Raw genomic sequence first — 260,322 nt, 5'->3', positions numbered from 1 at the left:
CCACAGAGACTGTGGAGTTTGGTTCCCCCTCTTTCCCCATGCTGGCCAATGATGAGAGGAGCGCAACAAGCAGCAAGCTGGTATCTAAACTGAGGGCTGCCGTGAGCCTCTGTGGCTAGTAATCTGCCTGAAAGTGCAGGACCCACTAGAGCGGAGGAGGAGCGTTGTCACACCGGTGATTATTTTGGGTGCTGCCTTAAGGCTGTGGGGCCCCAAACGAACAGCTGGGCTCAGGGGCGTACATGTAACCACTACGAGGTGGATTTGAACCTGGGACCTCTGAAGCAGAGGTATAGGAACCTCTACCCTCTGAGCTAAAAGCCAGCTGGCTCCCAGCCCATGCTGTAGAGGTCTCTAGATCTTAACTGTTGCTGTGGTCTAGGTACCACTTGCATTGCTCAGCAACCGCACCAGGTGTGTGGGTTACATACAGACTTGCCAGGCCCCCGCACAAAGTATGTGGGGGCAGTGGCTCCGTGCCCCCGGAATGGGCAGGGCCACAAATGGAAGTGGGAGAACTGGGGCAGCCATCCCTCAACGCCACCTGTAGTGCACCGCACTGACCCCCCAGCCAACTCTCGGAGCCGCCCGGAGCACGCCGTGGTGCTCTCCGGCAGCAAGTTCAAGTGCCCAAGGTTCCGGCCACTACCGCTATCGCAGCAGCGGTGGTGGCCAGGAGTCTCAAGCCCTTTTGAAATGGCCAGGCCCTGGAGCAACTGTCCCCTTTATCCCCCCCTTCCGCCACTGTCGGCAGGCCTAGCAGGACTCCATCTTCCCTCAGTAAACTCCAATGACGACACAGGACAGCTAGATTCACTGCAGTTTACTTGTAACGATGCGTTGGGGAGCACTGATTATTGCCGGCAAGCCAGAGGAAAGCTAGGGAAGGTACAAATCCAGAAGGGTACAATCTGTCCCTGTGAACTTCATCCAATTCCGTCAGTATCCAGGAGAAAAGAAGAAGGGCAGAGGCTTTATCCGGTTCAGGCAGATGGACTGTTGTCTAGGCTGAGGGGGCAAAGCCCACTCTGTTATTGGACATGTCATAGACAGAATAGTATTCCTTCAGGAAGACGTCGCCCAGGATCCAGAGAGGCTGCCCGTTCTGGGAAGGCAGGTAGGTGGGCTCAATGCCAACCGTGCAGTAGCCGTTATTCTGTCAGAGTTAAAAACAGAGAGAAGCCGCATCAGGGCTGTTGTTTGAGTAGCCTCAGGGCACGGCAGGCTCACCATGGGGAGCCCCAGCAGAGTGAGTGGCAGCTTAGCAATGGCTGATGGCAACAGGAGCAGGCCCCTTCAAGCTCACGGCATTGGGATCTAGGAAGGAGTGCTGCAAAAAGGGGTCTAGGGGTCATAGTCAACCACAAGCTAAATAGGAGTCAGCAGTGTGACACTCTTGCAAAAAAAGGCAAAACATGATTCGGGGGCTGTGTCTAGACTACACCTCTCTGTCGACAGAGAGATGTAGATTAGGCACGTCAAAATTGCTAATGAAGCCGGGATTTAAATATACCGTGCTTCATTAGCATAAACATGACCACCACTTTTTTTTGAAACAGAGCTTTTTCGAAAAAAAAAGGCAGTCTAGACGTGGATCTGTTGAAAATACAGCCCTTTTTCGAAAGATCCCTTATCCCACCTAAAATGAGGTTTACAAGATCTTTCGGGAAAGGGTTGTACGCGTCTAAACTTCCGGGTTTTTTTTTCAAAAAAGCTCCATTTCAGAAAAAAGCAGCAGCCATGTCTATGCTAATGAAGCATGGGATATTTAAATCCCCGCTTCATTAGCAATTTCGATGTGCCTAATCTACATTTCTCTGTCAATAGAGAGGTGTAATCCAGACACAGCCAGGGAGGCATTAACAGGAGTGTTGTGAGCAAAACACAAGAAGTCCTTCTTCCGCTCTATTCTGCATGGATTAGGCCTCAGCTGGAGTATTGTGTCCAGTTCTGGGAATCATATTTCAAGAAAGATGTGGAGAAATTGGAGAAGATCCAGAGAAGAGCAACAAGAATGATCAAAGGTCTAGAGGACATGAGCTATGAGGGAAGACTGAAAGAATTGGGTTTGTTTAGTTCAGAAAAGAGAAGACAGAGGGGACATGATAGCAGTTTTCAAGTATCTAAAAGGGTGTTATAAGTAAGAGGGAGAAAAATTGTTCTTTTTGGCCTCTGAGGATAGGACAAGAAGCAATGGGCTTACATTGCAGCAAGGGAGGTTTAGGCTGGACATTAGGAGTATGTCTACACAACACAGGTATTTCAGGATATCAGAGGTATCCCGAAATAGCTCCCCTGCACGCTATTTTGGCATCCCGCTAACCCTCATTCCACTAGGGTTTAGGGATGACTCGAAATAGCACTTTATTTCAAAATTTAGTGCTGTGTAGACAGCACCAAATTTCAAAATAACCTATTTCAAAATAAACTCGAAATAAGTATGCAATTTGCATAGCGCAAATTGCGTATTTTATTTCAAGTTTAGAGTGCAATGTAGACAGCCTCAGAAAAACTTCCTAACTGTCAGAGTGGCTAAACACTGGAATAAATTGCCTAGGGGGGTTGTGGAATCTCCATCACTGGAGATATTTAAAAGCAAGTTAGAAAGACATCTATAGGGATCTAGATGGTGCTTGGTCCTGCCATAAGGGCAGGAGACTGGACTTGACAAGCTCTTGACGTCCCTTCCAAGTCTAGTATTCTGTGATTCTAGGAATGCAAACACCCCATCGTTTAGAGCGCTGTTAGGACTGACAGGCAGACAGAGCTGAGCTCAGGGAAAAGGTCTCTGCATTTGCACAGAAACTCTGCCTCCCTGTTGGGCACAAGTACCAGGGACAGTGTCCCCAAGAGACAGAAGTGTTGTATGCTGTTAAAATAATACTTACGTTGAAGACATAGGCAGAGGGGGGCAGCGGGAACTGGGATCCGCTAATGACAAAGGTGATGGTCGGCATGTTCTGGACATTGTTGCAGTTCACCACGTACTGCGGAAACAAAAGACACACGCGGGTGACAACAGTGGCCCCCAAGGGTGGAGGCTGCCTTTACAGGGCCTCCAGAAGAGGGTGGCATTGTCAGGTCACAACCCCTCCAGCCCACAGAGGACAGGAAACACCTCGCTGCACTTTGCCCTCACCTGGACAGTGGCTTCCCCAGCCCCACACAAGCTGTAAAGTTGTGTTCTCCAAACCTGCTTCAGATCTCATGCTGATTTTACACCGGGCCAGCTCTGCCACTGGTGTCAATCAGCATAACTCCAGATTTACCCTGGAGGATGTTGGTAGAGTTAGTTCTGATTTACACTGGGCAAAGGGAGAGCACAAGCTCTCTCCTCAAACTCAGGGGAGGCTTGCTGTTCCTCAGATATGGACAGTGCTGCCGCCAGCTTTAAGATGCCAGCCCCTGAGCTCTGGCCTGCCAATGGGGCAGCAAAGGGCCCAGCGATTCAAAGGGGCACGGGGCACGGGGCTCGGGCAACTGCCACAGTAGCAGCGGTGGTGGTGGGACCTTTCAATCACCGATGAAGAGCTGCACTGGAGTGCTGGGCTGCACATTCTGGGCAGTGATAAAGGCTGGCCACCCTCAGCCCCGCCCTTTCTGCCCTTGGCCCCGCCCCTTCTGGGAGCATGGAGCTGACCCCCCCACACTTTGCCCAAGGGCCCATGGAGGCTGTCGGCTTCGCTGCCTGAGCTCCTGTAGGAACCCTTGTCTGATCCCACAAAACCCCGTCATCCTCATCCTCTGATGTCTGAAATGCCTCGTGCCAGGCACTGCAAAACCCCTCCCAGACGTCCTCTGCACCATAGCAAGGCACCCATTGCTCCTACCGCTCCGTTGGATTCCTGAGCCCCCACAGCCTGCAGGAAGTACCCCATGTACTGCTGTGGGACGGTGAGCAGAAACGTCCCTGTGTCCACAATGCCCTGGCAACCTTGGCTGCACCAGCCAGTTGCCTGCTGTCCAATAGCGAACCTAAGGGGGAATACAAGAATCACCATTATAGTAACTTGTCAGCAAAAGGAACTGCCTCTGGTACAGGGTGAGACAAGGTTTTGCTATAGCTTGCAGCCCAAGGACCCCTATTCTGGGGAGCCAATACTTGACACTGGCCCTGATTCAGCAAAGCACAAGCTTAACCGTTAGTAGATGCTTACACCCATCTCTAGTCATCAACTCACTTAAGCATATGCTTCACTTTAAGTCAACGTTTAAGTCCCGCTAACATCAATGGAATTTTCTCACCTGGTTAAATTCCAACTGGTTTGCAAAATGGAAGCCTAGGTTCAGAGTTTTTATTATTACACTTGAACCTCTTTAATCCAACAGCCTTGGGAAACAGGCAATGCCGGATAATGGAATTTTCCAGGCCACGGGTGTTTGCTGTCATGAAGGGTAAACAAAGTCTATTACTAAAGCTTTTGTATGTACAAGCCATCATGCCATACGTACATGTATAACATGTCATAAGATAAATCCTAATGCACTGAATTTAAACTGTTCTTGGGGGTGGAGTGCGGAGTTTGGGAGGGCTATTTGGGGGTCTGAACCACGGGTGTTCCTGAATCAGACACCCGGAAAAAGGAAATTGACATGTACTAGAATCAAAAACCTGGATCCAAATTCCTTTCGAGTGAAATCCAGATCCGATCCACATACATCTTCCTCCATGGAGAGCTTGAGTTAACACAGGGCAACTGACTCCATTAATTACAGCTGGAAAGGATCCTACCTATGACAGTAAAGGGGAGTTTGCAGACAAAACTTACTCGTCAATGCCAATCTGCCAGTAAACTTCTTGGGTCACAGGTGCCCACGTGATCTGGCCAGAGAACAGCTGGGTGTCAACACCTCCAAAGATGATCTCGCCTCCATAACTATATGTTGGTTGTCTGGAAACACACATGGTTACAAATGTCAGATGGGTGTTACTTAACACCTACCCTCCTATGAAAGCAGCAAGGAGTCCTGTGGCACCTTATAGACTAATAGAAGTGTTGGAGCATAAGCTTTCGTGGGCAGAGACGAAAGTTTTTTGCCCACGAAAGCTTATGCTCCAATAAATCTGTTAGTCAATAAGGTGCCACAGGACTCCTAGCCGCTTTTGCAGATTCAGACCACACGGCTACCCCTCTGCTACTTGATACCCTCCTATGGGGTAACACACATGTGGCTGGGTGGTGGATATGCATATGGGGGTACAGATCAATGGCTAGACAAAAGAAAATAAACAGAGGGACAGATGTGGTAGTAGACAAACTGGATGGCGAGTGAAGAGTCAGAACATAATAGCAGATGGGTGGGGGAGCACACGGAAGGGGGGGAGCTGGTATCATATAGACCAGTGATGGGCAACCTGCTGCCCGTGGGCCATATCTGGTCCATCAGGGTTCTATGTGTGGCCCACAGGACATTTCATTTACTGTTGTCCACAGGCAGGGTTGCCAGATTCTGCTGGTTTCCAGCTGTGTCGTATTTTTCCTACAAGTGTTACTCAAGAGACACGCACATAAAGCCAGGGCACACGAGATGCATGCTGATTGCACACAGCATTGACCATGGGAGCCGTGCACTCCCCCTTCATCCAATCAAAGCACTGCTACGGTTCAGCCCCCCCCCCCCCTGCAAATTCTAGGTAGGCCAGCGCAGTGAGCAACACTGGCCTATCTTGGGAGAGCATCTTGGTTATGACAATCTTGCAGCCCCCTGAGATGAAAGAGAAACTCGTATGCAGCTCCCTTATTAATCTGCATTGCCCCTGGCTGATATAGATAGATACAATGCAAAGGAGAATGAAAAAATAGAGCGTTACATGTGGAGAGAGGGAGGGAAGATCTTATCTCACCGGGAGAAATAGAAACTGAAGATGGGTTCAGTAAGCAGGCCCTGCTTCAACATCTCCTGCATAGGTGTATAGGACCCCCCGACTGCCATGGCGGGATAAGCCATTCCCAAAATCCCATCAAAATGCGAATAATAGAAAGGACTGGTCGGTTCATCCTCACTCAGCCCAAATTCCTGATTGGTGATGGCAATGTTCTGGACCTAGAAGACAAGAAAATAGTTGTTCTAACCAGGAATTGTACACTAAATTACTGTAACAAAATCAGAGCTGTTCCCTTCTTATGTTTCTGACCAGTTCAATCACAGGTTGAACCTCCCTAGCCCAGCACCCTCAGAATCTGACCGGTGCCGAACCAGAGAATTTGCCCAACAATATTGTCTAGCAGCATCACCAATACTGCCACTGCTTCCTGGACCCTTAGAAGATATTTAGGGGTAAATTCGAGCTAAATAACAGCACAGAACACTGAGAGCCAGGACCGGTGGCTGTAAACAAACTTTAAGGGACAACCGGGAAACTTGGCCACTCCCATGGTAAGCAGACATCCAGCTAACTAAAATCATGCCAGACCATGGAAGATGTCAGACTAGAGAGGTTCAGCCTGTATACTCAAATAAGCCACTCTTAAATGAACATAGGTCTTTCAACACTGGGGATTTGGTGAGGTGGTTTTGGTTTGGCATGACCGCTTCTCACTTGTGTAGCCCCCAACTAATTTTTCTGTGGGTCAGCGGCCCCGGACCCAAAAAAGATTCCCCTGAATTTAGAGAAACAGCTCAAATAGCTTAGAAAACAACGCTTCTAGCAACAAGATGCTCTCTGAGCTCAAGAGAACACAAAAGGGTTGCCTTAGATAACAGGCTAACAGTATTTGCATGGGAACAAATATTTAGTAATAGATTCTGCAGGCTTGCATATCTAACAGGATTGAATGGCTAGAAATTGAAGCCGGACAAATGCAGATGGCCAATAAGACATACATTTTTAACCATGAGGGTAGTTAACCACTGGAACAATTTACCAAGGGCTGGGGTGGATTCTCCCTCGCTGGCCATTTTGAAATCAAGATGGGATGTTTTTCTAGAACTGCTCCAGGAATTATTTGGGGGAAAAGGTCTCTGTGATACACAGGAGGTCAGAGCAGTTTCCTGCTGGTCTTGGAAGGGGTGACTGATGATACCTGATGAGCGGTGCCTATTTCACTTACCGTCACTGTGTCGTATCCCAAAAGCACAGTCAGGCTGCCACTCCCGTAGCTTAGGGTGTAGGTCTGTCCATTGTTGGTAAAGGTGGATGACTCGTTGGGGTTGAACCTGGCGTGATTGGCTGGATTCAAAACAAGATTGTGACATCATAGTGAGACTCAAGGCTCTGACCACCTTCTATCCACCTGGGGACAGAGTGACCTGTCTGTGCTTCCCAAGAGCGGACTTCCCGGGCAGTAGAAGACCAGATCTATGACTTCGCCCAGGAGCTTTCGCAAATCAGAGAGCCCCCATGCAAACCTCATCACCTCGGTTTTTTTAAAGTCCCTCTTCTGTATGAACCTCTCTGTCAGGAATCAGGGCCTGTAGCCGAGCCAGCCTGGAAGCAGGTCCTGCAAAGCCTGTCTCCAGGAAATGTACTGAGTATAGCTGGCCTTAGGTAGGCTGCCCAGTTTCTGTGAAGTGTCAGCTAACTAGCTCTTAAGCCATCCGCAGCGGCACAGCATTTGCGCAAAGCATTTGCTTACGGATGTAAAAATCCCTGGGCCTCCTGCTTTCCCTTGCTCCTAGAAACCAGGTCCTGAATTTTGGCCCCGATTCCTAAATTGGATTCCCCTGATTCCCCTAACCCTTTGATCTGGCACAGGGCTTCTATCGCCAGTGCAGACTCTGAGCTCCAATTCATGACTACCAATTCCTCCTCTAAGCTTTAGGCCTGGGCTAACCATTGGGCATGAGTGCCCCAAGTCCTGGCCACCAATATTATCTAGCCTTTGTTGCATCCTCCATCATCGTACTAGCCAAGAAATTTGGGCAAGTTCCTCTCATTTTAAATCAGTGTCACTCTTTTGACGTTAATACCCCTATGTCTGTGTTTCTCCAAGTGGTCTGCAAACCCCCTTTGGGAAACCTGGTAACTGGCCACACCAGTTTGTTTATTTACTGGCACCGGGGCCACGGAGCCTTGTGGCTCCTATAGGCTCTGTTTAGCCATTTGCAGCCAAGTGGAGCCGCAGGAAGAGGCGACCTGGCCCACACTGGTTCCCGCAGTTCCCCTTGGCTACAACCGGTGAAACAGAGCCAATAGGAGCCGCGAGGCTGCATGGCCGCAGCAGGGGTAAATAAACAAACCGGCGCAGCTAGTTAGCAGGTTTCTCAAAGGGGTTTCGCAGACCACTTTGAGAAATACAGCCCTATGTCAATTTACATCAGCAGAAGACTGGCCGACCCTTGTGCCCTTCAAAGCCTTTGTCGTCTCCCAGTGTGACTCCTGGAATCTCAGTGTCCCTGCTGACGTTTTCGATGTTGACTTTAGAATACCGCCGTGCCTTTTCACAAGGCAAGAGCAATCCAGAGGGCAGCCGTGGCTTTATGAAGAGCTCCAGAAAGGGAGGAGCAGCTCTGGGTGAATGGCATTCCCAAAGCCAGCTTGAGAGGGAAACTCTTCTTGCCCCGCCCCTTCAGTAACCACACCCCCCCTCCGTGGAGCCAAGCCTCACCCAGTTCCAGCCCGATCCTTCCTGGCCACCTGGAGGGCTGGGGCTGTCGTGCTACGGCTCCAGGCGGCAAGGGAGCGGGGCTGCCCCACTGTGGTACCAGCCTTCCCCAGCAGCTGTGGAGTGTAGGCATTTTGGGGAAAGCAATGCCTTCCCTTGCTTACATTACCCGCCGCCCATGCCTGGTTGGAATGTGACTCAGCTGCTCAGCAACAAGGTACCCAGGACATGCATCTGCCTAATGCTACGAAGCTGAGCAGTACTCACAGCAGGCCTGGCTCTGGCAGTAGGTAGAGGGCACCCACAGGTTGGAGGAGCCGGTGTCGAAGAGAACCAAGAAGTTCTGGGGTGGGGTTCCAATGCTGATCTCTCCGAAGTAGAAGGACTGGAAAGAGAGAAAATGTGTGGGCAGGGGGATTCTGTTGTGCTCTTAATTAGTTAAAAAAAACACATTTTGCCCTTCTCTAACAACTTCCAGCTGAGGATCCTAAAGGTTTTTTAGTGCCATTAATGATCTAAGCATCACAAGGAGTGACATAAGCTGGTGACCATTATTCCCCTATTGCATATTGCACAAAGAAATGTTTCAGAGGGGAAGTGGTTTGCCCAACCTCATCCGGCATTCAGTAGCACAGGCAGGAACAGATCCCAGATTTCTGGACTACCCGAGCTGGACTATAACCCTCACCCCATTCTCTGGAGAGGAGGCTGTGCCTCAAAGAACATGCAGTGAATACTTTTGAGTCGCGAAGCAGAAAATAAACAAACGCCACTTCTTCTACAAATAGAAATAAAATTGAGAGTAGAACTTCTGTATTTTAGTCCATTTGCCAAAGGTACCTAAACCTCACCATATAAAACATTTCAAAATACTTACAGCTTTCTAAGGACTGAGAAGAGGGATCAACACCTTCTTTTGCCTGAGCACCATAAAGAAGAAGAAATGGGTGCTATTCTAATAGGACCATATAAGTCCATAGATGTACTATGTGGCTAGGTGGGTAATAAGGAATGACAGAAGGAATGGTTAGCTAGAGCTGTGGGACACTGAAGAGGGAGAGAAATTGCCATAATACTCACATCCAGGTAGTTGGCTATTGGTTCCTCAGCAACATTGAAATTATTGAAGTGGTACTTCCTGGCGGGATCAACCTTGTGCTCCTTCAGGAAATTTTCCAGCACTCCCTTCTCCTTCATCACCTCTCGGGCAGACTTGCCTTTCCTCAGCGTCACTCTGCACAGAACAAAGACAAGAAATCGGAAATTGTTCACTGTCCCTCACCTGTCATGTTGTACCCCCATGAGCAAGTCCCTGCATCTTATAGACTTCTTTTCAATCAACATTGATGCAGAGGCATAAGTATATTTATGAGCCCAGCGCAGCTACAAAATTTGCATCTACATCCATACCTGCAGAAATGAGTCGCACATACCCTCATCCATATCCTCGGATTTCCGTGGATAGCTGCAAATGTGCAGGGTTCGAGATACGGAATTTGAATCTGCATCCATAACTGCAAAAATGAGCTACAGACATACACATATGCGGCTACCCGCGGATATCGGCGAATTTGCAGGGCTCTAAATATATTTACTCATAGGACAGAAATAGTTGAACGGGTAAAGAATCCAGAAATGTTGATTTGTCTGTCTATTACTTATCTAAGTACAATACTGTACAGTATCAGTGTTAAGATACTCACCTCACCAGCCCCTCTGAGAGGTGGAGACACACCAAGGCAAGGACGAGCCACTTCATGGTGTTTGATTTCTCCACCAGCTGGCTCCTGGACAGAACGTGTCAGTCACCACAGCAGAAGTGGGCTGGAACCTGTGATACGGAGTCCTCTGCTTTTATATCATGGGCACTGAACCCATGAGCCTGCCCGTTCCAGTAGCAGCTGACCTCCAATTCCCCATATCACAGCACTGATGCAATGTCAACACTTTCTTCATATTTAAAAATTTGTTGGATGCTGAGATTATAAAGCAATTAGTGCCTTCAATAGCAAGATCAAACAACTTGGAATATCTTATCAAAAAAATCAACACTGCAGATGTTATCTGTTTGTTTCAAAACCTGGGTCATTCTTTTCTAAAACAAAGGAAAATGTTCTTTAGAATGAATGGAAATTTATAATACTAAAGAAGGGGCAGTTATATAAAGTGTCACAGGCCAGGTCTGCTTTCAGTGGTAGGAATCGGTACAAGAGTAGGTCAGGAAATGTGTTATTTGTTCCTGCAAAATATTTTAATGGAGGGAGAAAAATTAATTTGCATCAACATTTCTGGACCATCCATCAAAAAAACAAAACTCAGTTTAAAGAGTTGTAAAAAACCATCCTTTGTTTGTTTGTTAAAAAAAAATATCCTTGATGACCAACATTTTTCAACCAGCTCTAATCTGAAATCACTCAGGCTCTGTCTACACAACACGAGACTTTTTTCTTTTCCTCTCCTTTTTTTCTAGTGTCCTAGTGCCACTGTCCTGTAACAGTGTCCTAGTGTCATGATTCCAATGTAGACACCGCTGTTTGTTTTGTCGACAGAACTGGCTTCCATCAATATCCCAAAATGCCTGCCCAGATGGCTTTGCTCAGTGTTTTGAACTCCGCTGCCCTGCAGGCATGCACCCCCTTGCCTTTCAAAGCTCAGGAAGTATCTGACAGCTGAGTGAGCTGCTTCCTTTGGGGAACAAACGAAGAGCAAATCATTGCAATGCTCCTGTTCTGTCCTGAACTAGGAACACAGCAGCAGACAGGCTGCTGAAGGAGCCTTTGGGAGAACTCGGAAGGAATCCCAATATGCACAGGGATCAGCTCTGCCTTCCCACAACATGGCACTGGGGGATAATACCTACACTGTTCACACTGGCAGTGCCCTCAGCGTAAATGTGACCTGTCGACAGAGGGCACACGTGTAAACACCCTCTGGCGATTTTTGTTTTGTCAACTTTTGGGTGTCGACATAAGATTTGTTGACAAAACTTGGTAGTGTAGTCATACCCTCAGACCCACTTACCACTGGAAGGCCTTGTCTCCACTAGGAAAAAGCCGTGTTCTTACCTCAGAGAAGCTAACACATTTATTAAGGGCTTGTCTACACGGCAAGTTACTGTGCAGACAGCCAGGGTCTGACACTACAGTGTCCCATCTTACTGTGGAGTCACACCTCATATGACACACTGCAAGAGTGTGGCTTGGCATATCACAGTTTGAAATCATAGTATACCTAGTTGCACCCTGAGTCATCTTCTGTGCCATAGTTGTGGCCTCAAATCTGTGGCAAAATAGCGACTGGCTTGCCAGGCAGTAATATACCATGGTGATAAACCCTGACCTGAGGTAAAATCTAGCAAAAACAAAGCCATGGCCATTTTAACATGTGACCAGGAAAAGGTAAACCCTCCCAGCTCGACCACAGACTTAATCAAGAGCTGCTTCAACACGGGAAAACTCCCAACTGCCCTGTTATCACTAGGATTTTACCACCTGTCAGCAAACATGAGGCAAGGAAACGGGATTTTTCTGTGAAACTTATTTCCCTGGCCAAGATATCAGCTACTCTGACTGACTGCAGCCCAGGGCACCGTTACTTCACCACAGGTAACTGCCACCAACACCCACTCACTTTCTGTAACATGAACTCGTGCACCCAGAAGCAACCGAGTCCCAGATCTACACGGATCCTCCGGATAAAGCTCATAATAAGCCATCACCTTTTTGCAGTTTGTAAAAATATGAAGGATCAGGCCTCCAGGAATTCTCCAAGGTATCACTGCAGCTACCCGGGAGGGGCCTTTTAACCTTTTCTTTGCTGCCAGATCACAACAACTTTCTAGGAATCTTCTGTTTGGATAGATGAAATACAAGGGATCCCTAGGGACCCGGCAGTGCATGCAGCAGTGCATTGGGAATAGCATTACTCAGGTTTTTCAGAGCCCCAAGGAGGGATAACTTAACTGTTTCACTCCAAGTGGTGTCAAGGAAAAAACCCATGGGCACATAGCACAGCCAGCTAATGAAAACTGATACAAGCATGCACTTATCTTACAGCTACCCTTTATTAGATTTAAGCACACAGAGATAAGCAATCGGTTGAGAACTGCCCATATAAATTAACTAGAATCTGAGATGATATTGAGTAATTTGAAGCAGGGTCAAGATGGCCGCTTGTTTCCCTGCTAGCGAGTGTGGTGTCAGGAAAAAGTCTCTTGGAACAGTTTCAAAGAACTGCTCCAAAGTATATCTTTTTATAACGAACTTCTACAAAACACACAGCTCATAGTGACCCCTACTGGCTCATAACCTCTTCTCACTCCAACAAACTACTCAACAAACATTCCTAACTTAGTCACAATAAGCTTCCATATCAAAAGCACCCCAATTTCAAGGTTTCCAGCCACGTGTTTTCTTTCCATCCCAGTGTGTTGACTCGTCTCTCCTCCTCCCATTCTGATTAGCAGAAACTGCAAACCTACAGGAACTTGCCTCCAAAGGCTCTGCTTATTCAAATTAACCTTTAATTCTATGGTGTTGGGACGTAGGGGGCTTTTGTCCTTCTTGTGCTCGCTCTGTTTTTGCATTCACTGTTTGCTTTGTTGTTCACGTGCGATTCCTACTGTCCTATGCTGCTCTGTAGTGACTCTGTGTATGTGTGTGCATGTGTGACGGTGCTTCAGGGCCCCCCCAACACTGCACCCCATCCACAGCCAAATGTGACTCTCAGCCAGCTAGTCAAGTGCAAGGTTTATTGATTCGCAGAGACACGGGCTAGCTTAGGGTCGATGTTACCACAGGAGATAGGATAGCCAGCCTTATTCCTCTCAGAGGAAAGGGGCTCACAGTCCCCTGAATCCCCTGTCCTGGACTTAATGTGCTCTCCTCGTGCTTTCCCCAGCCAAGACTAACTCAGCTTCCCAGCCTGGGGACAGTCCCCACCTCTCTTCTTTTCTCTCTCTCTCTAGGAATAGTAATAGAGATGTAGCTGTGTTAGTCTGATCTGGCTGAAACAAAAGACAGGACTATACGGCACTTTAAAGCCTAACAAGATGGTTTATTAGGTGATGAACTTTCGTGGGCCAGACCCACTTCCTCAGATCAAATTGTAGAAGAAAATTGGCACAACCATATACACCAAAGGGATACAATAAAAAAAGTGAACACATATAAAATTGACAAATCAGATTTTAGATTTGACACTTTACGAATGGGCCTTAACAAAGATGCTAACTACCTTACCCATCACAAAGATAGCTTCCCCAATTATCACCCCTAATATCATTATCTCATAGACACTAACCTCCCCCCCTCACCCCTGCTCTGTTCTAAAATCTGATTTGTCAATTTTATATCTGTTCACTTTTTTTGATTGTATCCTTTGGTGTATATGGTCATGTCAATTTTCTTCCACTATTTGATCTGAGGAAGTGGGTCTGGCCCACAAAAGCTCATCATCTAATAAACCATCTTGTTAGTCTTTAAAGTGCTGCATAGTCCTGTCTTTTGTCTCTAGGAACAGGGTTATCATCTGCTCAGGCTGGGACTTAGGTGTCAATACACATGTGGAGCGAGTCACTGGGAATCACACATAGTGACACAGCCAGTTGGGAACACTGGGTTACAAAGCAGACAGCACCCCCACGACGTCACAGCATGTCTCAGTTTCCCTGGACACTGCAGCACTATCTGCATAAGGAGGGGGAGGCTGGAAATGACTCACTGTGGAAGTATAAACTTAAAAAAACAACAAATGGTCCGGTAGCACTTTATAGACTAACAAAACATGTTGATGGGATCATGAGCTTTCGTGGGCACAGCCCACGGCTTCAGATGACTGGAAGCATGTCAGTCTCTAACATCCTGAGGACCAGGTGACAGCGAATAATACCGTGGGCCTGGAAGCAGGACAAAGCAGGAGGCGGGGCTGCCTGGGGGGCTGTGAGCAATGGCTGAGAGTGTGAAGGAGTTTTTCGTCTGGCTGCAGGAGAAGGGAGCCAGACCTAGGGCTCTGGGCTCCCCTTTCCCCAAGATGGATTGTACTGAATGCTCCTGGTTCCTGTAACAAGAAATCTGGGCTACGCTGTGTCTCTGGGAACCAACAAACCTTCTGTTCTACTTGCTGGAACTGGCTGCAGATGGGGGTGCAGGGCTTGGTGACACCCCCACACTCCATGACAGGTGATATTTTATTCATTCGTGATGGCTGGAGGCACACAACGTGGTTGCAATTAGTGTGATCAAAATCTGGGGCACACACATCTCAAATCCCGGACAGTATTAGCACTCTTGCAAGTTATGCTTTGGCACATTCAAATCCTCGGGCTAGTTTCTGAAGCACTTTCCTTTGCCAGTCTTCATACAAGAAGGTTTCCAATGCTCTGCTCCCTGTCCATACTGCCCATAGCAACACATACTCTTCAGCTTGACACCATAGGGGGACAAGATGCTCCCCACTGGCAAATAGATCTGAAGAACGGGGCATTTGGAATTGAAACAAAGAAACCCAGCTCATAGTAAGTGGCCCGGCAAAATTCTAGACCTAAATGTGTTTCATTCCCTTCCTCTTCCCAAATACAGAGGCCCAGGGACATTTCTTAGTGGTAAAATGATGGTGGGGACACATTGGGTTTTCTTGCCTCTGTGAAAATTGTGAGTAAAGGTACCCCACTAGCAGCTGTGGAATCTTGCTGATTTGATGAGTCCTTTATGTCCATTTGTATTCAAGCCCTCAGGATTTGGGGTCACTGTGCTTTCTTTCCATAGACAGAATGGGCAGGAAAAGCAACATTTATAGACAGACTCCCAAAGCACCTAAACCATATATAGAACACACTACTAAAATGCAGCTGCTTTTGGGGTAGATGGCAGCAGCTAATTAGCACAGAACACTGTATACAGCTGTGAGGAAAGAGGATGTTGTGACCAAGAGGTAGTGGTTAATGAACTGGGCTGGGACTCAGGAGTCTTTTTATTGCTCCAGTTCTGCTGCTAACCTGCTGTATAAATCACTGCGCCTCAGTTTCCCCTCCCACCATTTGAATATTTAGATGGCGAGATTTTGGGGGCAGGGATTGTCTCTTACATGTCCATACAGAACCTAGCACAGTAAGACCTCCATTTCAAATGAGGCCTCTAGATGCTGCTGTGATATAAATATTAAATAATAATAAGCAAGTTCTCCAGGGTCAATCCTTAACCTTACAAAAGTGCTCTGGACTCCAATAACCATGAATTACAAAGTCTCATCCAATGGACTCTCAGACACAGTAACACACAAATAATAAAAGGGCTGCATTGCATCTTCCTGCATTTTCTGTTCTGTTCTACACAGGTTCTTATATTGTGCTTATCATCATTGTATCAGAGCGCCTTCCAGTGCAGGCTGAATCTCTCTAGGCCAGCACTCTCTGGTCCAGCAACATCCGTGGTCCGACATGGTTTTAGTTAGCTGGATGTTCACTTATCACAGGTATGGCCAAGTTTTCCAAAGTCCAATAAAATTTGTTTACAGCCACCAATCCTGCCTCTCAGTGTTCTGTGCTGTTATTTTGCTCTAATTTACTCCTAAAATGTCTTCTAAGAGCCCACTAAGCAGTGGAAGTGTGGGTAATGGTGCTAGATAATATTGACCTCCCTGATCTGGCATATTCTCTGGTCCCGAGGGTGCCGGACTAGAGAGGTTCAGCCATTATCACAATAAGCCACAGCATACTCTAGACATACAGAGCAGGATCTAATCTCTCTCACGCTCTCCTGCCAAAATGCCCCTTCTCCAATGGCAGCCAAAGGCCAATTTGCAAAGGCAGCATTAGCGGGCAGTGCAGCCTCTGGTGGATGACAGGGTTTCAGGGGACAGTTCCCCCCTCCCCTTCAGCTTCATCCCCCACTTATCCTGAATCCTCAGGCAGCTTCTCAGTGTTGTCTACTTCTGCCTGTCTGTGCCGCACCTCTGATCCCATTGAACTCAATGGCAGAACTCCCACAGACTTCCATGGTAGCCAGGTTTGTCTGTAGTTTCTTCTGGCCCATCACCTCTTTAAGACTGAGCTTGTGTGTTTGTGTCAGGCTCAGCAGGGGTAAAGGCAAAGCAGTAACAAATCTCAGGCAGCACTTTAGCAACTTAAGTGCAGTCATAGGAAATCAGGGACTCCCTGTGCTATTCCACTCTGGCTAAGAACACAACCAGAGCCTCAGGGCAGCCATGCAACGGTAATGGCATGTAAATACAGAGCGTATTAAGTAGCATATTGGGACTCTACCTCCTCCACAACAGCCACATCGGAGAATCTCAAAGCCTACTACAAACCTCACATCCCCTTTGTCTGCTAGTCAAGAATCAGCGTCTCTATTACCGCTGTACAAAGAATGGCCATCCCATGCTGCAGAAGAGTTTGCTATTTTGAAATTTGATTCCTAATAGGAACACATGGAGGGGGGTTTATCCATTGCTGTCAATGGTGGCTACTACGTGCTTAGCTTTTTTGAAGTTGAGGCCGTAATGGGTCCCGGAGAGGTTAATTTCCTCCTCAACACTTGAATAGCAATTGGTGTGTGCCAATGAGGTTGTGATACCGCAAGTAAACAGCTGGGCTCAATCTTCACTCAACCGACAACAAAAAAAAAGAGGCAACAGAAAACAATTTGACTCTTTGCTGTTTATTCGCAACAATACATGTGGAGAGCATGGATACGCAAGCCAGAGGTAAGCTGAGGCTGTATGCAAGGCACAGTAAGAATTACACAGTCTATGTCTGATTCCAACAGTGTCCAGGAGAGAAGATTTAGACAGAAAGGGAATGTTTTTGCCAGTTCTGGTGAGGCCTCGTTTAACTAGGCAGCTAGGGCTAAGCCCACTTGGTTGTTGGCCATATCAAAGACAGAATAATATTCCCTAAGGAAGATGTTACCCATGATCCAGAGCGGCTGCCCATTCTGAGAGGGTTCGTAAGTGACCTCAATTCCAAGAGTGCAGTAGCCATTGTTCTGTAAGAAAGAAAAAGAGATAGCCAGGATGGGCAGGAATGGGACATCTGGCATTGGCCACTATCAGCAGACAGGACACTGGCTAGATAGACCTTTGGTCTAACCCAGCATGGCCGTTCTTATGTCCTTATCACGTGTCTCTGGAGCTGTCGTTTCAACAGCCCGAGGGTTGTGTCAGCTGCACAGTGGACTTTTTGGGAGCTTTGCACTGGTTTGGATGGGAGCAGGAGCAGGCCCCGTAAGCTTGCATGATTGGAATGCGAACGCCCAGTTGTGTTGAGCGCTGCTAGGAATGACAGGCACACAGAACTGCAGTGGGAAAAGGGGGAGGTCTCTGCTTCAGTACAGAAGCTCTGACTCCTGACTGTGGACCCGGGCCTGGCTCCTTGTCTCTGTAAGAGAAAAGTTGGTTTGGACTTTAAAGTAATACATACATTGAGGACGTAGACGGAGGGGGGCAGCGGGAACTGGGATCCGTTGATGACGAAGGTGATGGTCGGCATGTTTGAGATGTTGCTGCAATCAGCCACGTACTGAGGAAGAAAAGAACAAGAGGTGATTAAGCCAGTAACAACTTAGAACAGGAGCTTTTCTCAACAGAGGAGAATGGCTACTGTAAAGTATCTACTGTTCCACCAAACTGGGGTGGGCTAAAGCTGGGAGATGCATCTTGCTGCAAAATGTATGAATGTTCACACATGTGTTCCCTCTTTGTAGCCTTTAGCCCCATGGAGAGGGCTCTTCCCTAGGAGGTAGGAAACCTACATTCAAACTCCATCCTCTAGCAGGGACTTGAACTTAGATCTTCCTTATACCAAGTAAGTGCTCTAACCACTGGCATATCACTCTGTCTCACTTAGCAAAGCTGTTCCTCTTCAACAGGACAGTCAGGTAGAGAATGATTTAAAGTCACACCTCTTACCACCAGAACGAGGGTCCTGTTCACTCGTTCACATTCACTTTCTCTTTGGCGCTATAAGCATTTAAACGTGTGGAACAGCATCAACAGAAGCAATTGAGAGCAAACCCAGTCCTGTAGGCCAGGGACTTGATTCACCACCTGTCAAGGTTGTTCTCCATTCTGACACTTTGATTGCAGAAGCTGGGGGTCCACAAGACATTTTAAAATACCCTACCACTAAAGGCTTCTGCTCAAAAACTGCCCAAGGTCCTAGATTCCCTGACCTCAGGTGGTACGCTGCCATCACCCAAATGCAAGAACTCTTTTGAGAACCCAGGGAGACACATTTGGGAATTTCTTCCTGTGGGGTAATGCCAGGCTCTTTAATCCTTCCTCAGAAGGGAGCTTGAAAACAAACTGTAATTTCTTAATAGCTGACCTTTCAGTCTCAGGCACAGGCACATAGAACCTCCTGCCTTCTACAACACAGGAATCAGATCATTGTCTTAAAAAGCTGATTTTCTTAACAAAAAAAAGATGACATACTTAAAGAAGTATACTAGGTTGCTAGGTGCTACAGAGCTACTGAAAAAGGCAGATTAAAAATACAGAGAATTGCTTCCCTGGGATTCAGTTTAAAATTTACAATGTACAGGGTGCGGGAGGGTGAGGTACACGGGTACAGCACAGAGGAGTCCAACAAACCCAAAAATAAAGAAAATAACCTGATCACATCTAACTAAACATTCCTTGTTCTACTCATATACCTGTTGTTCCAATGGTTAGTCCTTCCCAAGGCATGGATATCACTGAACTTTCCATGCCTTGCTCCTGGCTTAACTCATATCTCCAGCGCAGATCTGCTCCCACAAAAGACTACAACAAGATGATCCTGTTTTTCAGTTTAAAAACTCATACTCTCTCTTCGTTGGCTCTTCTGGCTTCCTGCCAACACTTCCTAGAGACTGTGACTGGTCAGGATGTCCAGAAAAGGATATCACCCTTCTCATCCATCATATCCCCATACTAAACTAGCCTCAGTTAGCCTTGAGTGAAACTCAGGCATTTCATCACTAAAACCAAGGAAAAATTGCTCCTGTGCTATGAAGACACTACCCCCTTCAGGAATGCGCCTAACAAGAGTTATAATATGAGGGGCTGTAAAGCAGAGACACCTGGGCACTGGGAAGTTTTAGGAGGGTATAGAAAGACCCCCAACAAACGGTAAAATAAATAAGATAAGCTCTAACCAGGAAATTCATGCTGAGCACTAGCACAAAGAAGGCCATAAATAAGTTACAATTCAAGCATGAAAGAAAAAGCATAAAAAAGAGTTGAGTAGGGAGAGGAAACCTAGGTACTAGTGTACGATGGTGTTACTTAGGGGTATCAAATAATGTGATAGGTATAGTGGAGTTTAAGGAGGTTGCTAGATTTACCCATGTAAATGAATATAAAGCAGGCCTCTTTGGGGACCATGTATGGAGCTAGACGTCTGAGCTGTCTGCATAACGGTGATGTGCAGCGGCATCACCAGCACCCCCAGGCAAGTGAATCCTGACTGGGTGAAGTTTGTCTATATATTGGGAGTGCTGAGCATAAGCCATGTGCTTGGCATATGTGTTTGTGTGTGTGTGTTGCTAATAAACAGAGGTGTAGAGCACCGTTGTGAAAGGTTCTTTCAGTGGGAAAAGACCTCACAGACCCATTTGGTTCCGAGCCCTGGGGATAAGGGCAGGTATTTAAATTGACCAGGTTGCCCTGAGGTGGGTACGGGTAGGAGCCTTTGGAAGGGGAAGGATGGGAGTCCCTAAATTAACCGAGTCACGCCTGGAGCCCTTGGTAGGGTATAGGCAGGGTGGCAGTGTTCCCTCTAAGCTGAGCACTTGGGCGGCCACCCAGAAGAGATTTAAATGCTGCCCAGCTGATGAGCAGAGCACCCTCAGCACCCACAGCACGTGTTTCTACTGGTGGTGCACATCCACACATGCCTTGGTGCACATAAAGTTTATTCCACACACACATAAAAAATATTAGAGGGAACATTGCTGGAGTGCCTTCGATTTTTGCAGGTAAGAGCCTGCCCTGGTGGTTAGCACCTCCCCTAGAAGAGAGGAAGATCTGAATTCAAGTCCCTGCTCTAGAGCAGCAATTCAGCCCCATGAGGTTATCAGTTAGGAAGGGGAAACACTCACACAAGAGTTGAGGGCCTGACATACACTTTCCAATCTGCTGAAAAACTACAAACCTTTGTGGAACAAAACCAAATGTTACCCCTGAATGTTTGGTTTGCTGGACAAATGGCAGAGTCTAGTAGAAGCCGTTCTGTAGCGCTCTGCCATAAGACAGGCGGCAGTTCCTCAGCCTCACCCATCTTCTCCTGCCAGCCACAATAGTATCCCCATACTGCCTGCTTCAGTGCTCATGCTGACTTTACCCCACCCCGACTCTTCAGTGTGTGTCAGACAATATAGCTCCAGCACTACACCTGTTTACAATTAATGACCTTGCCAACTGACTTCACCAGAATTACTTCTGATTTCCACTGGGGAAAGGGAGAGCAGATGTTCCCTCCTCACACTCAAGGGAGACTTGATGTTCTGGAAATATAGACGGTGCTGCCACCAATTTTAAGATGCTGGCCCCAGAGCCCCTGTCTGATCACACAAAAGCCCGTCGTTCTCATCCTCTGATGTCTTGGATTCCCCGTGTCAGGCACTGCAAAATGTGGACATCCTCGGCAGTGTATCAAGACCTCCTGTTGCTCCTACCTCTCCGTTAGATTCCTGAGCCCCCACAGCCTCCAGGAAGTACCCCAAGTACTGCTGTGGGACAGTGAGCTGAAACGTCCCTGTGTCCACGATGCCCTGACAGCCTTGGCTGCACCAGCCAGTTGCCTGCTGTCCGATAACAAACCTAAGAGGGGGAAATACAGGAAACTTCATGGTACAAATCTGTCAGACAAGAGAATGCCTCAGATGCAGGCTGAGCCAAGAGCAGCAAGGGGCAACCGAGGCTAGTAAGTGGGCTGTACGAGTGGCCTCCTTCTTCACAGGAGGCTGTAAGATTGTTGTAACCAAGACAGTATCCCGGGGTAGGGCAGTTGTGCTCACTGCAGTTGTGTGTCTGGAATTTGCGGGGGGGTGCCGACTGAACCGTAGCAGCACTGTGATTGGCTGCAGAGGGAGCACACGGCTCTCCCCGTCAGTGTTGTGTGCAGCCAGCACGCCCCTCACTTCACGTGCCCTGGCTTTACGCGTGTGTCACTTTAGTAATAACAGTAGGAAAAACCTACGTGGAGGGAAACCAGCGGAATCTGGCAGCCCTGTGCATGAGCAATGGTGAACAAAATGTCTCCTGGGCCACACGTAGAACCCTGATGGGCTGCATGTGGCCCAGTGGCTACAGGTTGCCCATCACTGACCAAAACCACAAGGCTTCAGATACTCCATAACCTGCCATTCAGAGACCCTTATTCTATAGGGCCAAGCATTGCCACTGGCCCCGATTCAGGAGAGGACAGCAGCACGTGTTTAATTTTTAGGGTGTGTCTAATTCCATCTTTCTTCAGCAAAGCTCTTAATCTTTAAGCAGCTGCTGCTTAGGCATGTTTCAAGATAATGCTTATGATTCTTGCTGAATTGGGACCTATGATCAGACCTATCAGCTTTACTCGAACCACAATCATGGCTCTTTCTGGGTGGGTCTGAAATCCAGACCCAGCCTTTACCCTGAGCCATGTTCAGACCTTGCAACTTCACTAATTACAGCCAGAAAGGCTGTATATGGACAATAAGGCGGAAAGGCACAAACCTACATTAGTAAGCGTGTGTGTGTAACCACCACCACACGGATTTGAACCTGGGACCGCTGGAGCTTAGTGTAGGAGCCTCTACAGCTTGAGCTAAAAGCCAGTTGGCTCTCAGCTTAGACTGTAGAGCTTCCTTGTTCTTATCTCTCGCTGCAAGTGGTCCAAGTGCCACTCCATGGGACAGCGAACCACATCAGCTGTGTGGGTTACACATGCATGCACACAAAGAAAACTTACTCTTCAATACCAATCTTCCAGTAAACCTCTTGGATAACAGGGATCCAGGTAATCTGGCCAGAGAACAGCTGGGTGTCAATGCCTCCCAAGATGACTTCCCCTCCGTAATCATACGTGGGCTGGCTGGAAGCACAAATAATTAACATATCAGATAGGGATCAGATTTTTCCCAGTGGGGAATAGGTTGTAAAACACATGTGGCTAGGGGAGGAGGGATGATAGGGTATGTCTAGACTACATGCCTCTGTCACCAGAGGCATGTAGATTAGGCTACCCGGCATAGGGAAATGAAGCCGCGATTTAAATAATTGTGGCTTCCTTTGAATTTAAATGGCTGCCGTGCTCTGACGACCGGCTGATGATCAGCTGTTTGTCGGCAGGTCGGGGCAGTCTAGACACACCACAGTCAACAAAGAAGCCTTTGTCGACCGGTGCAGGTATGCCTCGTGAAACCAGGTTTACCTGCACTGGTCGACAAAGGCTTCCTTGTCGACTGCGGCACATCTAGACTGCCCTGACCTGCCGACAAACAACATCATCAGCTGGTCGGCAGAGCGCGGCAGCCATTTAAATTTAAACGAAGCCGCGATTATTTAAATAGCAGCTTCATTTCCCTATGCCGGGTAGCCTAATCTACATGCCTCTGGCGACAGAGGCATGTAGTCTAGACATACCCATAGACAGGAAGAAAACAGAATGGTGGGAGAGAGAAAAATAGAGACATAGACAGAAAATACTTATGTTGGAGGAGAGGGGGAGAGAGATCTTACCGGGAGAAATAGAAACTGAAGATAAGCTCAGTAAGCTGGCCCTGCTGCACCAGTTCCTGCATAAGTGTGTTGTACCCTGGTAGGGCTACCGGAGGATAAGCCATTCCCAAAATCCCATCAAAGTAAGTATAGTAGAAGGGGTAGTTAGGTTCATTTTGACTCATACCAAATTCCTGGTTTTCAACGACCATGTTCTGGATCTATGGGGGAAGAAAAGAACAGCTCTCACCGAGAATTTTACACGTAATCAGGGCAGCGAAAACATGTAACCATTTCTTTTCTCAATGGTTGCTGATGCTCAAGACATTCTGAGAAAGCACACTGCTAGGGTTAGGGGCTTATCTCTAAGCAGGTTCGCATATTTGATCTGGAGTGGGAGTCAGTTGAGGACATTTTCTCAATCAAAGGAGAAAATTGAAGTCCCAGCAAAATCAGGGGGGAAAAAAAACTCGTAGCCACAGAGTTTGTGCCTAGTAATGATCAGTATAGCTAATGTTGTTCTTCACTGACTGATTAACTCAGGACTTGTCCACATGAAACAGCAGCACTAGTTTAACTTAAATCACTGATTAAACCAGTTCCGTTACACTGGATCAATAGGGGCTTTATGACACTTTGCTTAATGAAAGGAAACCACTCTGAGGTTCAAGAAAAAGACACGGAAATGAAGCCACTCAAAACAATACAAAGGCATCCACACTGGGGTTTGCATGATTTAACTAAATTGGTTTAAATTCACATCTGAAAGTTAAAACTGGTGCAGGTTTCTCTTACTATGTTCTGTATTAACAGGGTCTAATTAACAACATAAAAATCAAATTTACAGAACCAAATTCTCTGCTGGTGTCACAACACTGAAGCCAATGGAATGTAGCTCATGAAATGTCCTCAGATAAACGTCTCCCAGCCCAAGGCAGTTAAACTAGAAAGACGTATCATGTCTTCTTGCTTCCATGTGGGGCACAAGCCTTAGTAGGTTGCATTCAAGACAAGATATTACTAATCACAACCCCTCATGTTTCTAACCCCAAATGCCATCCGATGAGTCCAGAGACATCCCTCTAATGCAGTGGCTCTCAAAGTGGGGTCCACGGACCTCTGACCATCTTGCAGGTGGGCCACAGGCCTGGAGCTCTGCCCCACGCCTGCAGTGGGGAGCCTGCCCCCCACTCCCCACATGAGGTTGGAGCACCAGCGCTGGCTTCCCGCTGTGGGAGGAGGACGAGCCTGGCAGGGTAAATCCAGCTCATGAGGGCAGGGAGCGGCTCCATGCATTGCTGCTCCCCCTGCTCCCAAGTGGGGGAATGGCAGCACAGGAAACCATCCACCTGGAGGCTTTCCCTGCTGTTCCTATTGGACAGATTCATGGCCAATAGAAGTGGCAAGAGGCGCAGAGCCAGGTAAGCATCCTCCATACCCCCAGCCTGCTCCTCCACCCTCTCTCCTGCCAATACCCACCTCCTGCACCCTCCCTCCTGCCGATACCCCCCTCCTACACCCTCCCTCCTGCCGATACCCCGCTCCTGCACCCTCTCTCCTGCCGATACCCCCCTCCTGCACCCTCCCTCCTGCCGATACCCCGCTCCTGCACCCTCTCTCCTGCCGATACCCCCCTCCTGCACCCTCTCTCCTGCCGATACCCCCCTCCTGCACCCTCCCTCCTGCCGATACCCCCCTCCTGCACCCTCCCTCCTGCCAAACCCCGCTCCTGCACTCTCCCTCCTACCAATACTCCGCTCCTACACCCTCCCTTCTGCCAAACCCCGCTCCTACACCCTCTCTCCTGCCAAACCCCGCTCCTACACCCTCTCTCCTGCCAAACCCCGCTCCTGCACCCTCCCTCCTGCCAAACCCCGCTCCTGCACTCTCCCTCCTACCAATACTCCGCTCCTACACCCTCCCTCCTGCCAATACCCCGCTCCTACACCCTCCCTCCTGCCAAACCCCACTCGCACACCCTCCCTCCTGCCAATACCCCGCTCTGCTGCACCCTCCCTCCTGCCTATACCCCACTCCTGCATCCTCCCTCCTGCCCAAAACCCTGCTCCTACACCCTCTCTCCCAACCAGACCCCACACCTCCAACACCTTCTGCAGCCATTTTGTCATCATGTGTGGTTGGCTGGTAGTCCACGGAAAGGTCTGCATTGAGCAGAGGGGGCCACACGCCAAAAAGTTTGAGGGCCACTACTCTAATGGCAACACAGGATGAGGATGGTGCAAATTTCACTTACCGTCACCGTGTCATAACCTAACACCACTTCCACGTCTCCAAACCCATAGGGCAGTGTGTAGGTTGTTCCAATGTTGGAAAAGGTGGATGATTGGTTGGGATTGAACCTTGCATGATTGGCTGCATTAAAAACAAGATTGCAATATCATGGCCAGTCACATTTGTGGCTGCAATGTGATTTAAGCCAGACTCATTCAAGTGCTTACAAAGTGGAGGCAGCGTTTTCCAACCACTAATGTCCCATGGAATGAAAGAAAAGTTAGCCCAAGAGTTCTTGTATGATAGAACAAAACACTGATATTAAGCCAGATAATATCAAACAAACTTTTTTTAATGCCCACTTTCCTCAACCTATCTTGTACCTGGAACCATAACATTTAAGAATTATGGGCCAGATCCTCAACTGGTATAAATGTCAGTTTATGCCAGCTGAAAATCTGGGTCATAGTTATGGCATTTGTCATCACCCAGAATGACCGCTTAAACTTTACCATACACTCTGCAGTATTCTACAGTGCAGCATCACAGCTGTTAGAATGTTGGACGACTCCTTCAGAATACTGTAGTGCCTTTTTATATGGAAAAAGTGATCCATATTGTAAGCAGGGCTTAGAACAGAGCTGTAGAAGGAGACTAGCTGATCTCTTAGTCCGACATTTGTAAATACTGAGAGGATCTTTCTTGGTTTAGAAGATGCTGTGACTTCTTGCCTTCTTGGAATATGACTCTGCTTTTCAGGAGCAGTGCACACAGGATATGCATCTAAGGAATATTTAACAGCAGAGCAGTACTCACAGCAGGCCTGGGTCTGGCAGTACGTAGAGGGCACCCACAGGTTGGAGGAGCCGGTGTCGAAGAGAACCAGGAAGTTCTGGGGTGGAGTCCCAATGCTGATCTCTCCGAAGTAGTAGGTCTGCAGAGAGAGAAGATGGGTGGGCAGGGGGGTTTCGTTGGGCTGTTCATCATTTTCCACCATTTTGACTTCTCCAGTATCTTCCATTTGGAAATGCCAAAGGTCCTTCCAGTCCGTAAGGAATTAAGCTCCACAGGGCTGGTACAGTATTTTTCATACAGGAGAACTGATGTATGGGGAAGAGTAGTGACAAACCCAGCAGCTCTGTTTCAGAGCCAGGAACAGAATGGTAACTTCTTGACTCCCAGACTTGTGCTAAAACCATAAGCCCATTCCCTGGAGAAAACACACGATGTGTCCCAGGGAATACACAGCAAACACACGGGAGAGAGAAAGTAGGAGGGGGGAAACAGGACAACCCAGACTCTACTGCTTTCCCAAATAGAAACAATATTGGAAGCCGGACTCGTGTGTTCGTTGGATTCCTTTAGTTGTCTATTTCCATGGGCTGGAAAGAGAAATCAAAACATTGTACTGATTTGGGAAAACAGAAGCACACAAATTGACCAGGTAATAAGGAAGGAAAGAAGAGGAGCAAGGCCAGATAAAGAAAGAAGAGAGAGACGGAGAAAGAGCCTTATTACTCACGTCCAAGTAGTTGGCTATTGGTACATTAGCGACATTGTAATTATTGAAGTGGTACTTCCTTGCGGGATCAACTTTGGGATTCTTCAGGAAACTGTCCAGAACGCCTTTCTCTTTCATCAACTCTCGCATAGACTTTCCTTTCTTCAAAGTGACTCTGCATAGCACAAGAAGAGCTTAGGAAATGGTTTGCCCTTCCAAGCATCTCTCCACTCTGTAGCCTGCCACAAAGCCGTTCCTTCCTTCTCCAAGTACTTCTGACAGCTCAGTGTGTTACCGCCGGGAGACAAAGGAACTTACATTTCATACAAGTATTATGCGATCACAACTTGCCTCCCTGGGGGACCTCAAGGCAGGGCGGGTTGCGATAGGACAGTACCTGTAAGAAATGTAAGTGTGGGGTGGAGTGTTGGGATGTGGGGAGGTGCGGGCGTCAGGGCTGGGGGGTGGAACTGTGGGGGGAAGTTTCAGGAGTCAGGGCAGGGGGGTGGGAGTGAGGGGGAGACTTTGTGGGAGTTCCAGGGGCCAGGTGACCTTACCCTGGTGGCTGGGTTCCTGCTGCCTCCACAAGGAAGCTGTGAGCTGGCAGTGTGGAGGCACTGCTGCTGGGAAACCGGCAGCGGGGCGAGACACTCCCCAGCCTGCTGGCAACATGTACACCACAGACAGCACGTGCACTGCCTGGTGTCCCCTGAGGGGCAGCAAGACAGGTGCAAATGCACCAGGAGTCCAGTTGGGAGCACACACGCCTCCTCTACAATGTGCCCCCAAGCGGGTCCCTTTAGCCTGGCTGTGTGTGCCGGGTCGTCAGCCCCAGCCTGCAGCAGGAGCCCGGCTGGGAAGGAGCGCGCACCACAAGCCACGCCGCCCACCTGCCACAGCGGCGCTCCCCAGTCAGCTCTTGCCGGAGCGGCGCACTGGGGCTTATTTTCACCTCTGGTTCTCAGCCCGGGCAAGAACCGCTGAGCCGAGGCAGAAATACAGTCGCACACGTCATCGTAAGGGCCTGGCTGAGTGGACACAGACACGCTGGCCTGTTTGTTTTCGAATCATAGAACCCTAGGGCCGGAAAAGCCCTCAGGAGTCACCGAGTCCAGCCCCTGCCCATGGCAGGACCAACCCCAACTCAATCATCCCCGCCAGGGCTTTGTCAAGCTGGGACTTAAACACCTCTAGGGATGGAGATTCCACCCCCTCCCTAGGCAACCCATCCCAGTGCTTCCCCACCCTCCTAGGGAAATAGTTTTTCCTAATACTCAACCTAGACTTCCCTCGCGTAGCTACTTCTCTGCACAACATTATCTGGTCTGGCATACTCACTTCACCAGCCCATCTGAGAGCTGGAGGCAAATCAGAGACAGGATGAACCACTTCATGGTGCTCGATTTCTCCCCCAAACAGCTCCTGAGCAGAGCACACCCGAACGCCGCAGCAAAACACACCTGACTTTTATACCCTAGCCCTGCCCGCTGCTCCATTATCGGCTGGCACCCAAATTCCCATATCACTGCTCACCCAGCATCAACACTTGGTGTATTTTATTCCTCCAGGAAGTATGAAGACATTAATTTCTTTTGTCTGGGGGCTGAGATTGTAAAGCAATTAGCGCCTTGGACAGCCAGATCAAATGATTCAGATCTACACCAAGCAAACCTCCGCTCGCAACCAATGAAAGGTGTTGTCCAAATGTCAACACACTACAGCTTTATCTGTCTCCGTGGGGTAGCCGGGTTAGGCTGTAACTTAAAAACAGCTTTATCGGCTTCAAAACGTTCTTGCTAAAAACAAAGAAACATATGTCTGGCCGCAAGGAGTGGAAACTTGATACGGTTATCTCTTTTTGACCCTCCGGGTTAGGCAAAATTCAAAGCCTGGCTGATTGTTTTCCATAGAAGAAGAAAGCCATGTTGGAGTCAAGTATTTCCTGGATGCAGTCTGGTTCACTTACAAGGATGGTACAGCGTCCTGTTTCCCTGAAAACAGAAATCAGACATAAGGAGGCAGTTTCTTTTTCTCTCAGTTCCAAGCAGGGATTTCTCTACACTCCCCCCCCCCCCCCATGGGGGTATGCACCCCCTGAATTTCCCCAACACCACCCCAGTTTTGTGAACTATGGTGCCACACAGCCCATCTTCACCCTCACGGTCTCACCCCTCATCAGCTATGATACCCCCCCAATTTCAATTCCTGGGGAGGCTACTGGTTCCAAGCCTTTTTCTAGCTAGTGCATAGCCCCAAAGTCTCAGTCGCTGTAGGCCGGCGGTGGGCAACCTGCCCTCTAAGATTCTGTGTGTGGTTCACGAGACAATTTTTTTTAACGGTTGCCCATGCACAGGATTGCCAGATTCTGCTGGTATTCGTCCGCATAGGGCTTTTTTTCTACAGTATCACAAAAGTGAGATGCACTCATAGGGCATGTGAAATGAGGGGTGTGCTGATTGCACACAACACTGACTGGGAGAGTCGTGTGATCCTGCTGCATCCAAGCCCAGCGCTGCTAAGGTTCAATTGGTATTCCCCCCCCCCCTCCCAAATTCTAGGTATACGAGCACAGTGACCAAACCTACCCTGTCCTGGGAGACCATCTTGGTTACAACAGTCCACTAAGATGAAGGAAGCCACTTGTGCGGCCCACTCACTAGCTGTGGTCGCCCCTCACGGTTCTAGGCACCGTCTCGGAGCCACGCCTTCCCTGGTCTTTTCTGTATTTGTTTTTGTGGTATTCCTCTTCTTCCCTCACACACACAGATACACCACTCCAATACAACAGACACCCCGGTCCCAAGTTTAACAGATGAAAGAACTATGCGAACTGGTTTTTTCAGATCACTGGATATATCAAAAAATAATATTTGGGGTCAAATTGCTTGGCTCAACTCAAAACAAAGCCTTTGGTTTTGCTTTTGAGATTCGTTTGTTTTAAGTAGCAATACATTTCTAAACAAAAATTGTTGTGAATCCCTCAAAAAGTTTCACGTATACAAGGTCACAATTGAATACTACTTTGTGTTTTCAGCTGAAATGATATGGTAAGCATGAAACAAATTTGCAAAACATTTTGGCTGCAACAAATTGGCATTTTTTGTGGAAATTCTTCAGCAGAAAACTTCTGCTCTGCTGTCATCACAACAGAACTGCCCTGGGGCCTGGTTAGCTCCTACTTTAGTCTTGCCTGTGGTTTTGTGTTGGGTGGAGGCTTCTACTGTTTGAGCGATTTAGGCTTTAAGGATTTCCATTCTCTTTTACCTTTATCCTTAGGCTAAGTCTACACTGGCACTTTACAACACCATAACTTTCTGGCTCAGGGGTGTGAAAAAAACCACCCCTTCCCCTGAGCACAAGAAGTGACGGCGCTGTAAAGCACCAGTGTGAACCAGGCTCGTCGTGGAAAGCTGCACCGCCAGCAACAGCTCTGATCTGGTGCAACTCAGAAGTCCTGGTTTTCACTAGGAGAGATGTTCTTACCTCATGTTAGACTGCATCTATACTGCACCCTTTTTCCGTACAAGCTTGTGTGTAGACAGCTCCTTTTTGTGCAACCTCCCCGTGCAAGAGACATTCTTCATTTTTTCAGGAAGAATGGCTCTTGTGCAAAACCTCTTGCCCAAAAAACAGCCCCTAATTAATTATGCAAATGAAGCGTGGCGATATTCCACTCCGCGCTTCATTTGCATAAGCTTTTGAAGAAAAAGGGTGCAGTACAGACTTAGTCTTAGCTAGTGCTTGTGTCTGAGGTAAAATTCTAGTGAAAATAAGGCAATAGTTGTAACCCTTGTCTCTCCAATAGCCTTTACCTTGAGATTTGCTCACACACATGAAAACTATACACTGACTTGCCTCCCCTCGGATTGTCCCGCAGGTTCCTTACCTCGGGTTAGCTAACAGGAGAGGAAGACACACTATTTTTTCTAGTGAGGAAAAGCACAACAGCAGTTGATAAAGATGGGTCTTTAATCCTGGGATGCTGCAACACAGGGACTGGTAGCAACCTGCTCATATAGATTAAAAAAATAGTTTCAAAGTGTCCAGGGGGAGTATTTACTTGTTTGATCATTCATTAAACTAGAGGGCTTGGCCATCTACATTGCAAGTCTGGAAAGTCTCATCTCCGATGAGAAAAGGTGGGTGGTTTCACACAGCACAGGGGTAGCGAACATCCAAAAAGTAGAGGAAGTGTTGCAGCAGTTACAGGACGCTGAAATTGTGCCCAAGGTTAACTGCAATGAATGGAGCCCCCTTACAGCCTCGGTATTTATGATTTCAAGGTAACACCCATGAAAGCAAAATCTTTGTCAAGGGGGGCCATGCCTCAATTTTTTCAAGCGTATCCACTCCCGCTTGCAATACAGCCCAAGGTAGACACAGCACTTACTGGGCTCTAGAAATCTGTCCAACGCTAAGCGGAGTGAATGCTGCACTCCTAATGAAAAAGAATGTTCCTCAATGTGTCTGAGGTCACTTCAAGGATCCCATAAAGCCAGTGCTGTGTGCGTATCAGTGTGCTTTATACCGGAGAGAGGTTATGCTTGCCTATTACCTGGGATAGAGGATTTCTCCAAGATCAGCCTAGCACACCCCTACCTTCAAATGCAGACTGAAGAGAGTGGCAACATGGATCACACAATTAATACACAAAGGCTTGTCCCAATAGAACAGGCTAGCGGTACATCCCAGGAGTAGGTCCCGGCTCTCAGTTTTACTAAGACCATAACCTAGTCCTGGAGACAGTTATGAAGCGCCCCTGGAGACCGGTGTTCCCCGTAAGATGTGCATTTGGATGGTCACTCAGGAGAGATGCAAATGCCACCCAGCTGATTAGCAAGAGCGCTCGCAGCCGCCCACAGACAGCAGCATGTGTTTCTACTGGTGGTGCACATCCACATACGCATTGGTGTCATAAGGGAATTTATTCCGCCCTCAGATGAAAAAAAAATGAGGGACCGTTGCATGAGACCCTCTAAAAGATATCTGTGGGGGTGGCTGGGTTTGGACTGCAAAGAAGGAGAAACGTGAACTTTTCTGAGTTATGGACATCTCAAGGCCACTGACAATGACTGATTGGCTCAATCACAAGAGAAACATGTCCTTAGCAAGTCCCAACCACAAAACATACCCTGCAGTTACACTCCTTTGGGGGCCCGGTCATTTATTCCCATAGGTTCTTAGAGCTAGGCTGAATTTTTTCATCAGAGCTATTTCCCAAGGAAAACACGCACCGCTCTGCAAAAACCAAACATTTTCCATGGGAAAATTTCAGGTTTTCCCTTCAGGAAAGTCAAAATGACAGCTCCCCGGCAGCCGGTCTGGAGTGTGCTTGTCAATATCACTTCTGCTTGCCTGCAGCAGGAGAGTGCATGAAGGCTGAACCCCCCACAGCTAGATGGGAAGGCTAAGCTGCCATCAGGATCCTTGTCTTCTAGTGCTGAAGCCACCAGAATCCCTGCCAGAGCACCACCATACCTCCGCCGCTTGTTTTTGCCTGCCTGCGTACAGTTAGCAAACCTGGTTCTGCGGAACCCAGAGCAGGCCGTGGGGTTTCCGCTTATTCTGAACATTGTGCAGAGAGCAAAGATGCAGCCGCCATGTTCCAACCTGACTTAATATTTTAGTGACAAGCACCCGGGTGAATGATGGAAGTGAATTATTCCAGGCTTTGGAGCTGAGATCAAAAGCCGCCCTGCAGGGCTCAAAGAGCTTTCACAGATGTTGCAAGGAGAGGCTGCAGAGAGGCACCCAACCCTCTGGGATTGTCCTAGAGCAGGGGAGTTGAACCTAAGTCCCAGGGGATGGATGCAACCCCCAGCTTGCCTAGATCTGGCCTGGGAGCTCAGGGTTCCATACCGCTATGGGGGAGGAGGGAGCCTCAAGCTTTGTGGGCTAGAGTCATGCAAGCCCAGGATGGATTCCAACCCATGGGCTGTGCCTGGTGGGGGGAGGAAGCGGCTCTATGTGCCGCAACTCCACCTCTCCCTCCTGCCAGCTGGGGAAATGGCAGTGCAGCAAAGCACTGCCTGGAAGCTTCCCCTCCCTCGCCTACCACTCTGATTGGCTGTGATTACAGCCAATAGGAGCAGCAGGGGGAAATGCCTGGGAGCGGCAGCGGACACGGAACCATGTGTGTCCTTTCATCGGATAAGCATCCTCCATTCACCCAGACCACCACTCCCAGCCCGTTGCTGCACCTTCCTCCTGCCCATACCCCCATCCCACTCCTGCACCCTACCTATCACCCAGACCCCCCACCCTGAGCCCGCTCCTGCACCCTATCACCCACCTATATCCACCAACCCCCAACCCATTCCTGCACTTTCCGTCTGCCCAGATACCACACCCCAAACACTCTTCCTGGCAGCTTCCTCCCACACACTGAACCCCTCCTTTTTGCGTCCCACCCCAGAACCTAGAGAGGGCCCACAAAATCTACTAGCCTAGGCCCCGCTAGACTCTGGTGCAGAAGGGAAATGTAGTGTGTCTTTCTGCCTCCCAGTTGGGGGCCAGTGAAGTGTGTTTCTTCCCCCCACCCCTCCTCAGGCCTTTGCCATAAGCACCAAACAGTCTTATCCACCTTCTCTTAACGACCAGAGGAAAGGTTGTTTTCTAAGTGACCATCGTTCTACTTATCCCTCCCCCTCCCGAGACCTCTGTTTCCACATCTCAGAGAGCCACGAGCTGTGCAGACTAAAAGAGCTGCGTATTATCAAGCCACCTGCCCTGACACAGGAAGGGAAGGCATCGTGAGCCAGGTAGAAATGAATCTTGGTGACCTGTCATGACTGAGGCACTCTCCCCCACAACACGAGGCTGCGGGAAGAGTGGGTGGCATTTACATGGAATTCTTGTGGCTGGTGCCACCTTAAATTTGCTCCTGCTCAGATTAGCTCAGCAGGAACAGCTGCATATTTCTGCCCATGACACACACGCCTGGATGCCACGCTTCCCTCCGCCACGTGCTTATTTTGCACCAAAAGTCCAATCCACAACACATCTGCTTCGTGTTTTTATTTTTTATGCCTTTTATTTATTTGCAGTCACCTTCAAAGGGAAGCTGAGAATTTCATCGCTCAGATTTCACCGGAGAGAGGCTTCAGAAATTTGCCAACGTCCAGCACAGAGAGACGTTCAAGATCCATGGAAAACAGCGTGCGGGGCCGGCGTGTCACAGCCTAGCAGGCTGGAGGCGGGAGGGAAGATGGTCGTGGTGATTACACAGCTGGGGCAAAGCCCACCTGATTGCTTCCGACGTCGTACACAGAGTAATAGGACCGGAGGAAGACATCACCCAGGATCCAGAGGGGCTGCCCGTTCTGGGAGGGCAGATAAGTGGGTGAAATGCCCACGGTACACTGGCTGCTCTTGCTCTGTGGAGAGGATGGAAAGCAGAGTTCAAGCCCGTTGGTTGGGAAACTCCAGTCGTGACCCCTGGATCACCACGTGGACGTACCCAGCAGAGCCATGGACGACAGCTCTGCAGGCCCACCAAAAGACCAGTAGGCGAGCAGAGGAAGGGCAGGGGAGTGCGCCACTGGGCGAATCCGTACCTGGAGCACGTAGGCAGACGGGCTCAGCGGGAAGCTCGCGCCGCCGATGGTGAAGGAGATGGTCGGCATGCTGCTAATGCTGCTGCAGCTCACCTCGTACTATGGAAAGAGAAAGCAAGAGCAGATCGATACTCTATACACAGTCACTGCAGACTGCTACTTCCAGGGGGCTCGCCTACCCCCTCCTCCACACGTAGCCACCTTCCCTCGGCCCACGAAAGCTCTTTACGCAAGTTCACGAGAAAGGAAAGAAGTCAAATGATTTATTCCAATCAAAATTGGAGGAAGTGGAGAAGGACTGGAGAAGAGCAACAACAATGATGAAAAGTCTAGAGAACATGAGCTATGAGGGAAGACTGAAAGAACTGGGCTTCTTTTGTTTCGAAAGGAAAAGACTGAGAGGGGACATGATAGCAGTTTTCAAGTATCTAAAAGGGTGTCGCTAGGAGGAGGAACTAAAATTGTTCTCCTTGGCCTCTGAGGATAGGACAAGAAGCCATGGGCTTGAATTGCAGCAAGGGAGGTTTAGGTTGGACAATAGGAAAAAGTTCCTAACTGTCAGGGTGGTTAAACACTGGAATAAATTGCCTAGGGAGGTTGTGGAATCTCCATCTCTGGAGATATTTACGAGCAGGTTGGACAGACACCTACCAGGGATGATCTTGATCAGGGGTGGGCAATATTTTTTGTCCAGGGCTACTTCAAAAATTTTTGAAGTGGCCCTGGGCTGCCCCATAAGGGGCGGGGCCAAAATGCTTCTGGGCTACCCCACCCACAGATCATGATTGGTCTGGGGGTGGGGCAGCCTCTTTGCCCCCTCTTCCCACTAAGCACCCCATGGTCCTGGCAGGGCGGGAAGAGGCTTTGCACGTTCCCCATCCCCAGGCCAATCAGGGTTTGGGGATGGGGGAGCGTGGGAAGCCTGATCCCGCCCTGTCAGGAGCATGTGATACTCTGAAGTGCTGCACGCTCCTCACAGGGCCAGGGCCAGGGCAGGATGAAGGAAACTTCACACTCTCCTCCCACCCCCAGGCCAATCAGGGCTTGGGGGCAAGGGAGCGTGTCACGTCTCCTCCCGCCCTGCAAGGAGGGCGTGGCGCTTCAAAGCTCTGCATGCTCCTGCCATGGCGGGAGGAAGTTTCGTGCACTCCCCTGCCCGTAAGCCCTAATTGGCCTGGGGGCGGGGGAGCAACAGGGCCGCTGCAGGCTGGATCAACCCACTTGGTGGGCCGGATTCAGACTACAGAGGCCCTTTTGCCCACCCTGATCTGGATGGTGCTGGGTCCTGCCATGAGGTCAGGGGACTGGACGTGGTGACTTCTCCAGGTCTCTTTCAGTTCTAGCTCTTGATTCTCACAACACCCTGAACGAGCAGGGACTATTAGGCCTACCTTACTGATGAGCCAACAGGCACAAAAAAAGTTAAATGAGTCACCCAAGACCAAGCAGAGTGAGTAGCAGATCCAAGAATCAAACCCAAGAGTCTGGATACCCAGTCACCCGCTTTAACCACTAGCCTGCACTCTCGCTGAACTGCTTCATGTCACCAGAACTTGCTTAGCGGAAAGTTTCTTCTCTTTAGGCTCCCCCACATCCCGTGGCCAGCTGTTCTCCTCACCTCACCATAGCTGTTCTGCTGAGCACCTATGTCCTGCATCAGCTGAGAGAAGATGGCTTGTGGGGCAGTGAGCAGGGACGTTCCGGTGTCCACAATCCCCTGGCAGCCGCTGCTGCACCAGCCGGTGGACTGTCCATTAACCGAGAACCTAGGGGAACCAAACACAGGACACTGCAGCAGCAACGAACCCATCTCTGCTGCACGATGAACCAAGAACACAGAGACGGGGGAGGAAAGAGTCCTGCCAGAGCCATGTTCTCTGTTCTCATGGTATCTCTGGAACCAGGCTCGATGTGAGGGAGGGAACCAGGCTCCAGTGGTTTAAAAGGGCTCAGAGCTTCCGCCGCTGCAACCGCAGCAGGAGCCAGAGCTCCGGGCCCTTTTAAATCGTTACTGGAGTCCAGGCAGCACAGGAGGGCTAGCTGGCAGGGCATGGCCCCCAGCCTGTCCCTTCTGCCCGAGGCCCTGCGCCTCCTGATTCCCTGTCTGGAACTTTTTGCTTTTTCAGTTGGAGGAGGGGAATATAAAGGTCCCATGAAAACTCAGGGGAGAGTCGGGAGTAGAACCCAGGAGTCCAGGTCTTGACTCTCGGGCGTCCTGTGCCTGAGCATGGAGGACAGGTCCAGCAAAGGCTATTAGCCAAGATGATCAGGGATGGAACCCCAAAAGCTGGGGGTGCTTAGTTGCTGATTGTCAGATGCTGGGAATGGACAATGGGGGCGGGGGTGTCACTCAATGGCGGCCTGTTCTGCTCATTCCCTTGGAAGCACCTGGCCGTGGCTGGACGACAAGAAACTGGGCTGGACCATTGGTCTGACCCAGCATGGCTACTCCTCGGCTTGTCACGACTGGCTCCGCATCAGGCCCTATGTTCCTATAGAGAAACACCCAAGACGAGAACCTTACCCTTGAATTCCAATTTGCCAGTAAGCGTCCTGGGTGACGGGCGTCCAGACAATCTGACCGGTGTACAGATTGGGGTTAACCCCTCCAAAGAGAAGCTCGCCGCCATCTTGAATGCCCTCTTGCCTGAGCAAACACACAGCAGGGAAAGCAACGGGTTAATTTTAGCCTTCCACAGGGCCCAAAGACAGCTTGGGCCGGACAGGCTCCTTGCTGGAGTTGTAGCAGGAAAATCTTCACCGAGATGGACCAAGAACCCTGGTGGCGATTAGGGATGTCAAATCCCAGTTAATTAGTTAACCAGTTAAACATTATGTTTAACCAGTTAACCGATTAAATGGGCGTGGGTTGCTCTGGCTAGGCAGAGCGCCCCCAGCCTGTGGCGGTTGGGGAGCTGCTCCAGCTCCCACCAATTAACTGTAAGTGGTAAGTATCACCCGGGAAGGGTAATGCTTTCCCGTCAACCATTCACACCCCAAGTGGCGATGCTGAGAAAAATCAAGCTTAGGGAGAGCTCTTGATCAGGTGCACTGGTGCGGCGACACCTGCATATTCAGCAAGGTGCAAACCTGGGCAGTGCCCAAATACCGGGACGGGGGGAGCCATTCGGTTTGCAATGGAGCCTTTCAGAAAAGTCTCCTTTCCCGTTTAGAGGAAACCAGTCATCTTATAACAGGAGTGGAGGGGTCAATCGTCCACAGCTGTGGTGGGGGTAGCTGTGGGTACGTGGCCTCTGGGGAAAAGCCGGCATGGAGTGTCTGGTGCGAAGAGTGCAAGGACGGCAGGAGACTTAGCCCATGCGGAAGGGGATAGGTGAGACCCGGCAGAGCCTTCATTACAGAGAGGAGAAGGTGAAGGAGCTTGCCCTACTGACGGTTTGCCCAGCTGAGAAGGGGAGTAGACAGGGCTGCGGAGGAGCACGCATGTCCCGAGTAAGCGATGGGGTCTGCTCCTAGCCATTAACCTGCCCTCGTCCCAGCTCCTCAAGGTGTGGGAGAGCAGAGGCGCCGACACAAAGGATCATGGGAAATATGAAGGCAGCACCCGGGATTAAAGAGGCAGGAGCAGACCTGCTACCAGGGGTGGGGCAAAAGAGGCAACTGCCCCAAGACCCAGCAATATTAAAGGGTCCAGGGCTCTGTCAGAGGCCCAGCAGAGCTGTCCCCTCCCTTGCCACCTTGCACAGGGGCCTGGTGAGCCTGCTGGCCCCACTGGCTGGGGGAAACAGCCTCCTGCCACTCACCCGCTCAGGTAGAAGCTGAAGAGCGGAGCGCTGATCAGGTTCTCCTGCATGAGGCCTTGCATGACGGTGGTGGCACCGCCGGAAGAAATGGCAGGGAAGCCCAGCCCCAGGATCCCGTCAAACTGAGCATAGAGGAAGTTGGTGCCAGGCTCGGTCTCGCTCAGGCCAAACTCCTGCTTGGTGATGGAAACGTCTTCGATCTGCGGCACAACCGATGGGAACAGCCATTAACACCAGACGAGGCCAGCAGGCCCCAGAACCTAGAGCCGCCAGGAAGGAGAATGCGGAGGCGGGGGAGCAGAGGGGGCACTTCTCTCCCGAGCCACAAAATCCCTGAGCCCTTTCTGTGCTGTCATTTCACAGACAGGGAAGCAGGCTCGGAAAGACGAAACTTTTTGCCAAAAGCTTACCCAGCCCCTCAGAATCAGAGAGTAAAAACCAGGTCTCCTGACTCCTGCCACTAGACCGTGCTGCCTCTTGCAAGATTACTACACTGTTACACTCTGTGTTTCCTGCTAGTAAGACCCTGAGGCACAGACATTCCTCTGAAGCTCTGCACTTAGTCGATATTCCACTAAAGCAGGGGTGGGGAACAGTTTTTTGGGGGCCAGGGCAGCTGAACCTCAGAAAAAAATCAGTCGAGGGCCGCACGCAAAATGAGAAGCCAAAAAAACAAATCACCTCATTGACTGAGAAGCAGAAAGACACTCCCCGCATTCCCTCACACAAGAGCCTACAGGAGCCCCCAGGCAAGTATGATTTTGTGTGCTCTAGCCCTGTGGTGGGGCAGCAGTGGGGCTGGAGGACCAGAATGGCATTTCACTAGGCACTGTTTGAACAGAAAGCTCCCACAGAGGAGCCATAGATTCACTAGCCATCTCCACCGCCTCGAGCAAGGGCCCAAAGGGATGATCAGAAACTTTCTACCATCCCCTGCTGAAGGCGTTTGGATGCTGGCACCTGCCGGTTCATGCAAACACTCCAGTAACGGTGTCATCTCCTTGGCCGATGCGGTTACTTACGGTCACAGTGTCGTAGCCAAAGATCCCCGTGAGGCTGCCGCTCCCGTACTGCAGAGAGAAGGTCTGTCCATTGGAAGTGTAAGTGGAGGAAGCGCTGGGGTTGAACATCGTGTGGGAGGCTGGGGGTACAAACCGGTCAGCGGCAGGTTTCAACTCGTGTGCACGACAGATTCAGACTTGGATGGAACCCCACCCCGAACGACCCTGACTCTGATCCCCCCTAGAAAGGTCTGATCGTGGCAAAACTTTCCCTTGTGGTCGCGCTGCGGTTCACAAACTCTTTGCACACATTGCTAAGAAATGAAGCCTCCCAGCCCCTCTTCGAGGCAGGGCTAGAGACCCTCACTTTCTAGGTGGAAAACGAGGGCAGAGAACCGGGCAGTGACTTGCCCAATGGGACGCAGTCCAGCCTCTCAATCCTGCAATCTAGGCACAGGACCATCCTTCCCTGGCTCGCCTTCCTCGCATGCAGCCATCTGGACCGGTCACATGGGCCCATGCTGCTTGAAACATCTCTCTGGGTCCCCACACACCTAAGCGTGCTGTTGCATGTGGCCATTATGACCTGATCCCATCTGAATAGGAATTTCTTCTCTTTGTAACACGTTAGTTGATTTTCTTGCACACGCACACGCACACACACAAGAGTGCATGCACAGAAAGATATACCCAGCGCTGCTCGGGTCCTTAATTAACTGATTTTTTGCAATGTCCAGGCTTCATTTGAATCCTTGCTCTGGGGTGGAGCGGGGGATGAGGGGTTCAGGATGGAGGCTGCCCTGGGGAGAGAGGACAACCCCAGCCCCCTCTCACCCCAGCAGCTTGGGGCCAGGCGAGAAGCGCCTCTCCGTGGCTGCTGCAGCACCAGCGGGCACAGCCAGGGGAGGGGTGCATATCCCCACCCTGGCTGGGCAGGTCCAGGTTTGTCTGCCCCTTGTGCTCCCCAGCCAGAGTGAGGAATGCAGCAAACTGTGCACTTTCTTCTGGCTCCCTGATGAAGGGGAACAACCAGCAATATTCCCATATGAATCCAGTACTGCCCCAGCCCTGAGCCTCCCACTCCTAAAAGATACGTGGTAGGTATGAGGCTCAGGGCTAGGGCAATCCCAAATGGGAGGATAACCCCGCCCCCCCAAACCCCCCCCCCCCACACACACACACCACCAGCCCTTTCACGTGCCAGGCAATTCTGACTCTTCTGTATGGTTTTATACATACAACCCCTGACCTTGTTTTAAAGTTATAAGAGGAAGCTACCTACCAAATTTGGTGGTCCTACCTCTTACTGTTTAGGAGACGTTCTTGAACGGACAGACAGACAGACTCTCTCAAATACATAGTAGATAAATAGCTAGAGTTAGAAAGAACATTGCTACCGAAGATCCAAAAAGACGCCTTTGAAGGTTTGGACATGTGTCAAGAGCAGACCAAGGAAGGATTCCCGACATGGCCCCACATACAAGACTACAAGCTGCTAGAACAGTGTTACCCAACTTTATTTGGCCACGGAACCCTTTTCAGCTTAAAAGAATTTCAAGGAGCCCCTACAGTTGCCAGGGTAAAATTTGTCAAGCAAAAAAGACCGACCAAAATTGGTCAAGGGAAAAAAAACACAACTTCAAAAACTTTGAGAAGGGGCAGGAGGGTGCCGCGTTCTTGCGGAACCCTTACTTTTGTTTCATGGAACCCCAGGGTTCCACGGAGCACCAACTGGGAAACACTGTGCTAGAAACAGAGGAAGCCCAAGGATGCACTGGATGGTCACGGTGAAGACTGACATACAGCAGAAAAATGTAAAGGGGAACAAAGCCAAGAAGCTGGTACAAGACAGAAAGCAGCGCAGACTTCATTTGGCCTCAGACGTCACAAATGAACTGACGGATGAGCACCAAAGAACAGAATACTGTGTATGTCAGTGTGAGGATTGTATAATCAAACACTGCCTATTTTAAAAGAGGTGTGTGTATACATCTGAATACTTGATTAGAAGGGTGGGGAAACACTGGAATGGGTTCTCTAGGGAGGTGGTGGAAGGAAGATCAGCCTTCAACTTCCTAAGGGAGGTTCCAAAGAGGATGGAGAGAGGCTGTTCACAGTAGTGACGGGTGGCAGAACAAGGAGCAATGGTCTCAAGTTGCCGTGGGGGAGGTCTAGGTTATATACTAGGAAATTTATTTCCCTAGGAGGGTGGGGAAGCACTGGGATGGGTTCCCTACGGAGAGGGTGGAATCTCCATCCCTAGAGGTTTTCAAGTCTCGGCTTGACAAAGCCCTGGCTGAGTTGGTTTAGTTGGGTTGGTTCTGCCTTGGGCAGGGGGCTGGTCTCGATGACTCCTGAGGTCTCTTCCAGCCCTAAGATTCTATGGTCCTTCAATCTAGAAATACATCAGTTATCACTGGAATTCCTGTAAGAGTCTAGGAGCCCCCTGGTCCCTTTCTGGGGCTCCTAGACTCTTCCAGGAATTCCTATAATTCTTAGGGAACCCATTCCAGTACAAACACAGAATCAAAAAACAGGCCCTGCCCCACAGAGCTCCCAGTCTAAGTAAGTAACATGCGTTTCCATAGCATTAGCTGCTTTTGTGTTTGCCGCAGGCCTACTGAACACTACAGCCTATTGACGGGTGTCTATGTTATTCCTGACGAACAATCAGGATTAGAGCTGGGTTCGTGCCCGGAATGGGTCGCTGTCAAAGCAGGGACCATCAGAGCAGGGACATTTCCCTCGGCCCCTTGTGTGTGGGGATTACTCACTGCAGGACTGGCTCTGGCAGTATGTGGAGGGCACCCACAGGTTGGAGGAGCCGGTGTCGAAGAGAACCAGGAAGGTCTGCGGCGGGGTTCCAATGCTGATCGCCCCATAGTAGGACATCTGGAGAGAAAGGGACACACTTTTCCTTACACATTCTCCTCATGATGATCCAACCAATACTACCGCTGAGAACGCACCGCTATTGGTCCCACAGAAATAACCTCAAACAGTGGGGCTGGCAGGTGGGTGAATAGTGACGAGCAATGATGGAATCTCAGGCAGTTCGCCATAGTTGGAGTCATTTACAAAACTGACAGAGTTTCCAAAAAAGAAAAAACACTCTCCCCTTCCATTTTAACCCTTCCCTCTCCCCCCAGAGAGACTCCATTTCTTAAACAGATATTCTAGCCGGGGCAGCTAGGATGGGAGGGCTGTTGAGGTTTTTACTCTTCACATAACAAAACCTGTAGGGAGGAACCTGCGGGCATAGCTGATCCCCAAATAACTGTGGATACTAACTACAGGAGACTCTCAGAGAAATGACCTGATAGGTCAACCACACACCTCATTTGGAGCTGGAAGTGAAGAATCAGGCAGCAGCGAGAGAGGGGAAAAAAAGCAATTACCACACAGATAACACTGTGTTAAACTGTTAAAAAAATAAAGTTTAAAAAACAGATTCAGCAAGATAATAGGATTTGCTAGGATTGGTAATGGGTGTTGGATTGGTCCTGCTTTGGGCAGGGGGTTGGACTTGATGACCTCCTGAGGTTTCTGCCAGCCCTAGGAGTCTATGATTTTAAGGTACGGAACCCGCTTCTATGCTTCTTTCAAAATGGTTAAAACACTCATTTGTCTTCTGCCCAGTAGTTTCAAAACTGTAGTAAGTCAATGTTCATCTGTAAGCTTTTGAAAGAACCGCCCTCATGTTTTGTTCGTGATTCTGAAATGTTCATAACTCTGAACCACTTCCATTCCCAAAGAGGTCGTAACTCTGAAGTTCTTCTGTATACATGAACACACGAGGTTTAGCAACATACCCATGGCTGCTCTAAAACACAGTGACTGCCACACGAGAGCCCGCAAACTAATTGAAGTGACACTGGTTGAACCTCTCTAGTCTGGCACCTCTGGAACCTAGAATGATGCCAAATCACAGGAGGTCAATATTGTCTAGCAGCATCACCAACACTTCCACTGCTTACTGGGCTTTTAGAAGACATTTAGGGGCAAAATAGAGCTAAATAACAGCACAGAACACTGAGAGCCAGGACTAGGAGCTGGAAACAAACTTTATGGGACCATAAGAAATTTGGCCATACCCATGATAAGTTGACATCTGGTTAATTCCAGACCACGCATGTTCCCAGACCAGAGAGTGCCAGACTAGAGAGGTTCAACCTGAACTACACAATTCCTGCCTAGTACAAGAACCATTCTACAACAGATGGGCTGGTGCAAGTTGGATTCCATGTTTTCCATCAGAATTTCTCAGTCCACCCATCCCTGCTCCACTGTTGACAGCTTTGTCCTCTGCTCCATCTTCACCATTTTCCCCAAGCAAGCGCATACTCACATCCATGTAGTTAACCAGGGGTTCATAGGCAATAGCAAAGTTGGTGAAGTACTTGCTGGCTGGGTCATACTTGTGGTTCTTCAGATAGTCCTTGAGTACACCTTTCTCCTTCATCACCTCCCGCATGGATTTGAATCTCTTCAGGGGGACTCTGCACAGAAAGAAGGAAAGCAATGAGGTCTGCCCTCTTCATTTCCCCCTCTCCTTTCCTTTTCTCCCTTCCTGCTTCACTTCCATCCTTTCATGGGCTTCAGCTGCCAAAGGCTTGGGTAGGGTTACCAGGCTGGTAAGCTGTCCAGCCACTGAAAGCCTCATTAGAGGGGCTGCAGAGGGACTGGGTTTGTGGCGATTACACCAGGGATTAATTTGATCCAATAGTTTCCATACTCTTGGCTCTCTTGACTCCTTGAAGCACAGAAATCGCACCCTGGGAAACTAAGAATGGGAGGTGGACGCTGGGATAATTGTGCCAATGGTCAATGATGCAGCCAACGCTGGACTGTTATTTCCTTGGACTCAGGGAAAATGCTACACCACAGAAAAGAAACCTGACACTTCCTAAGACCTAGTGCTTGCCCAAGCACTACCGATCTGCAAGTGTAGTCAGGTCAGTAGCACTGTTCCCATTTTACAGCTAGGTAAACTAATGCACCAAGAGATTAAGTGATATGCCCAAGAAGATAGATGCTGTCAGTGGTAGAGCCAAGGAGTCCCAATTGCCTCCTTGATTCTTTCCCCACAATGCTCCTATTCTTTCCTTCACATCATCCTAATCAGCAGCAGCTGCCATGCTGTTATTCCATACTCACCTCACCATCCCCTCTGAGAGGTGGAGACACACCAAGGAGAGGATCAGCCACTTCATGATGTCTTTCTTCTGCAGCAATTTCTCACCAGGCCTCTAGTTCACTCCTGGACACCGGACTGAAGTTGGAGTCCCAGGATCCCTGCCTATATACCCAAAGGGTCCTCTGTTGTGTCCACCTCCTTCTGCCACTATCAGAAGTGTATCAACATGTCAGGAACGCTTGCCCTAAAAGCCTAAGGGACCCTTTATCTCCAGAACAATTGCTTAATCAGAAGGTTAAATGCCATTTTATTTTTAAATTACTCCTTGAAGTGGTGGAATGATTAAAAAAAAATCAAAGTTCTCAAACTCCCAACATACCCCACAAGCCACCAGCTTTCCCCCTTTATCTTCCACTTGTTTGCAGTCCGATAGTCCTATCGCATGTTTTCCCCAGAGGAGGAAAAGATTGATCCCACGACGGCAGCTGGCTTAGAATGGAAAGAACAGCAAGTTTATAATCAGTGTGTGCAGTCAGCATTGCTTCTCTCTCTCTTCTCACCTGTAACTTTTCAAAAGGCCGGACAAGGGCATGTAACATTCCTGGCTGCGTATCGAGGTGCACACACAGCAGAGGAGGAGTGCTCCAGTTCACCTTGGAATGCAGGAACGTCTCGGCGGCAGCCTTTTAAAAACAACCAAGGGGTGAATTTTAGGGAAGGAGTGTTATAACCCCAAGAGCCCCATTGCGTGTGCAACTGGAGCATTTGGACTTACACGGAGCATGTGACATTAAATCAAATTTTTGCACATAACAGTAAAAATGGCAATAGTGAGGCTAGCTAAGTACAGATTGAGGTTCTCTAGTCCAGCAATCTCTCCTCTGACAAGACTTTCATTAGCCGGATGTCCATTTGTCATGGGTGTGGCCAAGTTTCCCGCAGTCCCATAAAGTTTGTTTACCACCACCAGTCTTAGCTTTGTGTTCTGTGCTGTGACTTAGCTCTGATTTACCCCGGAATGTCTTCTAAGAGCCCAGTAAGCAATGGAAGTGTTGGTGATGCTGCTAGACAAGACTGACCTCCTTTGGTTCAGCAAAATTTCTGGTTTGGCACCATCCAGGTCCTGAAGGTGCCAGACTAGAGGTTCAATCTGTATTTAAGAAGCTTCAGGGGGTAACCGAGTTAGTCTGAACAGGATCAACTTAAAAAACAACAAACGGTCCGGTAGCACTTCATAGACTAACAAAACATGTAGATGGTATCATGGGCTTTCGTGGGCACAGCCCACTTCTTCAGATGACTGGCGTTTGTGCTCACGAAAGCTCATACCACCATGTACATGTAGAGGGTATCATGAGCAAAGAGCCGCCTGCTCAAGTAATCTGCCAGCTGGTTCTGAACCCTGGGGAGGTAAGATGATTGGGGGATGCAAATTTTACCTTTGCACCCAGGCACATAACACCCCCACGCCACTGCAGGAAATCCTAGTCTTCGCTAGGAGAGACGCTGTTCTTACCTCATATAAGCTAGCTCTTCTGTCTGAGGTAAAATTCTAGTGAAAATAAGGCAGTAGTTTTAACCCTTGTCTCTCCAATAGCCTTTACCTTGAGACTTGCTCACGCATGAAAACTACACATCGCCTTGCCTCCCCTAGGATTGTCCCTCAGGTTCATTAGCTAACAGGAGAGGAGGACACACTATTTTTTCTAGTGAGTAAAATCACAACAGCTGTTGATAAAGATGGGTCTTTAATCCTGGAACGCTGCAATACAGGGACTGGTAGCAACCTGCTCATATAGATTCAAAAAATAGTTTCAAGATGTCCAGGGGGGAAATTTACTTGTTTGATCATTCACTAAACTAGAAGGCTGGGCCATCTATGTTGCAAGTCTGGAAAGTCTCATCTCCGATGAGAAAAGGTGGGTGGTATCACACAGCACAGGGGCAGCGAACATCCAAAAAGTAGAGGAAGTGTTGCAGCAGTTACAGGACGCTGAAATTGTGCCCAAGGTTAACTGCAGTGAATGGAGCCCCCTTACAGCCTCGGTATTTATGATTTCAAGGTAACACCCGTGAAAGCAAAATCTTCGTCAAGGGGGGCCATGCCTCAATTTTTTCAAGCGCATCCACTCCCGCTTGCAATACAGCCCAGGGTAGACACAGCACTTACTGGGCTCTAGAAATCTATCCAACACTAAGCGGAGTGAATGCTGCACTCCTATGAAAAAGAATGTTCCTCAATGTGTCTGAGGTCACTTCAAGGATCCCATAAAGCCAGTGCTGTGTGCGTATCAGTGTGCTTTATACCGGAGAGAGGTTATGCTTGCCTATTACCTGGGATAGAGGATTTCTCTAAGATCAGCCTAGCACACTACCTTCAAATGCAGACTGAAGAGAGTGGCAACATGAATCACACAATTAATACACAAAGGCTTGTCCCAATAGAACAGGCTAGCGGTATATCCCAGGAGTAGGTCCCGGTTCTCAGTTTTACTAAGACAATAACCTAGTCCTGGAGATAGTTATGAAGCGCCCCTTGAGACCGGTGTTCCCCGTAAGATGTGCATTTGGATGGTCACTCAGGAGAGATGCAAATGCCACCCAGCTGATTAGCAAGAGCGCTCGCAGGCACCCACAGACAGCAGCATGTGTTTCTACTGGTGGTGCACATCCACATACGCATTGGTGTCATAAGGAAATTTATTCCACATGCAGATGAAAAAAAAAATGAGGGACCGTTGCATGAGACGCTCTAAAAGATACCTGCAGGGATGGCTGGGTTTGAGCTTACTGCAAAGGAGAAACATGAACTTTTCTGAGTCATGGACATCTCGAGCCCACTGACAATGACTGATTGGCTCAATCACAAGGGAAACATGTCCTTAGCAAGTCCCAACCACAAAACATACCCTGCAGTTACACTCCTTTGGGGGCCCGGTCATATATTCCCATAGGTTCTTAGAGCCAGGGCGCAATACCTGGGAGCGGCGGTGGACACGGAACCATGTATGTCCCTGTGTCGGATAAGCATCCTCCATTCACCCAGACCACCACTCCCAGCCCGTTGCTGCATCTTCCTCCTGCCCAGATCCCCAACCCACTCCCGCACCCTACCTCTGCCCAGACCCCCCACCCTGTGTCTGCTGCACCCTACCACCCACCTAGATCCACCAACACCCAACCCACTCCTGCACGCTATCTCTGCCCAGACCCCCCGCCCTGTGCCTGCTGCACCCTACCACCCGCCTAGATCCACCAACCCCCAACCCACTCCTGCACCCTACCTCTGCCCAGACCCCCCGCTCTGTGCCTGCTGCACCCTACCACCCACCTAGATCCACAAACCCCCAACCCACTCCTGCACCCTACCTCTGCCCAGACCCCCCGCTCTGTGCCTGCTGCACCCTACCACCTGCCTAGATACACCAACCCCGAACCCACTCCTGCACCCTACCTCTGCCCAGACCCCCCGCTCTGTGCCTGCTGCACCCTACCACCCGCCTAGATACACCAACCCCGAACCCACTCCTGCACCCTACCTCTCACCCAGACCCCCCACCCTGAGCCCACTCCTGCACCCTACCACCAGCCTCAATCCACTGACTCCCAGCCCAGTCCTGCACCTTCCCTCTGCCCAGATCCTACCCACACACTGAACCCCTTGTTTTTGGGCCCCACCCCAGAACCTAGAGAGGGCCCACAAAATCTACTAGCCTAGGACCCGCTAGACTCTGGTGCAGAAGGGGAATGTAGTGTGTGTCTTTCTGCCTCCCAGTTGGGGGCCAGTGAGGTGTGTTTCTTCCCCCCACCCCTCCTCAGGCCTTTGCCACAAGCACCAAACAGTCTTATCCACCTTCTCTTAACAACCAGAGGAAAGGTTGTTTTCTAAGTGACCATCATTCTACTTAACCCGCCCCCTCCCTAGACCTCTGTTTCCACATCTCAGAGAGCCATGAGCTGTGCAGACTAAAAGAGCTGCGTATTATCAAGCCACCTGCCCTGACAAAGGAAGGGAAGGCATCGTAAGCCAGGTAGAAATGAATCTTGGCGACCTGGCATGACTGAGGCACTCTCCCCCACAACACGAGGCCGTGGGAAGAGTGGGTGGCATTTACATGGAATTCCTGTGGCTGGTGCCACTTTAAATTTGCTCCTGCTCAGATTAGCTCAGCAGGAGTGGCTGCATATTTCTACCCATGGCACACACGCCTGGATGCCACGCTTCCCTCTGCCACGTGCTTATTTTGCGCCAAAAGTCCAATCCAAGACACATCTGCTTCGTGTTTTTATTTTTTATGCCTTTTATTTATTTGCAGTCACCTTCAAAGGGAAGCTGAGAATTTCATCGCTCAGATTTCACCGGAGAGAGGCTTCAGAAATTTGTCAACGTCCAGCACAGAGAGACGTTCAAGATCCATGGAAAGGGGCGTGCGGGGCCGGCGTGTCACAGCCCAGCAGGTGGGAAGAAAGATGGTCCTGGTGATTATGCAGCTGGGGCAAAGCCCAACTGATTGCTTCCAATGTCGTACACAGAGTAATAGGACCGGAGGAAGACATCACCCAGGATCCAGAGGGGCTGCCCGTTCTGGGAGGGCAGATAAGTGGGTGAAATGCCCACTTCACACTGGCTGCTGTTGCTCTGTGGAGAGGATGGAAAGCAGAGTTCAAGCCCGTTGGTTGGGAAACTCCGATCGTGACCCCTGGATCACCACGTGGACGTACCCAGCAGAGCCGTGAACGACACAGCTCTGCAGGCCCACCAAAAGACCAGTAGGTGAGAAGGGGAAGGGCAGGGGAGTGCGCCGCTACGTGAATCTGTACCTGGAGCACGTAGGCAGATGGGCTCAGCGGGAAGCTCGTGCCACTGATAGTGAAGGAGATGGTTGGCATGCTGCTAATGCTGCTGCAGCTCACCTCGTACTATGGAAAGAGAAAGCAAGAGCAGATCGATACTCTATACACAGTCACTGCAGACTGCTACTCCCAGGGGGCTCGCCTACCCCCTCCTCCACATGCAGCCACCTTCCCTCGGCCCACGAAAGCTCTTTACGCCAGTCCCGTGGGAAAGGAAAGTAGTCAAATGCTTTATTCCAATCAAAATTGGAGAAAGTGGAGAAGGTCCAGAAAAGAGCAACAACAATGATGAAAAGTCTAGAGAACATGAGCTATGAGGGAAGACTGAAAGAATTGGGCTTGTTTAGTTCAGAAAACAGAAGATTCAGAGGGGACATGATAGCGGTTTTCAGATATCTAAAACGGTGTCACAAGGAGGAGGAAGAAATATTATTCTCCTTATCCTCTTAGGATAGGACAAGAAGCAATGGGCTTAAACTGCAGCAAGAGAGGTTTAGGCTGGACATTAGGAAAAACTTCTTAGCTGTCAGGGTGGTTAAACACTGGAATAAACTGCCTACGGGGGTTGTAGAATCTCCTTCGCTGGAGATATTTAAGGGCAGGTTAGACAGAAACCTGTTAGGGATGATCTAGACCAGGGTTTCTCAACCTATGGGTTGGGACCCAAATATGGGTCGCTATCACATTTCAATAGGGTTGCCAAGTGTCTCCCCAGGTAGCTCTGCCCCCTCTCCTCTCCCCGTTTTTGAATTGCCTTGGGTCACTAAGTCTTCCTGAATTGTCAAAATGAGTCCCCATCTGGAAAAGGTTGGAAACCGCCAGTCTAGATGATTCTGGGTCCTGCCGAGAGGGCAGGGGACTAGACTTGGTGACCTCTCCAGGTCCCTTCCAGTTCTAGGAGTTTAGGATTCTCACACCCTGAACGAGCAGGGACTATTAGGCCTACCTTACTGATGAGCCAACAGGCACAAAAAAGTTAAATGAATCACCCAAGACCAAGCAGAGTGAGTAGCAGATCCAAGAATCAAACCCAAGAGTCTGGATACCCAGTCACCCGCTTTAATCACTAGCCTGCACTCTCGCTGAACTGCTTCATGTCACCAGAACTTGCTTAGCGGAGAGTTTCTTCTCTTTAGGCTCCTCCCCCCATCCCCTCAGCTGTTCTCCTCACCTCACCATAGCTGTTCTGCTGAGCACCTATGTCCTGCATCAGCTGAGAGAAGATGGCTTGTGGGGCAGTGAGCAGGGACGTTCCGGTGTCCACAATCCCCTGGCAGCCGCTGCTGCACCAGCCGGTGGACTGTCCATTAACCGAGAACCTAGGGGAACCAAACACAGGACACTGCAGCAGCAACGAACCCATCTCTGCTGCACGATGAACCAAGAACACAGTGGGACGGGGGAGGAAAGAGTCCTGCCAGAGCCATGTTCTCTGTTCTCATAGTATCTCTGGAACCAGGCCCGATGCAAGGGAGGGAACCAGGCTCCAGTGGTTTAAAAGGGCTCAGAGCTTCCGCCGCTGCAACCGCAGCAGGAGCCAGAGCTCCGGGCCCTTTTAAATCGTTACTGGAGTCCAGGCAGCACAGGAGGGCTAGCTGAAAGGAGCTGGCCTCCAGCCTGTCCCTTCTGCCTGAGGCCCTGCGCCTTCTGGGAGGGCCTGGTGCCAGCCCCCACACATCTTTCAGGGGCCCAGCTGTTCTGTCCTCAGCCCTGTCTGGAACTTTTTGCTTTTTCAGTTAGGGGAGGGGAATATAAAGGTCCCACAGAAACTCAGGGGAGAGTCGGGAGTAGAACCCAGGAGTCCAGGTCCTGACTCTAGGCATCCTCTGCCTGAGCATGGAGGACAGGTCCAGCAAAGGCTATTAGCCAAGATGATCAGGGATGGAACCCCAAAAGCTGGGGGTGCTTAGTTGCTGATTGTCAGATGCTGGGAGTGGACAATGGGGGCGGGGTGTCACTCAGTGGCGGCCTGTTCTGCTCATTCCTTTGGAAGCACCTGGCCGTGGCCAGAAGACAGGAAACAGGGCTGGACCGTCGGTCTGACCCAGCATGGCTACTCCTCGGCTTGTCACGACTGGCTCCGCATCAGGCCCTATGTTCCTATAGAGAAACACCCAAGACAAGCACCTTACCCTTGAATTCCAATTTGCCAGTAAGCGTCCTGGGTGACGGGCGTCCAGACAATCTGACCAGTGTACAGATTGGAGTCAGTCCCTCCGAAGACAAGCTCACCACCATCTTGAGTGCCCTCTTGCCTGAGCAAACAGACAGGAGGGAAAGTGCCTGGTTAATTTTAGCCTTCCACAGGGTCCAAAAACAGCCTGGGCCTGGGCCGTAAACCATTCACACCCCTAGTGACGATGCTGGGGAAAAATCAAGCTTAGGGAGAGCTCTCGATCATCACAGAGGATACGTCTAGACTACAGGCTTTTGTCGACAGAGGCTTTGTTGACAGATACTGTCGACAAAGTCTCTGTCGACAAAGAGCATCTAGACTGCAGCCAGTTCTGTCGACAAAGCAAGCCGCTTTCTCGACAGTCTAGACACTCTCTTTTGAAAAAGCAGAGTGGGGTTGCAATAACACCTTCTGTAGTCAGAACTCCGTCAGCAAACAGCACTGTTCCTCGTAGAATGAAGTTTACCGCCATCGACAAAACTGCCGCATTCTGTCGACTTACCGTAGTGTAGACGCACCCACACAGATGCACTGGTGCTGAGATACCCACATGTACAGCGAAGTGCAAACCTGGGCAGTGCCCAACACCAGAATGGGGGGAGCCATTCGGCTTGCAATGGAGCCTTTCAGAAAAGCCCCCTTTTGGTGGAAACCAGTCAACTTCTAACAAAAGTGGAGGGGTCAATCCGGTGCCCGGCATCCACAGCTGTGGTGGGGGTAGCTGTGGGCACGTGGCCTCTGGGGAAAAGCCGGCACGGAGTGTCTGGTGCGAAGAGTGCAGGGACGGCAGGAGACTTAGCCCATGCGGAAGGGGATAGGTGAGACCCGGCAGAGCCTTCATTACAGAGAGGAGAAGGTGAAGGAGCTTACCCTATTGACGGTTTACCCAGCTGAGAAGGGGAGTAGACAGGGCTGCGGAGGAGCACGCATGTCCAAAGTAAGGGATGAGGTCTGCTCCTAGCCATTATCCTGCCCTCAGCCCGGCTCCTCAGGGTATGGGAGAGCAGAAGCGCCGACACAAAGGATCATGGGAAATATGAAGGCAGCGCCCAGGATTAAAGAGGCAGGGGCAGACCCACTACCAGGGGTGGGGCAAAAGAGGCAACTGCCCCAAGACCCAGCAAGACCTTGCCCAGGGGCCTGGTGAGCCTGCTGGCCCCACTGGCTGGGGGAAACAGCCTCCTGCCACTCACCCGCTCAGGTAGAAGCTGAAGAGCGGGGCGCTGATCAGGTTCTCCTGCATGAGGCCTTGCATGACGGTGGTGGCGCCGCCGGCAGAAATGGCAGGGAAGCCCAGCCCCAGGATCCCGTCAAACTGAGAGTAGAGGAAGTTGGTGCCAGGCTCGGTCTCGCTCAGGCCAAACTCCTGGTTGGTGATGGAAATGCCTTCGATCTGCAGCACAACCGATGGGAATAGCCATTAATAATATAATATATGGAGATAAACCTCTCTCATAGGGCTGGAAGGAACCTTGGGAGGTCATTGAATCCAGTCCCTGACAGATTTGCCCAAGATGCCTAAATGGTCCCCTTAAGAATTGAACTCATAACCCTGGGTTTAGCAGGCTAATGGCTCAAAGGACTGAGCTATCCCTCCCACCAGATGGAGCCACCAGGAAGGAGACTGCAGTGAGGGAGGGGGCCCTTCTCTCCCCAGCCACAAAATCCCTGAGCCCTTTCTGTGCTGTCATTTCACAGACAGGGAAGCAGGCTCGGAAAGACGAAGCTATTTGCCAAAAGCTTACCCAGCCCCTCAGAAGTGGAGAGTAAAAACCAGGTCTCCTGACTCCTGCCAGGCTGTGCTTACTTGCACGCTTCCAGCTTCCATCCCGGACACACCACACGATCTATTGTTTACAGCCAAGCACTGAGGTACAACCGCAAATGCTCTAACCCCTCAGACAGAGACCTACACCTACAAGATCTTCAACAAGCATTCTGTAAACTGCAATACCCACATGAGGAAGTGAGGAGACAGATCGACAGAGCCAGACGTGTACCCAGAAGCCTCCTGCTACAGGACAAGCCCAAGAAAGAAACCAACAGGACACCACTGGCCATCACCTACAGTCCTCAGCTAAAACCTCTCAGTCACACCATTAGTGATCTACAACCCATCCTGGACAATGATCCCTCACTTTCACAGGCCTTGGGAGGCAGGCCAGTCCTCGCCCACAGACAACCAGACAACCTGAAGCATATTCTCACCAGCAACTATACAACTCAGGGACCAATCCATGCAACAAACCTTGGTGCTAGCTCTGCCCACATATATACACCAGCAACACCATCACAGGCCCTACCCAGATCAGCCATACCATCACTGGTTCATTCTCCTGCACATCTACTAACATAATATACGCCATCATGTGCCAACAATGCCCCTCTGCTATATACATCGGCAAAACTGGACAGTCCCTACGTAAAAGAATCAATGGACACAAATCAGATATTAGGAATGGCGATATACGAAAACCTGTAGGGGAACACTTCAATCTCCCAGGACACACAATTGCAGATCTAAAGGTAGCCATCCTGCAGCAAAAAAACTTCAAGACCAGGCTTCAAAGAGAAATTGCTGAGCTACAGTTCATCTTCAAGTTTGACAAAATCAACTCAGGATTAAACAAAGACTCGCTAACTACAAAAGCAGCTTCTCCTCTCTTGGAATTCACACCTCCAGATCAGCTACTAGAAGTGGGCCTCATCCTCCCTGATTGGATCCACCTCGGTCATCTCTAGCCTGATGCTAGCAGAAAGACACTCCCCACATTCCCTCCCACAAGAGCCTACAGGGGCCCCCAGGCAAAAGATTTTTCTGCTCCAACCCTGTGGTGGGGCAGCAGCGGAGCTAAATGGTCAGAATGGCTCCCTAACGTTGGGAAGGGAGCCCTGAGCTTTGGGGGCCAGATCCAGGCAAGCTGGGGGCCACATCTGGTCCCCAGAGCCTTAGATACCTCACCGCTGCACTCAAGAAAGGCTTCCCAGATTCTTGTGCTTCTTTGGACCCAGGCTGGGAGGCCGAGGGTTCGCAGTGTTGAAAAAGGAATGCTAAGCACCTCGGGTTTTGTTTGAAATACAAACATCCTGCTCCAATTCCCCAACCCTCCCCCCATTTCAAAAGCCGGACTGTGTCCCGATCTGGGGATTCTAGGTGGATTATTCTGGCATTTCACTAGGCACTGTTTGAACAGAAAGCTCCCACAGAGGAGCCATAGATTCACTAGCCATCTCCACCGCCTTGAGCAAGGGCCCAAAGGGATGATCAGAAACTTTCTACCATCCCCTGCTGAAGGCGTTTGGATGCTGGCACCTGCCGGTTCATGCAAACGCTCCAGTAACGGTGTCGTCTCCTTGGCCGATGCGGTTACTTACGGTCACAGTGTCGAAGCCAAAGATCCCCGTGAGGCTGCCGCTCCCGTACTGCAGAGAGAAGGTCTGTCCATTGGAAGTGTAAGTGGAGGAAGCGTTGGGGTTGAACATCGTGTGGGAGGCTGGGGAGTACAAACCGGTCAGTGTCAGGTTTCAGCCCGTGTGCACGACAGATTCAGACTCGGATTGAACCCCACCCCGAGTGACCCTGACCCCCCCTAGAAAGGTCTGATCATGGCAAAACTTTCCCTTGTGGTCGCACTGCAGTTCACAAACTCTTTGCACACATTGCTAAGAAATGAAGCCTCCCAGCCCCTCGTTGAGGCAGGGCTACAGACCCCCACTTTCTAGGTGGAAAATGAAGGCAGAGAACCGGGCAGTGACTTGCCCAATGGGACACAGTCCAGCCTCTCAACCCTGCTTTCTAGCCACAGGACCATTCTTCCCTGGCTCGCCTTCTTCACATGCAGCCATCTGGACCGGTCACATGGGCCCATGCTGCTTGAAACATCTCTCTGGGAGCCCACACACCTAAGTGTGCTGTTGCATGTGGCCATTATGACCTGAGCACGTCTGAATAGGAATTTCTTCCCTTTGTAAGATGCCGGTTGCTTTTGTAAACACACACGTGAAGATTTGCCCAGAGCTGCTTGGGTCCTTAATTAACTTATTTTTTGGAAAATAAAATGCAAGTGAATCCTTGCTCTAGGGTGGGGCAGAGGATGAGGGGGTCAGGATGCAGGCTGCCCTGGGGAGTGAGGACAACCCCAGCCCTCTCTCACCGCAGCAGCTTGGGGCCAGGTGAGAAGTGCCTCTCCATGACTGCTGCAACACCCAGCGGGCACAACCGGGAGAGAGATGCTGGGGCAGGTCCAGGTTTGTCTGCCCCTTGCGCCCTCCATCCAGAGTGAGGAACGCAGCAAACTGTGCACTTTCTCCTGGCTCCCTGATGAAGGGGAACTGCCAGCAATGTCCTTATATGAATCCAGTACTGCCCAATCCCCGAGCCTCCCACCCTTAAAGAATGCCTGGTGGGTAGGAGGCTCATGGCTGAGACAGTCCCAAATGGGAGGAGCCCTCCCCCCTGCCCGCCCTTTCACCTGCCAGGCAATTCTGACTTTTCTGTATCATTTTAAATAAACAAACCCTGATCTTGCTTTTAAGTTTAAGAGGAAGCTGCCTACTGAATTTGGTGGTCCTACCTCTTACTGTTTAGGAGACATTCTTGAACAGACAGACGGACAGACTCTCTCAAATACATAGCAGATAAATAGCTAAAGCTAGAAATAACAGATGCTTTTGAAGGTTTGGACGTGAAAGGACCCAGAAAGGATACACGACATGGCCCCACATACCAGAGTGCAAGCCCCTACAAACAGAGGAAGGCCAAAGATGCACTGGATGGTCACGGTGAAGACTGACATACCGCAGAAAAATGTAAAGGGGAAAAAAGCCAAGAAGATGGTACAAGATAGAAAGCAGCGCACAGACTTCATTTGGCCTCAGGCGTCACAACGGAACTGACGGATGAGCACCAAAGAAGAGAATACTGTGTATGTCAGTGTGTGGATTGTATAATCAAACACTACCTATTTTAAAAGAGGTGCGTGTATACATCTGAATACTTGACTAGGAGGGTGGTGAAGTATTGGGCTGGGTTCCCTAGGGAGGGGGTGGAATCTCCATCCCTAGAGGTTTTTAAATCCCGGCTTGACCAAGACCTGCCTGGGATGGTTTAGTTGGGGTTGGTCCTGCTTTTAGCAGGGGGCTGGATTCCATGACCTCCTGAGGGCTCTTCCAGCCCTGGGATTCTATGATCTAGAAATACATCAGTTATTATTGGAATTCCTGTAAGAGTCTAGGAGCCTCAGTAAGGAACCAGGCCCGCCCTGGACTAAGCTCTGTACAAACACAGAACCAAAAAACGGGCCCTGCCCCACAGAGTTCCCAGACTAAGTAAGTAACATGCGTTTCCATAGCGTTAGCTGTCTTTGTGTTTGCCACAGGCCTACTGAACACTATAGCCTATTGACGGGTGTCTATGTTATTCTTGATGAACAATCAGGATTAGAGCTGGGTTCGTGCCCGGAATGGGTCGCTGTCATAAAGAACCTCCTACCAGAGCAGGGACATTTCCCTCGGCCCCTTGTGTGTGGGGATTACTCACTGCAGGACTGGCTCTGGCAGTACACAGATGGCACCCACAGGTTGGAGGAGCCGGTGTCGAAAAGAACCAGGAAGTTCTGCGGCGGGGTTCCAATGCTGATCTCCCCATAGTAGGACATCTGGAGAGAAAGGGACACACTTTTCCTTACACATTCTCCTCATGATGATCCAACCAATACTACCACTGAGAACGCACCACTATTGGTCCCACAGAAATAACCTCAAACAGTGGGGCTGGCGGGCGGGTGAATAGTGACGAGGGACGATGGAATCAGAGTTGATTTTGTAAACGACTCCAACTATGGCGGAGAGATTCCAAAAAAGAACAAACTCTCTCCCCTTTCTTTTTAACCCTTCCCTCTCCCCCTCTAGAGAGACTCCATTTCTTAAATAGATATTCTAGCCGGGGGCAGCTGGAATGGGAGAACTGTTGAAGATTTTACTCTTCACACAACAAAACATATATGGAGGAACCATCAGGCATAGCTGAGCCCCAGATAACTGTGGTTACTGCTCTAAAACACAGAGACTGCCACACGAAAGCTTGCACACTAATTAAAGTGATACTGGTTGAACCTCTAGTCTGGCACCCTTGGTACCAAACCACAGGAGGTCAATATTGTCTAGCGCAGGGGTCTCCAACCTTTTTAAGGTGCAGGAGGAGGTTCATGACTGGGGTAGGGTTTCAGGATGTGGGCTCCAGCTGGGCCCTGCTTACCTCAGGTGGCTCCTGGGTGGTGATACAGTGGGGCTAAGGCAGGCTCACCCCTGCCCTGGCCCTGCACCACTCCCTAAAGCAGCCAGCAAACTCCATCCCAAGCCCTGTTGAAACCTCCCCCACCCCCGTTCTGCGGAGATAGGATACAGGGTGGGAGAGGGGGCATCTTGACATGAGCACCCTCCTCTTCATTGCACAGCAAGCAGCATGCTCCTGAGGGGACAGCTCCAAGACAAAGGGCAGGAGATGCGCAGCAGTTGGGGCAGGGGAAGCTGAAGTACAGGCACTTGGTAGCCTCTTGGCCAAACCAGTCAGGATCCCCCGTCAGAGGCTCCAAGATCTACCAGTAGATCCCGATCGACCGGTTGATGACCACTGGTCTAGCAGCATCACCAACACTTCCACTGCTTACTGGGTTCTTAGAAGACATTTAGGGGCAAATTCAAGCTAAAGAACAGCACAGAACACTGGGAGCCAGGACTGGGGGCTGTAAACAAACTTTACGGGACCATAAGAAATTTGGCCACATCCATGATAAGTGGACATCTGGCTAATTCCAGACCACGCATGTTCCCAGACCAGAGAGTGCCAGACTAGAGAGGTTCAACCTGTACTACACAATTCCTGCCTAGTACAAGAACCATTCTACAACAGATGGGCTGGTGCAAGTTGGATTCCATGTTTTCCATTGGAATTTCTCGGTCCACCCATCCCTACTCGTCCTCTACTGCATCTTCACCATTTTCCCCAAGCAAGCGCATACTCACATCCATGTAGTTATCCAGGGGTTCATAGGCAACAGCAAAGTTGGTGAAGTACTTGCTGGCTGGGTCATACTTGTGGTTCTTCAGATAGTCCTTGAGTACACCTTTCTCCTTCATCACCTCCCGCATGGATTTGAATCTCTTCAGGGGGACTCTGCACAGAAAGGAAGGAAAGCAATGAGGTCTGCCCTCTTCATTTCCCCCTCTCCTTTCCTGCTTCACTTCCATCCTTTCATGGGCTTCAGCTGCCAAAGGCTTGGGTAGGGTTACCGGGGTGGTAAGTTGTCCAGCCACTGAAAAAGCCCCAAGTGCTGGGGCTCATTAGAGGGGCTGCAGAGGGACTGGGTTTGTGGCGATTACACCAGGGATTAATTTGATCCAATATTTCCCATACTCTTGGCTCTCTTGACTCCTTGAAGCACAGAAGTCGCACCCTGGGAAACTAAGAATGGGAGGTGGACGCTGGGATAATCGTGCCAATGGTCAATGATGCAGCCAACGCTGGACTGTTATTTCCTTGGACTCAGGGAAAATGCTACACCACAGAAAAGAAACCTGACACTTCCTAAGACCTAGTGCTTGCCCAAGCACTACCGATTTGCAAGTGTAGTCAGGTCAGTAGCACTGTTCCCATTTTACAGCAAGGTAAACTAATGCACCAAGAGATTAAGTGATATGTCCAAGATCATAGAGACTGTCAGTGGCAGAGTCAAGGAGTCCCAATTGATTCTCTCCCCACGATGCTCCTATTCTTTCCTTCACATCATCCTAATCAGCAGCAGCTGCCATGCTGTTATTCCCTACTTACCTCAACATCCCCTCTGAGAGGTGGAGACACACCAAGGCGAGGATCAGCCACTTCATGATGTCTTTCTTCTACAGCAATTTCTCACCAGGCCTCCGGTTCACTCCTGGACACCGGACTGAGGTTGGAATCCCAGGATCCCTGCCTATATACCCAAAGGGTCCTCTGTTGTGTCCAACTCCTTCTGCCACTATCTCATTCACGTATCAGAAGTGTATCAACATGTCAGGAACGCTTGCCCTAAAAGCCTGAGGGACCCTTTATCTCCAGAACAATTGCTTAATCAGAAGGTTAAATGCCATTTTATTTTTAAATTACTCCTTGAAGAGAAATGTCGGAATGATAAAAAAAAAAAAAAAATCAAAGTTCTTAGATTCCAAACGCACCCCACAAGCCACCAGCTTTCCCCCTTTATCTTCCACTTGTTTGCAGTCCGATAGTCCTATCGCATGTTTTCCCCAGAGGAGGAAAAGATCGATCCCACGACGGCAGCTGGCTTAGAATGGAAAGAACAGCAAGTTTATAATCAGTGTGTGCAGTCAGCATTGCTTCTCTCTCTCTTCTCACCTGTAACTTTTCAAAAGGCCGGACAAGGGCATGTAACATTCCTGGCTGCGTATCGAGGTGCACACACAGCAGAGGAGGAGTGCTCCAGTTTACCTTGGAATGCAGGAACGTCTCCGCAGCAGCCTTTCAAAAACAAGCAGGGGGTGAATTTTAGGGAAGGAGTTTTATAACCCCAAGAGCCTCACTGCGTGTGCAACTGGTGCATTTGGACTTACACGGAGCGTGTGACACGAAATCAAATCTTTGCACATAAGAACAGTAAAAATGGCAGTAGGGAGGTTAGCTAAGTACAGGTTAGAATCATAGTATCCTAGAGCTGGAAGAGACCTCAGGAGTCATCAAGTCCAGCCTCCTGCCCAAGGCAGGACCAATCCCAACTAAATCAACCCAGCCAGGGCTTTGTCAAGCCGAGACTTAAAACCTCTAGGGATGGAGATTCCACCACCTCTCTAGGTAACCCGTTCCGGTCCTTCACCACCCTCCTAGGGAAATAGTTTTTCCTAATATCCATCCTAGACCTCCTCCACGGCAACTTGAGACCATTGCTCCTTGTTCTGCATCCGGCACTACTGAGAACAGCCTTTCTACATTCTCTTTGGAACCTCCCTTCAAGAAGTTGAAGGCTGCTCTCAAATCCCCCCTCACTCTTATCTTCTGCAGACTAAACAACCCAAGTCCTTCTGTCTCTCCCCATAGGTCATGCTCTTCAGACCCCTAATCATTCTGGTCACCCTTTGTTGGACCCTCTCCAATGCGTCCACAACCTTTCTATAGTGGAGGCCCCAGAACTGGACACAATATTCCAGATGTGGCCTCACCAGAGCCAAATAAAGGGGAATAATCACTTATCTGGATCTCCTGGCAATGCTCCTCTTAATGCAACCTAATATGCCATTAGCCTTCTTGGCTACAAGGGCACACTGTTGACTCGTATCCAGCTTCTCTTCCACTGTAACCCCCAGGTCCTTTTCTGCTGAACTGCTACTTAGTCATTAAGTCCCCAGCCTGTAAGGTGCCACGGGTCTGCTCCTTGTTTTTAACAGTACTTAATAATTACACTAACAGAGCAAGGGGAGACACAAAAAAGTGCCTTTAATAATTAGTTTTGTTTCACCTGAGATACCAAATACTGAAAGGCCTTCATCATAATCTTATTGCTACTACATGGTGTTGCCTCAGAACAGAGTTAGTTATTTGGGTGCCTTCTTTGTGCCTTTACATTTCTTAAAATGTACCCCAACACCGAATGGCTTCGGTTTGGAGATCATCACATCATTGTCGCAGCTCTGGTCCTTGCCTTACTGATCTGCACTCTAAACTTTAACTCCATTGCAGTAGGGTTTCATCTGGGAATGAATACAATTCTTATCAAGTAGGGTTCCCAACACTGTATTTCAAAAATATAGGCCGGTTTTCATAGTGCGCACACATTAAACTTGGGCTGACATGGCAGAAAAGTATTCTTTTGTCCCCCCCCCCCCAAGCAAGGCAACTTGTCAGATCTTGGTGTCTATAGTTTACGTGTTAATTAGTATTATTAAGCAAAACACTCACCTATATTCACCAGGGGTATTTTTTGCTTCTTCAACACTCTGCAAGCTCCTGGTCCCGTGGCATGAAAAGGGAGAAATCTCTGCAGGAGGCCGCTGCAGATTTCAAAGCGGGGTGAAGGGCCAATGTGGGAGTCCAGTGTCCAATATGGCATGATGGAGGAGCAATCCGGATTAATTGGAGAGTATTGAGAACCCATGCACCAGATCAAGCTGCCAACCAGCGGCCCTGTGCAAAGTGCAATGCCAGTGGGGCTGTTCTGCCCCAGATTTCACATGCCAGAATGATGCTCCGGCTCACCATGGCAGCAGGCAGCTCTACACTCCTAGCTGAAATACGGTAGAAAAGGCACTCAGTACGGCTATTTTATTTAAATAAGGGGCATTCCTTATAATACAGGGCTATTGTTGTTCCTATTAAAGCATAGCTCAGCAGACCCCCAGGGAGGAGAGTTCCAATCTCAAACTCCATCAGCCTTGGATCTGCACAGGAGACCATCAATGGCTTTTGCTTGGAGACTGAAGCCCTCGGTACACAGCAAAACTTCCCCGCTCCTCAGCAGTGACTAGTCCAACTCCTGCATCGGCACCACGTCATCATCCAGGTGCTTCTGATACCCTCCAACATCAGTCCCGGCCTAGTACGGACACTGTTTGCTCCTGAGCAGCGTTCCCTGTGAGCTGAGCGCTTGTGCAGGATAGATTCCAATGCTGCCCGGCTGATTAGCAGAGCACCCTATTAAGTTTGTGTTTCTACTTGTGGTGCACATGTAACCCACACATATAGCGTAGTTACTGAGCAATGCAGGTGGTACCTAGACCACATCAACAGTTAAGCTCAAGAGACCTCCACAGCATGGCTTGAGAGCCATCTGGTTTTTAGCACAGAGAGTAGCGGCTCCTATACTCAGCTCCAGAGATCCCAGGTTCAAATATGCCCGGTGGCAATTACACACATTCACACATGGCTTGGTTAACATCAAATTTATTCTGCACATGGAAGAAAACATTTAGAGGGAGCATTACTCCTGAGTCCCAAGTAATGTGGATTCTGATATTAGCCACTAAGAGAGAGTGAATTCCAGACAGTGATTTCCAGACATGCACCAACTGCTAGGAGAGGAAAAAACCTCACCTTTGTAACCGTTGTTCTTTGCGATGTGTTGCTCATATCTATTCCAACTAGGTGTGTGTGCGTGTTATACAGGTAACTATTTTTTCTCCTTTGAGTGCTTGCTCATATGTATTCTAATTAGGTGATTCACAAGCCTCTACCCTGGAGGAGGGGTTGGAGTCACAGTCTAGCTGACATAAGTACCAAAAGCCGCGTCTTGCTGTGATTATTGCACGATGGCAGAAGGCGATGTGAAGGTAGGTCCCAAAAACGAAGTGGCGGCTCTGCAGATTTTCTGGAGAGGGACATTAGCCAGGAATGCTGCCAAAGATGTTGTGCTCATGTAGAGTGCACAGTAAGCAGGGATGGAGGGACATTGGCTAGATCAGAACAAGTGCGGATGCACAGGGTGATCCAGGAGAAGATACGCCGCAACAATACTGTCTGTCCGGATCATCTGCCACGGCTATGAACAGTTGCGGCATCTTACAAAAGGGCCTGGTCCTTTCGATGTAGAACACTAGTGCACGTCTCATGTCAAGGAAGCGCAGGCGTTGGGGCTTAGGGTTGAACACGAGACAAAAGATACCTTGCCCTGTGTGGAAGCTGGAGCCCACCCTCGGGAGAAAAGCTGAGTGAGGGCAAGACTGGACCTTGTCTTTGTTAAAGACTGTGTGCCTGTACCTATCCTATCTCATCTCATCTAACTGGAAGGGACCTTGTCCAGTCCAGTCCCTTGCCCTCATGGCAGGACCAAGTACCATCCCTGACAAATTCACCCCAGATCCCTGAATGGCCCCCTCAAGGATTGAACTCACAACCCTGGGTTTAGCAGGCCAATGCTCAAACCACTGAGCTATCCCTCCCCAAGAGACTTCAAGGTCAGGGCATGAAGTTCGGAGACCCTGCAAGCAGAAGGGATGCCTTGGAAAGTGGCTTTCCTGGTTGCCAAGACAAACAAGGAGCTAATGGCTCAAACAGTGGAACCATGAGAGCAGAGAGGAGGCGGCTGAGATCTCAAACGGGGGCAGGGTAATGAGTCGGAGGGCAGAGCCTGTCCATCTCCTTGATGAAGCATCCAACTAGGGAACTCGAGAAAATCATGAGGCCTGCTTCTCTTGGGTGGAAGGTGGAGATGGCCACCAGATGCGCAAAGAGGTTGCCAGATCTTGTTGCTCCAGAGATATCAGAGTCAAGCACCCATGGAATAAAGATCAATAGAGAGTCCAAGCTGTGCTGCAGGCACAAGAACTGTTTCCTTTTGGGCCAGGAACATGAGTCTGGTAGAAGGTTTCCGACTACTGAGGAGTACCAGCTGAACCTGCTCCAAGCAGGCCTGCTCAGTCACATTCAACCGTGGAGTCGCCATGCCGTGAGGTGGAGCAAGTACAGGCCTGGGTAGGAGCCTATGATCCTGCAGGATGAGATCCGGCAGTAGCAGAAGCAGAATTGTGGATTATACTGACAGCTCCAGGAACACGGGGCACCAACGCTGATGGGCCCAGGCCGGAGCTATCAGGATAATGCCTGCCCTGTCCGTGCAGAGCTTTGGAAGCACCTTGTGGACCAATGGGAACAGGAGAAAGACGTTCAGCAGATGTGTGCACCATGGAATCAGGAATACATCCACTGCCGACCTGGGGCCGAGATTCCAGAATGAGCAGAAGCGTTGGCGTTTCCCACTCTCCCGAGTCAGGAAGAGGTCCAGCTGGGGAAACCCCCTACACCTTGCAAGATGCAGGGGAGGATGTTGGGCAGAAGCGACCGCTCGTGAGCAAAGAGCCGCCTGCTGAGGCGATCTGCCAGCTGGTTCTGAACCCTGGGGAGGTAAAATGCTCTCAGGTTTATGGATCAGGCTATGCACAAGTCCTACAGACAAAGGGCTTCCTGGGAAAGTGGAGAGGACTGTGCATCTCCCTGTTTGTTGTTGAAATACATGGCAGTCATATTGTCCATCAGGACTGCCATGCACTGCCCCTGACTGTGAGGGAGAACAGCCAAGCACACCAGGTGAATGGCCCTGAGTTCCCGCACATTGATGTGAAGGGAGAGTTCCTTCGGGTGGTAAGGTCTCCCAGATGCACCTGCTTTGGGCTGGGGGTGCCTCAGCGACCAGGGACATCACGGGTTGCGAAGCGTGGAACAGAACATCGACTAATGCTGACACAGGGTCCAGCCACTGCCCAAGGGCGAGAGTCACGTGCTGCCGAACCATAACCACCATGCTGAGATTGTCACGTCCCCGGCAATATTTGTGGGAACAGGGGAAGGTGCAGGGCAGCAAGGAAAAGACACTCCAGGATAGCTATGCAAGCAGCTGCCCTTACCCTCCACCCCCAAAGACTATGGCTGTTCTCAGCCCAGGCACAGGCGACGTAGCTCATTGCCTGTTCTCTGGATTTTCACGATAAAAGGACAAATATAAATATCAGCTCACTCAAGGGGAGCCCAATCACCAAGGGCCTAGATAAACAGTGGAAACTGCTCACCCTGTGGGCCAAAATTACAGAAAAGTAAATAGAAGGTGTGTGGGAAAGGGGCATGGAATGAACCCTGTTATCCCACCACACACCTCCAATCTGATTCGGTTTTGCAGAATGTTCCTGTCTCCTTCAGGCTCCGTAACAACAGGGAGAGAGGCCAGGTGCCTGGATGTGTCAGCTGAAGCCTCGCCAGCAATAGAACGCGAAGAATTCTGACAGCGTTTCAGACGAATGAGATGGCTAGTCCAGGGTCCTGTGGCATCATTAGCAGATTCTTGATGGGATACTCCAATGATCATAGGTAGGGCCTTACCAAATTCACAGTCCATTTTGGTCAATTGTGTGGTCATGGGATTTTTAAAATCCTAAATTTCCTCATTTCAGGTACTTAAATCTGAAATTTCACAATGTTGTAATTGGTGGGGCTCTGACCCAAAGAGGATTTTGGAGGGGCGGGTCTCAAGGTTATTGCAGGGAGCATTGTTGCAACCCTTACTTCTGCACTGCTGCTGGGCTGGTGCCGAGGTCAGAGCCGGGCAGCCAGAGAACAGCAGCTGCTGGCTGGGAGCCCAGCTTTGAGGGAAGAGCTGCCAGCAGCGCAGAAGGGTAGCATGGTATGGCATTGCCACCCTTCCTTCTGCACTGCTCCTTGCAGGGCGCTGCCTTCAGAGCTGGATGTCTGGCCAACAGCCACCGCTCTCCAACTGCCCAGCTCTGAAAGTGGCAGAGAAGCAAAGGTAGCAAAACCACAACCTCTCTCTCTCTCACATACGCCCCCCACAACTCCCTTTTGGGTGAGGATCCCAGGATCCTGGGTCCCCCCATGAAATATGTATAGAGCAGACTAAAAGCACACAAGAGATCAGATTTTATGGTCCACAATGCATTTTCTTGGCCGTGAATTTGGTAGGGCACCAATCACAGTGGACAATTATGGAGTAACCTGCTCCTAAAGGAACTTTATTCCTGACCCCCGTCAATAGCGGTTGATCTAGGCCCTGAAACATGAAGGTTTATAGTCCTGCTCTATTTTCTATCTTATTGAACCTAAACAGTATAGAGCTAAGTACCTAATCCACTGAAATCCAACCAAATGTTTTAGGTTCAATGATCTTTTGTGGCAATGAGTTCCACCTGTTAATTACATACCGTGTTAAAAAAAAAATGTCTCTCTTTCCGTCAGTTCTAAAACAGTGCTTTTCAGTTTCATTGGTTATTGATTTGCTTTTGTCTTTAGACAGCATTTACTAGGGTATCCAAGAGCACCTGAGCCTGCTCCTCTATTGCATGATTTCATATTCCCCTTTCATGACCCCTTCTGTTCGTCTTCTCTCCAAAACAAAGTCCCTGCTTTCCACCCCAAAATCTTACCAGGACTCATCAGTCTATCACCCAGCTCTATTTTCTCTTTCTGCTAACCTGTGTTTTGAAGACAGGGAGACCAGAACTGAACAAATTGGTTCTCTTCGGAGCCATCTAGGCAATCTGGTTATGCAACACTTATTCGTTTCCCGTGGGAGGTGGGTGGATAAATCACAGTCTACTTTGACAATCTCAACCAGAATCCCAGGTGCGGCTGGAGTGTTAATTGAGAAAACAGCATAACCCTATCGCTCTATTTTTAATCCTTAACTTTGGGGCATGTTGATTACTTTTCTGACCACTAACAAATCATTTGCAGTAACATCTGGATCTTTCCGTTGTGTCATTTTCATCTGTTTAGATTAGAACCTAGTATAATGAATTTTAGCTGGCGTCATGCTGCACTTTCACCTAGCTCAGTTCTTCTCCCATCTTAACTAACCTAAATAATCATTGTGTTTGCAAATGTTGCCACTGCCATGTGTACTCTGCCCTATATCATTAATACGATAAACACTAGCCTTAGCATAGACCCTTGTCTTAAGGCTCACTGCAGTGTAAACCTTTTGGCAGACTGAAAGCGTACCAAGGATGACTCTTTCTTTTCTGTCTCTTTGCCAGTTTCTGATGCAAGACAGAATTTTGAGTGTCACTCCTGTGACCACTCAGTTTTCTTAAGAACCTATTTGTGAGGGACATTGCCAAAGGCTTTTTGATAAATCATATCTATCAGTCCTCCTTCATTCACTGTGTGGTCAAGGAAGCTCCAAAATTCTAGTAGATGAGAGAAGCGTGATTTTTTTTTTTTTAACTGCAACTGTCCTGAAGTCTTGTAAAATGTGATGGTTTCCTTAAAGGGCACACTGCTGGTATCAAAGGACTTTAGAAATTTAATGAAATCTGAGTCCTCATTTTTGCAGAGAAACCCCTAAAGGCTCAAACATCCACAAGGACAAAGCAAGCCCCCAAATACTTGGGTTTTTTTAATCTTCTGATTTTTAAGCCAGTCTCAACATTTGGGAGGGAAGGGGGTCTGATGTGATTTTCCAGTGCTTGGAAATACTGCCACCGGCCAGATGGCTGATCTATTTTGGTACATTCCACAGCTAATAAAGAGTTCTTGTTAGAACTTAAGCGATAGCTCAAAGTTAAATAGATTGCAGCTCGGAAGCACTTAGGACGCTAGTCTTCATCTCCGTCTTCTCTCACTGCCCTCTTCATACTTTGCTCGATGGCACCCCCTTGTGTTCAGCACAGCCTTCAAAAATCCCACCAGCCAAGGAGCTCCCTCAGATAACTTTGAAAACTGGGACAGGAACAGCCATTGAGACTCCACAAAGCATTTTCTACGAACAGAGAGATTTTTCAAGGGCACACACGGCAGCCAGGTGCTTCTGTGCCATTGCACCTTTGAAAGTCTCTCCCGACACGGCTGGTGTCATACAGAGGTTTCAAACTCTGGGGGGAGGGGCGGGTTTGGCGCAGGGTGGCAGCAGCTGTTATACCCTCCCGCACTCCCTGCGGCAGTGGGAACCGCGGGGAAGTGGAGCAAGTGGGGTGGTCCGACTGCTGCCCCACACCAGACCCCCTCCCCTCCGCAGTAATCCCCCAGGCCACATCCTTTGGGATACAGGGTGCAATGGGGGGAGAAGGCAGGGTGGTGGTGGAGCGAGGGGGATGGACATGAGCATGCCCCACTTAGGCCTCTGGCTCTCTGAGGCTAGAATATGCTCCAGGCCATAGTTGGCCCGTGGGCTGGGAGTCTGAGACCCCTGATGCAGGCCACGACTGCAGGGTACCGGCCGAGCTAGAGGGCATCCAGGACCGAAATACCAGGTTGCAGGAGGCTGGAATTGAGGTGCCTTAGCAGAGTCTCTATGACAGGCATTGCAGGTCAGAATTAGGGCACAAGCAGAGTGGCATGAAGGACAGGGCCTACTTACACCAGGCTTGATTCTGTCCCCCACCCTGGGTCTCCTGCTTCCATTAGCAACTAAAATTCAACCTTTAAACTTGACACGTCGCTATTTAGCACCAAACAAGCCACGTCCTCCAGCAGAGAGTCATCAGATTCCATTTATTCTGTATACATTCGTAGTGCACATGAGAGTAAGACATGAGCGCTCCTCAGTTCTCACAGCACTGCTAAGGCTCTTTGCCTTGACGGTTACACCTGGATGAAATATAAACAGGGACTGAATGGATATCCACAGTAATAACCCATAGAAGTAATTATACAGCAAGATCTCTGTGGACAGAGCAGCTTTGAATCCCTGCTAACCAGAGCCACGAAGTGCCTTTGCTTTTCCGTCACATCAGAAATATTTATTATCAAAGACACCAGGACAAGTAACAATGAGGAGAATTACATGGGATAAAAGCTTGAGGACAACACAGATGTACTTTAATATCTCTCTCTCTCTCTCTCTCTCTCACACACACACACTCACACTCCAATTCCATTCACCTACCTGCACTCAACACTCAGGTTCTGATGAGCCAAGTTTGGTGGAAGGACAGACATGCTGTAAGGGAGACACTACAGGTCAACTGAGATTATGACTAGGCAATTGACGGATAACACTGCATGGGAAGAGTGAAATCAAACTGGACTGGGTAGCATCACGCCAACGGAAAACAGGTGGGAAGAAGTGGTGGAGATGACCAAGAGAATTTACATTGATAATACCTAGTTCCTGTATACCACTTTTAATCAATAGATCTCTAGGGGTATGTCTACACAAACCCCCTAGTTTGAACTTGCAAATGGAACTTGCAAATTCGAAGTTGCAAATGGAGCCCAGGATTTCAATATCTCAGGCTTCATTTGCATCTTCCTGTCCAGTCGCCATTTTGAAATTTCACTAGTCCGGACTAACTGCCCGCAGCTACACGCAGCAGGGAGCCGGTAGTTCGAATTAAAGCCCTAATTCGAACTATCTGTTATTCCTCCTGCAAGGAGGTTTAACGGTAGTTCCAATTAGGGGCTTTAATTTGAACTACCAGCTTCCTGCCACGTGTAGCTATGGGCAGTTAGTCTGGACTAGTGAAATTTCAAAATGGCGACCAGACGGGAAGATGCAAATAAAGCCTGGGATATTTAAATCCTGGGCTCCATTTGCAACTTCGAATGCCTACATTAGCCTCCCTAGTTCAAACTAGGGAGCTAGTGTAGACATACCCTAAGTGCTTTACAAAGGAGGTCGGGATCATTGTGCCCATTTCACATGTGGGGAAACTGATGCACTGAGAGGTGACATGATTCGCCCAAAGTCACCCAGCAGACCAGCCGCAGAGCTGAGAATAGAATCCAGGTCTCTTCAAGACTAGACAGAGGTCCACACAGCCCATAGGGATACGCAGAAACAAAGGTCTGCTTGACATACACATACCCTCATGTGTCCCCATGTGAGGCTCAGGGGAACTCTGGCACAAGAGGTCCAGTGGGAAACAGGCGTTCTGAGGATCAGAGGTATTTAGACAGCCACTTCCCACTGGATGTAAACACAGCGACAGCTGGGAATTCTTCCAGTGGACATGGTGGCTTACCGAATAATACTTAGCATTGTGTAATTCTTTGTGTGTTCAAATCTCTTTGTAAACATCAGTTAATCCTCAGAATACCCCTGTAAGGCGGGCGACTATTATTAGCATTAGACCAAGGCAGCTACAGTTCCTCACCATTCCCAGAGAGAAAAGTAAGCAGCTAGGTTGCATAAAACAAGCTGCATGCGCTCCTTAAAATGAAACCTATTCCCTGGCAATCACTTGAATCGATGGCAAGGGAGAGGGAGTCCAGCTGCTTAACTTCAAAACCCAAAGAAAACACACTGGGAAGGCTAAGCCACTCAAAAGCACAAAGAACATGTCCGCACACTGAAAGCCTCCTAGGGAAACATGGTCTTTTGCATGTTATCAAGCCTCTCCACAAAAAAGATCACTGCAGAGACCATGCCAGAGGAAGCCCCCTTGTCATGCAGCCAATTTAATTTGGGGCCTCATTCCTTGTTGTGTGAGCACATGCAGGGCCTCTAGGGCAGGTACGCTCCCATAAACGATGCTGAGCTATGTGTGTGCAGCGGTGTGGCATCAAGCAGATATACAATGCTTTCAAGGGAACCTTTGACTCTGAGGCCAAGAGGTTTAGGAAGGCCACTGTAAAAGATGAAACATTCTGGGTTTTGCCCATGTTGTCTTCACTGATGTGGTCACAGCACATCTGGGGGGGGGGGTAGAATGGGTCCTCATTAAACCCAGATCCAAGATACAGGTGCACATGGTTTTGGATAGTCCAATAATCGGTTCCGGACAAGGCTCACGGCAAGATGTGCAAGAAAAAGAAAGGCAGCCATTAAAAGAACATGATTTGGAGGCAAATACAAGTCTTCACTGGTCATGAGCTAGAATGTTTCTAGCAAAGGTAACTGGGGCCAAATTCAACTCCTGAAGCCAGTGGAGGTACAGCAGGGCTTAATTTGCCCCACAAGTTATGAACTTCTCAGGGCAGGGAGCCTGGTCTTATTTTAGTTCGGTAACAGTGCCCGGAACACCTACTGTGCTCTATAAATAATTCCAGACCAAAACAGAATCATAAAATAAGAGATCCCACCAGGGACTAGAAGAATTATCACTAGGATTACAGGATACCTCCCATCCACTACCAAAAGCAACTTCTAATCACACAGAGCAAAGACTTCAGTGGAGAGGGGGAAAAATGCAAATAAAAAAGGTCCAAGCCTGCTCATCCTGCCACTGAAAAGTCCCCTTCTACCTGAGAATGTCCCACGTCTGACCACTAGAGGAAGCTATGAGGCTGCGTAACACTACCATCACCACACTTGTTAACGAAACAATCAACAGGGGCTTCCCTTCTGTTTCTGGTCCCTAAAGCTCCAATACAGCAGAGCTCACACTGCTCCACGAGGTGTTTTCCTGGCTGTCAAAAATAAGGCAACAGGACCTTATCCATGGAAGGATATTTCACCCTTATGAAGCTGCCCATAGAAAGAGCAGGAGGGCCACTGATCTAATACATTCCTGCTAACTCAAGTCAGGTGACCATGGCAGGGTCTCCCCCAAGCCCATGAGATGACTAACTGCCTTAAGAAGCCTTCAACCATTCACAGCATAGCTAATGGGTTCTCACTCTGAGCCTGCATGGATTCTCTCTCCATCCCCTGAAGTTTCCCCACCCAGCTCGAAAGCGGAACTCGGCCTTCTATGCTAATGGGCCCATGGTGCTGATGAGCATTAAACTGTAAATTCACTTTCTCAGCCATCGCCTGGAGCCAACCTGCCTTTGGCACTTCTCTCGCAGACCTCTTCTTCTCACGAACCTGCTGAGTCAATCATTGCACTCCTACCCAAGGATGCCAATCAGAATGAAGACCGAGAGACACAATAAATCAAGACACAGCCAGACTGCACTTGGTAAAACCAAACCACACATGTCCCAAATCAGAACCACCCTGGAGAGAATTAGAAGCATCTTCTCTAACCTCCATGATGAGAGAACATCTAGTGATTTCATCTCCACCTTGCCCAGTGCATCATCCATTAACCACCATGATAAACTGGACTATAGATTTGATTAGGCAAGAGAAATTGTCAGAATCTCTATGTAGGTATGTGGCCTTCGTCACCATATTATCCCAACCATGCCTCTGAGAGGTAAGGAATTATCCCCTTTTGCAGATGGGAAACTGAGGCACACGGCAGAGCGACTTACCCAAGATCACGCAGGAAGTCTCTAGCTGAGACGAGAATGCTAATCCCAACCCCATGCCTTAGACAATAGACCAGAGTTCCCCAGACTTTCAGCTGCCAGGACCACATCGCTCAGCCTTGCTCTTATAGTGGGCTGAAGCAGGTTCATTACAGAAAATACCTACATTTTGTATGCAACTCTAAAAGTGTAAAACTTTTCCTACCCTGAAGAGTTTACCGTAACACAGCCAAGACAGCAGATGGGGAAAGAAGGTTGGTGAGTGTAGGTAGTAGGGATGTAAGCGACTAGTCGACTGTCAAAGCATAAGCTTATCAGACAATCGACCAGTGATGCAACTAGTCACTCCCCCCCCCCACCACCACCACTTGCTGCCTGTATTAGAGAGGAGCAGCAAGAGCGGGGGAGCAGGGGCCAGTGTTGGGGGGGCCACAGAGGGCAGGGGAGGTAGAAGCACAGTGGGAAACTGCGTGAGCGGGGACTGAAGCTGCCTCTGCTCCCAGCGGTTCTGCTGCGATTCTGCTCTTGAGCATTTGAAAAGCAGAAGCCCGGGGCCAGTGGGGGGCTCGCAAGCCCTGTGCTCCCTGCAGGGCTTCCTTGAACTGGGGCTCATCAGTTAATCCTAAAAACTACAAGCACCCTGGGAAGACTGGAGCCAGTACCCACGCATGCCAGCTCCTGTGGAGCCGCTTCTCCCTCCCCCCCGCTGCCTCTCACAGAGGCAGCAGCACAGGAGGGAGCCAGGGCTTAAAAGCAGGCTCCCCACAAGCACTAGACCCTGTAGAGCCACCTCCTTTCCCCCTCTCGCTCTCCCACGCTGCTGTCTCTGATGTGTGGAGGCGGGAGATGGTACATGTGACGAGCCCTTCTACAGAGCTGCCTGCTTCAGCCCCCATCCCCTCCAGCCTCCCACAGAGGCAGCAGGTGGGGGACAGGCGGGAGCTGGTGCGGGGAGCTGGCTTAAAAGCCGCCTGCCCTGCGTCCCTGCGTGTAAATATGTAACCAGTAAAAATTCCAGCTGTTACACATGTACACAGATACGCGTTAGTTAACATCCCTAGTACTAACAAAAGCATCATGATGAGACCAGCCTGACCCATTCCAGCCTCTTGGCTCATTTAGAGTTTTGGAAATACACAGTCGGGCATATTCAATGCTCCCCACAACTGCCCTACAATGTGGTCCCAGGTCTCATCTATTACATCCGATTAGACTTCTCCCAAGACAGACAAGCTGTACATTCACCTGTACAGATTAATGGCTTTGGATACATTTGAAGGAACCCAATATTTCTTCCAGAAACCTATGAAGGCCCCTCCCTTTCTGATGAAGGGACCTGAAATCTCTTATTCCAATGCTAAGAAACATGCTGATCCCTCATGCAACCCTACTAAAGTTAGTGAGGTTGCCACCAGGAGAAGTTTGGTGCAATGGTCAAGGAATCGCCTTCTGCTATTGCAATAGTGTCAAGAGTCCTTGATCCCTATCAGCACATGACGACGATCCTTCTTTTGGAACGCTGCCTCCATTAGAATTCTTCGCCTTTTGAGTGGGTGCCAGACTTTAATCAAGCAATTCTAAACTGCTAGGGCTGAATCAGGTTTCAGACTGGAACTTGACCCTGATCCATTTACACCACGTTGGGATCCTCAAAGGCTTGCACATACACAGAGATCACTGGCATGGCAGTTCACTCAGTCCTGAAGCACTGGAAAGCTTGATATCCTGCAATGCGTGTGGGCTTACACACACACCCCGCAGGTTGGGATACAGATAAAGCTTGCAGTAACACCAGGCCTACCAACTCCCAAGATCTGGCCGAAGAGACCATCCTTCCAAGATGTCAACCTCTCCTGAGTGACTGCATCAGAAATGTGCAGACTGTAAGCCCTTCAGGGCAGTGGCTGGCTGTTCTGTTTGGAGAGTGCCCAGTACAAGAGGCTCCTGATCCACTAAGAGTTCCTGGGCAGTACCATAATCCACAATAAAAAGAAAGGTTAAAATGTAAATAAAGGAATAGACAAATGTCTCCAATCCCAGATCTATTCCTACCCTGTCCCTGTAGGTGCTGAGGGATTATTTCCCTTTCTCTTGAAAAGCAAGAGTAGAAATTCAGGTTATTGTCATATTGTGTGATATTGGGGCAGTTCTAGCCATTATTAAGTAGCAGGCCCTCATGGGGCAAAAAGGAGAAATTTACCTTTTTGGTCAGGGACTAGATTAGATTAGCTTGGCTGTTAAACCTCCTAGGCCCTGATCCGGCAAGGCAATGAGATACAATGGGAGTGGAGGATGCTCAGTGAATCACCGGCTTGGACCCTACGTCCCCTGAGGTCACTTCCCATAATTTAATGAAAGAAAATAGCACAAGTGCCTTAGCACCAGTTCCCATCTGGCAAATACATGACAAATGGCTTATTACACCTTCTTTCTTATCTCGGTGGTTCTCGTCCTTCCCTCTCTGCCTTCTGTCTCCATCAGATGATCCTGAAGTCCTGAAACTATCACTACAAAGCCAGTCCCAATATTAACCTATTACATGTTCGTAAAGAGAGAAAGAAAGGCACACCTTCTAAATCTATTCAGAGCCCCCAAACGCAGGAAACAACCACAGAGCGGAGCTACCCCAATAAAAGAGGGATAATTGCTCCTGCCACATACTGGTTTTTCCTCTCCTCCCCCTTGCTCTCAAAGGTTCTGAGCATCTGTCTACACTATGACTTGTCCTAAACCATGCTAGTAAGAGCTCATCTTCAACGTGGGGGTCACTAGGACAGTCTCCCAAGCCAATATGGCGAGCAACTTTTTCCATTTCATCTGCACTGCAAATACAGCTGTAAACAGGACACCAACCACATTCTAAATACAGGAGGCCCCCAACTTGCAACCCCCCCCCCCACACACACACACAACCATTTTTGTAAGTGTGGAAGGGGCCGGAAATCCCCGACTTACGTCCTCAGCCCACATTTACGACGACGCCTACCGTAAAAGAGGGTTTGAGTTACGACACCCCCAACTTGCAACGCTTCCCCCGCGTCGCAAGTCGGGGCCTCCTGTGAAGCCTCAGACATTTCTCATAGGCATTTCAAGACCAACTCTGCTTTAACTGTGCTGGCGACAGCCATGTTGTACCCAGATCTCTTAATACTGTTGAGCGGTAGATGGATGCAATGTCTGAAAATTATGTAAAAAATCCTACAAAGGGGAGAAAGCCAGCTGCGGCATCTTGCAGGTGCATCACAGCATGGTCAGGTTAACCTAGTTCTCGGAAAGATACGACTGTTCAGAGGAATTGTGATAAAGCCCTGCTAAAAATGTTTGTTAGCACAATTACAAAAGTCTGCAGTTCATGCATACTAAGAATCCAGGACAGAGAAGTGAGAAAACCTACCATTTTTTTTTGGCCCCATGTTAAGAGCACTCACCTAGCAGAAGACAACTATTATCTTGTGACCACTTCTTACTTCGTGGACATTTGTGACCAACATGCTAGCAACAAATGCCTAGAATAGACCCAGATCCAGGCTGCAAGTGAAGTCACTGGAAGGAATCATCTGACTTCAGAGTGTGCTAGATTGGGCCAATGCAGTTCTAAAATAGGTAACAACATTTACCCACAAAAGGGCAATTCAAAACCCACCAAAGTAAGTGGCAATCTTTCCACAGACTTTGAATCAGGGCCCACATGACTACAGATAAAACTTGGCACGGCCAAAGCAGGATGAAATTCATAATCCACGTTTGGACAACGAAGGAGTCTGTGGCTACATCTACACTGCAGGCTTTTTGTGCAAGCACTGTTTTGTGCAAGAGTACGTCCACACTGCCATGTGCTTTTGCACAAGAGCATCCATGGCAGTGTGGACGCTCTCTTGCGCAAGAAAGCTCTGATGGCCATTTTAGCCATAGGGGTTTCTTGAGAAAGAAACCCGTTGCCTGGCCACACTGCCTACTTGTACAAGAACGTGCATGTAGTGTAGACGCTCCTCAAGTCTTTGTGCAAGAACAGCCATTCTTGCGCAAAAAGCCTGCAATGTAGATGTAGTCCATAAGTGCATCTGCAGCATCACCTGCCTGGATATTTTGCACATCTCTCAGCAGTGAGCAAAACTAGACAAGTCAGTTTCAAAGCAGTGGTTAATCAGTTTCAGCTAAAGATTCTCAGGCTGTGCCCAGTGCCGCAATATATGAGGTGCAAAAGCTGCAGGGGAGGGTGATGTTTAAACCTTTAAATTACCTCAAGATTTTTCATTAAAATATTTTTTTTTAGTTATTTTTCAAAAACTCCAATTCTTCCTCGCCCCCAATCCAACCTAAATTTGGGGCATAAACTACTTGACAGTTACAGTTTCCATATGAAGAAAGTCAATTCAGATATTAAAAATAATTAGCTTGTTATAGAACAAAAATAAGAGCTGGAAGGAAGAATGGAAGCCAAACCTTAAGGCTTGCAAAAACTCATTCACTTCTTAAGCTAGTGGCACGTTTCGTATCTGTAATGCAGACACCGCCCCGCTGAAGAACCACAGCTCTACAAACGGTGGGGAGTTGTGGTTTTGTGAGTAAAGATATTAGATGGATACCCATCAGCTTTACTTGCGTCTAGGGCTGTTACTACATTCCTTGCCATTGGGCCTAGAAGGTTCACTTTTCAAGGCAGCACTAGAGCACCAAGAATAAGCTGGATCTATTAGGCCTGGAAAGAATCTCGGAAATTGACAGATTGTGCTTGCGACTGCCAAGGCTGAGATATAAGCAGATGATCCAGCTTTTCCCTTTCACTGACTCCGCTGTTTGTTAACATACCAATGGCAAGGACATCATAGTGAGGTTTGGAAAGCTTTCAGAAAACTGAATGGCCATGGTTCAGATCCTGCAGAAGAGGGTGAGGAAGTTTCAAAACAACGAGGCAAAAGTTAATGTAATTCCAAGAGTTCTTTTGCATCTCATGGCAGTGACAAAGAATAGCGAAGTGAAATCAATAATACTTCATGCTGGAGAGACTGGCGTGGCCTGTAGCAAATCAAATCATACAGACAATGTTATCACTGGAACATCCCACAGTGGACGGGAAGTAGAGCAACACGCACAAATTTCTACAGAAGGCCGTGATGGGATATCCCAGGGCTGAATTTGATGTAACTGGTTACAACCACTCAAAGCTGATGGAGTTGCACTAAAGCTCAATGTAGTGTTTCAAGTCTATAATACAAGGAAATGAGCCCACTTAGTCAAAATACTATAGGTTGAATGTCTGCTGCCCAGGACACTCTGGTCTGGCAACACCCATGGTATGGCAGGACCGCAGATGTGGCTCAACTCAGCTTGAGGCAGCCTGGAAGGCCAGTGGCCCGGGGGCAGGAAGCCCAGCCAACAGCCAGAGCAAGACCGGGCAGGAGCCCTGCCTGCCGAGAACGGAGCTCTGCTGGTGAGGACATGGAGCCCCTGCTGGCATGGAGGCAGGGAGCTCCTACAGCTAGAGGTGCGGCGCCACCGCTGGCCAGGAACACAGAGCCGCCGGCAGCCAGGGGACGCGGAGCTGCTGGAAACTGGGAAGCCTCCAGCTGGCCAGAGCAATGCAACAGCTGGGAGTGAAGCCCTACCACTGGCTTGGGGCAGTGCACTGGCCAGGCCAGTGGCCAGGAGAGGGGTCCCAGGACAGCCCCACACTTGTCCTCTCCTGATCTGACAAACTCCCTTGTTCAGGACCACTCAAGTCTGGAGGGTGCCAGACCAGAGAGTTCCAAGCTGTAGTCAATTATTTCACATGGACTCAACAAGGTATATGGGAGCAGGCAATGCTTCTTAGATAGAACTGCCTCCCAGTTATGCTCAGGCATCCATGTTTTCTTCTCTCACTCCCACCAGCCCACTACAGTGCATTCCAGGTAACAATTTGGATTCACATCTACTCTTTCCTCAAGGCAACTGGATGTGATACATCAGACTTTCCCTCCATATACTTGGCCCCCAAAAAAGGAGTTGAACACCAAACAGATCCACTTCGTGTCGCCACAGGCTCAGCACTTAACTTGGATGCACAAGAACATTTATAAAATAAAATACGTAAATAAATAGAAAATAAAACAAATAAACCTACAGATGGAAAACATTGCTGAGTATCCACAAAAAAGGACAGACAGATACATTCACACCACGGGCTCACTGATCCCAAACTTCAAACTCCACTTGCATTTCCAGTCTTTCCCCCGCCTCCTTCGATGGTTTTTTTTTTTTTTTAAATGATCCCATAATTCTGTGCTGTCTTCTCTCCACAGTCTGCCGACATGGATGCCATGAAAGCAGGGGGATTGACCATGGTCCGTGTTTAGAATTATACTCCATTTAGTGCCATTTCAATTGCTGGCACCCCACACAAATAAATAGATAAATAAATATTTTTTTCTGGTGCTCTGCAAGGCTTTAAAACCAAACGACACAGGAGGAACAGGAGAGGGGGGAGAGGCTGACAGACATTGCAAAGTCTGCTTGATGGAGCTATCCCAGGATGCTGTGTTGAGCAACGGGGTTAACAGGGGATCAAGGCAAGAGAGAACGAAAGTTACGCTACACGATACACTGAAAGGCAGATACGAAAGCCACAAGGCAGCACTTGCACTGGGTGTTTCCCTTACAGAGGCAAGTCGGTGCTGTTATGCCGAGTTTTCCTTGAAGTCCCATCGTCTCTGGGTAGCGCCCTCTGCAAGCTGGACATGGCTGCTGTCTTTTTAAGGTCAATGACTGCGTAGGAGTCCGTCCTGCGGGCGGGGTGGGAGGCAGGAAGCGGGGCACAGGGCACCTGGAGGCTCTGGCACCCCTTGTGAGGGTCAGCCTCCAGCTCCACCTGGATATAGTTGAGCTGCCGCTGCTGCTCCGGGCAGGGCCGGCGGAAGTCGAAACTGAAGACACTGGGTGCGCAGTTGTGGCGGTGCTGCAAGAAGTCATCCCGGCGCAGGCTGCTGTGCAGCACGGTGCTTTCTGAGTTCATGTAGTTTTGCAGGGGATCCTCTTCGACCAGCTCAGGGTACCCGTTCGGAGAAGGAGTCAGCGCGTCGCCAGAGTCCTCGTTGTCCTCATCCTGCCGCAGCGGCTGACACTCCCACACAGGAGGCAGCGAAGGCAGGTTCTCGTAGTGCAGCAGGGGCATCCTGCGGTGTGTGCAGCTGTTTAAACCCAGCTCCTCCCGGGTGAGTTTCAAGCGCCCGCCACGCCGGAGAGACGCACCCCCAGCAGGCAGCAGGCCATTCACATTCTCGTACACGCACCTGGGCACGGGGCACTCATCCTTGCACTCGTTGTTGTTGGTAGGGGCGCAGACGTGCCCTCCACATTCCCGATGGTAAGGGCAAGAGCTGTCACGTTTCACCATGTGCCTGTGAACTGGGGCAGGGCCCAGCACAAACTTCACCTCCCCTGGCTGCAGGAAGACCTGGGGGTTTCGGCCCTCCAGAGAGCAGCTGTGGTTCCCATGCAGGAAAGGAGGGTGAACTTCAGGCAGCGAGTGCATGCAGTGCCGACCCCTCACCTCCTCCTCACCACTGGTTGTGTTCATATAGGTGTGGGACTGCAGGGAGAGAAGATGTGTTTGAGAGGCAGAGCATGATGCTGGGGAGGGAGACCATGATAGGAAGAGAAAAGAGCCAAAAATAAAGTGTGGGGGGGGGGAATTGTGAATACAGCTGAAAATGTGAGTGGGGAAAGCGAGGGGCCTGGCAATTGATAAAGTGGGGGAGGAGGAGTCTTGGTGGCTGAAAAAAATGTGGAGGGACAAAAACAGAATAGTCTCTGGGCTGAGAAAGCGGGGATGATTGGGGTTACATTTGACTGAGAAGGATGCAGCTATGTATGACAGTTGCAAACCAAACACCCAGCACCTGGAGACAGGAATGAGTTTTGTTGCATCTCAATAGACGTGAGTTGGAGTTTCTAAGGGGCAGGATGAGCAGCATCAGCTAGAAGCTGCACTGGAGATACTGCTGCTATAAAATGGAAACAACAACAACAACTCTAAAGCTTCCTATTAGTCTGGCCTGACTCAGTTCTACCCCTCACTTCCAATACCATCACAGCTGCTATTCATTGGGGGACTGACGTGTGGCTCTCCTGGGTCTGAGGCTGGCTCTATACCATAGGTGCTTTGCTAGTATGGCTACACTGGAATATTACACCAGCAACACGCTTATACCAGCAATGCTGCATTGTTCCCAATAAAGCTTATCCTAGCCCCTCCCCCTGAAGAAATGAGCTCTCCCAGCCAGCACAGCTTTGTCAGTCAGGGATCACGCAACATCACACCTCGACAGACACAACTGTGCTGGCTCAAGCCTGCAGCACAGAACTGCCCTCGCAAAGGCTCCTTTCGGCGTCAGCAACTTGTGCACGTGAGATGGTTTAAAACAAAACAACGATGATACACTTTTAAACAGGTCTCAAGTAGGGATGTAACGGAATAGCCATTTAAATGGTGAACCAATAAGCTCATGCTTAATCAGTTAACGTAATGGTTATACGCTGGCTCCAGGCACCACTCCCGGGGAGCAGCCACAACCCACAGCGCAGAATAGCAGCCAGTTCACCGGGAGCGGGACTGGGAACCGAGAGCCAGTGCACACAGCTTAAAAACCGGCACCCAGCACATGTCAGCTCCCTGGGAGCCAGCTGCCACCCTGTGTTGCAGGCTCTACAGTATAAAGCTTCTACTGCAGAGGCCATAGCACAGCCAGGTTCCTGGGAGTGGGGCCGGCAACCAGCTCCCAGCACACATGGGCTGCCGGCCTTGCTCCTGAAGAGCTGGCCACACTGCTTGCTCTGCAGTATAAACTTTATATTGCACAGACCGCTGCATGTAACCATTAAGATTTTCAGCGGTTACACGGTTACCCAATGAACCACTTTTTAACATCCCTAGTCTCGAGTCCAAACTCCAGTGTGGAGCATATGAAATTCCATCTACACAAGGTGCATGATCTTCTTGGATGGTTTATATAAAAATATCTGAGGAGACAAATGACATGAGGAGGGAGCCCATGCCTGCCTAGGTTTGCCTGGCTCTGCAGCAGCAGCTATCCGATAGTAACAGAGATAAGACACCGTGTCTAATAGACTGATGTGGTATGGTAAGTCCTATGATCCTAAAGACCAGCTGCCCAGGCACTGTGGTCGTAGCACAACAGAGTCGGAGCTTGGGGATCCAGCCTAGAGTTTAGCATGGGGCTGGTAGAAATGCAGAAGCAGCGGACTCAGTATCAGGAGGGAATTGCATCTGCTGTCCAAACAAAGGACAGATCGTTACTTATGGAGCAGAGAAGTTACACCCAGCCTTTGCTGAGAGCTGCTGTCCAGCAAGTAGTTAGAAAGGTGCAACTCTCCAACAGTGAAACTAAGTAAAACGGCCAAGAAGCAGTAAATGACAAGGTTAGAGGGTCTCTGGGCTTCCTCAGCATAAGCCAGATATACAAGCCAAGGCAACCCACAAGAATCCCAGGAGAGGAGGAGCAGACATGCGACAAGTTCCCTGCAGCCATGGCGCTCACAAGACCTGGTCTTACCTGCTCGTCTGCCCCAATGAGGGCATGTGTGGAGTCCTCCCCAATGGAGGAGTGTCTCAAGCTATTCATGGAAGGGTGTCGGGCTGTGGAGTAGGTTGGGATTTCCCCAGGGAAGCTGTGAAATCCATTGGGGAACCCTGGAACAGTGTACGCCAGAGCTGGGGAGAATTCAGAGAGACGTGTTTTAGACACAGAACACCCCACCAGGCAAGCATTCAGATGTGGCTGAAGCTGCACCAGGGGCAGCTTCTCAACGGGCCTTATTAATCAGGCATGCTGGAAAGGCAGAGCCTGCCTGGCTGGGGAAGACTCCTACAGCTAGGCTCCCTGAGTTACATTTACCAGCACCTAAGTCTCATCTATGAAGGCAGGAAACACAAGTTCTTCTAGTTGAGGTTTCCTTCAAGAGCCTGTTGATCCCTGGGGAGGCCACATGGCAGGGATCCAACAGGAATCTGACTGGAGCCTGAGAACTAGGTTGATAACTTGCAGATTTTGTTCCCATTTCCTTGGGAACAAGGTACCACATCTGCAAAGAGTGGAGCTTTAAGCATGCTGCACAGAACATGTGTGAGGCCTCCAGGCCCAGCTAAAAGACAAGCCAGCTAACACCAGCCACATGGGGGAATGTAACCTTGACTGGGAGAACTAACATGGAGACAAACTAGGATATACTTCCTATACCCTACACTCCCTTGGATCTGGCACTCCAGAAGCCTTACTGTTGGGTGTCTGGGGTGTCCTGGGTAGTTCCAGCTCGGTGGAGTGACTGCCCCTAGTGATGACAACTGGCTCCTCCACCACATTGATGCTATTACACTGCATCAGGTCCTGCAGCAGGTTAAAGATCTCCTCCGCCCTTGAACACTTGAAGGCAAATATCCCTGTGCAAAATACAAAGATGGAGTTGGGAGAGAAGAGGACAATTTTTAGTTTAATGAATGTAGTCTAGCTGTTCCAAGCAATTGTAAAGTCTGATTTTAAAAGGTTTGTGTTAAACACAACACAATTGACCTGGGAAACTCACAGTCACAGGAGAGAGTCAAGAGCTTGGCAGGACTAAAAAAAAGCAGATCAGATATACAGGTAATGGGGCTATTCACTCTGCCATTAGATAGCACACAAATCTGCAAGACTCGTGCTTCAGGGTACAGGTCAAATACTAAATGTGTGGGTTAGGAAGAAACTTCCTCAGTAGACCAGTTGTTACATAATTGTTCATTATGAAGTTTCTTCCATTCGCCTTACAATTCAGGGTGCGAGCCTATATTTCAAACAAGATACTAAATTAAACTGACAACTAGTCTGATCTTGTTAGACAATTCTGATAGTTCTCTACACACACATTTTGGAAATATTTTGTTGAAGATATTGTCAATATTTAAACTCACTCATATGTAACATTTCTGGATGGAATACCCTGCTGTAGAAACAGAACATCACAGCTGCTAGTTGATTAACTAATTGGTGCATCTAATGCTAATTTTATATTAGCTAACTCCACTGGATACAATAGCATACTAGTCACAGATCATATTCTTCACCTCTGATTTCCATTATTTCAATTTATCTGGGTCCCAATCCAACCCCAACCATCTTTTTCCCCACAGACTCTAATGGGAATTGGATTAGACACCTGGAATACTTCTGGAAGGGAAGGGCAATCACACCCCACTTTTAAAAACCAGATTCAACGTTGGCTCTCCAGATAAATGGTTTGACCAATTACTAGTGTGTGCAGAACTAACCAATCACATGCTGGCACTCTCACACATGCCCAAAAGACATAGCAACAAGGACAAACAGCATGGCAACAGCTGCTGCTACTCTGAAGAAAAAATTGAAAGATATTCTTGCTAGAAAATACATGCATCCATCTTATTTACTGGGGGAAGGAAAGAGGAGCAAGGAGAAATCATCCAAAATCCATTACCGTGTTTTAGCGTATACAACCCGCAGGTTATGCAAACCTCGCCCCCGCCCCCCCGCAAGCAGGCTGTACTCATCCACATGTTATACAGGTTGTTGTGTTTTGTTTTTTTTTTTTAACTGAAAGTACAGGAAGACAAGGCTGACTTACTTGATAAAAGCAGCATATTTTAATTAAATAACAGAAGCAGTGATGTTAAAATACATTAAAGTTAGAACTTTACTGTGCAATTAGTAAAATAATAAATATATGGTAAAACTGTTTAAAAAAAGCCATCCTTGCATTGTCATAAAATACATAAGTTCATTCATTCTGATTGCTACAATCAGCACCAGCAGTATCCTCGTCAGCGTCTGAGTTTTCAAAACCGTCAAAACTTTCGTCACAGTCGCTGCCTTGAAAAACAACCACTAACTCCATAACCAAGGCTAGGTGAGCTTCGATGACAGCTGAGGTCTGTGGTACCAAATCAGAATTGCTGACAGTCAGATTCAGAGCTAGACGAGTCAACGTCGGGAAGAATTTCACATTTACAGAACCCACTGTGAATAGTAGCCAGCTTTATTCTGTCCCAAGCAGCCAAAACCCATTTGCAAACTTCCACGTAAGTTGCACGGCGCTGTCGACCTGCCGGAGTGAATGTGTGTTCCCCATCTGTCATTCAATTGTCCCATTCCTCTCAGATGAAGTGGTTGACAGCTACATCAAGTGTTTGCAACTTGCAGGTCAGTCCACCTGGAATTATGGCGATATGTGCACCAAGGCATTTATGTGTTTCTGAACTGAAGTTTCTTCGTGAGCGGCCAAGGAATCTAAAACCAGCAGAGATTTAGGATTTAAAAAAAACCCACCTTTTCATGCACAAAAGCAGCTGTCTGTCCGCATCTTCATAACATCTGTGTTCATCCAGCCCTTTTTGTTACAAACCACACAAACGCCAGCTGGCAGTTTTTCTCCAGCCATCGTTACCCTCTTAAAAATCACCATTGGTTTTAATTTATCACCATGTGCCGTGCATGCCAACACTGCAGTAAAACAGGTGCGTTCATGACCAGTGGTTGCTACACAGACTGTTTTCGATCCAGTTTCCGCAACACACCGAGTAGCAGATATATCAAATGACATGGGCAGCTCATCCATGTTAATAACATTGCTTGGTTTCAAGCCCAGCTGGTGAATTTCTTTACATACAAAAGTTTTAAAGTCACCCATTTTCTTCTCCCATTCGTCAGGAAGCCGTTGGCCAGCAGATGTCCATGTATGAACTGACAGATTGTTTTTCCGCATAAATTTGTACACCCAATTTCCCGAGCCCCCCTTAAAATCATAGATTTTCTGTTCCATAGCCATAAGTCGAGTCTCGAGCTGTAAGGCTACCATTGACACTGCCCGTCTGTCCTCTCTCTGTGCATGAACCCACTTCAACAGGTTTTCTTCCAGATTTGGCCACTTGGCTTTCTTTCCACGTCGTGTTCTTTTCCTAGGATGTAATTTCTCAAGCTCTGCTTCTTCCTTTCTCAACTCCCGAACAGACTTTTCGTTTACAGAGTATTTTCTCCCTGCCGCTCTGTTTCCATTGTCCTTTGCATATGTCACAATACACAATTTAAAATCGGCTGTGTAGGATTTGCACTTAGGCATGTTTAAAAAGGAATAAACAAATGGTAGAACAGTGTTGTTCAAAGAGGTTATATACCAGCAATAAGGGTTGTAGCATACTTACTGCTCAGAGTCATCAGCTGTGGTTCATTAACACTTAATTACAGGTGCTGTTCATCTCCCGCGGGCTATACACGTGCGTGGGTTATCTAACACTTTTTTAATACAATCAGGAAAAACTGCAGGTTATGCATGGGTGCGGGTTATATACACTAATTTACGGAATGTGAGAAAGTCTCCTATGAACAGGAAAAGAACCAAAAGAAACGTACACTGATCAAAATACCGTGACTTCCATATAATTTATCCTCACATACAGAGTAGAGATGTTAGCAAGTAGTCAACTATCTGATAAACGTAAGATTATTGGGTAGTTGACTACTTGCTTCCCCCTCCACGCTGCCCCTATGAGAAGCAGCAAGGGAGGGAGGAACAGAAGCTGGTGCTGGGGGGAGCCAGCTTAAAAGCTGGCTCCCCTCAGCACCATCTCCGTGGTGCCGCCCTGGCCCACTGCCTCCATCAGAGGCAGCAGGGGAAGAAAAGGGGATGCTGCAGCGAAGCAGCCTCTGCCCATGGCAGGTCGAGGCTCTCTATGGGCACCGGCTGCTCCGGGAGCACCCCCTGTTCACGGCGGACAGGGCTGGCCACCACAAACAGAGGCTGCTGGATTCAACGCGAGCTGGGACTGAGCAGTCCCGGCTCACGCTGGTCTGGGATGCTGTGCCTCTGCATTTCAAATGTAGTAAGAGCTCAGCGGCTCTTTCTACATTTAAAATGCAGAGCCACTGCTCAGCCCTGGCTCGAGCCGGCTCCTGGAGCTACCCCCGCTGTGGCTCTGCAGAGCAGTCCTTATCGACTAGTCGTGTAGTCGATACAATTATATCGACTACACGATTAACCAGATAACCTCAATTTAACATCCTTAATATAGAGGACTTGGATGACTTAGCTTGCGTCCTCTGAAAGATCTCTTTGTACATGAAGAGTGACTAACTCTACCCTATCAGTAATATCTAGAGCTCTGTAGAAAATCCAAGTGAATGTAACAGCATTCCAACAACTGATCTGAATCCTGCAAAAGGCAAATTGTAAACACAAAAAGGCAGAGTTTATAAAGCAGGTTTCCTAGATATCATAAGCAGGGAAGGAATCAGCACCAAGCAGTTACTGCATTCTGCAACTGAAAGTTTTAGACTAGTTAGTTTCCCCAAAAGGCATGGCACCTTGTCCGGTCTGGCAGCGGCGCCCGCTCTCGAAGGAGAAGAGGTTGGAGTCATAGCCATAACGGCGCAAGCAAAGGTACGGCCACCTGACAGCATCCCGCTTGTGAGTGTGCAAGATGAGCTCCATCTGCGTTAGCTCCATAATCCCACATCCCAGCTCGTTACCCTCATCGTCCACGTTTGTTACCTGCAGAAGCATCAAAGCTCACATCAGGAGGCTCACAAAGGAGAAATTACAGAAGTAAGTGTGCTTAGAAGCAATAGCAACCCGAGAACTCTCTCCCTTGACTCACTAACATGCCTTGCTCCTGGATGACAGGAAAGGCCGAGTGTGAATTCCTAACTGGTAAAAGGTGGCATACGGACATCCCTGGAGACTGCAGCAACACACCAGCTTAATTACTGTGTCTCAACACAGGCATAAGGGGGAACACCCTTGAGTGGGAAGAGGAAAGCTCAGACTCTCTCCAATTCTTGGCGCCTCTGCTAAAACTGTCAAATGGTTCAACTACTGCCAGCTGTGCTGGTGCTTTTACAACCCAGAGACCTATTTACAGCCAATCAGGCTCAAACGCACTGACTCATTTCACACAGGCCACCAAATAGCTACCATATGGCGATAGCATGGACTTGGGCCCAATCTGAAAGGCTCCCCAACACGTAATCCATCCAATTTTCCTTTCCCATTGCATCGATTTCTCTTTTGGAACTAGGAGACAAACTCGGTGCCAATAAAAATCTTTCTACATGACTGAGGGTGGAGCCAGGAAACAGGGGATTCCCTGCTTAAAATTCAGCAGCATATTTGCAAGTCTGTCCGTACAGAAGAATTGCTGGATAAGAGAAGAGGCTTCAGAGCCTACGTTCCATGAAGTTTGGATTGTACTTTGCATGCCTTGGTTCCTAGTGGCTGTGGGGAATTGCAGAGTTTTCCCTCAAGGATAAAGGGTATTACCTTAAACTTGGTGGGGTGGTTGTCTGGGAGACTGTCCCCGCACAGGCAGCTGTAGCAGCTCCCCATGACGTTAGAACACCAGGTGAGCCCTAGCAGAGGGTGGAGGGAGAAAAAAAAACAGAGGATGAAGGCACAAGTTCATTGGTGTTTTTGACCTATCATTATAGTCTCTTACCAACCAATGACCCAAGCTTTTAGAGTGGTGGCGCAAAGACAGGGTGACTCAGCAGAGCCCTGTAAGTCTACTGGAAGTTAAATACCTCCAGTGATGAGGGGAGTGGGTATGCACACCAGGGTGCAATGCCAGAGGCAGGCAATGCACTGCACACACACACACACACACACACACACCTCTAATAGAAGAATATTTTCATAGTTATGCACCTGTAGAGCAACTAACAGGGAGTGTGATACAACGGGGCTGCGACAGCTGTTGATAAAACAAAGTTACTCTAGAGTTTTGGCACCCATTATCCTTTTTATGACGCCTCACCATCAGGAAGAATTCCTTAAGCACTAGCCAGGACTATGCTAGAAGGGTTTTGCCTGGAGGGTACGGCCGCCAAGCACTCCTTGTCTAGAAGCAACTTATACAAGCAAAAGCACTCTCTTGCCACTCTGTCTTCATGTGGGAGATCACAACTCTGACCAACAAAGCCATTCCAGCAAGAGTTTGTACCGCAGACCTGTGGTTCTCCACCCTCTTGGGCCCAGGTCTCATGTATAAATGTTTATGGCCTGTTGCAACCCAGGTCAGGTCCTGCCCAGCACTCACCCAAGAGCAGTGGCTCCTGCAGCTGCTATGCTGTGGAGCTAGCTGGGCTTGGTTCTCAGCTGGGGACTCTGCAACCTCCAGAGTAATTGCAACGCTCAGGTTTGGCCCCACTCCTGGACCAAATTTGCATGAGTCCAATTATGACCTGGCTCATGGGTTTGCTCATTTAAATTTGTCCTACCTGGACAACCATCATGATGATGACTGGACCAAACCTGACTGGCACTCCTCAGACCCCAGAGATTGCAATGCCTAGGGCAGCGAGCTGAGCCCAGAGGGACAGGAACTGCCACATAATCCTTTGAAACATTCTGGCAACTCAAATTTGGGTCTCGATACCCAGGTTGAGAAATGCTAGTTTCTAGCCCTAGAACGTGTGTTTGAGATAATCTGTGAAGGCAGGAGAAAGTTCCTAACTCTTTAGTCTTACTTGGTTCTTACCTAGTTGAGGCCATTAGGTGTTTGAGGGCAGGGAGGCATTCCCACTTTATTCCCATGGTCCTCTGCTGAGTGTCATGGTAACCGGGATGTCAAGAAGTCACCTAGCGTTCCACGGAAACTGTCCCATGTTTCACCTACAAGAATACAATCAAAGAGATTGGCATAGAAAAACAGAGCTAGATTTTTCTATAAGTCTAAGTCAAGAAAAACATAAAACAAAGCAATAATTTACACATATAAGTTTATATAACACACAGCATAGACAAATCTAGTGGAGATTCAGGACCAAATTCAGTGGGAAACTGACATGTAAAAGATACCAGGAGTGGTAAAATAGAGTGTAGGTGTAAATGGACCAATCCGTAAATCATTGGGTAAGCAAAATGAGAGGTAGGCAGGCAGGAAATGCAACTAACAAGGCAGGCTGCTTCCTACATTTGTTTCCACCTGCCTATTGCACCTGCCCCGCACATCCCTCTCTTGATTTGTAAGTTACCCTGTGCTATACAGGGCCAGGCAAAGTGAGTGTATCGTACTTGGCCACTTACACCCATTTTCCACCCAACAAATGCCATTACTGAACGTGGCACATTCACAGGAATTGCACCATTTCAGCAGAACAAATTAGGCCTGCAAAGCATTTCTAAAGACGCATCAAACGTACATAAGCAGCTATTAAGGAATTAGCTCAACAACGCTCAGAAATGAAGTGGGACTGGAAAGGTTGCTGAGCAAATGAAATTTTAGACGCATATCACAAGCAACTTTCTTTTCACTGGACAATTTTATACAACTAATCTGCAGAAGACAGACAAATTTTATGTCTCTCATAATGGGATCCTGATTCATTACTGTGCCTCCAAGGTACTACTGCAATATCAGTAAGTTGTAATACTAGCAATTAATAAATGGCATCAAGGATACTAAAAATCACAAGCATCTGCTACATTAGGGATCTGTACACACATGGATTAGAAAGAAGGTTCCTAACAAGGCTCAGAGCGTAAGAAGCTACAAAACTAGTGGACGCTAGACCATAGCTATTTTATTTTGAATCATAAAAGGAACAAATTGCAGATGTACACAAATCTAAACAACTGTTCAGCACTTGTCAGAGAATGCAAGAGTTTAGAGTACAGGAAATGCATGTACTAGAAATAGAAAAAACTTTCAATGCAGACTTAAATGTACTGATCACGGGGGTACCAGAACCAGTCACTACCAAAGGACAATTTTGTTAATTCTCTAGCAATCCAAGCAGTGAGAGAGTACATCTGCATTGATAACTAGCCTGACATTACAACAGTAAATGAAACAAAGATGCTTTTGAAAATTTCAAGCTCTGGCACATAATCAGTTTAATCATCTGTCACTCCAGTTTAGCAAGAGTTCAGAGACAAAAAGGATTCTCTTGGGGAAAAGCGGTATCCTCAAGCCCACATACTGTAAGCCCTCAACAACCTCCCATTTGCATTCAGTGTACATAACTTGTCAGACTGGATTCTGCTCTTTCTTTCTCCTTCCTTATCCATACCTGGGAACCTCTCCATGACACCTCTGAAACACTGCCTCTGTCACTGCCCCAGTTTTTCTGATCCACTTCTGATGACTCTTCATTCAGATTTTAAGTCTGATCTCTACACTTAAACTTAGGTTGACATAGCTACAGCACTGACACCCCTGAGCTGCAGCTCTATTGCCTTAAACCCCCAATGTAGATGTGGAAGCCTTCTTCCTTCAACCTAGCTCCTGTTGCTCAAGGAAGTAGAATTACTACAGTAAGGGAAAAAACCCTGTCAGTGCAGTATGAATCTATGCTGCAGGATTGCAGGACCAGAGCTGCAGCACCAGTTCTGCCACTGTATCTTCTGCAGTGTAGACAAGCCTTAAGTCTCTTTTCCACTTCATTATTGCAATTCCCCCAACTGCAGAAAGTGCAATATTCTGCCTTCTTCCAAGCAAGAGCATCACATCATCCTCAGTCTTGAATAATTACATAGGTTCATGACTCGATTCAAAATTGGCCTCCTTATCTGTAAAACCCTCGAACTTGCACCAACACACCTCAAAGACTTTGACCATTAACCCAGCATCAGCCTCCTCTGCCTTTCAGTACAGAAAACGACCTGGGGATTACAGTGGATGAGAAGCTAGGTATGAGTCAACACTGTGCCCTTGTAGCCAAGAAGGCATATTGGGGTACATTAGTAGGAACACAGCTAGCAGATCTAGGGAAGTGATTATTCTCCTTTATTCGGCACTGGTGAGGCCACATCTGGAGTACTGTGTCTAATTCTAGGCCCCCCATTACAGAAAGGATGTGGACACATTAGAGAAAGTCCAGCAGAGGGAAAAAATGTCTGGGGGCTGGAGCACTTGACTTATGAAGACAGGCTCAGGGATTTGAGCTAATTTAGTCTACAGAAGAGAAGATTGAAGGGGGATTTGATAGCAGCCTTCAACTACATGAAGGGGGGTTCCAAAGAGGATGTAGAGAGGCCATTCTCAGTGGTGACAGATGATAAGTTGCAGTGGGGGAGGTCTAGATTGGATATTATCAAATACTATTTCACTAAGAGGGTGGGGAAGCACTGGGATGGGTTCCCTAGGGAGATGGTGGAATATCCATCCCTAGAGGTTTTTAAGTCCCAGCTTGACAAAGCCCTGGCTGGGATGATTTAGTTGGGGTTGGTCCTGCTTTGGGCAGGAAAGTTGGATTCGATGACTTCCTGAGGGCTCTTCCAACCCTATGATTCTCTCGTTCTTCTAGACCAAAAATGTCCTCCCTGTGACTTATCTATGATGGAGATACTTTAGTGTCATCTAAGGATCTCAAAGAACTTTACAAATCCTAACAACTGAAGCTAAGGCAATTTGGTCTAGAGGGGCTGGGTTTGATCCTGCCTCTGCCACTAACTAGCTGTGTGACTTCTGGATAAGTCATTCACCTTCTCATCCACTGTCTTGTCATCTGAAGCTCTTTAGGCAAACTTCAACTTTTTCTTTTGCCTCTTTATTTCACTCTCCCTCTACCAGTATGTGTCACTTGGCTCTTTAGCTATTTGGGGTAGAATGATACGTCTTCCCCTGAAAGGCTGTAAGGCTCAGAACTGAGAAAACGAAATGATAAAACTATCCCCTAATTATCTTTGCAGATTCCATAGTGAACTAGTCATTGCTGACTATTTTAATTGTATCCATTTGATGCTGACATCTAGATTCTTAAGACTTTGCACTTCAACGAGCAATCCTTCAATAACATTTTTTCCTAACCCTGCTTACACATCCAGACCATACACTAGCTGACCAAAACAACTTATCTGCAACTGGAAAAACAAATCCAAGCCAATATGTCCAAGACACCCGTTTTTAGGAAAAAATTCATAGGAACTAAAGCACATTTGAAACATAATTGTTACAGGAGGTTAGGAACAACTCGAGCACCCTCCTTATTTACTGCCTGCCTACATACTGTATATGCATGAGTGCTTCAAAGCTCTGTGCTCCAATCAGTCAGCTGCTTTTGCCCACACCAGCTGCTTCAGCCATCTGCTAAAATCCCCCCATAGCCTATACAGAAGTGAAGCAAAACACTAGTATCCTCGGTTAACGATCCAGGCGTTAGTTATGCCTTTGGCATATAAACATCTACCACACCATTTCTCATGGCTTCCTGCTCAATGTGCTTAATGTGACTGTGCTTTACAGGGGAAATGAAACTAGCTAGCATTTGCTATCCCTAGGCACACCTGTGCCTGCATGGGTTAACAACAGTGTGTTTACACTGTACCTGGGATTGTGCCCTCCCAACTCCTGCCAGACAAGTTCTGCCTGAGCTAGCACACTAAAAACAAGGCAGCAGCTTGGGCAAGCCACCCGAGCTGGTACCGACAGGGTCCGAAGGAGCTAGCCAGAGATGCCACCTGTGCTACAACATTCCCAATGCTATTTTTAGCACACTACCTCAAGCAGGGCTAGCATCCTTGGCCGACAGACTCTCTCTCAGCTGCAGCATAGAAATACCCTTAGATGAAAATGCCTGTAGCCAAGGAATGGGTGTACTCAAAAATATACAATTTTCCATGGCTATCAAAAGGTGCCTTAATCACCTTCCGTCTCATTGTGAGGGATGGATCCTGAACTCGTAGCTGACAAATTGTCTTGTGATACTCCTGTCACCGTATCAATAAAGGTGGAGATTGTCATATGCACAAAATGGGGACTGGGCACCTACTTCTATTAACTTTCCATGGAAGCTGAATGTTTAATTCCTGTTTATACCTCAGAAAATATCTTCTCCCCAGCACCTCTCTCAGTTCTTATTGAGGGTGCTGAGGTACAGCTCAATTCTTAATTTCCCTTTTGCTTCCCCCTGGTTATGAATCTGGTGGCCAGTTCCAAAACTTAGATAACACCAAACACCATCACTATAATTCACCGCCTTTTGTAATCTCGTCCTCTATTTTTCACACTCAAAACTGTAAAACATGGGTTAAAATGTGAAATAATGACATTGCCCCTTTTTCTGTGAGGGTGGTAGATGAGAAACACTTCAAGTTAAACATGCAATCTTTGTTTGAAAGTGATGTTTTTTCCAAGTTCTACACAAAGGTGATGATTTGATGCCGAGGCTGATAATTTCTCCAAGGAGCTTACAAATAAAAATGCACTTTTAACTCAAATGAGCCGATATGCACTGTGTGGTATATATCTTCAATGCTCCTACACTGCAGATTTGTTCTGTTCCCAAGATTATGATAGACCCTACGTTTATGTGCAACACGCACATGGGGGAGCTCTGGTCACACCTCATTAGCACCAGTCAATGCACAACACTAAATGGAAAGCTTTTGGTTTGCAAGCCTACTGCCAGCCAGATTGAACATGAGAGTGAATACCCTTCCAACTGGCACAAAGCTAACAGCAAAGAGACTGTGTTAAGACAGCAGCCCTGGAGCAGTGTTAATAAACCACAGGTTTCTGGAGGTCTTTAACCCTTATTTATTGTTTCTTCAAATCCCAATATGGAGGCTGCCCAATTCTAATATCTACATTGCAATCAGGAGGTACAATTCCAGCATGCTTAGGCATAGCGTAGTTACCTTTGAAGACAGCGGCATAGCTGCAGCAGCACAGGCAAGCTGCCAAACAGGATCATACGCAGGCAGCTAGCCCATACTGACTCCTGGTGCTGCCTCAGCTATTTTGAGTGACCTAGCTCGACCAAAGTTAGCTTGGGCATCCCAACATGCGTTGCAATCTTGCCTTGCCTACTGCAGTGTGGACATAGCCCGCGCAAAATGCTGTGCCTTTCTAGACGCAAGGTACATATTACTTCCAAACTCAAAAATTTTCATTGCTTTCCTAGCCATTAAAATTCAAATCCAAGTCTCCCAGTGAGTCTTCATGCTCCTCCACTGAACCCCCCCCAAAACTTGAATTAATCAGTATTTTACAATTTTTTTCCACTCCCTGAATATTTCACATTTCTGTCCAACATTCCCTGTCTCTCCAGAGCCAGCAACAGATGTTTCTGTTTCCCTATGCCCATCTCCTAAGACTCATGTCCTCCATCTAATACTCTGTTTAATGCACTATTCTGCACATACCTCCTCGCATATTCCCGTGTTCTGCTCAAATTTCATGTGCAAAGCATCAAGGCAAACACTGTTCATTACATGATTCAGAAAGCGAGAGATTTGAGCAATGAAGAGAGAACAGCACACACCTCAGGATGACAATTTGATGCAAAAAGCGCCATTTGGCACAAGACGCCACCAAGTGCCACACGGCATAACCCAGGACAAACCTGTGTCACTCAGCACAGGGCAGTCAGCGACCCCCTCAAATTCATGCTGGATCACATAAGCAACTAGACAAAAAATTTAGAAGCTTAGTGTGGTGAAAAGGTAGGGAAAAGGCAAGGTTTATCCTATGCCAGTGCTCTGAACCTGGCTCAGGAAGCAGGATATGGATGCCCTAAGGCCCTGGTGTCTGGCCAACTGAGTGGAAATAAACAGGAAAAGAGGTGGCAGAAGGCATGAAAAGGGGGTACCATTACATGAGCGACAACACAAACTGCAGTGATTGGCATATGGGCGAGAAGGGAATCGTTAATGAGGGAATGTCAGGTCTCTTGGTGTGGTAGGGTAGGAATGGAAGGAATAATACACAATAGAAGATGAAAAATGGACAGTAAATCCACTGGGGGATCAGTGCAGGAGGCACAGGGAAGGTCAGAGGGAGGAGATAACGGAGGTCAGCGTAGGAGGTGCAGGGGGGCAAGGGAAAGCAGGGGTCAGTGCTGGAGTTACCGGGTAGGGATGTAAAATCCCATTTAATTAGTTAGCCAGTTAAATGTTAAGTTTAACCAGTTAACTAATTACACAGTGGGCAGGAGGCGGCTCCAGTCCCCACTGGTTAACCATTAACATTCCTAGTGGGGGGGTATCCGGGCATGAGATGTGGAGGAATCGAGAAGATAATGGGGTGGAGTGAGTGCAGGAGGGGGTCAGGCAGAGGATGGGAAGGGGGGGGGGGTCAGTGCAGGAGGTGCAGAGGGTTGTGGGGGGGGGATAGCAGGAGGGGGTCAGTGGGAGAGGAGAGGAGAGGAGGGGGTCAGCGCAGGAGGTGCATGGGAGAGAGGAGCAGGGGGTTGGTGCAAGAGATCCAGGGGACGGGAGGTGAGCAGGGGGTTGGTGCAAAAAGCACAGGGGGAGCAGGAGGTCAGTGCTGGGGGCAGAGGGCAGTGCAGGGGGAACAGGGAGTCAGGCAGAGACATAGGAGAGGGGTTAGCGTGAGGGAGTTAGTGCAGGGAGTCTGGGGGAGCAGAGGGTCAGTGCAGAAAGCGTGGGAGGAGGCGGGGAGAGGGCAGTAGGGGGGTTGGTGCAGGAGGGAGGAAGCGGGGGTCGGTACAGGGGGGAAGCGGAGGGAAAGCGGGGGGGCCGGCGGAGGAGGGAAGCGAGGGTCAGTGCAGGAGACGCAGGAGGAGAGCGGGGGGGGGGTCGGTGCAGGAGGAGAGCGGGGGGGGGAGTCGGTGCAGGAGGAGAGCGGGGAGGGTGGGTGCAGGAGGAGAGCGGGGAGGGTGGGTGCAGGAGGAGAGCGGGGGGGGGAACAGGGGGGGCCGGCGGAGGAGGGAAGCGGGGGTCAGTGCAGGAGACGCAGGAGGAGAGCGGGGGGGGGGCGGTGCAGGAGAGCGGGGGGGCGGTGCGGGGGGAGTCGGTACAGGAGGCGCGGGGGGGTTCGGTGCGGGGGGTCGGTGCAGGAGGCGCGGGGGGGGGTCGGTGCGGGGAGGGGGTCGGTGCAGAAGGCGCGGGGGGGGGTCGGTGCAGGAGGCGCGGGGGGGGTCGGTGCAGGAGGCGCGGGGGGGGTCGGTGCGGGGGGTCGGTGCAGGAAGCGCGGGGGGGGTCGGTGCAGGAGGCGCGGGGGGGGGGTCGGTGCGGGGGGTCGGTGCAGGAGGCGCGGGGGGGGGTCGGTGCGGGGGGGGGTCGGTGCAGGAGGTGCGGGGGGGGGTCGGTGCAGGAGGTGCGGGGGGGGGTCGGTGCGGGGGGGCGGGGCAGGAGGCGCGGGGGGTCGGTGCAGGGGGGCGGTGCAGGATGCGCGGGGGGGGTCGGTGCGGGGGGGGGGTCGGTGCAGGAGGCGCGGGGGGGGTCGGTGCGGGGGGTCGGTGCAGGAAGCGCGGGGGGGGTCGGTGCGGGGGGTCGGTGCAGGAAGCGCGGGGGGGGGTCGGTGCAGGAGGCGCGGGGGGGGTCGGTGCGGGGGGGCGGTGCAGGAGGCGCGGGGGGGTCGGTGCGGGGGGGGTCGGTGCAGGAGGCGCGGGGGGGTCGGTGCGGGGGGGGTCGGTGCAGGAGGCGCGGGGGGGTCGGTGCGGGGGGTCGGTGCAGGAGGCGCGGGGGGGGGTCGGTGCAGGAGGCGCGGGGGGGGGTCGGTGCGGGGGGGGGCGGTGCAGGAGGCGCGGGGGGGGTCGGTGCGGGGGGGGTCGGTGCGGGGGGGCGGTGCAGGAGGCGCGGGGGGGGCGGTGCAGGAGGCGCGGGGGGGGCGGCGGACGCAGCCCGGGGGGGTGAGTGCCGGGGAGCAGCAGGCGGGAGGGGACACCTGTGAGGGGTGCCGGGGGCGGGGCGGGGGGAGTGAGGGGGGGCCCGAGGGGGCGGGGCCGTGGGGGGAGGGGGAGGGGGCCGGGGTCTCTGTACCTGCGGCGCTGCCCGGCCTCTGCCGCGCGGGCGCTGAGGGCCGGGCCCCCCCGCCGGCCGGCGCCGTGGGGCCCCCGCTCGGGCTCCGGGACCCGCCAGCGCCGCCTCCCTCCCCCCACCCCAGGTCGGGCCGGGGCCGGGCCCGCAGCCGCCGGCAGCGGGAGCAGCGAGTCCGGCAGCCGCAGGCTAGAGCGTCGTTCGCTGGGAGGACCCGGGCGGGCGCTAGGGGGCGCTGGGGCCGCGCTGCTCGGGGCCTGCGGCGGGGGGCGGGACCTTGGAGTGAGCGGGGGAGGCGCTTAGCCGCGGGGCGGGGACATCGGGCTGTGAGGGGGGAGGAGCTTTGGGACTGGGGGGCGGGGCCGCTGGCTGAGGGGGCGGAGGGAGGGGAAGCTGGTAGTGGGGGAGGGGGGATCTGGCAGGGAGGGGCTGGGGCAGCTGGCTCTGGGGGTAGGGAGGGAGAGGAGGGGGCTCTGGGGGAGGGGGAGCAGGCACAGGAGGGGGGGGGAATGAGGAGATGGGGCATTTGGGGGGATGCTGGGGGAGCTGACCCTGAGCTAAACATTTTTGCACGTGAAGAGAGACAGAAACTAGGGGAAAGTGCAGAGCAGTGTACACACTCCACCCTCCGCACACAGCCCACCTCCCTCTACCCAGCTCCTGCCACAACACTGTGCATATGGTCACACACAGGCTCCCCCAACAGACAAAACCCCATGGGTGCTCCCACGCCACATACACAAAACAACCAGTAGTCCCCACACCACCTATGCCCTCTCAGACAGACCATCCCTTTTCTCTAGTACAATATTGCTATTGCCAGTCAAAAATCTCCCTTGGTCCCCAAGGAGAGAGATGCAGTTAAAAGGTGTGTCCCTGTTTTTCCTCTCCATACATCCTGTGGATACTTTCAAATACATGCACACTCCAGTGGCTGCTAGTAATGTGATATTACCATAAAATAAATCCATACTAATCATCGCTTATCCCCAACATACCATGGGCAATGCTTAAACTAATTAGATAGTATTCATTGTGTTTTACAATATTTTTCACTCCCTGTACTAAACTGCTGGGTCTGTTATTAAACAGCTGTCAGAAGTGGCTATCTATCCATGGGTGTAGAGTGATCCCTGAATTCTGTGATTTGTAAAGTACTTGGTGCTTCTGTGTAATGAAAGATGCTGTAGAAATGTAAGGTGAGATCATATATTAAATCCTAATTCAGTAGGAGGGCTCCCTTTAGCAACAAAGTGCTCACTCCTAGTCTGTTACCCAGGCATCTTCCACCACACTCTTCAGAGACTATGAGACAGGGACACCCACCTCGGGGCACTGTGTCTTCTGCCCAGCCTTGTATCTGCCAACTGCAGCATTCTCTGATTCAACTACAGTAGTACCTGCTCACAATATCCGCATAACTGCCCTGAATAGAATTAGCATTATATATAGTCTGAATGCATGGGATATAAATAACTTTCATAATTAATATTGCTAGTGACAACTATTTAAAGATGGGTTTAACATGAGTTCCCTGATTTATGAACAGGAATAGGTTATGGTTGTTCTAGCCAACCTATAACATCAGTGTTAAATTCTCTTCTGAAGTCCACAGGTGTGATAGGGAAGAATTTAACTCTGACCTCTGAGGGCACATCTACACAGCAGGGCTAAAGTCAAATTAAGCTATTCAACGTCAGCTACATCAATTGCACAGCCGAAGTCGAAATAGCTTAACTCAGTTTTTGACGCTGTCTGCACAGCAGGAAGTCAAAGGAAGAACACTCTTCCTTCCATTTCCCTTACTCCTCGTGAAATGAGGGTTACCGGAGTAAGAAGTCCTCCAGCTCAACATTATTTTGGAAAAAAAAGACTTGAAGTGTAGACGTGTACTATATTATTTCAGAATAATGTCAGTTATTCCAAACTAATGGTGCAGCCTAGACATACCCAGAGAGATTGTTTCAAATGGGTTTTGAACATGACTCCGAGAAAATATCCTTGTCCATACCCGTGAGAGGAATTAATCTGAGACTTCTGCTGGCAACAACAGTGATGGAAATTGCCTGTAGCTGGAATACTTCTGATCCCCCTGTGAAATTCTCCCCGGCCGATGGAGTTGTCTGGAGGCATATGCACTATATGAATAGGGCATAATAAATGTGCAACCCAGCTAAATATGGCTCAGGACATACTACAAGAATGGTAGAGGGCTCCCTTGTGAGAGGGAAAGTAGGAAGGCATTACTTCAGTGGTGGGCAACCTGTAGCCCACAGGGCACACGTGACCCATCCAGATTCCATATGTGGCCGGCAAGACATTTTCCTGGCCCTTCCCTGGGCTGAGGGGTGGAGCATGTGTCTGGGGGGCCTGCCAAGAAGTGGGAGCTAAGGGGGTAACTGCCCTGGGACCTGGTGATCTTAAAGGATCTGGGGCTCCTAACCACCTTTACTACACTTTACATTGCTCCTGGTTCTGGCCAATAGGAGCTGAGATATTTTGCTGAGAGGCAGGGGCAGCATGTGAAACCTCCCCCTCCCCTTTCCCCCCAGCACTCAGAACAGAGAGCCACAGAGAGCAGCCAGCCATTTTGAGCAGCCTGAGACTGTGACAGGCAGGAGCAAGGGTGGGAAGGGGGCTGAGCAGGGGTGGGAAGAGGCAGGTCCTGGGGTGGAGGGGGGTTTTCCCGGGCTGGCAGTGCACTGATTCCTGCAGGGCTGCTGACTGGGCGCCACCTAGGTAAGCACTTCCAGGCCAGAGCCTGTCTCTGGCACCCCAGCCTCTCTCTCCCCTAAACTCCCTGCCTCACACTACCACCCCTCCTGCCCCAGGTCATCACCCTCCCAGACCCTGAACCCCCACTTATACACCTCCCCAAAGCCAGAATCCTCTCCTGCACCTATACTCCATCCCTGACCCTGACCCCCAATCACCTGCCCCAGGTTACCATCCAAACCCTCTGCACTCATCCTCCCTCAGACCACAACTCCCTCCCAGACCCTGCACGCTCTCCTACATCCCTTCTGGACTCTGCACCCCAAGCTCCTGCCCCAGATCACAACCCCTCCTTCACCCAAATGCCCTCTCAGACCCCACACTCTCTCCTCCACCCCAGGCTCCCTTCTGCACCCAACCTCCATCCCAGACTGTGCACCCCCTCCATGACGAAGTGTGGCCCTTGAACACTTACAAAAAGAGTCCCCACCCACATCAAAAATTCTTGCCCACCCCTGAGCAAGGCAGCACCTTCTGAGTTACCATTGTGTTATAATGTCTGGTCTTGTAGATGGGAGCTTAAGTGTGATTGAAATGTTTCCCTTTCTGTGTAAATAGACACAAATGGCAGCGAGTGAATGGACAAGGACACAGAGGAGGCAGGGATATTACAAACGGTGCACACAGAGAAAGAACTCAAGCAGCGCAATGGGACAAAGTCCACAACAGCAAGCAGGCAAGATAACACTGACCCCAAACCCAAACACAGTCGATTAACTTTCACTGGGTACAAGGTGGTAGAACAGTTTCCTTAGAGCTTCCCTTTAGCACAGGTTGAGCTGCATGTGCCTGGACTGGAACTCCTGTTAGAAAGCCAGGCTGGGTGAACTGAGCGGGGTAGTAGTATTTGAAGGGCAGAGCTCCCTGGTTGTTGTGTTTGACAGGTGGCCAGTGAAATGCTATTGAACAGGGGTGGTGATACATAGAGGGCATGCTGGAGGGTGGAGCATCCTCCCACCTCTGCTACTGACTGGCTGTGTGACCCTGGGCAAGTCACTTCACAGTCCTCAGCATTTCACTTATTTGTGTTGCCATAGTTCATCGAGGCCCCAGCCGTTTGGCTAGATGCTGTACAAACCAATAACACAAGCTATGCTGCCAAGAGCTTACATTGTAAGCATAAGCCGAGACAAGAGGTGACACAGCAAACAGAGGGGAACCCGAGGTATCAGTCAGACAATTATAATGAATGTCATTAATAGCAGTCAGAGCTCTCCAGCTGCCTAACCATTATTTTAGGCATCATGGCTGAAGTGAGTTTTAAGGAAGGAGTCGCTTCCCTGTGCCTCAGTTTCCCCATCTCTTAAAGGGGGATAATTATCTTTACCTTCTTTCCTGAAGCCTCAAAAGAATGTGTGAGCTGTGTAGCATAATAATCATCACCGAGGGTAACAGCAACAAACCAGTGAAGCAGAGGGAATGAGACAACAGATGGGAGGGAGGTAGAGAGGTAGCGAGCAGCAAAACATCGCCCAGTTCTTTCCCCTGCAGGGTTAACAACAGCCTCCTTTCGCCTGATTTCCCTCCCTGCCTGCTGCCATTGGCTGCCTCTGTAGGTTTAAGCTAAAAAGCCCTGTAATTAGGATCCCATCTGACACAGATCCAGTTTCCTGGGCAGGCAGATTTTTAAAAAGAAGAAAAAAAATCTCCCTGGTTTAGCCTGGATGTTTTCCTTTCGCTTTGCTGCAAAACTTTCCACGGCTCAGCCACTCTCCTGCCTGAGGCCCTTGGAAGCAGGTGGAGACCAGGGTGACCAGCCAGCCCAATATTATGGGGCTATCCCAATATTAGGGGCTTTGTCTTCTACAAGCAACTGTACTCCCCCCACCCCCCTTCCGCCCTTGGTTAAAAATTGTGTCCTGATTTTTCACACTTGCTATCTGGTCACCCTAGCTGGGGTGCAGCCGGAAAGGGGCAGGAAGAAATACGAACCTCGCGACGTGTGGGCGAAGCCGATCTGTGCTGTGGCGCGGGAAGGAGGGGGCCTCGGAAAGAAGGTAGGTGATTGATTGTGTTGCTGCGGGGCCCAGCAGAGCCACGCTGTGGGGGGTGGCGCGCTGTTATCGTGGGGGTGCTGAGAGCCACTGAACCAAACTGGAAACCCTGCATGGCATGGAAAGTCTGAGAGTTCTACTGCTGCACCCTGCTCTGGGGGCTGCAGGAATAGCAGAGGGCAAGGAACAGGAGGGGCTGTCAGTGGAGGCTGTCTTTACCCTCCCTGCCTGGGCCAGGTGGAGGCACTGGCAGAGGGGAGAGAAAGAGAATCAGGGAGGGGGGTTCCCCCTGTGAAAACAGCACTGGGGTATCTAATCTAGGCACTTCCTCCCCCCTGAGGAGGGTCCCACAGAGCAAGCCTCAGGAATCCTGCATAGAAGAGGGGACTCCCCCGCTCACAGAAAACAGGCACTGGTTGGCTCTGCGGCTCAGCTGCAGGGGACAGAACTTTTCACTACTAGCTCGCCCCTCTGCCGGTTTCTGAATGGGATGGAAGGGCCACTGCGCCTGGCACTCTATTGCCCCTGCCACAGGCCGGGATGGCAGGCAAACAGCAGCTCCGTGCTGCCCGAAAAGGGGTGGGACACCAGGGGCCAGATATTCGACAGAGTCCAGTGCCCACACTGCGAGCCAGACCTGTGTATCTCCAAAGAGCCCTGCTGGAGCTTCGAAAGAGCCCAGCAGATTGGGCGAATCTGGCTGTAATGGTCACCGTGGGAATGGTTCGTCCCTGGGCGCTGCTGAGCACTTAACACAGCTCCTCCTGCATGTAGGTGCCTCGGTGGGAAGGAAAAGCTAGCGCCGGGTGTGTGAGAAATCGTGCCAGGTGGGAAAAGGCCTCGCTCTCTTGCCGGGGAGTTTAGTATTTTGAAAATTGTTTGTTTTCTTGACCAATGAAGGCAACATTTTGCAGTGTTCCACCAAATATTCTGCCTGCTGGGCTGTCTTGGAGCCTCGTGCTCCTGCCTGCAACCCCGATCACCTGGTGGAAGGCACTGCTGCCAATCTTGAAAAGGCCTGACTCCAAAGCAATCCGCCTGATGGGCTGCCCCAGAACCCCAGCCCCTGGATCCCCTGCCTCTGAGGCAGGCTTCTGAGAAGCCAGGCGAGAAAGCAGGGATGTGAAGTCACAACTCAGAAAGTTGAGTATATAGACCTGTATCTCCAGAAGTGGCAGGGAATTGAGACAACCGGAGGCCTGATTCACAGAGGGCTGAGAAATTGCAGCTCCTGTTGATTTACGTTGGCATTGGGGATTCTCTGGTCTGACCCTAGGTGTCTCAAACCGGGCACCCCAGAATTAGTGGGCATGGTTGAAAAAGGTGGTGACAATGCGGTAAGCCCCTTTGTTTTCCGTTTTAACTGAGTTTTACTGAAATATCCCTGCATTTTACAAAAAACATGATTCATTTTTTCCTACTTGTCACCCTCCTTTTGTATCTTTCAAAGATACAAAAATAAAACACATTGCTTTGTTAGGAAAATACAATACACAGCATGAGATATGTGTTATAATACATTGGTCTCTGTGTCTATGCCAAATGGTTTCCCCATGAAGTAAGGCCTCTAGTACAGTGAGGCTAGTGAGGGGGCTGCAAGAGTGGCCCCCCTTCATCTCAGTGGGCCACAAGATTGTCAAAACCAAGACACTCTCCCGCAACAGGATAGTTTTGCTCACTGCACTTGTGTACCCAGAATTTTATCAGCGCTTTGATTGGATGCAGAGGGAGCGCACGGCTCTCCCAGCCAGTGTTGGGTGCAATCAGCACCCTCCTCACTTCACGTGCTCTTGCTTTACTTTTGTAATACTGGTCGGAAAAAAAACTATGCAGATGAAAACCAGTAGAATCTGGTAACTCTGTGCATGGACAATGGTAAACAATGTTTCATGGGCCCCACACAGAACCCCAGTGAGCTGCAGGTTGTCCGCCACTGCTCCAGAAGATACACACAGTAAACAAACAGGCATGCTGGCAACCTCTGAATTGTGTGCACATCTGAACTATGGCACATCTGAACTGTTAAGGACTAGTCGATTAGTTGATTCCTCCTCCCTCCCCCTGCTTGCTGCCTCTATCAGATAGAGGCAGCAAGGGGGGGGGAAGGGGTACTTCAAAGTGGCAGTGCCGCACAGCTGAGCTGGGGATCAGCTATGTGGTGCTGCCGCTTTGAAACCCTGAGGTGGCGTTTCAAAGGGGCAGTTGCTGTACAGCTGATCCCCAGCTCAGCTGTGTGGGGGCTGCCCCTTTGAAACGCCACCTCAGCATTTCAAAGGGGCAGCACCGTGGAGCCCAGGGTCAGCTGGGCAGTCCCCAGCTGACCCTGAGTTCTGAGGAAATGCCGCGCGTAGCCCACGATTAGTTGGGGAGTCCCCAGCTGACCCTGGACTCTACGCAGCATGCAGCATGCAGCGCAGCATGGAACCCATGGTCCATGAGGGCACTGTGGCTTTGAAATGCACAAGAGCCCCCACTGGGGACTCTTGTACATTTCAAAGCAGGCATAATGCGTGCAGCCTGGAGTCAGCGGGACTTCCTACTGGCCCCAGGCTGTATGCACAGTTCCACATACCTCCTTTGTAATATACAAGAGCCCCAGCAGTGGCTCTTGTACATTTCAAAGGAGGAATGCGGAAGCACTTATCAAGTAGTCGATGGAAATTCCATCGACTACTCGACTAATCAAGTAACCTCAATTTAACATCCTTAATCTGAACATACTGATGCAGCTCATGCCCACATTTCAAGCTGTTAGAAGATAATGGTTTAAAGATCTGACTCACTAAAATGAGAAGAAAATGAAAATCTGTATCAGAACACAAGGACCTATTTAAAAGTTTTTTACAAAAAAAAAACAGGTGCTAGAAATGCTGTGACCCAGTTATTAAATGTAAATATTTATAGGCTAGCTGTTCAAAGCATACAACAGTAAACTGTTTATTTAAATGAAAAGTTTTATTTGGGGATTAGGGATTGTTTTCTTAATCGCATTGTGAGTTTGAGTTCTGTTTTAGTTCTACAACAAACTACATTTATAAATGGAATTCAAAGCATTAATCTTCTGAATCCTTTTTCCCCGTGTCTTTCCACCCATCAAAATAAACCCTCATATTTACCCAGAAAATTAGTAATAGTTTTTTGCACAGATGTTCACCTGTTTTTGTGGGGGTTGTAATAAACACTGATCAGTTCCCAGGAAAAAATTAAATCAAATCAAAACAGAAATGAACGGCCCTAAGTATATGGTGTGCACAGAAAGGGCATGTCTACACTAGGAAATTATTTCAAAATAACTTAATTCAAAATAATAACTCCTGAAATAATAATTTTTAAATAAGTGTTAAATTCCCTGAGGAAAGCAGGAGTAGTTATTTCAAAATAACCAGCCTGTTAGTCCGAAATAACGGGCTTGATAGTGTGAATGCTCCACTTATTTTGAAATAAGGGGGGTAATTTCAAAATAACTTCGTAGTGTAGACTAGGGCAAAGAGAAGTGATGAAAGATGAACGTTATTCCTGATGGCTTTAGTCTTAAACAACTGCATTTGGAACCAAAGAAGGAATGTTGAGCGTGAGTTGAAATTTAACATTATGGGCTTGGCAGAAGAGAGCTGGAAGGGAGCACGCACAGCCCTTGGGGAGCTAATGTAGGAAAGCAAAATACTATTTCACATTCATTTAGTGCATTTCTCCTGAAGATCTCAAAGTGCTTCATAAAGATTCCTGTAATTACTGTTCCCATTTCACAGCTAGGAAAACTGAAACTCCCAAGGGAGAAGTGGTGTTTCCAGGGTCACACAGCAGGTCAGAGCCAGGATCAAACCTTAGGAGGCTGGCCCCACTATTTTGGGTTCCAAATACTAAGGGCAGCCAGGGTAAGCAGGATTCACTCAATGGTGGAGCTGCCTCTGCTCACAGAATCTCTGAACTGAGGAACTAGATATTGAAAAACCCTAGTGAGGAGCATGGACGGAGATAACAAGATATTCTCCCCAGGGATCCCATGAGTTGCCTAGCACCTCTATTCATGGTGGCCCCCATGGCCTAATGGACAGGGCATAGGCCTCCTAACCCAGAGTTTTCCACCTGGGGTTTGAAGACCTCCATCCTTCCTGAGCGTTGTAAAGACATTTTTCACCGCCACTTTCTTGCACCACAGGGGTGAGCCTGGCAAGGTCATTAAATCCTTTTTCACATGGATGAGTGAGCACTAAGGCCAGTGATTCATAGGGCTTCCTGCATAGCAGGACAGGGGGCAAGACAAGGACATGAGGAAGGAAAGACTGAGGCTGCATCTCCACTTGCTGCACCGGAGATCGATCTTCTGGCATTCGATTTAGCAGGTCCAGTTAAGACCCGCTAAATCAAACACTGAGGACAGCTCCAGTTAGCGGCATTACTCCTGGCAGTCTCAAGGAGTAAAGGAAGCCAATGGGAGTATTCGCTCCCATCGGCCTCCCTCTGTGAAGACGGTGCTAAGCTCAGCATAAAGTAAGCTGACTCCAGCTATGTATTTTATGTAGCTGGAGTTGCACGCCTTAACCCAACCTTCCGGGTCTAGTGGAGGCCTGGCCTGAGCCAACCAACTAAAGAGGGGGAAGGCACTGAAGAGCTCTGCAGAGAAACAAAAGGAGAGGAACCCATCTGAGCTCCCTGCCCCTTCCTTGGGAGGTGCTAGCTATTGTAATTCCCTGCTAATTACAGGGAATTGTCCACAACCCAGCTGGCAGCTGCCCAGGTTGATTAGTCACATAAAGCCCAAACACAGGCTAGGACTGCAGGGACTGGATTAAGTTCCAGCCTAATCCTTCCTGACCACCTTCTTCCTGCCAGGGATACCACTGTTATTTCTCTCTAGGCCCCATGTATCCCCTGCCAGCCAGAAGTCTGAGGTCCATGCAACATCAGTGCTGGCTCCTCTTATTTGACTTTGACCCCTGATCTGAAGAAAGAGGGGATGTCAGCCTCCATGGTCCAATCTATCCTTGGCTTCTTGGCTGAGTCTACCCAGAGGACATAGGTGTGATGGACGGACTAGTCCCTTGGAAACTGGTGTGACATCCCCAGGTGAATTTCAGTAGGATGCCCATACCCCAGCAAAAAGCTGCAGGAGGAGAACTGGGCATGGTGGTCAGGGTGCAATACCGGGGGCGTTTGCTATTTTAGAAGGTCCTGGCTGGAAATCAAGGGAGAAAGGTTGTTCCTGAAACTCTACTGAATTATTGGTACTTGTATTTCCATAACACGCCCAGCACCCAATCAAGATCAAGCCCCATTGTGCTGTCAAGACACACAGTAAGGTGCAGTCCCCGTCCTGCAAAGCTCCCAAAGCCTAAATTGACAAGACAGACAGAGCGTACGCGAGAGGACGGATCCTCACCGTTTTATAGACAGGAAAACAGAAGCACAGAGGATGGGCCCTGCTCCTCAGACCTCAGTGTTCAGTTGCTGTGAGGGTTTCGGGGTGCGATCACCCCCTCCCGGTCCGAGAGGGGGGGTCTGCAGACCCCTTTTGGTCCTCCTTTTGTCCTGTGTTGTCCCTGGGCCGCCGATGTGGAGTCCGGGCCCCTGGGGTGCGATCACCCCCTCCCAGCCAGAAGGGGGGGTCAGCGAACCCCGGGCCGTGAGTACCCGCCGAGCGGGATGGGGCCGGAGCCCCTAGCCTTAGGTCCTCCTCCCCCAGTCCGGGGTTCTAGTTTGGTCCCTGTCGGTTAGTGTGGGTGTCGGGTGCTGGATGCTCCCCGTGTGGAGGGAGGGGGACCCGGTCCCGCCCTCTCTCCGGGTCCCAGCCCGGGGCCCTGAGCACCGGGGCCGCTGGCGCCCCGGCACGGTGGATGAGGGGGGTGAGGATTCTCCCCCCTGTGGCCCGTCCACCCACAGCCGCCAGAAGCGCCCTGCCCCGGGCTCCTTCCTCCCTCCCGTTGGGTCCGCCTGCCGATCCCCGTCGCCCTGGAGCCTACCTCGACTCCGCGGTCTGTGGCGTCTCACGTTCCGATGGAGTCTCGGGGGTGAGCTCTCCGGCCCTGGCGCGCTCCTGGCCGTCCCGGTCTCTCCTGACTCGGCGCGGTGGGGTCCTCCTGCCGTCTGGTGAGGGGCTGAGTGCTCGCCAGGGGCAGTGGCTGTCCCGGAGGCCCCGGGACCAGCGCCGGGCCGGCAGCCGGGCTGTGTGGCGCTCACGCTCCGTCCTGCGGTGGGGGCTGCTCCTCCGCCGCCGCGAGGAGCCTGCGCCCCGCTTCTCCGGCGGCGGGCACTTTTAAACTGGCCCGCCGCGCCGGCCGCCGCCCGGGGCCCCGCCCCTTCTGGGCACGTCCGCACTGGCGGCCCTCGCCAGTGGCCGTGCGCGGGCCGGCGGGGGGGAAGCCGCCCATCAGCTGCCGGCGCAAGCGCGGGGGAAGCGCCCCCACCTGCCGCCCCCGGCGGCTGGAGTTGCGGGGTTGCTGGGGGGTCTGGGGCCGGCCGGCAGAGCCCCGCCGGTGGGGACTCCGCTCGCCCCGCCCCCGGGAGAGTGACGGCTGGCGGGGGCTCCGCTCCCCTCGCCCCTGGTCAGGGGCCGGCCCGTCACAGTTGCCAAATTAGCACTCAATGTTGCCCAAAAGAGCCAGAATCGTGTGAATTCATGGTGGCATTTACTATTTGTGTGCGTGTGGACATGTCTGTATTAGCCTCACAGCAAAGTGACTGACCAGGAATTCTACAGTTGGTTAACACCACCATAAAACAGTGTTTCTTAAACTTTTTAAGACCGAGGAACACCAAACAGTAATTTTTTTTTTATGAGGAACACCAAGGATTTTTTGTTGAGCCAAAAGAAACCCAAAACACCAAGATCAGGGCGGGGGGGTGGGGGGGGCGAGCGGGGAGGGAGAGGATCAGAGGGAAAGTTATTGAGAAAAAAAAATTGCCTGCCCCCTTTAAGGGTGGCCATTTTGAATTCTGTTGTTCTCCGAGGCACACCTCTGACTGCCTCGCAGCACACCGGTGTGCCACAGAACACAGTTTAAGAAACACTGCCGTAAAAGCATCTGGGTTGGTTAATTACTTAGATTTGTTACTAATTAAATCACCCATTTTAATATCATGTGCGGCTCCCGAGCCTCGTCTGAGTATCCCTACTCTAGGTATTTCAAAACTGCTCAGCTACTACATAGGAACCCAACGCCCCTAAATCCTTGCCAAACCCCTAACACTGCCCCACAGCTAGCTAACAGTTTGGAGCCCTTGCTGTAAGCCCTGAGGCAGGCTTCCCAGACCAGGCAAGGGAATTCCTATTTTGCTGGAGGACCTGATCTTCTAGGGGTACACTGAACACTCCTCCAACCTGCTACCTGTCCAGCCCGGTGTGGAAGGACCAGATGCAGGTTCCCCACAGGACAGCCCATGCAAGAGATGGTAGCACAGGGAAGCATGGGGCAGACAAAAGAGCGGTGTCGTGCGAGCAGGAAACAGAGACTGCATCAATACGGGCACAGACTACCTGAGCAGGTGAGCTGGCTTCCTTGTGCTACCATCTCTTGCATAGGCTGTGCTGTGGGGAACCTGCATCCGGTCCTTCCGTGCCGGGCTGGACAGGTAGCAGGTTGGAGGAGTGTTCAGTGTACCCCTAGAAGATCAGGTCCCCCAGCAAGATAGGAATTCCCTTGCCTGGTCTGAGAAGCCTGCCTCAGGGCTTACAGCAAGGGCTCCAAACTGCTAGCTAGCTGTGGGGCAGCTAAACTTTCACGGCAGTGTTTTAAACTTTTAAAAGTGATATTAAACTTTTATGACAGTGTTTCTTAACTCCAGGAGAGGGCTTGAAGCTGAAGATCTGGAGAGGCACCGATTTCCAGCCCAGGTTGGCCATTCAGGCATCCCAAATCCCTCTCCTTCTTCCCAGTGTTCCCCAGTCTACCCAGTGTTCCCCACTGGGCTACCGCAGGAGGCTCCCCACTCAGCTTGTGGGCTTCTGAGGAGCCCTTGCTTCACCACGGAGATCAACTCTCCTCCCTACCCCCCCAAAAAGTGACTACTGGTCACCCCACCACTGCCAAAAAGGCTCTAATGTCACCGGTGGACTCGGGGTCCATCCTGTTTCTTAGAGCCCTTGGCAGAGCCCCTACCCCTACTCTGTTCTTCCCATACATTATAGTAGGATCTTGGGGACCAAGGACTGAGAGCACTAGGCAGCGTAGCATCTCGGGGCTAGGCATTGCAATGCTGAGCAGAAAATCAGAGCCAAAGTGGTTTTGCTTAAGGCCGGGCAGCAGGGCTGAGGCACAGCCAGGAAGAGATCCCTGAACTGAATCCCAGCAAAATGCTTCTGGCTGGTTGAGGCCCATGCCCTGGAGATGGAGTTCTGCAGAGCAAAGCTTCCCCTTTCGATCCGTGCTAATATAAGAGCGGCCATACTAGGTCAGACCAAAGGTCCATCCAGCCCAGTATCCTGTCTTCTAACAGTGGCCAATGCCAGGTGCCCCAAAGAGAGTGAACAGAAACGGAATCATCAAGTGACCTCTCTCCGGTCATCCATTTCCAGCCTCTGACAAACAGACACCATTCCTGCACATCTTGGCTAATAGCTACTGATGGACCTAACCACCATGAATTTATCTAGCTCTTTTTGGAACCCTGTTCAAATCTGGTCTTCACAACATCCTCTGGCAAGGAGTTCCACAGGTTGACTGTGTGCTACATGAAGAAAAACTTCCTTCTGCTTGTTTTAAACCTGCTACCTATTAATTTTATTTGGTGACCCCTAGATCTTATGGGGCAAGTCAGCTCATCAGTATTTGGTCCACTAAATGCAAAGGTCTGGCAAGTTCATATCCTTCCCCTCCCCCCTTTTCCCCCAGCTGTATTTGTGGTCTTCCAGTGGGAACCACAGATTTCCCTTTCCCTCCTCTGAGGTCTGCTGCCCTGCCACTCTTGGGTGCTGGGCACTGGGAACATGGAACAAAGCAATGCCTCCTTTTGTGTTTTTTCCTCCTGTTCATCTGACAATCTGCTAAGTTAATTATTGACCCAGGAGCCCTACAGCTTCCTGTGATAATTACCTTGGAGGAGCAGGGAGGCATGGGGAGGAGACTCAGAAAAAGAGCCATTAACTCGTTAAAACCAAGAATTCCCCAAAGGTGTAGCGATGGTTCATTTTAAAAGCCCCAGTGCATGGCTTGGGCTCTTCCCACAATGCTTGCTCTGCTATAAAGCTACTTTTCTCCTAGGCACAAACAGAGCACTCACAATTCCCCTTGCTGAAGGGTTGTCACAAAGGGGGCGGGGGGAAATCAATGTCACATGCCTGCTGTAAAACTGATCCTACCTCCTGGAAGATATCTCTGTGCCTTAGAAAGGGGCAGAGGCTGGCAACAGGATAGGTAGGGGATTGTATTGTAGACAGAGATACGTAGCGTGATGCATATTGGAGATGCAGCTGTATTGCAGAAGGGAATGTGTTGCAGAGGGTACGGTGGTTTTCCAACTTTTTTTTCTCATGACCCAGGTGAAGAAAATTGTTGGAACCGGTGACCCAACATAATGTGCCTGAGGTGTGAGCTGAGGATGAGAGCTTTGGGCTGTAGGAGGGGCCTCCAGCTTTGGGGCAGGGGGGCAGGAGGGGTTTACCTTGAGCAATTCTCAGTAAGGGGTGCAAGGGGGGGGGGGGGCTAAGGCAGCTTCCTTCCTCTCCTGGCACTGCAGACCAGGCTGCCCCCAGAAGCAGCCAGCAGCAGGTTCCCAGCCTATGTGGGGCGCCTGATGGCAGCTGTAAGGGGCACAGCGCACCGGGGAGCGGGGCCGTGCATGTGCTGTGCGCCCGGGGGTGGAGCCGTGCATGTGTCACATGCCCGCTGCCCGGAACGCAGGAATGGCTCAAGCCGACCCTGGGGGTGCAGCACAGTCTGCGGTGCAGGACAGGCAGGGAGCAGCCTTTGCGCCCCCCCCCCCCCTCACCTGATACCCCCTGCAGCAACGAGACTCAGGGCCCAACATTCCACTCCCGGTCCTGGGACATGACCGGTAGTCTGAAAACCCCTGGCATATGGCACAGTAGAGGGGCAGGCTCAGCATTGCAGAGGAGTTCACATAGGGCATCTGGGAGATGCCAAAGAGGTGTTGCAGAAGGGCACAGCCATACTGGGCCATGCCATTGGCCCAGCTAGGCCAGTAGCTGGTCTTCCGACAGCAGCCAATGCCATCATCCAGCTTCTGACAGTCAGAGATTAAGGATGCCCAGAGCATAGGATTGCATCCCTGGTTAACTTGATTAATACTTATTGATGGACCTGTCCTCCATGAATTTAGCTAATTCTGGTTTGAACCCTGCTATAAACTTTGGCCTTAACAATATCCTCTGGCAGTGAGTTCTCCAGGTTGACTGGGCATGAGCTAGCTTGCTGGAAATGTCCTGAGAGCACAGATAAATGTGCTTGCTGGAGACGGATGCACATTGGGTATATAAACAGGTCCGCCCAATACAGAGGGGGTGCACGTGTAAGCTCTCCGTTCCCTGTAAGCTGAGCGATTGGGCAGCTGCCCAAGAGAGATTCAAATGCAGCCTAGCTGATTAGCAGAGCACCCACAGCCGGCAGCATGTGTTTCTACTGGTGGTGCACATCTGCACGTTTTGGTGCGCATAACAAAATGTGTTCCACACATAGATGGAAATATTAGAGGAAACATTGGTGGAGATCCGTGTTGGGATCGTGGTGTGTGATGGTGGAGGTATGCATCACAGGCCATGTGATTCAAGCACAATTTGCAGGGGTCGGGAGCAGAGTGTGCTGGCTTTGTATGCTACAGTGTGATTCTGGCTAATGGGCCAAGTCGAGGGAGTGAAGATGAACCCCATGCTGGGCGCTGACACAAGGTGTAAGTTACAGCAGCTCTGATGCCCATTCTGACTTGAACCTCATGAGCGAGCAGACAGACGCGATTTCTCACAGCAAGTCGCGCTTTGTCCGGCTCTGAACTTGCTTCGACTGGGGCGCCTGGCTTCCTGCAGGCTGGATCAAGGAATGCTCTACATCCCGCATGCTGAAATCGGGGTCAGGGCTTGGAAATTCCCCCAGAGTAGTGCTGCTGATCAGTCATGTTGCTGCAAATCTACCCCCTCTGCAACCCAGCCGCAGAGTGTCAGCCTCTGGGAAGGCATCCAAGCAACGGCAGGGGTCGAGCAAGCCGTCACGCTGCCATCTCGGCTTTGTTTTGGAAACCGAAGTGCGGAAGGAAGCCAGCGATGGAACAGAGACCTGGGGGAAGGGACTGCTTCCCACGGTGTAACCATTAGCCAGGAAAGCAGCCCAGTGACCGCGGGGTTAGGTGGCTGCCTAGGCTAGAGGGAAGGATGATTAATAACAGAACTGTGGAGGGCGTACAGGGAAAAATAATAGTTTCCCACTGCACTGGAATAGACAAGCTAAAGCTGCTTCCTGCGGCTGCACTTAGTGTCAGTGCACTAAATCATGGGATAACGAGGGGCTGGTCCCACTAGGAAACGCTCCCCTACCTCGCCTCGACATGCGACAGAGCCAGAGCCATTCCAGCCGGCTACCGCAACCCGATTCAGGGTTCATTCTCTCCCACATCAGGGGCCTCTCCCAAGGGCCTGGCTGTCTGTCCCAGCTCTCTTAATTCCTTACAAGCAGCCATGGCTCAGCTCGGAGTCCAACCCACCCCCGCCCCGCTTTTCAAAGCTCTTTCAGGCTCATTGGTTGAGCCAGAGAAGTCCTGTTATCTCCAGCTAACTTTCCAAGGTCTCTCTCCATACTCCTTCCTTCAGTGGGAAAAAAAACCCGGTTGTATGGATGGGTGAAGTTCAGTAGACCCCAGCATTGCTTTGCCGGGTACTGAAAAGCAGCTACCTCTGGGATGGAACTGCTCATTTCCCTCCCTCCTGAGTAAAGGCTGGAAGGTCCTCTTCTTACATGCACAAGGCTCCATATTGGTTCGGTAAGGCCATAAACATACATCACGAAGCACTCATTATACAGGTTCCGCCTAGGCACTCAAGTGTTCCATGTGGGTAAAGGAGCAAAGGCTCTGGATCAAAGAATTATGCAGGTTCTGTATGGGAAAAGAATCCAGCATGATATAGGTAAATGCCCCATACAGACACCATATGAGTTCTGGTTCCATATAGGTTTTGTATGACCAATTGGGCCATGTCTTGATAGAAACACCAGCACAAATTTCAGGTCCCGTGTGAAGGCACCGGCCCATCAGGACATTCTGCCTGCCCTGTGAACAGCCCTGCCCCATCTCCCTTTGGTTTTGTTTCAGTTCTCTCCTCCTGCTGATGTCCCTGCTGAGCCCCGCATGGCCCCGGAGAGACAAACCTCCCTGCAGCGGGCCACTAGCTGGCCTCCCACCCACCTCCTCTTCTTCCGACAGTGACTCCGGCTGCGCCCTGGAAGAGTACTTGGAACCTGCGGCCAACGCTGCCCCGGCACAGGTAGGCAGGGCCCTGTCGTCAGCCCAACAGCTCTCCCCTCGAATCGGAGCATATGCTGGTGCATCGCTTCCCCCACAATCCACTCTGCCACTGCTGGGCCTTTCCCTGCAAATCGTTCAGCCGCCTGCGGTAGTTGACGCCCAGCAGCAAGCAGGAGGGCTGACACTGGTCCTGTTGAAACCTCCCATTCCATCAGGGCGTCGCTCCTGGAGTGACACCCCAGAGGAGTACAGAGGCTATAGCAGGGCTAAGGCTACGGTTGTGGGGTGCAGTCTTGCTGGGCTTCTTGAGGTGCTTGTGTCGTGCCTGCTACAGGAGAACTTTGACGCTGGACTGTCAAGGCAGGGCTGAAAGGGGACTATGCCAACTGCTCTTCGGCAGCCTTGCCCACCGTGTTTAGTTCAGGCCTGGGCTTCTCCAGAAAGCCGGCTGCTCACATGAAGAAACAAAACTTCCAGGCATAGCCTGGGACAATCCAACACCTTTTCTTTCTTTAGGACCAGGTCCATGCCCAGCTCTGCATTCTCCTTTCACCTGCGCAAGGGTGGCCCCGCAATGGAGCTTAATAGCTTTGTTGATACTCAGAGCAGGCCAAGGAAAGAACCTCAAGTTTGCTTAGAATCAAGGGTCCCATGCTGCTTTGTGGTTAAGCTAATCTAAAGCAGGGGCTTACTCAGCAATAACTTTCAGACCAGTCGTTCTCAGCCTTTCCAGCTGACTGTCTCTTTTTCAAGACTCTTATATGTCTCATGCACCTCCAAATTTCACCTCACTTAAACATTGCTTGCAAAATCAGGCATTAAAAAACAAAAAAAGGGTTACGACACGTTAGTACTGAATGCTGCTTTCTCATTTTTACCATATCATTATAAAATAAATTGACTGGAATATAAATATTGTAAGTTACATGTTAGAGTATACTATATGGAGCAGCATAAGCAAATCAGGTTGAAATTATAGGCCTTGCCTACACTGTCACGTTTTGTCTTTTGCTAACAAAACCATGAAACCATTTACACTATAAAAATGCAACTTTTGTTAGGGAAATAACACCCTATTTTGGTGACAAAAAACTTCCAGCCTTGCAAGAGACTTTTGTCTTTTCCCCTCCCTTTATCATCAACAAAGAGCCAATGTGAACTCTGCTGTTTGTTGTCTCCACAGAACTGGCTTCTGCCAGTATCCCACAATGCTCGGCCTGATGGCTGTGCTCAGTGTTTTGTGATCTCTGCTGCCCTGCAGACATACACCCCTCCCCTTTCAAAACTCTGGGACGTATCTGTCAGCTGAGTGAGCTACTCTGTTTATGGAACAAACAAAGAGCAAATCATTGGAATTCTCCTGTTCTGCCCTGCTAGGAACACAACGGCAAGCAGGCTGCTGCTGCAGTGGGAGGGCTGGAGAGACAGCTGTGCTGCTTTGACATTCCTCAGCATGGAGAGCTCACAAAGCTATGAGGGAATCCCAAGAAACGCAGGGATCAGCTCTACCTCCCACAACACTGCACTGTGGAATGCTTCCCCACATTGCTTTGCTAGCTCCCCTGTCGACAGATAGCGCAATATGGCCATGAAGTGTCAACAACGGGAGGCAGAAAAACCAGTCTGACCAGTTTTCACTTTTGCTGACTTTTGCACGTGGATAACACTTTTGTCACCAAACTTTCCCAGTGTAAACATAGCCTTAGTTTGTACTGATTTTGCTACCACTTTTTTGTAGCCTGTTGTAAAACTAGAGTAGTAGGGTTGCCAGGTGTCCAGTATTGATCCAGACAGTCCAGTATTTTCACTTCCTGTCCAGTAAAAAAAATGAAAATACCGGACACTTAAAATGTCCAGTATTTTCTGATATTTTTTCCCTGCCAGGAGGTGAAAATACCAGACTTGTCTGGGTCAATACAATACACCTGGCAACACTACATACATACACTCAGCAACTGGGGCCAGCTCTCCCTCTACCCCACTTACCTGGTTCTGCAGGGGAGCTGTCTGGCCCAGAGCAGGAAAACAAGATGGCTGCTAGCAGCCTGTTAAAGCCAAAAAGCCTCAAAGGCTTTTCTGAAAGGGGCCATGCTTAATAACTCTTGGGGTCCTTTTTTTTTGCTCAATAACTCTCAACAGAATTTTTCCCCCGGTGTTTTTTGGGGGAGGGGGGAAATGGGGTGTTCGGTATTTTTGGTTAAACCATCTGGCAACCCTAAACTCTAGCTGAATTCATGTAATCCCCAAAATACCTCTGAGTACCCCAGGGTTATGTTGAGACCATGGCTTTGGAAAATTGCTGCAACAGGTAGTGTAGTAACAGTAACCACAAAATATGTTCAGGAGATAGAACACAATAATACCACCAAAAAAAGGAACAAACAATCTCTAGTTATATCTTGCTTAGGTAGCTGGAAAGGTACAAAAATAACCTAAGAAGTATATAATAAAAGAAGGAAATGGATGAGGATTGGCATGAGAAACAATAAAAGGGAAGGGTATAATTAGCCTAAGAAATCATAGGGGAAATAAGACATCTGCAGAGTAGATGCAAGTTGTCAGTTACCGTCTGCAGCTGTTGATAACTTTCTGCCTCCTCGGGTTTGTTCTGTCTTTACTAACTGTTAAATCAGCTTTGAGTGGACATATTGATTTTTCTGAGGCTTGTTGTTATTGAGCTAATCCAGACTCCAGAGAGCCTCGCACTAAATGTATCATTTTTTATTAATTATTAATTACTAGTAAGGATGTTAAGGATTAGTTGACTATCTCATAAGCAAATGCTTATTGGATAGTCAGTTGACTAGTCGATTCCCCCCCCTTGCTGCCTCTAACAAAGGAAGGGAGGAGAAGGGGTACTTCAAAGCAGCAGCACCACACAGCTGAGCTGGGGATCAGCTGTGCAGCCCTGCTGCTTTGAATCCCCAGGGCAGCATTTCAAAGGGGCAGCCGCCGCACAGCTGATCAGCAGCTCAGCTGTGCAACACTGCCCCTTTAAAACGCTGAAGTGCCGTGGAGCCCGGGGTCAGCTAGGGACTCCTCAGCTAACCCCGGGTTCTGTGCGGCATTTCCCCAGAACCCAGGGTCAGCTGGGGACTCCCCAGCTGATCCCGGGCTCCACGGCACTAAACCCTTTGAAATGCTGAGGCAGCATTTCAAAGGGGCAGTGGCCACACAGCTGAGCCAGGGATCAGCTGTGTGGCATTGCCCCTTTTAAATGCTGCTTCGGCATTTCAAGTGGGCAGCCACAGTTGATCCCAGGCTCAGCTGTGTGGTGCTGCCCCTTTGAAACACCGAGGCGGCGTTTTAAAGGGACACTGCCACACAGCTGAGCCGGGGATCAGCTGTGTGGCCACTTCCCCTTTGAAATGCCGCCTTGACATTTCACAGGGACAGCACCGTGGAGCCCAGGGTCAAATGGGGACTCCCCAGCTGACCTCGGGTTACACGTGGCATTTCCCCAAAACCCTGGGTCAGCTGGGGACTCCACCTTGGTGTTTCAAAGGGGCAGTACCTCCCAGCTGAGCCCAGGATCAGCTGTGCAGCACATTGGAGCCCGGGGTCAGCTGGGGACTCTTGTACATTTCAAAACAGGCACCCACGTGCAGCTCGGAGTCAGCGGGACTTCCCGTTGGCCCCGGGCTGCACGCAAAGTTCCGTATTCCTCCTTTAAAATGTGCAAAAGCCCTCGCAGGGGCTCCTGTACATTTCAAAGGAGGAATGTGGAAGTGCCTATCGACTAGTCGAGTAGTCAATTAACCGCAATTTGACATCCTTAATTAGTAGGAGACTTACCCGGTGTGGCCCAGAGTGGTGAGAGTCATGCGGCCAGCTTCTCCCTTGGGCTGACCCAATTGGTGGCTGTTCGCCGGAGAAAGCCCAGGATGGCCACAGTGGGCCGGGGTGGCCCAGGCAGTGGGGGCAGGGCAGCTTTTCCCCGGGGCTGGGGTTCTTGCTGCCCCCCTGTGGCCATTCATGAGTATCACAATCCCTGCTGTCACACCCCTCCCTCTTTTACATTTGATGCAAAACAATCACATTCCACGTACATCCCATTATCCTGGCACAATCCAACCCAGACCTTGTTGTAAATTATGATAAGAGGAAGCTGCCTACCGAATTTGGTGGTTCTAGCTTTTACCGTTCAGGCGGAGTTCTTGAACAGATGGGCTCAACAGGCAGATGGACGGCTGCACAGACAAACACCCTCTTTCAAATATATAGTAGATTGACAAATGATTAATCCTTGATTTGTAGTTACCACCACCCTGGAAATCTTTTCACGTCTGTCCCATGTGAATTCTCCAGGTATTTTCGTGCTCCGACGTGCCCTCGGTGGACACGGTTCCTGCTGCCATCAGGAGCCAGCTCCGGATCAAATCTCTCCTTCAGCAGCTGCCTCCGCAGGACTGCGATGTAAGACGGGCAGCAACTTTCCCATGGGAGTTCTTTACGTTGGCGATGGCTCACACATCCATCATTCCACCGCATGAGTCAATCTCATGCTTCCATTCTCCTTGGGCTTTGCCACCTTTTGCTACTCTACCCTTAGCTCCCTCCCCCATATCACCCTGTGTTCCTCTGTCCTGGAGCACACCAATACTTAAGTCTTTCCACTCCAAAGACAGCTCTGATGCGCCTTAACCCTGCTTTGCAGCCTCCCCTCCCGCCCAGTATGCCACTTCTGGGGTCCCCCAGAACTGAACTTTGCCAGTGCCTCTGATCCCTGACCTGCCGTTGCTCCTGCGACTCAGATTCCTGGATCTCTTGAGCAGAAGGAGCCAGTGATGCCAAATTCTGCACTGGCTCTGACAGTGTGCCCGTGTGCCCACGGTGGCCCCACCAACCAGGGCTGGTTCTAGGAGCAGGGCAGTCGCTCCACCCCCACCTCCCGGGGACAAAGCATTGCTGTGCCACTCAGCTGAGTTTCTCCACTCCTGATTGGCCAGCCTGCCTTTTTTGTTTTCAGTTCTTATTTCTTTGCTCAGTCACATGGGCTCCTGATGCCTCCCTATCCCAAACTCCTGGCACTTGTGCCTGTGTTCTGTTGTGATGCCCATGGCCGCAGCATCCAACCACCCCTTCCATGTGGGAGCCCCAGACTGCGGGGTGAACCCCCCTCCCCCAAGAGCTCCTGCTGCTGGAATGCTACCGTCTGGTTCCTTCCCAGGACAGGTACTGCCCCACCCTTGGGGAGGAGGAGAGGAAACAACTGCAAATGTTCAGTGCCCGTCGCAGGCAGGAGTCACTTGGGCAGGGTCTGGCGTACCTGGTGCCCTCCGCCTGCCTTTGTGAGAAGGTAAGCTGTTGCCACGCTCATTCCAACCTCCCTTGTGCCCACGACAGGCCAGGGAACTGTAGGCAAGGATCCATCAACTGTGCCCCTTCTTCCACCCTGTGAAGACCTTTGACTGGCCAGCTCACAGGTCCCCGGTCAGTTTTCAGGGCTGATGCCACCCATTTGCCTTGCAGTGCGGCAAGAGGGTGAATGCAGGGGATCTGGGGGTTTTTGCAGCCAGGCTGGGGGAGCGATCCTGCTGGCATCCCTCTTGCTTTGTCTGCCATGCCTGCCACCAGCCTCTGGTCGACCTGATCTACTTCCACCAAGCGGGGAAGGTCTACTGTGGCCGGCACCACGCCGAGTTCTTCCGGCCACGCTGCGCCTCGTGCGATCAGGTAGGCACACAAGCGACTGTGCAGGCTGCGTGGGGCTGTGTCCTGCTTTGGGGTCACGGGAACTGCCAAGCGATGCGAGTCCTTGGCTCCGTTTAGTCCGGCATCCCCACCATACGGCACCAGCCCATTGGGCCATCTACTCCGGCCTCCTGGCTCCGGTGGACGAGGCTTAAAGAAAGCCGAAGGTACCCTCTTATATAAAGTTGCCCACGGTGGGGCCATGGGCAGCAGGGTTCCTTTCTGAGCTCTGCTACAACCCACTTTTGCCCTGCAGAATGAAGTTGGATCACCCCCATCTCAGCATCAGAAATAAGCTCAAATCCATCCCTTCCCCTCCCTCCGATTTACAGGAGGTTGGGTTACAACCCAGATCCCAATCTGGTGTCCGGCTGAGGTCTCCCCTTGTGCCTTCTCCCTCCAGCTAATCTTCACAGATGAGTGCACGGAGGCAGAGGGCAGGCGGTGGCACACGGAGCACTTCTGCTGCCTGGAGTGCGACCTGCCCCTTGGGGGGCAGCGGTACGTCATGAAAGGCAGCAGGCCCTGCTGCTGCAGCTGCTTCGAGAGCCTGTACGCGGAGCTGTGCCAGGCCTGCGGCGAGCTCATCGGTAGGTAGCCGTGCGTGGCTCTGGGCTTGGGGAGGGCGCCTGGCCACAGAGGGGGCTCGGGGCAGCCAGAGTTCCAAGGCGGAGGGTTATGGACATGGGACGGCTCGCTGGGGGAGGATGGGCCCCACCCTCAGGTCATTGCAGTTCTGCGTGGGAGCAGCCTCTCTCTCGCTCACTGCCCCTCAGGTGTCGACTGCGAGCAGGCCACTCACCAAGGCCGGCACTGGCACGCCCGGGCCTCTTGCTTCTGCTGCAGCCTCTGCCGGATGCCGCTGCTAGGACAGCAGGTCATGTCCTACCACAGCCTCCTCTACTGCTCCGAGGCCTGCCGTTTGGAGAAAGCGGCAGCGGCCTCCACAGCCTCCGACTCCTCCGACTCCGCCTTTGTGTCTGCTCCGTCGCCCGACTCCACACCCGTCTCCAGGGCTAGCAGCAAGGGCAGCAGGAACCCCCCTGGACCAGGGATCCCCCCTCTGGCTCTGGCAGTGGGTGGTGATTCCAGCCAACAAACGACAGAGATGGATGGTATGGTCACGCGCAATCCGCTTTGAAAACTGGGGAGGGGAGAAATCTGGGGCAAGAACTCTGATCCAGCCCTATCAGGACAGGGAATTCACAGAATCCTCCCCTAACAGCCAGCGGCCAGCAGCGTTCCCCGGGAGCTGGGTGTTTGTGCAGCCGCCCAGGAGAGATTCCAATGCTCCCCTGCTGATTAGCAGAGTGCTCCCAGCTAGGTTTGTTTCTACTGGTGGTGCACATTCACACATGCTTGGTGCACACACAGATTTATTCCACACATGGCTGGAAAAAAATCTGCACATGGCTGGTAAAGAATAGAGGGAACATTGGAGGCCAGGGAATGTCCTCCAGCCAGCACGTAATGCCAGGGCTGGCTAGAGCAGAGGACCACTCTCCTTTTGCTCACATCCATCAAGTCACTGGGAGGCTGCATAGAGTCAGGAGTAGTCGAATCAGGCCTATAAGCTTTACTGTGACAGACCAGCTGATTAGGCCTCATGTGCATCTCCAGCAGTGTCCGCCCAGCTGGTGTGATGGGATAAGCCGTGGGGTGGGGGAAATTCTGCCCTGATTTATGTAGCCCCATTGGCTAACTGAACTCGGCTTGGGCTCCATCACTGTATAACGGGGGGATGTTCAGATTCTTTTCCTTCTCACTCTCCCCTTTCAGAGATGGACGACTCCCCAGATAACACCTCCATGCGCGCCACCTTCAGACGCCGGGATGGCCACGGACCAGCGTTCAAGGAGGGGAGTAAGGGAACTGCCTACCCCAGTGCACTGGCACAAGCAGCTGCTGCTCCCGCAGGCCAGGAACAATCCTCTTCCACCCCACCCAGTGAACTGGGCCTGGATGGACCCACGGCTTTGGGCGACCAGCTCACAAGGCCCGAGGAAGGCAGCAGAGCCCAGCACTTTAGGATCAGTTCATCCCCTGGCCCCAGGACGGCCGCACAACGGAGTCCGGTCCCACAGCTCGAGGACACCTGCCCCCAGGATGTCCCGGAGGAAGAAGATTCCTGGTGCCCGACCTGCTCTTCCTCTTCGGACTCCGACTCGGAGCAGGAGGGCTTCTTCTTTGGGAAACCGATCCCGCAGGTGGGGGCAGGCTGCCCGGCCCTCCCTGTCAGGGAACGGAGCAGCTTTGGCAGGGCTGCGGGAAGGAGAGCCAAGCTGCGGGGACGCAGTAAGCACTGCAGCATTTCCTAGCCAGGGGGAGGCTGGGCCAGGAGCGAGGGCTCCCACGCAGCATGGGAGGGCCAGAAAGGGGGTGGACAGCGGGAAGGAGAATTACTTAGCCAAGTGTATTTAACCGGAGGGAAGAAAGAAAACGAGAGGGTCCCCCCAGCAGCCAAGCCAGGGGAAGGGACGGATTGTCCTGGGCCAGCCAGTTAACCCTAGAGAGAGCACAGCCCAGCATGCAGGAGTTTACACCCAACCCCAGGCGGTGGGGTGTTCAGAGGTGCTAGTCTGGATGGGTCAGTCCCTGCAAAGCTGTGGCCGCGTTTACGAAGGTGGCGGGAACCAGCCCCCACACTGGCAGAGAGGAGCCTTTGGGTCCTTGCATTAGCAGCTGGAGGGGTAAGCAATGCTGCAGGCCAGGCGGGCCAGCCCTCTGACTAAGAACAGGTACAGCAAGCGGAGGAGCGGAAGGCAGACAGCCCTCAGGGCCAAACGCCTCTTACCTCACACCCAGACCTGGGAAAAGACAAACCAGCCCACCCTAGTTGCTCTGCAGAGGCCATTTTACTGTAAAAGGTTATCGCAGGGGGTTCAGGGCGGCTAGCAAGGACACATGCACAAATCTCTCCGCTGCCCCACAGTAGGTTCTCCCAAGCTCCGAGGGGCAGGAGGCAGAGTCTGGCTGCTCTGCCTTAGGTGTCCTAGGAGGACCTTTGCCCTTAATCTCCTGGCTGAGAACCCGGTGTGCGCCCCCATGGGGACTGAGCCAAGATGGACACAAGATCCTTCCACTCAAAAGCGGATGCAGCTTTTTGACCCACACTCTGAATGTGGGTGACTGGGCTCTGGAGAGAGGAGGGTTTGGAAATCCCAGAACCAAACTCCCTCAGCCCCACAGGGAGGGGCAGAGCATGAATGTGCCGGTGTATTGCAGAAATCAGTTCCTAAGCTTCACCAATAAAGCGCGACGTGGACCTGAAAGGAAGTGGGGTGTGGCTAAGCAAAGCAAGTCGCGCTGGGGACCGACGGGCCTGACTGCATCCTGCAGGAGGAAGAAGGAAAGGGCCTCCGTGCATTACAGGGCAGCCAGTTGCTGCCCAAAGGAAAGCAAGCGGCTGAGGCTGGGTGAAGTCCTTCCCCTCAGGGTATGTCCACACGACACCCGCGGTGGTGGCACCGCTAGGGCCTTGGAGGTGTAGCAATGAAGTGTAGACGCTTCCCACGTCACCGGAAGGGAATTTTCCTGTCAGTAGTTAATGCACTTCCCCACGAGGCACCAGCTACGTCAATGGGAGAATCCTTCCATTGTGTCTACGCAGCGGGTTAGGCCAGCCTTGGATTTAGGTGTGGGCCAGATCTAAGCCACTGGCATGGAATATGCTGGCGGAACAGAGCTTTTAAACAGGAGGGGCGGGGGCTCCAAAGGGCTGACGGAAGGGGCCCAGGGACGGAAGAACAGGGGAAGTGCAGGTCAGGAGCAGAGGGTGGGGAGGGGCGTAGAGAAGCAGGGCTGCCAGGCTTCCATAGGACTGAGAATTAAGCTGGCCTCGGGCCACGTTTTTAAAAGAGTCTAGCTCCCATGTAGGTGGAAAATTAACTGAACACATTTCCGAAAGAGCCCAGCACCGTGGCTGCCAAAGAGCTTGAAAATAATCCAGCCCCCTGGCTCTTTTAAAACACCCATCTCCAGCACCGCCCCTTCCTCCAACAGGAGAAACACCCCAAATGCAATGTTTCAGAACAAGCCTATAATGGCCTCCTCGAACAGCTGCTGCCGTGTTTCCCACTTTCCCCAGGGACCTCCCTCCAGCTGTCTTCACGCTCAAGCGGACTGACCCAGGAGTAGTGGCACAGCAGCAGCGGGGGGCGCTCTGCTCTTCCGCCTGCCATTTTATTCTTCAGCACGAAAACAGGTTGCTCCAGAAATAAACACACACTGTATAAAAGTTCAGGGAGCTCCCGGCACAGACCCCTTCCTCCCTCCATAAAACCACAGTGCTCTGCAGCCCCAAATAAAACTGCTGTGGGTGTTGGCCCCAGACAGGCGCTGCTCAACTCTGTGTCCGCTTCAGTCGGCCCCGCCTGACAAGGCTCCAGCCACCCCCCCACTCCTCGGACATCACTGAGCCATCGCCACGGTTACTGACCCCTTCAGCCCTAGCATCCCTCCCCCTGCCCCCAGTCTCCCCCCCCCCCGCTTCCAAGCCACCAGCCTCTCTCCCATTCCGTGCCACTGCCCAGCGTCAGCACCCCGACTGCAGCTCTCCGTGCTGGGGCTCTGCTCTCAGCCCATCATGCCCAGCATCAGCGGCACAGATCCACACCAGCTGGTTTTTCATCTGCTGCTGGCAGATGGGGAGTCCCCGCGGTGGTCGCCGCCCCCACCAGGCTCAGAGCCACGGCAGCCGTCTCCCACGGGGCCCGCCTCTCACGAGTGGGCGGCGCCCGCGTCATAGCTGTGAATGAAGCGCTCCAGCTCCTGCAGGCAGTGGCCCCCGACCTGCCGCAGGTTGGCCCGCAGAGCCGCCCCCAGCGCCGCCTCCATGGACGGCTCCTTCTGCAGCAGCATGGTGGCGACCACCGCAAAGGCCAGACTGTACTGCTGGTAGGACTGCGGGGAGGGGAGAAGGGGAGCGCGTCAGACGAGGCAGCGGGCGGGCAAGTCCCTAACCTCAACCTAGCCCCGGGAAAAGGGTCCGACACGATTCAAGCCAGCGGCGCCCCCTAGGGCTGGGGCAATAATTTGCTTCCGATGATCCCTGCTGCCGTCATGATGCATTTTTGCGGGCGGCCTAAGGATCTCTCTGCGCTCCTGGGGGCGAAAGCGGTCAGACTCCCAACCCTCAGCCACAGGAGAGGGCAAATGGGCCAGCCAGCCAACAGGAGGTGTTAAGACAGCTTGGCCAGTCCTCAGACTGCCTCCAGTTCAATCCACCCCCAGCACAGCAAAACCCCCGGAGGAAGAATATTTTTCACATGTCGGTAGGGCCACGGGCGTAGGCTAAAAACAGCCAATTGAGGAGGAGGGGGCTAGGAGCGAGGCTGCTTTGGTTTCTGGGCACATCTCACAAGTCCTGAACTCCTCATGGCTGGCTCTGGGGTTTCACCTCCAACCTCATTCTTCCCCACCCAGGATCACGTTTAGCAGACACACACAGGTCTGGCAATCCATTGTGCCTCCTTGGAAGCACTCGCGCAGCTGTTGCCAGGGATTTGGGGACTTAAAGCAAGGCAGACGATGGAGATGGTTGGGGAGGGGAAGGGAAACCCAGATCCTGGACACACCTAGAGCCTCCAGGCTTCTAGGTCCAACCCTGCTCCTGGGTGAGCAAAAGGGACCATTAGAACTTACCAGCTCAATTTCTTCTTTTCGGGCCAGTATGGCAGCGGAACGCAGGTCCTCCATGGTCTCCAATGGGGTAGACAGAGCAGCACAGGCTTGGGGACAGCCTGGGGCCTCCTGATAAGCATCCAACTGCTCCTGCGTTGGTTTCAGACAGAGTGAGGGAAGGAGGTTAACCTGCTCTAGGGCAGGACGGGGCTGGGGTGTGTGCAGGTCCACGAGTGAACCAGAGCTACTGACAAATGAAATCACCCCCAAGTCCAACCCAACAGCCAGAGGGGAAGTTTCTATGAGTGGAGAAGCCAGGCCCCCTAACCCCGGCCCTGCATCGCTTGCAGAAGGTGGGGGCGTTAGAGCGATGGCTGCAGAATATTGTAAAGCATTTTTCCGAGCTTTATGCCACCTGCTTCCTGCCTGAGTAAAAAAGAGGGAATGAAGGGCTGTCCTTATGATTTCTGGTGCCTTATGCAGCCTGTGCACTTGCACCCGCCATCTTCCACGGGGGAAAGGGGATGGCAGCCACTCCATAGGGCAGGGCTGTAGGGCAGGAGCTGTGGGTGGGGCAGGAAGGCTGGTGGGGGAGCAGGCCGAGTGAATGGCATAGCCAGCGGGAGCTGCGGACCGGGAGAAGGAAGGAGGAGTGGTGCAGCCTGCTGGAACTGAGGACTGGCAGGTGGAGCTGAGCGGAGCAGGGACTGGAGTGGGGAGACGGCAGCAGGGGGATTGGGTCTGATGGGGCCAGGAGGCAGAGCGGGGGGATTGGGGCCACCAGAGCCAGTGCAGCGTGCAGCCGGTCGTGGCTCTAGGCATTGCAGCATAAGGCACTACTACATTTGGAGCGCCACTGATGCCCCACATGGAGTGGTGCCCAGCACAGCTGCGTATGCCAAAGGGCAGCCCAGTGTGGCTGAGAGAGATGGATACCAATGCAAGCCTGGCCCAGGTCGGCAGCGCTGAAAGATCGCGGCAGTCGGACAGCCATTTGTATCCCTTGCCTGAGGGAGTCTGACGGCTCTCAGCCTAGTTCACAGTGGGTGGGCACCCCAGCACAAAAACAACGACCACCACCGGTAACCCTAGCTCAGCCGCCAAGAAATTAACAGCTCCCGTGCCTGCCTTAGCACGCTCCAAACGCCTGTACAAAGGATTCCGAGGATGTTTTGGGAAGCAACCGGGGGATGGGCAAGGACTAAGTTCCTCCCCCACCTAGGGTGCTAACCTGCGGGAATGGGGGCCAACAAGTTAGTTCATACCAGCTCCATTTCTTCCTTTCCTACGGGAAGCAGCTCCCCAGTGACCTCTGGCCACACAGGTGGTGAAATCTCTAAAGCAGAGACAGCCTGGCTGAGCAGATCCGGGGCCTTCAGGTCGTCTTCCGGCTGGAGCTGTGGAGATTTCTGAGGGGACAAACAAAACAAACAGAAGGAAGTTTTTCTTCACACAGCACACCGTCAACCTGTGGAACTCCTCGCCAGAAGATGTTGTGAAGACCAGGACTTTTAACAGGGTTCTAAAAAGAGGTTAGGTCCACCAATGGCTCTTAGCCAGGATGGGTAGCAATGGTGTCCCTAGCCTCTGTTTGTCAGAGGCTGGGAATGGGTGACAAGAGAGGGTTCACTTGATGATTCCCTGTTCTGTTCCCTCCCTCTGGGGCATCTGGCATTGGCTACTATTGGAAAACAGGATACTGGGCTAGATGGACCTTTGGTCTGACCCAGTATGGCCGTTCTCATGTTGACAAGAGAGGTTACACCATTCCAGAGGATGGGAGCTGGGGGGTTGGCAGTGCACAGAGCGAAACAGCAGCAGCGAAGATACTGGCAAGTCAAAGCCAAAGCCCTCTCCATAGCTGTTGAATGTGAAGCACGGCTGTGACAGCGCGGCGGGAATGACAAGCATCAGTCCCACACAGTGGGGCAGGCAAATGAAAGGGTGAGTGTGTGGGAAGAGGGCATCAAACCCAACCTTCTCCTCAGGCCTCAGTGCATCTGATCCAAGGAGAAGGGAGGGGTTAGTTCCTACCAGCTCGGTTTCTTCTGTCCTGATGGTAGTTCCAGGTGGGGCTGGTGGCTCAGTGGTCAGATCAGAACCACCTTGGCTGGGATGGTCTGTGGTTTCCTGGCTAGCTTCCAGCCGGACCTGAGGGATTGAGGAACAGTTAGATTGGGAGGAAAAGTGAAGCAGGAGGACCGGAAACACCAACGCTGCAAGCAAAGGAGATGCTGCAAGGATAAAAATCTCTGTTGTCTTCCACATCTGGGAGCCTGCCAGAGACCTCTGTAATAATAATCCCTGGCACATAGCTGGCGGTTTTCATCCCTACTGCTCACAGCGCTTGATGAAAGAGGTCTGGGTCATGAGTCACATTTGACAGATGGGGAAACCGAGTCATGGGGCAGGAGAAGTGACTTGCCCATGGTCACTCAGCCAGCCAGTGGCAGAGCTAGGAACAGCTCCCAGGTGCCTTGAGTCCCAGACCAGTGTATTGGACAACACTGGCTCTTGTTTCACACCGCAGAACACGAGACACGCTAGTGACCCAAGTGCCCTTGCATCCATTCGCTGCATTAGGGGAAGGGCCAGATGCTTATCTCAGCCACCTTGCACTAGTGATATATCAGTGCTGGTGCTGCTGGACAAATGCCCACATCACACTCCCATCACCCTTCTTAGCTGGCTTCTTAGCAGAGTCCAAAGGACTGAATGGACCATGCGGATGCTTCCCACAACTTTCTGCACCAGTTGCCTTGGAAACGCCTTTGACCCGCCATTGCCCAGGGGGAAGGGTTGGGACTTAATGGCAATGCACGGTCTATCAAGGGCATGTGGCAGGAAAAGATGGGTAGAGGAGAGTTCAAATCCCATCGCCCTCCAGTGCACCAACATGGCTGGCGTAAGCAAGGAGCTGAAAGGGGGGATGGATTAGCTCGGGGTGGGCCCGCTACAAGAATTTGGTAAATGGTGATGGGCCACACTTTTCTATTATATTGATGGAGGGGGTGTGGGAGGCAGTCTGAGTGCAGTAGAGGATTATGACCTAGGGCAGGAGGGGGAACACCCACTCCAGAATCCACCCCACCTCCCTACCTTGAGGATGCCCCTTATCCTGCTGCCTGATTCAATTCCATCCTGGAGGTGACTGGTGCTGGTGGGGAGACGGTTGGCAAAGGAGTAGAACCCACCACACTGTGCCTCCCATGTGGATGCCCTATCCATTAGGCCACTCCAGAACCCACCCTACTGCCTTACCCTTGGGACGTCCCTTATCCTGCCTTCCTGGTGCTGGAGCAGAGGGCAGGGAATTGGGACACAGGAGGGGGCGGGGAGCCATATGCAGGCTTTGGCCAAGAGGCGCTTCCCCTACCAGCTCCTGCCGTGCACCTACATGCCACTCAAAGCGGCTACTGGGGCCATGCGCAGAGGTGTGCTCTGCGAGCTGCCTGCGCCCACAAACACAGCCCAAGCAGCTCCTATTGGTCGGTTTCCAGCCAATGGGAGTTGTGAGAATTGTGCTGGGGTGAGGGGCAGCGTGACGAGATCCCCTGCCTCCAAATGGCACAAGCCACTCACACACACACAGGCCGGTCCTCGCAGCCGGCTGCTTTGAGCAGGGAGGGAGCGACACAGCAGGCAGGGAGCCTGCCCGAGGGTCCTGCTGGGCTGCAGGACATTGGTGGCCCAGAGTATCGTGGGGGCCCGCAGGCCATATTTTTCCCGCCCATGAAGTAGCTCATACTAGGGATTTTAAAAAGCGATGATTTCTGTAAGCGTGTAACTGCTGACATTTACAGCAGCTACACGTTTACACGTGGTGGGCGGGGTGGGAGCTGGTGCTTGTGGGGAGTCAGCTTTTAGAGGCAGCAGCGTGGGGGGGAGGGAGAAGAGCATCCCGCATGCACCGGCTCCTTCCTTTCCCCTGCCCTGTCCGCCTCTGAAACAGAGGCAGCAGGGGGAGAAGGGTGCATGTAACCATTAGGATTAACCAATCAGCCCAGGCTCATCGGTTAATCGTGTAAACGAGTACATGCTCACACCCCTAGCTCATACCAGCTTGATGTCTTCGTCCGGGAGACGACGATCCTCCGGGGTCCCAGTCAGGACTGAGTCAGTCCCCAGAGCGCAGCAGGCCTGGCCATGGTTATCTGCAGCCCCCAGCTGGACCTGCAGAGGTTTCAGACAGATGAGGACTATCCCAGGGCAGGACAGGTGGACAGCAGCCCTGGGAATGCTGGCAGCGAGTCGCACCAAGGAGCTCTGTGACTCTAGAGGAGTCAGCAAAGCCCAAACTCCGCCCCGCTCCAGACAGCTGCCCGCTGCCATCATAACAAGCCTCCTTTACAGTCAGTCTGGGCAAAGCGTCCGAAGATCAAAGATGAAGATGCTCCCCAGAATCCTTCCCACTGGCTGCTTTGACACCCTCTTTGCTGCACTGCCACAGACATTACTAAGGATTCCGGGGGAAAGAGCGGAGCCTCAGAGGGAAAGGGCAGGGCTAGCCTCCCCTACCCAGCCCTCAGCGCTGCCCGGATCACACTGCATAAGGCTCCGGTGGTGATTTAAAGAGTCAGGGACTCTGGCCGCTGCTGCCGGCTTAGTAACAGCCCAGAGCCCCAAGCCCTTTTAAATCACTGGGCCCCAGAGCAGCTGTCCCCTTTGGCCTCCTGTCGGCAGCCCGCTTCGTACAGCACCTAGCACAAAGGGTCTAGGGCCTTTAGGGGCTATTGCAGTGTCCTGGGACACCAACGCATCTGCTTCCAGCAGAGTGAGAAGAGCCGGGTTGGTTCCTACCAGCTCAGTGCCCTCCGTCTTCACTGGACGAGGATTGTCCGTGGTTTCAGATGAAGCTGGGGGTTCAGTATCCATGGCAGAGCCGGCCTGGCTGGGAGGGTCTGTGGCTTTCTGGGTAGCTTCGGGCTGGACCTACAGAGGTTTCAGATGGGATCAGAGAAGGAGGTTAGACCCTCAGAGGAAGACAGGAAGCAGGCAAACTTGTGTTGCCTTTGCCTATGCTACAGCTGCTCCCAGAGCTGGGTTGGTTCTATGGATAAGCATACAACGTTAGGCATGAGTCTGCCAGCAGGGTTCACTCTACCATTTTCCATCCATGGGCAACACCAATATGGAGGTCATGTGTGGATGTGCACCACCAAGTACAAACAAAGAGCCTAGATATAAATATCTATTTTAAACAGTTCGAAGGTATGAAGGACGAACAAATATTTAACCAAGGGATAATTCACAAGGAGCTATACTCCTACATGTATTTTATGATCCTAACATCTCAAGCTGGTAAACACACCAAAACGAAGCAAACTGAAAACAGTTATATAAATAAATTAAAGGCTTGGCCATTAAATCAAAGCATAAAAAATATGCATCAGAGGCCCAATTTAACAACCTACTCCCATAGACCATTAAATCTTCACAATCTCCACTAAAGCTGCTCTCAAAAAATGAAGCATTTGCCCAAACACTAGCATGCTACAGACTTTTGTAGGTCACAAAATTATCCACATACAGCCCAGCTTTAAGATGCTAAACAAATCTAGAAGTCAACTAGAAATAGTCATGCTCTCCTTGCAAATATGAATACAATATTTACTGACACTGAAAAGGAGAGTAAAAGGCATTCACTCAGGCTTATACAGTTTCTCTGAGATGTCAACCCTTAATTTGAGTAATAGTGCACAACCATAGAACAGTAAAAATAAGTAATAAAGCAACACAGACAGCAAATAAAGCCACAACCACTGAAAATAGAAAGGGAGGGAAAACATCATGTGGTTGGTTATGAATATTTTAAATGAATGTTTAGGATCCATGCTGTGCAAGTAAACAGAGACCTGTAAAAACAAATAACAATTCTCCTGGTTTGAAACTTTCACGTTGTGTGTGTTACCAACTCAAAGAACAGAAGTCACAGAGCGCATTAACACATGGATTCAGAGTTTGTAAACAGATCCATTCTTCAAAGAGCTTGCAATAAAGTTCTTCATCCCACAAAACACCTAGCATCACACCCAGTGCTTGGTACTTCGGAGTATGCCCACTGACTCATAAGAGCCAGAACTGTACCAAGATAGCAAAGATCTGACTTTAATGCCAATACCCCTCCCCAAACAAATTCTAAAATTGAATGGAAGTAACTTTGCCTGGAATCCATCTCTAACTGAAAGCCAAACAAATAAACCGGATCCATGGTAAAGCTCCTCCAGTTTTAACAATTTACCATGTATTAATTAGTAACACAGGATTATTTTTTTTAAAAATCATTAAGATCAGAGTTTTCAGATATCTACAACACTACAAAAATCCCATTAAAAGAGTCCTTTTCTGTTTTACCTTAAGCCATTAATACCTGTGTAAACTTTGTTTGAAATATACAGAATCATGAGCTTTCATCAGATGAATTGGGTTTGACTCACAACAGCTCATGATTCTATATACAGTAATTACTCATTTAACCTGTGCCCGCTTAACACATTTTCGCAATAGCATGATTTTTTTGGGGAACATTTTTCGAATAACACGACCGTCCCCGAAATAACACGAAAATAATCAAGTGGCGGACTACTTCGCCCGGCGGTATAAATTGGTGAAAATAGTGGTAATAAGCATGAGTGGACGAATACACATGGTCACAGTGCTCCTGCACTTACTCACTTGTTTATCTTTGTGTTTTAACAAACCGCCGCGACTTGTGTTGCTAGTTATCTTGTGTTGCTAGATATCTAATGCTGATGTTGACAACCCAGCACCAACAAAAAATTGACTTTGGCACTACCACCTGAAATGCAACTCCCACCTTTTCCATTATTTTGAATGGGAAAATTGACCCCGCATAGTACGTTTTCGCTTAGCACGAACATTTTCAGAAACTTATCTATAATATTAAATGAGGAATTACTGTATTTGTGTTAGTCTCTGAGGTGCCATAGGACTACTTGCTGTTTTTAATATTGTAGACTCACATGGCTACCCCTCTGAGACTTCGTTTGAAATGTAATCACGCAAATGTCATGAGTAGGCCTATCTGCAGCCTGAATCTTTATCTACAAAAGCAGCCTAAATGCTTCACAACAGGAAAACACCCATACAATCCAAGTCAGATCCTGCATTAAGATCTTCTCATGTAGAAACTCTCCAACCTCTTCTCTGCTCTGGATCTGTCTCCCTCCAAACACACTAAATTTTAGCCCAGGCTTCTTAACATCTCTGGGCAGATGGCCAGTTGTTAAACTCGACCTGTGTCTGTAGCCCAACTAGGGCTGCTGTGCTGAGACAGTGAGCACCTGACTCTTGCTGCAGTCCAGATGGGAGCGAGTGAGGATGCCCAAAACTCACTCCCCACTGCACAGATGCCAGCACCCACCCACCCCTTCTCTCCCCCACCTATCCCCAAGCATACTGCTCCCCCAGCCCCAGCCCAGTCGGGGGCTGGGGTAGGATCCTACTTCTCCTGAGTTGCAAACACCAGGAGCTGCAGCCCCGCTGGGAGTCAGGACAGGAGGATTCACCAAAAACTGCACCAACACCAGCACCCACCTCCTCGCAGCCTCCCGCCCAGGGGAGAAGCTCACAGGAGGCTGCAGTCATGGCTCTCTTCTCTTCTGGACGCCCAGCCAGAGACAGGAATCCCCTCCCTTCCCACTCCTCCATCTCTAGCCACCCTCCCTCCCTACCACAGCTGGGAGATGTGAACTCCTCCATCTGGAGCAGGGCGCTCTGGCAGCTGAAGGGAGAAGTGCCCCTCCCTTGGCCAAGGAGCCCTGAACTTCTCACCGGCTCAATCATTCGTGATCCTATCTGCCTGTCTCCCCGTACCCTGGAGCACCCAAGTGCCCCACAAAGCCCCCATGCCCGAGGGACTCGGGACACACCCTCGTCCTAGCGACCCGTCCTTTGCCCAGGAAACCCTGCCGCTTCTCTCCCATGATCTGGGGTGGTTTGGGGTCTTTCACGGGAGCGGCGGAGTCTTTCTTGGCTTTTCCAGGCTTCTTGTGCACTTCTGATTTTGCTGGCTTTGTCTTAGAAGACACACTTTTCTTTCTGCTAGGCTGGAGGAAGGAAAAAGAGCAGAAGCTGGAATCTCTCTTTTGTCCTTCGGTGCCCACCTCGTCACCACAGGACCGTAACCCCGTGAACCTTTTCCTGTGCTCGTCCCCGTCACCCTTCTGTGAGGCCGGGCTAGTCTCTGAATCACTGGAAGACTAGGTGATTTGCCTGAGGTCACCGAGGGACTCTGTGGCAGAGCTCTCCCAAGTAGGGATATAAAATCCCGTTTAAAATGTTAACTGGTTAAACTATATGCTTAACTGGTTAACCAGCCTGCCACATCCTGGGTGGTGGGCCCAGCCGGGCTGGAGCAGCCCCCCCAGCACACTGCACTCTGGGCAGGGATGGGAGGAAGGTGGGGGCTGCTCCAGCCAGGCCAAGCGCCAGTTAACCGGTTACTCTGGTCAGGCAATGCTTACCAGGTAACTGGTTAACCCTTTACATCCTTACTCCCAAGTCTTAGCTCATGTTCTAACCACTAGGCAAGTCTTCCTCTTCACAGCTACTAGCCTACCGGCCTCTCTCACTGTGGCTGGGATTCCAGTGAGGCTGTGGGCAACTCCTCCCCATCTCTGGCCCACGGATGGCCCTTGGCTGAAAGACAGAGGGCGAGATTTCCCAAAGCCGCCTCAGCGTGTTGCCTGCCCGATCCCTGTTCGATGTCAAAGGAACCAGATGGCCTAAGCCCTCGGAAACGTCAGTCCGACTTTCCAGGCTGGGGCTCGCCAGGTTCTGGCTTTGCGGGGTTTGGGGAATGGCCACCACGGCCAACTCCACAGCAGCTAAGGGCCAGCTTCTCCTCTCGGTGACGCTGAGGCAGCCCCCCTGACTTTGACATGCAGGGGTGTGTGTGTGTGGGGGGGGGTTCCTACCCATGGGCTGGCCAGGCAGTGTCCACAGGACCCCCAACCACAAGTGGGCTGGTTCTTAGACCAGCTCCGTCCCACCAGCCTCTCTGCGCCTTGCCCGGCTAGAGCTCAGAGAAGTGTGAGAGGCTGGAACCCGGCTCCTCCCCTCTTACCGCTGAGCGGCTCTCCAGGGAGCGGGAGGCCGACGACCTGGACGACTTGAACTTCTCTGCAAAGAGACCAAGGGGGACAGAGTGAGGCAGACAGAACCAGGTGGCCGGGCCACGTGCCTCCCCCCGAGGCTCTGGTTTACCACTGAGACCCCTTCTGCCCTCCAGCCCCTGCAGGGTGCAGAAATATCCAATGGGTCCTTCTCAGCCTGGGGAGACTTGGCCACCCAGCCTCTCCTATGAGCTTCAGGCCTCCTCCCGCCCGACTCCTCCTCCTCGCAGAGCCACATGCCAGCAGCCAGCTGTGCCCCACGGCACCCTGCCTGCAGCTCTTTCTGGGGCCCTCGCAATAAACCCCAAGGAACCCCGCCTCTGTCCCCGAGCTGGAGAGACCTCCACAGCAGGCCGACCTGGCAGCTTCTTCACCCTGGGAGAGATGCTGCTGAGACCCAGGAATCTGGCTGGGGATAGGGCACCGCCAGGCAAGGGCTGTGTCCTGGGGCATGCTGGGTATGGCGTGTACCCTCCACCTGCTGCCAAGGGACTGACCTCTGGAGGAGCTGCGCCGGAAGTGGTGGTAGCGAGGCGCGAATTTCCCCCGGTAGCTGCCTCGGAAAGGGCCACGGGGATGCTTCCAGCCGCGGCCACGGTACTTACTGGGGAAGTCCCCTCGCTCCCTAGGGAAGGAAGAGGGGGCTTGGGCGTCATTTCTCTAGGGCTGGTCACACGTAAACGTCAGACAAAGCCCAGCTCCTAGTCTCTGCCCATCCTGGCTCCCTGTACCCACCCCCCGGCAGTGGTGGGAATCTGCCCCATCCCAGCCTGGCTGCCCAACCTCCAGGGCTGCTTTTACCTTTCCCCAGGCTGGCACTCCCGTCTCCTCCTTTCCAGCGTATCTACCCCTGCTGGCAACTCCACCCATGTCCTTCCTGTTCTCCCGCCAGGCGGCTTCTCCCCCGTCGGGTGGTGCTGCCCAGACACTCCCAGCTGGAAGAGGCAGCAGTGGGACCAGACCAGCCAGGGATGAGACTGGGAGCAGTGGCTAGCCTGGGATCACTTGAATGAGGGGGGTCACGCCAGCACAGCCGGGTGCCTGGATGTGCCCTCTGGCCTGCTCTCGCCTGGGTCTAGCCCCCTCAAAGAACCCCCCGCAGGGCCAGCCTGGGAATTTCAGCGCCTCGGCTCCCCAAGCAATCAGCCCGGCCCAGCTTCCCCGGTGCCCTGCCGACACCTGCCTGTCCCAGGAACCGCCACGCTCCTCCCTCGAGTCTGACTCCGGGCAGTGCTGGTTAGGCGACCTGGCCTGAGAAAAGGGAGACATGTTACAGCGGTGAGGGGTGACTCTTACAGGTACTTTGCAGCTGAACAAGGGGAGATCCACTCACTCACTCTGCCTCCCAGAGCGGGGAACAGAACCCAGGCATCTCGGTTCCCAGATCTGAGCACTAGGCAACACTCCCCTCTCGAGGTCTGGGACAGAACCCAGGCATCCTGGCTCCCAGTCACCAGATCTATACACTAGGCAACGCTCCCCACTCGAGGTCTGGAACAGAAGATCCTGGTTCCCAGTCTCCTGCTTTATACCACAGACCATCCTTCTCCTCCGGAAGTGACGCTTCCAAAATTTGATGACTCAGAACGAAGGGTGCTCCAGCCCCACCGGGCCCCCATGCAGGGCTGCTGGCTTCCAGCCTCCACGGGGCCACAAGCAGCTGGTGCCTGTGCAGAACCCGCCCTGCCCACCCCCATTTAACCAGTTAACCAGTGAAATGTAATGTTTAACCGGTTAACTCATGACACGGGATTTTGCATCCCTCCCCGGAGCAGCAGCAGTGGGAGACAAGACGCACGCAGAAGGAGATGGGGGTCAGCTCCAGTCTCAGGACACGGACGTGCCTAGGTCACACCCCAGGGCCAGTGCAGGGCAAAGGTGAGTGCCAGATGGATAGAGTGGCAGGCTCAGGACACAGTCTTTCACCAATGGGCCCCGTGAGAGACTGCGTCCAGTGACAAAGGAATCAGCTCCAAACCCATTCCGTCATGTTCTGTGGCAGATGACGGCCTGGCTCCCCGAGTTTACAGGACGGGGTCAGAACGCCCTCGGGTCTGTCCAGCTGGGAAGGCTCCATTCACACGGGATCCCCTCCAGGACTGTAACCAGCACCATCAGCCTGGCAGAGAGGACACTAGCGTCCTCCTCCCCCGACCCTAACTCCACTGCGAGCGCTGTCCATGCGGGCACAACGGTGCCCCGAGCACCGAGAAAGAGCCCGGACCCCACTTACCGAGTGCCGCCCATGCCTGACGCCTTCCTTGTGCCTCCTGGCTTGGTTCTCCCACCTGGCGGGCTCCTGGTGGTCCTGGGGTGCCCAGCACCTGTCCTCCTCACCCCCATAAAAGTCAGCGGGGTAGGGTTCTACGTCTCGGGAAAAGGGCTGCAGAGACGCAAGACGCGGGATGAGGGCAGTCCTGCGTGAGGACTTGTGTCACAGGGTCGGGGGCTCGCTCACAGGGATTGCCAGACTGGCCCAGACCTGGGAAGGGGGCCTCTGTTCCAGCAGCCTGACTACATCAATGATGAGCACCGGCTGCTTCAGAGGAAGGTGCAAGAAATCCCTGGAGTAACTGGCCACGAAGGGAATTTTCTGCCTGACCCTGTCAGGGAGTGGCTGTCTCATACCTGAAGCATGTTGGTTTGCAGCCTTTACATGGTATTTTATGCTATGGGCTGCAACTGTGGAGGCTCTCACTGCCCCTATAAATGTCTCCTCCTGTTGGGAATCCTTCAAAGCTCCTGCCCTCAGCCAGATATCCTGTGGCAGTGAGTTCCATAGGTTCACTTACACACGGACTAAACAGTGTTTCCTTTTGGGCGCTTGCAGCTTCCTTCCAAGGTCATTGGCTCCCCTTGTTCTTGCACCAAGCAGGCAGGTGAGCCCCCAATCCCAAACTATCCTCTCCCCCATTCATTATGTTATGGCCCTCTCTCAGAAGTCCCTCCTTGTTAAATAAAGGGAAGGTGGGCAGGGGTGGTGTCAAAAGGCACTCCCATGGGTGTCAGCTTGGCGAGTGCCCTCTCACAGTTGGGGACACCTAAGCACAGAGGTGTGGCAACTTGCTAAAGGTCACTGAGTGAATCAGTGGCAGAATCAGGAAGAGAACCCAGGGGTCCTGAGGCCCAGGCCCCTACTCCAGACCAGAATGTGGTGTGAGCTGTACAAGACCACAGTGGCAGCACCAAGGAACTGTAGTGCGGGGGGGGGTGGGGGGGAATGTTTCCTCTAATTTTTGCACCAGCATGTGGAATAAATTTTGTGCTGTGCACTAAAGCATGTGTCGCTGTGCACCACCAGTAGACACACGTACTACGGGCGCTCTGCTAATCAGCTGGGTGGCATTTCAATCTCTCCCAGGAGGACACCCAAGTGCTCAGACCTGGGTGCGGGTCACGGAGCAGCTCCATCAGCCAAGCAGAGATTCCTCTGGTCACTTACGGACAAACCAGGAATTCTGCCTGCCACTTCCAGCCCTTGCCATCTCCGCAGGGACATGACAGTGCCCCGAGCATGGAGGCTCAGCCCAGACCCCACTTACCGAATGCCACCCACCCCTGAAGCCTTCCTCGTGCCTCCTGGGTTGGTTCTCCCGCCTAGCGGGCGGTGGATGGTCCTGTGATGCCCAGCACCTGCCCTCCTCACCCCCGTAGAAGTCAGCGGGGTAGGGTTCGGTGTCTCGGGAAAAGGGCTGCAAAGATAACAGGGTGAGGCCAGTCCTGAGTGAGACATGCGGGTGCACGACCTGCCTTGAGGCCTCATTCACTGGGATTCCCAGCCTGGCTCAAACTCGGGGGGAGCGGGGGGGACGACTTATCTTCCAGCATCCTGTCTCCATCAGTGACCAGCACCTGCTGCTTCAGAGGAGGGTACAAGAACCCCTGCATTGAACACTATGGAATAACGGGCCCAAAGGGGAATTTTCTGCCTGACCCCTGTGAGCGGCTGACTTGTGCCTTGAAGCATGAAGGTTCGTAGTCGTTAGGTGGCCTTTTTAATCCTGTGGTACGCACCTGTAACTATTCACATTCTCCACAGCACTAAATGTCCATGCCCCTTTGAAACTGACCGAGCCCTTAGCCCCAGGTTAACTCTGTACTGTGGAAATACAAGGACCTACTCCAATCAGTTTCAATCAATGCCCCCTTGCTCCTGAGCGACGAAGGAAGGTGAATGGGAGCCCCCCATTTACCTCATTCTCTCTGCTTTTGTACTCCTCCGCTGCAGGAAGAGATGCATCTGGGGCACTTAACTGCCAGGTAAGTGGGCAAGCTCTGTTTGCTTTTCCTTAACTACTGGGGAAACTGAGGCAAGAGGCGGTAGCGCGACTTGCCCAGGGTCACACAGAAAGTCAGTGGCACAGCCAGGATAACAGTCCTGGTGTCCAGCCATAAGCCCCTGCTAGGGCACTCGGCCTCTCTGGGCGTGAGCCACAAGGAAAGTGGGTGGCCAGAGGCAGGAGACGCAGCTAAGACGTTCTGCTGGGGAGCATTAGCAGGAAGGGAAGTGGATATTTCTCAGGGGGAGAATCAAGCCGTAACCAAGCAGCGATTGCTTATGTCTGCCCCAAGAATTCTCCTCAGGACATCGTCCTAACCACCCACGGCCCTTGGCCCTGCCCCAGCCCAACGGCAACCCTCCTCCCACGATTTGCCTGGGCCCCACATCCCTCGAGCCTCTGCCCCGATCCACTTACCGAGTGCCACCTGCCCCTGAATCTCTCCTCACGTCTCCCGGGGTGGTAATCCCAGCTGGCTGCCTGCTGATGGTCCTGGGACCGTCCCCTGCCCTCGTCACCCCGGTGAAAATCAGCCGGAAAGGTGGAGGGCGAGTCCTGGGGACAGGATTGCAAAGATGACACGTGGCACAAGGAGGGAGCAGTGAGGCGCGTGGCATACAGGGACACGGCCTTTGCCTCACTGCCTCAGTTGCAGGGGGCACAGTTAAATGGGCATGTTTTCAACCTGTCCCTGGGAAAGGATTCTTGAAGCACAGGGGAGACTGGAACCCCTTTTTCCACGTTTTCCCCATTCCTCAAAGCATCATAGCAAACACAAGGCACAAGTCAGCCACAAAGCCCCATAACCAGGTTCAGCTTCTGACATAGGCTGGCCAGAGCTGTTCCCAGCGCCTGGCTGAGACTCGGAGTCACTGGATTTGCGCTAGAGACAGAGCTAACTGTGTAGCTCCGAAAGGGATGCGACCGGTCCCCAACTTCATCTTGGTCAGCCGTTAACTCTGGAACCTAATGGTGGGTTTTACAATATTTGATGCGGTCAACCATTTTGTTAGTGGTTGTATTGGTAGAAACTACCCAGCTATTCTGAGAGCATGGGAGGGGACTGGGTGGAACTCCACTATTTCCTCCCCCAAACACACTCGGACTCCCGCTTGGACAGAGAGGGAAGTAGACTGAAAAGATGAGAAAACACTTGGCATTGGTGACTTTGCTGTTGTGTCCTTGCCCACCACTTCCCCCTCGCCCCACCCTGCCTGCAGCTCACTGAACCATTCGGCGATTAACCCTTTGTCTTCCGGCCAAAGAGCTGATTCAGTGAGGGTCCCAGCTCCACCCCCGGCATCGAGTTGTGCCATCCTCCTGCCTCCTTGCCTCTCGGCTGGGTCACTGAAGCCACTTACATGGAAGAAACCATTTGGGTGCCCTCTTCCGGGGAACATCCTGTTCCACAAGACGAGGCCCCTACTCGTTCAAGTCCTGGGAATAAAGGAGCGGGATGGGGGGGAGGGGAGAGAAATGTGTTGTGAGTTCAATTTATGAATCAAACAACCAGCGCAGACAGAAAGGCTGCACGCTCCCAACCCCGAGAACAGTTCAGGGACTGCAGTCGTGATGGGATTCTACTATTTTGAAGCTGCCCTCCAAACCTGAGCCCTCCATACCCACTGGTTTATTATGGCTGACGCTTTGCACCGACTTCCTTTTCCGTTTGTGTAACACCCCTCCCTTTGCAGTTGTGTACGATGTGCTGGAAGCAAAGTAATGCCCAGGCTCCATTAGGGATGTAATAAAATAACCATTGAAACGGTTAACTGACAGGTCTGCACTTATCGACTGCCATCAATGGTTAAATGCAGGCTCCCCCCCACCCTCCACTTCTGGAGATCCGGCTGCCACTGCTGTGCCGTGGGGCAGCAGCCAGATCCCTGGGAACAGGGTCCGGAGCCGGCTTAAAAGCTGGGAGCTGGATTCTACTCTGTGCTACTGCCTCTTTTGAGGCAGCAGCATGGGGTGCAGCCGATTCCCTGGGAGTGGGGCCGACAGGCAGGAGCTGGTACATGCCAGGGGTCAGCTTAAAAGTGGGGAGCTGAGAGCTGGCTCCTGGCACTCTTGCCTGTTGGAGTGGGGAGGGAAGCTGGCTCCTAGTGTGCACTGGCTTCTGGCCCCATTCCTGGGGAGCCAGCTGCGTTGTGGGTTCTGCCATATAAGTGTTATACGGCAGCGCCCACAGCACGTAACTGCTGAGATTATCAACGGTTTCTCAATCAGTGGTACGAGTACTCTTAGGGGTACTCAAGAGAAGTCTGGGGGGGGGGGTACTTCAACACAACTGAAATTTGGAGAAAGATGAATTTTTCTTTTAAGTTTTACAGCGTTTTATTATTTTTGTACTTTTTACACCCAAAAATTTCATTGCCTGCCAGGCTACGATTAAGTTGTTTAAACAAATGTTGAAATGGTAGAAAAAAAATTTGCGTGTCTGAAAACTGTAGGAACTGGGGGATATATATATATATATATATATATATATATATATTGGAAAAGGGGGTACTTTATAAGAAAAGGTTGAAAAACACTGTTTCATACAATTCAGTAGGACTGCAGACCTATCTGCCACACCAAAGTTTGCTGCTACTCATTTCCCATTATTTCTTTTGCCCTGACTATGCAAAACTTTCCTGGTAAAATCACACGGTCAATTGCGGGACCACAGTTAGTTATGAAATAAACTCAAGACAGGAAATGCCAGTCACTCCGAGGTATTGCTAAACGTCCGTGATAGTGGAGTAGAGGAAAAAAGGTTCAATACGATACCTGTTTCCAGGAAGCAGGTTTATGCAGCACGGTTACAAAGCAGGCCTGGTTCCATAGGTACACCCCTCACACTCTCCTTTTTCCATCCAAACCGTTCACGAGTAACAAGATACTGAGTCCAGATTTAACAAATTATCTTTCTACTTTGTTTTTCTGGTATCATGGTGTAACCGCTGGCTCTCTGTTCTGAGCTCAGGCATTCCAGGTACCAAGCAGGACAGAGGGGGGGAGGGTGCGGGGGCGGGGAGGAGGCATCTCATGGGGTTTTACCAGAGTAGAACACTCATATATCTTGTCCTTATCTTTGGGACATTCCAGGACTGGTCAGAGAGAGTAACTCCCTCCCTGTTACTATGGTAAAACATCCCACATGTTCCGTTCCTGATAGTTTCACTATCTACTTACGCCAAAGTTACTTCAGCTAATGCAAGGTGCTATAGGATGCTTGAAATCTGTATCTATCTCCATCTATCGATCGATATATGAAATCTAATAAGTTACAGAAGAACCTCGTCTTCCTGCAAACACAAGTACACTGCTGTGTTAAATGTAAACTACTAAAAAAAAAAAGTTTAAAAAAAAAAAAGATTTGACACATTAAGGAAACGGTTTCTGTGCTTGTTTCCTTTCAAGCATTATTTTGCTTTGGCATAGTAACATTTCTAACAGGGATGTGAAACATTAACCTGTGAACTGCTTAACCAGTGGGGACAGCCCAGCTGGAGCGGAGGGTCAGGGAGCGGCCCACCCAATTGGCTAACGGTTAAACTTCACGTTTACCCGGTTAACCCATGAAACAGGATTTTCCATCCCTAGTTTCAAAGCTGTACGATGACGAGGTGCGGTTAGAACAGCCGTCATGTTTTGTTCCGATACGAACAACCTCCATTCACGACCTGTTTGGAACTCTGGTGTTCTGTTGTGTGTTGATATTGTGTGCTTAATGCCTATTAATATAGGTAGCTCTCTCCAAATGGCACATACTGATAACGCAATACAGATTTATTAGCCCAGCATGTATTGGTCACCTGTTAATCTGTAGCCCAGAGTCACTGGATGGGAGGGAGGGAGCACACTATAGCAGGTGCTATAGCTGTGGGTCAGCAGTGCCCGGCCCAAAACAGGCTCCCCACCCCTGTGCTATCAGGTGGTAGAGTAGATGCCGTGTCCCCTTCCCCAGGTTCACCAAATGTGGTTTCCAGCCCAGCTGGCGTTAGAGGAACATGACTGAGAAGCCCCCTTATTGCGCATCATGAGTTCATCCCGGCCCGGCACTCAGACATGCGGCGCCTACCTGATGGCTCGCCTCCCATGGAAATCCACTGCACGTCTTCAGCGCACCTCCCCCAACTACCCTTCCCACGACAAGTGACACCCACTGGCCACTGATAACTGGACAACTCAAGGGCTTGATCTGCTGCCCTCATTCAGGTGAGAAGCTTGGCGAGCTGCCACTCTGGCAGTACAATCGATCATGCAGAGCGTCTGCAGCGAGAAAGCCAGAAACCACCTCCGGCACCGGTCTAAGGAGTCACGGGTGCTGGCCTTCAGACACCACTTCAGAAAACCTCCCCAGGCCAGACCTGGAACCACGTGGCACACCGTTCTCAACCCCTACCGTAAGTTGATCATCGCTGAGCGTACTAGCCCCAGGAGAGGACCGGGGCCTGTTAGTTTTAGCCACTCTCATTCAGTACACTGCCGAGGTCTGCCCCCTGCAAATATGGATTTAAAATTTGGCCCCAGCCAGATGCATTGTAAATAGAAGCTTTTCTAAAAAACGACAGCCAATAGAAAGGGGATTGCACACCCCAAAATCCAGTGAAAATAGTTCTAAATAGATAAACACTGTCCTGCCCTCTGCAGCCCCCAACACTGAAGCGCGTGACAGTGAAACGGGAGATGCCCCCAAACGAAACCGACCTCATCGATTTGCATTGTGAGAAAAGCGGCAGGAACAGGGAAACAGACTGGATGCAGCAACAAACAAGGCCTGGGCGTGGGAGGTTACGGTTCTATTCCAGCTCTGGCACTGTCTCACTGTGTGACCTCACAGCCCCACGCCAGGCCATAGTTTTCCCTCTCTAGAGTGGGGATCTGTGCCTTTATAAAATGCTTTGAGAGCCCAGGTGGAGTGAGGGACCATTCACAAGACAGATGCAATAGTGCTAAACCCAAACTCATGAGTCAGGCCACCTCAAATCATGAAATTTAAAATAAAAATATTTTGGGTGCTCTATTTTCCTTCTGTTTTTTAGGCTTGTGGGATGCATTCAGGCCACAATTTCACTGATTTTTTCCTTTTAATGAAAAAAATCAAGATTCTTGGTTAATCCCTTCTCTCTGAGTGCTGGAGCGAAAAGGAAATATTGCAAGAGTCTCAATAAAACCACAAGAGCAGGCAACACTGACTTACCTCTCAAAATAGGCCACTTGATTCTGGGACAAACTAACTTCAGCTTTTGAATCAGGAACTTGAAACTCATACATGCACAAGCAGGCTGACTACAAGGAGAAGGTTAGTTTTTATAAATGCCATTTACATTTAAATTGAGGACTGGGGGGAGCCATTAGCTGGAAACTTTCCAATAAAAGAAAAGATGTAGACTTCCGAATTGGGTACTTAGGGCTTGTCTACACTTGACAGTTAATTCAGATTAAGGTAAAGTTTGGAATGAGAGTGTTCACATATCAAGAATAGATTATCTGTTCACTTGAAATTCACAATTCACCTTATTCGGGGTTATCCTTCATGTGTAGACAAATCCTTATTCTGGAATAAGGTTATGTCTACATTATGGACCTAACAAAGTGTCTCCCTCTGACATAGTGCTGGCCACGCCACTGCTTTAGTTGGTGAAACTTTTGTGAGTCAGAGTGTTTTTTCCCCCCTCACGGACAAAAGTTTTCACGACAAAAACGCTAGTGTAGGCTTGGTCACAGAGCATCCACGCAGGGAGTTCTTCAGGAATAACCACAGAAGAGCAATTTCTGACTGACTGGCTGTCTCTTGTTTCTGCACAACGTAATCAGGATCTCTGGGCGCCATGACAAGCCAAATCTTTGGTGCTAGTCCTAACGATCTCTGGCCGGGGGAACAGACAGCCCCGGCAGGCCCCAGGGCACGGTGGGAGAGGGGTAGCTCCGCCCGCCCAGAAGGGGCGGTGCCTCAGGCAGAAGGGGCGGTGCCTCAGGCAGAAGGGGCGGGGCCAGGATAGCGAGTACATCACACCACCTGCCCTAGCCCTCAGCACCATCCACGGCACAGCGCACTCCCTCCAGTCCTTAGAGCTGCCTGGAGCGGTGGCTTCAGGCCGCCACTGCTGCTGTGGCCACCTGGAGTCCTGGACACTTTAGAATTGACAGGCCCTGGGGCAGCTGCCCCCTTAACCCCTCCATTGGCGGGCTGTCTTTCCACAGTAAAGTAATTAATATACAAGAGCACCTGGCCCATAGTCCAGCCAAGGAGCTCAATGTACTTGACAGAGCTCAAAGCAAGGGGTCCCATATGTGAGCTGCCACACAGTCCATCCTGGCCAGAATGTCCAAGGGCCCAGCCGTGGTGCCAAGCGCTCTGTGCATCCAGGGCAGGTTCCCCACACAAGCTGGGTAAGCCAGGCTCCGACAGGCGTAGTCCTTGGTGCCCACGACCCACTGGCTGCCAATGGCCACCGTAACCGTGTAGGATGGGCCCGGTCTGGCCCACACAGCCACAAGGAATGGAGCTGCCTCCACTGCCAACTAGGGACTGAGGGCATGGCTGGGCCCTGCAGAAACAGCGGCGCCCCTTCCCACTCCACCTCTCCTTGCACCCCAAGCATCCTGCATCCCACGCTTCCCTCCTGCCCCCTCACCACGCCCTGAGCTCCACCCCGCCTTGCACCCAGCCCCTAGCTACCGTTCCCAAACCCTGAGCTCCACCCCGCCTTGCACTCAGCCCTTAGCTACCCCTCCCCACACACCCTGAGCTCCACCCCACCTTGTACCCAGCCCTTAGCTACCCCTCCACCCTGAGCTCCACCCCACCTTGCACCCAGCCCCTAGCTACCCCCCCACCCTGAGCTCCACCCCACCCTGCACCCAGCCCTTAGGTACCCCTCCCCACACACCCTGAGCTCCACCCCGCCCCTAGCTATGCCCTGGGGTGTATGGGGTGTTCAGGGAGGGGTAGCACCTCTGATGTACGGGCATGTCGTGTCCTTTTAGGGCAGCTCATCCACCTTTGGTCCCCACTTGTCACTCAGCTCTCACCTGTGGCTCCTAGTAGCTGTAGCATGTGCAGCGGCCACACCCCGGGCAACAGCTTCGACAGGCTGGCTAAACCAGGTTGAGAGTAGCCGTCGGGTCATCGACCTTCGGTGAGATAGGGACTTGTCTATCCCGAGCATGTGAAGACAGACTCCGGCGGATCGAGCGGATGAGACCTACTAGAATAGGACCAACGGTCATGAAGGTGGTTTCTGCAAGCGATGTGGTACGCTAAGAGCACGGCAAGACATGAAAGATGCCCTGGTCAACCACTGCGCCCAGCCCATCTCCAACCGTCTTGACATTAGTCCTGCCATTGGAGCAAGATGGAATCTGGGAAGAGAGAGTGAGGCTGACTATGCGCACCTCTCCCTCACTTTAATCCAATTCACGCGCAAGTCTTGACATCTCGACATCCCCTAATTCCCGTAAACCTTAAAGTCCCGTGGTGACGGGCGAGCGACGAAGCAGCAGGTGTGGATACACTGGGAGCTAGAAAAGGTGCCCTAAACATTGTTTGCTTCATAGACCGATCGACATGGCACACGCTGCTCTACCAAGGCTGGCAAACATCTGAAGCCAGAAGGACAACCATAGCACAAGAGAAGCGAGCGCTCCGTAAAGCCAGAGTTGCAAAAGCTGCAACAGTGGTGCCCACACATGTCTGCCCGACATGTGGCAGAACATTCTGTGCCCGTATCGGCCTTATCAGCCATTTGCGGACACACCGTGGACAGTCCACAACCCGTTAGATGTCAAGGTCCTCTTCGAATACGATGGACGAACAACAACAACAACAACAGCTATGCCCTGAGGTATCCTGCCTGCACATGCCCCTAGCTACCTTCTGGAGGCCCCCTAAGCCAGGGGTGGGCAATAATTTTTGCCTGGGGGCCACCCCGGAAGAGGCAGGCCCTAAATGGGAAGGGACAGGGCTACCCCACCCCCAGACCATGATCGGTCTGGGGGCGGGGAAGCCCCTTTGCCCCCCTTTCCACTAGGCACCCATGCCCTGGAAGAGGCTTGGCACGCTCCCCCACCCCCAGGCCAATCAGAGCGGAGAAGTCTTCAGGCAATTCATTGTCCAGGGAGTGGGAGAGCAGCTGGGCCCCTGCGGGTCGGATCCACTTGCTCGGCGGGCCGGATTCAGCCCGCGGATGCCCTTTTGTCCACCCCTGCTCTACGCTCTATATCCTCCACCTACCCTGCGCCTGTAGGATGAGCTGGCTGCAGGACTGAAAATATGGAGCCTCACTAACATGCCCCCAGCCCGACAAACTGCAAGGAGAAGCAGGCCCGCCCTCCCTCCCGTTAAGGAGACTCCTGGTCTGGGTGTTATGCTTGTATTTGCAATATTTGATTCTTTCCCCATCAGTAGAGGTGGGGTCACAGCACAGACATCCAGACTGCAGGCCCAGAAACTGGCACTCCCACGACACTGCTCAAAAAGCAGGAGGACAGTTTTGTTTTAAAACCAACCACCACAACACGGGGGTGGGGAGTTCACAATGTGGCGAGCAAGGGCGCACTGTTCCCTGTGCAGTTTTGTGTGCCTGGACACCGCCTGGTCCGTGCCACACTTTTTCCAAGGGTGGTTCTACAAGAAACTGCTTACAAAGCTCTTGCAGCATTTCCTCAGTCTGGGGGCAGATCTGAGCCTTGCAAGTCGTACTGTTACAATGCAAAGGAGCCACGTCCTTGGTGTACTGGCAGGCTTGCAGCTTGGAGGGCTGGAACAGTGGGAATGAATCATTTTCCTCCAGAAGTGCTAAGAGTGAGTGGCGGGGAGGGGAAGGTTGCAGCTACACAGGTAGGGTATGGAGGGGGATAGGGAGGGAGCATTTGGGAACCTGCCTTGAAGGAGGCACCAACAGGAATGGACCAGTTCACCAGCAAGACCAGAGCCAAAGGCACGTTTTGCTAACAAAAGCCAGTGGAGAGCCACCGAACGCTTTGCTAACCAACTTTTTCACTAGCATTTGCAAGTGGGGCATCAGTGGCTGTAAGGCAAAGGGGAAACTTACCCTCCCCCCGACTTTTCATGGGTCTGTCTGCCCCTCCTCCCCCCACACAGCCCTTGCAGGATATATGCTGGCACAGCGTTGCAAACCTTCCCCCACCTCTTCCTGAATTCTTCTGCAATGACTCCCTGGGGTTTGCAATGCCCCCCCCCATCCCAAGGTGACTCACACCGCCCTGACTTTTGTCTCCCCGTTTGTTTTGCTCCCCCATTCATTGGCATTTTGGGGGAACAGTCAAGAAAGGCGGGGTGGGTTCACTCACCCCAACTCCAGTGGCTGTGGCTTTTTTTTTTTTGGCGGTCTCGCTTTAAAACGGGCCAGGCACCAATCAGCTGAGCAAGCGTGGGGAGGGGTCAGGACACCGACTTCAAGGCAGGAAAAAGCACAACGAGGCGCTGAGCCGGGGTGCCCTCGCCTCCCCCTGCAGAGTGAGCCGCACGCCCTAGGGAGCCACGCGCAGCACACGCCCGGCCAGCTGGGGATGCAGCCATGCGCCCGGGCTGTGGGTGCAGCTACCCAGAGCAGAGGAGAAAAGGGGAGGGGAAACAGAAAAGTTCAGTTTCCTTCCTTCCAGCCCGACAGCAGCAAGACTCCCCTGCAAAAGAGCCTGCATGGTTAGCTAGAAGGGGGAGGGGGAATCAAGACACCCTCTGGCTGCTGATTGCCCTTGATGGATGCCTGTGGTCCCACCCAGCGCTGGTGTTAACATCCCTGCAGGGCAGGGCTGCAGGGTGTGAACTGCCAGCTCCCCTCCCCACCAGACAGTTGTTTTCCTTAAAACCCCTCCAGCCTCTGGAGTCCAGGGGAGCAGGGGCACTCCAGCCTGCCTTCTCCAAAGTGGGTTTGTAGCCCTACTGCCGGCGGAGAAAACTTCCCGAGGTGACCCCCCCAAAATACTACAAAGGCCGCCCCCTCTATTATTTGCACGTCCCTGCGTGATCCGTGGCGAGCCTGGTTTATGGACGGTGGCAGTGTGGCGGCTGAGGTGCTAGGCCAGGGGGTGGGCAATCATTTTGGATGGGGGGGCTCTCCACGAATTTGGTAAGTGAAAAGGCCACACTTTCCTGTGGTATTAATAGAGGAGGGGAGTCTAGGGTCGCCAGATGGTTTCAACAAAAATACCGGACACACTGGACATGACATCACAATCTACGTTACGTCTTATTGAGAAAATACCGGACATTTCTATTTTCTCAATTTGTTTCCCCAACAGAAAGCTCAAATACTGGACTGTCCGGTTCAAAACCGGACACCTGGCAACCCTAGAGGGGACGGGGGGCTGGGAGGGAGGTTGGGTGCAGAAGGAAGCTGGGGGTAACGGACAGGGGTGCAGGACGGGGTGTTGGATCCGAGAGGGAGTTTGGGTGAAGGAGGGCGTTGTGACCTGGCTCCCTCAGGCCGGATCTAGTGACTTGGCAGGCTAGATTCAGCCCGCAGGCTGGATTTTGCCCAGCCCTGTTGTTTGAGGTTGCAGCTTGGCAGTAGCTGCTGCTAGTATGTGACCCGGGAGATCATTTTTGCAGGCTGGATCTCCCCAAGTTAAACAAACTTGCTAAGGGTGTGAATCCACAAAAGAGCTATGCTCGAGGGGCAAAGAAAGGTGAACATCCTGGCTATGTCTACACGGGCAGCTTCTTGCGCAAGAACAGTTGTTCTTGTGCAAAAACTTGCCAGCAGTCTACACTGCACGTGCGTTCTTGCGCAAGTAAATTTAGTCTAGCATTGGAAAACAGGGCTTCTTCCAGAAGGCTGTGTCTACACTGGGCCACTTATTCCGGAAAATCAGCCGCTTTTCTGGAATAAGCTGCGAGCTGTCTCCACTGGACCCTTGAATTTCTGGAAAAGCAACGATGCTCTACTGTACAAAATCAGCCGCTATTCCGGAAAAACTATTCTGCTCCCGCTCGGGCATAAGTCCTTATTCCGGAACACTGTTCTGGAAAAGGGCCAGTGTAGACAGCCCAGTAGTCTTTTCCGGAAAAAAGCCCCAATCGCGAAAATGGCGATCAGGGCTCTTTTCTGGAAAAGCGCGTCTACGTTGGCCACAGACGCTTTTCCGGAAAAGCAGCTGCCAATGTAGACGCTCCTTTTCCGGAAAAACTGAAAACGGAATAGTATTCCGTTTTAAGCATTTCCGGAAATTCATGCCAGTGTAGACACAGCCCCTGTGTTTTACATTCTGCCCAAACCCACGTGAATTGCAGCATGAGCTGAAGCTGCAGGAGCTGGGATTGCTCTTTGGCTTTGTCTACTCAGCTTTTAGCGACATGGCCGTGCTGCTGAATGTCAGGAAGGGTACATGCTATTTGTCTGCACTTTTGCAGGCAAAACTCTTCCACCCCCCACCCAGAGCAGCGTGGGCTGCAAAGCTTTGGAGGCAGGAGGGCTTGGTGGTTTAAGCACACATGAATGACAAAAGCTTTCTTATTGCTCCCTGGGTGTATGCCTTGCTCCATGTGTTGAGCTGTGTCCTGATGCAAATCCATGTCATAAGGAATGAAACTGCTGCTTCTGGGTCCTGAGTGCCTACAGGGGAGGGAGTGTTGCCTCCTGGTAGAACTCTGGATTGTGACGCTGATGTTGGAGGTTCTGGATTGGGCTGTGCCACACGAGGATGGCAACAGACCGGCGCTTTCTGTGCCCGTATCCCAAAGGCAAAGGAGGGGGGGAAAGATATTTGCTCAGGGCCCATGCAAGGTGTCTCACTGAAAAGTTCTGCCTGGCACCCAATGCTGCTGCCTCTGTATCAGGGAAGGGGCAGGGTGGCTGTGGGCCGGATCTACAAGCTTGGTGGACCGGATCTAGCCCATGTAGGGCCCTTTGCCCACCCCTACTTTTTGGCCATTGTATTTGGTGTATGAAAAGAGTACTGATTAATGTAATTTTATCTCTGCCTTTTAACACATTACCAAATACCACCTTTCTCCTAGCACCATCGTTTAAGCAAGTCCACACGAAGCAACACTCACCATGCAAAAACCATGCAGTGTTACTGTAGCGGTGTCAGACCCAGGATATTAGAGAGACAAGCTGAGTGAGGTAATTTCTTTTATTGGGCCATCGTCTGTTGGTGAGAGAGAGGTTTTCCTTTCCAAGACCTGAAGAAGAGCGGTGTGTAAACTTGAAAGCTTGGCTCGCTCACCAACAGAAGTTGGTGCAACAAAAGCAAATATTAGGCCAAAATCAGATGAGCTAATGTACTACCCTGGCCCGTATACATGACCGATGTTTATGAGCTTTCCAGCAATATATTTCATAGACACAACATAACTAACCCCATAACTAAGTCCTTCTAATACATTTTTATTTTTCCTAGTAGTGGTAAAATTGTAACTGGTACTTCCTTGGCTATCTTTTTCTTTTTTTAATTATTAACCACCATCCTCGTTACTCAATCCAGTTGTCTTTCCATTGTGTTGTATGTGTTCCATTGTTTCTTACAACAGTCTTATTCTTACTTATCTGCTGCTTGTGGACTCTGAATTGTGGGATAGTTCTGACTAGTCCCTAACCATCTACAACCTAACTTGTCTTACTAGGGATCAGGGATGTGAACGTTTAACCAGTTAACCAGTGAGCATCACCCTTAATGGGTGATGCTTACTGGTTCCAGTTAACTGGTGGGAGCTGGAGCAGCTCCCTACCACAGGCAGTGGACTGGGTATTCCATCCCTGCAGGGCCCGCCGCAGACAGGGACTGCTCCAGCCAGCCGGAGCAGCCCCTGTCCACGGTGGTCCCAGGCTGAAGCAGCCCTTGTCTGTAGGTGGGAGGGCTGCTCCAGTCTGGTCGTGGTGGAGGGGGCTGTTCCAGCCCGACTGGAACAGCCCCTCCACCTGCCCCCTTTAATCAGTTATCCAGTTAAACATCATGTTTAACCAGTTAACCAATTAAACAGGATTTTACAAGCCTACTAGGGAGAGCTGCACCTGCCAATAAATCATCCATTTCTCTGGGTTGCTTTGCCCTGTTATCTACACAGACCAAGAATCCACTGTTGATAAGACCAGACAAACCAGCTTTCTGTTTGTTGCAACCTCTGAAATTGTCTTTGCAGAGTTTTGAGAGCTGTGTTAAAAAGACACACACAGAAAGCAGAAAAAATCCCCTTTACATTTTCTTACGACGCTTTTAAATACTCTCTACTTCTCCAACATTATTTAATGCGCATTTATCGAACACAGTTAATTACACTTTTCCCCCCCTGCCTGCTCAGATGAAATGCACCATCAACGCCAAACACAGCTGCAGTTGCCTGTGTGCAAGCTGTTAGTATACTGCCATCTGCTGGCTTTGGAGAAATTAACAGCCAGTCATTTAAATACTGTTATTTATGTTTATTACTGAAGTGCCGAGGGTTTGCACCAAGCCAGAACTGCCCCATTGTTGTCAGTAATGCACAAACACTGCTCACAAATGCAAGTCCCTTATGCATTTAATGAGACCTTGCCACTTACCAGGTGTACGAATGATCTAGGGAAAAACTTAGGTTTTCAGAAGAATCACATTTTGTTGCTTTTTAAAGTCCCCACCCCACCTGTCAGCGACATTAAAAGGAATCCACCTGTGGCTACAATTGCGAATACTAAGCAATACATGCTCTGTATCCTGGAACACCAGCAAATCCTTACGCGCGTGCTTAACTTTACTCCTATGAGTTGTCTCGTGACATGTCTTTAATGGACACTAAGTTAAACACCCACATGAGGATCAGGCGCTAAATCAACTTAGGGTTGTCAGGTGTCCGGTTTTGAACTGGACAGTCCGCTTTTTGAGCTTTTTGTCTGGGAAACAAATGGAGAAAATACCAGACATATAAATGTCCGGTATTTTCTAATTAAGTAAGTTTTATTATTATCATGAGTATCAGTACGTAGTTGCGTACTGCCTGGCTGGTCGAAGCACTCACGCTGTATGAGCATGTCTACCAGCCAGGCAGTACACAACTACACAGTAGAAAGGAGGAGAGGAGGGAGGCAAGGCTGGGGTGGGATGAAATCGCTGGGGCCAGACTCACCCGTGTGCCCCATCGAGACCGTGCATGGGACTGGCAGCACCCCGGGATCTGCGTGCGCCCAGGCCAGCCCTGCTCCGCACTGGCCAGCCCCGCTTCCCCCTCCCAGCAAGCCCCACTCCCCGATGGCTGGTTCCCCCTGGCCAGCCCCACTCCCGTCCAGCCCTACTTCCTGCCAGCCAGTTCCACTCTTCCAGATCTCCCCTGGCCAGCCCCACTCCCCCCAACCCCCTCCCAGCCAGCCCTGCTTCCCGCCAGCTGGTTCCCCTCCTCCCGATCACCCCCGGCCAGCCCCACTCCCCGCCAGCTGGTTTCCCCCCCAGCCATCCCCACTCCCTCCAACCCTATCCTGGCCAGCTCTGCTTCCCGCCAGCCAGTCCCCCCCCCTTGCCTCCCTCGATCTAACCCAGCCAGTCCCGCTCCCCCTGACCTCCTCCCGGCCAGCCCCGCTCCTCTCCCTGCTCATCCCCCCCTCCATCTGAGATTGTGTGTCCGGTATTTTTTTGAAACCATCTGCTCTGCATTTACAGGTGCAACTATTACTGAGAGACTCGCCAGGAGGGACCCATGAAGGGACTTACTTCGGCCCACAATGCTGAGCATAACAGCAACTAATTCTAGGTGCCTGGAACAACCCAGCAGCAACACTGCAACCTGCACAGGCCAATTTTGGCACTTAGGCTCTGAGTGGGGAGAGAGAAGCCCCTTAGAATGTGATCCACAAGGCAGCAGGCTAGCGAGGGAGTCGCTTGAGCAAGCTAAGGGGAGATGCTGAGTGTGAGCGCGTGTGTACGCTCATGGGCATGCTCGCATGTGCAAGCTAAGCCCTCCCCCTTTCTCAGAGACAGGTGCGTAAAGCGAGGCCGCAGGGAGTGGCCAATCTCTAGTTAGCGATCTAGGAATGGGATCCTGACACTGACGGTGTTTCTTGCAGGACTGAATTAGTTGGGGTTTTTTTTGCTAGGAGAGGAGGCGATGGTGCACGGAGCAGCTTGCAAGATCAACACCTTCTTCCCTTCAAACCTGAGCCACAAGCCTGCAAATCCTTGTGTGCTTGGTTAACTCCCCTGAGTGGTCCCAACAGAGAAGGTAAGTGGACTCATGCGTGTGTATGTAGGACTGAGGCCTGATCTGTGTTGCTGCCTGCTGCTGCTTCTGGCTGGCTGGTTTTTGTAGTGATCCTTTAAGGCACACTCCTCTTGCTCTCCACGGAGGTGCTGCTCTCCATAATCTTCCCTGGAACTTCGAATCCTAGAGCTGGAAGAGACCTCAGGAGGTCATCAAGTCCAGCCCCCTGCCCAAGGCAGGACCAACCCCAACTAAATCAATCCAGCCAGGGCTGTGTCAAGCAGAGACTTAAAAACAAGGGTGTATTTCCTTAGAGGGGCTGAATGGATTGAGAATTTGCCATTAGTATTTATTATTATCTACTCTATAGTTGAGAGAGTTTGTGTGACTGTCTCGCTGTCTGCGGTCTGTTTGTTCAAGAACTCCTCTTAAACGATAAGAGCCAGGACAAACAAATTTGGTAGGCGGCTTTCTCTTATCCTAGCTTAAGGCAAGGTCAGAGTTTGGTTGGGCCAGGACAATGGAAGGTGCTGAGAATGTGATTGTTTCTCATTAAACAGAAAGGGAGGGGTGTGATGGGGCAGTTCTACTCAGGGTGTCTGCACTTGCCCCCTAGTTCGAACTAGGGAGGCAAATGAAGCATACCGAAGTTGCAAATCAAGCGCGAGATTTAAATATTGCATGAGGAGTAACAGTTAATTCGAGGGAAGGGTTTCCGATCGAACTACCACATCTACACGCGGCAAGTTAAATCAGGTGACTGGCATTTTAAAATGCTGACTGGCTGCAAATATGCTAATCAAGCGCAGGATATTTAAATCCCATGCTTCATTTTAAACTTCAGTATGCTTCATTTGCCTCCCTAGTTTGAACTAGGGGGCAAGTGTAGACATACCCTTACAAAGTAAGTGTGCCCCTGCTGCCCTGACAGTCCTGGGGAGCTACGGAGCAGCTAGCATCTGGGCAGCACAGTCCCTGCCTCCCTGGGCCGGCCACTCGCACCCTCTGTCCTGAGCCCCCACCCCTCCCCAGACTCCTGCACCCCCACCTCCAAAGTGTTTTGTCCTTTCTCTGAACTAGGTGTGTGTCCAAACACTGAAGTATATAGGATCAACAATGAAATCTCTTACCCTACCCCACTGACCTTTGGAGAACATGGCCAGATGTTCAGGCAGGGACCCGTGACATCTGATACAGGATGCCTGTTATTACAGATGTATGTTGTGATGAGCAAGGTCTGATTGATGAGGGGTTCCTCTGATCTAAATATGGTAAAAGGTATGTTTATTGCACATGTTTTCTGTGAGCTAGGAAAGGAGGACTCAGTGGAAGGTGTTTTTAACTCATTAGGAACTACTTGTTGCCACAGATGTTCTTAGTAATAACAACTGGGGGAGAAATCCCTTTAGTTTATCACTTGTGTAATCTGAGATGCCATAAAAGGTGCTTTGGATGCAATTGAGATACCAAAGCCCCTGCAGAGTGGGATTGGGGTGGGAAAGTAGCTTCTCTTCTTCACAAAGGAATTTCTTTGTCACCCACTGTAAGAGGGAAGAATTTGCAGGAGTTAAGGTGGAGATGGACAAACAGCTAACACTTCCCGAGTTGTGGAGAGATTGGTTAAGGGTGCTTTTCCTCTCTGTGCTCTGTGGGATTGAGAGCTAATCATCTCTGATTAAATAATTCCAACTGACATCACACATTATTATCAGTCAGAACATGTGTGGGTAGAATATAAAACAAGGCAAGCAGAACGGTAGTTCCCCCAGCTGGAACCCAGACAGGTTTTTACTAAGCTTAGCAGTATTTATGAAAGCAATTGCAGCCAGGGAAGCAGATTACTCCTCACTGGGTGTTGCAGCGGAACAGAACCAAACCAAACCATGAGGGCTAAACCTCCCATCCCTGCTGCCCCTAGTCCTTCTGTAGCCCTCCTCCAACTGCAGCCAAAGACCAGGACATCCCCTTGCTCTGAGCCATTCCATTACTGACCTACCTCCACCTGGCCCAGGAATCTTCAAATCTACCACCCTGCTCTGCCATTGGATGCCAAGCCCAGAGAAGCCCACCCCTCCTGCACTCCCATTGGCAGAAGCAGAGCAGAGCGCAAATACATTGCGTAAAAGCTTGTGCATTAGCCACACAAGCACATCAGTCTCCGTGGCTCGGGGACAGAAGGCTTTGTGCCCATGTATGGCTTGACACACGTGGTTCTGGGTACCATAGTGGGTGAGGAGGGTGATGATAGCATTACTTAAATGGGGTGTCTGGGAGTTATTGCAAATAGAAGTGTCCCTTACATCCTGGGCGGGATGCTCAGTCTGAGTCCTCGTCTGTGCTGCAGAGTTAGCTTTACATGAAGCAGCTTATGTGGACCCAGGCCTGTTGATGAGGTGCGGGGTGGGGTGGGGAACGACACCCGTCCCCCTCCCAGCAATTTAAAAGGTCCCAGGACTCCTGGACACCGCCACCTCTTCAGTGGCAGCGGCTGGAGCCCCAAGCCTTTAAATCACTGCCAGAACCCTGGCGAAGGCTGTCGGGCACCCTGTGTTGACTTAATGACGTAAATAGCGACACTCAAATTTTGCTCCCACCGATATAACTTACCCGCTAGCGCCTTAATCACTCCACCGCCCCAAGAGGCACAGACAACGTAGTGATGTAAAAGCAGAGGCTGTGTAGATACTGCATTGCTCACAGCAACTGTTTCTGGCTCTCCAAAGCCATCCCACAATGCACCATACGGAGAATTCACAAGGGGATTGCATAGGCACTTGCATGTTGTGATGTTGCACACGGAGGCTGCGTCTACACTGGCATGAATTTCCAAAAATGCTTTTAACGGAAAAGTTTTCCGTTAAAAGCATTTTCAGAAAAGCGTGTCTAGATTGGCAGGATCTCCTTTTTTGTGATTGGGGCTTTTTTGCGGAAAACAGTACTATGCTGTCTACACTGGCCCTTTCGTGCAAATGTCTTTTGGAAAAAGACTTTTGCTCAAATGGGAGCAGCATAGTATTTCCGGAAAAGCACTGATGATTTTACAGGAGATCGTCAGTGCTTTTCCGGAAATTCAAGTGGCCAGTGTAGACAACTGGCAAGTTTTTCTGCAAAATCAGATGATTTTGCGGAAAAACTTGCCAGTCTCTAGACACAGCCAGAGTGTTGCACGGGGCCTGGCACTCGGCACACTAGGATTGCACGGGCACTTGCACATTGTGACATTGCACGGGGCCTGGTACTCGGCACACTGGGATTGCATGGGCACGTGCACACTGTGATGTTGCACATGGGGTATTGCACGGGGTCTGTTGTTCTGCACCCTGGGATTGCACGAGCAGGCACTTGCATGTTGCACATCACTCTGCCCTGTGCCCAAGGCTCGCGCTCTGCTCAGGGAACGCGCCTGAAGGGCCGAGTATTCCGAAGGCGGCGCCTGCAGGGCCACTGCGCATGCGGTCAGGCCCCAGGCCGCCACGCGCTCGCACGCCGCTTTTCCCGCGTCGGCCTCCTTGACGGAAGTGACGTGCTGAGACCGCGCCCTGACAGGATGTGACGCTTTATCTCCGCCCCTCGCTCCCACGCGGAGCAGCCATGGCGCCGGGCGGGCAGGCGGGAGGCAGCGACAGCCGGAGCCCCGGGTCCCCCCGGCAGCGGCTGCGGGACTGGTTGCGGGGCGCCTTCCGCTTCGCCGCCGACAGGAACGACTTCCGCAGGTGCCCCCGGGGGGGCGGGCTGCTTGGGAGAGACCCCCCCCGGGACCGTGACAGCCCCCCCGCGGCGGGGAGGCCACGCGCCCCTGGGGCCGTGACCGGGATGTGGGGGGCGGAGAAGGGCGGGTCCTTCCCTCCCCCACTGCTAGGGGCCCGCTCCCGCGGCTATTTAAACCCTGTTCGCTGCATGTGTCTGTCTGCTCTGACCCGCCTCCATGGCATGTGAAAAGCTCCGAGCCTGCTGGTATCCCTCCCTCCCCCCAGGCATAATGCTGCTTGCCTGAAGTGGGGCAGCACATGGTTACCTCGGGAGAGGCGGGGAAAACAAGAATTCAGGCAAAATCCTGTTTCCACACCGATCGTGTCCTGAATAGGGGATGAAACGGGAAACACAGAGGCTGGGTCTAGACTGGCAGCTGCTTTTCTGCAAAAACTTGCCAGCTGTCTACACTGGCCACTTGAATTTCCGCAAGAACACTGACGCTCTCATGTTAGAAATCAGTGCTTCTTGTGGAAATACGATGCTGCTCCTGCATGCAAAAGTCCTTTTGCGCAAAAGGGCCAGTGTAGGCAGCTCAGATTTGTTTTGCGTAAAAAAGCCCCGATCGCGAACATGGTGATCGGGGCTTTTTTGCGCAAAAGCGCTTCTAGATTGGCCATGGATGCTTTTGCAGTAAAGCATCCATGCCAATCTAGATGCTCTTTTCCGCAAATGCTCTTAATGGGAGACTTTTCTGTTAAAAGCATTTGTGGAAAGTCATGCCAGTCTAGGCATAGCCAGAATGTTTCTGAATAGAAGTCCTGAGAAGGCAACAAAAACCGGGAAATTCCTCTCCCTCAAAACTGAAATTGTTGCTTCATCCAGCTATAGTGTATGTTTGGCAATGAGATCTAATATTGGTTATTGTTTTAAAGCAGTCAGTGCTGAAAGTGTTGCTGTACATTTACAGTTAGTATTCTAGATAAATACTTCATTGTAGACTGGACAACACCACGTTCAACAAATCTAACTGGCTCTGTATTTTTCAGAAACCTCATAGTCAACGTTGGACTTTTTGCTGCCGGAGTCTGGGTAGCCCGAAACTTAACAGACATTGATTTGATGTCTCCTCCACCAGTTGCATAGCAATTACCAGTAAGTATGACATTGTAAAGGTGTAGTAATACAACCTTATTATTTGAACAACAAAAGGGGACAAACTAATCAATTAAGAATTTGGATAAAAGGGCAGTAATGGATATGGGAAGCCATTAGAAGACTGCAGTACATGGTCTTCCACATGAGAAAAAAAAATGGCTGTAGTCAAGTCCTACCTGACTATTCAAAAGTTTGATGAGATCCATGCAATGGATCCTAGAAGTGCAGTTCCTAGGTTTTGAGGAGGAGGTATATGGAAGGTATAACTGACTTAGAGGCCTTGGACCTTTTAAAGAATTCTCTTGTGCAGCTACTATCTCAGTTTCAAAGACTTGCATAAATGTGTCCATTTCCTTTGTAGATGTTCCCCCTCCACTGCTTTATGCTAGCCTTTGGGGTGATCAGCTGCTTCCCACTTCCTGTGGATTGAGTGCCTCCTTTTCACACTGGCTTTGCTGAAACTATACTAGTGTGATTTGCTCACTCCTACTTTTTTTGGCCAAGGCCTCAGGATAGGGCTCTTGTCTTTGTACAGTGCCACTTATGGTGCAATTAGTAAAAGTTGATGAATCTACCAGCACCTTAAAGACTAACAACATATAGATGGTGGTATGAGCTTTTGTGGATACAACCCGGTTCTTCAGATGACTGGAATGCAATTAGTGTTATACCTTCTCTGGTTGTTAGGTATCTAAATTTCTGATGAATGTCATGTAGAGCACAGTCTTGACCTAGCTGAATGGTCAGTAATGGATGAAGGATGTAAAGGAAAAGTCGACTACCTGATAAACAGGAGCTTATCAGGTATCATTATCAACTACCTGCTTATTCTCTTCCCCCTCCCCTGCATTTTTAAAGGGAAGCCTGCTGGAAAGGATACTGGCTGAATATCTGGTCCCAGGTCTCAGCACAAACACCCCACCCCCTCCACCCTGTTTGCTGCCACTGCATTTTTAAAGGGAAGCTTGTGTGAATGCTTAGACCTGGGACCAGGGATTCACCTAGTGCCCTCTCCTGCCAGCTTCCTTTTAAAAATGCAGAGTGGCAGCAGGAGACTGTGCTGAGACCCAGTGAGAGCTGACACTACCTGTCCTAATAGGAAATTCCATTAACTACTTGATGAGCTAATTAACTGCTAGTTAACATCCCTATAATGGGTATTATAGTGAACCTTGGCAACCAAACAACTGATTTAAGGTCATCTTAAAGCTTTGAAATGCCCTTCAAAAAGGCAGCAATGTTCAAATTACTTAACCAGGTAAACAAGCAAAAAGGTAGGCCCTATGAAACAGGTATTTGTGTCCTAAAAGTGTTCACATACAAAACTGAACCCTGCATGCATTATCAAGAGAACTGTAAGATGTTTCACAACTTGGTATTCTAGGGGAAACATGATTACCTCAGAGTGACTTATTACCCAGTGCCCTTTTAATATGCTAAAGGCCACACGCTTGTCTCTAACCCATGCTTTATCTGATATTTAATTGCAGTTGTGAATAAATTGTACCTGCATCAAGTCTGAAGAGGTTCCAATCCCAGTGTGGCCATGACCAAATGAAGAATTGTGTGGTGTATGTTGCTTTTGTTCTAGGTACCTGAAAGTTCAACAGCAGCTCTAAAATAGTATTTCAATTCAAGCATAGCTATCATTCCATAGTGAAGAGTGATAAGTGAGAAACTATTTAACTCTTGAGATGTTTGCTGTAGGTTCAGTTCACTCAACTGAGCTCAGTGTATTATTCAGTTATATTTTCAAGACTTGTGAAGCTGCTATATGTTGAGCTTAATTCTGTATGTCTATGTAAAGTGTGTGAAATAATGACATTCTACTGCACTGATTTTTATTCTTTTAATAGGAAACTTCAGTTTACAAAACAAGGTGTAAAAAAGAGTAAAGATTTACAAAAATCATAAAAACATGATTCATATTTCACACCCAAAAGAGGAACAAGTCCCAATCCTGTGTTGTAAGCAGGACTTGTCAGCTATTTATTCAAAGGGAAAATAAAATTTTAAGAAGCCCTAGGTAAACTCTAACCACCAGAAATGTACACATATAATGTTCAGACAGGATAAAGCTGGTGCATTTCTTTTGGAGGAATTAGGATTGTATGTTATACTTGGGGAAGAAGCTGTTTGGTGTTGCATAGCATTTTAGTGCCTTGGACTATTCTAGCAGTTGCCACCATGAAGTTGTTGGAATCCAGCTATTAGTGGCAAGGCTATTCCATGGGAGGTCAAATTGATGATATGCTCAGAAACAGTGCTACTTTCTAGCTCTAGTCAGGTGCATTGTTGTGCTGCAGCTACACAAATAGTAGCACATGTTCTGGCCCTGAGCATAATGCAGCACCACTGCAGCATGGCTTCAGATCCTTTGGAATTTTATGCATGAGTTCATCTGTTACTGTATTCAGAGGAGTCCTACCTCACACAGCCTGTAGATTAATTTTTTTGATGGGGGAGAAGTGAGGGCCTGTCAGAGCAGTTGGAGGAAACAATCCACTTGCAGCTTTAGCAAGTACTAAGTTAATTGGAAGTAATCTCTACCTATGTTTTTCAGAACAAGTAGTTCAGTATTCAGCAAAGGATGCGCATTGTGAAATTAAGTCTCACTAAACTAGAACATATCCTCTGCAAGCAAAAATTATAAACACCCTAATTTCTTCCTAAGGTTTGGGTTCAGGCCTGGGCCAAGTTATGCAGCTCTAATACCTAATTCTATCATGATGAGTTACTGAATGTTGTCTTCATAAGCCTGTGACTGAAATAGAGATAGTGTAACTTACATAAGATTAGGAGCAGTCCTTCAATACATTTGTGCACTGAGCTGGCTTGGCAGCCAGCAACTAGTTGGATTCTCAGCTGTCACCTCTGAAAGTCCTTCAGCTAAGATAGTTTTGTTCAGTATTAGAGTATGGTGTCAGTCAGCTTATGCCATTATTGATCAGGTAGCACACACCTGCAGCTACACATAGCTTTCACTTAAAGACACCATACAAGTCCCTGGCCAAGCCAACAACCTGGCCAAGTTTTTTTTCCTTCACATTGAGACAGCAAAGAAGCACCCATCCTTAAATTCCCCTTTCAAGAGAACGTTTAGTTAAAAGAAAACTGTTCTTTCCCACCTTTGCAAATATTTAGGACAGCAGCCTTCCAAGGATTACCAAGCACTAGGATACAGGAATAGTCAAAGAATTACTTTATAATGGGATTTTCAAGAGTACTTTGACTTCAATAGGAGCAGTTAAAACAGAACAATGGTGCAATTCCTATTGAATTAATGGTCGAAAAATTAGGCCAATCCAAGGGCTTTTCAAAATTCTAACAATCACTATTCCATAGACAAGTTAGAAATTTGAGTGGGGATTTCCAAACAAAGTTTAGCTGTTGTGAATGTTTAAATTGGATTTTAAAACATTAAAAAAGAGGAAGATTATTAAAAACACCAAGTGAGATTTTATGTATGGCAAACAATTTAGCTATTTTTTACGTTTTTCCTCATGAACTCTCTTTAACCAACACTAATAGTTATGGCATTTAGTTATCCAAAGTTAAGTGAAAATGGGTCAGTGTGTGGTGCCAGGCTCAAAGTTACTTTTTGGTCAGCAGCAGCCAGCCTCTGAGAGGCCCCTCAAACACTAACTCAAAGTTGTTTTCACATTTTTGTATAGTTTTTAAGGCGGGGGAATTCTGTTCCTATGTGAATGTTAATTGCTGGGCTGAGTAGTACTGTCAAGTGATAAGAATTTTCCAATAAGATTAGGCAGGAGTGTACATATATAACCTTGCCAGGTCAGCAGTACTGACGTTAGATGGACTGAAGGTGACACTACTTACCCAGTCAGAAAGGTGCCTGGGTGCATGTGGGCCATTTAAGTTAAGGGACAGATTCTAGACTGGAGTGCAGCAAACCCTAGCAAAGTCATTCACCTAAGGCCCTAGCTTGTCCCTTTTGACACAGTTGTAGGCCATGTTTACACCCAAAGGTTGTAATGGTTTAATCTAAGGCTATGTCTACACTGCCCCCTCTTGTGAAAAAAATGCAAATAAGGCTAAATGTAGAATATTGCCACCTCATTTGCATAATGAATGAGGCTCCGTTTTTGCACAAGAGGCATTCTTTTTTTCAGGAAGAACAGCTCTTGTGCAAGAGCATCCATGGCAGTGTGGATGCTCTCTTGCACAAGAAAGCTCTGATGACCATTTTAGCCATAGGCATTTCTTGCGCAAGAAACCCCAGTTCCCATCCACACTGTCTTCGTGCACAAGAGGGCTTATTCCTCATGGAGAGAGGAACAACTCTTGTGCAAGAAGCCCTCTGTTCCGACGTTTTACTGTAAATTTACTTGCGCAAGAACTTGTGCAAAAAGCCTGCAGTGTAGCCGTAGCCTAAGAGTATAGCTAAATGGTACTCCAGTGTGGCTGCTGTTATACTGATATGTACTTCTATCACAGTTTATTCCACAAATGAGAAGGGGGATAAGACATAGTGGTTTAAGCATTCTGTCTAATATTAACTACACCCACATAGAGGAAGGTCTATCGCTGTATTTGTTTAAAAAAAATCTCAAAACTACACAATTCTCACCAAAAATTATACTGGTACAAATGTGTGTAGACCAGGCACATTCATGTGCAACATAGTAATACACTTCAGAAATTACCCTCCCAGAGCACACAGTACCCCACACTCTAGACAAGCTCTTAAGACAAGTGCACTAAATTCTGTTCCATCCCAGGCTCTAGAATGTTTTTCTGCTTGTTGAGCTAAAGAGACAGCACCAGAAAGTTCTCTACAGAGTTTCATTTTAACATGAAAAGAGGAGTTTCTCCCCCCCAAGGGAACAGTTTTCTATCCTGAAATGCATAACCATGACTTTTAAACATTAAATTCAAGTGCAAGCTAGTAGTTCTGTTTATTCATTCCTTTCTTACCTCCTGGTAGTCACAACAGGTTGACACAGTGACTATTGTGGGATCTAAGCAGGTGACTCCCTTTATATTTTTAAAATTTTTTCAGAGAAATGAGTGGATAGTTTCAGAGAAGGAACAGTTTTCCATTAAATACACAACCATTCAGTCTACAAAAAGTAAGCTGCAGGCCCTCAATGGCTAGGATTTTGCTGTTAATCAAATTCCATTCTTGGATTTTATTCCCTTTGCTGCCAAGCCACCCACCTACACAAAAAGTATTCAATTGACACACTAGATCACTTTGTCATTAAACTTTCCCTGCCTCGTCTACATATAATCCAAAACGTTTTACAGTGGTCACATCAACTTTGTCAGTGGGTTGTTTTGTACTCCTTCCCTATCACAAACTCCAACTTGAACAGAATTCAGTAAATGGGCTGTTCAGACAGTGCCCTTGAGGCTGTAGCATTTTGCTACAGCAACAATGCATTCTGTATCACGCACAAGCTTCAAATAATAAATAGTTAACAGTGGTTAAAGTCAGTCTCGGGCCCATTGGGCTGGTCATTTTTCTTTTTCCTTTTGGAAATGTAAGTTGAAAAATACTTTTAAGACAACTTGTTCCAGTTTAAAAATTCCTTTTGAAAGCATTTTGGCCAACCATACATATTATTCTTAGAACAACCGGAACCCATACATACACACAAAATAAAATAAGCACAATGAAAGGGATGGCCCATGGCATACCCCCAAAATCAACTAAGACAACTAATTACAGATTGGTACAAGTAACTAACAAATGCAGTTTTTGATCACGAAAACTGTGCTGTGGTTTTACAATTTTAAAAACTTGCTAGAAGGCTTCTTCACATTCCCACTTGTAAATAAATGGATATCAATATTAATGTAATAGAAACCAAAAACCCACCCAAGTGAGGTTTTATATTTCCACAGGCAAGAAATTCCTACTCAGCTCCTTCTTGCCTGATCTCAAACCAGGTGCAGAGATTAGACACAAAAAAGGCAGCATTCAGAGTAGGTGTTAGGATTTTACCATCTACTGTTCAAGTAGAGCTATTTACCCACCTTAAACAACCTTACATCTTGCATATGAAACACCACAGTATTGCCTGCATTGAGATCTTTCAGCTCACACATGTGGGATTGTTTGCTACACTGCTAACTGTAAACCTGTGCAAATAGAACCATGGCAAAGGTAACTATTTTTTTATTTTCCTTCATAATTCTCCAATTATCAGTCAATATGTTTAAATCAGAAAGGCCTTTCCAAAACTCCTACTGCTGTACCGAAATGCCACAAGTGGAGTTTTTAATCCCTCATATAACACAGGTCTTATTATAAATAAGGTTCTTGCTTTGAGAGGATAACTTTACTGACCTGATTGGTAGTGGCCTGAGAAAATTTAAAAACCCAAAACATGATCTGCTTTTGAATAAGTAGTCATTTGAGTTATCTCTCACACACACACACACACACACACACACACACACACATTTCAGACATGGACACCAAAATACACGAAGTTCTGAACTTGCTGGTAAGAACCTTTTTTTCATTCACATACAGATATGAAATGTAAAAATGTCAATGATACTGAAAAGTACTTGTAAAAAACATACAGATTTATCTGCCACTTGAACGATGAGAGAGGAAATTCTTTTAAAACTCCCAACTTTTCGGTCCCATGCAAAATGTAATTGGATACAAGGCACCAAATTTAATTAATCATATAAAAATTAGTTCACAAAACTTTATCAGTAGGTAAAACTAACCCCTTTCCCAGTCCCATATCTCTCCCGTCCCTCCCTCCCCCGCTTCAAATTTTTCATTCTGTAATACTGTTGACCTCTCCCATTTTATGCTAGGGTATTTTGATATCAGTCAACACCCACTTACTTGCTTGTGTCTCATACTAGTAACTAAACATATTCTATCAGAAACAGAGTTTCTGTAGGGCACAGACAATATTTATTCTAGAAGCCTTGCTGGTTAAAAACAAAAATAATCTCTGCTTACGAGTCCATAGGACACATTTAACATTTTTACCATTTCCAATTTTTATTTCTACACTAAAGATGTCTGGAAGTGTTTAACTGTGTGGAGGTGGTACTGTCACCCAAAAGGGAACAATTTCAAGATGACAGTTCAGCCCCAGACTGTTTACCATGCATGATTCCATCTACTGCCTCACCTGGGATAATTTTTGAAGTCACCAAACTAGAGTTCTTCTAGTCAGCAGACTACAAAAAAACACCATCTTTCAATATTTTGCACTGAAATGCCTCTTTGCCCAGTGCATAGTTTAACTTGGCAGTGTAGGCAGTAAGAGTAATGTATTAGGAAGTAGTTGTAATTAATTTGCTAGTAGTGAAGTTAGCCAAAAACAATGTTTTCCAACTACCTTAGCAGACCTTGGATTTAACCTGATTGTGACGTTGTAAATTTTAAGATTCTCATATTTAAAAAATTAAATGAAATAAAGCTGGTTTTCTGAAGATATAAATATGTTAGGGAGGTGTTGGTGGTGCCTCCAAATTTCAGGTGATGTATACATACTAGTATAATTAATTCATTAATTTACAGCAATTTCCTATACATCTAGAGTCCCATCTTGCAAGGTGCCAATTACATTCAATTCCCATTAGGTTTGGTCATTGCTCAGCACAGCGCTTCTCAGGAGACTCTCTTCACATGACAGGATTGGGCTCCTAGAAAGCCATAGGGGCGCAAAAGTAGGACTGAAAAAGGTTGCCAAATTATTTTTTCCATCTACTGTAGCACTCTAAGATTTAAGGCTTGCATGAGTTGCTGCTCCAGGGTCCTACAAAATCTGGTCACCAACATCCTTGTTTTTGCATATGCAGCAAAGACCTTTTGCAAAGGATTTCCATCAAACTAATAAACTGGTTCAGAGAAGGCATAATCTCCTATTCAACCAATCATTTTAAAAAGAACTGAGATGTTAGCCTACTCCCACAATTTTTTCTTTTTTAAATTCAAGAATTTTAGCTACAAATACAGGATCAAATTCTGCTCCCAGTTACACCAATTTAAGGACCTGATTCTGCCAACACTTAGCACGAGTAGTCTTATTACAATAAATGGGACTGCCTGCTTGATTCAAGTAGTCCCATTTATGTTATGTGTTTGCAGGATAGGGACCTAAATCTGGAGTAATTCAATTGACTTCAGTTAAGCTACTTTAAATCTATGCCAGTGTCTGAGCGTAATTTGACTCATAGGATTACATTGATTTTATCAGTTACACTTTGTCAAGCATTCACTTAAGTGGACTTCACTGTAATTGCAAGTAACATTTTCATCTTATTGACCTAGACATGTAACTTCCAATCAGAATTTCTGGCAACCAGGACACTATAAAACAGTGTACACCACAGCGGGAGCACTGAGCAATGCTTGTATAAAGAAGCCTGCAGTAGACAAATATAAACCAAACAGCATAAAAAATGCTATACGCTATCGCTTCCAAATAAAAGCTAAATATTACAGAAACCTCACAGTGTTGGAAAAAGCAAGTTTAATTTAAAGTATAATTATTTCCTTTCCTACCAAGGTAAGTCATTTTTTCCTGACTGCAATTTCTCCACACATCAGCACTACTGGGTTAATGTCATGTGGAGAGGCCACTAATCTCAAAAGATGTCAACAGCAAATGCTACAAATCTGCTTGGGAAATCTGATGCACTGATGGCTAAATGTACACCCCTTCTTCCAGCCTCCCTTCCCTCTCTGCAACTTATTCAATTCAAGTGACAACTGTATTACTACCTGAATTCAAATATTAATGCAACACACTCAGTCAAAAGATGAGTATTCATAGTGATAAGTCTAGGCTCACTGCAGTAACAATTGTAATGCGGCACAGTGGTTTGCCTTCATATCATAGACTTTTTCTATAACAGGGTTCCCACGGCAGGAGTTTTCAGAAAGTAAATATGCCAGTTACGCTCTTTATGGTAAACTGAATCTGCTGTTTAAAAGCAAATAATCTGTTTTCCATTAAATAACTGATCCAATTTCATTTTTAAAATATTGGTAGACTTGGAAGGATAATCAGTGCTTTGGAAAATAACACCTTGTCCCTCTACCTAGATCCAAAAAGTTTAAAAAAAGATATTCTAGCACTTCATTTTGGGATTAATAAGTATGTACTTTTGGCATGATCAAAGAACTAATTATGCTCATAAATATTTAATAATCACAACTGCATGATTTTGTTTCAAAATCTTATGGAGCTCAACTTTTACATTCCATGGACCACATTCAGACTACAGTGAATGTAGTGGAGTTAAATCTGCTTACATTCTGTCTTAATTTGGCCCATTAAATTTTTTGTTACTATCTATGCAGTTTGTTTCTATTTCCTTGAGTTGTGCTCCTCCACCCACCCCCCCCAAAAAGTACATACCTAAGTAATAAATATCTGTCAGAATTCAAAAGAATTCAAAAAAAATCCTTCCAAGCTTAGCTACAAGATCAGGCTTTAAAAAAACAAAAACAAACAAAAAAAGAATTTCATTAGCACCTCTGGGACTTCCTCAAACTGCTTTGCCTCTAGTGAGTAAAAGTAAAATTCTGAAAATAGTTATGAGCAAAACAAAACCAGGCAAATATTATAGGTTCCAAAGCAACACACAGCTCAGACGTGCAGGAGAAAACTGATTCCTGAGCAACTCCCACTCCTCAGGATAGTGAAGCAAGACCAGTGTGTTCTTGAGGAAACATGCTCAGGCTTTACACTGGCTACAGGAAAAGAGTTTCTTGCCTACCCTGCCTTACTGCGCCCTCCCTTCTGGGTTGTTAAGAGTGATTAACAACCATCCACGGGAGAAGAGCATTCATTGCTTAACTTGAAATAAGCTACGCAAATTGAGCTATGTCAATTACGTAGCTTATTTTGAAATAGGGAGCATCTATACAGCACTTATTTTGAAATACAGCATTCTTCCTCCGACTTCCCTCATTCCTTGTACAATGAGGCTGTGTCTAGACTGGCCACTTTTCCGGAAAAACTTGCCAGCTGTCTACACTGGCCGCTTGAATTTCCGCAAAAGCACTGACGATCTCATGTAAGATTGTCAGTGCTTTTGCGGAAATATTACGCTGCTCCCATTCGAGCAAAAGTCTTTTTCTGAAAAACTTTTGCGCAAAAAGGCCAGTGTAGACAGCAGAGATTTGTTTTGAAAATGGCGATCGGGGCTTTTTTGCAGAAAAGCGCATCTAGATTGGCCACGGACGCTTTTCCGCAAAAAGTGCTTTTGCGGAAAAGCGTCCTGCCAATCTAGACACGCTTTTCCAAAAATGCTTTTAACGGAAAACTTTTTCCGTTAAAAGCATTTCCAGAAAATCATGCCAGTGTAGACGTAGCCTGAGGGTTACAGGAGTTGGAGTAAGAAGTCCTCCAGCCTGACAGTATTTTGACTATTTCAAAATAACTGCCTGCTGTGTAGATGTGGACTAAGTTATTTCAAAATAAGTGTTGCAGTGTAGACATACCCTAAAACAGGTTAATTGTCTGGCAGTGGCAGCAGAGGCAAGGGTATTACTTCAGGGAACTTAACTCCAAACTTACTCCATCCTTCAGAACAATAGGATGGGCTGCCTCTGCCACTTCCGTTTGTGTGTGATGGGCAAATGCTGGCACGAATAAAAGGAAGTAGGGAAAGAAAAAACAATGATTTCAAGATTTTTTTTTTAAACCTGGATTCCAAGTTTAAATATTTGAGGTTTAAAATGTCCCATTGGCACACTGGATTTTTAAAATGTTTCCACCTTAGCCATTTCTACCACACAACACTGACTGCACAGGGAACAAGAGAATCTCTTTCAAACTCTTAGGTCTGATCTCTTCTACAATTAAAGATGGACAGTACAATCCTCAGGCTAAATAAATGTTCCAAGTGTGGTTCTACTCAGAAAAGGGACGCAAAACGGCACCGTGAGGTCCTGTGTTGTTGCATGTCAGTGATTTCTATATCAAGCTCAGATTGCAAAGTATGAAGATGTTTTTACAAGTCTGCACCTCTGCAAACTCAAATTGGATCTTGAGCGCCAAGCTATCACTTGAAATAAAGATGTGGTTGGCCTAATTCTACCCTCTATAACATCTGTGCAATCTCATTGTCTTCAACAAACCTGTATACGTGTAACTGATTGGAAAGTAGAAAAAGCAATTCTTTTTATGCACAAAAAAGAAGCAAAAACCAGCTCACTTTTCTATAGTGGTGTTGGCACTGTAGTGCTAACGAGTAAAACAACAAACAAACAAACAAAATAAATAAAATAAAACAAAAACTGGTCTGGTAGCACCCCCCCATAAAACCCTTGCACTTATTTTTCTGCTCATGTTTGCAGATAGGATTCTGAACATGCACAGGGAACAGACTCGATCCATCAGAAGGTTCCACTTTCACATGATCTCTTTCCAGAGCAGAACCACGTTTCACATTCCATATCCAAACAGTAAATTTCCAAGTCAATTCAATCCAGTTAAAGAAAAACACTGCCACATGTGTATCCACTGCTATATTTAGGCTAAGAAAATGATCCATTGTTGACAATGGACGTCAATAATGGGCATCTTCATCCCTTCCTCCAACACCAGTAGGAGGTGTTGTAACCGTACTAGTCTGTTTTCAGTACTGTTACAGACAATGTGATTAAGGCCTGGTGGAATGTTTTCCTAGGGCAAAGGGCCTTAGAAAACTCCAGCAAGAACGCTTTATGGAAAAGTACAACTCCATTTATTCAAGATATTTTGGGAAACTGAAGCCTTTCAGATAAACACAGGTGGAAAGAGATTGGATTAAGTGATTCACACCAGAACACACAACTGACAACAAAGGAATGAAGGTTCAATGAAATTCTACTTTACCTCTTTTTTCCCCCCTTGAGATTATTTTTGTAATCCAGTATTAATTACTAGCGATTTTGGGAGTATGATAGGTGTGGATTCTGGTTGAATGAATGTGTTGTACTTACTTTTACATTCCTTATTTAGTTTGTTTAAAATACGAAGGAATAATAATAGGCATCTGTGGCTGTTTTGAGGAAAGTGTGGTTTACCAATTAAAAATAAAAAGATTCTGACTACAATTTTGTATGATGGAACTGCACAGCCTGATGCATATTTTTCCTGGGATGGCAAACATGGTGATTTGATCTGTTCCTGCAGTAAGCCTTTATTCCTACAACGAGGAAAGATGTGTGAACACCAATGGTTTAAAAAACTGAGTCAGTTGAGTTATTAATGCTTCCCATCATGGGAATGTCAGTCTTCTGTCCTTATCGCTGTTTTTGGACGGCACCTGAGCTTGGAGTTGTGTTTCTGAGATTCCTGCATTGCCCTGCACTGTTCTTTGTGTGTAAAAAAGAATGTAGGCCTGGGTTTTGCACACCTCCTCCACACTACATACATTCAGTTTGGAATCATTGCAGTGGACCCAAAAACCTAGGAACCAAAGGAAGAAAGAGGACATTAGTAACTGGACTTCAATCCTTTTGATTCTCTGATAAACAATCCCTAAAGACAAATCACAGGAAATAGTACTTGGCAGGGAAGGGGGAGAAAAGTGTTTTAACCTGATGACACTTTGGGAAGAGACTCCAGGTTAGTAGGCCTTTATAGCATTTCTAGGCTATTAACCTAGTGTACCCACCATGTGGTTAAGCGGTAACCTGATTTTATATTCTAGTCTAAAAAACTCCTCACAATTATAATTCTCCCTTCTCCATAAATAGGGAGGGAAGAGTAGAATCAATACTCATGCTGTGGAAAGAGGTAAGTGTTCAGGCATTAGAAAAACACTGTGGATGTTATTCAAGAACAGTCTAGCTCTAATTTCTGCACATTTTCTATGTTATCTCCCCATCTCAAGTAAGATCAGAAAGATGCCAATCAGAGCAGCACAATCAAGTTATTTAGCACAAGAGAATAAAACACTGATGTTACAAAGCAAGCTTTAAAGCAATCCCAGTGAGCTACAGAGAAGGGAAAGGAAAAGCAGTCTTTGGCCCTTATACAAATACATGCTACGGAACGGCAAGGAATGTTATTTAAAACTCTGACCATAAATCTTTAAAATACACTATGTCTATGGAACACAATATTAAACAGACTTTTAAAATCTGTTTCCCCAGTAATAAGGCACACGCACCTCCCTCTGTGTTGTAGCAATATGCTGTGTAGTGTCCTGAGCCAAACCCTTTACCATGATGCATCACCACAGCGGAGAGGTCATAGACAAAGGTCTCTTTGTCAAGAGAGGAGAGAGAGTCCCTGCAGCAGTAAGGTTCCATGTTTAATACCTGGTCAAAGAGGACATGGACCCCAATCTTCTCACGGTGATTACGTCCAGACCACCTGCAACACAAATGCATGCAATCAAAATAAACGCCCCCCAGACACTCAAGGGATTTACAAAGAAATAAGGCTGTAGGGGGTTGTGAGAGAATGGGGAGGGGATCTGTTAAGAGATTTTGAAGCATCTTCAATGCTGGGGAAAGGCAGATGTTAAAATATGTTTTTCTTCTTGCTCCTACTCCGAAGTCTATTATAGTTTGAAATAATTCCAGGAAATGCTAAATGTACGATAGCCCCGTATAAGTGGTATCTGAGCACCACTTACAGATTCAGTTATAGCAGGGGTCAGCAACCTTTTCAAACCAAAGAGCCAAACTACATCAACATTCAGAACAAGTGGTCAACAAAGAGCCATATAAAAATGCCCATTTGCATGCTGAAAATATACAACTTAATAGTCTTGATAATTGACAATGATTAATAATAGCGTAAATGAAACGTACTCACAGACTTTATTTAATGGGACTTCTGCTGCCATCTTTTCACACATTTCTTTAACATTTACATCATAAATGGTCAAATCCAGCTTCATTCAGGCTGTCTTCTGTCAATTTTATGGCAGGGGGCAGAGGATATGTGCGTATGAGGGGCTCAGGGAAGGTGGCTCAGGTGTATGATGAGCTCAGGGTTGGTGTATGGGGAAGGGGGTGCAGGAGTGTAGCATGGGACTGGAGATGCAGAAGTTTGGGAATATGGGGGTATGAGGGGCTCAGGGCAGGGGGTTCAGGTGTATGAGCTATGGGTTGGTGTATGAGGGGGTGCAGAGGTGTTTATGATGCTATGGCCAAATGGGGAGCTTGTTGACCAGGCTTCATTTTTAAATAAAGTAAAATATTATTCCTGACACAAAAGGTTTCAACATTGGTCTTTATTTATGGCAGGGGTAGGGACACTGAGTTTGGGTGAAGGATGCAGTTGTGACCTAGGGTAGGGGATTACAGTGCTGGGGTGTGGGTAGTGACCTAGGGCAGGGGTATGAGTTGTTACCTAAGGGGGGATTGTGATCTGGGGCAGGGGATTGAGGTGAAGTGTGTGGGAAGGGGTATAGGCTCGGGAGGGGGGCAGAGGGTTTGGGTTACGTGGGGGAGGGAGAGGCTCTGGCCAGGACACTTACCGGTAAGACTTCAGGTCAGCAGACCAGCATGTTTCTCAGGAGCCTCCCCCGTCTCCCAGGCTGCATGGCCATATGCTCGGTGACTAAGAGCCTGAGGGGAGGGAGGTTTGGTGCTTTGCGCGCTGCCTGTTCTTGAAACAGGCAGCTTCCATTGGCCAGAAATGGCCAATGAGATTGTGCTTGGGGTGGTAGCAGCCATGAGGCACCAGTTCCTCTCCCCTCCCTGCTCACAATTTGTGAAAAACAAATGCCCCGCAGCTGCTTTTCTGAGCGGTGTGTGGGGGGGTAGGCCATGCAGGGGAGGTTGCCTGGGGGCTCCCTGCTGTGTCCGTGGCCGGACTGTTTTGCCCAGGCCCACTGTAGAGCCAGCACAAGCTCCCTGCTGCTGGGAGGAGCAATGGTGGGCTGGGCTGAAGCTTCAGAAGAGCCATATCTAGCTCTCTAGTGAGCCATAGGTTGCCGACTCAGAGTTACAAATAGAAACTTCCCCAAATATGATACTCCCCCAAAACAATTACACTATTGCTGGGTTTATTAATCCAAAAGACATGTGCTACATTATGAGGGGGAAAGAACAACAACAGATACATTTCCTATAACAATGAGTTAGAAGTGGCAAAAGTAGAGGTCAGATAAATAACAAGGAGAACAAGATCCATAGGTGAAGACCTACTACAGTGTTTCCAAAATGAGATGTTATAACAGAGTGCAACTTTTCATGATTAACCACATCTTTTTTTGCGTGCTTTGATCAGCACTTAAATAGATATTAAATGTTGACATCTAAATGGTTATAAGCAGAAACTCCATTGAATCAAAAGAATCAATTCACACCTTTTGGAGCTGTTTCAGGCTACTGCAAATTCAGGAAGGCACTGAATGCACTGCACAAAGTATTGATATAGTACACATGAGTATCCTTAATCAATTAACCAGTATTTGTAGTTGCAAAAACATCAGGGCTACATCCACATTACAAAGATAGGGATGTGATTCTCCGGCTTGTATATACACCTTCATACTACTTCTCATTAAGATAGTTCAAGTATAAACAGCAGTTCCGTGGCAGTAGCATGAGTAGTGGCAGTACGAAGCATGACTGAGCTCAGCAGAGTATATACTCGTCAGTTTCAAGTGAATTTGTACTAGACATGGCTCAGTTGTACTATAACCCATGCTACTGTGGTTGCATCATGATTTATACTTGTAAGCATGTGCACATGAGCTGGGGAAATCATAACCCGGACTTGTAGCAGAGATTTCAGTTCAGAGCAAGCTACCCATCTTAATAAGGCCATTACACTGAGTACACAAGCCTCCTTTGCTGCAAATTAAATATTTTCTGCATATAAGATTTCATTTGCTCGCTCTATGAAGAAAAAGGAGAGAATTTCATAGTGAGTATGAACCACTCCTTTCCAAAATGAAGCACATTGTCTTTCATGGAATTATTTCACTTGCTAAACCCTACCTGTAGCCCACAAAGCTCACCTGAATCGTTTAAGGTGCAGCCGGAGGACCTGAGGTAGTCTGTAGATCATTAACTGCTTTTTAGCTTCACTCAGAACAAGAGGTTTAGGAGAAGACTTCCGTCGTTTGCCTACAAAAAAGTTTAAGAATGGCATAAAACATAGGCTGGGTTATAACCTGTCTTCAAAAGAGGAAGAGGCACATCACAAACCTTCCTCCTCCTTTTTTAGTCAGGTCAACTCATAACAAAGACTTACCAGTGAAATACAAAGGGAATAAGGATAGAGGTACAGAAGAGGGAATTTTGCTTACAACACCTGCATCTGCAACGTCTAAGCAGGAGGATTCCAATCCTATGGATTTGTGGGAATGGGAAACCACATAATTTAAAAATAGGTGCACATTCACATTTTTGAGCTGTTTATAATCTTCATGCCTTCAGTTACCAGTTTCAAGGTGCTTCACACTGGATGTACAACAGAGCTGATAAGAGATAAGACTGGTACCATAGAGCTGAATGCTCTAGTTTCAATGCTGAATAATGCTAGGCTGTCCTCAATTCATTGAAAAACCATTATGGATTTTGTTTTGTACAGCACCATAACTGTCTACAGAGCTTTACAGGTAGACAGAAGAGAGTGTCCCTGTGCTGAAGAGCTGATAGTTTAAGTTATGACAAGAACTTGCAACAAATTTGAGGACAAAGGTTACCACTGTAAGATCACGTGGTTACTGTGGGTTAAGCAATATGTGCATGTGGAAGATTTTTCACTTGTGCCTGGGAGAGAGGACAATAAGATGCATAGGGCTATATGGAAAATGTGTTTTAAGAAGCTACTTGAAGGAGAAAAGGGTGAAGGCTGGTGACTGGATCAAAGAGGCAGTTTCAAGTGTAGTGGTCCACTAGGGGGAAAAAATGGAGGTGAGAGTGGGAGAATAAAAGCAAAGGGGTTGTAAGGTATGGAGCTTGGGTAAAGCCAATTTAAAACACTGGTCCTTCAATTCTCCTTGCCACAGCCATTCACTGTCAAATTTGATTTGCTATTTTTTAAGTAAAATTTTGCTCACTACAGGAATATAAAATTAAGAACTAGCCCCTCACGCTGCCTTAAACTCCAGGTTTGCAGAGCACTGATTCTCACTTCAGAGTGTTGTAATCCATGCCATAAAGTACAATCAACAAGAACAGAATAATTTATTTTAACTGGAGTGATTCATTACAGCCCTGAGTGGAGCTACCACTGCAGAGTACAGATTACAATACAATGAAGATGCAACAATCAACACTTTGCCACCAACAAAAGCAATTTGAGAGCTAACAATGAAAGAATGAAAAGAATTCTTAGCCACTATTAACACTGCATCGACTAGGAGATTTGTTTTGAAATTAAAAACATAACTGTCCCAATAAACCTGGTGGAAGTAGCTCTATCAGGGGAGGGGAGGGAAGAGAAGAGACAACATTATAAAAAAGCTACATTCTAGAAGGGTTCTTTATACTTCATCTTAAACAGGCTTGAATTAAACTACAATGAAAGGACAAATCCTGATGATTGCCTCTCCATTTTTACTAACATAATTCATCAACCACTATGCCCATTGGTGTTCAATGCCTCCCTCACTATTTCCTTCCCTCTTTCCCTGTCCAGTGCGGAGTGGCTTAATTGCACAGGCAAAATTGATGCCATTATTGCATCAGGACTTTAAAAAAAAAAAACAGAGTAAGGATATCAGATTTTGTATCTATTTTATTAACTCTGCTAGCGTTCTAATTATTAATCCTTATAAAAAGCTCTGCATCCCATGTTTAACCATAAACAAAGAACAACATTTATATCTTTCCCAATGGAGTATGATTTTTATGTTTAAGCAAATTACTAACAAACTGAGGTGGAGTGAAAATAGTTTTACTGCAATGTAAAAATAAAATAAAAAGCCACTATCACATATAACTAGCAAACAACCCCATCCTCACCAATGGAAAGCAAAGGTCCTGAAATGTGTGTTTCATTTTTTCCATAAAGAGAATACAGAGACCTTTACTAACTCAGCCTCCTCTGTAACTCAGCATTCCAACCAATTTTGGCTTGTAGGCTATCTTAAATGTTTGTGGCATACGTGGTCTCTCAGGAGACTGAAGTGAGATATTTCATTTTGTTTTTTTTTTAAAGGGGTAAAACAGCAAATATTAAAACAATCTTTTCAATTTGAAGGAATTACCAAAAGGGGTGTGTGTGTTTTTTAGTAATCCCTTTAGAGCTTAAGCATTATATGCAACACATTATACAATCCATTCCTGTCTTCAAGAGTTTCCTTTTTACCTCCATCCAAAAGGACCGACTATCAGTTTGCAAAATCTGGCACTGCTCTACTGACATATTGATTTGACCCACTAATCATACTGCATAGATAGTGAAGTGCAGGATTAATTGGTCTATCTATCTTGGTGGGAGGGGGCAGTAGAGAGAGGAGGAAGAGATTCATATTAATCAAGTTAGAGAGGAGAGCTTTCAACAAGATATTAAGTCCTGTTAGGGCAGAAGGCAAGTGTGCCTGCATAAGGGAGCAAGTTTACTCCATGGTAAAGCCATTATTTAAAAAATTATTAACAGAAGCTGGTATAGAAGGTGAAAAAATATTTTGTTCCTAATTGGAACCTTCTTCAGGGCACAGGGACACAGCTATAGAAAGAAAATAATGGACAGGTGACAGCCACAGCTTCCAAACAGAAATGTACCTGTTAATTGGATTTCTGCATCTCACTGCACCAATTCAGAACAGATAGGGTACTCCTCCTCTTTAATCACTTCTGACAGACAGTACCACCAATGATTTTTGGCATCTACTGGTAGGACCAGCTGCCTCCTGCTCTGGCTTCCTTTTCTCCCACCAGTTAATACTTCCTTATCTGATTTAACTACAAAGCACCTACATCAGTACATTGGTACATTGGTCTGCACAAACAAGAACTGCAGAAAACAAGGCTAAGATGCAAGCCAAAATGAACAAATTGTGTGACTGATTCACAGCAAATAATTTATCTAATGACATTAGCTTCCTCTTTTGCTTACAGACTATCCACATCCAGATGGCTATTTCCTCAGATTATTTGAAAGTATTTAATACATTTCTGATTAAAAATACTGGTTGCAAATCATTTCTCACAAACGTTTGCTATTTCGGCTGTACTGATTAGTCGCGATATGTCAAATAAGTCACTATTTTCTCCCCACTGGATGAACATACAATTACGCTATCAGAAATAACCACATGTGAGAATCTGAAATTCTGTTTTGGTGAACACAGGTGCCAATATAACTAAATCTCATGATTATTTACAAGCTCAAAATGACTTCATTCAAAAATGTAAGCAAGTATTCTTGGAATGTTTTCTGCAGTACTCATCTAACCTTTTAATGCTCAGACCACCAGGAAAGTTAATGAGAGATATTCTAACCAAGAGAAGCGAGATGCACACTTTCATTTAAGAGATAATACACTAATTTGCGATTCAAATAACAATTTCAGCTCATTGCTAAAGACACCTACTAGTTACAAAGAAAGATGAGCACCTCTTCTCTCTAACCTAGTTCTAAAAGGCCCACTCTGCCTGAAAGCTACAGCTGCAGAGACAAAAAATGCTCATCAACAGCATCTGAGCCCTGGTCTACATTAGGGAGTTATTTCGGAATAACTCCGCTTATTTCAAAATAATAAACAAAGTGTCCACACTACCAAGCCACTATTTCAAAATAATTGGCTGGTTATTTCAAAATCTGTACTCCTGCTTTTCTCAGGGAATAAGCTTATTTCAAAATTGTTATTTTGGGAGTTATTTCAAAATAGTTTTCTAAGGGAGACATAATAGTTTCCTGAGGGAGACATAATGTTAAGCCTACACAATACAGCCCTGTTGCTAGAAGTCAGCATATGTAAATGCTATTTGCTGGCACATTTGTCGACAAAATACTTTTAGCTCTGGGAGAGCCTCCTGCAGACAAAGCAGCATTTTCACTTGCACCTAGCCAGGATAGTTTGTTCATCGCTGCCATGATAGAAAAGAAAAGATGATAATCTTCCTTGTGTGTCTTCTTCCACAAATACACTTCCCCCTCCCACAAAAAAAATTACTGTGACTGTTTTAAGTGGGGCAGAAAAAGCAACCAAGTGCATCAAAATATATTCTTAGCAATCTGTGCTGCTGAATGTAAGACATGATAAAAAGAGCACCTGATCAATTCTGAACTGGTACACAGAAGTTGCAGAAGCTATCAAGCGGAAGAACCTGCATCAGAACAGAGTAGCGATGAAGGATGTGCATTTTTTAAAAAATATAGCAAACACACTTCCCTCTCACACATGCATCCAGGTACCAATTCTCACACCCCCACACAAAAGTGCACTATGAACATCTCTTACCAGGAACAATGGACAGTGTATCTAAGCTGCAGGTAAAGCATCAGCACTTCACTTACTGTTACATTGGTCACACGCATATATCCTCCCTTCCAGAGCTTCTGTTTCTGTGAACTTGGCCAACATTTCTGTCAGCATGCACTCTGTCTGGTTAACGGGGACAATCCCTTTCTCAATAGAGTGATAGCGTTCAGGGAATTCCAGGGAAAGATCCCAGAAGGGCTCAATGGTGTTGGATTTGTAGTTGCATGTTATGCAGGTGACCTGGAAAGGAAAGGTTTATACACAAATGATGTTATGTATACACATACCTATAGTATAGGCATTTATATTCACATGGGCCAAAGAATTATTGTTATGCAAGTGGGGCAATCCAGTCCAGTGACCAGGGAACTGGGCTGATAGTCCAGGGAAGCAAGTTGTGTTCCCGTACTGACCGTGACTCATCTTGATCAAGTCATTAAACCTCTCTACCGCAGTTTTGTGACTTATATGGGGATGATATTTATCTTTGTAGTGTGCTTGGAGATCCTCAGATGAAAACTGCCATGTAACTGCTAAGTATTATTATGCATGTCTCAAATACTTCTAAATTATTTTTTAATACTATAACTCCTTTTTAACCCAAGTGTCTAGTCAAAATTCAGGGCTCTGGAGCTATTCCCATTAGGAAGAGAAATCAGTAGTAGTCAGGTATTTATTTGATGCAATCTTATTTATTTACAAGGAACGTATAACATTCTGCTTTTCCGAATGCTGGAAGAACCAAAAATAAAACAAGTTTCTTAGCTTACACGCAACAGACCCCCCAAAAAAATCAGAGTCACACACATACTGGGCTTACCAGCTACCACTTGGTTTTCTTGCTTTTTGCCTCTGACTGCCTCCCCCCCCCCCCGCTTTCCCTCACTCATTCACACACCCCTTGATCCCTCCCAGTCACAATACACAGTATTCAGTGGGGAACGCACAGACACCCCCTCCCCCCATCTTCCATGTCCACTATGGTTGCCAGGTGTCTGGTTTTGAACCGGACAGTCCAGTATTTGAGCTTTCTGTTTGGGAAACAAATTGCAAAAATAGAAATGAGAAAATATAAAGGTCCGGTATTTTCTAAATAAGATGTAATGTAGATGGTGATGTAATGTCAGGAGTGTCTGGTATTTTTGTTGAAACCATCTGGCAACCCTACTGCCCACTTGGTGACAGTTTCTGAGTAGATTCTATTAGACCTTGTTTTAGGTGTGGCCCCTCAGCCCTAACCTTCCTCAGCCCTAACCATTCCCTTAAGGGAAGAGCACATTCACACATCAGTTTGAATGTGTTTTAACTCAACCCCTAACAAGGTTTCACCCAGCTAATGTAGGGCTCACTCCTCTTCTTGCCATTTCTTTAGTTTGTTCCCTATCTATATTCACTCTCTCTGCTATGGTCAGTTTCAGTTCCTATTTTATGCACTAGTCCTATGACATCACTCATGCTCATGGGAGCGTGGGTGGAAGAGAGAGTTCAAATGTTTACTGTTCCTTATGTCTTGCAAGATGGTGCTGAACAATAACAATTTGCAGAAAAGTTAAGCACTAAAACTAAGGCAGCAGCAGGCAGAAGGATACAATGAGAGAAAGGGAAGGAGAGTATATTCAAGCAGGTTTGGTGTTACTCTGGGTTCCACTCAGTCTACCAACCTGGAAAACGACCTTTATGAAAAACAAGATTTCTTGATGTTGAGGTATGTTCACTTACTGAAGGGCAAATGTAATTGAAGCAATGACTACCAGTTAAAGCAAGAGACCTTCAGGGAGGAATTCTGGGTTTTATTTGCAGCTCCATCACTGGCCATGAGAGACTTTAGGCAAGATTCTGTACCTCAGTTAACCCATCCATAAACTTTAAAGCCTCAGAGGAGTCTTAATGAAAGAATGTTGTAAAGCACAGTGGGGGAACACCTTGGATGCAAGACAGCACGTGCAAATGGGAGTTGCATCGAAACATACATCGAATAAACCTTTTGGCAGGAGACACGTAAGTAATATACTATAACAGCTCAAACAATACTAATGCTATTGCGTAACACTTCATAAAGCAGTGATGGGGAACCTTTCTTGGGTCGGGGGCTGCTAACCCCAAGCAAGTAGATTTGTGTGCTCCATCCCCACAGTAGGATAAAGGGGGGCTTGAGTACCAGCACAAGCTCTCCAATGCTGGGGGGAGGAGAGCTCCAAGCCTCAGAGGCCAGATCCAGGCAAGCCAGGGGCCAGAGGTTCCCCACCCCTACCATAAAGAGTTGTTAATAGAGAAGTCTAACACTGTAGCTACATCTAGGACTCTAGACCTGTATTGAACTCTTATTAAACAACTAGGATGAAATTTTTTTTACTAAATGTCCTGCATTCAGAAAAGGGTATGAAGAGAATGTGCACAGTAGACAACTTTCAAAAATCAATGGTTTTAAATTAACACTTGTTTTCCAGAAAACCCAAAGCCCGCCTCTAAATAGAGGACTAAAGGATATACTCTCCATTAATATGCGCATCATTTCTTGTTAATGCTAATTCAAGATAAGCAGCACTGAAAAATGGCAGTAATAATAATAGTTTCTTATATTCATTTTTATGGCCCAATCCTGCAAAGTATCCTTTGCAAAGTGCTGAATACTTTCATGGTACTTTAAAGTCAATGGTAGTTGAAGGGTTAAATAGACACTCAGTACACCTTTTATTATCAGACCCTTGGGCAGTAATGTGAAAGACTCAAGGGAAAACACATACCCAAAGGACCAATTATTGAGAGATGTGGCGCATTTGCAACTCACAGAAATCAGTAGAGATATGAGTGATCAGCACCTCTCAGGATTAGTTTCTAAATGCCTGCAAATATGCATTTTTAGAAAAGCTCTTTTTTAATGGCATGCTAAGACTAGAGTCTCTGACCCTTTCCCCATGACACCCTTCCCTTTTAAAGCACAGAAAGAAACAAAAAGCCAAATTAAGTATACACGTTTTGTAAAACAAAAACCAACTTGCACTAGGGCCGAGGACTCGTCTATCTGATATGCAACTATCATCTTAAAGTTATAAAACACAGCTACGTTCTGATACCTTCAAATGTGGGGTTTATGTTGAAAAGGCCAATAGACCCCTAACAGCTCTACTACAGTGCTGTAATTCAATCTTCCTTAGAGAGTCACCTAAGTGCTGTTGAACATCCGGTGGTTCCACAAAAAACAGACCCTCTGCTCACTGGCACTGAAAGCTGCAGCTGGTTTCAGTGATGAGCTATGTGCATACCTGACTGAGCAGCTGCCCGTGAAAAATGGTGTTCACCACCTTCAGGACCTGCTTGGTGAGCTTCCTCTGTGAGAAAGGGATGAGGATCCTGCGCTTTGTTCCTTCTGACTCCAACTCCTGCTGCACTTTGTCTAACAGCTCACAGAGAAATTCCTGAGCATCCTGCTGATCATAGCCACGAAATGCTGGAATCAAACTCCACACGGAGTGCAGCATGGCAAATGGAGACACTAATGCCCACTTCCCAGACCACATGACTCTGAAGAGTGTGTGCAGCTCATGACAGAGAGAAATGTGCTTTGAACTCGGTTCCTTGGGCTGTATTAGTTCCAAACTCCTGCTTATTGAGGAGCCACCGTTTAAGCCAATTGGCAAGCTTTGCCTGCCATATGACCCCATTTTATCATTCTTCCCCGATTCATTAGCAGCAGATCCATTTGCCAACTTGCCAGACATTCTAGACTTTCCATTTACCGTTTTGGCTAAGAGTTCTTCAGTTTCACAGAGGTCAAGTGTCAAAAAACATTCTCTGAACTTCTGGAGGTGACTTAGCACTTGAAGGATTGAGTTCATGTAGCATGTGTTTCCCAGATTCCTTAAGCCAGTCACACCAGGAGTCATTAAGGGCTTACGCCGGATGGAATAAAACTGTTTGAATTTGCTGCTTTGCACTCGCCTTGAGGTAGGGGAACTTACTGCTATTTCTCTAAACTTCCTTGGAATCAAGTTCTCTCTGTGAACATGAGACAGAAGTCTTGCACTCTTTCTAGGAGGAGTGTTCGCCAGTTCCTCCAAAAGTCGCCGTTTCATCTCTTGCCGCCTCTGCCTGGCTGCTTCCTTCTTTCTCTCCAGTTCCTCCATTTGTTTCTTTTGTTCTAGTTTTAGCCGGCCTCTAGAACTCTTATCAAACCAGGTCCGCAGTGCTTTTGCTAGCAAAGACTGGCGCCTATGCCAGAGAGCAGTGAGCATCTGAGGCTGTCCCGGAGGGGTCCTCTGATGGCTATACACATCCTCCCCTAAAGCCATTGATCGCAATGTCCTACCACTTCTTGCTGATGATGGATCATGCTTTTGAATTCTAATAGCAGACAGAGAGCTTCTTAACAATTTCAAATCTCCCTCAGGGTTATCATTCAAGACATAGTCTTCACAAAGGTAACAAAACACATAGAGATCATGAACTTCCATAGCCAAGGGATGCTTGGTCTCTTCAAAGTGTTTAAGTGCATGTTCCTCAATGTACCTTCCACAGGCCACGTGGGAGCATTTCAGACAAGCCCATATAGATTCCGTGGTGTTGCAGTCCTTGCAGTGCCACTTCTGGGGATTCAGGATAGAATGGTCCTGGGCGAGTCGTAGCCGCCCAACATGTTTGCATCTATCCATGTCTTACAGAAGTCTCCACTGCTTTAACCTTACAAGAAAAAGGAAAAAACGACTTTAGAGCCACAGGACAAATTTAAAGTCATTTGCCTTTTGTAATGAGATAAAGACCTAAAAAGATACTGACAAGTCATGTCTTGCTAACTCCAAAGACAGCATTTCCTTTCACAGACAAATCTCTCTGGCAGCAGTTTTTAAAATCTATGTTTAGTACCACTGAAAGATACTGAATTGACAGACTCCAAAGAGTGAAACTGTCTATCCAGCTTCTGCCGACAGCCCAGGTAGTGGCAGTGCAAACTGACAACATGCTTGCACTCTTAAACGGACAAATTTGAGGTAAATTTTGAAGATGTTATAGTGATATGCCTATCCACTAGGAACTGGGTTAAGATTACCCACTTTTTTCATAAAAGCTACACAGATGCCAAATAACTGTCATGACCAAACTGGGCTAGATTTGAAATGAAAACCTGAAAGTAAAGGCTCTATATCACATTACTTGTCTCTTGAAGTTTTCCATTTCCCACCATGTAATATTTTTTATCTGAGTTAGGCAGGATGCAGAAGCAAGAGTTTCAAATATTTCACAGAAGTTGAATATAAAAATTCAGCAATGATAAAAAATGGAATGCAATCACCACATTTATAGGTCTTATGTAGGTTATGCAATCATATTATGGCAACCTGTGTATAACTGTATTTGAACCAGGTTTATTTGTTTTGTTTTTCTTTCACTTCAGCAAACTTTTAATTTAAAGGAAAACTTATAGCACGATGGGTCACAGACTTACTCTACCAATATAAGTGGGATAAATGCTCAACTGATATAAACAGTATTGACTTCTATGTGGCGACAAGAATTTACATCAGTTAAAGATTTGCCTCTATACTTCTACACTTAGGTCAATGCATTTTTTTAAATTGTTTGCATATTACATCCTTACACAGAAATTGCAGGTAGAAAATAAATGCCAGGATTTTCCACTTGTGCATTCTGACAATGCAAAATTGAATGTGTCTGCACATAAAAGAAAAGACAACCAATTTACTCACATTTTTATATCCTGGTTGAAGAAAGTGGAAAGGAGAGATACTGGAATTCTAAAGAACCACATGCTTCTACTTGTGTCTTCTATATTCATATGTTTTATAAATGATTCAATTATTTTTTTACAAAGAACACAACCACAGAGAGTTCTTCATGCTAGGAAAATGGTTTCTTTTGTATAATCTAGTCAGTTATCTGACACAAACGGGAAAAAAAATTGGGATGAAGACTTGTCAGCCGGATACATGCACACACATACAATTGCACACACATACAATTCTCTACTCACTGTGTCATGTTTAAACATTCTTTTTTCCGCAACTCAATGACCAGAGCCTGGAACATCCCCATTTCAGCCAACAGCAGACTTGGCAGTTCTTCAGGAATTTAATTACTACTCAGGTCTTCATCACATAAAGCGGCACAGCTTCAAAGCCCTAGAAAGAGAATATTCCTGTGATACATGTAAACAAACTAAAAAAAAAAAAATAGTAGAACTGCTTTAGAACATGATTATTCCCCTCAATGTAAGAGCTACGGCAGAGAATGCTTTCATAACAAGGAACAGAATTAGCTTGAAGCCACAACATTAATGCACCTAACAACCCAAATACTTGGCTGTGAAGAAATGTCATGGTGCTTCAGAATTTCATTTTTCTGATTATCTGTAAGTCTAGTGATCACACATAGCCTCCTCTTCAGAAGTTTTTCCATAGTGGATGATCTACCATATGGCATAATAAAATCGCAACAGGAAAACTAAGCAAAATTATATACCTCTTGTGACCACTTTAATTTTGGCTATGGAGCAGTTATCCATTTTTGGGAGGAAAAAACTCCATTTCCTATAGCTTTTCCATAAAAAAAAAAAATGTATAAGCAGAGAACAGTCAAATGTAGATGATTTTAAAATAAAACAAGCATTATGGGAAGAAGACAGGAAGCGGGAGATTGTGAACTGCATGCTGTCCATGATGGAAGAAGAAAGGTAAAGATAGAAAGAGGGTATTGTTATTTATTGCAATAATTAAGAAAAGTATCTCACCTCATATTCATATCGTGTGATCACAGTACCTCAATACACCAAGTAGTAATAATACCCAGCCAGACTAGCAACATGGTTATGGACAGTGATTACACATTTCAAACACAGTTATAGAAGTGGCATATAGAAAGCCTTATTTCAAAACTCAGAATGCCATTTTATGGGGAATACAGCTAAAATGCAATGAAGGAAATATGATACTTTCCAGGAGTTTTATGATGAGCACTAGAATAGCCAACTACAAATGGTATGCAGATTGAACATTTGACAAGACTATGAAAAAAATATACTTTATGTTCTCTTACATGTATTATGCAAGTTTAAATTAAACTTTACTACCAGCTTCTAATTAGTATCACCATATTAAAGATGGAATATTTTAGGAGAAGTTAAGCCTCTCAGTCTTTTGTTCTCCTCCATGTGAAAATAGCAATAGAAGTGGAATCTTTCGAATGTTTGTCTCTCTAAAATGGAGATACTTAAACAAAATTTTTTTTCCTGGCTATTTAAAACAGTTCTGATTTCACTGTGCCTTTTACTTTGACTATGCTGTTTCATTCACACATGAGAAAGAACTGGTAAGGCACTTTCAGAAATAAAATGAAAAACAAAGAATGGATGGATATGGTCTACTTATAGCCAGTTCAAATGATTCCCCACCACCACCATTTATTTCTCTGTCTTTCTTTCCTTTCTTCTGTTCCCTCCCAAATCTTGTCTGAAAAATGTGGAATAATCCTGTCTAGTCTTGGTGAGACTAAGTGGCATTGATTCCAGCTTGAAAGAAAGTAGATACTATGGTAACATTGACAACCTTCATTTACATAAAAGAATACTAATTATGTTGCATCATCAAACATCTGCAATTCTGCTCACTGCCATATGCGACAGTGTTGGGAATTTAACCCTTAAGTTTCACATGTGCGCCCAGGATTGCCCCTACAACAGAAATAAACTGGTTCAAACAGTGTCTAGATTTTTTTTATTATAAAACAGCAGTGAAGTGCTTTACCAACTTAAAAAAGACAGTATTCTTAAAAGCTTAAAAATTATCCTAACTTTCCAAGAAAGCAAGAAATCCCATCAGGCAGTTCATTTCAACAATGAAAAATAGGCACAAATAAGATACATCATCACACTACAGTGTTTAATAATTAAAATATGCCATCAGTGTTCAAATTACAAGGCTTCTGTCAGTTCCTTTTATTTTCCCCATGTGAATTAGTAAAATTCCCTGCTATTTAAAAGAACTTTATTCTTTTAAAATTTTGGTCACTTAGCAAAATAGGCATTTGGAGAGCTAGATTAAGTTATTCACGGCACACAGCCTTGATTTTGCATGTAATATTCCCACGTTGTCTTGTAAATGCAGGCTTAGGAGAATATACCAATTACATATAACTGCTTGGGAAGTGACAACAAAACGAACAGTTTTTATTTACTCAAAACTGCTTAAACATACACCTCCTTTGGCGTCTGTCACCAAATTAAATGTTTCCATCTTCCACCACATTGGTTTTTCATGTCAAAATTGAAAAGCAGAAAAAGCAATGTGCCTATCCAGCTGGGGTGTCTGAACAGTCTGCATTGCTCCATAAACATGCCCTCCCTATCTCCAAAAGAAACTAAGGCCAAGTCTACACTGACAAACTGCACGCTGTAGCTTTTAAGGTGTCAACGTTGGTAAGGCACTTAGTGCACACAAGCCCCACAGTTGCTGCACTCTAGGTAAGCCACCTGGATGAGAAGCATAGAGCTTGCTGCGTTCTGGATACAGTGATGGGGTGCTAGCATGGACACTGGATCACTGTAGTACTGCATCGTGACTCTCCTCCAGCACCCTTCCCACAATGTTTGTGAAGGGCTCTTGCCTCTCTGGTCATCTGTTTGAACTCTACTGTCTTGCTCTTCGGTGACCAACTCTCAGACCTGTCCTTTCCCTTCTTCCTGTTTGCTCAGTGATGTGTGGTGTGTCCTCAGTGCATCTTTCTAGCTGGCCATACCTGCTCCATGCACCAGGAGATCCCTTATTTGGAGTCATGCTGAGGTGCTGGACCACATCAGTGTTTGGGGAGAGGAGGCAATCTATTCCCAGGTGCGCTCCAGACATAGGAATTATGATACATACAAGCACATGTCAAGATACAAGACCAATGCGGGTCATGACCAGTATGTGCTGCAGTGCAAAGTGAAGGAGCTAAAGAAACGCCTTCCACATGGTGTGGGACGCAAACCAGTGCTGCGCCCTAGACTTGCCAATTCTACAGAGAGTTGGATGACATACTTGGGGGATGACCCTACCTCCCTAGTGCTATAGGGAATGTTGTGTGTCACCCCCAATGTGCCCGGTTACTCCCAACCCTCCATGCTGGAGTTTGTGAAGGGTTCAGTGTGAGGCTGTCTTCCACAATGCCTGCACTAAGGGACTCCTAACACACTACTCCAATGTAAAGGGCTGCAGCAGGGATCTCACTTTTACTGTCCATTCCTTAGTACTTACTACTGTGGACAGTTCATATAGAATTAGCAAGATATTTCTCATCCATGTTTTAAAAACATAAATTTTACCCACCACTGAAATATACCCACCCTTCGGGTAAAACAGGAGAGCAACCTTTTGTGATTATTTAGGGCAGGAAATGAACAAAGTTCCTTTAGCTCTTAACATTAAAGCACACAAAAACGAATAAAATTTTTCTATAACAATATTTACTGACTATCTGAGAAGTAGTTTTCAGTGACTAGATGTAAGAGATATTTATAAATGAACATGTGGATATAGTATCCTTTGTACTGTACCTTTCCGGTGTGCGTCACATATTTGGAAACAGATTGAAGAAATCTGGAGAGATTTGGCAATGGCAATGGCTACAGTTTTATTTTTAAATAAACTCGTGTGTGAGAATCATTCAGCGATGATGAGTGTTGGACTGATAGGAAACTGAAAGTTCTCCATTTGTTCATGGGAAATGTACAGCAGAGAGAGCTGCATGGTTCCTCCACACCAACCTACCAAAGTCCCTGATCTGCAATCTGGAGACCATATTTAACGATGGGAGGAAAATTGAGCCTATGGAGCCTAGAGTCAGTGTGCTCCGAGAACAAGGATTTCCCTTCGAAGGGTAGGTCCTGTATGGTATTCTGGATGTCGGTCGGTATTCCAGAAATCTGGAGCCAGGCGCCACAGCGCATAACTACCCCTGACACCATGGTGCGGGCTACTATTAACTATTTACAAACAACTACTCTAACTAGAAACGGGAACCATTAACTAAACAAGATAGATACGCTCCAACGACCGTCATGGGCAGTAAGAAGAAACTGAGGGGCAGCGCCGGCAGGGGTACTTATGCACCGCTATAGCGGCGCCACTCCAGTGGGCGACCTGCCAGCGCTACGGGTACTGCTTGGGAAAACACTCCAAAGAGACGGTGCAAGCGGCACGCACACCTTATTCGAATGGACATGAGCAACCACTCGAAGAAGAAACATGTATTTTCATGAACACAAACTCTCTTTATAACAAAACAGGAAGGGGGGGGGCGGCGGGAAATGAAACTCTGGTGAGACTGGGGAAAGGAGGTGAGAGAAGGGAAGAGAGAGGGTGGGAAAGGGGACAGGGAAACCTGAGAGGAGGGAGCTGGAAGGGGGAAGCAAGGGGAAGGGGAAGCTCAGGGTTGGGGGTCTCACCAGACCAACTTGATTTTCATGCAAACCTGCTCCTGGGTTCGCATGTGGCCTTGGGTGGCCAGGCTGGCAGCTATCCTGCCATGGACGGCTGCATTCCTCCATCTAGTGCGGAGATCATGGACGTTGGGGGCATCCCCCCCAAATCTGAATAAGGTCCATGATCTCCACCCTAGACCAGGAAGGCGCCTGCCTTCTCCGGGCCCTGGCAGGCTCCTGGGAGCTGGCAGACTGCTCCTCGGGAGCAGTGGAGGGCTGGCTGCCAGTGGCTTACTGGCTCATGTTTTGGTGCCACTGGATCAGGGGCAATGACTGCTGGCTCCAGGCTGGCAGGCTTGGAGCTGGCACAGGCACTGTGGCCAGTCTCGACCCCTTTAAGGGCTCCGGGAAGGGGGGGAGGGAGAGGAGCGTTCTTGGTTGAGGCCAGAGTGGCCACCAGGGCACCCTGGGAAGGCTGGAGGCCCCCTATTTCGAAATAAGTGTCTACACAGCACTTATTTTGAAATAGCAATTTCGAAATTGGCGTTATTCCTCGTGGAATGAGGTTTACCAATTTCAAAATAAGACCTCCGCTATTTTGATTTAATTTTGAAATAACGGAATGGCTGTGTCTGCTGATTGGATTGGCTTGGTCTTATTTCATCGCTTATAGAAAAAGGATGCAAGAGAATGTTGTCTGAAAACGCCCAGCTCTCTAAGGTAGTGTGTTTTCATTGGTCACATGTGAAATTGATCTCTAGATTGTTTTATGTAGTGAATTATTTTGCTTAAAGCATTTGCACGTGTGCATGCATTTCACTTGTTGGTATTTATAACAAATTAGCCTTTTCAGTTACAGTAGGGGTTTTTTTTCTATTATAGTTTGGCTGCTACTACAATAGTGCTTAGTTTTTTTTCTACTCTAGCCTTAAACTTACTTACACCCCTCTAATGCCCAAGTGTAATGTGACTGCATGAACAAAAATACACCACCGGATTATTATTAGGTATGTTCTCATTATCCTGACATTGGTATGAACTGTTCTTCTGGACCAAGCAGCGATGGACATGAGCCTTCTATCCCTCCCCCCCTTCTCCCACACACAAAAGAAGCCATCAACCTGGTTCATAGGTCAATCAAGTAAAGGAGACGGAGGACAGAAATAAAATGGACGATTGATTGATTTAGATACATTCCCTTCTTGTGCAACAAACCACAGCCACACGGATAGAGATAGGATCATCTGCTAGCTGCATACACAAAGGAAGGGGAAAAGAATTCATAAACTTCTGCTCCAAAAAGTCACAAACTTCTAAAAGAAAGTCTCTCATAGCAGTCAACAGTAGTAGAATTTATAGCTTCTATTTTGTTCTCAAGCCACTAGAGAGCGAAACTATTACAAACTAATAAACAGTTGAGTAAATCTGACATTCCATTGAGGAGAAGGAAGTGCTATACATACCGAGAGACAAACTAATGCTAGTGCTACCTTACTTCTCCCTATTCAGACACTATGATCCATCTTCCTGAAATTACTGTTGTACTGTACACCAGAATAATCTACTGACTTGGTGCCCATACTACATGGCTGCTCAGTTCAAAATCAAGTGCTCTTTTCAGCTTTTCTTTGTCCATGGAATAGTCACTTGGCACAGAAATGCATTCTCCCAGTTAGACTCTTACTTGCTATTCTTAAGCTTTCAAATACCATCTCTAGCAAGAAGGAATAGTCCTAACAATTTTTTAGTCTGTACCTAAAACATATTTTCTCAAGAGCTGTCTGCTCTATTTTCAAGGACTGCTGGATTATCTCTATTCAAGATGACAAGTTATCAAGTAAATGGCCTGGAGGCAAATTAATACAACTGCCACAGAAAAAAATTAAATAAAGAGGAAACAAAAACCCTACACATTAGCAAGAGTGTGTCAGAAGATTGTGAATATATTGCATCTTTGAAAGAGGAAGGGCAATTGGGCCAGAGAATTACGTAGCTGCTGTGGCTCAGAGTAGAAAACCACCAAAACAGTCTGATAAATAAAACTCAACCTCCCCAATATTTGCTGAGCTCTATGGATTTTTTAAAAAGGGCTCCAGACGTGATCCTGGCAATTATAGGCCAGTAAGTCTAACTTCATTACCATGCAAACTCAGAGGCAGCAAGTCATATGGCCCTGCAGTGCCTGGTCTCCAGGAATATTCCAGGCCTGGGGCCCTAGCTCCAAAGTTCAGGATGTCTTCGTGCTCGAGATGTAAAGGGTTAACTGGTTACCTGGTAAGTATCACCCATGCTGGGTGATGCTTATTGGGTAAGCAGTTAACTGACTGCTCAATTGGGCCAGAGCAGCCCACCGCAGTACAGTGGAACAGCCTCATGGAGCAGTGGGCCTGACTAGGGATGTAAACAAAAGCTTATTAGTTAATATAGACTATACGCATTTCCCCCCATTGCCAGTAATTTTAGCAGCAGGCTGGCCAGCAGCCTGGCTCAGTTCCAGCTCCCACCGGGTCCGAAAGTTCAGCCCCACTCCCGCCCAACAGGGGCTGCTGCCACCCCACACTGCTTCCTCAGTATCAGAGGCAGCAGTGCAGGGTGACAGGCAGCCAGTCTGCAAAGGGAGCTGGTTTTTAAGTTGGATTTCCTCATGGTCCTGCTCCCGCCAGGCACCCCATGCTGCTGCCTCTGATACAGAGGTAGCAGCGTGGACAGGAAGGGGGCTCTTTGGGAGTGAGGCTGGAGCATACTGGCTGCCAGACCCGCCCCCGCAGACTATAGAATAGTCGAGTAACCAATAAGAATTCATTAGATTAATTGACTATCAGTTAATCAATATTTAATATCCCTAGGCCTAAACAGGCCTAACAAACCACACAGCAGAAGGGGGTAGGGGAACACTCCATCCATAGGAGCCCCAGCTGGCCCCCTCTCCCAGCCACTAGGGCTCTCTGCTGGACCAAAGATGTTGGTGGACCAGAGAGTCCCATATTTAAGAGATTCAATGTATTGGAATTGGAAAAGGTTCAGCAAAGGGCAACAAAAATGGATTACTGGTTTAAAACAAACTTAAGGAATATTTCTTCAAACAATGCACAGTCAACCTGTTAAACTCTTGCCAACGGATATTGTTAAAATCTTGGCCTTAACAAGGTCCAAAAAGAACTAGATAAATCCATGGAAGATAAGTCCATCAATGGCCATTAGCCAAGATGGGCAGTGATGGTATCCCTAGCTTGTTTGTCAGAAGCTGGAAATAGGGAACAGGGGGTGGATCAATTGATGATTATCTGTTCTGTTCATTCGCTCTGGGGCACCTGTCAGAAGACAGGATATTGAACTAGATGAACCTTTGGTCTGACCCAGTATGGACGTTCTTATGTGAAAATTTATGCCATTCTGAAACACACTTTGCTAACAACACACACAAAGAGGCCCTCAAGATGACCAGTTCTCTATATTTATTCTGAGTTGCAACAAACTCAAGTGTTATCTTAACTCAGTATTTCAATGTACAAAACACGTCAGCAAATCTTGGGAGTCTAATGCACATTATTTTTCTTTCAAGAGTTAGCCTAAGTCTGAAACCATAAACACAAGAATGATGGACTAAAACTCAATCTTAATACTGACTTGTACAATAAACTCTGTTTTATTAACTCAAAGGAGTTCATTATAGCCATGTTTCTGGGAGTTCATATCACGCTGTAAAAATTTGCTCTGAGAAGTAAGATGGCATCTTAGAAACACATTTTCAAATAAATATCACCAATACAAACTGAAAAAAAAATTCCGATTTTACTTCCACCTGAGAATTTCAGATTAGTAATACAGTCTCTGCAGAATTTAGCCACTCATGCAAATCAGTATGAAAAAAAAGCTAATAGTGAAGAGGTTGGGGGTGGATACTCAAATTCAGGGATTTTTTTCACTCTATTCCAAAAATCAATTTTAAACCTAGTCTTTTTTTTGTTTTTTTTTTTAAACAAACACCACACATTATATACTCCTTAAAGAAAAGGACATAGTAAGGCTCTAAGGGTGGACTTAAATTCTAGATGGCACAGTTGGACTCTGGAAACAGTGCTTCTTCCCTACAAAGTACAGATCATTTTGAAAAGGATAGATGGGGATACAGAAATGAAACCTGCCTCACAATGGCAGAGGTAAATAACTTCCACTGCTAAGCCTCCTGAATAATCATTGATTCAGTTCTGAAATATGAACAGAGATTCTGAACAGAGATACAAAGACCCTGTGCATTTACAAACAAGCTGGAAAACAGTACACCAGATTTTGGGGGTACTAAAAGATAAGTAACAGACCTCACTTACACTCTCAACTTCCATTCTCCAGGTATGAAGCTAGTTAACTGTTAACTCATTTCAGGCAAGTAGTGTATATTATCATGCCCGTCTATCAGACAAATGGTAAGTCATAAGATTCTGGCAAATTACATAGACTTAGAAAAGGACTGAATTCAGTTAAATACCCCCTACTGTCTGATAATTTCCACTTTAATAAAAATATGACCTGCTTACTCCTTTAGGCAAATGACAGGCTTACGAGCCATAGAAAGCTTTTAGAAGAATGCGTCAGATGAGGGACAAAAAAGAAAAGCATCTTCTGTGCTTAGACTCTGCAAGCTGAGAGTACTTTAACAAAAGGATTGCTGTCTCTGAAACAATTCTAGCTATTTTATTATAATAGGATAAATTTGAAATAAAAAAAAAGGCCCAGTATCTTCATGGAACAAGAGATCACACCTCTAAACTCAAGCTCATAAATGCTTATATCTGAAATGTCTAAATCTAAGAGTACAATATCATAACCCATCTTTTCCCACTGAAACAGCTGCTATGGTATAGGCCAAAGTTGATATCCACTAGAAACATACTTGCCAGTTTGTGTTGCAAATAATCAAAAGCAAAAAGAAAAAGGGGAAATCTTTTTAGCTTTCAAATCCATTTCAATGTAGTCCTCTTAAAGACTTAGCAGCACACCAATTTTGCATTGCTATCCCTCTGCTAACCAACCTCTATTGTTCCAAACACCCTTTTAGAGCTATGTCCATTTTTCAGATAAAGACTGACATCTTATGATACATAAGAATGGTCTCAACAAAAATTATGTATTTCTCTTTTTTGCTTTATGCATAGGAATATTTGCATTCAAACAGGATATTTAATATTCTTCTGTTCCTGCTATTTATCCCCACATGAAATCATAAACCTTAGTGTGATCATAGTTGACATTGGTTAAGTAATTATGTCATCATAAGCAAAGGATTCTGACTGTGTGTGGGGAAACAGAAGCAGGAGCAGATGAATTTTTAAAACAAAGATCTTGGGGTTTTTTTTGCTTAAGATCCCTACTGAAGGAAGAAAAAAAGTCCCAGAAGGCACATTACAGAGAGAGAATTATTCTTAAGCAGGGCTAGGTAAGATGAAACCAGGGGGCTGAATCCAGCCTGCCTAACACTTTGATCTTACCCATGGATTGCATCTGGTCACTTTCTATTTATATCCTGTTGCCTGTGCCACCGAATTTCCATGTTGTGGTTCAGGCAGCAGTATCCAATTTAAATGGCTCACAGCTGTGGCACTACCCCTGCAGGAGCTGAAGCCACTAGCCTTTCAAATAGCCATAGCAGTCCCAAGCGGCTGCCAGGCAACTTGATAGCGGCAGAGCCAAGAGCTGTGAGCTCTTTGCTGTGTTTTTAAACATAACTCTGAGGGGAAGCTAGTCCCCAGTCCCGCCCCTCCTGCCAAAGGTCCCTCCCTTCTGGGTATGGAGCCAGCCCATGACCACATGACAAAATTAATTAAGTGGCTCCCCTGCAACAACTGTTGCCCACCCCTGTTCTTATGGGCAATTGTTATCAGGGTTTTCCACAAGGCATCTGTTACTTTTTAAGAGATGGGTGGCTGAATTCTCTCCATCAGGATTATAGTCCTTTCCCCATGGCTGACACACTGCTCTGCTGACCCTATGAATTTATGATGCTGAAATTACACAGATTTAAAATATTTGTGGCCACATGAAGTACCAGCCAGACTTTTCCCCACTTGTCAACTAGCTTAACAGCCTCCTGAACAAGGAAAAGTATATCATGCCTGCAGCCAAGTCCTGCACCCTCATTTAATTTCAGGTTCCTGACACCATACTCAGGGCTATTTCCCACCCACCCACTTATTTGCAGTGGGCCTCTGCATCCTTGAGGATCCCAAAAGATTTTCTTCACACCTTCTTTAAAGCCCTACTGGAGCTCATAAATGCTTCCCACTTAGTCAAGACTATGCAGCACTCTAAAGGCTAACAATATGGTTTATTAGGTGATGAGCTTTCGTGGGCCAGACCCACCTCCTCAGATCAAATTGTGGAAGAAAATTGGCATGACCATATATACCAAAGGGATACAATCAAAAAAAGTGAACACATATAAAATTGACAAATCAGATTTTAGAACAGAGGGTGTGTGGGGGGGAGGTTAGTGTCTATGAGATAATGATATGAGGGGTGATAATTGGGAAAGCTATCTTTGTAATGGGTTACAAAGCTCATGAAAGCTCATCACCTAATAAACCATCTTGTTAGTCTTTAAAGTCCTGGATAGTCCTGTCTGTTGTTTCAGCAAGACCAGACTAACACAGCTACATCTCTATTACTATCCCACATAGTCAGAAGTTGCTGTTTAACATAATGAAAATGCACACTGAAGTCTGGTCTACACTTAAAGTTTTGCCCGCATAACTACGTTTAGGAATGTGAACAATATAACACACACCCCTAATTGACAAAGCTAGGATGGCAAAAGCCCCAGTGCAGATGCAGTTATACTGGCAAAAAAGTCTATTTTCCAATCAACCCCTTATTTTGTTCAGGGAACTGATACCAGATATGCTGGCAAAATCTCTCTTACCAGCATAAAACGAGTTTCCACAAGGAGAAATATATCAACACCACTTTCTAGTGTCAACAAGGCCTGAATGTACGACTCTTGCAGAACAGTTTCCAAGAGGGAAATTCAGACCGGAAATGAAACTCAGATCTTCTTGAGGGTAATACAAAAATGTTAGCACTAGTTCAGGATCTATTTCTGAAGTTTTTAATTAAGTTCTTTCGCTTAAAGAGCCTACTCCCTGTACTCCATCATACAGAATGTCTCCATCTATTTTGCACGCAAAGATGTAGTCGATAAGGCAAAAACAGAGAAATAAATGGTTTTGGAAGGCAGAGAAATAAATGTAGGAACCAAAAGGTGGAGGTAGCCTTACAATAGATCTTGGAACTAATATTAATGAGATTGCTCTTCTATTTTAGAGGAGAAATTCTTAAAGAGAAGCCTGTTCTTTTAGTTGATTCAATATCTGATTAACTCACTTTGCCGTAGCTGGAGTCTAACTTAATTGTCCATTATGATCTGGAGACTCCCAAAGGGATCAAAGAGTTTCAAATCTGACCAGTCAGAGGATGGGCCAATAAAATTAACAGCAATCCATGCCAACTTCCTGTAGGGAAGAGAAGAACACGATAAGGCTAGGTCATTGCATGGCAGAAACTACTCATGATTAGGGATGTAAACAACAAGTTGAGTAGTTGACTACCCAATAAACATATGCTCATCAGGTAGTGGAGTCACTACATAACTTAAAAGTCTGTTCCCCCCCGCAGAGTCTCTGTGGGGAGGTAGAGGAGGCAGAGGCAAGGCAGGGAACCGGGGTGAGCTGGAACTCAGCTGTCCCAGCTCACGTCTGGTCCCAGAAGCTGCACCTCTGCTTTTGAAATGTAGCAAGAACCACGGGTCCTGAGAAGGGAGGCAGAGGCGCAGCAGGGAACCCAGGGTGAGCAGGGAGTGAAGTAGTCCCTGCTTGTGCTGGGTACTGACTGCTGTGCCTCTGCCTTTGAAACGTAGCAAGAGCCGCACCCTTCCCTTCTTACTGACTAATCAAGTAGTCGATAGAAATTCCGACTACACAATTAGCTGAGTAATCAAAATTTAACCTCCCTTCTCATGATATATGCTAAACCTCTCTGGTCCAGGACACTCTGGCCTGGCAATATTCGTGGTCCAGCAAGATCATGGATGTTGCTGGACCAGAGAGCCCTGGCAGCAGAGGGGCTGACAGAGTAGTCTCACCAGCAGGGCAGAAAGCCGAGCCAACTAGCAGCGGCGCCCAGCCAGCCATTGCCAGGGGCTGGCAACCTCACGAGAGATCTCTACCTCCCCTGGTCTGGCAAACCCCCTTGTTCAGGACCAGTCAGGTCCTGAGGGTGCTGGACTAGAAAGGTCCAATCTGCATTACCTTTTGATGCTGGAGGCTGTTAAGTTATTTTTAGATGGCTTACTTCTCCATGCTGCTTCTTGTTGCAGTAGACAGAGCCAACGAGATACAGGCCCAACTCCCATTTATTGCTTACAAGAGAGAGTTGATTTGTTCCCAAATCTGAGGACAAGCTGCAGACGTGAGTCTGCTCCTTTATTTTGCTGGAGAAATCACCACCTTTCAGATCTCCTAGGCTTTAAGAGGCTGGAACCTAACTATCTCAGGGGATGCCAGTCTTTATTACTGTGACACTTCAAGATAAACACATTCATCAGCCAGGTTGGAGCTTACTTTCAAACTAAGACTCACAGATCCATAAGGCTAGACTCTTAAAGCAAGTGGCTCACTGCTACCAAACACCACATATCAGTTATCCGAGTCACTGTGCATCCACCCCTTCATAACAAAATGCAAGGTTTGTACCTCCACTTTGTTCCTCCCACCTACTACATCTGCAATAACTATCCTACAAGGGATTTAAGGGAGAAAACTAAAACCACAACCCAATATTCTATCAAGCACACACAAAACTAAGTATTATGAGAAAAAAGGATCACTGATACAGTTTGTGTGCTCAGATTCAATATTACAAGTCTTGTAATTAGTTTTTGTCCATTTTCTACCATTCGGAGAAGGAAAAACTAACTAGCCATATCTATATAGTACAGTACAAATACTTTCCTTACAAAAGTAGTAACAGAAAATTCAGCCTTACAAATTAGCCTTACGTTTGAACTTCATGCAGGTTTTACTGCATTCATATCACAACCTCCATGTTAACTTTCAATTTTTCATTTAACTCAAAGACTGTTGAATTCGGTGAGCCATGATATAGAACTCTGGCTGCCAGGCAAGATTTTGATGGTTACACCAGTTAAACCTTCAAGTAATTATTCTGACTCGAACTAATGAGTTAGGTAATTTTTCTCTATGTAAGGAGAGTCTCAAATTACAGAGCTTTGGGAAGCAATCTTTAATACATTCTAAAAGAAACATTTTTTGTTTGTTCAGAAGAGATCCCCTCCAGATGCAATGGCTCAAAATTATGACTGACCCTAAAAATATTTACTATTTAAGATACGTAAAACACTAACACAAATGCAAACTTTTTCCATTTATTGTAATAGGCTTCTATGGTGTTTTGTTTTTAAAAATCAGCATCAAGTTGAGAGGCAGGTCAGAGTAATCTGCAAGTTGTGATATATATATGCAGATATATTTAATAAGCAATAAACACAAACATTTCACTTGTTTCCTATACTCTCCACGACTGAGATTAAAGGGGAAAGTCAAAGCACAAAATTCTGCTGTTACTGTATATTAACCTAGAGTGACTTCAAAAGAGATAAATAAGCAGAATCTGATACAAAAAGATGTTTTGAGATAGAACACTGTTTTCTATTTCCATAACCTATGCCAACATCACTGCAGAGCTTGATTGCAAAGTTTCTCTACAAGCCCCCACCGTAGAGTCCCACCTCTTTGAGAATTGTGATTTGTATTAACACCTAGCAGATCCAGTCCCAGACCAGGACCTCATTGTACTAGCTGTTGCACAATTACAGAACAAAAAGACAGTCCCTCTCCCTTAGAGCTTCAAGTTTTCTACACATTTTCTTCTGTGAATATCTCCTTCCGTTACACCCCCAAATTGTAATTACCAAAGCAGATAGGACCAGAATGTCATGTTGTATAAATTCATGTCACTGCACTAAAGAACAGTCAATGTAACTGCCAATTTACACAACTTAAGTTCAGTCCCCCCCATTATCCAGGTTTTACTTTTCTGCGTGAAAATAAAACTTTCCAGGTGTAGACTGAAAGAAATGACTTTTTGCCCCCTCTACATTTACTAAAACTCCAATCCTGCAAACTGATGGTAGTAGTTGCATGCATAAAATTAAGCATGCCCCTAAGTGTTTACAAGGTCAGAACCCAAATTCTTGATGGACATCCTAGCGAACAAAAAGCTTTAAAAACAGTAGAGTCTAGAGCAGGGGTTCCCAACCTGGGGTACGCGTACCCCCAGGGGGTACGAGAAGCTTGTCAAGGCGGTACGGGGAATATTTGGTAAATAACTAGATTATCCTAATTGAAATATTCCAAAAGTAGTAGTGTTAGTGAAAAAAGTAGTGGATTCTAGAGTCTAGAATTTATTTCCTTTCATATTGAATAGGGGGTACGGGAAGGGTTACTAAAAGCCAAGGGAATATGGGGACCGAAAAAGGTTGGGAACCCCCTGGTCTAGAGAAATTAAAGTTATTTTTCAGCACTTTCTAAATAACAAGGGGATAATACCACTTCTGCATTGTGCAGTTTTCCTTGCTACTATGACTTTTTAAATCATGGCCTCTAGATTTCCACAGAAAACATACAGATGTTTTAAGAATGCAGAAGCCAACATCTTAAATATGGAAGACAGATATGTACGTGGATATCAATAATTTCATTTGTTATCGACTGTGTTAAGTGTACATTCAAAGTTGAAGTTAATTCTCATGGCTCAGGCATTATGTTAAAATACTTCAGGATCTCACAGGCACTCAAAGAACAAATTCACACAGAATCCCTCTGGCTCTTTTGTCAGTAATATTCATTAACAGGATGATGGAACTATTTTCCTGTACTGGAAACACAACAACAAAACCCTCAACCTCTTGAATACCACACATTTTGACCTACTCCAGAAAGTGTTTTAATTCATCCCCTAATAACTGTTATAACAGGTAATTACTTACTACTGTAGTATTTAAATATGTATATGTCAGAGTTATAAAAGAAACCTCTGAGATGGTTGTTTCTTATAGCTAAAAGAGACCACACAGAACTCTCTCAGTGCTGACCACACATTCAACTAATTGCTGAGGTATGGATCAATTTATTTCTTCACAACAGACAAAAGATATACCAGACGGTGATGATTTGCAAAATTATGGCTAGTTTTCTGCTGGTTTCCTCCATTTTAATTCACATTCATCTTGGCAAAATCTTAGACTATTAACTAATCTCCTAAAATAACATCACAGCTGATATAACATATAAAATACACAGTCAGTTAATAACCCAAATAAGCATTCCAGGACCAACGACTCGTTATTTTTAAATAATAAACAAACACCACACTACCACGGGACAACTGGTTACATTGTTTTCATAGCCACAACTAATAGACAACCCATATTAGACCTAGTTAAGTATTAAACATATATAAAGTATTCCTGAGTCACATCTGCTATGTTTAAACAGAGAAGGGCTTCAATGCCTTCCTTCAGCACATGCTGTTAGAGATACACAAGAGTAGAAATCCTCAGTAATTTAAATAATTTTTCCAACTCTTTTGCTCCATTTACCAAGTAATAAAGGTATTTCTCTTTTAAAATCCTTAGCAGGAGGAGGGGGAAATCACACTGCCTTCTTTTACAGCCTCCAAGAATTTTTTTTTAAAAGACATACTGTGAACTGGCAAATAAAGGACAAGAAAATGACTGACAATTTGTCCAGGACAACCTAGATGTCAATTTTTTTCTCCAACATCATCATTCCCATGTACTTGCATAAAGCCTGAAAAACACTATATTATATGGATTTTGTACATCTCCTCACTCTAGGGGAGGCTTTGGATTTTATCTGAACTGCACTTAAAAATCCTGGGTGAACTGACTGCTATGCCTGACACAGGCCCTACCTTAGTTTTCTAATTAACCTGAAAAAGTTAGAAAGACAGAGGTTTGCCCGGCACTTCACTAAATTCCTCCTTTTGCTCTGTTCAGCCATTGTGCCCCATTTAAGCTAGCTCACGCACACGAAAGTGTAAAATCAAATGCAACTACTGTTCCGTGGTATTTATAAGGAATTGAGGCAGCAAGCCAGTTTTCATTTTCAGCTGCAGGTCTGGCAGTCTGGACACCCAAAGCACACAGAATTTGATTCCCTATCAGCAGATAGTCTGGTAGGTGGAAAGTAATACAATGTTACTTGTTCAGACCTGTTTTGTTGTTGTTCCAGACTGCCTGACAATACAGTTTTCCTAGACCCATAGTATACAGGCTATCTTAGCTTGGATGGACTCCTCTCTGAAAGCTTATAACAGATTGATCTGAGAAAGAATCCCCCTCAATAATACACCTAGATGTTTGTGATTATATAGCAGAAAGGAGGGAAATGAGAGCTTTGTATCAGATATACCACCACAAGCAATTGGACTCCTTGAACAATTTAAAATGGATTGAGGTCTGATTCTGTAGTGTCTGTCATTTTAACAGATGATCTCAGTCAGAATTTTAGAGCTCACTGACTCAATTAATTTGTCATCATCTGACTGGTAAGCTGGAAAAGGAAGAGGAGGAAAGGCAACGAGGTGATTTGATTGTGATGTCACAGTCCCACTTTCAACAAGCTAGTTCAGAAGGCAGCAGGATGGGGAGCGGGTTTCATCAAACACATTTTCAAGTGTATATTGTACCAAAAGTGTGCATCTACACAGCAGTGTTATTCTAAAATAACAATGTGTCTACACAGTAGTTCCGTTATTTTGAAATAAATTCTGTAAATCTCTTTCCATGAGGAATAATGCCTATTCCGATGCAGCTATTTTGGAATAGCAGTAGTGTGGACACTCCGCTGCTTCTATTTTGAAATAGCTCCTTCCCAGGGCTATTAAAACAAATTATTCCCCAGTGTCTCCTGGGATTCTAATCAAGGCAGCCCGTCCATATTAGGGAAGCCTGCCTCGGACTAATTTTGAGGCTTCCCTGTAGTGTAGACACGCTATTTCAAAATAAGCTATTTCTGAGTATCTCTTCCAGAATAGCTTATTTTGAAATAAGTATGCAGTGTAGACACACACAAAAGGAAATTCTCACACTCACTAAATGTGCTCTCTCTTTCCTATTACTCTAAATTCATGTATTTGTTTTTCCTCACTGGATAGTGAGTAGGAGGAAACCTAAGTGTATGAACAAAACTTGGCATATGCAACAGCAAAGCGAAAAGCAGAGTTTTACAGTTTCATGTCTTCAGCCTGCACTTTAAAAATAGTCACCAGTTATTTTCATTTTTTATTTCATCATAAATGAAAAATGTTCTCAAAAGAAAAAACACTTTGGGAAACAGATATTCAGTTCAAGGTGTACTTGTTATTCTTAACTAATTAAACTAAACAGACATCCTTATAATCTTGGTCTGATTACAGATTAACCCTTGAATGGCAGGATTACATAGATTTACCTTCTGAGCTAAATCATTTTTGAATCTGTATTATGAATTAGTGCTTTAAAGCTTAGCTGAAATTTTTTTAGTATTTCTTATTCATTGTATTTTCACAAAATAAATGACTCAATTAAATATTTAGTGACTTTAAAAGTCTCAGCCTCTCCAAAGCTCAAATAAAAGATGTGCTCAAAAAGATGTGGTTTTTTTTTAAAAAAAAGCAAAGGCATGCCACCATTTTCCCCAGCTCCTACTTCTCAAAATACTTAATACCATTTTCAAGCTTGGAACTCCCACTCCCCAAAATGAAACCATGTTCCTCAAGTCCAAACAACATTAGAAAAGCAAGAATAACTTTTTCTACACAAACAATATTCACTATTCCCCCCCCCAGAGTTAAAAGGCTAGCCAGCACAACCTGCTACTTGTCACTCATCAGTCTGTTTTATTATCCCTTACAATCTGCCTAAAAACATAATGAACAACTAATTCCATGAGGCTTGAAGACCTGGCAGTCACATTCAATAAGTTAATGTTTCTTTTCTACTGAGAAAGCCTGTCAGCTGCCAACCTACAATAGATTCTTAAAGATTTTTATTTTATTGTATATTAATAGAAATACTGTTTATATTAAATAATAAAGTCTAAAATTAAATAATTCTCAGCATGTTTCCTAGTAGAAAAGTTTCCACTTCACAAAACTACAACTAGCAACAGGGGAGTCTCAGCAAAGAAGTCAAGGCTTAAGCAGACATCAAAAACAGAATTACCCTCTCACCCACAGAGGGGTTCTCTCCAGATGCATTAGTGGGAGAAGTTTGTAGCACTTTTTCTATGCTATGTGAGATCCTATACTATCAGATGCTAAGCAACTATTCAAAGGTGTTAAGTGTCCTCAGCTTCTTCTGATTTTGACAGAGTTGAGCGTGGATCAGTTCCAAAAGGCTAGGACTATAATAGAGTTTAAAGAGAAGCTAGATAATTTCATGGAGGTTAGGTCCATAAAAGGCTATTAGCCAGGGGATAGAAATGGTGTCCCTGGCCTCTGTCTGTCAGATGCTGGAGAAGGATGGCAGAAGACAAATCGCTTGATCATTGTCTTCGGTCCACCCTCTCTGGTGGACAGGCTACTGGGCTAGATGGACCTTTGGTCTGACCCAGTATGGACGTTCTTATGTTCTTAGGTTATGTTCTTATGAAAAATGGGAATATAAGACTTCAGCATTATTAGTCATATTGATACCTTTCACCAGCACTTTCCTAATACCAGTACCTATATTTCAAATGTATATATTTCTAGGACAACCGAATAAGCAGCATTCATAAAAGGATGAAGGCTTGTCACCTGTTAGATGAAGTGCCAAAGCTGCTATTTGCAAAGGTCATCCTTCCCCTCTATTTAGCCATTTCCAAAGTGTGTACACATTGCAACTGATTCCTGAAGCATTTAACACAACTTACACTCATTAAAACAAAATAAACAGAAGTTTTTGCAACTCAGAATTAAGGTCAATGGAAAAATGAGACTGCAGTTGTCAAACCCACTGAAAGAACATTTAGCTGGAAATATTTCTATCTAATTCAGTTTAATGGAAAGGGATCATGCTTTGTGCAACAGAAGCCATACCAACACATTCAGACATCATTTATTTCATAAGATTTGAATACCATTGAGAGTATAAGTGTGGCATTAAGAGGATTCTCATAGTATGATGGAGTAATGCTGAGTAAAGTACGTTTACATTTTGTCAACTAATAGTTTCACTTCATGGGCTTCAATTAACCAGTAACAGAAACTGGATTTATATAACACTTTTCATAAGAACAGATGACTAAAGTGTAACAAGCAAAGCTTAGAGTATGTAAAAAGAAACCAGTGAAATTTGAGTTTGGATTGACAAACAGAGATAAACAGACCATGTCAAACCTCCACAGACAATGAATTCCAAATTCAAGGAGTGCAATAGCAGCTGGGAAGCATGGCATCTCAAAGACTTCAATATAAAGCTGGGAGCTGTCAGGAAGCCAATAGTGCAAGAGATCTCAGAGGGCAACCATGCATATAGAAAGGCAGCAGGTCAGTCAGGCATTATAAAGAGTTTAACTGTTGCATCATCTTCAAAGTTAATGTTGTGATGATGAATTTCATGGGAAACCAATGCAGTGACTTAGTAGAAGAGTAATGTTCCATCAAGTCAGAATGTGTGTGTAAAACACAGACCGGACCTGCCAACACTATATTAACTTAGGCTTTAAATATGATGGGTAATCACACGGGGATCACAATTTTATTAATTTCTTCTCAGTTTCACTCCCACCCGCCAGCAGAGGATTTCCAACTTCACTAGAACAGTGGGGCTGCAGTCTGTGCTCAGCAGTGACAGCTTGGAGCCCCTTCTCTTCAGTCATTTGCTAAAAGGATGGTGGTTGACAGGTAGGAAGGAGTAATAGCTTCTACCACTCATCCCCAATCAGCCTGCAGCCATGGAAGGGGAAGGAAACTCCGCCTTCTGAGCAGGTACCTCAAATCTTGAGCCAATGAGACCAGCTACTGGGAGTTAAAGCAAGAGGTTTATAAAGGCTCAAGGGGAAGGGGGAAAAGACATTTCCAAGGAACAATAAGGCAAACAAGGGTGACAAAAGAGACTCATCAAGAGCAAAGAGGGCAAAGAATACTTTTCAGGGAAGGAAAGCAGTGAGGCATCTTGCCTCAAGTGTAAGTAAAGGCTAGGAAGCAACAGACCAACGTGAGCTGGACTGAGCAAAATCAGGCTACAAAGGGAAAGAGAGACTCTAAAGGTATAAGGAATAGGAGAGCAGAGAGAGACAAGAGAGGATGAGCTCCCCCTAAAATCCAGAGTGGGGATGAGATATCTGAGCAACAGGGAATTGCTTATGTTTGAGCTAAGAATTATAAGTATACTTTTAGATTTCAATCTAATTATCTCAGTTAATGAGAACAACAGTGAAAATCATATAAATAATGCTTCTCCCTAAATTCTTCAGTCCTTTTCGACCTCTGCATTAGGAAAAGTGGGGAGTTGAGAAAGAAAAATGCCCCTCAAAGATTTAAAAAAAAAAGAAAAAAGAAAGCCCAATATCTGCTAACCATGGATCACAAAGGGCAAAGCTAGGACCAGGTGAAGAAGAGAGGCTACCATACATGTTTCCAGGTTGCGCTGAACTCAGCAAGTGATCATGGAAGAAGTTGGGCCACCTGGAAATTCTATCCCATTGTCTGCAAACCCCTGATTGACTTAATGTAAGCCAAAAAAGTATTTAAAGATAGATTAACTGAATACTGATTTGTCTCTTCTTTAAAAACATTCTTCACTATTGTGTCAATCTCATTTTTCTCTGTTCATAAATCAGCAAATAAATAAATACAATTTAAAAAAAATCCCACAGCAACTAGTGTTGCCCAATCATGGACATATTTTGGTGCTGACATTTCAAAGACGATTGAATGGACGCCATCGGTTCTATGTAATGTATAACCAAATCTGTCACTGATATTATGCGTCTACCCTCTTTAGGAAGAGATAGTTGCTATTCTGGAAAGAAAATTTAATCTACGGGGTCTAGTCCTATAAAGTGCTCTGCCTCTTCCCACATTTATGGATTTTGAGGAGTATTAGTTTCAAGAGATCAGACCCCTATTGGCAACATACACAATTTTATACAGAAAGCTGTGATAGCATTTCCATTGTAAACATTTATTTTTCAACTCCCATTTTGGCAGAAACTGGTCAAAGACATCCCTCAGAATTAGTTTTTTAAAGTTATGTTCTAAACATTAAGGAATATAGATTACCACAAATACTCAACATGTTGTGGGCATTCAGAGGCAGGCCACTAGCCTGACAGCAAAATTTGTGGTTTAGAGGGGGGGGGGGGGATCAAATAGGCATTGGAGTCAACTCCTAACTCCTCATCCTTCAAATGCCTGTCATTTTTAACCAAAAATTGAATTACAAGATGGAGAATATAAAAAAATGAAAGCAGCAGTAATACTCAAACTAAAAATTAAGTATGTGCCTTATACAAGAAAAGATTTTCAGACTCAGGACCATACTCAGTGACAATACACACTACATAAAGTTAACACTTTCAGTCAAGACATCTCTGTTGCCAAAATGACTAGTATTATTTATTTAAAACATTCATTCTGAGCCAAGATGAGTAAATAGGATTATCTGAATCAGTAAATATTATACATGTGAATAAGAGTTGCGGGGTCTATCCTTTTTACTTTCTGGACTGTATCAAGTAAGGAGAACAAAGCTTAAAAGCCACGTCAGTAATGTATGGGAAGGAGAGAAGCAGCTTTGAGCCAATATAGTTTAGTTAAGCAGGAACATATTGAAAAACCACAATCAAATACTACAGACAGTGTTTAAATTGTAAACAGCTTCATGTAACAGAACTGAAACCTTTCAACAAAGTAAAAACTGCAGCTATCTCTTTGGACTGAAGAGTAACATATCAAACAAGCAAAAAAATACTAACAAGCAAAAGGATTATTTCCAAGAGTTTTGCCTCCCTGTGTTTAGAGGCATAAATGAGTTTGAGAGATTCATGACCTGATGCACAAAATGAGGGTACAATAATCAAGGGAAGAAGTATTTAAAAGACCTTTGTAAGAATTCAAAAAAAAAAAAAACCTGTCTCTCTCATGTGCAGCACCAAATTAATTCCTCTTAAGCTGCAAATCATACATTCATCCAGAAAAAACAAAAAACCCTGTAATTTAGTCCAGCTACCAGCCACCAGAAACATGTTGAAGGACAAACTACAACACAGGTAAAATTTGAAATTCTGACACAGATACACAGAATGAATCTGTCACACAAAGAAAAGCTGAGTTTATATTAAATAAATAAAAAAAATACACCAGGAAATGAAGCCAAAAATCTTATCTTAAAGACAGATTTATATTAAGGGGAAAATGTGTAGCAAAATAGACAGACATTAGAGACAGTGTGAATTAATTTGTTCTTAAGCCTACACAGGCTAGCATATAATAAAGGTTTTATTTGCCCAAAAGCTGTATATGAAAAATGATTTATTCTCCTAGATCACAGTTCAATTCAGTAAACCAGGTATTGCTCTGGTTAGAAGTCAGCCACAAATGCAGATAATTTCCTTAAAACACTGTCTGTAGGACCATTAGTTGTTTTTTAAGTTTTACTGTCTTTGTTTAATTCAATTGGAGTATCTTAAGTATACAATAATATGTGAAATTCTAACCAAGATATTTTAAAATTCTATTCGTAAGTAAACTTGGCTGCAGAACCAGTGTCAAGAAGCCAATCAATTCATATCACATTTATAGAAAGAATAAAAGCTTCAATATAAAATACAATTTAAAAAAAGGGGGGGAGGACAACACACCTATTATGAATCTATTGGAACGGAGAGATGAGACTATGGGATCACAGCCACTGATCCTTCTTAGGAGTCTGGGGAACAAAGCAGTTAGTGGAACAGAAACACAAACCAGCACTGACTGCTCTTCCTTTCTTAAGACGTTCATTTAATATTTCTGACCAAATGGCACTTCTGTCAGGTCATCTGCATACCCACTTACAAAGGCTGCAAGAATGCTCCCCCCTTTTTTATTTAAATAAAAGCCTTGAACATGTCTTCTGAGGCTCTCCCTTTCATAGTATGCACAAGAGAGTAGAGAGAATGCAACTGTAGGACAGTATTTCTTAATCAGATCTAATGCCACCCACTGAAACTGAATGGGAGAATATGATTGCAAGGCAGCACTTCTTGATCAAGTGTACGGATCTGTCTTTCAAAGTGAATAAGGCTGTGGTCACCATTTTTAATTGGCTCAGCTGATATTCTATACAACTTCTAAATGGAAGAACACAGCTGTGGCCCATAATTCTTGACTTGATCTTCCACAGAAAAGACTGAAAGAACACAAATACACTAAAGCATTTACCCTATTAAATCAATTCTTTTTTCAAAATATTCACTATGAGAATGCTTTATTTCTTATTCAGCCACACATGATAAAGTGTTCAGTGTAAAAGCTTCCTTTGCTCTGGCCATAAAGAGGGAAGACGGCTGCTTGGTTTCCTAACATCACAATCTTAATTTACCATAATACTTAAACGGTACTATTTTCTTTTTCTATCAAACAAATCATGGACTAAATTAAGGCATTTATTTTAAAAAGAAATCCCCCTCCCTTACTTCCTACAATTGTCTAGATACAACTTACATGATTTTTAAAAATTCCACACAAAGAAAACAGTTTCTTGTATGGCTGACAGTGGTTTTTCCTCATTGAAATGAAAAAGGATGCTTACCTGAAAAAAGCATGTTATGTTATGTTCATGTATGTTATACATGAAAATTTTCAGGTGAAAAAACAAACACTATCCCTGATATACCTGCATCTACATGTATCAATTTTCTTTCTCTATATATGGAAATACTGTTGAATTATACAAGGAAGGTAGTGTGGGACACAAGAGCTTCTGCAGGGGAGAAATAAAAGGTACTGGAAAAGGCTTCTGGCATTTCAGAGCTAAAAATGACAGACTTCTCCCTGAATCTCATAATTTCCTAATTAATGAAAGCCATCTAATAGACTTTCTTAAAAATGTCTTGACTGCTTAAGAGGTGCCCCTAACAAGTTTTCCATTTTCTCAAAGATTTCACACACTGATCTTTGGCTGTCAATATACTGTACGTGTTATAGATAATGTATACTCATTACCATGCTGTGAACAAAAACTGATGAACACCACTCAGCACAAAGCATTGCGATTTCTCCTCACAGAGAAGGATACTAATCACTTGTTCACATTTTGCCCAACATTTATAATTTTCTCAATATAAACAGCAACAGAGTACAATGTGATAAAACACATTTTATTTTGCATTTTGATATATACCGCATGGTGATGCGTGATGTCTACAACATGACTGCACAAAGAACTCACCATAGGTCATCTGAAAATTATTACTGGGTGACAACATCAAAAGTAAGGAGCTTGACATTAAATCTACCACTTTGTTTCAGTTTCTATGGCACATACTAGTTGCCTCATCTTCTAAAGTTTTCAATATCCTGTCTCATCTCCATTGGTCTATATTTCAATACTGCCAGCTCACATGACTGAAGCAAGCAAATACAACTACATTTTCTATATCAAATTTCCTACAAACCATACCCAACATAGTACATGACATATGCATAGTCATGCAGTGGGAATGGGGGCACACCAGTAACTGCAAAGGAACTGAAAGCCCCACATTTGCTCAGAGTTAGTTACCCAGCTGAATTTGAGAAGTGAAGATTGTTATCTACATTGCAGCTCTCATTTTGGGACAACCAAGAGATATTTCTAATAAGGATGAGATCCGTTTTTTTAAAAACTGCAGTTTTATTGTTATTTCAAATCTAAAACATTTCAAACCTCTCTCTCCTCTCCCTCTGACATCTCACATCCTTACAGATCATCCAGATGATCCACCATTCCAATCTTCAAAGTTTTTGATAGGTTAGAGAAAACTTGAATGTGTTAACAATTCCCCAAAGAACATTATTATTCCGGTCATCTGAAGAAGTGGGTTGTGCCCACGAAAGCTCATATACCATCAACATGTTTTGTTAGTCTTTAAGATGCTACTAGCCTATCGGTTGTTTTATAAGTTTTTCCTGTAACAGGCTCGGCTACCCCTCTGAAGCCAAACGACATTAGAATGTCCTGGATCCACCCTACATCAACTATAAAACCCTCTCCTGCCCTTTTTCTCCCACTCCTACTTCTCCTTACCCATACTCTCTGCTCCAGTCTCCATACATCACATAATTTTAAAACAAATTTAAAATTTTGCACTTGGTAAAACATTTTCATGCCTCCTCCTAATTTCTTCTGACTACTTTGCAATATTTCTATGGTGACATCACTTGTGTCCCATGATGCCAACACTGGATGTGCACTATAGTTCATATTGCACCATGCAGTGAGTTGGGCACAAGGCACTTCCAGAATGAGTTTTCAAATACAAAAAGAAAGAATTACATCACAGGGAGCTCAGAGTTCTCCATCACACAAGCCATGCAATCTATTGGCGAAGCTTGAAAATTCTACTTGCTTAGAGCAAGTAGATAGCTATTCCAGGAAAGTACCATCAAAACCGTGCATTACATTTTTTGGGTAGGTGAGTAAAAGGAAAGTCTGATGAAGGAAAGAATAAAATATATATACGGCCCTTACCGTTGAAAAGATAAAACAACTTGGTACTGGGTTCTGAAACCTGTAGGCCCAGTGTGTCTGTTCACAACCAGTTTTGCCAGCTCTCACAATATTTGGTATGATTAAAAGTTTCAGAGTGGTTAGTCTGTAACGGAAAAAAAACTTTAAAAAAACCTAATGATCCTTAGAGACTAACAAAAAACATAGATAGTATCATGAGCTTTCGTGGGCAGAGGTGAGTTGTTCCCATGAAAGCTCATGATACTACCTACATTTTTCGTTAGTCTCTAAGGTGCTGCAGGATCATTCGTTGTTTGTTAAATATTTGGTGTGGGCTTTTCATAAGTCTCAGCTCCTGGAAGCATGTGACTAGATAACTCTCAACTTCAATCTTAAAAAAAAAATGTTTTAGCCCTTAACACTGGAGAGAAGAGCTTAAAAATATAAGCCAAATGCACAAAAATGAGAAGGCAAGCACATGCTGAGGGGTTCTTTCACTCTTTTTTAAATAATGATTTTTAAGCCAATTTTTGTAGGGGTAGCAATATTGCTTTTACTAAGCTGCAGTGCAACTTGTCCATTTTCACCTCTGGTATTCTGAAGTGGATGGGCAACAATGGTAGCGACAAGAATCAGGTCTATTTCACTCGTCTGCTTGTTAAGCTATCACACACCACAGGCAGGCACTGGAGATGTTCACTGGGCAGAAGTTCAATAACAGAAGTAGTGAAAGGTCTGTCTCCTCAACAGCCAGGAAGTTCCAGAGGAAGCAGATTAAAGACTTGTCTACGTGGGGAGGTTATTTACATATTAACTTTTTTTATTTAAAATGATGTGCATCAAACACAATGCATTCCCTTCTTGAAAATTAACTAGCCAAGTATTACGAATTACATAACCCACTATGAAAGGGGTATAAATTCACTGCAGAATGAGTAAGGTTTGTGTGGACACATTTGTATTTTCAGTTATTTGGCAATTCTCCAAATGCTATCCTATACTGCATCATTTCACCCCAAGACAGACTAGGTGAGAAGGGGGACGTGGGAGGTGTTTCAAATTTTATCAGATATCTAGTAGACAGAGAGTGCCTCATAGCAGGTCCAGAGACAGAAACCTAACAAATCCCAGCCCCTCTCCCTTTCCTTCTCTCTAGCAAGCGAGGATTATTGTCTTACGTGGGCATAAAGAATAGGGCCACTTATCTTTCATCTTAAATCTGTGGCTGACATTACTTAGTCCTCTGACTAGGAGACATCTAGTTACACTTCCAAGCAGTAACGTGGATGGCTGGGTGGGAAAAAATGATGGGAAAAGTTAGAAAAACAAAATAAGGAATTGAGAAAGACCAGTGATTGAGAAGAAGAAAAAAAAACAAGTGAGAAACTATAGGTAAGAAGAGAATGGACTGTGGGGAGAAAAAAATGGGGCATGGTGAGAACAGAGCAAAATAAGAGACATTTGTGGAAAAAAGAGAAGATACACAATAATCTGTCACAAAAAAGAGAAAAATGGAGGAAAGCAAGGAAGGGTAAAGAGGTGCAATAAAGATGAGGAATATAATGATAATGTTAGAATTAAATACAATACACAACTGTTTTAGGTCTTTAAAATACCAACGGGCATGGCTTCAAAGTTATGGTATTGTATGTGGAAGAGAGAAGAAACATGGCATCATGGCACTTTTTACTCTAACTGTCCCCTGAATTAGTAAAACAACACTGATTAAACTTGTCAAGCGCCTGAGCCTGTATAGTTGCCCTCCCCCACAGCAACTTTTCCTGCAACTAGAGTACCAGACGTTTTGTGTGTGTACCTGCCCTGTGTGAAAATGCTGCATTAGTGCAGCTGCACTACTGCAGTGCTTAAGTAAGGACACTCCTAATGTCAAGAGGAGAGCTTCTCTTATTAGCATAGTTAATCTACATCCATGAGAAGTGGTAGCTATTTTGACTGGAAAAACACCCACTGACACAGCACTGTCCACATTGGGGGCTAGGCCAGTATACCAATGACAATCAGGAGTGTGGATTTTTCACACCTCTGAGCAACATGGTAACACCAATACAAGTGTGTAAAGCAGACCGAGCCACAGACAAGTTAGATGAGTTATTAAAAAGTGTAAACTGCTAGTTAGTCAAATGGATGTCAAAAAAGATACAGTTGCCATCACAGAGTTGGGTTTGTAGTTAGTCAGTAATGCTGCAAGCAGAACCAAATTCTATCCTTCATATAATAACTAGCCTAACTTTTCAAATTTGGGATATATATTATGTTCTGCAGTTGGAATGCTAGGAAACAGAAACTTCTATCACTTCCTCTCTCCAAGTCATCCAACACCTTTTTTTCTTTTCATGTTTTTTTCATATTTGGCTCAAAATATGACTATTATCACCTCAAAATCCCTTTGCTGGCTTCCCAACATCTACTTCAAGCTTCCCTTCTGCAAAAAAATGCAAGATTCTTCTCTCCAGCATACCAGTGCTCAAATCTATCTCCTCATCTCTCCCTATGCCTCCTTCAGGTGTTAATCTTATTTGGTACATTTTTTTCTCCACTCACAACAATAAGGTAGTTTCTATACCACCACGCATGCCTAGAACAGTCTGGTTATACCCATGTGACATTTCCTCACTGTCCTACTTCAAAACACTCTTCATAGCCCATATTTAAAATGCAGCTCAATTACAGTAAATCATTCTCCTGAGAACCAGTTCCATGTTCAAACTGAGAAGGATTGAGTACACCTCTCTGATGGTGATTTGTTCCTGGATTACTCTGATATTATGTGTACCAAATTCCCAGGTAGCCTGTCAGGAACAGGGTGGAGGCAGCCAAGGAAACACTGTCACCTGCTTTTGACAGGTGCACAGTTTGGACCTCACTGATTTAGGCTCCAGATCTAAGAGAATCTGAAGAGCATCTGAAGGGCAGCTCCTTAAGAGACAAGGGCAACAAGTTTAAACCCCTGTAGCCAAATGCAAAACAGGAGCCGGACACTACCCCTCAAATGTGTTTTGTGGCACTTCTGGCTAGGGTCAAGATCAGTGTTCCCTGTAAGCTGAACACTTGAATGACTGCCCAGGAGAGATTCAGGTTGTCAGGCAGCTGCACACCGAGAGCCCACAGGTGCCCATAGATGGCAGCATATGTTTTTATTGGTGGCACACATCTGTACATGCCTTGATGCACATAAAATTTATTCTACACGCGAATGGAAAAAGTTAGCAGGAACAGTGCTCAAGGCCAATTATCAATGTTAAGAGCTAGGTAATTGGCTAATCGTATAGTTGATCCAATTTGTATCAACTACACCATTAGTCGATAAGGGAAGGTGCTCAATCCCAGCTTGCACTAGATCTGGGAGCTACCTCCACTTTAGATGCAGCCACCATGTTTAAACTACAGAGCCAGACTGGCATGCTTTTGCGCAAAATCTTGCCGCCTGTCTACACACTGGCCGCGAGTATTTATGCAAGAACGCTGACTTTGTAATGTACAAAATCAGTGGTTCTTGCACAAATACCCTGGCACTCCCGCTCAGAGATAAGCCCTCTTGCACAAGTATTCTTGCGCAAGAGGGCCAGTGTAGACAGCAATGTTAATTTCTTGTGCAAGAAAGCCCGATAGCTAAAATGGACATCGGAGCTTTCTTGCACAAGAGAGCGTCTACACTGGCACGGATGCTTTTGCTCAAAAGCAAATCTTTTGCGCAAAGGCACATGCCAGTATTAACGTTCTCTTGCGCAAATACTTTTAATGGAAAGACTTTTCAGATGGAAGCTGGGACCCCACACAGATACGGGCAGCTGTCAGAGCAGCTCACCTGAGCCGCCACGGACAGAGGTTGCTTTGTGGCAGCAGCTGCTTTGCAGCAGCAGCCCCTATTCATGGCAGCTCGGGCTGGCTGCGGACACAGGCTGCTCTAGCAGCAGCCCCTGTTCGCAGAGGGTCCCAGCTCCCCGCTGGGACCCCCTTTGGACAGGGGCTGCTCCACAGGATGCAGAGCAACCTTTGCTCATGGCAAACCTGGGCCGACAGTGGGGAGAGGCTGCTTCGCAGCAGTCTCCCCTGGCCCTCTACCCATGCTGCTACCTCTGATAGAGGCAGCAGCACAGGGGAGGTAGAGGTGGAGATGGTGCACTGAGCCCCTTCCCTTCCTGACAATTAGCCAATTACCCTCCTCCTAACATTGTTAATGGGCCTTGACCACTGTTCCCTCTAACTGATACAGAGGCAGTGAGCACACCAATAAACCACTCCTTTCTACTCCATTTCGGTGTTGTAGCTCTAGTTTAGCAATGAACCAGTTTCTGACTTTAGAACATAAATAAGCAAGTCATTGCACTATGCCTCAACTTTCATCTGCATAATTAGGATAACAGTATTTTTCTGATTCAGCCATATAAAGTGCTAAAATATAGGAAGTATTTTTATTACATACACTATGTACATGACACAATCTGTACGTTTAACCTTTAAATACACTAGGATTTGTTTTAAAAATGTATTATTTTGTGTTTAATCAGTAGCAATTGTACATCACTGCCAATCCTTTTCAAAAACAATAAATATTTTAAGTTGTTATATAAATAAGGGAGATCTTCCATTCACTGAAATAAAGGGGAAAATACTTTGTTCTGTAAAGTATGCCTCAGTCAAATTAATAGACTATTCATAATGGCTAAGTGTTTAGAAGGGTGAACTGTTAATTACTTTGTATGTCACCAATAAAGCAATTGAGACAAAAATTTTTGAGGGTGTTAATGTCTGAGCTTCTCCCCACCCCACCCAAAAAAAGAAAAACTTGATAAAAAAAATTTGATAGCCACCAAATGTGCTACATCAAGTTAAAGAGAGCAGTGGTTCCACACCGGTGCACATTCTCCAGCCCTGAAACTGCACTCTAAATCTTGCTTTCTGCAGTGAAACACCAAGAGCTATGCTCTTCAGCTTGCATGGCATGGATCCTCTGCACAGGCTCTCACAAGCCTACCTTTCCTTTCTCAAGCTGCAGCATTGTATTGACAGATTCTGCTGCATTAAGGCTTTTCTATGCCTGGAAGAACATAAGGCCATAAATTGGTCCCCTAATAGGATCTCTCAGTATATGATCCACAAAATTTATATGCAATGCTATGCTACATATGCATATAGAAGGCTATATGGAAAAGTGAATTTAACAGCAAGAAAATTTTAAATTTTAATGAATTTGTGAACGATGCACTGGATAAATTTATCAAGAAATAAAGATTGGCAAGTGGGCTAAAATAGTATGGTTTACAATAATTATATTTATAAATAACATGAGGCACATAAATCCTACAGCAATTGGCAATGTAGGTAAATACATTTCAGCATCATTACCAACTTTTACTGGAGCAACAGTAGTTCTTTTTCATTATATTGCACTTGCTGAATATTTACATTGCTCATTGTTGCATGTATGCTTACAATAAGATCCTTCATGGCAAGCAGATAGAAATGGCAAGAGCTGAGATTGCTGTCGAAACTTTCTCTCAGAATTTCCTGATTTTTATGCAATTAAAGTCTCATCCTTACTGTCACTTCAACATATTTTGTGGCTTTAAAAAATGTGTATAAATTTCCTTTTTACAATGCATGTAAATAAATATTTGTCAGAAGATACAACTGCATTTATCTTAATGATCAGTCCTCAAAAAGAGGTGATTCTTCAAACTTTCAAAAACACAATGTCACTTAGGGGCCCTAAAAATAATCATGAGGAATTTCAACTCAAAAGAAAAAAACAAGAAGTCCAGTGGCACCTTAAAGAATCAGGGCTTGACTTCACTAGAAAGAAAATTGACACTGCCATGGTTAATCTTCTGGAGTTAGATTTAGCGGGTCTACTAAAGACCTGCTATATCGAACTCAGAGGGCAGTCCCTTTAGCACCAGTACTCGTGCTACTCATGAAGAGTGAGGACCTCTCCTATGGAGACAGCACAGAAACTTGAATTAAGGTATGTAGATCCAATTACATAATTAATGTAGTGGGAATAGCATATCTTAATTTAACCTTCCCCTGTGGCTTAGACCTGGCCTACCAAATGTATTTGAGCATGAGCTTTCGTGGGCTAAAGTCTACTTCATCAGATGCATGAACTTGCTTCTGACAACATGGGCTCCAGCCCACAAAAGCTTATGCTCAAATATGTTTGTTAGTCTTTAAGGCATCATAGAACTTATTGCTGTTTTTGCTGAAACAGGCTAACATGTCTAGCCCTCTGACATTCAAAAAATAGTAACTCAGGAAAATCATAAACCATTAAAGAATTACATAAATTAGAATGGGAGATCCATAATTTTTTCCATCTCATGCCAATGCAGATTTATTTCTTACGTCATATTCTTAAATGTTTTGCCTCAACCATGACTAATAAAAATAGCTACTGATTAAGTGAATTCTGGCAAGGAAAAAAAGTTGCAAAGCCTGATGTGGACAGTGCAGAATACTGAAAGGATTCCAAGTGAGCAAACATCAAATGAAGGATTATCCTTATTTGTGAGGAATCCATTGCAGCAAGAAATTGAACCAGAGCCCTTCACACCCAGAAGCAGAAGGGCTACATATTGAACTAAATGAGAATCTGCTTTTTCTGTCAGCAATAGTCCTATGGCTGTGATTAACAATATGGTTCACAAAAGATACACATTTCAAAGACTTCTCTTTGAGGTCCCCAGTCCAAGTATTAACCAGGCCAAGCCTTGCTTAGTTTTGCAGGCCAGATCAGATGAGTCATAGTCAAGCCTTATCAGTTCTTAAAATCAGCCAGCAAATGTCTTGTCAACCACAACATCCTCTAGCACTTCTAATTTGAATCATCCCAGAAATCAGTGAAAGATGGCTTAATTATTGCAAAAATTAATCCTCAGATGCACACCTGCTAAATAAATTAGCTTATAAAATGTTAAAACCAATCGTTTAACAAACTATTATTTGAGAAGGAGAAAATGTAAAAGACTTATTGTTGAGCAGTGTTCTGAGTCAAAGGGTAAAGTTCTATATAAAAGAATGAATGAAACCTGTTTGAGGCCAAGAAATATCTACAGATCTGAAAAACTGTCAGTTCTAAACCACCCCTTTTCCACTTGTGAAATCAGCAAGAATTGTTAGTGAGAATAATTGCAAAAACAAACATCTGCCCTTGGGAACATTTAGAATGTCTCACTTGGGTGCATGCTTAAGTCAGAGAAAAGTTACACATTGTGAGTTAAAAAAACAACAAATGGTCTGGTAGCACTTCATAGACTAACAAAACATGTAGATGGTATAATGAGCTTTCGTGGGCACAGCCCACTTCTTCAGATAACCAGAGTTATGAGTTTGGGATGTGTACACCTGAAATAAATAGGAGAGGGGAAGGGAGAGGAAAGAAAAAGGGATGGGGGTGGGAGACAGAGCATCAGTAAGTAAGTATCTGTGAGTAGTCAGGTGTGAATATTTGAAAATCCTGTGCTTTTTATTTTCAAAACTAATTTCTTAAAACAAAAAAAATTGCATGTCTCATTCAGAAGTGACAAATTTTAAAACAGCCATTTCTTAATCTAATCATGAAAACAGATTCTGAAAAAAATTTCAACTGATGAAAAATTTCACTTCTGATTCACACAGTTTATTCAGAACTCAAAGCCTGCCAACAATTTTTTATGGAAAAAAAAATTATGAACTCCCTTTTAGGGTGAAACCAATGAGAAATCTAAGTTCAACATGTATTTTGAGAAATGCAAGTGAAAATAAGGGTTTGACATGTGTGTGTTATTTCAAGTGTTATTTTATTGCTCAAGTCATATGAATCCTTTAAAAAAAAAGATGCACAGAAGAGGACTGCACAACAGAGAACTAAAACTGGAATAATTCATATGTAACTGTGCCATATGCAGTGCCTGTCCAGAGTTCAACTGGACTCAATCACATGATAGGGGACAGAATAATTTGTGTGAAACCTAGAAAGTAACAAATGGTAATAAAGCATGTGGAACATAACCTGTCAACAGATTTTAGTTCTTTAGCACCAAAACTTTGAAACTTTATGCACCAAAACTTTGAAACTGAAAACATGAAGGCTAAATGACCCAGGGAGAAAGGCTGGATACTTACCAGATAGGAAATCCTTCTTTAGTTTAGCGCAAAAAACTCCTGCATTAAAAATATCATATAATAAATAATGTTTAAAAAAACCAAAGTAATGTGTTGAAGAGATCAGTGTCAAATAAGTCACAGCACACTCCTATCTATATACCAACAGAGATCAAGTACAAGGCACCAGAGCCAAATTATCCACTATTTTAAACAGACTGCAATTGTACATATTTCAGTTAAGTAATATCCATTTATACCAAAGGTGAACTTGGATGACTATATTTACACAAACTGAAGGATTTTCCTATTCATGATCCCATCTATCCATAAATTTATCTGCTCAAATTCCTTCTGCTTCTCCTCCAAAAATCCACTGCCCCTTTCATCTTTTTCCTACCCCTATCCTCTAACCTTATTCATGCTGTTCCCTTTTCTTGGAACAGCATCTTATTTCATCGAAAAGCACCTTCTCTTCTCATCCAAATAACCCTTTAAACTGGTTTTTTCCAGAATCCTTGTAAGCTTATTTTCCATTCCAATCATCTCTCTTTACCATCCTTAATCTAATGTGTGGTCCTCAGTTTTTGCCTAGTCTCTCTATGGGACGGATCTGTATTTCCTTAAGAAAAACTTCCTTTGAAGTCAGTTAGAATTTTGTCTTAAGTAAGGCGTAAGTAGTGCACATCAAACCTCTTCACTTCAAGCTCTTCAGGGCCCAGCAAGCAACTTAATCTATATTCTGTGAAGCAGCACTATGCAAAAAGGACAGATTTTGCAAACTCACTTTGGCGGCTTGAATTAAACTCTAACCGATTATTAAAACAAAAACATTGGGTTGGTTTTTTTTAAACTTTCATCTATATAACGCAAAGCAAGCTGACACTCTTTAATGAGACAACTCAGAACTCTTTCATAAACAAACATTTTTTAAGATTAGGAATTATTTCTTTCAGGCTCACAAATTAGCATGTTTGCATTTCCGAGGGATTATACAACATTGTATAGCAAATATCTATTTCTCAAAATGAGCAGATCTACTCATGTTTGTGTATGCAAATACATACACAAGTACATTGTATAAATGTATTTAAAGACAGATTTCAGGACAAAAGTTGATTCCTGCAAGGCAGACAACATAAATATTTTCAAAACTGTCTCCTCTGAACAAAAGAATAAATCTGAAATTTTCTAAATAAAATGAAAAGGAGGGTGACCTGAAATAATCCTACCTTTGCATATCACAAACTTTTAAAATTGGATTTGTAATTTCAAATTTATTTATAAGAACACTAAGCTTCTTGTATTTCCAATAATATGTATTCTTAAAATCTCTTAAAAAGCACTCCAGAAACTTAGCATGATTTAATTGGAGTTTACTTTTCTTTACAAATGGGAGGAGAGGGGAATGGAGGAAAAGTACATGTTTGTGGGAGGCGCATTCAAGCTGCTGCCAATTCTCCAGGTTGCAATTATATTTTAAATGTGATTTAAACATGAGTCTGGCTTCTCAAGACTGACAGTAACAATCAAAAGAAAGAAAAGGAGTTGCCAGTATTCTGCCCCTCTCCTATTAATTTCAGTTTCTCTCTCTCTGCAATGCTTTTGGAGCATACAGTTTGTATCAAGAGGCTAAATCAAATAGACTGTATTTCTCTTTGTTAAAAACCTGTCAGCAAACACTCATTCCTCCAACCTCAACTCCCCCCCTCCAACCCTAATGCTCGCTCCTCCCAAATAAAACAAAACAGATGGAAACTTCAAACAAAGTGAACAAAAGAGATTTTTTGTTCCCTCTCCTCTAGAAGATAGAGAATAAAATCATGGTAGTTAGAAAAAGAGACTGTGTGTTCTATCCTGCAACATTTACTCAAGCACAGATACTTCAATGGGACACGTGAGTAAGGACTACTGTTTGGAGCTAGAACTGCAGATCTCTAGTAGGAGGATCTAGTCTATTCCCCCCTACAATACAGAATTATTTCTCTTAGTATGCATATACTGGGGTTTGGGATAAAATTTCAATTAATCATTTTATTTATAAACCACGCAACACACACTCTGCCATTGCTCTGTTTAGAGAAAGGGGGATCTTGTGGGCCATTCAAATGAACTTTAAATGTTGTTATGAAATTATATGAATTTGTTATTTACAAAGCATCACCCTCATTTTACTATGTTCACCCTCACAATTACTGTATTCAAACAGCAGCATTAGCACAACAATTTAAATCCTGTTTACCATAAACCAGAAGGATTTAAGGAAAAGTTGTTACACAATTAGAGCTCAATTCTACAAGGGACCTGAGGGCATTCAATATCTTGATTTTTATGGTTCCATCTTCATAACTTCCCCCAGACCTTTCTGGGGACATTTAGAACACAATAAAAGAAAAAAAATGATAAAACCATTTCAATCATTCTTTTAGTATGAGTCCCCTCTCTCTCTTCCTTACTGTTTCCCTCTACCCCAAGTGCATTGCTACAGAAAGAGGAAAATGCAATGGGATTAAGGAAGAACAACAGGTCAACCTACAGCACTATGCTCTTAAAACAGTATAACAAAAAGAAAGTTGCTAACATCACACTGACAGTAAGGAAAAAAGTAGCTTGGGATCTTACCTCCCGCAGACAGAGGGATTTGCACCTCTGTACCATGCTACTTACCACCCTGTTGTCAGTCACCACTCCAAGACCTCCAACTGCTCCCCACCATAACCCATCAGTGCCCACAGTTCACATAATGGAACAACGGTATCTCTCTCTCTCTAGCCATAGTCTCAGCACTGGGCTCTTCATAGTTAGCGCCTGTTCTTTGACTGTTTCAATCACAGAGTGCCCCAATCACTGCTTAACCACCAACCCAACCTCTCCCTTGATCCAGCCTTGTTCCCTGACCTACCTTTTCTCTTCAACACTTGCCCCCAAACTTCCTTGTAACATATGAGCCCAAGTCCCCATCACCTCCAGCACCTACACCCACTAATTTTCAATCATCCAGCCCATTTCAGCTCTTTTAACCATACCTGTCCGTTCCCCTGAGTGCTCCCTAAGCCTCGCATCCCATCACATTTATCACTCTCAGGCTGAACCTCGCCCTAGCCTCCAAAGGGCCATAAACTCTCCCTTGGCCTCCATTATCAGCTTCTTCTCAACCTCACACTGTGGTGGGTGACCTCCTCATTCTCCTTGTCTCAAGTTGCTACTGTGGGCATGAAAGCCCCGGAGCCCCCACCTGTGCGTGAACGCCAACGGCCCCCTCCCCTCATGGGGATAAAGCCATTCCGCTCCCCCCGGCGTGGGGAGTAAATCCACATTTCCCCATTGAGAAATGAAGCACTTCACCCCCCCCCAAAACTGGGGTGAAACCAGCTCCTCATGGAGTTAGACCACCCCACGCTCCCCACGGGGGGGGGTAAAGCCCCTTCCCACTTCACCCCTTAAATTGGGGGTTCAACCCCTCAGCCCTGCTCTGTACCCCAAAACCTCCACGGGGGGGAAGCCCCCTCACATCCCTCCCCCCTGAACTGGGGGTCAATCCCCTCAGCCTCCAGGGGAGGGTTAGAGCCCCCCCCCCCAGCTTTCCCATAAGGGGTGAAGCTCCCTCATACTTCACCCCCAAACTGGGGTTAAACCCCTCCTGACCCCCCAGCCCCCCCTCGGGGTGAAGTCGCCCACCCTGGGGGTCAGGCGCCCCCGTACCCAGCCCCTGGGGGGGCGTGAAGCCCCCAGACCCGTCCTAATAAGGGTGCAGACCCCCCCCCTCACAGCCCCAGTGTGGGGCTTGAACCCCTTCCTCCAGCCCGCCTCGGGGGGTGAACCCCCCTCCCCCCGGGGGGGGTCAGATGCCCCCTCCCCCCCAACCCCTTTATTTACCGCCATCATCAGCACGCGCGAGCTGTCACCGAGCGCGAGACACCCCAACCGGGGCCGGCCCCGCCCCCTCCCCGCCCATTGGCCGCCAGCCTCGCCCCGCCCCCCGACGCCATTGGTCGGAGCGCACGCCACACACTCAACCTTCTCCGCCCTCCTCTAGCGCTGTACGCCCCATTCCCCGACACCACTTACGCCATCTTCGCAACGCTCCCGTGAGCGGCGTGGCGGGTTTCTTCGGCGCGGTACGCCCGCGAGCGAGCGCCGCGGAAGCTTTCCCGCGTGTTAGGCCACTTGCGCGGCACAGACCGCGAACTCTTTACTAGAGTACGTGAATTGCGTGGGCTTGCCGCTCCATTCTCCGCGGCCCTACGCCGCTTGCGTAGCGGGAGATTTCGAACGCGGGACTAGTGTGCGTCGCTTGCGTAGCCGGCTGGGAGGCACTTCAGTGGCTTACGGCAGTTGCGCTGCGGAGTGGGAGGGGGAGAAGGGCGGAGGGGCGGGGACTCGATGGCCCCACCCCGGACCAGTGACGTAGCTGGGCTTTGTGAATCGCAGGCTGAAGTTTGGTTGAGTCACACGAGGGTAAATAAGGATGTTTCAGAGACAAAGAGACTCTTAAAGGGGCAGGGGCGTCGTGTGCTACAGGCCACGCGCTGCGCCTGGGCAGAGCAGCAGCAGGCTGGGGCGGAGAGGGAGCAGCACAGGGCTCCAGCTAGCCCCCTGGGCCAGGGACACCACAAGGGGCGCTGCCACGGGGCCACGTCCAGCACCGCCATTCCACGGGGGGCGCTGCCACGGGGCCATGTCTGGCACTGCCATTCCACGGGGGGCGCTGCCACGGGGCCATGTCTGGCACTGCCATTGCACAGGGGCACTGCCACGGGGCCACGTCCGGCACCGCCATTGCACGGGGGCGCTGCCACGGGGCCACGACTGGCACCGCCATTGCACAGGGGCGCTGCCACGGGGCCACGTCCAGCACTGCCATTGCACGGGGGCGCTGCCACAGGTCCACGTCCGGCACTGCTATTGCACGGGGGCGCTGCCACGGGGCCACGTCCAGCACTGCCATTGCACGGGGGCACTGCCACGGGGCCACGTCCAGCACTGCCATTGCACGGGGGCACTGCCACAGGGCCACGTCCAGCACCGCCATTGCACGGGGGCACTGCCATGGGGCCACGTCCAGCACCGCCATTGCACGGGGGCGCTGCCACGGGGCCACGTCCAGCACTGCCATTGCACAGAGGCACTGCCACGGGGCCACGTCCGGCACTGCCATTGCACAGGGTGCTGCCATGGAGCCACGTCTGGCACCGCCACTGCATGGGGGCACTGCCATGGGGCCACGTCTGGCACCGCCATTGCACGGGGGCGCTGCCATGGGGCCACATCTGGCACCACCATTGCTTGGGGGTGCTGCCATTGCCCGGGGGCACTGGCACGGGGCCATGTCTGGCACCACCATTGCATGGGGGTCACGTCCAGCACGTGGTCACGTCCAGCAGCGCCATTGCCCGGGGGAGCTGCCACGGGGCCACGTCTGGCACTGCCATTGCATGGGGGCACTGCCACAGGGTCACGTCTGGCATCACCATTGCATGGGAACACTGTCGGGGCCACATCTGGCACTGCCATTGCATGGGAGTGCTGCCACGGGGCCACATCCAGCACCAGCATTGCACAGGACCATGTCTGCCAACACCATTGCATGGGGACACTGCCTCAGGGCCACATCCTGCACTGATGCACGGCCCCACTTCTGGAATCACTAATGCAGAGGGATGCTGCCACAGGGCCATGTCAGCCACCACCATTGCACAAGGCCAGGGCCACATCTGGCACCACCATTGCACAGGGAAGTTGCCACCGAGTCATGTCCAATGCCACCATTGCATGGGGCCACATCCAGTACCACCACTGCACAGGGCCCTGTCTGGCACCACTAATGCATAGGGCTGCTGTGATGGGGCCACATCAGGCACCACCAGTGCATAGAGCCACTATTATGGGACCATCTCAGGCAACACCATTGCATGGGGGCACTGCCACAGGGCCACATCTGGCCCTTCCAGACTCTCTGATGGGGGCCACACCAGGTGTTGCCATTTAATGGGGACGCTGCCTTGGAGCCACACAAGGCACCACCATCACATGGGTCACTCTCGTGGGACAAAGATGAGATGGCATAGGCCACTGTCCCAGAGCCATGGGAAACATAGCTGTCCCTAAGGACCACTGCCGGGGGGAGCTACTATCAGAGGCCCCAGTCCCTGCACAAGCCAGGAGACTCCATCACAGCATCCTTGTAGAGCACCCTGTCAGCCTGAACACATAAGGGAACACCCAGGGATAGGACCACATCGCGAGTACACCACTTGCTATTACAGCAGCCCTGTGCCATGATGAGATCCCACTCTCCTTGGGGACAGCTGCGGTAGTCAGGGCGACTGCAGTTGTGTTGTGAGGTATGTGGCGCAGGCGTGTTCTTCCATGGAAGCTGTGTGGTACAGTGTGGCAGCAAGTGAGACGGACATTTTCTATCAAAAGCATCTACCAAGGCAGCATCACAGCGATAACAAGGATTCCACCTCTAACCCGGGTCCTCCCTTGATACCAACGCATTCTGCTTTGATTATGCACTGGCCCAGAGTCAGGTGGTGTTTTAACCACAATCCCCGTGAGAGGTTGTTGTAGCAGTGCATTTCAACAACATCGTATGTTTGAATAGGCCACATTTTTAAGCAGCACAATGACATTTCGAAGCAACGTCGTTATCATGTCACGGTCTGAGGCAGCGTCCAGGCCTTAAGCCATAACAGCCCAGTTTGGCTATATGTGCCCCCCGAACAACTGTTTTGCCTCTTCAGACAGTTTGTGTTATGGGACAAGTGCACATTGCATGCTTACGTTGCAACAAAGATTCACCTCCTTGTAGTCCCTCTCCGTCTCAGTGCATCTGAAAGTATGCTTGCTGCATTCAAAGCATCCCATTGCTATCAGGAGACCCAATGCTCTAGTCTTGAACAAGGCACAATCCTTTGAGCAGAACTCCAGCCATCTCCTGGCAATGTGGATCCCAAAGATCACTTCACAAAACACTTAAAAAACAACATAAAGGAAAGGCCATTTAAATTCCCTTTGGAAATCAGGAGAATTGAGCTTCTGTCTGCTAACAACCTCCCTTCCCTTGTTCTCTCTCTCCTTAAAATTCACTTCTTCCAGGAATCTTTCAGACTTTATACCAATACCTTTGGCCCACCTCTGATCAAGTTTAGGCTCTGGTCCTAAACAGAGATCCACACTGGCATTTGAACTTCTATTTAGTTTTCCTTCTGGAGTGGGACCAAAGACTGTGAACTCATGTAGCCAAATTCATCCTTGGTGCAATTTCTTTTATGTCAAAAGAAGTTTAACCAACCATTATTTTGGCCCTTTATAGGAGTAAAAATTTGAAACTAAACTAAAAAAATTGAAAAACAAGACATTTAACAAGCACAGTAATCAGCTCAAACAAATAGAACTAAAATAAACTTAATTCTTTGAATATACAGTAGGAACAATGGCGAACAGCATTAGGGCTCCTTAACATTCTTTGATAAAAAAAACTCTGTCAAGAATACTCCTGTAGAACACCTACTCATTTGAGACTCATCTACATGTTGAAGAGACATCAACTTGAAAAAAACAGCCAAGTTGAACATTCACCTAGTTTTGTTAGCATCATCTAAATTGTACTTGGAGTAAAAAAAATGGAACGTTTTATATTTTTGCATTCCACGGAACTTCGACTATCCACAAAGTAATTTTTGTGCACCTCTTCTAGATAATAGGGTTGAGAATTAAAAAAAAAAAAACCTAAATGACAATAAAATCATAAAAACTGTCCATGTATTTTAGGACTAGATGCAGTACCCTAATAATTGAAATACTGGTTTAGATTTTAAATTGATGTATGCTCATTTAAAAATTCAGAACAGGACTATAACTTATCTTCAACCCCATGAAAACGGATTTAAAGGCTGTGCAGATTATCATCCTGAAAAGCTAAGCAACTTCTGATTGACACTTTTTGAACAGAAAAATCTCCCCCCTCCCCCACTCCTAACCCAGACCCAGCAAAGACATTTCTCTCGCAAAAAGGCATCTGCCTAAGTACTCAGACCTATTTTAAAAGTAAAAATTGAGCAAACTGTGGTAAGTCAAGGGCAATGAAAAACAAACCCAAGCCCCTGATGAGATTCGCTCTCCATTTTCTTTCAACAAAGAGACAGTTAGGAAAAAGGCATATTTTACTTACATCAGTGGAAATGCAAAAAATGAAAGCACCATGATCAACCTTGCTGTCCATTCATCAGGTAGATACCACAAATATACAATTAAGCAAGTACTAAGATAAAAGAACTAATGAGTAGCGAAGGAATCTCCCAAACCAAAGCCTTTGATTTTTCCTTCTCTAAATTCTTCTAATGCCTGGATTTTATCAGAATCTTTTTTGTATTGAGTGACATTTGCAATATTTGATGTGCCCAATCTTCCTGTCACAATTCCACAGCATTTTTTTAAGAACGCAGGCTGGAGAAGAGGGTCTGTCTGGAGAGCAGAATTTTCTGGTTAAAGATCTTCGTAATTGTGAGCTAGTGGCCACATGCTTGCAAGCGCTGCACACCAGACTCTCCCCTGAAGAGCGCAAGCAAGGGGATTCGGTGACTAATGTGCATTTGCGCTGCAAGACTGAACCCCAAAATAGCACCCTGTGCTTGATATATTTAAATGGCTAATGTATTTAAATACTGTTTGTTGTGAATCATCCAACCAGACCTACTGAGACCCGCTGCCACATTATTTAACTTATTCAGAGTTAAATAAATTAAAAAGTGCCCATACAAACTCTAGGTGCCCTGACAATTAATTACCGACAAAAAAAATTGTTACCCCATTCTTCAGCCCCCCCAATCACATTTAAATCACATAATGAATTAACTAACTCAGCCAACCAGTAAATCAAAGCAACAAAACAGCTCTCCTCTTTCCAATCCTCCAGAAATGTATCCTCAACCTTCCTCCCCAAACCCTGTCCAATTGCAGCTTGCCTGGCAAATCAGCAGGTGTACTAAGGTCCCAGACATCAGTTTTGCAGTTTACTTTTTTAGACAGAGGGCTACAGTGTACGGGCTGGCGATGGAGAACATGTTTGGTTTTTGCTTTTGTTTTTAGAAGAAGCCATGTGCTTGTTCCCGCAGGCTACTTGCGCAAACCCAGAATGATATAAGGCACAGAGTTTAAGGGCAACAGCCTTGCTAAGCCTCTGGGCATGGAATTCCCCGTGACCTCAATGGGAGTTCAGCAGGAAGAGTAGATTGCAGGGACAGGGTAGTTCTGCTCATTTGAGAGACGCTGCATTCTGAAATTAAACAGAGAAGATCCTTGCCTAATGGCTGTTTATTTGTGAAATTCTTTGGGAAGGCATTTCAGGAAAGCTACACAAAGGTCTTGCAGCTGCAGAACCAAGGTAAACAGCCACATTGCTATCTACTTAGCAAATAACACACACCAAAGAAAAATGTAAGGAGGAGATAGGAAATTTACAGACCAGCCAGGAAGCTTCTCATTGTTTAGATCATTTAAATGGAGGGAAATTTCATTAGCTCTCCATCCTGATAAGTAAATCATTGCTACATGAGATCCAAGCCCTGCAGTAAATCTACCTTATTAATCTTAATAGTTCCAACTCAAGTCAATGGGATTTCACAGGTGAGTAGAGATTTAAAGCACCTGGACCTCTATCAGTTTTATCAGATACCTTTCTAACAATGAGGTAGGGTGACAGATACATTGTGTCAACAGAAGATAGACTCCTGCAAGAAGACCATTAGCATTGTTCTCATCGAGAGCCAGAAGATTTTAATCTGTTGGTGCGCTGTGAAATATGATGGCAAGTTAAGATGAACTGTAAGGGGACAGCAAAGAGGTCACAGAGATTTTGTCACAACAGGAAATTCTTTTCCATCAAAGGTGTAAAGCCTCTTCAATAAAAACAAAAGCAAAAACGGCTAAGAAGTAACTTCCGCACCAGAGAAAAATTAAAGACATTTGTTAAAAAAATCCACACACACATACACACAACACAGACTACCCTTAATGGATAAAAAGCTTCAGAGGGGTAGCTGAGTTAGTCTGTAACAGGAAAAACTTAAAAAACAACAAATAGTCTAGTAGCACTTTAAAGACTAACAAAACATGTAGATGGTATCATGAGCTTTCATGGGCACAACCCACTTCTTCAGATGGCCAGAGTATAAGAAGTCCAGATCCAAGAATAAATAAGGAAAGGGGAGGTGGGGAGGGGAGAAGAAAAAAAAAAGAGACAGTGAGTAGATAGTTCAAATAATTACAAGATGCTGTTAAGAACCATTAGCACCTCCATTGATTGGTTGGTTGGTTGAGTCATTAAAAGGTGGATAAAAAGACTTAACATCCTTATAGGAAAATAAGCCTTTATTTTATTCAAGTGGTACCCAAATGCTTCATATGAATATCCAGAAAACCCACATTGAACAGTCAGTAGCTAAAGAAAATGAGGGACAATAAACCCTGCCTGTGCACACGCAGCTGGATTTTTTACTTCCTTCTGCAGAACAATACTGATGCCCAGAATCAAGAATTTCTGTTGCACTGAGATACACCAGAGTCAATAGGCTAACCAACAAATAAGAGATGAAATACAAATATATTTGAGGCCAAAATTGGAGATAGGAAAAACTGATTCTTCCCCAGCCATATGGAGATGAATGGTGTTTTCCGTTAGGGGGAAGACTTCTTTAGGACACGGTTGAGCTGGGACTCCTGACCCCGGAGGACAATCCAAAAAGAAGATACTGTCACTTTAAAAAAGAAACAAAAAAAGTCTCAAGGAATTTTCATCTGATCCCAGCTACTGGCACCTGCTGCTGTTTGCGGATCTTGTTGAACAGTTCCATGTACTGAGCCATAGTATCCCCCGGGCTATAGATGCTGTCATGCTTATTGCCAAACACAGACGGGATTCCAGGAGTGTGATTTCCCATGAAGCTTTGCATGAACTCCATCAGCAGGTTCCAGCAGTCGTTGGCTACTACACATGGGCAGTATTCCACCTGGCAAGAGAAACAGGAGCACTGAAGCACGGAGCAGCGGACGGTAGCCACACAGGAGACAATTAACTTTCCTCTCCTTCCAAAAATATGGATGTACTCAGAGACAGGTGGTTTCAACCCTGATACCGAACACCTCCATCTTTTGCAGAAAAAGTAATATACCAGTCTCCTCACATAAGCAAACTAAAAAGCTCTATTTGTCAAATAAGCGAAAGAGGGGGAAAATTAAACCACGAGCCAGCACTCTGGAAAACATTCAAGGACTTTGCCTTATTTTTACCTACAAAAGAATGAGGATGAGAGAAGTACAGGTTTTCAGAGAACTGCACATGTATCATAATTATGACCCAGAGATGCTAGAGGGCACAGTGGAGGTGAATGAACTTGTCTGCAGAGGTGAAAGGCCTTGTTTCAAAGGACTAGGGCAGAAGTGGGTCTGGCACAATGAGGATGTTGCATGTCAAAAGTAAGGCAGATTGTGTGTGTGTAAAAAGGAATCAAACAGGTAGCTGTGGAAACTTGCTTAGAACCTGCTACCAACTTCTCCGCTGTCATAGGCATTACATTCGCTTATTGCAACAACAAAAACCCAAACAAACAAAAAACACAAGCAAAACCATCCCTGCAAGCTGACAAGAATGATGCACTACCAATGGGCGTTTAAAAATGATATCCTCTGATGTACCCACGTTGCCTTACTCAACAGAGGTGGGGTGAGGGTGTTGTTTGTAAAGTAGGGTTAAGACCAGACATGCACTTTGGAAAAAAACTGTTTAATTAAAAACACGAGCGGCTGCTCAGATTGGATCCCAAACTCAAGTCTGGTACAAATCAAGCGTCTGCTCAACCTAAGATCAACAGAAATGCTGCAGTTATTATGGCAGCAGTGTTTCATCTTCTGCGATATAATAAAGCTGTGATTAATCTCTGTTTCTACTGCCCAGAAATGCTGAAAGGCAGGTTTCGATTAGGGATGTAAAATCTCACTTAATTGGTTAACTGGTTAAACATATTGTTTAACCAGTTAACCAATTAAAGGGGGGGGATGAGTGGGGAGGCCCACTCCAGCCTGGCTTGAACAGCCCTCCACCCCGGTGCTGGGGGCAGCAAATCCCCAGCCCTGCTAGTCTCCGGGGCGGCATCACTCAGGTGGGACTGGAGCAGGACAGAGAGGGGGGAGTGTCATGGGCAGAAGAGGGTTGTCCCAGACCATCCCTGGGCTGGGGTGGGGTTGGGGGGGGAAGAGTCACGTGGCTGGTGGCCTCCCACGTCCTCACTCACCAGTCACCCCTGCTTAGGGTTGCCAGGTGTCCGGTATTCTACCCGACAGTCCGGTATTTGCGCTCTTTGTCCAGTAAAAAAAAAAATCAGAGAATACTGAACATGTGCAATATCCAGTATTCTCTTATTTTTCCAGCTCCACACTGGACAGAAGCCTGGTGTGGGCGGGGGAAGCGGCTGGAAGGCGGAGCCATGATCGGCGCTAGGAGCCTGTGATTGCACAGAAGCCTGGCGGGGGTGGGGGGAGTGGCTGGGACTCCCCCGCCACCACCCCACTCCCACCCCATGCCCAGAGCAGCGATTGCAGCCCCGCCTCCCAGTTTCCTATTGGGGTGGTTAAGCACTGGAATAAATTACTTAGTGAGGTTATGGAATCTCCATCATTGTCTAAACTGCTCTTAAAAATCTCCAAACACCTGTCAGGAATGATCTAGATCAGAGGTGAGAAACCGGTGGCTCAAATCCGGCCTCTGGCTTACTTTGCTCTGGCCCGCGGTGAGGCTCTCCAATTCCCCCGGCAGCAGGGTAAGCACTCCAGCCTCACAGCAAGTTTCTGAACTTCGATGCCCCCTCCTCCTCCTCCCGGAGCACAAGCAGAGCCTCAAGTTGCGTGCTCTTCAGGTTTTTTTAGTTTCTGTTTAGGAGCCAGGTCAGTGAGGTGGGCAAGGAAGGGGTGCATGTGGGAGTTGCATATCACTTGTGTGTGGCCTGACTGATTGTTCTGTGGGTCAGCAGCTTCTGACTAAAAAGGAGTCCCCATCCCTGGTCTAGACAATACTTGGTCCTGCCATGAGGGCAGGGGATTGGACTAGCCCTGAAGTCCATGAGACTGAAGTATCTTCTTCAGCGCTTTGCTGCCCTGGGGCCTTATTCTGAGCCAGGTGTGTCCTGGCCTGTTCCTTGAAGTGACTGAAATGCAGAACAAACAGTCTTACCTCCACAGATATTCCCCGGGCACTGGGCCCCATGGCAACAGTGCCAACCTTCACCAAGAAATCACAGTACTGGTACCGCGTACCCCGGCTCTCTATCTTGTTTGCCTTGGCGTTTTGGAAGAAGCCTTTCAGTTTCACCATGAGGACATCAAAGTTGGCATCTGCGATCAGGCAGGGACCATTTTCAAAGAGAGCAAAGCAGCTGAGGGGATATTCAGAGTTATGCATCACGTACATCAGCTTGCCAGCCTGCCCTGGAACGAGAGGAGCGGTATTTTAACTATAGCAATGCTGCTGCTTCTCTCTTGCATGCTTTCAAGAAGAAACATCTGTTAGAATCGACGAAGACGAGGACAAAAGGAAAGGCTGTTACAGGACTACTCATGAATGTTTAATGCGATTCTGGACACTGGATGCATGGGTTTGTTTCAGAATCTCAAAACAAAACACAAACCACGCAGGTGGCAACATTACCATTTCTGCCATTCCAGCGCATGTCCTGATCTCCATATTTCCTGTGCCCATTGAGATGTATGAACCCAAACCTCAGATTTATAAACATGTCTTGCACCAATTACTCAAGAGAGTCATTTGACTTTTAACTTTACCTCTGAAAGTACGTCTACACTGTAGCGCTATTTTGGGATACTTCCGGTATCCTAAAATAGCTATTCAGCATCCTGACAGCGAGCCCGATATTTCGAAATATAATCGAAATGACAGGCGCACTATTCTGACATCCTGGTAAACCTCATTTCACGAGGATTAAGGGACTTGTCGGAATAACGCTCTATTTTGAAATTTGGTGCTGTGTAGACTCTCTCGACCTAAGGTACGCAATTTGCATAGCTTAAATTGCATTGCTTATTTCGAGCTAGTGCCACAGTATAGACGCACCCTGAGTGAATTGGTAAATGCAGACATATAGCATACACAGGTACGTCAGCTTGGGAAATGGGATATTTTACTGGGAGGGAGAACTGAAGATACTTAATCTACTCTAGATTTGAGAGAGTTTGTCCATCTGCCTGTTTGTGTGTCTGTTCAAGAACACCTCCTAAATGGTAAGAGCTAGGATCACCAAATTTGGTATGCAACTTCCTGGCACAACCAAACCCTGACCTTCCTTTAAGTTACGATAAAAGAAAATGGGATGTGTCTGGAATGGGATTGCTTCTCAGAATGTGGTGTGAAGAGGGTGAATAAAGAAAAGTTATTAATTAGTTCCCATAATATAAGGACTAGAGGACACCAAATGAAATTAATGGGTAGCAGGTTTAAAACTAATAAGCGAAAGTTCTTCTTCACACAGCGCATAGTCAACCTGTGGAACTCCTTGCCAGAGGAGGCTGTGAAGGCTAGGACTGTAACAGAGTTTAAAGAGAAGCTAGGCGGTTAGGTCCATAAAAGGCTATTAGCCAGGGGGTAGGAATAGTGTCCCTGGTCTCTGTTTGTCAGAGGCTGGAGACAGATGGCATGACACAAATCACTTGATCGTGGTCTTCGGTCCACCCCCTCTGGGGCACCTGGCGCTGGCCACTGTCGGCAGACAGGCTACTGGGCTGGATGGACCTTTGGTCTGACCCAGTACGGCCATTCTTATGTTCTTAAGAATCATCAAGCAGGTGAAAGGGACTGGCTGGGGGTGTCCCCCATCCCAATCTGGGACTGTCCCCGCCCTGAGGTTCCCAACCCCCAAACACCCTTTTAGAGAGGTCAGAGGGAGGGGCTGAACCCCCTGCCCCTTCCTACAAGAACACTGCTGGTTGTTCCTCTTCACCAGGGAGCAAGGGGAAAGTGCACAGTTTGCTGCATTCCTCAGTCTGGTCGGGGAGCGCAGGAGGCAGATGAACCTGGACCTGCTCCAAGTGGGGGACATGCACCCCTCCCCTGGCTCTGCCCCCAGGAGCTGCAGCGGCCATGGCAAGGTGCTGCTCACCTGGCCCCAAGCTGCTGCGGTGAGAGAGGACTGGGGTTGTCCCCTCTCCCCAGGGCAGCCTCTATCCTGAACCCCTCCTCCCCAGCCCCACCCAGGAGCAATGATTCAAATGAAGCCTGGACATTTTCATTTTAATTTCCAAAAAAAACCCAAAATTACTGGAGGTAAGGACCTGAGCAACCCCAGGTAAATGTGCTAGTGCCTACTAAAGAGAGCACATGCTGGATGCCTTCCACCCGTGGTACTTGGAGCCAGGATTCCTTTAACATTCCACAGAAATGGATCCAAACTCTGACCCACCACCACGAGTACTCAACAACTTTACTCCTTAAGGGGGCCATCAACTCATGTTTGGGCCAAAACTTAGGCCCTGGGGAAAAACTAAGCACCCTCCCAATACATCTACAAAATTTAAGACAAATGGGAATTTCTTTTTAAATCCCAGTGGAAACATTTTTTTTAGACAAATCAACCCTGATCCATTCCTGCAGTACGTTCAGCCCCAAAACCTATGGCACTGAGACAGAAACGGAGTAGACACAAAAGGGACTTTGATTTACACTGCCCAAGATGAGAGAAGGGCAGGATGCAAATAAAGAGCATGAGCAGTGATGAGTATGTCGGATTTCTAGTATTCTTTCTGCTTTAATAATTCATAGCGCCAGACTGCTAATAGAGATGTAAAATCCCATTTAATTGGTTAACCGGTTAAATGTGATGTTAACTGGTTAACTGATTAAAGAGGAGGCAGGTAGAGGACAGATTGGAGCAGCTCCCTGCCTGTCCCGGTCAGGCTGGAGTGCCCACCCAACACTGACAAGGGCTGCTTCAGCCCAACCAGAGCAGGCCCTGCCTGTGGTGCACCTGCTGCAAACAGATCTAGAGTCTGGGCCAGTGTTCCCTATAAGCTGTGCAATTGGGCGGCCACCCAGGAGAGATTTAAAGGCTGCCTCATTGATTCGCCAAGCGCCCACAGCTGGCAGCAGCCAGCAGCAGCATGTGTTTCTGCTGGTGGTGCACATCTGCACATGCCTTGGTGTGCATAACAAAATTTATTCTGCACATGTATGGAAACATTAGAGGGAACATTGATATGGACACCTGCTTACTGTCCTAGTCCATTCGTGGAGCAGGCAGACAGGGGGAGGGACTGAATCTAGTCTTCACTCTCATTCACTTGCCAGTGCAGTGGGGCTATGGGTGGGGTTATGTATTGCAGTATCATACTTTGCACTAGTTTAAAAATGGTCACGCATTATGAGGAATTAGGGGTTGTTACCTACCAGCCCTGTGCTCTTGGGGAGCTAGGGAGTGACATTCCTGGGAAACCATCCCCCCTTCCCCATGGCCTCTGCTAGAATCAGACAAAGCAAGGAAAAGGCCAGGGAAGACACACCTAAACTAGTTAAGGAAACACCCCAGCCTCATCTGCATTGACAATAGAACTTATTAGCGTACAGAATGGAGAGCAGCTCTTCCAAAGCAGGAACTGCAATGAACTATGGGATACCGAAAGCAGAGAAGCACTGCCTGATGGGAAATCTCTACTCCAGATGCTAATGAACCCAAGCCTGCTCACACCCAAATTAGTCATTATCAGACCAATTCTAGTAAGGATCCTATTGACATCCAAAATACTGAAACTGCCTAGTTGCATTGTGAGCTCCTCAAGGAACATCACCCATAAGCAGGGGTGATCAGTCTCTATTGTCCTATCCCTATAAAAACTCCTATCCCTGCCCCAAGAAAAACTGTTGATACCTGGATTTAAACTGCATCAGTTCCATTGAAACTTCTTCATCTCCTGTCCGATCATGTTGGGGGCTCTGCTCTGTTTGTCTCCTGCCCTCTGGACCCCCGGCTACCATCATCATCTGGGAACACCGATCAGTGCAAGCTCCAAGGAGTGGTGAGGTCTCTCTCTCTCTCCCACCAACTACCTATCTCTAAACCTAGCCTCCTGACTCTGCCCTATGTAAACTGTTATATGGTTAGCTAGCCCTAACATTTGTAATCAGTTCCAATTTAGATTTAATATTGTAACTTATGTGTGTTTGGCTCACCCCCACCCCCACCTCTCTCTCTCTCTCTCTCTCTCTCTCTCTCTCGCTATATATATATAAAATAAATTATTTTCATTGTTAAGCTGGTTGCTTCTCTTTCTTTCTCTTTTGCTCACGCTTCCTCAAGGGGTGCAGTTTCGGCTTCCCCATTCGCTCTGCAACAACGCTTCTTGTACCCAACCTACAGATCCCTGTAGTGCCCAAAATCCTGTCGGGGTTTGCTCATCACGTGGTTTGCCAGTGGACTGTGGGGTGAAAGTGGGGATAGGGGATGCTGAACCTGGGAGCATATGAGGATGGCAGCTTAAAGTGCTGTTTAATCCAGCCCACTGAGTCCAAAGGCTCATGAGAGTGCAGTGTGGCATGGCTATTAACCCAGCTGGCTGAGTCCAGGGACATATGAGGGGTCGGCTTGTGAGTGCTGATTACCCAGTCCTTTCAGGCATGCTCTGATAGTGGGTATGAGTGTCTGTGTGTGTGTGTTGCTAAGGTGGGAAGAACCCCATCCCGAGGAACCTAATTCCTGCAGGAGTGCTCCAGTGGGAGAGGGAATTGGCAGCAGGAATAGAATTCAGCTCCATATGAGAGTAAGCACAAGTAAGCACAAGCAGCACACTGATAGAACTGTTAACCTTCCCCAGTCCCATAAGAGTAACCCTAATAAATGAGCATATCCTATAGTACTGGGCAAATCTGGTAACAGGGTCTAAACCAGATGTTTTTAAAGAAAGGGTTTCCTAGGATACAGCTCCTCCCCACCCTTTAAAGAGTCACAACACCGCTGTATGGTCTCCCTAGGAAAACTCTGTCCCTGTGTTAACAGCGTTTTTGGGGAGTGACTCCACGCCTCTGATTGACCCACAAAAGCGGGTGTCCAAATAAATCTGTTTGTCTTTACAGTGTTACAGGACTCCTCAATGTTTACGTAACATCTTTCAGCCAAAGAGCACCAAGCATTTTACTAGCAGCAGTCAAACCCACATGAGGTGGGTCAGTATTGTTATTGCCATTTTTAATAAAGATGCAGGAGCTGGCAATAACTCGCCCAGGCACACACGGCAAATGTGTGGCAGATCTGAGAACAGAACCCACGCATCTGGCCCCTATTTTCTGCCCTACAGCTGCCACTAAGTTATTTCAGTAGTAACATGCTGGACAGAATAACTGGAGAAAAGAAGGGGAGGGGAAGCATTGGTGGGATTAAAACTCAACCTCAGAGCCGGCATTAAATGTCTTTGTAAGAAAACAAGAGAGCAATTCCTTGAACATTACTCCAGTTGACTTCTACCAACCCCGATGATCAGTTCTAGCAAACTCCACAGGGTCGAATGCCTCTGTGATTGCACCATGAAATACAATGCAATGCAGACCTTGGTTGCCAATGGTGGAGGCAGCGGTGTGGTAGGTCTCACAGTCCACACAAAATGTTCCTTGTTTCTCCGCTCCCAGTAGCTCCAATTTCCTTGTTAGGATTTCAACTGTCTGCTGGACGCTCTTTCCCTCCGTCACGGGCATCTGAGACACACTATCATAGAAGAGAAGGAAGCAACAGAAAAGATTCCGTATTCACATATGGAGAATAGGGATGGAACAGTTTAACTAGTTAAATGTTTACCTGATACATGTGAGTTTAATGGCTGCACTGCGAGCTCCTGGCCCCACTTCCAAGGAGCCGGCTGCTGCCCTGCATAGCAGCCTCTGACACAGATACAGCAACACAGGGTGGCAACCAGCTCCCTGAAGCAGGGTGGTAGGTGGGAGCAGGTATGGGCTGGAAGCCAGCTGCACTGCAGTCTCTGCAGCAAGGGGGGCCAACCCGCGGCTTGCGAGCCACATGCGACTCTTCAAAGGAAAAATTGCAGCTCTCGCACCCGCGGCTGTTCTGCATTCCCGTGCTCTGACCTTTTTCCTTGTCTGGTCAGGGTGCCGCTTGGGACAGCGAGAGCTGACGCTGCGGCCAACAGAAGCCTGTCTGGGCCACGTGCAGCTCTTAAAGGGGCAGCGTTGGGGTTTTTTGGGGGGGTTTTGGTTCAACAACTTTCCGGCCGACGGCTGTTAAAGGGGCAGCGGTTCCCCCCCCCCCCAACAACTTCTTTCCCTTGGCTCTTTGCACTGTATCCACCACTATTTTGGTTCTTTGTCTGTAACGGGTTGACCACCCCTGCTCTGCAGTATAAACTTAGTACTGCAGAGCCCACAGTGTGTAACGGGTAAAAAATGTTAACGGCTACACAGTTACCTAGTTAACTACCTTTTAATATCCCTAATAGAAAGACATGGTAACCAAGTCAGAATCCAATTCAGCAGTCAATGTACTTATAAAGTCTATAATAGAGATCAGAAGCCAACATATGAGTTGCTGGATCTGTAGGGTACTTGCATACTTGACTCATGCACTTCAAGGCCAAGAGAGACCATTGTGATAGTCCAGTCTGACCTCCTACCTAACATAGCACAGAGTATGATAGAGTAATTCTTCCATCAAACCCATATACTTCTATTTGAGCTATAGCATTGCTTTTAGAAAGACTGCTGATCATTAAAGAGACCGTTCAGAAGCAGGATTTGAACCCATGCCTGCAAAGGAAGCTAGAACACCCAGAAAAGGATAAAACAGCTTTGCATATGGCTTCTAGGCCGCTCAAACATCCCATGGTTAACAGACATTTAAGAGACCCCCTAAGGCAGACACAGCAAGTATTGGCACCACACACAGTACCACAGCAAAGGGTGCCAAATACCAGGACAGACGGGACACTGTAAAGGTAAATTTTCCTTGTCACCCTATAAACGTATAAACTGAGCATCACACAAAAGAATCTGTTTTACACAAGATTTTTGCCGTTACAGTGATAGACCCAGATAACCAAGAGCACATTTGATCCCATATTATCCATGGAGCAATTCTGTTTCCCGCTTAAGTAGTATAAATCCTTGGTCTCCTGTTTTTAAATACATACCCTCCGTGCCCCTGATACCGACTGCAATACCAGTTATCCCTTTAGTTTATTTTACGAGCTGCAGTATTGACATAGCGTGTCGGTAACATGCCCTAGCTAGATCCCTGTCAGAACATAACCCACCTCCCTCTTTGCATTCCCTGAGCAGCGGTGTCTCTCTTCAGACAACACCCAGTCAACCTGTGGAACTCCCTGCCAGAGGATGTTGTCAAGGGGAAGTCTATAACATGTTCTAAAGAACTAGCTAAGTTCATAGAGGATAAGTCCATCAATAGCTATTAGTGAGGACGGACAGGGATGCAAAATCATGCTCCATTTGTCAGAAGCTGGGAACGGGCAACAGGGGAGGGATTATCTGATGATTCCCTGTTCTGCCTATTCCCTCTGGGCACCTGGCATTGGCCACTGTTGGAAGACAGGACACTGGGCTTGATGGATCACTGTTCTGATCTTCCTCACACGCCTGAGCAAGAACCCGGCCTCAGCCACGTTCTTCTCTGCTGGGTGCCTTCTCCCATTATTTCCACCTGGCCACATGTGACGATGAGGGATGTCAATGCGTAGTCAACTACACGATTAACCAATAAGCCTGGACTTATGGGTTAATCTTGTTGACTACATGCAGCGCAGAGGATGAGGGGGGTAGGTTGGAGTCCATACGCACAGGGAGCAGGCTTTCAAGCAGCTTCCCCATGAGTGCTGGCTCTGGGGACCTACCTGACCCCCTTTGCTGCCTCCTACAGAGGCAGAGAGGAGGGGCCAGCCAGAAGCAGGTTCCCCCCAACATCAGCTCTGTGGAGCTGCCTCCCCCTGGCGCTGCTGCCTCTATCAGCGGCAGTAATGCGGGGGTGGGAGAGGCAGGGGAGGTTGCTGTGAAGTTGGCTCCGTCCATGGCACCCTGGGCTTGCCGTGGACAGAGGCTGGTCTGCATCAGCAGCTCCTGTCCTTTTTTGGGGGGGAGGGTCCAAGCTCCCCGTGGACAGGGCCTGCTGTCGCAGACCAGACTCTGTCTGCAGGGAACTCAGACCTCCCCCCCCACCCTACACGGACAGGGGCTACTGCCATCCCACGCTGCTACCTACGTCTTAGAGGCAGCAGCATGGGGCTGCAGCTAGCCGGTCTGCGCAGGGAGCTGTTTTTTAACTGGCTTCCCTTGTGAACTTGTTCCCGCCTGCCATCCCCTGGTGCTGCCTCTGATACAGAGGCAGCAGCCTGAGGTAGTAGGGGGTTCCCCAGGTGTGGGGCTGGGAGAGCACTGGCTGCCGCTGCCACCCCCGCCCCCAGGGGCGATCGAATAATCGTGTAACTTCTAAGATTTCATGTGCTTACACAACTATTGAATTACACAATATTTAGCATCCCTAGTGAGGCAGGATAGTGGTGCTGGCTCCAACAGTAAGACAAGCCCCAGCCACTGCAACACAGGCTCGAGAAGCCGCAAGAATCAATGCAGCCTGAAAACGCATCTGTCAGCTCCTCCTGCCACAGAGCAGCTCCTAAGGACTTAACCTCTTAGGGCTCAGCGCAATGAGCTCACCCTGCTGCAAATCCTCAGCCCTCCCTCTCCCGCAATTCGGTGCAATGCTAGATCAAAGCTGCCGAAGCAGAGCTGCTCCTTGCAGACCCCCCCGTCTGCAAACCCCACGCCGTGGCATTAATGGCAAGCCAATCAGGACCCAACCACATGTATCCTTTTTAACCACGCGACATAGAACGTCTCACCAGGTAACTCCCATGCTTCTTGAAATCTTCACGTCGGGCTGGACCGGTCCCTATGCAAGACGGCGAGGGCGAGCTGATACTATCTCGGTTTAAAAATATACTTGCAGCAGTGACTTGGCTAGGGGTGTATCTCTCCGTGGAGGAAGCACACTCGCTAGCTCCAACCCCTCTGCGGTGTCAAGCACCCAGCAGGAAATGATATCAGCAAGAGGGGAGGATTCCAGTCTCTGGCCAGTCCCCCTGCCTCTCGGTAGGTGGGAATTACAAAGCTAGTTCCTCCTAGAGGCAGATTAGTCCCCAAGGACTGCGAGCAGCAGATGGCACTAAATATAAACGGGGGGAGGAAGGGGCTGGAGTAAAATCAGGTTTTAGGAGCCCAGGGGCATGTTAACCACTGATGCAAAAGATTTTAACGAGCCCCAATGGAACTCTGGTGTGGGCTGATCCTATTCTAGGACCCTAAGAATTATGTAGCCAAGTAACCAATATCCCCTGCCCCGCCACCAAGTTGTTCCAGGCTAATGTATCTCAGTGGAGTTAATAGCATCCTAGACACTAAAACTAGAAGGGACCCTGAGAAGTCATCCAGTCCAGTCCCCTGCCCTCATGGCAAGCCCAAGCACTATCCATAACAGATGTTTCTGCAATCTGCTCTTAAAAATCTCCAGTGATGGAGATTCTACAACCCCCCTAGAGAATTTATTCCAGTGTTTCACCATCCTGACAGTTAGGAAGCTTTTCCTAATGTCCAACCTAAACCTCCCTTGCTGCAATTTATGCCCATTAATAGGTGGCTCCAGTCCGTGTGTCAATAAATCCCCCTTCTCTCTGCTGCTTCTGAAAATGGAACTCGCTGTCGCACGAAGGACTCCCTCGAATTGAAAGCTCTGCCTTGGGAGAGGTTCCTAGAAGGCGCCCTAAAATAGCACGCCTGCGCCTTTAAGAGCCGAGACTGGAGACAAGCGTTCATTACGCTGTTGCCAATTTTGGAACGGAAGGACTCCCAACGTTCCAAGAGCGCATGCGCCCTCCCTCTTCCGAAGACGCGCACTGTCGGGCCGCACACGTGCACTTCCCGCAGGTTGCGGGGAGAGCGCTGGGGGATCACTATGCCTAAGGTCAAGCGGCGGAGGGGCGCAGGGGAGGCGGCCAGGAACCTGCCCCTGGCCGAGCAGATTATACAAGGGGACTCGGTGAGGCCCACCACGCGGGTGAAGAGGCGAGGCAGGGGCGGGCAGCATGGCGGTGGGGAGCAGGAGGAGCAGTACGTGGATGAGAAGCTGTCCCGGAGGATCCTGGAGCAGGCTCGGATCCAGCAGGAGGAGCTGGAGGCGGAGCACTGTCCAGGCAAGGGAACCGAAGCGAAGAAGGAGAAGACCACGGTGCTGGGTGAGTGGGGGAGCCGCGCTGATTCTCTTACCGTTGTTTGTGGCGGAGAATTGAAGCGCAGGGCGATCTCTAAGAACAGCGGATTAAAACAAAAGTCCCGGTGTCGTGGGAGGAGGCATTGTGCTGCCCTGGCGGCTGCCTTTGGGATGAGACAGCAAAAGGGACAGGTGTGCTAACCTTGTAGCTTGGTCTGAGTTTTTTCATGGGAAGGCATCCTGCCTCCGTAAATCCCCCCCTTGTATCCATTGTATGTATCCTTAAACTGCCCCCATCACTACAGTATCTGACATCTCTATCATGAAGGGATCTTATCCTTACAGTGATAACCCACACACCGATTGGGCGTGTCTCACTGTCCCATGGAGTGGCACTGAGCCCCTTATGGAGAAGAAGAGTACGTTTCCTCTACAGCCTCAGCTGAGAGCCAGCTGGTTTATAACTGAAGCTGTAGAGGCTCACACACTAAATTCCAAAGGTTCCAGGTTTGGTTCTGTTACACCAGCACCTCGGAGATACTAGAGACAAATAGAGTCTACAGTTGCACAGAGAGATCTAGGGACTTACCCAAAGTCACACAAGAAATCTGACTTAGGAACTGAACCCAGGTTTTTTGAGTTTTAGTGCCATAGTCTATTCAGTGAACCATCCTTTCACCTGGATAATACGTTCTTCATTTCCTGTCCCAAATAATATTTTTATTGTACATATGACAGTACATTGCATTAGTCAGTTTATTTGTCACTTAGGACCAGCTTTTTAATGGTATTGGAGTTGGTCACCGAAATACGTTTTACAGCATGGCCCCTAGTCTGTGATCTTGCAAAACTGAGCAGTTGTATTAAAGCTGATGAGTCTGTGTCTGAGTATAAAGTTCAGTGTGTATAACACACACATCATAATCATTATACCCTCTAATCTTTTCCATCCATGTGCAAAATACATTTTTATGGGCATCGAGGTATATGTGAATGTGCACCACACAACCTAGCTGTGGATGCTCTGCTAATCAGCTGAGTGGCATTTGAATCCCACCTGAGCAGCTGCAAAAGCGCACAGGCTACAGGGAATGCTGGTTATAATCCCCTAAAAAACAGGCGGCGGGGCGGGGATGCACGTATATAGGACCTGAAACCGTTTTTAATTCTTTAATTAATAAAGCTTGAAATATGCACCGTAATATTTAATTGCACATCTGTGCTCCAACATTATTGGCTGGCCACAGCAGTTGTTTAAGCAATTGGCAGAGGAGAAGCACGTTTTGGGCCTGGATGGAAATTCTGATTGCCCCTTCAGATGGACTGCCCCTGGGTATCCCTGGTCTGCCTTCCTATAGTGGGTGGTTGTCTACATTAGAAAGGAGCTGCTGTAAATTCATCTCACTGGCCACCCAGCTACTGGCTCTGCACCCTTATTTGTCCAACCTTAACAGGATGTGGTTTATTTCAGGGTCCGGATTGCGCGATGGGGATTCTGACGCAGAGGATGATGAGTGGCCCGCGCTGGAGAAGGCTGCATCCATGGGAAAGGGAGAGTACTGTGAGGAGGTGACGGTGGACCCTGAGGATGAGAGAGCTATTGAGATGTTCATGAACAGGAATCCTCCGCTAAGGTAGGAAGCAACCCCGATCGCGAGAAATTAAAAGGCTGCCCCCCTGATTAGCAGAGGGCCTATAGCCAGCCTGCGTTTTCTATTGGTGGTGCACATCCGCACATGGCACGGTGCACGCAATAAAACTTATTCTGCACATAGATGGAAACAATTGGAACATTGCCCCTGAGCCAAGGGATGTAAGTGTTTCTGTACTGGGCCCAACTGCGCTGCACTCGGATAGCATTGAAGTTTAAAACAGCGCTTTGAAGAGGTTACGTGAATTCTAGAGGGTGGGTTTGGTTGAAGGTCCATCACTCTTCCACAGCTGGGGAAACTGAGGCATAGGGGAGGATTGTTTTTTGCCCAACCTCTTAAGGCAAGTCAGAGGCGGAATTAGGAATAAAACTCAGGATTCCTGACTCTCCTGTGCCCAAACGGTAGATAATGCTGCATGTCCTCTCCATGGCATATGCATGGGGCCAACCATAGTAACTCCAATTGCTGGAGAGCAGCAGTGGGCAGCCTATGACCCATGAAATATTTTGTTACCATTGCCCATACGCGGGGTTGCCAGATCCCACTAGTTTCTGTTGGCGTCAGGTTTTTTTCCCCTGCCGGTATTGCAAACGTGACACACTCATAAAACAAGAGCACGTGAGGCGAGGTGTGTGCTGGTTGCACACAGCATTGGCTGCGAGAGCTGTGTGCTCGCTCTGCAACCAATCAAAACCCTGCTACAGTTCATTCGGCATGCCCTGCGAATTCCAGGTACACAAGCGCAGTGAGCAAAATGACCCTATCCCGGGAGGCTATATTGGTTACGACACTCTTGCGGCCCACTGAGATGGAGGGCCACTCCTGCGGCCTGCTCAGTAGCTTAGGTTGCCTGTTGCTGCTGCAGTGCCTAGAGGCCCTGCTGAGATCAGGTGCTTGGTGCTGTACCTGTATTCCAAAGACAGACATACCCGTCATAGACAAGACAGATAAAGGATGGGAGTGGAAATAGAGGCACCAAAGGGGGAGAGATTTTCCCAAGGTCACCCGGCAGGGCAGTAGCAGAGTGGGCTGTGGAACCTCCCTGCTCTGATTCCTACTGCAATGCTTTGTTCTTAGGCCCTGCTGCCTTTCATAGAATTCCAGGGCTGGCAGAGACCTCAGGAGTCATGGAGTCCTGCCTCCTGCCCACAGCAGGACCAACCCAACTAAATCAACCCAGCCAGGGCTTTGTCAAGCCAAGACTTAAACACCTTTAGGGATGGAGATTCCACCACCTCCCTAGGGTACCCATCCCAGTGCTTCCCCAACCTCCTAGGGAAATAGTTTTTCCTAATACCCAACTTTGACCTCCTCCACTGTAACTTGACCTCCTCTGTAATTTGACCTCCACAGTAACCAACCTTTGCAGGTTGGTTTGCCAAGGAACAGGCTGATTCTGTCCTAGGCCTAATACCAGCTCTGCATTGATTCCTTCGCCTGTATCTGCCAGGCTCACGCTAGCTGATATCATCATGGAGAAGATTACAGAGAAGCAGACCGAGGTGGAAACCGTGATGTCAGAAATATCAGGCCACCCCATGCCTCAGCTGGACCCCCGGGTGCTGGAGGTCTACAAGGGTGTCAGAGAAGTAAGAGCAATCGCATTTGTGTAGCAGCATTCATCTTCAACGCATTGTAGCTCTGCCAGGAGCTAGACTGAACCAAGCTCAGCTGTTCCCATGGCCAGTATTCACAGTTGTCATGGCTTGTGTCTTCAGCCTCATGGCTTGTGCTGAAGAATATCTTCACCCACTGCTAACATGCAGCCGTCTCTGGGGCGGAACATGACAGCTGTCTCTGTAAAGTGCGTCAGGGTCAATAAGGAGGCACCTTCTGCAGGGTCTGAGGTTTCCATCCTTTCTGTCATTACATCCAAGATACGGGGGGGAAAAAAACCTCTGGGACTGTTAATTGCACTCTTATGTTGAGAGAGTTTTTACTGCTCAGCTGGTGGTAAGACAGGACATTCGAGCTGCTTTTAAAATTCTCTTGCGTCCAGAAGCCCCGAGGTGCGTGGAAGCCTGTGAACAGAGGGAATTCCAGTGTGATTAGTTAATGTGCACCAGGCTTTCCAATAAAATCACCCCTGTTTCCACTGCCTCTTTCGCGCCGGATCTCACGCAGTTTAGCAGTAGCTACTCCTCCCCATCCCCAGAGTTTTGAGGCAGGCCAGTTTCTCCTATGGTCACTGTATTTCTCAAGGTCGCTGTAACAGGGTGGCCTGTCCCTTAAGGGGCCAGGCAAACCTGAGAACTGCTCCACACTGCCCCCGCCATGTTAACTGCTTTGATGGGACCTGAAGGAGGCCAGCTGGTTCTCCTATAAAGGGCAACAGGAAGCTGCGGAGAAGGGGGTAGATTAGGAAAGCATGGTAAAGGAGGGGCTCTTGCCGAGAAGGCCCTGACCCCGTGGGAGTTGAGAAGTCAGAGGTAGGAGGCTGAATGCCGGCCAGAGAAACATGGGAGTCGCTGTGGAATTGGAACCCAGCACTAGGCAGGAGAGGTGGGGCCTTGCTACCTAAGAAGGAAGAGAGACAGATTGGGGCCCAGAGAGCTAGACTTGCTTGACGAGAGCGCAGCTTTGAATTGGGACCCAGCTCCCAATGGCTGGGTATTGCCTATCTAAGGAGAGAGAGAGAGAGAGACTGAACTGGGGCCTGGGATAAAGTGGACCCTGGCAGGGAACTGTTTCAATTCGCTTTGGACTGAGTGAGGTATTCGAGGAGGGGTGGCCAACCCGTTGCAGACAAAGAGCCAAAATAGTGGTGGATACAGTGCAAAGAGCCAAGGGAAAGAAGTTGAGGAGGAGAGAAGAGGGGGGAAAAAAAAAAAACCCACGCTGCCCCTTTAACAGCTGTTGGCCGGAAAGTTGTTGGAAAAAACCAACGCTGCCCCTTAAGAGCTGCCTGTGGCCCAAGCAGAGTTCTGTCGGCCACAGCATCAGATTTCACTGCCCCAAGCGGCGCCCTGACCAGACAAGGAAAAACAGTCAGAGCAGGGGAACGCAGAACAGCCGTGGGTGCTGGAGCTGCAATTTTTCCTTTGAAGAGCCGCGTGCGGTTCGCGGGTTGGCCACCCCTGTATTAGAGGGCCCTGACGAGAGGAACAGGGGCCATGTGCCACAGGGCGAGTTCTAGCCACGAGGAATCTCTCAGGCAACCGAGCTGGTTAGTCACACAGTGAGTGACAGTCCTCGGCGGGCCTGATCCCTGTTCTGATCACTAGGCCACATGCTTCTTGTTTCAAAGGTGCTGTCCAAATACAGGAGTGGTAAGCTCCCTAAAGCCTTCAAAATCATCCCAGCGCTGTCCAATTGGGAGCAGATCCTTTACATCACCGAGCCAGAGACGTGGACTGCAGCTGCCATGTATCAAGCAACCAGGTATGAGGGAATTGTTGGTACGGATTGGGGGTTTTACAGTGGGCTTGCCACGAACTCCCCCCACCACGCTGAAATCCAAACCAGCCTCTGGCTCTCCCCTGAGCTGCAAGACAGAGGAGAGAGCCGCTCCCTGCCTTGAGTCCCATGCCTGGGCTGTGCATCGGGCATTTCCTGGATGCTAGAGAGGGAGGAGAGAGGCTGACCCTTGATCCAGAGCATGGTTGTTCCCTTCAGTGGCTCGAACCACTCCTAAGGAAACTGCCCTTTTATGTGGCACTCATGCTGTCTGCAGAGCTGCAGCCCGAGACACCGGAAGACGTGGCAGCTGGAAGTGTCCTTGTTTCACTGTTGCAGGCTCCGATCCCAAACTATAAAATGTGACATGATACGGGCTGTTTTACTCAGAGCTCTAATGCAGTCTCCAGGCACAATCTTCTTGTCAGGCAAGTACAGGGCCAGAGTCTTTGAAGCAGTAGCTGGAGTCTGATCTCATAGGCAGATGACCAGCTTAGTCACTTCCTTGATTCCCCTGGACTCTGATACTAAGAACATAAGAATGGCCCTACAGAATCAGACCAAAGGTCCATCTATCCTGTCTTCTGACAGTGCCTGGTGCCCCAGAGGGAATGAAGAGAACAGGGAATTGATTATCAAGTGATCCCTCCCCTGTCACCCGTTTCCAGCTTCTGACAAATAGGGTAGGGACATCATCCCTGCTTAACAGTCATTGATGGTCCTATCCTCCATGACTTTATCTAGCTCTCTTTTTTTGAACCCTGCTAAAGTCCTGGTCTTCACAACATCCTTTGGCAGGGAGTTCCACAGGTTAACATTATGTGAAGGGATACTAAGCCCGGCAGGTAATGCAGAGTGTCATGCACTTTGAAGCACTTTTTCACTACAAATCTCCAAGCCCTTTAACTGACCCTCAGGGCCTTCCCTGCTTTGGAAGGAGGGGCATATTCCTGCTCTATAAATGAGGCCCGGAGGACCTGTCCAGCATGCGAGTCAGGTGCAGAACCCTCCCCTGGTCTGCCCTGACCATTAAACAACCACAGTCTAGCCCAGATTTCAACAGTGTGGGTCATGCGCTGAAACACGGGTTGGCCTTCAACAGGTGCTTCAAAGATCAGGTAATAAAACCCCCACAAGCACACGAGGTACATGGTGGGAAACAGACCCTCTGATTGGAATATTAGGACTTGCTTCTTGTGGACTTTGGGGCGGCTGGGATGGAGGCTGAGACCCTAATCTGATTCCCTCCTCCCTTGTTCCTGCCAGGATCTTTTCCTCCAACCTGAAGGAGAGGATGGCCCAGCGCTTCTACAACCTGGTGCTGCTTCCGCGAGTGAGGGATGACATCGCCGAGTACAAGCGCCTCAATTTCCACCTCTACATGGCCTTGAAGAAGGCTTTGTTCAAGCCGGGAGCCTGGTTCAAAGGTAGAAAGAAGCCAGGTTGCAGGAAGAGGAGGGCGGGTCTGGCTTGCCGGCTGGGCTGTAGTCGTGTTCCGTGTTTCACAGCTGTATTCAAGAGTTCTATTCTGGGTGGAGGACTCAGTTCCATACTTGCTGTCTTTGGCCTTCCAGCCTCAGCACTTTGAACTGTTTATTTTGCCCAGAGCTTTACGCAACAGCCCCTAATGCTCTCCGGAGTCGGACAGCAGCAGTAAAGAGAGGGAGGATGCGGAAACAATGAGAGCAAAACAAGCAAGGGGGAGAAACCTTGGGTGGCAGCAGCTGCTGATGTGGTGGGTCATCATCATAGTCCGTTCCTGGAAACTTGATTGGCACCCCCAGCTGTATCGGTGTTGCCAATACTAGCCCAGCCCCCTTAGGTTGTCAGAGATGGGCGAGATCCATCCATGACAGGACTCCCTGTAGTGGGGAGCTGATCACCATGTATATTTGTGTGTACAGGTTGAACCTCCCGGTCTGGCGTCCTCGGGACCTGACTGGTTCCGGACCAGGAAATTTGCCAGACCAGGGGAGGTCAGTGCACTACAGTCTCTGCTTTTCCTCCTGGCCACCCTGCTGTGGTGCATTGACCTCCCATGGTCTGGAAAATGGATTGGTCCCGGACCAGGTAGGTCCCAAGGATGCCAGACCAGGGAGGTTCAACTTGTACACACAAATATACACAGTGTTCAGCTCTATTCTCCCCAGGGCGGGGCCTCTGCTTCCCTCCCCCACCCCCCCACCTCGGGTTCTGCTGCCACCTAAGGCTCCTCTTTTGCCCCATGGCTCTGCTGCTGCCAGGGAGGGGAACTCCACACTCTGCCCAGCAGCCTCACTGCTGCCTGGGGCACCCCACTGCAGCCCAGGACTTCACGTGCCGCTTGCCCGAGTCCCGCAGTGTTCCTGGCCCCACGGGGTCACGCCGCCGATGCCGGACCAGGGGTGTTGCCGGACTAGAGAAGTCCGGATTACAGAGTGTCAACCTGTCCTATCCATGAATGAGCTTGGCCTGAGATGAGTGGGAGGGACGAGAGAGGGGGCAGCACATCCCGGGCCTCCTGCAACCTGTTGAGCCATCGGCGTTGCTCCTTTCAGGGGTGGGTGCCCAGGGATGCAGCCCTGAATGCTCCGGGGGGGGGGGTTGTTCTCTCAGGCTAGATGGGCATGGAGGTTGGCGTGCACGGGGGAGGGATCAGTCGGCTTCTGGCTCTGAGCCCTGCAGGTCCAAGCACTTTGCGTTCAGAGGATTATCGTCAAGCTCCCCCCGTCTGCTTTTAGGGATCCTGATCCCCCTGTGCGAGTCCGGGACCTGCACGCTACGGGAAGCCGTCATCATTGGGAGCATCCTTGCGAAGTGCTCCATCCCTGTCCTTCACTCCAGGTAGCACGGGGCGGGCGGGGGCCCTCGGGGAAGGTTGGGGAGGGAATAGATTCTCTCTTTCCTCAGGGAGTCCCATAACAAGGTCACGGCTCTGCCCTAAAACCTCTCTGGCCTTTCACACACCTAGGAAAGCTGCATGAGGTCCCTACGCTGGCCCAAGGCTGCTCCCTACAGCGCATCCCAGGGCAGCATCCTGTCCCGAGTCACACGCTTCCGTCATTGCCCAGGGGGCGGTCCCCATTCCAGTGGCTCCTCCGCTTGGAATGCTGCTGGGCCAAGAACTCCCAGTAGCTGGGAGTTTCCTGGTCAGCAGCATAGGATTAGCAGGGAGGCCGTCTCCCTGCTGGGTTACCCCATGTGCACCCGCGGCGGCGGGGGGCGATGCAGGATCAGACCCTCACTGCCACTGTCTCCCCAGGGTAGGGAAGCGGGGAGAGCACTAGCAAGACAGCTGGGCATGTAGCGAGATGGCCAGATGCTAGAGAGCAGATTGCGCTGCTGTTTAAGGGGCCTGTGGCTGAGTGGGAAAGTCGGGGACGGGGGGAGGAGGAGAGTCCTGCCTGCTCCGCAAGTCCCCTTCTGGTGCCTGGTCTGCCCCGGTTGAGCTGGTGGGGAAGTTGGAAGGCTGCTTGGTCCCAGGCTCCGGCCACAAACACCCTCTGAACTGGGAGCAGGGGAGCCCTGGGCAGAGCTGGCTCTCCTGAAGAGGTCCTGGGGGCAGCACGGTGTTGGAAGGTGCCCAGAGCCACCCCCTGCCCACTCACTGGCTGTCACGGAGTGTGGGGGAGCCACCAGCTGCCCCATTAGGAAGGCTGGATAAGTGATGCTCTTAAAGTAGGGAGGTGGGGTGGGTTCTCTACTGGCCTAGGGGTTAGGGCATAGGCCTGGGGACCCCAGGGTTCAAACCCTGCCCACCCAGGGAGCATTACCGCAACCAGCACTAGCTGCCCCATTGGGAATGCCAGATAAGGGATGCCCCCCCATCTCGTGCACCCCCATCCCCAGCCAGACATGACTCTCAGCCGGCAGGGAGAGCAGAAGGGTTATTAATTCACAGGGATACAGTGTAGCACAGAGCTGTCAGCCCAGGAACCAGCCAGGACAGTCCATCCCTGTATCCTAAGCCAGCGGAGACCAATTCCCCCACTCGGCAACCGGTCCCAGCCCTGCAGGCCGCCTCGCCGCCTCCTTTGCCCAAAGGTGTCACCCGGTTGCACCTCTCAGGCTCATGTTACAGAAAGCCTGGGCCACTGTGCACATGCTGGGACTGGGGCAGCCTCCCTTGGTAGGAGTCGTACCTGGAATGGTCATCCCCATCTAGAGGTATTGGGGCAGTCCCAAGGGAAACTGAGGCACGCGCCTAGGGTTACCACAGGAGAGTAGATATGTCATGCAACGTAACAGAGCGAATGCAGTCCCCATGGGCATAGCTCTGGAGTGTGACAGACAAAGCTCCTGCCCCAAGACCCCCGACCCACTGGGACTCGCTCTCCCTCCGCAGTGCGGCCATGCTGAAAATCGCCGAGATGGAGTACAGCGGCGCCAACAGCATCTTCCTGCGCCTCCTCATTGACAAGAAGTACGCCCTGCCCTTCCGCGTGGTGGACGCCCTGGTCTTCCACTTCCTGGCCTTCCGGGCGGACCGGCGCACCTTGCCCGTCTTGTGGCACCAGTGCCTGCTCACCTTCACCCAGCGCTACAAGGAGGACCTGTCCTCGGAGCAGAAGGAGTCCCTGCTGGAGCTGCTCAAGTTCCACTGCCACCCGCAGATCTCAGCGGAGATCAGGCGGGAGCTGGCGAACTCCAAGTCGCGGGACGTGGAGGGGCAGCAGCCGGTGGCGATGGAGTGAGGCCGGGAGGCGAGAGGCGGGGACTGCGGAGGGGACGCTGGCTGTGAGACGCTGCGGCCCAGAACTACCTGGCGCGTCATCCCTTGCACCATCGCTGCTGCCTTCGCTGGATGAGGCCGAGTGGCTGAGCTAGCCCTTGGGCCGGGACAAGCGAGCGCGGGCCTGTCACTAAGATCCCGCCACTCCTGCCTTGTAGCCCAGGGGTGGAAGCAAGCGCTGCTCTTCAGCTGGACCTCCCTTGGGAGCGGGGGAAGCTGCCTTCCTCGGATCAGAGGCTGGCCTGATGCGAGCAGGCACTTCTGGGAGGGGGGAAAGCACGGGGCTGCTCCTGTCTGAGAATAAAACCTGGGGCATTCCGAGCGTCTGATGGAATGGAATGGAAAGGTGCAGCCCTTTCAGAGGGATGTTCGGGGGGGGGGGGGCAGCACCCTCTCCCCTTCCCCCCCCATCCCCCTCCGCCCTGTAAGAGATGGGGCGTAAGGGCCTGTGTGATCTACTCCAGTCCCCCCCTCTAGCACAGCGATCCGTTTGGTGCATGAAGATCTTTTCCCTTTCTCTCCAGGCAGGGACCCTGCCTTCTGTGCCTTGCGCCTCATTGCACCGAGGATAAATTTGCAGGCGGCCCGGGGTTCCCCTGCGTGGCAGGCAATGAGATCGCACGTTCCCACGTATGTTTCGCTTGCTAGCAGGGGATGCCCCGGGGAAGGATCACTGTCTGGGTTGGCAGCTGCAGCCGTTTCTGCCCTGTGAGCGGAATCCATCATTCCCCCGCCCGCGTTGTAGTCGGTGCCCAGATGCTTCTGCAGCCGGGAAGAGTAATGCGCTTGCAGAGTGTTTAGCTCCAGGGGAGCCGTGGGTTTGTTTGCAGAGAGCCGGCTCCCTCTGGGCAGCCGCTCGCTAGCAGGCAGACGCCGGCTCGATTTGCAGCGCTCCCATCCGTCCGCTCCGTGGCATTTAGCAGGAACGATCCCAGGGGAACCAGCTGCTCTGTAATTAACCCAGCTTCACACAGAGGCTGCTCCGGGCCGCTTCCAGGAAAGGCGAGCAGCGGGAGTGTGACTGACAGCCGCCTGCGAGCCAGGAGAGGCAGGGACAAGAGGAAGCCAGAAGCAAGCAGGGAGTCGGCAGCTGTGCTGCACGTTGGCTGGGCGGCAGCTGGGAATAAGCCACAGACAGGAGATGTCCGAGCCAGGACTCCTGGGCACCATCACTCAGTGAAACCACGGGGCTGTCATTTGGCCACTCCGGGTGTAATGAAGGGGCAGCGATTGCCTCTCTGGGTCCTTGGGTCGCCCCCTGTTTAAGTATTAACCCTGCATCGGCCGCCCGTCCTTTCCTGTAGATGCGCTGAGAGCCAGAAAGCAGGTTGGCACTTTGCTTCTCTCCGCCTGGCCAACTGGCAGCCGCTTCTCTCCTCACCCCCCAGGTGGGATGGACGGTGGGACACCCCCAGCAAAACGATATGTGCACTGTTAGCTCCCAGGCCAGAGGCCCCTAGCTGATCTGACTCAGCCACTGAGGGCTGCAGGGTGATGGGCGCTGCCACACAGCCCCAATTCCCACTGATGTCCATTGGCTCCTGAAAACTGTTACTTCTTTAGAGGGACCTGTTCTCCTTTCCTGCCGGCAGTGCCCTCTATCTCTGTTTCCTGGGGCTGCCACAGTGGCAGCTGAGAGCTGAGGAGGAAGGAGAGCGAGCCAGTCAAGGCAAGCCACGAACCAGATCCGGCCTATGGGCCATATGTTCTAAAATGGGTGAGGAACCTAAGAGCAGCCACACTGGGTCAGCCCAAAAGTCCATCAAGTCCTGTGTCCTGTCTGCCGACAGTGGCCAATCCAAATTCCCCAGAGGGAATGAACAGAACAGATAGTCTTCAAGTGATCCCTCCTCTGTCGCTCATTCTCAGCTTCTGACAGAGGCTAGGAACTCCATCCCTGCTCATCCTTACTAGTAGTCATAAATGGACATATCCTCCATGAATTTAGCTAGCTCTTTTTTGAAGCTGTGTTACAGTTTTGACCTTCACAGCATCCTCTGGCAGGGAGTTCCACAGGTTAACTGCATTGTGCGAAGTATTTCTTTTGTTTTAAACCTGCTGCCTATTCATTTCATTTGGTGATCCCTAGTTCTTGTGTTATGGGAAGGAGTCTGTTCATGTTCCTCACACCAGTCCTGATTTTATAGGCCTCTGTCACATTTCCCCTTTCCCCTTTGGTCTCTTTTCCTGCTGAAAAGTCCCAGTCTTACTAATTTCTCCTCATATGGCAGCCGCTGCAAACCCCTAATCATTTTTATTGCCCTTTTTTGAACCTTTTCCAATTTTAATATTGTCTTTTCCTTGAGATGGGGCGACCACATCTGTACACAGAATTCAAGATGGGCCTACTATGGATTTATACAGAGGCAATAAGATAGTCTGTCTTCTTCTCTATCCCTTTCTTAGTGATGCCTAACATTGTTTGCTTTTTTTGACTGCCGTGGCACATGGAGTGGATGTTTTCAGAGAACTATCCACAATGATTCCAAGCTTTCCCTCTTGCATGGTAACAGCTAATATAGACTCCATCATTTTATATGTAGAGTTAGGATAATATTTTCCAGTGTACATTACCTAGCATTTAGTAACATTGAATTTCATTTGCTTTTTTGTTGCCCAGTCACCTGGCTCTGTGAGATCCTTTTGTCATGCCACACAGGCTGCCTGGGATTTAACTAACTTTTGTGCAGTTTTGTATCTTCTGGAAATGTTGACCCCCTATTTTGTCCAGGGTCCAGTGTACTAACGTACAGCCGGGGCACAGAGGTCCTGGCCTGATCCCTGAGTGAGGCCTCTACTTAATAGTGCCCTAGGAATAATTAACAGCAGTTGATCCGGGCCTATGTCCTCTGCACATTCAGGGTCCAGTCCTCGTGCAGGTAGATCTGCAGGCTGGGCTACATCTTCACTGCAGGCTTCTTGCGCAAGAGCGCGTCCGCACTGCCATGTGCTTCGGCGCAAGAATGGCCATCAGAGTACCTGTGTTTTTTCCGATATGGGTTTCTTGAGCAAGAAATCCCTGTGGTCTGTCCATGCACACCTTTTTGCGCAGGAGCTCTTGTGCAAAAAGGCTTATTCCTCGTGGAAAGAGGAGTAACACTTGCACAAAAAGCCCTGTCTTCTGGCGATCTACTGTATTTTTCCTTGCGCAAAAACGCACTTGTAGTGTGAACGCTCCGTCAGTTTTTGCTCAGAAACTCAGCTGTGGAGATGTAGCCTTGACGTCTTATGGAGGCTTAAAGTCGCTGCCCTCGCCTATTAAGCAAGCTACTTGTATGGGTAACTCTGCTCTCGCTGCTGCAAAGAGGTTTGGGTGCCCTATTGAGCTCAAGGAAGTTGAGTTGCTCTAGCTCTGATCCCCCACCAGGTGGCGGAGCACAGCAGGCAAACAAATGGGGCAGGCAGTCCAGCTGTCGGAGCTGGCTCAGTGTAACCCTTACTCTAGATGGGGCAGTGGGAGGATATTCGCCCTCACCTGACTGCAAGAGGAAGGGTGGGATACATCTGCTGGCTAACTCCCCCTCTGCCTGCAAGCACACCGAGCCTTACGCTTATGTGGGAGGGGCAGATCTGCTAGGGAATAGGGAGGCTTAAAAATGCTTTGAGCTAACACCTGGCAGCTGTGGTGCCAGCCAGGGCGTGTCCTGGTAGAATCACCTGCTGTGAGGACCCCCTGTTCTCCCCACCCCCCCCCCCCAGTCCGTTACCTGTGCCGAGAACAGGAAACAACCATCTAGGGATTCTGTGCTTTGAGCTGCTGGCTGCCCCGTTGGGCCAGGGGCTGGCGCAGGAGGGAAGGAAAGACCCTCTCTTGCAGGGCGGATACCAGGTTCCCCGGGCCATGACCTTTGGGGAAGAGCACGATGGGTCAAAACAAAAGTTTCTCTTGCTGCTGGAGGGCTCAGCCGTTCCCAGGCAGAATGGGCAGGGAGGAACCACGGCGCTAAGCCAGCCCCACATCAGCCTCTGCGCCAGCAAGAGGGGCAAGGCTCTCCCGTCGCTCTGTGGAAAGTACGCCCAACGGCCGCAGGCCGGGCTGAGGAGGGGAGTGTGAGAAAGCAGCATGGGGCGGCGGTGGCTTTGAAGGGGGGGGAAATCCCCAAATGCAAAGAGCCAAGCGTGGGGGAAATCGCCGTGTGTCAGCTTGTGGTGCTGACTGCTCCACACTAGTCACTCCAGAGCGCAGCCATGCACCCAGCTCCCGGCACCCCTTTTCTCCAGCCTGCTCCCCTCTGACGCACCGTGGTGGGGCCCTTTCCTGCCAGACCAGCCAGCGAACACCCCCCCACCTCCAGTGTGCCCTAGTGCCCTCTCCTATGGAGCTGCGTTGCTAGACACCCTGAGCCATTCAAAACGCACAAGCTATTCTACCCCTTCCCAAGCCGTGTGAGTGCATGTTCTGCTTGGCTTTCCAGCCCAAAGTTCCTGTCAGACTAGCGCCTTGTGGGGGCGATTGCTCGGCGACAAGCTGGGATCCTGCTGGCGTTCCGCCTCCCCGGGGAGCTGCTCCCGCTAGCTGTGCAGGAAAATCACACCCCTGCAAAATGCTCCCTGCTAGGATTGCTCTACGCCAGTGACTCAGCATTTTCCAGGCGGGAGCGTCTCCCATGCAGCTGGGATTTCCCCTCCTGCTGTTTAGCACCGGATGGGGCAGGGCTCTTCAACGTGCGGCCCGTTGGTTTGCGGCCTGCGGTGCAGTTTGGGTTCACGCAGGGCTCGACACGCGGCCCGCGAGTGGGATCATAATGCTGGAAGAGACCTCAGGAGGACATCAAGTCCAGCCCTCTGCCTAAGGCAGGACCAAGCCCAACTATTGGGAGTCAAAGGCCAGCCTTTGAACATGGCCGCCACTGGAAACACGCTCTACAACAGCGAGGCGTCTCCCAGGGGGTGGGGGTAAGCACTGAAAGATGCAAGCAGATGGGCTGGCTGGAAGAGACGGGTACAGGGTCCCCCTCCTCCCTGGGGGTTTCTAGCCTCCAGGGAGGAGGTGCTGGGAGTGCCGGGGCATTGTGTGAAAAGCTATTTGCATATATTTGCATATATATTTGCATGCACATGCAAACCACATTTAAGCTGCAGCCCTCGGCATGTGCTGTGGGTATCGTGGCCCCCGGGGCTTCCAAAGTTGAGTAGCCCCGAGATAGGGGGACGGGCACCCCTCAGCTGTCAGCTTGCAACCCCCTGGAAGCTCTGAAGAGTGACTCTGCCACTGTGGGGGTTCCAGGTTTGTCCAGGTCAAGAATGTACATGTACAAAGCTCCTTCCCTTCCCTGTGTCATGAAATGTGACAACCTGCAAGCTCAGCGCGGTGGCTGAGAGTCAAGCTGGGTTTCCTCCTTATGCGTTGCCACTACTCAGGGTTCTGCACGCCACATCCTGCCCTCCGCCATGGCTACTCTAGCTGTCAGTCCCTCGGTGACACCTGTACAGCCCTTCAGGCATGTGTAAGGGATTAGCCCCGTCCCTGAAAGCTGGCTGAATATTCTGCTGGCGATAGACTCCACCTCGCTCCTGGGACCGTGTCAGACTTACCGTATTAACCATGAATAATGTTTCTGCCACCTGCAGCTCACCTCGCAGCAGGACTGGTGACAACGAAAGGGCCATTTTTAACTCATGTTTTCAGCCAAAAGCTGTGAAATTAGATAACGTGCCTGGAGCCCATCCACTTCGAGCTGCCCCTTTTCCTACTCTCCTGGATTTTATCTCCTTCCTTTAAAGCCATAAGAAGCAGGTAAGATAGATACTCGAGACTCTCCTACTGACGTTTGAATTTGCTTTCCTTAGCAAGCGCCCGTCCTGGGAGAATTCTGCTACTTCACCTCCAAATGCAATAGTTGTAGAATTCTACTAGGGCTCTAAGTTGTATCCGCTGCATTGAAAACCATTTGGCAAAGAGCACTTCAGCAAGGCAGTAGATAATTGATAATGGATAACAAAGCGCCCACCAGCTTTGTCATCCTGAGCCAGGCATCCTGCCCCCCCATAAAAGCTTTTAAATATATATTGCTACCATTCTCAAGCTGGGGAGCTATCCATGGCGTTACAGCAGGGGGGTTGTGAAGCCTCAGACAGGTGCATCCAGAAAGCAAGTTAAAAGATCTGACTTGGAATTTGTTCCAGGCTGTAGAAAGGTAGAATCCTGCGTGTTATGAAGGGCCCTCCGTTACTGGAGTGTCTGAGTCCTCCTGCGTTCACCGTATCTCCTGCTAGGGCCTATTGCTGCGATTCTGATCATGGGGTAGGGGAGTGTTTCAAAGACAGACTTCCGGTTTAGTTGAGCCACTTCCCAAATGAATTTAAGGCCAGGATGCGCCACTGAAATCTCTCCCCCACCCCCATCTGCCCTCTCACCTGTGCTGAATTCTCAGCTTCAAGATTTTGCCTTGCCCACCCAACCTCCTTCCCCAACTTTTCTCTTAACCCACCTCCTGCTCATCTCCTCCCCATCCGCTTTCTACCTTCTTCCGTGAGACTCCTACAGGCACTTGGTGCCGCCTCCTTCAAACTCACTGCTTCCCCAGTAACAACCCACTTCATGGACCCAACAAACAAGCCCACAGGTGAGGAGCCAAATTGTGTAACTCTCACCAGGGAGCCAGGTGCGTCTGAACAAGGTCGCTTGCATTTCACTGGGGAGTAATCTGGATTGGGGATCAGAAAGGATGAGACAGCTAGGCTACGTCTACATTGGCAAGACTTTGCACATATACTTTTAAACGCAAAAGTTTTTGCGTTCAAGTATTTGCGCAAGAGAGCATCTACACTGGCTTGTGCTTTTGTGCAAGAGATGTGCTTTTGCGCAAAAGCATCCGTGCCAGTGTAGACGCTCTCTTGCACAAGAAAGCACCGATGGCCATTTTAGCCATTGGGCTTTCTTGCACAAGAAATTCATGTTACCTGTCTACACTGGCCTCTTGCACAATAACACTTGCACAAGAGGGCTTATCCCTGAGCGGGAGCATCATAGTTCTTGCGCAAGAAAGACTGATTTAGTGCATTAGAACATCAGTGTTCTTGAGCAAGAACTCGTGGCCAGTGTAGACAGGCGGCAAGTTTTTGCCAATGTAGACGTAGCCCTAATGTTTTGGTTTTTTTCTGTTAGAAGTATAAGAACCAGGCTAGATCAATCTCTGTATATAGGGCCATGCCCCTCTCCAGCTCTCAAAAAATGAAATCGAATCTGACTCAGTCTTTCTAAAGGAAACTTCAGATGCTTTAACTTTTTTTAAAAGTCTTTTATTGCAACATCATATGCTCTCATCTGATTTTCCCAGCACTGGGATTTCTGCATATGGATAATACAAACAATTTTATTTTTAAATTAACTCATTAATATATATATATTTATTTTTCCTTTTATACAAACAGCCCCCAAACATCAGGTAATCTCTATCCCCTCCTACCTTTAACAGCTAGCAGAAGCCAGTGGCAGACAGCTTTCCTTTTTGGCAAATCAGGCTAAGCACGATGGGGGACAGAGGTGGAAGTAAAAAGCAGCCTGAGCTTTATCCACCTGACAAAGATTCTGGTTTCCAGTGGCATTCTCAGAGAGACGTTTCCCAACCATCTCCCTCTGGCTGGCAACAGTCACAGAGTAAAACGCCACCAGGGCCCAGAAATCAATATAAAGCAGCAGTGTTGTACCTCCCATCTCAGCAGACGAAAAGTCCAGCTGGCTTCTGCCTTTTAATAAAATAGTAATGTGTAAGAGGCTCTCATCAAAGCAGCATTTTTTTTAAAACTTTAAAAAAAAACTAAAAACAGGAACAACAAACTAACACATCTTTTTCGGTCCATAAGTGCTTGCAAGTATTTATGGCCTATTTTGGGTGCGTGGATATAAAACACATAAAAACACTTTATATTTGCCCCCCCTCTCTTTTTATCACCCTCCTGCTTTTTATTTTTCCAGCTGGATTTGAGACCCTCTGGAAGAGTTCATAGAAATGTAGGACTATAGCAGCACATTCATGAGATACTTTAACATCAGAGTGGC

At 48.2% G+C, this 260,322-nt stretch overlaps 11 protein-coding genes and 1 long non-coding RNA gene across 25 annotated transcripts; 4 read left to right on the top strand and 8 right to left on the bottom strand.

Moving 5' to 3' along the window:
* Positions 1 to 814: 814 nt before the first annotated feature.
* Positions 815 to 10,376, bottom strand: LOC102463918 (pepsin B-like). Of its 2 annotated transcripts, XM_006130414.3 has the most exons (9): positions 10,250 to 10,376; positions 9,627 to 9,780; positions 8,814 to 8,931; positions 7,053 to 7,171; positions 5,846 to 6,045; positions 4,770 to 4,892; positions 3,831 to 3,975; positions 2,889 to 2,987; positions 815 to 1,156 (listed from the first exon to the last, which is right to left on the bottom strand). In XM_006130414.3, the coding sequence occupies exons 1-9, from the start codon at positions 10,303 to 10,305 to the stop codon at positions 1,004 to 1,006; spliced, it is 1,167 nt and encodes a 388-aa protein (XP_006130476.1). In that variant the 5' UTR covers positions 10,306 to 10,376; the 3' UTR covers positions 815 to 1,003. The 2 variants fall into 2 exon arrangements, with proteins under 2 accessions (XP_006130476.1, XP_075766110.1); XM_075909995.1 differs by lacking the exons at positions 8,814 to 8,931; positions 9,627 to 9,780; positions 10,250 to 10,376 and adding an exon at positions 8,550 to 8,726.
* A 6,835-nt stretch (positions 10,377 to 17,211) lies between these two features.
* LOC102443428 (pepsin B-like) lies at positions 17,212 to 28,355 on the bottom strand. Its single transcript, XM_006130415.3, has 9 exons — positions 28,300 to 28,355; positions 26,983 to 27,136; positions 26,277 to 26,394; positions 25,483 to 25,601; positions 23,250 to 23,449; positions 22,480 to 22,602; positions 21,203 to 21,347; positions 17,965 to 18,063; positions 17,212 to 17,530 (listed from the first exon to the last, which is right to left on the bottom strand). Exons 1-9 carry the CDS (start codon positions 28,353 to 28,355, stop codon positions 17,378 to 17,380), a joined length of 1,167 nt encoding a protein of 388 aa, XP_006130477.2. The 3' UTR covers positions 17,212 to 17,377.
* Positions 28,356 to 33,982: 5,627 nt separating this feature from the next.
* Positions 33,983 to 44,578, bottom strand: LOC102443684 (gastricsin-like). The gene is made up of 9 exons (XM_075909994.1): positions 44,440 to 44,578; positions 43,631 to 43,781; positions 42,057 to 42,174; positions 39,304 to 39,422; positions 38,282 to 38,481; positions 37,042 to 37,164; positions 36,136 to 36,283; positions 34,518 to 34,616; positions 33,983 to 34,337 (listed from the first exon to the last, which is right to left on the bottom strand). Exons 1-9 carry the CDS (start codon positions 44,493 to 44,495, stop codon positions 34,182 to 34,184), a joined length of 1,170 nt encoding a protein of 389 aa, XP_075766109.1. The 5' UTR covers positions 44,496 to 44,578; the 3' UTR covers positions 33,983 to 34,181.
* A 4,318-nt stretch (positions 44,579 to 48,896) lies between these two features.
* LOC102444076 (gastricsin-like) lies at positions 48,897 to 69,218 on the bottom strand. Of its 2 annotated transcripts, XM_075909993.1 has the most exons (10): positions 61,396 to 69,218; positions 59,278 to 59,964; positions 58,473 to 58,623; positions 56,989 to 57,106; positions 54,825 to 54,943; positions 52,643 to 52,842; positions 51,406 to 51,528; positions 50,445 to 50,592; positions 49,241 to 49,339; positions 48,897 to 49,058 (listed from the first exon to the last, which is right to left on the bottom strand). In XM_075909993.1, the coding sequence occupies exons 2-10, from the start codon at positions 59,331 to 59,333 to the stop codon at positions 48,903 to 48,905; spliced, it is 1,170 nt and encodes a 389-aa protein (XP_075766108.1). In that variant the 5' UTR covers positions 59,334 to 59,964; positions 61,396 to 69,218; the 3' UTR covers positions 48,897 to 48,902. The 2 variants fall into 2 exon arrangements, with proteins under 2 accessions (XP_075766108.1, XP_075766107.1); XM_075909992.1 differs by lacking the exons at positions 59,278 to 59,964; positions 61,396 to 69,218 and having other exon boundaries at positions 58,473 to 59,268.
* Positions 69,219 to 78,110: 8,892 nt separating this feature from the next.
* On the bottom strand, positions 78,111 to 97,020 carry FRS3 (fibroblast growth factor receptor substrate 3). Of its 2 annotated transcripts, none has more exons than XM_075910581.1 (7): positions 96,799 to 97,020; positions 88,610 to 88,743; positions 87,394 to 87,482; positions 86,439 to 86,625; positions 82,349 to 82,510; positions 81,627 to 81,784; positions 78,111 to 79,642 (listed from the first exon to the last, which is right to left on the bottom strand). In XM_075910581.1, exons 3-7 carry the CDS (start codon positions 87,457 to 87,459, stop codon positions 78,710 to 78,712), a joined length of 1,506 nt encoding a protein of 501 aa, XP_075766696.1. In that variant the 5' UTR covers positions 87,460 to 87,482; positions 88,610 to 88,743; positions 96,799 to 97,020; the 3' UTR covers positions 78,111 to 78,709. The 2 variants fall into 2 exon arrangements, with proteins under 2 accessions (XP_075766696.1, XP_075766697.1); XM_075910582.1 differs by lacking the exon at positions 96,799 to 97,020 and adding an exon at positions 94,338 to 95,052.
* Positions 97,021 to 97,984: 964 nt separating this feature from the next.
* On the top strand, positions 97,985 to 124,155 carry PRICKLE4 (prickle planar cell polarity protein 4). The gene is made up of 10 exons (XM_075910574.1): positions 97,985 to 97,994; positions 100,129 to 100,246; positions 101,464 to 101,567; positions 113,817 to 113,988; positions 118,278 to 118,385; positions 119,140 to 119,268; positions 119,442 to 119,645; positions 120,067 to 120,253; positions 120,440 to 120,778; positions 121,443 to 124,155. The coding sequence occupies exons 4-10, from the start codon at positions 113,833 to 113,835 to the stop codon at positions 121,979 to 121,981; spliced, it is 1,662 nt and encodes a 553-aa protein (XP_075766689.1). The 5' UTR covers positions 97,985 to 97,994; positions 100,129 to 100,246; positions 101,464 to 101,567; positions 113,817 to 113,832; the 3' UTR covers positions 121,982 to 124,155.
* An 11-nt stretch (positions 124,156 to 124,166) lies between these two features.
* On the bottom strand, positions 124,167 to 148,307 carry LOC102444769 (uncharacterized). Of its 5 annotated transcripts, none has more exons than XM_075910571.1 (16): positions 148,009 to 148,307; positions 145,729 to 145,904; positions 140,064 to 140,139; positions 139,120 to 139,257; positions 137,965 to 138,114; positions 136,656 to 136,805; positions 135,602 to 135,673; positions 134,920 to 135,043; positions 134,374 to 134,429; positions 133,178 to 133,354; positions 130,086 to 130,217; positions 129,345 to 129,458; positions 127,320 to 127,436; positions 126,551 to 126,694; positions 125,307 to 125,435; positions 124,167 to 124,565 (listed from the first exon to the last, which is right to left on the bottom strand). In XM_075910571.1, exons 3-16 carry the CDS (start codon positions 140,100 to 140,102, stop codon positions 124,383 to 124,385), a joined length of 1,725 nt encoding a protein of 574 aa, XP_075766686.1. In that variant the 5' UTR covers positions 140,103 to 140,139; positions 145,729 to 145,904; positions 148,009 to 148,307; the 3' UTR covers positions 124,167 to 124,382. The 5 variants fall into 5 exon arrangements, with proteins under 5 accessions (XP_075766686.1, XP_075766685.1, XP_075766684.1 ...); XM_075910570.1 differs by having other exon boundaries at positions 145,729 to 145,901; XM_075910569.1 differs by lacking the exon at positions 148,009 to 148,307 and having other exon boundaries at positions 145,729 to 146,160.
* Positions 148,308 to 157,379: 9,072 nt separating this feature from the next.
* LOC106732513 (mitochondrial import receptor subunit TOM6 homolog) lies at positions 157,380 to 160,512 on the top strand. The gene is made up of 3 exons (XM_075910357.1): positions 157,380 to 157,539; positions 158,566 to 158,671; positions 160,165 to 160,512. Exons 1-2 carry the CDS (start codon positions 157,418 to 157,420, stop codon positions 158,660 to 158,662), a joined length of 219 nt encoding a protein of 72 aa, XP_075766472.1. The 5' UTR covers positions 157,380 to 157,417; the 3' UTR covers positions 158,663 to 158,671; positions 160,165 to 160,512.
* Positions 160,510 to 223,743, bottom strand: USP49 (ubiquitin specific peptidase 49). Of its 5 annotated transcripts, none has more exons than XM_075910353.1 (8): positions 223,354 to 223,743; positions 196,806 to 196,933; positions 185,007 to 185,154; positions 182,284 to 183,697; positions 179,056 to 179,260; positions 174,602 to 174,710; positions 171,791 to 171,996; positions 160,510 to 171,084 (listed from the first exon to the last, which is right to left on the bottom strand). In XM_075910353.1, exons 4-8 carry the CDS (start codon positions 183,667 to 183,669, stop codon positions 170,894 to 170,896), a joined length of 2,097 nt encoding a protein of 698 aa, XP_075766468.1. In that variant the 5' UTR covers positions 183,670 to 183,697; positions 185,007 to 185,154; positions 196,806 to 196,933; positions 223,354 to 223,743; the 3' UTR covers positions 160,510 to 170,893. The 5 variants fall into 5 exon arrangements, with proteins under 5 accessions (XP_075766468.1, XP_075766467.1, XP_075766470.1 ...); XM_075910352.1 differs by lacking the exon at positions 223,354 to 223,743 and adding an exon at positions 223,162 to 223,229; XM_075910356.1 differs by lacking the exon at positions 223,354 to 223,743 and adding an exon at positions 223,162 to 223,229 and having other exon boundaries at positions 170,912 to 171,084; positions 171,942 to 171,996.
* On the top strand, positions 194,510 to 206,092 carry LOC112546975 (uncharacterized). 2 transcript variants are annotated; one of them, XR_012897897.1, is made up of 4 exons: positions 194,510 to 194,862; positions 200,557 to 200,615; positions 205,264 to 205,391; positions 205,964 to 206,092. It is a non-coding gene; the product is annotated as an uncharacterized LOC112546975 (long non-coding RNA). The 2 variants fall into 2 exon arrangements; XR_003090706.2 differs by lacking the exon at positions 200,557 to 200,615 and having other exon boundaries at positions 194,521 to 194,862.
* A 3,267-nt stretch (positions 223,744 to 227,010) lies between the features above and the next one.
* Positions 227,011 to 241,404, bottom strand: MED20 (mediator complex subunit 20). Of its 2 annotated transcripts, XM_006130439.4 has the most exons (4): positions 241,198 to 241,404; positions 237,886 to 238,040; positions 232,514 to 232,767; positions 227,011 to 230,297 (listed from the first exon to the last, which is right to left on the bottom strand). In XM_006130439.4, exons 1-4 carry the CDS (start codon positions 241,209 to 241,211, stop codon positions 230,082 to 230,084), a joined length of 639 nt encoding a protein of 212 aa, XP_006130501.4. In that variant the 5' UTR covers positions 241,212 to 241,404; the 3' UTR covers positions 227,011 to 230,081. The 2 variants fall into 2 exon arrangements, with proteins under 2 accessions (XP_006130501.4, XP_075766201.1); XM_075910086.1 differs by lacking the exon at positions 241,198 to 241,404 and having other exon boundaries at positions 232,514 to 232,762; positions 237,886 to 238,021.
* Positions 241,405 to 242,231: 827 nt separating this feature from the next.
* Positions 242,232 to 252,639, top strand: BYSL (bystin like). The gene is made up of 7 exons (XM_006130425.4): positions 242,232 to 242,586; positions 244,033 to 244,195; positions 245,664 to 245,802; positions 247,461 to 247,594; positions 248,876 to 249,036; positions 250,330 to 250,432; positions 251,934 to 252,639. The coding sequence occupies exons 1-7, from the start codon at positions 242,307 to 242,309 to the stop codon at positions 252,280 to 252,282; spliced, it is 1,329 nt and encodes a 442-aa protein (XP_006130487.2). The 5' UTR covers positions 242,232 to 242,306; the 3' UTR covers positions 252,283 to 252,639.
* The last annotated feature ends 7,683 nt before the right edge of the window (positions 252,640 to 260,322 follow it).

The sequence above is a fragment of the Pelodiscus sinensis genome, chromosome 27 (assembly GCF_049634645.1).
Source record: "Pelodiscus sinensis isolate JC-2024 chromosome 27, ASM4963464v1, whole genome shotgun sequence".
In the NCBI taxonomy this organism is placed as follows: Eukaryota; Metazoa; Chordata; order Testudines; family Trionychidae; genus Pelodiscus; species Pelodiscus sinensis.
The sequence above is the reverse complement of the archived record's forward strand: the minus strand, read 5'-3'. Positions and strand labels throughout refer to the sequence as shown.

What these genes read in the sequence shown, in the direction of transcription:
- LOC102444076 (XM_075909992.1), bottom strand. Translation starts at nt 58,697, where the DNA reads ATGGAAGTGAAGCAGGAAAGGAGAGGGGGAAATGAAGAGGGCAGACCT. An exon ending in CCCTGGATAACTACATGGAT is followed by an intron (nt 57,107 to 58,472) that starts GTGAGTATGCGC and finishes CTTTCTCTCCAG; the next exon opens with ATGTCCTACTATGGGGAGAT. An exon ending in TTCAGCTTCTACCTGAGCGG is followed by an intron (nt 51,529 to 52,642) that starts GTGAGTGGCAGG and finishes CTGTTTGCTCAG; the next exon opens with GCAAGAGGGCACTCAAGATG.
- FRS3 (XM_075910581.1), bottom strand. Translation starts at nt 87,459, where the DNA reads ATGGGGAGCTGCTACAGCTGCCTGTGCGGGGACAGTCTCCCAGACAAC. An exon ending in ACCACCCCACCAAGTTTAAG is followed by an intron (nt 86,626 to 87,393) that starts GTAATACCCTTT and finishes ATGCTTCTGCAG; the next exon opens with GTAACAAACGTGGACGATGA. An exon ending in TCATTGGGGCAGACGAGCAG is followed by an intron (nt 79,643 to 81,626) that starts GTAAGACCAGGT and finishes CTCTCCCTGCAG; the next exon opens with TCCCACACCTATATGAACAC.
- LOC102444769 (XM_075910571.1), bottom strand. Translation starts at nt 140,102, where the DNA reads ATGTTCCCCGGAAGAGGGCACCCAAATGGTTTCTTCCAT. An exon ending in ACCCAAATGGTTTCTTCCAT is followed by an intron (nt 139,258 to 140,063) that starts GTAAGTGGCTTC and finishes TCCTGTCCCCAG; the next exon opens with GACTCGCCCTCCACCTTTCC. An exon ending in CGGACGAAGACATCAAGCTG is followed by an intron (nt 127,437 to 129,344) that starts GTATGAGCTAGG and finishes TCAATCCCTCAG; the next exon opens with GTCCGGCTGGAAGCTAGCCA.
- LOC102463918 (XM_006130414.3), bottom strand. Translation starts at nt 10,305, where the DNA reads ATGAAGTGGCTCGTCCTTGCCTTGGTGTGTCTCCACCTCTCAGAGGGG. An exon ending in CTCTCAGAGGGGCTGGTGAG is followed by an intron (nt 9,781 to 10,249) that starts GTGAGTATCTTA and finishes TGTTCTGTGCAG; the next exon opens with AGTGACGCTGAGGAAAGGCA. An exon ending in CTGCCAGAGCCAGGCCTGCT is followed by an intron (nt 7,172 to 8,813) that starts GTGAGTACTGCT and finishes TTTTGAATCCAG; the next exon opens with CCAATCACGCCAGGTTCAAC.
- LOC102443684 (XM_075909994.1), bottom strand. Translation starts at nt 44,495, where the DNA reads ATGAAGTGGCTGATCCTCTCCTTGGTGTGTCTCCACCTCTCAGAGGGG. An exon ending in TTGGCTACGACACTGTGACC is followed by an intron (nt 38,482 to 39,303) that starts GTAAGTAACCGC and finishes GTTGTGCCGCAG; the next exon opens with ATCGAAGACGTTTCCATCAC. An exon ending in AGCAGAACAGCTATGGTGAG is followed by an intron (nt 34,617 to 36,135) that starts GTGAGGAGAACA and finishes CTCTTTCCATAG; the next exon opens with TACGAGGTGAGCTGCAGCAG.
- USP49 (XM_075910353.1), bottom strand. Translation starts at nt 183,669, where the DNA reads ATGGATAGATGCAAACATGTTGGGCGGCTACGACTCGCCCAGGACCAT. An exon ending in CTGCACCTTAAACGATTCAG is followed by an intron (nt 171,997 to 174,601) that starts GTGAGCTTTGTG and finishes TTTGTGTTGCAG; the next exon opens with GTGGTCTGGACGTAATCACC. An exon ending in TTGCTACAACACAGAGGGAG is followed by an intron (nt 171,085 to 171,790) that starts GTGCGTGTGCCT and finishes TTTGGTTCCTAG; the next exon opens with GTTTTTGGGTCCACTGCAAT.
- LOC106732513 (XM_075910357.1), top strand. Translation starts at nt 157,418, where the DNA reads ATGGCGCCGGGCGGGCAGGCGGGAGGCAGCGACAGCCGGAGCCCCGGG. An exon ending in GACAGGAACGACTTCCGCAG is followed by an intron (nt 157,540 to 158,565) that starts GTGCCCCCGGGG and finishes TGTATTTTTCAG; the next exon opens with AAACCTCATAGTCAACGTTG.
- LOC102443428 (XM_006130415.3), bottom strand. Translation starts at nt 28,355, where the DNA reads ATGAAGTGGTTCATCCTGTCTCTGATTTGCCTCCAGCTCTCAGATGGG. An exon ending in CTGCCAGACCCAGGCCTGCT is followed by an intron (nt 25,602 to 26,276) that starts GTGAGTACTGCT and finishes TTTTTAATGCAG; the next exon opens with CCAATCATGCAAGGTTCAAT. An exon ending in TAGGTTATGACACGGTGACG is followed by an intron (nt 23,450 to 25,482) that starts GTAAGTGAAATT and finishes CTTCCCCCATAG; the next exon opens with ATCCAGAACATGGTCGTTGA.
- MED20 (XM_006130439.4), bottom strand. An exon ending in CTCCACCATTGGCAACCAAG is followed by an intron (nt 232,768 to 237,885) that starts GTCTGCATTGCA and finishes CTCTCGTTCCAG; the next exon opens with GGCAGGCTGGCAAGCTGATG. An exon ending in CCCGGGGAATATCTGTGGAG is followed by an intron (nt 230,298 to 232,513) that starts GTAAGACTGTTT and finishes TTCTCTTGCCAG; the next exon opens with GTGGAATACTGCCCATGTGT.
- PRICKLE4 (XM_075910574.1), top strand. Translation starts at nt 113,833, where the DNA reads ATGTCCCTGCTGAGCCCCGCATGGCCCCGGAGAGACAAACCTCCCTGC. An exon ending in CCAACGCTGCCCCGGCACAG is followed by an intron (nt 113,989 to 118,277) that starts GTAGGCAGGGCC and finishes TGAATTCTCCAG; the next exon opens with GTATTTTCGTGCTCCGACGT. An exon ending in GCTGCGCCTCGTGCGATCAG is followed by an intron (nt 119,646 to 120,066) that starts GTAGGCACACAA and finishes TTCTCCCTCCAG; the next exon opens with CTAATCTTCACAGATGAGTG.
- BYSL (XM_006130425.4), top strand. Translation starts at nt 242,307, where the DNA reads ATGCCTAAGGTCAAGCGGCGGAGGGGCGCAGGGGAGGCGGCCAGGAAC. An exon ending in GCCGGGAGCCTGGTTCAAAG is followed by an intron (nt 249,037 to 250,329) that starts GTAGAAAGAAGC and finishes GTCTGCTTTTAG; the next exon opens with GGATCCTGATCCCCCTGTGC. An exon ending in ATCCCTGTCCTTCACTCCAG is followed by an intron (nt 250,433 to 251,933) that starts GTAGCACGGGGC and finishes CTCCCTCCGCAG; the next exon opens with TGCGGCCATGCTGAAAATCG.